The 264,802-nt window shown below is 39.5% G+C and overlaps 2 protein-coding genes and 1 long non-coding RNA gene across 12 annotated transcripts; 1 reads left to right on the plus strand and 2 right to left on the minus strand.

Moving 5' to 3' along the window:
* Positions 1-8,614: 8,614 nt before the first annotated feature.
* Positions 8,615-10,336, minus strand: LOC114903137. The gene is made up of 3 exons (XR_003795637.1): positions 10,209-10,336; positions 9,250-9,400; positions 8,615-8,834 (listed from the first exon to the last, which is right to left on the minus strand). It is a non-coding gene; the product is annotated as an uncharacterized LOC114903137 (long non-coding RNA).
* A 28,213-nt stretch (positions 10,337-38,549) lies between these two features.
* FBXL5 (F-box and leucine rich repeat protein 5) lies at positions 38,550-89,020 on the plus strand. The gene is made up of 11 exons (XM_029235324.1): positions 38,550-38,759; positions 48,218-48,433; positions 50,774-50,869; positions 52,231-52,417; positions 54,360-54,542; positions 56,913-57,038; positions 60,139-60,287; positions 60,922-61,004; positions 61,892-62,617; positions 81,062-81,210; positions 88,219-89,020. The coding sequence occupies exons 1-11, from the start codon at positions 38,676-38,678 to the stop codon at positions 88,293-88,295; spliced, it is 2,076 nt and encodes a 691-aa protein (XP_029091157.1). The 5' UTR covers positions 38,550-38,675; the 3' UTR covers positions 88,296-89,020.
* An 18,716-nt stretch (positions 89,021-107,736) lies between these two features.
* On the minus strand, positions 107,737-243,360 carry CC2D2A (coiled-coil and C2 domain containing 2A). 10 transcript variants are annotated; one of them, XM_029235621.1, is made up of 38 exons: positions 243,209-243,356; positions 238,029-238,088; positions 235,067-235,150; positions 232,719-232,842; positions 209,644-209,732; positions 209,216-209,317; positions 204,399-204,500; positions 203,479-203,655; positions 199,648-199,659; positions 199,324-199,486; positions 195,390-195,526; positions 194,665-194,796; positions 187,257-187,466; positions 186,200-186,306; positions 181,274-181,414; positions 177,807-177,963; positions 176,600-176,835; positions 166,489-166,666; positions 154,537-154,693; positions 152,212-152,359; positions 146,826-146,964; positions 144,483-144,686; positions 142,798-142,890; positions 141,739-141,830; positions 138,179-138,346; positions 135,329-135,434; positions 135,032-135,141; positions 133,813-133,909; positions 132,773-132,871; positions 129,685-129,861; positions 124,034-124,237; positions 121,208-121,297; positions 119,437-119,550; positions 116,514-116,648; positions 111,803-111,925; positions 110,489-110,547; positions 109,473-109,650; positions 107,737-108,205 (listed from the first exon to the last, which is right to left on the minus strand). In XM_029235621.1, exons 2-38 carry the CDS (start codon positions 238,065-238,067, stop codon positions 108,017-108,019), a joined length of 4,872 nt encoding a protein of 1,623 aa, XP_029091454.1. In that variant the 5' UTR covers positions 238,068-238,088; positions 243,209-243,356; the 3' UTR covers positions 107,737-108,016. The 10 variants fall into 10 exon arrangements, 9 of the variants coding, with proteins under 9 accessions (XP_029091454.1, XP_029091455.1, XP_029091456.1 ...); XM_029235622.1 differs by having other exon boundaries at positions 243,110-243,319; XM_029235623.1 differs by lacking the exon at positions 243,209-243,356 and adding an exon at positions 238,935-240,015.
* Between the last annotated feature and the right edge of the window lie 21,442 nt (positions 243,361-264,802).

Consider the following 264,802-nt stretch of genomic DNA (forward strand, 5'->3'; position numbering starts at 1 on the left):
TGTGAGCTATTCATGGAAAACTGTCTTCCAACTGTATTTTAAGCACGAATAAGGGGGAAAAATCTATTACCTTTAATAGAATAGAAAATCTGAAAAATCAAATGTTTCAATAATGCCAAGAGTGGCTGATGGAAAGGAGCTGCTAACCTATATGATTTTAGAGAAAGACCACGCCCAAAGAAACATCACCCAGTGGGGTCAGGAAATATGTAAAGAGAGGCAGAAGTTGAAATTAGTTTGAGGAAGACATATTAAGCAATTAAATTGCTTAATTTTCAGCAATGATGTGAGGAAGCAACATCAATCAATGCCGTTTGGGGATGCTTATAGAGATTATCTGACAAAATCAGATTTTTTAATGTAAAAATGGCAAAGAAATTTGCCATACATTTAATTATTATTCCTGGGACTATGACCGCATGTTACAGGTATTAGATGTTATTGATTTTTTTCTCCAACAAATGTAAATGGAATATCCATTTACTATGTATCATGCAAGATGACACAATCTCTGCTCCTATGGAGCATGCATTTCAAGGTGGCAGGTTGACAGAACTAGTAATCACATAAATAAATACAAATATTACAAATTACATACTACCAAGAAAACAAAGAAATAAAAGGAAGAATAAAGAAGGATGTACCCAAACTAAAGTGGTTAGGAAAGACCTCTTTAAAGAGGTAACATATAATTCAATCTATTCTCACAATAGAAGTCAGAGTGAGTTTTTTAAAACCTAATTCACATCACGTCTTTCCTCCACAGAACCCAACTGCTCTCCATTTCACTGACAAAAATCCAGAGCCCCTATAATGGTCTAGAGCCCTTCATGATTTGGTTCCCAAATAGTTCCCTGACTTCCTTTCTTATTACTTTCTATAGCACTTATTAAATTCTAAATATTATAAAGGTTATTTAGTATGTTTATTGTCTCTCTCCTTGCCAGAACATAAGCTCCACTAGAGAATGGTCTCTGTTTTCTTCATTTCGTATCCCAAATGTGCCTAGAACGGTACCTGACCTCTAATAGAATTTCATTAAATTTTTGTTCAATGAACATAAAATTACACTGATTTTATTAGTATTAAAGTATAACAAAAATAAAAACAAAGTTATCACATACACTGCTATATTAACATTTAAATACAACAGATAAAAAAATCACAAAATGAGAACTGCAGAAACAAAAACCAGGTAAGATTTGTTTACACAACATTGTAAAGTGACTATACTCCAATTAAAAAAAAAAAAGATTTATTTAACGTGGTAGATGTGCTTGCCCATTCGTAAGTTCATTCCAGTCTGGAACACAGGAGGATAATGCTACTCGCATATCTGCTGCGCCATTTAATCCGGTCCCTTCCTTTGTTTTTAACTGGGTTAAGACCGAAAATCCTAGTTCACACAAACTAGTTGCTGTGAATGGTAATAATAGCAGGATACTCTTTTGACTTATCAAAGGAAAGTCTTCCTTTATCTTAATCCAAAATGCTGATAAACTTAGTGTTTCATAATCATTCTTCGATGTATATGAAGAACTGAGCTGCAATAATTCATTTTCTTCTTCAGGCACCAAGTTTAACTCAATTATTGATTCTGGGTTTCAAAAAGCAAACGGATCTTTTACCCAACAATTCTGTCTTAATGTTTCAAATTTCTCTTCTGGGAATAAATGGTTAAAGGTTTGACAGAGAGAAGTGAGGTGCAACAATATCTCTAGTTTTATTTCTTCCAAAATGTTTTCATTGATAACATTCTCTTCAATGTGCTGCAAAAACCTTGGAAACATGTAGTAGCTAGGACGATTGCTTTTAAGCTTCGCTTGCCACAACAGTAACGCCTTCTGGAATCCTTGGATACATTCGGCCTGTTGGAATATGTCACTGTTTTTCCCCTGTAGTCTTAAACGTAGTTCATTAAGGATGCCAAAAATATCAGTTAAATATGCCAGTTTCGTTACCCAAATATCATCCTCAAAAATAGTTGCCAAATGAGACTTCTTTTCAGTAAGAAAAACGTGGATCTCATTCCTAAGTTCGTAAACCCTGCTCAGTATTTTCCCTTGAGACAACCAACGAACTTTGGTGTGAAACAGTAAGTGGGTATAATTAGCTCCAATCTCCGAACAAAACATTTCAAGAAGTCGGCTGTTTAATGAGCTTCCTTTAATAAAGTTAACAACTTTCACTGCCTTTTTCAATACTTCCATGAGCTTCTGTGGAATCTCTCTGGATGCTAATGCTTCATGATGTATAAAACATTGATTCCACGCACCACTAGTAACTTCTAGCAATTTTTAAATTACTCTGCTCTGTTTTCCAGTGATGTTTGCTGTTCCGTCACTTGTAATTCCTTTGCAGTTTTTCCAGTTTAATTTATACTGACCAACAATGCACTTTTCTAATTCTGTGAAAATATCTAATCCACTTAGGTGTGAGGTTAAGTTTAAACAACATAAAAAATCCTCCATAAAATCGCCTTGCCACGCATATCTGACATAGACTAAAAGTGCTGTGCAGCTTCCAGTATCTGTGCTTTCATCAAGCTGGATTGCAAAATCCATTCCCGACTGTAACCGAGTAATAAGCATTGCCTCTAAATGTTCGGCAATTGTACAAATTCGAAGAGATATTGTGTTATTACTAGGAATCGTTTTTAATTTATCAGCAGATTTATCATCAAAAATTGTACGCACCATATCCAAACATACTGGAAGAATAATTTTTTCAGCAGCTGTGTGAGCCATTTTCTCTTTTGCCACACGATATGCAACTAAATATGATGATAATAAGGTTTTCTCACTAACAGTAGTAGAGCAGCTAAGAAATTGTGTTGATGACTTTACATCTATTTTCTTTCTTTGAAAATATTCAAGAGGCTTATCAATAAGTTCAGCATGCTGTGTTTCTAAGTGCCTTTTTAATTTTGAAGGTTTTAAGCTTTCATTTGCAAGAATATTATTACAAATAAGACACTGAGGTCTGTCATTTTCAAAGGGTTTTTCACATTTGATAAAACCATATTTTAAATAATCTTCATTATAACGCCTTGCAGTTACTTTTTTCTTTTTGAAACATGGCTCAAATGAAGTTGATGTTTGCAGATTAGAGTCAATAGTTTTATCAATATTGTCACTATTCACACTTCCAGATCCAGCAGTAGAACTTGAACATGCTTCTGCATATTTTGCTTCATTATTCCTCTTTCTTTTAAAAAAGAAATGATCCATTTTAAAAGCAATTTTGAATAAAATATTATAATTGCCACTAAATATAATTGCCACTAATATATATATGTGTATATATATATGTATATATATATATGTGTATATATATATATATATATATATATATTTTTTACAGCCTAGATAACATCTTTCCAAAATTGCAGTTTGCAAATGAATCTCAGTGGAACATCTCAGACTTTATATACAGTTGCAAGTCATGGTAATATACAACTAGACTGCAGATCAACCTTGTTATTATGAAAACCAAATAAGACATCATTGGAAAATGATTGAAAAACCATTTCTTAGGCAATCAATATACATTCTATTCATCATATCCCCTCCATCAAATATCTTTCCACATATTGAAACTTATGACCTTAGAATTCCTTGCAAGGTGTATAATTCTGGCAAAGGATTCATGCAAACCACTCTGATATTTTATATTTTATTTTGTTTTTAAAAATGTTTGTCATGACTCACAAAATTGATTTCATGACCTACTAAATGGGTCACATGCATAATGTGAAAAACACTGATATAGAGACGTTTTCCTCTTTTGTGTTAGTGGCTTGACTATGTCTGCTTGATGACCAAAGAAACTAGCTGATCTGCTAAACTGCTGGCTGATACAGAAACTTTCTTGAAGTGGTAGGTATATATCATTCCTGATTTTCATTCCTGATACTTTTTGATGGGAAGGGTTTTTAAGAGTGCCAGTATGGTCTGATCTCATGAGGTTCCAATGAGGTTTTCCATGGCTAGGTCAACTATAAGGTTGGAGTTGGTGACATATTTTTAGAACTGTCTTGGAATGCATCCTTGACCTGGGAATAAGACCAGAGATATGACATTAAGCATTACAAAACAGAGAAATAGTGTTGCCAGCTATAGGGACCTTTACAGAATCCAAGGTCATGGGTGCTGAAGCAAAAAGCTGGTAGCTCTCAACACAATGTTATATAGGCTTAGGCCTTTTTCTGTAAGGCAAACCACCTCAGCCAAGATTGGGAGATAGAAAAAATGATGTAAGACCTGGGAGTCGCATCAGGAGATGCAAAGTACATTGACAAAGCTAAACACAGGAAACCATGTAGGAGCACAGCTCATTCACTATATATATTTCCTCTTAGCTCAGTTTGGCCATGCCCATCTTGTAAGTACTTCCCGCACTGCTCTCTTTGAACTTAGGATATTTGGGTCTTATCAGCATAATACAGCACTTCCTTACAAACCTCTCCATCAAGTAATGCCACTTTGGGGGGTGGGGGAGGAAGGGTAAAGTCTTACATTTACTGTAGTGTTTATTAGAAATTAAACATTTTAACAGTGTTAATAGTTTTATCAGGATTGTTTGCATTAACTAGATTTTCTTATTTTCTGTAATTCTTGATGCTACGGCATGTGGGTTCTCACTAATCATAGAGGGAACTAATCCTCCCAGGGTTGGGTAATTCCTAGAGATAGCAAACAACTTGACTGATAGCTCAACCCAGGAACACAACTTTCATATGCAAACGAACCAGTCCAGAGCCAGCCCTACCCATACTTTCCCACCCTCCCAAATCAGGTTCTTATTCTCCAGATACTCCCCTGCCCTAACTACCCCAGGGCCAGGTAACCATGAACTATGGACAGCCCCCATGCCCTGAATCCTGGTGAAACTGTTAAGAAAGCCAATCTGAAACCTGCTTACCCTGCTTGACCAATTCCTTCCTGAGAAAACCACAGTACGGGCTTTTCCACATTTCCCCTTCCACCCCCTCTCCCTCCTGCCCAATCCTGGTGCTTCCCATGTGGCCGCCCTGTATGGCATGGCTCGGCATGCCCTACCTCCTTTTTCTAGGGATCTGTATAAAAACTACCTACTTCATGACAGCCATTTCTGTGTCTGTTTGCCTTATCATACCTGATTAAAACAAATCATAGGTATATCATTTTTACTTCATCTTGGTTCTGGTTACAAAGTTACAAAGTTGCATAGTTTGGCCCTAATCCTATTTTCCACATAATGTCTGTTATATTTTACCATAAATTTTGCATTCCATGAGTTCTTCCAAGTCATAGTGTTAAAGCTGAAACACCCGTATCTCGAGATAACTTTTATTACTTACTTGCCTGGTGAATGGATTCCCCCAATCACTTGAGAGGAAGATTGGAATCCTTCAGTTTTGGGGACACACATTTGTCATTCTAGCTATCACCCATCCTTCAGCTGTGAGTGAAACGGTATCATACAGTACACAAGTAAGGTATAGGTTTCAGGAATGCCAGGCAGCACTCAAAATGTGCTACAAATTATCTGAATGCCATCGATTTTCATCAGCCTGTCACCACTGTATTTATGTGGTGGCCTAATCTTTTAATAAAGCCAGCTTTGAAAGAGGCATCAGAGTGGACGGTGACCTTGAAACAAGAAAGATGTTGCCAGATGGAGAAGGCCTTAGTGAGATTCTTCCCTGAGACTTCATTACTTATTTTTAACAGTAAACTTGAAGGGGACTTACAGTATGTCATGTATACTGCACTTTTTAAAATTTTAATAAGCTTTATTTTTTTTAAGAGCAACTTTAGGTTCACAGCAAAACTGAGCAAAAGGTAGGGATTTCCCATATATTTCCTGCCCCCACCTATGCACAGTCTTCGCCATCACCAACATCCCCCACCGGAGTGGTACTTGTTACAGCTGATAGACCTACAGTGTCACATCATAATCACCCGAAGTCCACCCTTTACATAAGGTTCACTCTTCGTGTTGTACACTCTATGAAATTTGACAAATGTATAATGACATGTGTCCATCGTTATGGTTTCATACAGAGTATTTTCACTGCCCTAAAAATCCCGTGCCTCTGCCTCCCTTCTTTCCTATCCCCACTCCCACTGCCACCAATCTCTAATAGTCACCGAATTCTTTTTTTTTTTTTTTTTACCAGCTCAGCTCCCCAGTCTTGCCTTTTCCAGAGTGCCATACCGTTGGAATTATATGTATATAGACTTTTCAGATTGGCTTCTTTCACTTAGTAATATGCATTTAAGGTTCCTCCATGTATTTTCATGACTTGATAGCTTATTTCTTTTTAGCACTGAAAAATACTTCATTGTCTGGCTGTAACAGTTTATTTATCCATTCACCTACTGAAAAACATCTTAGTTGCTTCCAAATTTTGGCAACTATGAATAAAGCTGCTATAAACATTGGTTGTAGGTTTTTGTGTGGACAAAAGTTTTCAACTCCTTTGGGTAGATACTAAGGAACCTGACTGCTGCATCGTATGTACAAGTACATTTTTAAAGAGGATCCCGGCAAAGGTTGTGTATCCTTTTGTTGCTGGAGCTTGTCAATATTGTGGGCACAGATTATGCTTTATAGATAAAGCATAGATGTTGCTCAACTTTTTCTTTTTTGCAATGGTGCCAGCTTTTGTTAACGTAATTCACACACGCTGACAGACTTCAAATAATGCCAAACGGACTGCTCTAGGGTTTCCTGAGCTGTGATGGCCTACTCTGGTACTGAGTTATTCTGTTGATGTCTCTGATATGAACTGCCAATAAATAGAACCAAGTCAGAACTGAGGGGTAAAGGTGGCTGGTGAGATGGGTTACACAATTTAGTATAATTCAGTGAGAAAAGTGACGTGGGGAGCTGTCAAAATAAGACTATTTGGTCAGTTTGGCATTGGACAAATACTAAACCTTGAATTTAGGAGCAGATACTTTATATGAGACTAAAAGCTTTAAAAGGCATTCTAGAACAACGTTGTTGGAATGCAGCTTCAGGAATGTGCCAGAAGGTGGCAGCAGGAGTCATCTGAGAAAACTTTGCTATAGGGAGTAGGGTTAAGTTGTAATATGCAAGAGATCAAAATGTATAACCTTGTCTCTAGGCTAGCAGTCTCTTGGCATAGTTTTCCGTGTTTAGTAATATAAAGCATTAGTGTCAACAGGAAGATCTACAAATGGGGCAAAGGTCAGGGTTTATTAGGATGGTGGCATTTTTAGGCGTTGGTTGCCTTAGGAGGGGCTTGGAAATATCAACTTGATTAGTTATTATATTATGAATGCTTTAACTAGGACAAGTTGCTAGAGATCTAATGTATATGGTACCTGATTATACTTAAAAAAGAGTACCTATGGGGGAATTCAGGGCCTGGTCTGAGAAACAGGCAAAGCTTTTCTTTGGAGGTCTTATGTCCTGTCTGCCAAGGTAGTTAGTAGGACTAAAGAGTTTATGGCAGACGCCTATTGGATGTCACAGCATGGTGGACAGCATCAATATATTAAATCAGAACTAAACTGCTGAAAAAGCAACTGCATCTAAATCTCTTTGATGAATAAAAAGAGCTGGAGAGCAATTCACAACAGCCTTGAAGCAATCTGACTCAGATATATAACTGCCCTTAACAGCTGAAATAGAACATTTATTGATTCTTCCTGTCATACTGAAGGATGCTCACTTGTTTTTAATGTTCCTTCTCTCCACATGAATTTCAAACCACTACAATTTTATCCTGTATGCCACCTCTCCCCAGATATTTTATAGACATTTACCTTATAAAGAAAAACAGTGTTAAAACGTTCTCCAAAGTCTTTTGTTTGCCCTCTCTTTTCTTTATCTATGTCTCTGAAAGGTGCCTTAATGGCAAGTCACAGGAATTTGGAGGGACAGGTTCAAACCTGAGGGTTTTGGTCTAACCGTAAGTTTTGGAACTTTAAACAGAGATATTCTCAATTAGAACTCAATGTAAATCAGAGCATATACGTACATTAACATGAATAACTACATGTGTGATTCCATAAGCCAGATGGGTTCTGCTGGGACAGGTCCTTTCTGGCCAAAACTTCAAAAATCTATAGATGTGTGCACTGATGCTTCAGATGTGTGTGTTGAGGCTGACTGTTGTGGATATATAACCACATTTCAGAGCAATAATGCTCTTTAATTGGGTGTGCATCTATCTTAGCCATTCTTTAGGAGAGAATTTCAATTAAGGTGACCAAATACTTGTAGCTGAAAGTTTCTTATATACCAAGGTGCAATAATAATGACCTGTTCCTAGAACAGTGTTTGTTGTAATGGTAGGTACTCAGTAAATGTATTTGAAAGATTAAATGAGAGAATGACACCTGTAGCAAACTGTACCATGTACATTGTTTTTATTAATCAATGAAAAGTAAGTTACCAAACTATATTTGAACAATTTGGTAATATGTAAGACAAAGGTATGACCTATTCTTTAAAATTGGATCAACAATATTCTATTTCAAAATAAACTGCTTATAATGTTAGATACTAGAAACAATGGTCTTATAAAAACATAAATGTAAACTATATTCAGATTTATCTTATAAAGCCTAACACTTAAATCTACCTGAAAATAAGAAACACATTAAAAAAAACTAATATCTCATTTATATTACAATAAGTAATTATTCTTTTAGACAAAAACAACTGTCTTTAAATCATTCTGTTCTTTTATATTTTTACTATTCTCATTTCAATCCAGTTCTCTGTGGGAGTTCATAATCGGCTATGCTTCAGACTGTTGTATCCAAAAAGTATTCTTAAAGGGCTTACTCTCTCTCCTCAAGCAGACAATTCACCTACAATAATAGCAGACGTAATATATTAGGGTATAGACCTGATAGATGTGGGGATGAAAGCATGGGGAAGTCCTTTTCTAACTGAAAGAGGATGCAAGGTAACAGCTAAATGGGAGTCAGAAGCAGAAAATGCTGCAAGTTTGACAGAATAAGGTATGAAATAGTTGTTTACAAAAGTGGTGCTACGAATGGACTAGGAAAATGTGTTAGGATTTTAAGCAGGTCTGCATGATTGCCTTACATGCTTAATGCAATGACCATTATTGCTATGATGCTTGATAGGTGTGGTCTTTAATTCCCTGCCATGAATTTTTACCTCTTAAAGCCTCATCCTATCTCTCTAGGTTTCTCCTTCATCCCATATCTCCATACTATTCTACACTTGAAGCTCTGACTATGGGAGTTCTTGAAATACCTCATGCACTTTCATGCTTCTGCTTTCGCTCTGGCTGGTATTCCCCTTGCCTTAAGTCATTTGAAATCCTATTCATTCTTCATGATTTAGCTCAAATGCTACAGCATTCATCCAATCAACTAAGATGTAAGTATATACGATGTGCCAGGTCCTGGGGACACAAAGCAAGAAAATGGATAGTGATATATTCATATAAGGGAACACCTGTTCAGCTGTTACAAGGAATGAACTAGAGTTACATAACACTGACAAATCTTATATTAAGTTAAAGAAAGCTGCCAAAGGATATACACATTTCTGCTTGTTAAAACTATGCAAAACAGCACTACATGTAATCCAAAATTAAAAAGGTGGTTACCTTGGTCAAGAGGGAACATAACGGGACTGGGTGGAGCAGACAAAGGACTTCAGTTATATAATAACTATTTTTCCAGTTGGGTGTCAAGTACATATGTATTAGTTATAGTTTTATTTCAACTTTTTGTCTGTCTAAAGATATTCTATTTTTAAAAGGGATGTTTAAAGCTTGATTCCTTCCTGAAGGCATTGCAAACCTGTGCCATAGTCAGTAACTTAAAATTACCTTCCTTCCGTCTCTGATATTATCCTTTGTTTCCTGTATTGCCATTGTGCACACATCAGTAATACTTAGGCCTCAAGAGTAGGAACCTGCAGGTACGAGCTTTAAGTAGATTAGAATGTAACTCTCTTCCCAGGAGACTCCCGTTTGCTCCAGTTCTCTAGGGACCTAACTAGGCCTAAGAACCTCAGTCTGACCCCTTCATGTGACCCGAGAACATCTTCCCTCGGATCCCGGATCGCTGACCCCTTCCCCCGGTAGATGTCCATTCGCCCCCTGAGCAAAAGCAAAACGTGCCTCCCGCCAACGAACCCCGGAATGTCTCCCTTTAGCGGACTCCGGACCACTCCCACCAGAGGTTGCCTTTCTTCCTTCTCACCTCCAGCCGAGCGCCGCGAGCCTCGCGCCTCGCCTGCCGACCCGCGGGGCGCCTCGTCCCCCTTTCTCTACACAACACCACCTCCAACCTAGCCTCAACACTCACAGAAATCACACTTCCAGCCGGAAAAGGGCTGGCTCGGCCCTCTGCGCATGCGCGGAGCTAAGAGTCGCCGCTGCCCTCGCGTTCGTCTCGCGGTATTGCCTTTTCCCGCGGGAGTTATTTGAGCTTTCTGGCGGTAACCACGCCCTCGGCTGTCCGCGGCCGGCTGACCGAAGTCTGAATTTTGTCTGCAGGAAATCTGGCCGTGGTCAGTCGAGCCAGATACGGCTGAGAGCCGACAGATTCTTACCGGCCGGGCTCTGGCCCCATGGGGGTCAAGAGACTGCTGCCGATTAAGGAGGCCTTCCAGGTGGCGCAGCAGCCGCATCAGAACCGGGCGAAGCTGGTGGTGGCGCTGAGCCGCACCTACGGCTCGGCGATCCCCGCCACCCCTCGCCGCCCCGCTGGTGCACCAGTGAGCACGTTAATTTGTCAGTCTTTGTAAGGGAATTACAGAGATTTTTTTCAATTCTGCTATCATTTACCTTGTTTACTTATTTAGAGAACCATATTGTTCTTTATAATCATAGTAGACTTGTGTCTCTAAGTTAGAAGTTCACCGATTTTTAACATAAATGTGCATTTCATTTAATAGATATAAAATATATATAAAATATATATATTTGTATTTCTGCCCTGTAATGATTTTAACAAAACACGTTTCTTAGGAACAAAGTAAGTCAGTGCAAAGAAGTTCATTTTTGTTCCAAACTATTTTTCAGGTTAATATCCGGGTGTCCCCCACTTTTCAAAAATTCAATTTAGGCCACTTCGCTTTTAGAAAAGACCTGTATTGTATTAGTACGTGTTTTCATAACTGAAGGAAATCTGGAGGGTTTTCAGGTTTACAAAAAAACGGCGAAAAGCGATAGTACTTGGTATGCTTAGCCTTCAGCGTTTTTTTTTTTTTGCAGGGAGCCTTTACCGAGGCAGCGCGCAGACCCAGCAGCCTGAGTGGCACAGCCAGGCTCCTTCCCTGGAAATACACTCAGCATCTCAGCATCTAGCCCCCATAGCTTGGAACTGTGTCTGTGAGCATCTGTGCTGCATCTCGGTTTATTTTGTGCATTCGTCAGCAAGTGTTCTAAAGTATCAGAAAAGGTTAACATAAAACCAGATGTAATTTTAAGTGTTTTGATTGGGGTGAACGAACTGGGCATTGTGTGTGAGTTGAACTTGCTTGGGTCCACTATTTCCAGGCAGAGAGAAAAAATCTTGAAAGCTGCCAAAGTTACTATTGCTTCTGTTAGTAGCAAAGTGGTCTCAGTTGGCATCCAGCAGTGGGTAAACTGGAAAGTCTATTGCTTGAGCGGACTGATTGGTGTACAAAGCGAGGTGTTTACGTTATCTTATACTTAAGGAGAAATCGGTCAGTCTTTCTAATAAGCTGAAACAGAAAGCACTTGGACCACGGTGATGAAAGTGTTGCAACAGTAGAATTTGAAGATAGTCATGGATGGTTTGATTGGTGAGGGCAGGTTCTTACCTTAAAAGTCACTGGAGAGAGTGCTTCTGCTGTTACTGAAGCTGCCAAAAAGTTCCCGGAACTGAAGAAAATAATTACAGGAGGTGGTTATTCGTATAAGTGTTTGACCCTGAAGATGATGTTGAAGAGGTTTTGGCATCCCATGACTAAGAACTGACAGATGAAGAGCTGATGCCATTGCAAGAGGAAAGGATACTATTCGAATACTAATTGAAACGGAACACAGTAGTGAACAGCCTAAAAGTAAAGCCCTCCAGGAACTCAACATGAAGCACTTGCATGAGATTTTCACTGTAATTGACAGTGCTGCAATGATAGCAGAGAAGGTATGACTTTAATTTTGAAATGGCATGTAGGTTTAGGGCAAGTTTGCAGGATGTTCTGAGTGCCTACAAACAACTGCATGATAGAAAAATGCATGAGGATAAGCAGTCAAGCATACTGTCATATTTCAAGCCTTCCACATCAGCCACAGCCGACGATGGACCTCAACATTTGACGCTGAGGCAGGCAGTTATAGAAGAAGGTGAAGACATTAGTGACCTGCTTGCCCTGACGGATTCAAACAACGGTGAGATGTTAATAGGTGACCCCCTTCCTCTGTCTCCTACATCCCCATCTCCACACGCCCCCACCACAGCTTCCCACATCTCAGCCTAACACACCATCATCACCACCTCTCAGCCTTCCAGTGTGTTGCTGGCTGTCCTCTCGATTCTGGTAAGTGAAACTATACTGTACAGACATTATTTCTACTTTATCCAGGCAGTGTGTTTATCATATCATACCTGCTTTTACTATATGCTAGTGTTATTTTAGGTTTTATGTGTTATTTGGTATGATTTGGTAGGTTATTTTTTGAGTCTGGAAATGCTCAAACTTTCCCCATATAAATTCATGGTAATTGCTTCTTCACTTTATACCATTTTGGCTTACGAAAGGTTTCATAGAAACATTCTACTTTCAGATATGGGGGAAAACCTGTATTTCTAGCCTTTTATTATAATTTAGTTTCAGAAATAGAAAAAGTTAAATACAATAGTTTTAATTTCAACTCTAAGACTTTACATGACTTTGACAAAATCAAAAAGCATTTCTTTACCTCAAGCTACTACCTTTTTGTTTAAAATTATTTATTTATTTATTTATTTATCTATGGCTGCATTGGGTCTTTTTTGCTGCACGCGGGCTTTCTCTAGTTGCGGCAAGCAGGGGCTACTCTTCGTTGCAATGGACGTGCTTCTCATTGCGGTGGCTTCTCTTGTTTCAGAGCATGGGCTCTAGGCATCTGGGCTTCAGTAGTTGTGGCACGAGGGCTCAGTAGTTGTGGCTCACAGGCTCTAGAGCGCAGGCTCAGTAGTTGTAGTGCACGGGCTTCATTGCTCCGTGGCCTGTGGGAGCTTCCCGGATCAGAGATCGAACCCATGTCCCCTGCATTGGCAGACAGATTCTTAACCACTGCGCCACCAGGGAAGTCCCAAGCTACTACCTTTTTTACTTGCAGGATTTCAAAAAGATTCTTCCGTATGCTCTGCATTGTTCTGCACTTCTTTTCTTCACTTAATAGTATATTCTGGATATTCCTTCTTATCACTATTTAATTAAACTTAACGCATTCTTTTTTTTTCTTTTCTTTCAGCTGTCATATATTCCGTTTTGTGGATATACTCAGATTTGTAGCCAGTCTCCTATAGATGGACACTTGTGTTGTTTCCAGCCTTTGGATATTAGGAACAATGCTTTAATGAATAAATGTCATTTCTTACATTTGCAGGGGTAACTCTTAGATTCTCTGAAGAGAATTGCTGGTTTAAAGAGGAAATGTTTTTGTAAATGTGATAAATATTGACAGTTGGCCTTTAAAGAGTTGTCCATTCTGCACTCCCGTCAGCAGCGTATGAGAGGTATTGCTTATTTTTAGGTGGATTGGGAGGAACTAGAAAGTGATTGGGGGGATGTTTTTTGATAGACCAGAAAATTTCTAAGTAAAATCCTGAACAGTTTGAGAACAGGAGTTAGAATGATAACATATATGTCAAAAAGAAATTGCTGTGTGGTGGGAAGGGTCGATTGTAAAAGGCAGTGTTGAATTCAGACCAGTGCTGTTGTTGTTCGTAACTGAACTGTGCCTTTGATACATGTTTCTCGGTAGATTCAAGGATGTAGAGAAGAATCAAAAGAATCTTGTGTGATATTTTAAAATCTATGCTGCCTTGCTCCATGACAGCAGTAACTCAAAAACAGGAGACATGGGTGGATGATTACTCAAGTCTATTCTCAACAATTTATTCTTCTGGATAGATGATTAAGAGTTCTTAAAGAGTGAAGATTTTAGTTTAATGAACAATTATTCATGTTACCGAGAGTCTTAGGTTAGTGCTAGAAGTAAAGTCTTTTATCAATGTAGCTTGTGAAGGATTTGTTTTGTATTTCTGGTTGTCAATAAAACACTTTTTCAAGAGGCATTTGTTTATGCCTTAAATATGCTATGATGGTGTGTAAATATGAACCTGCAGCGGAGTGAGAAATAGAATTTGCAGCAGTTTATTATTTCTTTAACCAAACAGAAGGAAGATGAAGACAGCGACATTTCAAGTTATTTTAATTATTTTACTTTCTTCTTGAAAGTATTCCGGAAGTTTTGCCAGTTTTTATTAACATTCACAGGGAGTGAGTATATCATTTAAAAATTTACCAGATTGAAAACTTTAAGGACTTGTATAATTTAGAGGAAAAACAGCTAGGATTCTAAATATATATATATGATATAAATAAATTAATTTATAGTATACACACACACATACATACATACACATATATTTATGTCATATTAAAGTGACCTTATAAATAATACCTTTTTCTGTAGGATAAACTATGATCATGATTAAAAGCTGATTTAATAGATAATGCTAGCTTTAATTAAAAAAATTTAAGAACAGTTTCAGGTAAATATATTTAAATGTGCTCTACTTAGCAAGGAAGTTAAAAGACCATTTTTTTTGGTTCAAAAATTATTTCATTCTTATTATTTAGTAAATATTTCAGACAAGGATTATTTTGAGACTATATTAAATGTACATTTTGTACACGTATGTATGAAATTAGCATTATAGCTTCTGTGGGGTTTTTTTGCATGAATTGTACCTTCTTTATGAGTTATTATTAAAGTCTTGAATTCTGAACTTGAGGAAATCAAATGGTTGTCATTATAATGCCACCTGTGAATAAGTTTGATCAGTGTTTTCTTTCAGGACTGAGGCAAATGCAATGAAGTTCAATTTTGAGGGTGCCAGATGCTAAATAAGTTCTTGGGAAATATGCCAGAAAATGCCCAGATTGATAATGTTTTGTGTATAAAATTAATTAAGCCATTCTTCTTAGACTGAAAGATAAATTTCCAAATATAGGCAATTCTGGCTCTTTCAATACTTAAGACTATTCCCTATGGTTAAAGGTATATATGACATGCCTATTTTTTTACTTCATATTTTTTTCTTTCTTTAACTTTAAATACACAGTAGTTGAATTTTTCCTTATTAAATATACAGTAAGAGAAAAGAGTGTGTATGATGCATGCGCACTTCTGTGTGCGCGCACACACACACACACCATTTAAAGATATGTAGTTCCAACAGCAATTCTGTGACAGCAATTGGATGTCCTATAATTTGACACCTAGAGTTAGAGCAGACACATAGGTCAAGGGCTCAGCCCCACAAGACTGCCTCCACAACAGATGCCAGCCAGGAGTTTAAAGTATCCCAAAGCTACCCACACTTCTACCCAGCTGACTCCAAATTCAGGGATTCCCATGACTGCTCACCACCACCCCCAGGTGTGATAATTCTCTAGAATGACTGACTGGACTCAGGAAAGCTCTATGCTACCCACTCGAGCTTTATCATAAAGGCGCAAAGTATGGGACGCAGGGAGTGCAGAGCTTCCATGGCCTGCCTGGGTGTGCCACCCTCTCAGCACATTGGTGTGTTCACCAACCTAGAAGCTTCTTGAGCCTGGTTGTTTCAAGGTTTTTTATGGGATTTCATTGAGTAGGCATGATTGATTAAATCATTGGCTATTTAATTGAAAATCTTTAGTCCCTCTCCCCTCCCTGGAAATTGGGGGATAGGCCCTGAAAGTTCCAACTCTATAATCACCTTGGCTGGTTTTTCTGGTGACCAGCTTCTATCTTGAAGCTACCTAGCGTCTCCCAACCCACCAAGAGTCACCTCATTAGCATAAACTCAAGTGTGGTTGAAAGGGACTCAGGAATGACAAAAGACATTTCTATCACTCAGCAAACTCAGGAGGTTTCAGGAACTCTACCAGGGACCAGGGCCAAAGATCAAATAATTTTTTTTATTATACCACAAGAGAATAAAAAAGTGAACACATAATACCCAACACCTAATTAAGAAATAGAATACCAAGGTACCTTTTTAAGTCTCTTATGTCTCTTTCTTAATGTATTCCCCCTCCTTCTTTCCCAGAGGAAACCACTATCATGAGTTTTATATTATTCGTTACCTTGCTTTTCTTTAGAGTTTAGTTTATTATAAGGCTACCTAGGTGTATCCCTAAAATATGCACTGTATCTTTGCTTTTTTTTAACCTTATTATGAATGTAGTTATTTTGCATGTATTCTTTTGTAACTAAGTTTTTTTTCCATTTAACACTGTTTCTAAGAGTAATCCAAATTTATGCATGTAGCTATAGTTCATTCCTTTTCACTACCATATAATATTTTGTATTAGACATACAACACACTTGAGTTATCTGCTATATTGTTTACTATTATGAACTAAACTTATCAGCATTCTCAAACATGTGCAAAAGTTTCTCTGGCTAATATGCCTAGAGGTGGTGTTATGGACTGAATTGGGTTTCCCCAAATTCAAATGTTGAAGCCCTTACTCCTAATACCTCCCAATATCTCAGAATGTGACTGCATTTGGAGATAGGGTCTTTATTAATAAAGAGGTAATTAAGTTAAAATGAGACCTTTGATGATGGTGGGGCGGCGGGGGTGCCCTAGTCTGGTCTGATTGTTGTCCTTATAAGAAGAGGAGATTAGGACATACAGAGAAACGCTGGACATGTGCATGCAGGGAAGAAAGGCCAGTGAAGACACTGCAAGAAGACATCTGCAATGCCTGGGAAGAAACCAAACTTTATTCTTGGACTTCCAGCCTCCAAAACTCAGAAAATAAATTGGTGTCTAAGCCACCCAGTCTCTAGTATTTTTGTTATGGCAACCCTAGCAAACAAATACAGTTATAATTGCTAGATGGTAGGATTATGCACAAGTTCAGTTAGTAACGCCAATATTTTTTTAAAGTACTTGGACTGATTTACAATCCTACTGGCATGTATGAGAATTCTTGTTCTGTATCCTCGCCCAAACCTGATATTGTCAGACTTTACTTTCTCCAGTCTGTTGGAAAGGAATGGAATCTTATTGTCATATTAATTGCATTTTCCTGATAATTAAGGAGAGTTGAATATCTTCATGCGTTTCTTGTTTCTATATCAATAGAATGCCTGTTATATCTTCGTCCACCGTTCTGTTATTTGTTTTTTTATTACTGATGGGTAGGAGTTAATTTTAATGAAAGTTAAGATTTATCCTTTAATAACCTGTCTTTTATGTCTTATTTAAGAAATTCTTCCCAACCTCCAGAGTAAAAGAATATATTATCTCATTTTTTTCTGAATGTTTTACATTTGAATTCTTAATGTACCTGGAATTGATTTTTTTTTAAGTTTGGTTTGAGGTAGATATATAGTTTCATTTTTTTCCCATGCTAATAACAGTTGTCCTAGTCCTATTTATTGAATAGTCTTTGGCAGCTCTGTTATACATCACATCTGCCTATGATGCGGTTCTCTTTCTGGTCTCTAATTATGATTTTTGTCTACCTCTAGACCAGCATCACATTGTCTTAATTACTATGGTTTTATAATAAATCTTAATATCTGGTAGTAAGTGGATTCTTTTGTTTTAAATTTTATATATGTATATTTATTTATTTAACAATTGATATGTGTATGATCTTGAACCTTTCAAATGTGGAGAATAGAGCTAGGTGTGTTTTGTTTTGTTTTGTTTTGTTTTGTTTTTTGCGGTACGCAGGCCTCTCACTGTTGTGGCCTCTCTCGTTGCAGAGCACAGGCTCCGGACGCGCAGGCTCAGTGGCCATGGCTCACGGGCCCAGCCGCTCCGCGGCATGTGGGATCTTCCCGGACTGGGGCACGAACCCGTGTCCCCTGCATCGGCAGGCGGACTCTCAACCACTGCGCCACCAGGGAAGCCCGAGCTAGGTGTGTTTAAGCATAGGAAATGGTCTTTGCTCCAAAGACTAAAAAAATTCTTTTCAAAGGCAACTCAAAATCAAACCAGTGAGCCTTTAAAACAGCCATTTCTAATATGAGACCAGGGTTTTTGGGGTATCATGGATGGGGTTTTAGGTGGAAAAAGGTGGTCCCTGAGTTGATAGTTGTTGAGGCTAGTTGGGTATATTTTATAGGTTTCAGTGGTTTCTTTTCTTAATAAATATAGAATGTATCACTTGTTAGGTAATTATGTTGGGCCTTTAATTACTACTTCTTTTGTATTTGTTAAGATTTTCTACTCAGAGAATTCCATTTCTTCAGCAAGGCCTAATGATACATCAGGTAAATGTACATAAAGTTAATAGATTTGAAGGTCATACTTTTTGTTAACTGTTATGAAATTTTTCAAAGAGAATACAGTAAAATGAACCCAACACCTAACTTCAACCTTTATGAATATTTGGCCAGTTTTGTTTCTCTTCCTTCCCCCTCCTCATACACAGGCCACATGAACACACTTCACACACCCCATCCCACTCTCAGCCAGAATTATTTTAAAGCAAATCTTAGCTGTCACTTCATCTAATATCCAGTGTTCAGATTTTTCTCATTTTCTCAAAAAAATTATTTTTCATGCTTGTTTCTTTGAATTGGGATCTAAACTATATCTATACATTTCATTTGATATTTCTTATGTCTCTTTTAATATTCAACTAGCTCTCTTCCCCTCTCTTTCCTTGACATATATTTGTTACAGAGATTGGGTCATTTGTCTAGTTGAATTCCCCATATTCTGGATTTGGCTAATTTCAACTTTGTACTATCACTCAATCTGTTCTATCATGTGTATTTCCCATAAACTGCTATTTAATGGTAGATGATTGACTAGATTATAGCTTGACTTTTTTTCTAGAAAGTGGGGCAAAATACTTATGTGGTAGCTTATAAACATTTTATTGCATTCATATCAGGAGGTGAAAGTCTTCAATAATATTTTTCAAAGTGTCCTAATATACATGATTAAGGATTATAAATGTGTTCTGTAGTCTTTTCATCTCTAATCTTCCTGTTTTTACAGATGGGAAAACTAAGGCCTAGAGAGTTAAATATTCGCCAAAGACCAACCAGCTAACTTAATAGAAGTAGGGCTTTTTCCCACCTAATACTCCTTTCAGAATTTAGCTTCAGTTGTATATGGCTTCATCTGAAGGTTTTCATGCATCAGAAAAATGTCAGAGGTGGTCAGGATGGCATTTCTGCCTGTTCCAACTAGATTTTTTGTGACTGAGAAGGTAAGACGCAGTACATGTGTAACTGTGTAAAGTTTACACACTAGTAAAACACTCCCTTGAGTGGTTCTGTTTTTGCATTGCCAGTGTGATAGCTAAGACTTGAGTTTGAAAGTAACAGTCAGAGGGTCCTTAGACAGGACCTAAGCCTGAAGCTTGGTAAATCCAGGATAGGAAGACTGCAAGAAAATCTTTATAGGCTACAATAGTATTTAGTTATTTGGTCCTAAATAATTTTTTTTTGTGTGTAGAATTGTTCACCTCATACCTTTTTTTTAAAAATAAATTTATTTGTTTTATTTATTTATTTTTGGCTGCGTTGGGTCTCTGTTGCTACGTGCAGGCTTTCTCTAGTTACGGCGAGCGGGGGCTACTCTTCATTGCGGTGCGCAGGCTTCTCATTGCGGTGGCTTCTCTTGTTGCGGAGCACGGGCTCTAGGCATGTGGGCTTCAGTAGTTGTAGTGCATGGGCTCAGTAGTTGTGCCTCACTGGCTCTAGAGCACAGGCTCAGTAGTTGTGGCACACAGGCTTAGTTGCTCCGCGGCATGTGGGATCTTCTTGGACCAGGGCTCGAACCCTTGTGCCCTGCATTGGCAGGCGGATTCTTAACCACTGCACCACCCACCAGGGAAGCCCTCATTTCTTTTTTAATTATTATTTTTAAATTTATTTATTTATTTTTGTCTGTGTTGGGTCTTTATTGCTGTGCGTGGGCTTTCTCCCCTTGCGGCGAGCGGGGGCTACTCTTCCTTGTGGTGTGTGGGCTTCTCACTGCCGTGGCTTCTCTTGTCACAGAGCACGGGCTCTAGGCACGTGGGCGTCAGTAGTTGTGGCACGCGGGCTCGGTAGTTGTGGCTCATGGGCTCTAGAGCGCAGGCTCAGTAGTTGTGGTGCACGGGCTTAGTTGCTCTGCAGCATGCGGGATCTTCCCAGACCAGGTCTTGAACCTGTGTCCCCTGCATTGGCAGGCAGATTCTTAACCACTGTGCCACCAGGGAAGCCGCTTCATTTCTTTTTGTATTGTTATGCTTTGTTTCCCATTTTAGTTTTTACTTGTCTTATAAATATTAGCTGTAAGTTCATACTAATTTGAAGAAAATGAATTAATGTAACAAAATATAGGAAGTGAAAACTAGAGGGAAGTTACATTCCTCTACAGCTTACCTAACTGAACAGATGCTGTGAAATCAGTGATGTGAAAAATCTTCCAGAAAACTTCACAGAAATATCTTGAGTTGCTTCATCTTTTGATGTGTAATAGTGGACTGTAGTGGCAGGCTCACTGCTTTCTTTTTAGTGAACTGACGGGAATTTGCAAAAACAGTGATTGTAGGTATATGACAAATAAATTTATCATTTAAAGCCATTACCTTGATCATTTTTTAATACAATAGAAATGAGCTGATATGGAGAAAGGAAGGTTTATGACTAAAATAAAAGTTTCATGAAATAATACCTTTACTTTGTAAGGGAAAAACGTTATTACATACAATTTCACTAATGTTTAAATGCAACATAGAGAAATAATCCCAAATAAACACAATACAAATAAAAATCGGGAACATTTTATTTAATGTGATTAGTATGCTGTCTGTTCATTCCAGTCTGAGATACACAAGGGCAGTTCTCACATATCCGATTAACCCTGTTTCTTTCCTTTGTTTTTAATTGGATTAACTATTAAAGCACTAGTGAGTAGTACTACACTAATTCTGCTTTTCAGTGGACAGCCTTATTTCATCCAAGAGGATGATAAATTTGATGTCTCATAATCATTCTTTAGTGTTTATGAAAAGTAAGCTGTAATAGTTCATATTCTTTAATTACCAAGTGTGTATAACTCAATTTTTGATTGAGTCTTAGGAAGCCAGTGAATCTAACCAGATTTTTTTTCTTGAATGCATCAGTCTTTTTTTTCTGGGATATAATGGTTAAAAGTTTGAGACAGGCTGGAAACAGTAAAAAATAGACAAAATATATGAAACAATGTTTTTAAAGACACTGGACATCTGTCAGTGAAGAACAGGCAATAAAGGACATGAATCCTGAGTGAGAGGAAACAAACAAGGTGAATTCTGTGATGACTCCAGCTTACTGCCTTGAGAGAATTTCCAGGCCTCAGCACAGCCATGGGGACCACAGGAAGAGCCTGGTGGGGTCCCTCGTTTGACAAGATAGAGCTGAGAGCCGGTGAAACCAAAGTGGCTAGAGTTTGCAGCACAGAGTGCTAGAGAGGAGAGAGCTGCACAGAAAGAGAACTCTGGAAATCTGGAAAGAATCTCCCTTGAGTTTTCAGGTGAGTACTGAGCAGTGCATGCAAGTGAGGAAATTACCTGAGGCCAAGAAAAGGACCACCTGAAAGTATTAGAGGTAATAGACCCCAGCTCAAAGAGGGCTGGAAATAATGGCTGTTCCCACAAGACATACTGGAAAAGCATCATTCACAGAGCAGTGGATAGAGTACATAGAAGGGTCTTGCCTCAATTGTGGGGAATAATTAGCCCTAGGCTGAGCACTGTTGTGTCTTGTATTTAAAGCAAGATCTGAAAACATCAAACTGTTCCCCAGTAAGTGTGCCAGAACGAAGACCTCCAGGAATACAAAAATATCCAGTACCTAGAAAGGTAAATCTTTCATTGTCTGGCATCCAATCAAAAATTATCAAAGATGCAAATAAGTGGGAAAATAGGACCCATACTAAGGAGACAAATCAATTGAAACTGATCCAGATGTTAAAATTTGCAGCCATTATATTGTAACTATTCCATATATTCAAAAAGTTAAGTAGAGACATGGAAGATAGACCAAACTTCTAGAGATGAAAACTACAATGTGCGGAATATAAAACACTGGGTGGGATTAATGGCAGATTTGACATTTCAGAAGAAAAGATTTATGAGTTTGAAGACGTGTCAATAGAAACTATCCAAAATCAAGCACGGAAACAAGACAATGAGTAAGCTGTGCACAACTTTCTAATACGCCTGTAATAGGAGACTAAGAGATGGGGAAAGAAATCTGAAGAATTTATTTAAGGAAATAGCTTAAAAGTTTTTTTAAATTACAGAAACTGTAAACCCACCGATCTAAGGAGATCAATGAACCCCAAGCACAAGAAGCATGAAAACAACTACACCAAAGCACATCATAATCAAATTGCTTAAAACCAGAGATAAAGACAAAATCTTTAAAAACACCAAAGGAAAAAAGGCATTGTTTCCAAGACGAGAATGACATCAGATTTCTTTTAGAAAATAATCAATTGAGACATCAATAGACAAACTTAATTAATGTATTAGAAAGAACCCTGTCAATCTAAAATTTTATGCCCAGAGAAAATATTTCAAAAACAGGTGAAATAATTTTTCAGACCAAAGCTGAAAGAATTCATCACTAGCCGACCTGTAATGCAAGAAATGTTAAAGCAAGTCCAGTCTTTCAGGCAGAAAGAAATACACTAGAGACTGGCAAACTATAGTCTGCAACCTTGTTAGTTTACTGCCTGCGATCTAAGAATAGTGTTTACATTTTTTAAATGTCATTTAAAAATATCTCCAGAGATTGTCAAACGCTTCTTGGGGTGCAAAACCGCCTCCAGTTGAGAACTACTGGCTCTATATACCCCAGTTAAAATGCAGAGATTTTTGGATTGGATAAGAGAGCAAGACCCAATTATATGCTGCTTATAAGACACAAGTACGTTAAAAACAAAAAAATGCAAAAAGAAATGTGATGGTAACACCAATCAAAAGAAAGCTAGAGTGACTATTGTTATTAGACAAAGTAGATTTCAGAACAAAGAATACTGCCAGGTGTAAAGAATGTAAAATGATACAACCACTTTGGAAAATACTTTGTCAGTTTCTTGTAAAGTTAAACATGCATCCATATGATCTAGCCATTCTACTCTTAGATATTTACCCAAGAGAAAAGGAAATATTTGTCCATGTGAAGACTTTTACATAAATGTTCATAGTAGCTCTATCATTTTGTAATAACCAAAATTAGAAATAACCAAAGTGTCCATCAGCAAGTGAATAAACTGGTATATGATAGAAGACATACAATGGAACACTATACAGCAATAAAAAGGGAATGAACTATTGATACATACCACAACATTGATGAGTTTAAAAAATAATTATGCTGAGTGAAAGAAGTCAGACAAATGATTCCATTTATATAAAATTCTAGAAAATGCAAACTATATGGAGACGGAAGATTGGTAATTGCCACAGAAAGGCAGGGGTGGGGGAGAGCAGGAAGGAGGGCTTACCCAGGGTACCATGAAACTTGGGGATGGTGGGGATATCCATTATCCTGATTCAGGTGAAAGCTTCTTGTGTTTATAAAAGATCAAATTGTACATTTTAAATATGTGTGGTTCACTGTATGTCAGTCATACCTCCATAAAGCTTTTACAAAAGTTTGTGCCAGAAAAGTTAAATGTACAATATCTTTATTTCTTTCAGAATATCTTAATTTTTTCCATATGTTGTGAAAACTTGGGGAGCAAGTAATAGCTGGGGTGATTACTGCTATGACAGCAATGCCTTTTGGAACTTTCAGATGTGTTTGAATGTTGAAATAAATCCCTGTAGTTGTTAAGATAGTTCATCAAGAATGCTGAAAATATCAGTTAAGTATGTCATGTTATTACTTAGATATTGTCTTTGGAACTATTTGACAAATAGCAATTGCTTTTCAACTAGGAAAAAAAATAGTTGACCAAGTAGTACTAAATATTTAATAAAAGTAAACTTTCACTGAGTTTTTCAATACCTCAGTGAAATCACCAGAATGTCTTTGGATAACAGAATTTTCTTATATTGTACGTTAGTTGATAATGACTGAAGCTGGTATTGGGTGCATGGTGATGTTCGTTATACCGTTGTCTCTATTCTTATTTTAGTTTGAAATTTTTCATCATAAGACATTTTAAAACATATATTACCCAGCAATATATTATCTACTCTAAATATATCTAATTCAGTTTTGTGTGAAGTTACGTATAAACAACATAACATATCCTGTGCGAACTGATCTTGCTACATATATCCAAGAAACTAAAAGCTATGCAGCTTATTATCATCAAATTGGATTTTGAAATCTTTATAGACTTGTGATGAGTATTGCTTCTAAATGTTCTGCAGTAGTAAAACAAATGAGCTACTGTGCTGGCACTCTGCATGTTTTTTTTTATTAATTAGATACAAAGTTATACACACCATATCCAAACATGCTGTAAGAAAATATGTGAAGCATTTTCTGTCTCTCAGTATGCTTTAATGATGATAGTAAGATTTTATCATTAACAGTGGTGGAAAGACTAAGAAATTAGACTGGAAACTTGAATGCATTTTTCCCCTTTCTTTATCAATAAATTCAGCAGGTTGTTTCCAAGGAGATTTAATTTTGAAGATTTTAAGCTTTTATTTAAAAATACCATTGGCAGTTTAATAAACCCACATATTAAATTATCTTCATTATAATCTTGTGTACTTTCTTTTTTTCCGCTGTAGAATGTGGCTTGCATGAAATCTGCTGTTTAAAATAAATATTTTTCTCCTTATTGCCACTATTTTACACCCCAGATCCAGCAGTTGAACTTGAACAGTTTTCAATTCATCATTCTTTATTCTTTTTGCTTAAAAAATATGGTTTAAGTGCAATTTGTATTAGTTTTATTAAAATGTTACAATTCACAAGTTCAAAAATATCACACTAGATGTTTCCTGACCATCTTTCAAATCAAATGAGAAGACAGCAACCAATTCATGTTTTATTTATCACATTCTCTCCATTAACTGTTCCTTGTAACAGTTGCCACTGCTGAGCATGGTATTTGTGGCAGTAGGTACAGTCCTTGCTCACACTTTGAGTAAGTTGCTCTGGCATTTTCTATGAAAAAGATTTGCTGATTTCAGTCCACAATTAGCTTGTGACCTGTTGCTTTTCAAAGCACTATATTACGCCATTTGATTTGCACTTAGAGGCAATATGAGACTTCGCTTAGTCTCATTTGAGTGTTATGCTGAGTCTTTCCATATCTACATGTCAAATAGGAGGGTCAAATACATACTTAGTATGTAATTCATGAGTAGTATAAGTTGTTTAATATGTGTTGAAACTTTCACTTTAACAAATATTGAACGCCTATACAGTATGCCAAGTGTGATGCTAGGCACTTTTACATTTGCTTTCTCATAGATTGCCATAAAGGTTATAGAGCTTGCCCATGATCATGTGGTTGTTTAGTGAAAGAGCCAAAGAGTAGAACCAAAGTACTATGACATGCATTCAAGTGTCCTTTGCACTATACCATGATTCTAATCATTAAGAGTGGAATGAGATTTTCACAACTAATAGTTGCAATTTTTAACAGTACTATTATGGTTTAAACTTTCACATTAAACCAGAAAGTATTCAACATCTAGTAATTTCTTTTAAAATGAAGCTTATTTAATAAGCTGAAAACACTACCAGTGTGTAAAACCCTAATCTAGTTAGCAATTGGGTGAATTTTCTCCATTAATACCGCATGGCCTAACAGGCTGCATTGTCATCAGAGCAACAACAACAAATCTCATATATCTAAAATGTGAAAAGTTAAATCAGCCTAAAAGATTTGCATTAGAGGAACAAGATAACTAAATGGTCTTTTTAAAAAAGTGTGTCAATAGGAACTTGATGCAATTCTGTTTGCAGTCGGCCACAAGGAAATTGAATCAACTTCCTCTTGCTTCAGCCCAAGGGTGTGGCATGTGGTCTTGAACAACTAACTTGCGACCCAGATTTCTTTGAAGGACTCCTCTAGAGAACATAAGTGCATGTATACTGTAGTCGTATCCTGTAATCATCAGAGTCTTAGCAACAGCTAAATCCATCTCAGCTGAGAGCCCATGGTTTTTGTTTTTGTTTAGTTTTGTTTTTTTCCTTAATGTCAGGATTTCTGTGTAGTTTTGACTGAAGGTCAGGTAGCCTCATTCTAAGTTTGTGTTCCTTTCCTCAGATAAACTTTAGCTCTGCTCAAGTGGTATAAAATTTCAGTTGTTATTACATGTTTGAATACACTGATTGAGGCTCTGGTATGCACAAAGCTCCATTCTAGGCAATGGAGTTGGTGAGGGGCATGGGAAGGGGTGAGACAAGTGTAGCTTGGAGTGCATTCTTTGGGCATTCCCTGTGGGCACCCGGATTCAGATAACTAGGTACATCTGGCATACTCGTAGGGTGGCCCCAGAAAAGTTTTACGAAATTTGCTGAGGTAACTTATGCAAGGTAGATCATCTTAAGGGAAAAAGAAATGAGCTGGACCAATACTAAAACCATTGTTGGAGTGAAGGAGGGATTTTGAATGTGATGGTATGGCTGTACCTCAAATTTGCCCTGGTTCAAACTCCCAAGAGCATATCTGATGCCCAGGGAGCTAGAGGGCTCTACGTGAATACAGTTGAAAGCTACTTCACTAAATACGTGATGCTCAAGTAACCTTCCTTAGGGACCTCTTTAACAGTGTGTCACAAAGAAGAAAGCCATTCTTTACTACCTTGGCACCTAAGCTCATGATGATGTGAGAATAGAGGGCTCAGGGGAATAAAGGAAGAGACACAGTGACTCACTTGTCATCTGGGGTAGCCATATCACTATAAAGGGAGTGAATTTGTTACTGAGCCTGTGAGAAACATCCCTGGGGATTCAGAGCACTTCTTAGTAATGATGGGGACGTTCTCCTGAAGCTGCAAATTCTGCACTTGCTGGTGAGGCGGTGAATCATTTAGATTCACATGTTAATGGTATTGTGACCTCATCTGTATCTGTGGGCTGCTGGGGCCTGGGGAAATATGGGTTATATAAAGATGAAAAAAGTCCCTACCTTCAAAAAGGGCTCACTTTAGTGGGGAAAAAGACATGGTCATATGGATAAAAGTAAAATGCAATATATTCAATATTGTAAGTGATGTACTACACCAGGTACATTATTGAATGACACATATGAGTATTTGCATCCTATTCTGTAGAAATTGGGGCACCATTAAATGTTTTTAATTAAGGGAGGTTATCAGATCTATGTTAGAAATGTTTCTGACTAGCTGGTTTGGCAGAAGGATTGAATGAGAAGAAGCTACAATCAGGGAGACTGGTAGTTCAAGCAAAAGGTAAGTAGGGCCTAAACTAGGTCCATATCAATGTGAGTAGAGAAGGGGTTGGATTAGAGATCTTTAAGAGGACTGTATTTTATTAGATATTCAAGTGATAGAGAGAGCTTTTAAAATAACTCTAAAATCTCTAGAGACTGTATCATACATTAAGAGATACAGATTCTGGTGCTAGACTGCCTACATTAGAATCTTGGCTCTGCTATTAACGGGATAGCCTTGGGCAAATTATGTATCTCTTCCATCTCAATCTTTTCATCTATAAAGTAGGGAGGATAATAGTACCTACACTCCATACAGCCATTCTGTGAAAAGATATAATTTAATACCGTAAGTCCTTAGCAGAGGGCCTTGTACTCAAGTTTGTTTGCTATTGTTATTCTAGCTGGGGTGACTAGATGAACAGTGATAAAAGTCAGGATGAGAATACAAAGGCTTGGCAGGCTCAGAGGACAGAGAAAACGGTGAGTTCACTTTTGGATATACTGAGTCTGGAATTTCTGACACACAGTGTTTGTTGAATAGCAATAGAAATGAGTGGGTTTTTGTTTTTTAAAGAACTGTGGTTATGTGCCAGGCCCTGTTATAAACTCTTTACCTGTATAATCCCATTTAATTCTCACACAATGCTGTCAGATAATTTATATTATTTCCATTTTACAGTTTATTTAGCAAAAGAGTAAACAGGCTTGTGGCTTAACAATATTAACAAAAACCTCGGGGCTTCCCTGGTGGCACAGTGGTTAAGAATACCCCTGCCAGTGCAGGCGACATGGGTTCAAGTCCTGGTCCGGGAAGATCCCACATGCCGCAGAACAACTAAGCCTGTGCGCCACAACTACTGAGCCTGCGTGCCACAACTACTGAAGCCCGTGCGCTTAGAGCCCGTGATCTGCAACAAGAGAAGCCACCGCAATGAGAAGCCCTCACACTGCAACAAAGAGTAGCCCCCGCTTGCCGCAACTAGAGAAAGCCCGTGCACAGCAACAAAGACCCAGCACAGCCAAAAATAAATAAATTTATATAAAAAACCCCAAAAACCTCATTCCCAGAAGGCAAAGGAAGTTGTGATTTACTCTGCTAGTAGTAAGTGAGAAAGTAGATCAGCTGGGATTGGACCCAGACAATCTGATTTCCACGCTGGTATGCTGAACCACTATAATGGCTCAAACCATTTTGAACCTCTGGCTTCTAATATCTCTTAACACTAGAGTCTATTAAGATACAGTGTCCTATTTTACATAGTGTTAAATGTTTAATAATAAAAATACCTGTCATTAAGTGAATGGCTACTATATGCCAAGCATTATATGTATAATCTTCAATCTCCACAATAACCTGTCAAGATATTATAATCGATATTTTACTGCAGTGGAGACTAAGGCTCAGAAATGTTCAGGAACTTGCCCATAGTTGCATAATTATGGAGAGATTTGAGCTCCTCTCTGTTTATTCCTGAAGTCTGTTTCATTTCTGTATCATTCATGTAGTAATCTATCATGCAAATTTAGCTATATTACATTTAGTGTATCATGTCATTGTGTTTTCCAAATGATACCATGAGTTCCATGAATTCTACAACCACCTTATGAAGTTTGAGAACCAGTTTTAATTATGGATGTGTAGTTAAAAACCGGGATAGTATTTTTCAAACTTTAGTTACATAGGAATTGTGTATAGGGTCTGAGACCTTGCCCCACATGTATTGAATCAAATTTCCAAGGGTGAGTCTCAGAAATCAGATCTTTAAGAGGATGGGATGTGTTCTTAATCAGGTTCCCAGAGGACTATATTCTGAATAACACTGTAAGGGATGAGGCTAGTTCACGTACCCTTGGCATCTGAGCTCTCTGGTTGAAGTCTTATTGTACTTGCATTGTCAGCACCATACAGTTTGTTAACTCTTAATTATTATTTCAGAGCTTCTCTCATTAATTTAGCTGAGAGCAAGCATTTAGCTAAGTACGTATTCTGTCTCCTGTTCTGCCACATATTATTTCCCACTGTCTGCACCCCTTTTCACTGATGAAGCTCTAGGCAGGCTATATGGTAGGACTTGTGTTTAACAGAAAGTGAAGTGTGATGCTGTACAAGAGGGAAAGAGCATCGCACTACAGTGAAAATGAGAGATCTGGCTTCAAATTCAACTTGTACCTCTGAGTGTTGATTCCCTCGTCGGTAAAACTGGGTTGGCAGAACCTAATTCACAATGTTGTCAGATAATGTGGTGCCTGGTATACAGTTAGTCTTTCAGTGACTGATGGCTATCATCAATGCGTAATTTACCCCTACGTTTGGAGAGGAAGATCATAGAAGTATTAAGTTGTGTGTAAAAAAAAAAAGGGATATCATTTTTCAGGAATGTTCAGTTAGAGACAGGCAAGATTAAACATGTAAGTCTATGATTCTTCATGAATAATAGCATTCCTTTTATTTCGACCCATCCTAAAGCTGACTCAAATTGGACATTTACATTTGGTATTTCACAACCATCTCTTACTTATTATTTCCCTGCAGACTCGGTCAATATGACTTACTATTTTATTTTATGTGGCTAGACTGTCAGCTTCACTGTATCCTCATGAAAGAACCTAAGCTAGAATGACCTGCTAAGCCACTCTGGGATGCTTGATCCCCAGAAACTGTGAAACAAATGTTTTAAGCCACTAAGTTTTGGGATACTCTGTTATACAGCAATAGATAACTAATACCATGAGACAAAGAGAAAACCTCTATCTTGTTTCAGCCACTGTCGTTTTGTATATTCTGTCACTTAACAGCCAAAACCGAGTCCCTCCTTTCTCCAGTTAAATTTATTTGTAGGATTAACCTAAAAAAAAAAAAAAAAGTCTTTCGGGCTTCCCTGGTGGCGCAGTAGTTGAGAGTCCGCCTGCCGATGAAGGGGACACGGGTTCGTGCCCCTGTCCGGGAAGATCCCACATGCCGCGGAGTGGCTGGGCCTGTGAGCCATGGCCGCTGAGCCTGCGTGTCCAGAGCCTGTGCTCCGCAACGGGAGAGGACACAACAGTGAGAAGCCCGCGTACTGCAAAAAAAAAAAGAAAAAAAAAAAAAGAAAAAAAGTCTTTCAAGGTGCTATTTCTGGAGTCCCAGAGACTGAGAACTGGAGGAGACCAAAGAAAGCATCTTGTCCAATCTCTTCATTTTATAGGTGAAAGTAACAGCTAATATTTAGTGTTTTCTGTGCCAGGCTCTTTGCTAAGTTCTATATAACATGTAATTCTCAGGATATCCTGTGAGGTAGAGACTCACTGTCCTATTTTACAGGTGAGGAAACTGGGTCCGCACTCCTACCCACTTTGCCTTACTGTCTCTCTATTGTTAAAGAATACTTTCAAACAGTTCTATCACAAGCATATGCCAATGTTTTATTACAATCTTGCACATAAGGGAAAAAATCTGTAGTCATCCAAAGAATCATCCTGGTAGAGACATTTTAGGAAAAGTGACTGGAATGAATCACAAACTAGTTATAAAGAAAATAATGATTGGTTAAAGGTCAATTAACTCTTGATCTGGGCTGTTGATGACTGCTTTCCCATAATAGAGAAGCACTTGCCTGGCAGAGTCCTTTTTACATGTGTCACAGATTAATCAATATGTATTAATTATCACCCCTTATCACTCTCAAAAGTGTCTGTACAGATGAGAAAACTGAAGCCCCAGAGTGGGCCATTGATTTGCGTAAGGTCCCATGGAAAGGTAGTTAGTGGCAGAGATGGAATTAGAACTCAGGCCAATGTTTTATGTATTAAACAAGTTGTTCCCCCCAAACCCAGCTATTAGTCAATTAATGGAAATCAGACACTCTTGTTTCTTTCTGCCTACATAGCTCTTAGCATTTTAAAAATTCCTGGGAGTTGCCTTATGTACCTGGGGATATTTTTTGTACTGTGTTCTGGGCTTATGAGGAAGGAAGGAAACAGAACTGATACTTCCCTAAATACTTTTTTCCCTTCTCTGTAGGCAGAGATTAAGCAATCACCGACCTGATTTCATCATTACAATGAATGTAAGCCTGACAATTTACAGGAAACTTATTGTTCCTTTCCATTCCAGAAACTTGTGATACTTTCCCTCACTACATGTTGCAAACAGCTAAGTCAAGTTGTCTGTGATAGTAGTCAACACCTTTCCCTTGGGCCGTATTCACTGCACCGTTCAGCATGTTAGCTCATAATAGAGCCTTTGATTGGAGTTGGTGTTGACTTGGCAATATTTATTAAGAACAGGTAAGTGATACACGGGTATGTCTAGGGGATGGAAGGCTCTTACCTGTCTGGAACTTTTGCAAAGAAACATTATGGACCACTGTGTACATCTTATCTCCACATTTCTACTGGAGTAAACTATGGTCTTCGCATTACCTGAACTATTTCTTTTCCAAAGATAATCTAAGGAACTGAAGTACTCTATATTTGGACACATATAGTTGGTGGAGTGGCCTACATTCTTCTTTGTCACCTTTTGCTCCTGTTCAGAGGTGAATAGCACATATTAGGCATTTAGTTTGTTGACATAAACTGATGACAGAGAGCTGTTTTTCAGTGTAAGGTTAAGTACAGATTGTAGGATGAGGAAGACATAGATTTATATCCCTGATTTTCCACTCACTAGCTCTATGACCTTGGACAAGTCAATAACTCTAAACATTATTTTCCTTTTCCCGTCAAGTGGGAAAAACAGTAGAAACTTCCACATATGGTAGTTGTGAGGATTACACATGACAATTCATGTAAAGCACTTATAATACATGTTAAGACATCAATACATCTTAATTATTGTTTTCTTCTGTTTACCTCCACGTGTATCTTTTCTCTTTCCTTTAATCCTTCCCCCACTCTGTTTTTCCTCATCTTTTAACTTCTGTCCTATCTGTCCCTTTTTCTTTTATGCCTCTTCCTCTTCTCAGCTCTTCTGTTATCCTATGCCTTTGTATATGTCCAAGCATGTCTTTTTTTCATGTATGAGGCATCAGTGAATCACCTCTAGGGGAGAGAGCTCCACACCTTGAATAAAAGGGCACAGTAAGTAGCACCCGTATTCCAATCCGATGACTTATTCTTATTTATGTAATTGATTTTTGGCTGCGTTGGGTCTCAGTTGTGGCACGCAGGATCTTTGTTGAGGCATGCAGGATCTTTTGTTGTGGTGCGCAGGCTCTTTATTGTGGCGTGCGGGCTTCTCTCTAGTTGTGGAGTGCGGGTTTTCTCTTCTCTAGTTGTGGCACGCGGGCCCAGTTTCCCCATGGCATGTGGGATCTTAGTTCCCTGACCAGGGATCGAGCCTGCGTCCCCTGCATTGTAAAGCGGATTCTTTACCACTGGACCACCAGGGAAGTCCCTGATGCCTTATTCTTTTAGTCAAGAATGTGCTCCAAAAATACAAACTTAAAGTTCTGGGAATGGACACAGACTCACTGTGAGCACAAAGGGCCATGGAACAGGAAAATGCCCAATGTGGTAGATCCCCCCCACCCCAACTTTCTAGCAACTATTTGGACATTAAGGAGATCTGGCAGCTAGGGCGGCCTAGCCAAAGTGAAGATGGTCCTGTGTGTATGTCCTATAGGAAGTGCAACAGGGGCTTGGTGGTCTAAAGAAGAGAAGTCAGCTAGAACTCACTGGAATGGCTTCCTACCGACAAGCTGGGAAAGGCCCATGTCAGAAGGAAGGGACCGTGTGGCAGGAGATGAAGGCGTAAGTCTCCAGGCACAGGTACAGGAAGCATTCCAGGACTCTATATGTCTGTGCAGTAGGCTGGGGCTTCCGAGAGACTGGATATAGCTCTGAAATGATGGATCTAATGGTGATTGATATTAATTAAACTGAAATCTTTAAAAAAACGTAATTTTGTTTTTCAAATACAGAATTTGGAAAAAAGTTTTGTTAAAATTTTGAGAAAAAAGTAGCTCCCCTCTCCCCTAAATCAGCCACAGTCCCAACACCAAAAGATAGCCACTGTCAACATTTTGATGTATTTCCTTTTATCCCCTTTCAAATGCATTTATAAAATACAGTTGCCATAAGATTGTTTCTATTATATTCATTTCTGTATTCTGACATTAAAAGTAAACATACTCATTTAAAACATTGGAAAGAATAGAAAAATATAAGGGAGGGAGGGACTCATCTATAACTTTTGTCAATCAGAGGAGACATTAAGGCTTTGTGTCATTTATGCCACCCTTTTTATGCATTTTTGTAAGCTTGTTATGGATTATGTGCAATTTTGATTCTGCTTTTTTCAGTTAACCTTATATCATACCTGTTTCCCCAAGGTCATTAAAAACACCATCCTTACCCTCAAAGATGCTTCCAGTCCTACCAGGAAAATTGATGCGGACCCAAGGGTGTCATAAGCAGAGTAACCAGAGGCAGAGCAGATTAGATACAATTTTGGGATAAACATAAAATGGCTCTACCTGCAATTAGCCCGGCTGCTGCTGATTATATATAATCGAACATTTTAGTATTTTTAAAGACTTAAAAGTCTTTTAAAATGCATTATTATTAACAAATTTTTATAACTGTAAGAATAATAGGTGAACACAGTAAAATATTAAAACTGTATCAAAGGGTATGTATTTAAAAGGCATTTAACTGTTTCCCATCCTAGAAGCCCTGCTCACAAATTTCTGCTGTCTTATCCTAGAAACACATACTATACTTTTTTTTTAAACACAAAAGAGAACATATTTAACAAAGTGTTCTCTACATTGTTTTTCTTCTTAACTTAGAACATCTTGGTTTCATTCCATATCAGCAAACATAGATCTACCTTATACTTTTTAACAGATGCCTATTTGTCCATTGAATGAATGTACTATAATTTATTTATCTAATATCCAGTTGATAGACAGCTAGTTGTTTTCAATTACTTTTGTCATTGTGCAAAAGATTTTATTATATCTTTTGTGACAAGCTTTTTTTTCCATAGTGTTATGGGCTGAATTGTGTTCCTCCCAAATTCATATGTTGAAGCCCTAATCCTCAGTATGTCAGAACATGACTGTATTTGGAGACAGGGCCTTTAAAGATGTGATTAAGTTAAAATGAAGTGGTTAGGGTGGGCCCTAATGCAATCTTCCTGGTGTCCTTATTTGAGAAGGAGATTAGGACATAGACACCAGACATACACAAGCACAGAGCAAAGGCCATGTGAGGACACTGTGAGAAGGTGGCCATTTGTAAGCCAAGGAGAGAGGACTTAGAAGAAATCAAACCTGCTAACACCTCAGTGTTGGACTTCCAGAACTGCAAGAGGAGAAATTTCTGTTGTTTAAGTCTGTGATATTTTGTTATGACAGCCCCAGCAAACGAATACACACAGGCACTCATCTGTATATAGTGAAAACCAATGGGGAAATAGAATTCACTACTTAAGTTTAAAGAAAGAAAGTAAAAGTTTGGGGCAAAATGCAGGCTTATGTATATTTCATTTTCTGAGGTCCATGTGCATATAAAGTATCTGAAAGGAAAATGAAAAAAAAAAACCCAAAAAACCAAAACAAACCGTAGCATCTGGCCTCACATTCCAACTCAGTGGCTATCATTTCTTTTAATAATGCCATCATCCCTGCTAAGAGCTTTACTCCTAAATCAACCTGCAGCAATTGTTGATTGGCTAATTTGACTGACAGTAAGCATCAACTCTGCTACTGAGTTAGGACTGGGTTTCCAGCTGTTGGGGATAGCAACAACTTTTCATTGCTTGCTTTCACAAGTAACCCGCTGCAGGGTAAAGTGCTGTGTCACATACTCAGCTAAATGGAGTTAAATATAAATGCCTTAGAACTGACTTTCCCTGACCAGTAACCCTCTCCAGGGCCCTCAAAACCAGGGTTGGAAAATACCAGTGAAGAGGCCTCATGTCATCATACATTTAGGTCAACAGGGAATGATTTGGCATTTTCTTCCCCTGTAGCATGCTGTTTTCAGAGAGAATGAGAGAAGGAAAGAACAAATTACCAATCCACCAGGCACTATATACTTTGGAATTTCACTGCTCTGTTCATATGCCTTATCTAGTTTCCTTGTTACCCACAGCTAGATGGTCTATTAGAATTCCTTCGCTTTCATTTACCAGAAGAAATCATAAAGGCATGATTAAACCGACAACCTTAGCTTTAATAACAGTTCGTGATCTGATGTAGTTGTAGGAATCCATAAAAACGATACTACACTGATCAATGTCTTCTTTTTTGGGGCGAAAGTTTAATGTAAATCAATCATTTATTCTGGATATATCAGGTGATTAATTATTATCTTACTCAGCATATGGAGCAAATGTTAATAACTTCTTCTGAAGGGAAGAATGACCCACAGGACTTATTTTTTTATATTACTTTATTTCTTTCATTTTGTCATCTTAAATTCCCTGAAATGGCCAGTCCAACGTGGCTGTAGTTTAGCTAACTACACAGCTTCAAATTCTAGGTTACAGTGAAACTGTGGGTGGATGGACTTTTCTGTTGTTAAACACATATTTAATGTGCTTGGTTCTAGGGGTACACTGGTGAACAACAGACACAAACAGGTATTGGGAAATAAAACATGGTGTATTAAAAGCTAGTTAAAATGAGGAAATTACAGAATGCCATGAACTTCCCTCATTCCTTCTTTCTTTATTCAACTATTGAGTACTAAGTGTATGTAAGATAGGCATTGTTCTAAGTGCTGAGGATAAAACTATGTGCATATTCTCATGGAGCTCATTGCTCTATATAACTGGTTGACCTGAGGTCTGGGTCTACATTCCAAGATAGCTAGAGTGACAGATTAGAATGAAGTAAAGAAATAGATGGAAAATAAGAAAATGTCTTCTGGGGGGTATTAAAAAATATAGAGGCAAAACCATAGTGAATGAGTAGAGTTTTAAAAGAAAGGAGAAGGGGAGAGGATGGGAGAAAATGAGAGAGATATCAAGGACCTTATCTATATTCTATTACTTAGGTGCTATTCCTGTTTCTAGGACAGACTCTGTATAAACCATCATCTCTGTATCCCACACAACTAACAGGGTGCCTGGGACGGTGTTATTGGACCTAGATTTATATGTCCGGATTACTCGCTAATTTGTGGGATGCTAGGTAATTACCAGAATGCCTTCAATCCTTAGTTTCCTACAGTACTACCTCACAGATTTGTTTTATTTAATAATGATAGCTTACAGACAGTACTTACTATGTGCTAGGTACTATTATAAACAATTCAAATGTATGAACTCTCTTAATTCTCGTAACAATCCTATGAGGTAGGTATTTGTCTTAGTCAGCTCAGACTGTTATAAAAAAATACCATAGATTGGGTGGCTTATAAACAGCTGAAATTTGTCCTGGTCCTAGAGGTTGGAAGTCCAAGATCAGGGTGTCAGCATGGTGAGGGCCAGACTGCTGATTTCTCCCTGTGTTCTCACCTGGGGAAGAGCAGAGAAGGGAAGCAAGCTCTCTAGGGGACTCATTATTAGGGTTTTACCTTCATGACGTAATCTAATCCTATTATCTCCCAAAGGTCCACCTCCTAATAACACATGAGGGGTAGGGTTTCAACATTTGAATTTGAGGCAGGCACAAGCACTGAGTTCATGGCTGCATTAACCCCATTTTATATACGAGGAAACTGAGGCACAGAGAAGTCACGGTAGCTTGCTCAAGGTCATACATGTAGTATATGGCAAACGAGGAATCCAACTTCATCTCCAATCTGTGCTTTTAAACACTGCTCATATTGCCTCTCAATAAATGGCACATAGTAAGATTAGAGACAAACAAATGCATTCTTCTGCAAAGTTCTTTCTTACAGCCTTCTACTCCATCATTTATTGAATATTTATCAAGCCCTTATATTGTCCTGGAACTGTGATAGACAATACAGATACAAGGGGTGAACAGAACATCCGGTTCTTGCTCTCCTGGAGTTTATTGTCATTAAGCAAATAACATAACCCTTCCCAGGTTCTCAGCCTTCCCTGTTTTCTCCCATTTCTCTGTGTCTATTAATCCTCCAGCCAGCCAGTCCAGGGTTGATCTGGATGAGCGAAGCCCGTAATAGGGTCTTCCTAGGTCTCCTGGAGGGCTGGGGCCGGGATGAGGTGACCTGTCGGGAAGAGCCAGACCTTTTTCTTGGCAGTGACCTGGTTTGTCTCCTTTCTCTCTGAGCCTCGGGTTAAAATGGAAGGATGTGTCTCGAACTTCCTTTCCGCACTAACTTTCTCTCATTATTTACCCTCCTGCCCAGCACCGAAGGCCTTCCTGACATCCCTGACCTGGCGTCCCTGTGCTTGAGGTGCATTCCTACCTCCTTGATCCCCAGGAGACATTTTCCCTCCTTGGAGTCTCCAGAATTCCACGCGGCCCGTCCGTTTCGCCCGCCCCGGAGGAGATGCGTGGTCCCCGCCCAGCCTCCAGACCCAGGATCCAAGCCCGCCCCGAGCCCACGGGCTGCCATTGTCCGGTCATGTCCCACGTCCCCGTTTTCCTCGTGGGGCGCAAGTTTTGGGAGCCTCCAGTCCTGGTTCCCCCAATCGCTGGGACCTCTGACCAGCGGGCAGGCGGCCGGGCCGGCATCGGCATGGGCAGGGAGGCGAAGGGCGGCTCAGGAGGGCCGGGGCGCGCACAGCGCAGTCGCCCAGGCGGACCGGGCGGTCGGGCCGACCGCGGCCATTGTACTCGGTTGCCTCGGCCTCAAGACCTGGTAGGCATAGCGGCAAAAGGCGCTGACAGCACCCTAAAACGACACCCCCTCTTCTCAGATCATGTGTTTTCTGTTGCGAAACATAACAGACAAACAGGGAAACGACTTGGTTTCTTTTTCTGGCGCAGAAGGAGGACGAGCAACGTGAGTTGAGCGGGGAGGTGAAAGCGCGAGCCTCCGCCGCGCGCCTGGTCACGTGGTGCCGTAGGGACCGCATGGCGGCGACCCGCGCGCCCCCGCGTCCCGGCCGGCCCGGCAGCCCGGGCGCGCGCTCCGACGGGGCGGGCGCATGCGCAGGGGGGGGCGCCGCCTCTGCCCCGCGGCGAGGGTGTCTATGGAGAGGCGGCGGCCGCGCCTGCTGAGGCGGAGGCAGAGGCGGTGGCGATGGCGCCCTTCCCCGAAGAAGTGGACGTCTTCACCGCCCCACACTGGCGGATGAAGCAGCTGGTGGGGCTCTACTGCGACAAGGTAACGGTGTGCGGGGCCTCTGGCTCTGGGCGGCGCGGGCGGAGGGGAGGAGCGGGCCGGATCCCTGGGCGGCCGGGCCTGCGCGGCGCCCTCAGCCCCTGGGGGCCGCGCCGGGCGAATTGTAGCCTGCGCAGCTGTCAGCGTCGTGCTCGCTGCCCCGCACCTTCCGCGGGGAGCCCACGCCCCGCCCGGCTGGCGGCCTCGGACGTGCCCTCGGAGCTCGCGGCGCGGCCCCTTCCCGGCCGAGGGCCTGGCCACCCGCCGCCCTCGAGGCGGGCTCCCCGCGGCCGCGCCGGGCCTCCCGCCCCTGCCCCCTGAGGGAGAGGGGCCCCTGCGCCCCTACCGATCTCTGGGGACCCCGGGCCGGCTACCTGCGGTGGCCTCCTCTCCCCCTGGCGCAGGCTGTTTCTGTAGTTGTCTGCCACCTCCCCCATCAATACTGCCCCCAGCCCTACCCCCGGCCTGTGTTGGGCCTCCCCGATTCTCCTTACGAACACCCATCCATTCTTCTGAACCTCTGGCCCGCTTTCTGGCCCAACGAGCACCTTCTCCCAACTCCTCCCTGCTCATTTTACGCCCCAGCTTTTCTCTGGTTTGATTTGGGAGAAAACTCAGGTTTCGTGGCTTACGAACCAGAGAACGTTCACTCTTCTTTTGTGGTCTTTTTCCTTGCAACTTTTATTGTCCGGAGCGTTTACTAGATGTCGATTTTGTTATAAGACAGCTATTCTCTGTTGGAATTCTTTACGTGGGCTCGAATAAAAGGGCTTCGGAACAAGTTGATTTAACTGCGAGAACCTTTTTGCACTCTTAATTGGTGCAGCATAAGCTGAAAAAGCACTTTTGTGGAGATGGTTCAGGGCTGTTTGCTAATGCTTTTTGAGTCCACATTTTTGTCAAAAATTTATGTTGGGTAGAGTCCACATACGGATATTCTGAGAACTTCAGGCAATCCTGCTTCATGTAGAAATGAACCAGACAAAAAGCATTTAAAGACCTATTGCTTAAGCATGGATATCAACTTTGATGAACTTTCAGAAATTACATAGCACTAAGCAGAACCGCTGTTGCGAGAAAAGAGGTGTTCTTATAGCCCATGAGGTGGTTGGAGGATGCCCCGTGTTCAGTGCCAGGCCACACTTAAAAAGCATCCACAACCATCTTTTCCCTCCCTCCATTTTGAAAATTAACAATACCCGATTCAGATACAGGTTTAAATACCACGGCAGTCTAGGACAGTGGTTCTCAACCTTGTTTGCTCAGTAGAATCACCCTAAAGCTGTTAAAAATGCTGATGCTCAAGTCACTAAAATCAGCATCTCTGAGGCTGGGACCCAGGCATCAAGTATAATTTAAAGCTCTCCAGGTGAGTCCAGTGTGAAGCCAAGGGTGAGAACACTTTTCCAGGAAAAACATAATGAATGGGTAAGCCGTTAGTTAAGCTGTGTAACTCTGGAATTAAAAAATATATATATTTGTTTAATTTATTTAGTTTTGGCTGCACTGGGTCTTTTTGCTGCACGCGGGCTTTCTCTGGTTGCCGCAAGCGGGGGCTACTCCTTGTTGCAGCGGCTGGGCTTCTCATTGCGGTGGCTTCTTGTCGGGGAGCATGGGCTCTAGGCGCGCGGGCTTCAGTAGTTGTAGCATGCGGGCTCAGTAGTTGTGGCTCGCGGGCTCCAGAGTGCAGGCTCAGTAGTTGTGGTGCATGGACCCAGCTGCTCCGCGACATGTGGGATCCTCCCTGACCAGGGCTCGAACCTGTGTACCCTGCATTGGTGGGCAGATTCCTAACCACTGTGCCACCAGGGAAGCCCTAGATTTTTGAGTTAGCTTACTGTAGTGTTTTTACCTGCTCTGGCTTTTGAACTTAGTTATTCTGATGGTATCCTTTAATTGCAGGAAAGAAAAAAATGGGGAGGTTCTTTTTACTTTCTCAAAACCAAAAAGGGAAAGTTAATGAGGAGTAATAGAATTTGAGGTCTTTTCTCTAGACTGGGGAGGGGTGGTCCAGGACCACCTGAAATTGTTATGGAAATTTTGGTGCATGGGTACATTTTTCTAGGAGGTTTGTGGCTTTCATCAGGTTTCCAAATGATTGTGACCCTCCCAAAATTGGTAAGAATCACAACTTTAGCTACGTGCTAGACTAACCAGCGTATTTAAAAAATTGAAGAAGTCAGTCACTAATGTTGTGTGTCATTACCTGGTGATTGAGAACGTTAGAACAAATTTTGAAAATACAGTGCCGTTTTTAAAAACAATATTTGAGTCAAATAAGATTCTTTTTGGTAGTTAAATGTCCCCTTTTGAAATAACTAGGAAAGCATTTTCAATTTGACATAGCAGAAATTAAAATTATCACTAATTTTGAGTTAATTAGATGTAGTTAATGAGATTGTTGTATAAATTCATCAGGAAGATTAAAAATTCCAATTTTCTGAACTGTGGATCAGAGACCAAGGTGATTTAGGGGAAAAAATAAAACTGCGTAGGAATTATACATCCGGATTCCTTCTTGATACTGATAGTTAATTGGAATCTCTCCTAGGATGCCCTTTGGGAGCTAAAGGGGAAAAATGTATTTTATAATGGCTAAATTGTCTTAAAGGAGTATATGTTTTTATTAATTTGGCATCTCAACTTTTTTTAAAAATTATTTTATTTTTATTTTATTTATTTTTGGCTGCGTTGGGTCTTCATTGCTGCACGCGGGCTTTCTCTAGTTGCCGCGAGCAGGGGCTACTCTTCGTTGTGGTGCGCAGGCTTCTCATTGCAGTGGCTTCTCTCGTTGTGGAGCACGGGCTCTAGGCATGTGGGCTTCAATAGTTGTGGCATGCGGGCTCAGTAGTTGTGGCTCGCAGGCTCTAGAGCGCAGGCTCAGTAGTTGTGGTGCATGGGCTTAGTTGCTCCACTGCATGTGGGATCTTCCTGGACCAGGGCTTGAACCCGTGTCCCCTGCATTGGCAGGCGGATTCTTAACCACTGCACCACCAGGGAAGCCCTCAACTTTTGCCTTTACCATGTTTTGCCTGTACAGACCACGGGTATCCAGCCCAAACAGCATATAGTAAAACTTTACAAAATGAGAACTAGCTTTTGTACTTAAACGAAAAAGATACAAAATATGTTATTTCATCGTATTCTATATGTTGACTCTGAATGCCCAGTAATTATAAAGAAGTCAGTTTTATTTTGAATATTGACTTTTCAAGTACAATGTATTTTAGAAGCATCCATTTATTTATTAGCAACAACAATTACTTACGTGCTTAGACTAGTTTATTTAGAATAATTCTGAAGTTGTGGGCCATTTTTTTTTTAAGAAGATGTTGGGAGTAGGAGTTTATTAATTAATTAATTTATTTTTGCTGTGTTGGGTCTTCGTTTCTGTGCGAGGGCTTTAGTTGTGGCAAGCGGGGGCCACTCTTCATCGCAGTGCGCGGGCCTCTCACTATCGCGGCCTCTCTTGTTGCGGAGCACAGGCTCCAGACGCGCAGGCTCAGTAGTGTGGCTCACGGGCTTAGTTGCTCCGCGGCATGTGGGATCCTTCCAGAACAGGGCTTGAACCCGTATCCCCTGCATTAGCAGGCAGATTCTCAACCACTGCGCCACCAGGGAAGCCCATGAAGTTGTGGGCCATTTTAAATATTGCTGTATTATATCTAATTTAATACTTCGCTCATGGGTTTCCTTTTACATTTATAAAAGGTTTAGAAAGATTTTTCATTGTTGTGATCCAGACAGCAGTCCTTTTAGGTACGTAAAGGCGGAGATATTTCTGTATAGCTGGGGATTTGTAGGGCTAGATTAGTTAGACCGAGTTTACATAAGCAGTTAGTGATAGATCCAGATGGAAACCCAAGTCAGGATCATGATTCCTAGTTTAATTTTCTTCGTATAAAACCAGAGTAGTTTCTGAAAAAATTTTCTGGTGACAGTCTATTATGAAATCTTTCGCTAATTCACTGACCTTCCAAATTAGGATGATTTTAGGCAATATTTACATTGGATCACATCCTTTTTTCCAGTTTATTCCAATTCCTCAGTTTTTCCTCTAATTCTCAAAACTTGACAACATTAATTCTGCCAGTGGGCATGGAGTTTCTGCTGTCACTTGGCCCTGTAGTAGCTTGTATTGGCCATGCGAGATATAGTTCCTATTCTTTAGGAGATTACAGTCACACATTTGTGCTAGGATGGAAATCCAAATGCCGGTTAGTGGGAGCAAAGGGAGGTATTTGGTCAGCTCTACATTAAAGTGTCAGGAGTGGGCTTACAGTCTCTTTGAACTGATTTCTGAGAACAAGGTAGGTGATGGTTGTAAAGATGTGCATAGTACAGAGCTTTCCAGACTGTACAATAAACCAGCTATAAAAAATTCAAGTGGTGGAGGCTTTATGGAGTGCCCAGGTTTTTCAGGTAAGGATATTACCTGAAGTGCCATCTACTTTATCATTTTATAAAGATAGGACATTTAATGAGCAAAGCCATAGGGAGAAAATAAGCCCAGAATAATTCGAATAGATTATTTTTTAAAAATTGAATGAGTATAGCTTTATGAAGAATTCATTTAGTTTTCCTCGATTTTCTGTTCCTATGCATACCTGTAAAAACTGTTATTGACTGGCATTGGGTTATTGGAGAGAATACGTTTTGAATTGAGAGCTAAGGAGAGGAGGGAAAAGGGAATTTAATGAGTTCTTACTACATGCTTACTTACTTTTAATCCTCACAAGAGCCCTGTGAGACAAGTATTATCCCTTATTTAAAGATGAGGAAACAGACTTAGTGGTTAAGTAACTTACCCAACTCACTCAACTAGTAATTAGGGGAGCCCGAATTTTTAACGTTTAGAATTTGTTTCCTTTCTGAAGCCCATGTTTTTTGCATTACCTTACTGGTTCTGCTATTTGCTACTAGCTATATGATTTTACGCAGAACATTTCACCTGTGGATCATAGGTTTTTCTGTCTGTAAGTTAGTTTGAGCAGATAGTTATTAAGGTTTCTTCACTGAGTGTAAATCAGCCTCGCCTAAATGAAAGCATTGTCTGGCTGAGGAGAGAAAAAGTAAAAACTTATTTGGGGTAATAGTATTTGAGTTTTTGTTATGCTGTTTTTCATATCTGCTTCTGAACTTAATATCTAGTCTTTAAGTGGCACACAGCTTCAAATCAGTTTGAAGCCAGGCTGTAAGTATGATTTTAAGTTGTAGAATGTCTGAGGCAGAAAATCAGTTTTTTAAAAATTGTTTACATGATACTCTTTTCTTTCTTTATAAATTTATTTATTTATTTTTGGCTGTGTTGGGTCTTCATTGCTGCGCGCGGGCTTTCTCTAGTTGCGGCAAGTGGTGGCTTCTCTTGTTGCGGAGCAAGGGCTCTAGAGCGCAGGCTCAGTAGTTGTGGTGCACAGGCTCAGTTGCTCCACCGCATGTGGGATCTTCCTGGACCAGAGCTCGAACCGGTGTCCCCTGCATTGGCAGGCGGGTTCCTAATCACTGCGCCACCAGGGAAGTCCCAGAAAGTCAGTTATAAATTCTTTTAAAATATGGGAGATACCATGTTACTGATTGTTACTATTTGTTGATTATGTGTATCCTGTTCTATGTAGGTTCCTTGTTGAATCTGCTAGGCATCAGATGATACACGCTTATAGGTCACTTGGGAACTTTTATAATCTTACTGTAGAACAGTGTTTTTCAAAGTGTGTTCTGTGACCCATTAGTGGGTCGTGGAATCGATTTTGTGGGTCAGAAATAACATTAAAAAAATGAGGGGACTTCCCTGGTGGTCCAGTGGTTAAGACATGGGCTTTCACTGCCGTGGACCTGGGTTCGATCCCTGGTCGGGGAACTAAGATCCCACAAGCCGTGTGGTGCAGCAAAAAAAAAAAAAAAAAAAGGAAAAGTAAATGATAGAGTACATCACAGATTAGGGAGGGAAATATTGTTTCCTGAAATTTGTTTGAAGTGTTTGTGATGTGTGTGTCTGGATTGTGCTATATTTCATACTAAAGGTCATGGTTAAACATGTTTGAAAAAACACTTCTTTGGGGCAGCATTTCTCAACTGCAGCACTGTTGACATTTTGGGCCAGACGGTTCTTTGTTATAGGGGCTGCTGTCCCGGGCGTTGTAGAATGTTTAGTCCGTCCCTGCCATTTACCCGCTAAGATGGCAGTAGTGCTTCTGCAGTCTCTAAACCTTGTCCATTAGTTCCTGGGGGGCAAAATCGAACCCCTGGAGAGAACTAATATTTTAGAGCAAGCATTCTTTCTGACAATTTACTCTGTTGGCTCTGAAGAGATAGCTTTATGATTAGGACTAACATTGCATCTTGTGGAAGGTAAGTAGGTTTTATAGTCATAGAGAGCTGACCTCTGTTTTGTTGTCTGCCAGTTGTATGATTTTGGGTAAGTTATTTTCTCTGAGCTTCAGGGTTTTCACCTATAAAATGGGAATTATAACATCTACTTCCTAGGATTGTTGTTAAGAATTAAATAATATCTAAAAATATTTAGTATAGTACCTAGCATGCTCTAGGCCTCAGTATGTCCCAGATATTATTAGGGTCTAGGTTTATTTTTTTTCTCAATCAAGTCTCTATGATTGAGTAACTTTCTAGAGGTAAACAATTTAAAAAAATGATTCATATACACAAATTTTTTAAAAGTTAAACTGTATATGCTCAGGTTATTCTTTTCACTGCTAAATTTACTGACTTTAGGTACCAGGTTAAAAACAGTTGCTCTTTTCAAGTGGAGAAAAACTGACTTGGGTAGGATAAGGACTTCTAATGATAGTTTTGTTTGGGTTAAATATAGGAATAACAGAAAAACCTAAGTAGGCTTATATATGTTATATTCTGTGTTCTTTAAATATATTAACTTATTAAATCATCACAAGAACCCTATTAGGTAGTTAATATTATTAGCCTTATTTTACAGATGAAGAAATTGAGTGAGGTACGTAGCAACTTAGTGACTTGATGGCAGAGATGGATTCACACCTAAGCAGTCTGGCTCCAGAGTCAGCACTTTTAACCACTCTGCGGGATTAACTCTATGCATAATGGAGAGTCCTTTTGTCTAATTTGGTTCTCAGTCTGTAGCATGAACCTGGTCTTTACCTTAGCTTGTTATTAAATCCGAAGGATTTTCTAATAGTCCAGTGAGACTGTATGCAAAACTTCCTGGATGTGTTTTACGATGTTATTTTCCATAACTCACGTGAGGACATTATTTAGTTTTTTGCCATCCTTTTTGTTTTTAAAAAATTTTATAGCCATTATTAATGCTTAATTTACCTCTTATTTCTACTGACTTATTTTTAACTTTTTTTTTTAATATAATGGCACACGATAGTATTTGCTGAGATTAGCCCTAGTGGATTTTGTTGTGATTTTGTGTGGCATTTCTTAGGATAAAATCTACAACCTTGGTTTAACCAAATCCATCCCGTCTGTTATTTTTGTATGGCTCGGGAGCTAAGAATGGTTTTTACATTTTTAAGTAGTTGGAAAAAGTAAAAAGAATAATATTTTATGACATGTGAAAGTTACATAAAATTTAAATTTTAGTGTCTGTAAATAAAATTTATTGGAATACGGCCACAGTCATTCATATGACTACTTTTGTGCTACAACAACTGAATTAGATAGTTGCTACAGACAGTATACCTCACACAAAAAAAACTTAATATATCTGACCCTTTACAGGAAAAGTTGCTAACCCCTGTTGTATTGGGTTGGCCAAAACATTTGTTTGGGTTTTTCCATAACATTTTACGGAAAAACTGGAACAAACTTTTTGGCCAACCCATAGATAATTTATTTATTGTGGTTACAGTTCGTTGTCTTATTTCACTAGATTGTAAACTCTGTAAAGGCAGAGATGTCTGTTTTGTTCACTGAGGTATCCCAAGTACCAGAAACAGTGCCTGGCTTATAGTAACTGCTCATTAAATATTTGAATAGGGTAAAAAAACCCCATGAATTTATAAAAATGAATGATTAATTTTCAAAGTAATGCTAGCTAATATTTATTTAGCACCAGTTCATTTAAATCTCACAGCAACCATATGAAGTACAGGCGGTTTTATTATTCCCATTTAACACCAAGAAGAACCTAAGACATTGAAGGAGAAAAGTAGCTTACCCAGGGTTACACAGCTAAATAAATGGTAGGACTGGAGCCTAATCCTAGAGACTCTGGGTCTAGGTCTGGTTTTCTGTAAATGACTCATACCCAATCCATCTGCCTTTTACAGTAGATCATTGGTTAAATTATGTAGTGGAATAGTCTTGCTTTAGGAGTTTGTTGTCTTTTCTGATGCTTTGTCATGAGGTGACTGTTCCTGCCCAGAGCAGGCAATTAAGACACCTTAGACTCTTCTCCATTTTAGGAATACTAGATCAGACTTTACAGAACAAGTCTAGGAAGTATGGTGTTTGTAGCTTCTTTTTCTCCATTTACTGTCTGTTGTTTTTAATCTAATCAGATTTTTCCTCTTAAAATGAATTTTGAAACTGGAATTGACATAATAGAAGATAGATTTAATATGACAGTGGAGGTAATAGAAGGTTTGAATATTACTTTGAACTTCATCTTGAATCGAGTTTCCCGATAATATATATGCTTTGAACATGAAAATTTAGCTTGACATTAAATGTAAAAAAATAAAATTATATCAGAATAGTCATTTTCTCTTGTTGAATAGTAGAATTAAAGAAAATGACAGTGTATATATTTCTTTATATTTTCATTGATTTTTATCTTTCCTTCAAGTGCATTTACTTTCTCATGCCCTGATGTACAAGTTTTTCACATTGTACTATTGCAGTGCTTCCTCTCTAGGACGTATGTGATTCTTGTATAAACTGCTAAGTGTTTTCCCAAAAAAAAAAAAAAAAAATTAGTTCTTATAAAATTATCTAGTAATGTTCTGGTAGCTCAGTCAGTGTTTTCTGAACAGATCAGACTCATCTTGATATTAAAGTTTAAACAAATTATAATAGAAAGTTCTTGAACTTTTTACATTGTAAAAGTAGTATAATAGCATAAAGAACATTTGAACAAAGAAAAAAGTGCATCACATTATCCTAACACAGCTCTTTTAATGTTTATATGTAACTTTATGGAGTATCTGTATTTAGTATGTGCACAGAGTAATGGAATTTTAGGTTTCGAGGGAGTCTGGTTTAATCTCTTTTATTTAAAGAAACTGTTTTGTTGGTGCGTACATCCTTTCCTTCAGAATTCAAACCAACATCTTCCAGGCCTGGGGTACTTTTTATTATACCATTATAACTTGTTTTTTATGATTTCCTTTCCTACTTTAACAAAGTATAAGGGAGGTATTTTGATATGTACAAAACTAAATAGGAATGCATTTGAGTATTTCCTATTGGTGCATATTTGCATGTATTTATTATGCCTTTCTTTTTAAATTTTTATTCAGCTTTCTAAAACCAACTTTTCCAACAACAATGATTTCCGTGCTCTTCTACAGTCTCTGTATGCTACTTTTAAGGAGTTCAAAATGCATGAGCAGATTGAAAACGAATACATTATTGGTTTGCTTCAACAACGCAGCCAGACCATTTATAATGTGCATTCTGACAATAAACTCTCTGAGATGCTTAGCCTCTTTGAAAAGGGTCTGAAGAATGTTAAGGTGAGTTGCAAAAATGGATATTTATCACAGCTTGTGCCATCTTCTGATATGTCATTGGCAAAACTTGTTAGCATTTTATAGTAAATGATGTTACTATAGTATAGTAAATGTATGTTAAAGAAAAAAAAATTATTCTGACCTTGTTAAAGACGGTAAGGAAGACTTTATTCAAGGGATTACTGCAATGGGGTTTTGCAGTAGGAGAGAGAGATTGGGTTGAATTCTTATAGCCAGGGAGCAGAGGTGAGGGTCAGGAAAATTACTAAGAGGAAACATCAAGGCTGGGAGATTCTTGCTAGACTGACTCTTGCTTCCTTTTGCTGAAGGCATACCAAGGTGACAAGATATTGAGGGTGGATAGATATTGAGGGTTATCAAATGCCAAGGGTGGTAGTGGTGGGGTTAGTAGACTGATTCAGGATGATTTTGGTAAAACTGGACTAAGTGGGCCAAGGACAGAGCTCAAGGTCAGGGCCTGGCTGAGAAGACTCAGTGGATCCTGGCTCAGGTTTGATGAGAATCTTTATCAGTTACCTCTTTGTTACTATATGTAAAATTCTATCATGAATGCTGCTCTCCAAATCTTAAAGGTGTTTTTGTAAGTTGAAATTTCAATTACTGTACAAATTTTACTTTCTGATAACATTTGCCGAACTCATAAAAGAAATCTGTAGTAAATGCAGTTATTGGTGACTAAAGGTAGAATTGTTACTTAGAATGAACAGGGCCGTAGGGGTGGTTACAAAGAATAATTTTTAATTGTATGACGTAAAATTAAAGATATTTTGGGGAGTAGTTTAGGATAATGGTGTAGAGAAATTTCCCTATTAATTATGTTTACGTATTATAGGATATTTGGTCTTCATTTGTCCCCCTTTTGGCTTGGTGAAACATAGACTTAAGTTGTAACTCTGTCAAACCACCATGCACCTTTCATTGATAGATTTGTGTTCTAGAAAGACTGTTCTTAAGTAGGGAAGATGATGGATTGAAGGGAAAAAAAAGACTCAAGCAGGAAGATTGTTATAAAAAAATTATTGTAATAGTCTCCAGAAGAATACACAGTAGCTATTTGGTGGGGAGGTAGGAGATTGGGTAGGGATAGGGTACTGGGAGGGAAGATGGTATAGGAAGATTTATTTTTTTATTGAATACTCCTTTGTTCTGTTTGAATTTTATATCATGTTCATGTATTACCTATTCAATAAAATGATTAAGATCAGAACTGAAGTAGTAACTAGTGGAGACAGAAGGGAAGGGACAGACTTGAAAGTAATGTAGGATATAAAATTGATAGAAGGTAGTGCTTGCATATACAGGAAGGAGGAAAGGAGAAAGAGAAAGGAAATAAGAGTGAGAATTGAGCTTGACTTTCTAGGGAATATAGAAGAGGCTAAAAAGATCCATTATGGGCAGGTTGGGTTTGAACTGCTTGTGCAGTCCAGGTGGGCATTTATAAGTAGGAGGCGGCATTAGTTGCGCTTCAAGGTTGGAAGGGTAATTTGGTTTGGAAAAGCAAATTTGATAATTATCAGCATGTAAGTAGAAATGGAAGCCACTTGGGCATGCTTAAGGAAAATGTGTAAAATCCTAAGAGAATAGGACATTGGATAGACTATTGGGAAGCAGTTTAGTAAATTAGTTAAAAAAGGAGGAGACTAGAGAGGACTCAGCAGGGTTAAGATAGTCCCACATTTTAAAAGTTTCATTATTTTGTGAATTTTCCACATTTACTAAGTTGAGAGGGCTGATACAGAAGTGATGGATAAGTTACAGGGAGATATGACCATAGTTCATATGGGGAAGAACTCTTTAGCTGTTGTGCAGAGTTAGAACGATTTACCTCAAGGTACAGTGAGCTCCTTGCCTTTAGTAGTGTAGATGGTCTTCTTCAGAATAATGTAACAGGTATTCTGAATTGTTTAGTAGAGGATACACTAGATGACCTTAAAGGGATTCTGTAATGATATAGTCCAATAGGCGCTTATGAACCGCTCAGAGGTATATTAATCGGAAAACGGACACATTGAAATTGTATAAATGTATGCATTAGAAATCAGTAGAAGTTTTGAGCAAATACTTGCTATTTTTAGACTTTTTATGACATTTTTATAAAGAAGTATGAGATCACATTACTAAAGGAATTCAAGGTTCTTTTAAGAGATGTTTTGAGGCCATCTTTTATACTTAGGAAAGTACAGAGACCATTTTGCTATTTGTTAGTCCCATTTTTTACCCTGACGTTTCAAGTTACATTTCACACTGACTTTCTAGGATCAGATACAGTATAAATTATGAAGCGAAATTTTTATAGAATACAGTTTTTTTGTTTGTTTCTAGAATGAATATGAGCAGTTAAATTATGCGAAACAGTTGAAAGAGAGACTGGAGGCTTTTACAAGAGATTTTCTTCCTCACATGAAAGAGGAAGAGGAGGTAAGCATAATTTTTCCTCTTCGTGATTTTGCTTTATAAAATTGGAGAAATGTTATTTTTCCTTTGAGTCTTCAAAATAATACATAGGAAGATGAACCTCCAGATCTTTTTAGAAAATGAAGAAAAACCCAAGGAAAAAAAACATTAATTTTGTTCCCTTAGAGAGTTTGTTGCTTTTCATTGACTGAGTGATTGATTTAATTCATTTACTCAAAAAATATTTATTCTCTTATTATGTGGATGGCACTGTATTGATTGTTAACTTTTTATGCTACCCTAATGTCTTTTCTGAACCTTTAGAAGATCCTTTAAACTTTTTAATGTTTTCTCTATTTCCATTCTAAGTTTAAAGAATTTTTAGTGTTCTTTTTTTAGTAGTGGATTTTAGTAATTAAATGGTGGTGTTAAACTTATCAGTCTTGTAACTAGTGCACATGTATTAGGATATCCCTGAAGTGGATGAGCAAAACATTTTCTCATTCTCTTCTTTCTCTAAAGTGGGATGAGTATCAGGGTAAGGAATAGAGAAAATATTTTATGAGGAACTGGATTCTTGTTCAGCTGTAAATCAGTTATTATAGTGATTCTCACTATAAAAAGGCTTCACCTTATAATCAGATGGCCATTTAAAAAAAAATCTACTTTTAAGCCCCTTCCAGACCAATTAAATCAGGTGGGAGATAGAAATGGACATGGATATATTTTAAAGGTTCCCCAAGTCATTGTAATATGCAAATATGCAACCAGCATTGAAACCACTGAGTTACCAGAGCAGTGTTTCTTAACCTGTGATGCACATCAAAATTATCTATGGAGCAAAGAAAAAACAAAAAGCCCTTGGCTCCACCTCTAAAGATTCTAACTCTGTCAGTTGGAGGTTGGGACTAAGCATCTGTTTCAAAGAAGAAATCTCCTAGATAATATTGAATAGTTGAAGGTATCAGTAGAGCTCTGACTTTTATGGTTGGCAGTACACTGGGTACGGTTCTCATATGATTTAGAGGCCCTGTTTGGGTAGAGGTCAGTTGTTGTAGTAGCAGAAAGCAGTTACCTGACCTAAATGTCTCACCATAGGAGAGTGATTTAGCGTGTATGATAAGCTCTGTACAGGAGGACCTTCTGGTTTGGATGCTTTTAAATTGTTTCGAGAATGAGTGGAGAAGCCATAGAAAGAAGGATCTTGGTGGTGGTATTCTTCTTTGCAATTTTTGGGTAAACTAACTTGGTGGTAACAACTAAATTTTTATGTTTTCCAAATATGTGGTCATAATACTACACTTGAGCCATTAATACTTTAAAAGATGTAGAGTAAAACAAAACTAATTAAGCATATTTCCTTATGAGTATTTTGTTTAATTTAGGTTTTTCAGCCCATGTTAATGGAATATTTTACCTATGAAGAGCTTAAGGATATTAAAAAGAAAGTGATTGCACAACACTGCTCTCAGAAGGATACTGCAGAACTCCTTAGAGGTCTTAGCCTATGGAATCAAGCTGAGGAGCGGCAGAAGTTTTTTAAATATTCTGTGGATGAAAAGTCAGATAAAGGTGAGAGTCATATGTTTAGATAGCTAGCTAGCGATTTATTCGTTCCAAGGCCATTTACTTCTTGTTGATATGACCTTTATATTTTGTTTGAAGAATAATTTAGGCCATTTGTTTTCAAGTATAGTAAATTTAATTGAGGACAGTAGTTTCTATCTTAGAATTTAGTATTGTCTATGATAATTTAACAGCTCATATACTTGGGCCATGTGCAGTATAGTGTTTCTTGAAGGAGTTTATATATATAATAATAATGATAATTTTGATTAGTAAGAATAACTATCAATATTATTTATATATAAATATATAATGATAATTTAATAATATTTTATTATTAATACTTATTATTACTTTGGCCAATCAAAATTATTGAAAACTACCATATACAGAGCACTTTTGCAGTGTCATCCAATTTTCTGAGCTCCACTGACCATAGTGGCTGTTTTTATCCTTCCTTGTTTTTTCTTTTTTTTTAAAAATCAGTTTTCAAAATCATTTAATGCTTATAGTTTTATCTCTACCCTTTCTCATTCTCTTAGCTTATATCCAGGAATACACAGGGGAGTATGAGAGGCACAGTTTTTCTATGTATAGTCACTTTGAGAAAACAAATGACAAATGTAAATAAAATATCTCTGCTTTTTTTATTGATAGACTACTTCCTCATTTTTATTCTTTCTTTTGTTTGATAGCTTTGCCTTTTAAAACATCATTAAATAAAATTATTGGCATCCTGAGGCTAGTAAAAATTCCTTTGCTTTTGCTAGATGAGAAATAGCAATGGCATTCCTGTTAAAATTGCTTGAAAGTGTTTGAAATTGGTCCTTTTTTCTTATTTTTATTTAATAAAGTAGGTGAGATGCATGTTGGAACAAAATTGTTTTTATAGGTTAAGCTATAATTAAACCCATAAAGCTTGTGTGCTTCACTCTGAAATGCAGCTTGTGCTTTAGACATCAAGTCAGGACCTGTTGTATCTGGTTTAATTTTAATTATAACATGGGACTTAAAAGCATCACACTTACTATATTGAATTTTCCCACTCCTTCAAAGTAAGTTATAGCTGTATTATGTTTAAAATATTTGCCATTTGTAAAGGGTTAGGTTAAAGTAATTCATCATAGCATTTCTATATTTAAGTTGCTTTGTGAAGACAAATCAAATATATAAGGTACTCAGATTCTTTTTAGTACATTAATGATGAAACTTTTATATTTTATATTCTTTATTGTACACCTCATTTGCAGTTTTCCTTTGGAAAGTTGCTACTGAAATAACCCATTATAGGAAATTGGATATCCAATAACTGTTTTCTATATTAGCTGCTGACAAAAGATTCCTGATAAATGTTTACCAGCATTAGAAATATTTACATTATATTGTCTCAACTGGCTCATAAATAGGATAAGGTTGAGGCACCTAAACGTTATAGAGGTCAGATCTCAGAGTTCTGAAACGTGAAAATCAAAAGAGGGAACACAAGGAACATGCTGACAGGAGTTGTAATGCATGAATGGAAAACGTTGTGAGATTTGTGTGCATCATTAAAAATGCCCTGGATTTCTCATTATTTGACTGACTCTACACTTGCTGACTTACAGCTGTATAACCTGTTGGGTTCCTTTTTCAAATGATGCTTCTTATGCTACAAAGTGAGTATTGTATTTTCTGCGACGCCTTTGTAAGACGAAGTAAATCCTGTGTTCATTATTGTAGCTCCCACTGATGAAGTATGATTTGGACCACGATAGTTTAACCCTACAGGTTCTTAACAAGTTTAACATCTCCATGTTACCTCTAATCCATGTTATTTCCTTTTCACATCTTGCAAGCAGGAAGGAGTGGACTTTAGGCACTGGATTTTATTTATAGAAACGTGATTGTAATTTCTTACTGCATTTGCTCTTAGAGCCTTTTATATTAAAGGTTTTCTTTTTTATTTCAGAAGCGGAAGTGTCAGAACAATCCACAGGTATAACTCATCTTCCTCCTGAGGTAATGCTGTCAATTTTCAGTTATCTTAATCCTCAAGAATTATGTCGATGCAGTCAAGTAAGCACTAAATGGTCTCAGCTGGCAAAAACTGGATCACTTTGGAAACATCTTTACCCTGTTCATTGGGCCAGAGGTAGGTAAATGGGATGCTTAGTTTGTTTTAAAAATATTTCAATCTGTTTTTTTTTTTTTTAAGTATATACTCATAGACATTAATAAGCAAGGCCAGGGAGGGAAACTCTGAAAGGTTGACTAAAAATAGGTTTCAGAGTTAGATTATATGTCTTTGTATACATTTTTTAAAAGCTAACAATTCTGAAGTATTCATGAGTGAATTATGTGATGTGTGCAATTTCCTTTCAAATAATTAGGAAAAAATAGTTGGGGATGGAACAAAAAATAATTGGCAAAATGTTGATAATTGTTTTTTCTTAATAAATTTATTTTATTTATTTTTGGCTGCGTTGGGTCTTCGTTGCTGCTTGCGGGCTTTCTCTAGTTGTGGCAAACGGGCTACTCTTTATTGTGGTGCATGGGCTTCTCATTGCAGTGGCTTCTGTTGTTGTGGAGCATGGGCTCTAGGTGCACGGGCTTCAGTAGTTGTGGCTTGCGGGCTCTAGAGTGCAGGCTCAGTAGTTGTGCACGGGCTTAGTTGCTCCATGGCATGTGGGATCTTCCCGGACCAGGGCTCGAACCCGTGTCCCCTGCATTGGCAGGCAGATTCTTAACCACTGTGCCACCAGGGAAGCCCCGATAATTGTGAAGATAGGTGATGAGTACATAGGTGTTCATTATGCTACTTGTTTAATGCTGCTTATTCCTACTTTTGACTATATTTGTAATTTTCCATAACAAAACATTAAAAATAAAATTAATAGGTTGTCAGAACAGCTTTAAATAATTAGATGAGTATTTTAAAAATACAAAATAAATTAATTCTATAAAATTTAAAGTTGAGGCACTGTTATGTTTCCCTTTTGATAGTAGCTCAAGATAACTGAATGTATTTTTGTCTTTAGCATATTTTTTTGTGATTAATAATGCCTCATTCTATAAATTACAATTTCATATTAGTTAATTTCATTGTGGTAAGTTAGTTTTACATGTGAACAATTAAAGAAAATTTTGCTTTCATGAGCATATAATGCAGTCATGGGATAAATACAACTAATATGGCATATATTATTCTGTTACTGAATTAAACCATTTTTACTAGGTGAGTACCTCAAATTTCACATTAATTGTTTTTAGTTTTTTATAATTTGTCACTTTGACATGGAAATATATATTTTTTACATAATTAAAGTGTGAGTCTGATTTAAAAATAGTTTTATTTTTTATATCAATATGTAGCACTTTTAAATAAGCTTTTGTTAGATATATAATATTTTTTGCATGAAGCTCTTTGCAGTATTGGGTAGACTTACATGATCCAAATGATTAGAATTATTATTATTATGTGGAATAATTTTTCTTATTGTAGGATAATATATTAAGTGAAAGGTCAGATAAGGCAAGTATGGATATATCACATACTTTTTTATTAGATATATTTTTGATTATGAAGAATTACTTATTAGGTAGTAATACATAATTAGGTACTGTTTGATATAAAGATCAAATATGATAATGCTATGCTAGATTTCTGTGAAGTTAACCAGATATTAAATATGCTGCTTTTTTTATCTGTTTTTAATATGCTTAAACAAAAAGTTCCAATAAAAATGGTTGTAATTTAATTTATTTATGGTATTTGTTTCCTGTGATTCTTGATCCCAATTGATTTGACCCCCTGCAGGGGATGTTTTGAAATGCCTGTGGAGGCATTTTTGTCCCATCTTGGAGTATTACACTGGCATCCAGGGGGTAGAGGCCAGGGTTACTGCTAAACACCCTGCAATGCACAGGGAAGCACTCCACAGCAAAGAATTACCCAGCCCAGAATATCAATGGTGTTAAGGTTGAGGAGCCCTCACTTAGATGTAACGTTAGGAATTCAATAAATTAATTCTGCATTGTCTTGCACTTCACAATCATGTAATTTAATTGCAGCGTATTCTCCAGGATCTTTAAATTTATGGTTTAGCTTTACCTTAATCTTTCCCTTTTTCTGTTCCCACCTACTTCTGAATTGCTAATTCACTACTGAGCAGAAAGTCTTGCTTCCTTTTGTTTATTAGCAATTGTCTTAATGCGGGTATTCCTGGAGCCAGTGTGAAGCCACAGTAGGGAAAAAGGTTAGGTTGTTTTCAGTGATTTCTGAAGTTTCTTGTGAAGACTGTTGATAATTATTTTTCATAGTTTTTTGGTATGTCTGAAATTGAATTCTGTGCTTATTTAAATGTAATTTTTTAAACCACAATCGTTTCTAACAATAGGTGGCTCATTGTGTATGGCTCACATATTTTTTGTGTGCAGACATTTTTGTTATAAATAGGTTATTTTTTTGTAATGGTAGCCGATCTAATCTTATTTTGTTCCTTTTGGTTTTTTTGTCGAGTAGGTGACTGGTATAGTGGTCCTGCAACTGAACTTGATACTGAACCTGATGAGGAATGGGTGAAAAATAGAAAAGATGAAAGTCGTGCTTTTCAGGAGTGGGATGAAGATGCCGATATAGATGAATCTGGTAAGCTATGTCTGGAATTAAAATCGTTACATGGTGCTTTAATAATTACTGTTACATTTAACAAGTACTTAGGTGCTAGGATTTATGTATTTTGTGTTTTCTAAAAAACCTGGTGTTTTTAAGCCTACTGCTTTCTAAACTTTCATGGAATAGTAAGTGTATTTAAAATTCTGTTTAAAGTAATTTTTAAATGTGCATAGGCTTGTTTCCCATATTTTTTTTTTAACAGATTTATTTTTTTATATTTATTTTTGGCTGCGTTGGGTCTTCGTTGCTGCCCGCAGGCTTTCTCTAGTTGCAGCTAGTGGGGGCTGCTCTTCGTTGTGGTGCATGGGCTTCTCATTGTGGTGGCCTCTCTTGTTGTGGAGCACGGGCTCTAGGTGCGCGGGCTTCAATAGTTGCGGCGTGTGGGCTCAGTAGTTGTGGCTCATGGGCTCTAGAGCGCAGGCTAAGTAGTTGTGGCACACGGGCTTAGTTGCTCCACAGCATGTGGGATCTTCCCGGACCAGGGCTTGAACCTGTGTCCCCTGCATTGGCAGGCGGATTCTTAACCACTGTGCTATCAGGGAAGCCCTCCCATATGTTTTTATATTTATTTAAACGCTTTAAAAAAAATCAGAAAATTATGGCTGTTTTCCTTATCGAAATAATATACATTCATTATAGTGCTATGCAGTTTACAGTGTGTTTTTAGGGCCACTTCATTTGATCAGCTCAGTAGTATATATTGAGTCATCTGTGGCCAAGAGGAAGGAGCATAAAGCTGTTGAACCTGTTTATTAATTTGTAAACAGTCATGCCACTTGCCTCACATGGTGGTTATAGAATTAAGAAGTAATATATATGAAAATTCTTTGTAAATGGTAAGGGATTATATAAACTAGTGTAGCCATTCATTAAGCACCGTGGGAGAATTCAAGGGTGACAAAGACTTTATCCCTACCCTCAAAGAACTCACAAATGGGAGAATTTAGAATACATGATTCTTAATCAAGGTATGTATTGGAAAATGCTGTAATGAAGGTGCAGAAAGATGCTCTTTGGGAATATGGAGGAGAAAGACACAAATTCTATCTTAGATGTTACTTTAGATAATGATTAATTATTAAAAGATGATGAAAATAGTAAAAAAAAAACAAACTAATAAGATATTCTTCTACTTCGTAAAACTGAACCTGTGGGAATTTTTTATTTATAAGTTGCTCACATATAGTAAGCTGGTCTGGCAAAAGAGCTAAACTTGTGGAAAGTAAAGAATATAAATACAAAGATTATTGTTTTAGCAGCAAGTTTATTTTTATGAAACGAAGGTGCAAAACACCTTGGTATAGTTTTAAATGTTTGGAAGGTGTCATGTAAGGAGGAGGTCTATTCCAGTTAGATTCGGTGATTTGCTTATCCTGTGGCAGGCACTTTCTGGGCATGAGGTTAATAGTGAACAAAATGGGAAAAAAAAAATCCTTGGCTTTGTTTAGCTTAAAATTTGGAGGGGGAGGTAGACAGTAAAGACAGGCAAAATATATACTGTATTAGATAGTGTTAAGTGCTGTGGAGAAAAATAAAGGAAAAGCGTGCCAGGAAGAGAGGAAAGAAGTTACCATTTTCAATAGATTGAGTAGTTACGGTCCCTTGAGAAATTTGAGCAAAGACCTCAAGGAGTTAAGGTCTTTACTCAGATGTCACCTTAGGGAAGACTTGATTTATCCATTCTAAAAAATCAATTCATAATACCTGTGTTGAGTTTTAAAGGCTTTATCAAACTTAATGTGTTTATCTCAGCACTTACAGATAGACAAAGAGACTGCTGTTCTTTCATATTGAGAGGGAAAGGTTAAGGTTATAATGATGGAGCCTTTCTAAGGTAATATATGTGTTTAGCTGTTTAGTGTATCTAAGAGTAAACTTTGGATCTGTCATCTATGTTAGTGCTTTTTCAGCTTAACTGTCTTTACTAGTCTTGTAGAGAAGTTATTATTCTTCATAGGATGTTTAGTTTTCTTTTTTTTAGGATTTCACAGTAAACAGTACACATTTAGATAGAGAGAGCCAGAGAAACAAAAGAATCATTTGGAAATAAAATTGTAGTAGAATAAATAGGGTTCACTAAAAGTCACTTTTATCCCTGTATTTCACATATATGTCTAACTAAAGGAGGAATTTAGAATATTATCTGTAAACATGGAAACAGTCAAAAATTCAGAATTATTGTTTCTATTTATATTCCTTTTGTCAGCTACACTCAGTTTTGTTTTAAATGAGACTTCCTCGGCTTATCCTGTTAAACTGTTTTATGTTTGGAGACATTTGAGTTAGGTCTTCGGGTAAGCAAAAAAGCAGTGGATCCTGAGAAAGGTGATAAAATTATTAGTTCATTCTTTTTGGTGTAGTGTGTTTTTTTCCTTATATCAAATTGGAGTTTGTAGGATTTTTGTTTTTTTTTTTTTTTTACTTGTTACAGTAGTGCATCCTGTTATACACATCTAAACTCTACAGAAGTTATTAAGCAGAAAACAAAAGCCATGCTCATTTTTAATTTCTTAAAAATTCTAAGGTACTTTTCGTTGCTTGATTCATTATGACCAGCCTAACTTAATTGTTTCAAATCTCTTCTAGCTCTGTGTCCCTTTTATTGATATTTATGTAAAATAATGAATGATACTTTTTATTATTTTTATTATGGTTCATTTTCCTCTTGATATCCTATATTCTCTTGAAGAACTTACACTATTCTTCAAGTAGTCAAAGTTTTTTCCAAAATTTTTTCGGTGCCTGAAACTGGAGTTATTTTTATCTTTTCTCTGATAATTAGCTTGAGAAGAAAATTACCTTCAGCCTTGAAGCATGTTAAAAAATTCTTCTTTTCATTCCCATTTAAACCTTTTTTCTTTTTCTTTTGTCTCTTTTTAGTTGATGTCAGACCTGTTAATATAAATATTAAGTCCTGGCGAATGAGGACTTGTCCATTTAATTTGCTTTGCATATATAGGGGAGTTTAAAAGGAGAGCAAAAAGTATTTCATATTTAATTATTTGGTGATTCCTTGAGTAGCCTAATCATAATTAGTGTATCAAGTTCTTAGACTTTTGAATTCATTTTACAGAGGAGTCTGCAGAGGAATCGATTGCCATCAGCATTGCACAAATGGAAAAACGTTTACTCCATGGCTTAATTCATAATGTTCTACCGTATGTTGGTACTTCTGTAAAAACTTTAGTATTAGCGTACAGCTGTGCAGTTTCCAGCAAAATGGTATGTATAAATTAGCACTAGTTTAGGTATTAAGAAAAAGTAGCAACGATCTACATTTTGTTTGCTTATTCCTAAGTTTAATTAAAAAAAAAAACAAAACAGTTTACCCATGAGTGTACCTTCCCATGGGTAGGCATACACTGCTAATTTTCATCTTTTCTCATTTCAGTTCTCATAGTAATCTTTGTACATAGATATCATTGTCTTCATATTATAGAAAAGGAAACATAGACTGAGAGGTTAAACAGTTTATTTGGTTTCACAGATGTTAAGTGATCAAGCCCAGTTTTATATGATTCTTTATGATGTGTAAGGCATGGTAAGATGGGCAGGTGAAATTAAATCATGGTTTTATAAAAGACTATCTTGTGATATCCTACATTAGAATCTCCTTGGGTATTCCTTAAGAATGTAAATTTCCTGGGTCTAATCTTAGAATTACTAAAACAGATTTTCTGGGATTTCATCACAATATATATTTGTAAGGTAGAATTGAAGTGATTTTTACATGCAGAAAAGTGTGAGAACCACTGGTTATATTACTTACTAAAAGTTATATATTACTTACTAAAAACTATGTCTCTAACCTAACTAAATTCTGCAGATCTTCACAGTGACTTTTTTTTTCTCTTAGGTTAGGCAGATTTTAGAGCTTTGTCCTAACTTGGAACATTTGGATCTTACCCAAACTGACATTTCAGATTCTGCATTTGACAGGTTAGTTAATTTTGAATATATAAATTTAATGATTTCTTAACTATGAATCAGTAGAATTGTTCTGTAGTTTTTCATTTACATAATTACAGTTTAATCATACTATTACTTTCTACTATCAGATTTTGGTCATATTATGGTAGTAGCACCCTCCAATTCTTTGCTTTTGTCCTTAGGTCCCAGCTGATTCAAAACTTATATATGTATCATCCTGTCACCTTTATAATCTTGTACTCTGTCTAGGCTTTTGAGCCTTGCTGTGTAACCATGTAGCTTGGTACTGTGTTTTAAAGAAGTTTTCATTTTCAGTTAGGCTCCCAGTACCATTTGGCAAAGCTCCCTCTTCATAGTTATTCTAAAATTTTAACACTTTCTTCAAGCAGCCCTCAGATTTTATTTCTTTGGATGCTGCTACTTTCCTTCCTATTCTACCTCGCCCTGCTGTTTCCCACCCTAGCATTTATATCAGCATCTCTTTTCCAATTTCAGAGGGAGAAATGTATTTTTCTCTGGCTAAGGCTAATTCTCTACCAATTCCTAGAGCTTGTTCTTCTGAATCTTTCTCCTCTAATTATTATTTTCTTTCTTTCATGTCTGTAGAGCCTTTCCTCTATTGGTTATTTTTCAGGATGAAAAACAGTCTCTCCCTTCCATACCCTTCTCCTTTCCTACTCTTCTTTTGGGTTAGCAATACTCTTAGTTCCTCATTACTCTTATTGTCTTTTCATATTTCTAGCATTTAAAGTAGTGCCTGACAACAGATATTCAGTAAATGATTGATTATATTAGATTTAAAATCTTTCTTGTAGTTTCCATTTACTTACATATAATCAAATCTTTTGAAGAATTTAACAATATCCACTAATAGTTTTGTTACCTCTTAATTATAGTTGGTCTTGGCTTGGTTGCTGCCAGAGTCTTCGGCATCTTGATCTATCTGGATGTGAAAAAATCACAGATGTGGCTCTAGAGAAGATTTCTAGAGCTCTTGGAATTTTGACATCTCATCAGAGTGGCCTTTTGAAAACTTCAACAAGCAAAATTACTTCGACTACCTGGAAAAATAAAGACATTACCATGCAGTCCACCAAGCAGTATGCTTGTTTGCCCGATATAACTAACAAGGGCATCGGAGAAGAAATAGATAATGAACACCCCTGGACTAAACCTATTTCTTCTGAAAATTTCACTTCTCCTTACGTGTGGATGTTAGATGCTGAAGATTTGGCTGATATTGAAGATGCCGTAGAATGGAGACATAGAAATGTTGAAAGTCTTTGTGTAATGGAAACAGCATCCAATTTTAGTTGTTCCTCCTCCGGTTGTTACAGTAAGGATATTGTTGGACTAAGGACTAGTGTCTGTTGGCAGCAGCATTGTGCTTCTCCAGCCTTCGCGTATTGTGGTCATTCATTTTGTTGTACAGGAACAGCTTTAAGAACTATGTCAGCACTCCCGGAGTCTTCTGCATTGTGTAGAAAAGCATCAAGGACTAGATTGCTTAGGGGAACAGACTTAATTTACTCTGGGAGTGAAAAAACTGATCAAGAGACTGGGCGTGTACTTCTGTTTCTCAGTCTGTCCGGATGTTATCAGATCACAGACCATGGTCTCAGGTAAGTAATCTGTTGCAGAGTATTAGGAAATGAGCATGTTCTCATTCTCAAATGGAGTGGAAAATTTTGAATCTAAGTCATTCCTTTCAGCTGATTTATTTAACCGAAAGAGTTAACCACTTCAAAGAGTTGTCCTACTGCAAAATTTTGGAACGATAAAACTTCAGCATGAAGTTTCAGTCAGTTCAATTGCTTTGTAATGTGGAAGAACATAAATTTAAAAGTTTAATAAATACTTACAATAAATACAACACATTTTCTAAGGTGCTTTAGTGGATGTGAAGATGAATAAGATACAGTTTTTACCCTCTAGGACTCGTAACAGAGAAGAAAATATGTATACTATATTCTGTGTATTATTTGTGTACATCCTTTAAGGGATGTTGAATTAAAGATTCTATGGGGATCAAAGGAGAGAGAGAGAGACTTCTCATCCAGTTGCAGCAAATGATCAGAAAATGTTATGAAGAGGGACTTCCCTGGCAGTCCAGTGGTTAAGACTTTGCCTTCTGATGCAGGGGGTGTGGGTTCGATCTCTGGTGGGGGAGCTAAGATCCCACATGCCTCGCGGCCAAAAAACCTAAACGTAAAACAGAAGCAATATTGTAACAAATTCAATAAAGACTTTAAAAATGGTCCACATCAAAAAAAATTTTTTTAACCTTTAAAAAAAAAAAAGATAAAATGTAATGAAGAGGTGGCCCTTAATTGAACCTTGAAGATAGATGAAGGATTTTGATAGGTGGCAGAGGGAGAAGAGACCATTCCAAGCAGTAGGGATCATTTGAGCTCACAGTAAAGCACTGTTTAACTGTTGTTAGGGTATTCTGCTGTTAATGGTTGTTCTCAGCATTAATAATTGTTTGATTATCTGTGGCATGAGCCTTCAGAAATTGACTTTATGTTTTTTCTTTTACCCTGTAATAGACTTGAATTTTACTAGGGCTCCTTAATAATGGGGTGTCAGGCATGTTAAACAATGAAAATTCATCCAACATAAAGCCTATTACCTCCTCTTGTCTTTTAAGTATGATCTTTAGCAGATTAAATTGAGCTCAGTAGGGGATGTTCAAAGGAGTATTCCCGTTTGGTTGTAGAGAAGGATGTGTATTGGGGAATAGTGGGGAATAAGGCTATGACAGAGTTTGAATTCAGGGAAGAATTCATTTGGGGAATGGGGAACACAGAAACTATCTTACTTGATATTATTTGGACTGGTAGCTTATCAAAAAAGCTGCAATCTGAGTGCAGCTCAGATTTTAAAAAGTGCAACTCCTTTTAATCAGATTATCTTGAAGGAGTCTTTCTTAATCATTTAAATATTTATTGAGCATCTGTTGTGTGACTTGCCCTCTTCTAACTGCTCGGGATCCAGAATAAATGACTCAAGTTTCCTGCTTTCATAGAGTTTATAATCTAATGGTAGAAATAAGACAACAAAGATGTAATATCAGACTGAATGTTCTGAAGAAAAGTGAAATATGTCTATGGGGTAGAGAATACAGAGAATGCTCCTTCACATTTGATGGACAGGAAAGGCCTTGAAAAGAAGCATTTTTTAAAGTAGAGATTGGGATGAAGTTAGAGAGTGAATTTTCTGTGCATTTCCTGGGAGAGAAGCTAAGGAAATCGAAACTACAAATTTGATTTTTAGAGACAGCTTTCTTCTTGCATTTATTCTGTTGGTTTAAAAAGTATTTCAGTTAACTTAATAAGTTCAGCTGGTGTTCAGGTTTGAGAACAAATACAACTTGTGCAAGCATTCACCTCAACTTGGGGGAACAGAGTTGCTAGTTGGGAGTATTCTGTGTATCCTTCTGTAATAGTCATTATGTTTTATTCAGGGATGGGTAGCATGAATTTTGGCAAGTTGGTTATGGGGCTTGTTAAAAGAGCATTCACTGTAAAAATGTAGGTTGAAAATAAAAGTTTTAAACTAGATTGAAGCCGTAGGGAACATATAGTGTAGTGTGTAGTCTTCATGCAGCATTATCTGGTTTTCATAGGAATGAAATAAAATAAATTTTGGCTGTCATTGAGTAGAAGTAGCCTGTTTAAATTTTCAGCCTTCGTTGGCCCCCTCACATTGCCATTATTGTTGCGGTACAAACTATTCCTTTTCTCCTTGAATCCAAGGCAACTGCTCTTGAATCTTTTGCAGATAGCATGTATAGTTGGGTGTTACAGTTAAACATTCTCTCATTTAATCTTTCGGTTTCACAATATGCATTTAATGTAATTACTGATATGGTTAAATTTATGCCTACCATCTTACTGTTTGTTTTCCCCCTGTTTCTCTTTTCTTTATTCTTGTTTTGTCTTTTCCTGACTTGCTTTGGATTTATTAAGTATGGGTTGGCCAAAAATTTCCTTTGGTTTTTAAGTAAAAATAAAAGACATTTTTCATTTTCACCAAGAACGTTATGGAACAACATATTCACTGTTTTGTTCCACCACCTTCTGCCATTTTTGAGGCAACTTCATAATTCCATCTTCCCAAAACTTTTTATCTTTTTGAGCAAAGAACTGTTCCAGGTGCCTTTTAGTGTTCCAGGGAATTGAAATTTTTTCCATTGAGAGAATTTTGTAAAGACCGAACAAAATAATGGAAATCCGAAGGTGCAATGTCTGGTGAATACAGCAGATGAATCAGAACTTCCCAGCCAAGCTGTTAACAGTTTTTGCTTGGTCATCAAAGAAACATGGCGTTTTCTGTTGACTAATTCCGGACGCTTTTCGTTGAGTGCTGCTTTTGAGTTGGTCTAATTGGGAGCAGTACTTGTTAGAATTAACCATTTGGTTTCTGGAAGGAGCTCATAGTAGAGGACCCTGTTCCAGTCCCACCATATACACATCACCTTCTTTGGGTGAAGACCGGCCTTTGTTGTGGTTGGTGGCAGTTCATTTTGCTTGCCCCACGACCTCTTCCGTTCCACATTATTGTACAGTATCCACTTTTCATCGCCTGTCACAATTTGTTTCAAAATGGAACGTTTTTGTTACGTTTCAGTAGAGAATTGCATGCGGAAATACAGTCAAGAAGGTTTTTTTCACTTATGTGGAACCCAAACATCAGAGCGATTAACATAACCAAGCTGGTGCAGATGATTTTCAGTGCTTGATTTGGATATTTTGAGTATGTCGGCTATCTCCTGCATGGTATAACGTTGATTGTTCTCAGTGAATGTCTTCATTTGGTAGCTATCAACCTCAACTGGTCTACCTGACTGTGGAGCATCATCCAGCAAGAAATTCCAGCATGAAACTTCGCAAACCACTCACACTTTCGATCAGTCATAGCACCATCTCCATACACTGCACAAATCTTTTTTTTCATGTTTCAGTTGCATTTTCACCTTTCTTGAAATAAGAAAGCATAATATGTCGAAAATGTTGCTTTTTCTTTCAAATTTTAAGTGGCTACACAAAAATTCACTACTTTTGATAAGTTTTTTTTAAATGCATGCTGATATGACAGCTGTCACAAGACAATCTAACAAAATTGTTTCAAATGAACTTAAATATAACTAAGCCCTCCTACTAAAGCCATCTTACAGAAAATACGAACAAACTTTTTGGCCAACCCAGTACTTTTAGTATCAGTTTTATCTCTACTCTCGGTTAGTATATCATTTATTTAGTGTTTCCTTTAGGGTTTGTATGTACCTTGTAAATAAAATTGTGGTAAAATATACAAACCACAAAGGTTACCATATTAACGATTTTTTCTTAAATTTTATTTTATTTATTTTTCTAAACAGCAGGTTCTTACTAGTTATCCATTTTATACATATTGGTGTATATGTGTCAATACCAATCTCCCAGTTCATCACACCACCACCACCCCCCTCGCCACTTTCCCCCCTTGGTGTCCATGTTTGATCGCTACATCTGTGTCACTATTTCTGCCCTGAAAACCGGTTTATCTGTATCATTTTTCTAGGTTCCACATATATGTGTTAATATTCGATATTTGTTTTTCTCTTTCTGACTTACATCACTCTCTATGACAGTCTCTGGAAACATCCACGTCTCTACAAATGACCCAGTTTTGTTCCTTTTTATGGCTGAGTAATATTCCATTGTATATATATACCACATCTTCTTTATCCATTGGTCTGTCGATGGGCATTTAGGTTGCTTCCATGTCCTGGCTATTTTAAATAGTGCTGCAATGAACATTGTGGTACATGACTCTTTTTGAATTACGGTTTTCTCAGGGTATATGCCCAGTAGTGGGATTGCTGGGTCGTTTGGTAATTCTATTTTTAGTTTTTTAAGGAACCTCCATACTGTTCTCCATAGTGGCTGTATCAATTTACATTCCCACCAACAGTGCAAGAGGGTTCCCTTTTCTCCACGCCGTCTCCAGCATTTGTTGTTTGTAGATTTTCCAGTGATTCCCATTCTAACTGGTGTGAGGTGATACCTCACTGTAGTTTTGATTTGCATTTCTCCAATAATTAGTGATGTTGAGCAGCTTTTCATGTGCTTCTTGGCCATTTGTATGTCTTCTTTGGAGAAATGTGTATTTAGGTCTTCTGCCCATTTTTGGATTGGGTTGTTTGTTTGTTTAATATTGAGCTCATGAGCTGTTTATATATTTTGGAGATTAATCCTTTGTTGATTTGTTTGCCAGTATTTTCTCCCATTCTGAGGGTTGCCTTTTCGTCTTGTTTGTAGTTTCCTTTGCTTTGCAAAAGCTTTTAAGTTTCATTAGATCCCATTTGTTTATTTTTGTTTTTATTTCCATTACTCTAGGAGGTGGATCAAAAAAATATCTTGCTGTGATTTATGTCAAAGTGTGTTCTTCCTGTGTTTTCCTCTAAGAGTTTTATAGTGTCTGGTCTTACATTTTGGTCTCTAATCCATTTTGAGTTTATTTTTGTGTATGGTGTTAGGGAGTGTTCTCATTTCATTCTTTTACATGTAGCTGTCCAGTTTTCCCAGCACCACTTATTGAAGAGACTGTCTTTTCTCCATTGTATATCCTTGCCACCTTTGTCATAGATTAGTTGACCATAGGTGCGTGGGTTTATCTCTGGGCTTTCTATCCTGTTCCATTGATCTGTATTTCTGTTTTTGTGCCAGTATCATATTGTCTTGATTACTGTAGCTTTGTAGTATAGTCTGAAGTCAGGGAGTCTGATTCCTCTAGCTCCGTTTTTTTCCCTCAAGACTGCTTTGGTTATTCAGGGTCTTTTGTGTCTCCATACAAATTTAAAAATTTTTTGTTCTAGTTCCATAAAAAATGCCATTGGTAATTTGATAGGGATTGCATTGAATCTGTAGATTTCTTTGGGTAGTATAGTCATTTTCACAATATTGATTCTTCCAATCCAAGAACATGGTACATCTCTCCATCTGTTGGTATGATCTTTAATTTCTTTCATCAGTGTTTTATAGTTTTCTGCATATAGGCCTTTTGTCTCCCTAGGTAGGTTTATTCCTAGGTATTTTATTCTTTTTGTTGCAGTGGTAAATGGGAGTGTTTCCTTAATTTCTCTTTCAGATCTTTCATCATTAGTGTATAGGAATGCAAGAGATTTCTGTGCATTAATTTTGTATCCTGCAACTTTACCAGATTCATTGATTAGCTCTGGTAGTTTTCTGGTGGCATCTTTAGGATTCTCTATGTATAGTATCATGGCATCTGCAGACAGTGACAGTTTTACTTCTTCTTTTCCAATTTGTCTTCCTTTTATTTCTTTTTCTTCTCTGATTGCCCTGGCTAGGACTTCCAAAGCTATGTTGAATGATACTGGTGAGAGTGGACATCCTTTTCTTGTTCCTGATCTTAGAGGAAGTGCTTTCAGTTTTTCACCATTGAGAACAATGTTTGCTATGGGTTTGTCGTATATGGCCTTTATTATGTTGAGGTAAGTTCCCTCTGTGCCCACTTTCTGGAGAGTTTTTATCATAAATGGGTGTTGAATTTTGTTAAAAGCTTTTTCTGCATCTATTGAGATGATCATATGCTTTTTCTTCTTCAGTTTGTTAATACGGTGTATCACATGGATTGACTTGCGTATATTGAAGAATCCTTGCATCCCTGGGATAAGTCCCACTTGATCATGGTGTATGATCCTTTTAATGTGTTGTTGGATTCTGTTTGCTAGTATTTTGTTGAGGATTTTTGCATCTATATTCATTAGTGATATATTTCTGTAATTTGCTTTTTTTGCCGGGTAGAGTAATCTTGGTTGTAGGTTCTTCCCGTTCATCTCTTTAAGTGTATCATGCCACTCCCTTCTGGCTTGTGGAGTTTCTGCTGAGAAATCAGCTGTTAACCTTATGGGAGTTCCCTTGTATGTTATTTGTAGTTTTTCCCTTGCTGCTTTCAGTAATTTTTCTTTGTCTTTAATTTTTTCCAATTTCTTTTCTATGTGTCTTGTCATGTTTCTCCTTGGGTTTATCCTGCCTGGGAGTCTCTGTGCTTCCTGGACTTGGGTGGCTAGTTCCTGTCCCATGTTAGGGAAGTTTTCGACTATAATCTCTTCATATATTTTCTCGGGTCCTTTCTCTCTCTCTTCTTCTGGGACCCCTATAATGTGAATGTTGTTGCATTTATTAATGTTGTCCCAGTGGTCTCTTAGTCTGTCTTCATTTCTTTTCATTCTTTTTTCTTTCTTCTGTTCCATGGCAGTTAATTCCACCATTCTGTCTTCCAGGTCACTTATCTGTTCTTCTGCCTCAGTTATTCTGGTATTGGTTCTTTCTCGTTTATTTTTTATTTCAGTTATTGTATTGTTCATATCTGTTTGTTTGTTCTTTAATTCTTATAGGTCTTTGTTAAACATTTCTTGCATCCTCTCGATCTTTGCCTCCATTCTTTTTCCGAGGTCCTGGATCATCTTCACTATCATTATTCTGAATTCTTTTCAGGAAGGTTGCCTATCTCCACTTCATTTAGTTGTTTTTCTGGGGATTTATCTTGTTCCTTCATCTGGTACGTAGCTCTCTGCCTTTTCATCTTGTCTGTCTTTCTGTGAATGTGGTTTTTGTTCCACAGGCTGCAGGATTGTAGTGCTTCTGCTGTCTGCCCTCTGGTGGATGAGGCTATCTAAGAGGGTTTTGCAAGTTTCCTGATGGGAGGGACTGGTGGTGGGTAGAACTGGCTGTTGCTGTGGTGGGGAGATCTCAGTAAAACTTTAATCTGGTTGTCTGCTGATGGGTGGGGCTGGGTTCCCTCCCTGTTGTTTGTTTGGCCTGAGGCGACCCAACACTGGAGCCTGTTGGGGCTCTTTGGTGGGTCTGAAGGCGGACTCTGGGAGGGCTCATGCCAAGGAGTACTTCCCAGAACTTCTGCTGCCAGTGTCCTTGTCCTCACGGTGAGACACAGCCACCCCCCGCCTCTGCCGGAGACCCTCCAGCACTAGCAGGTAGGTCTAGTTCAGTCTCCTATGGGGTCACTGCTCCTTCCCCTGGGTCCTGATACGCACAGTATTTTGTGTGTGGCCTTCAAGAGTGGGGCCTCCTTCCCCCGGTGCTGTTGAAGTCCTGCAATCAAATCCCAGTAGCCTTCTAAGTCTGGTTCTCTGGGAATTCCTCCTCCTGTTGCTGGACCCCGAGGTTGGGAAGCCTGACGTGGGGCTCAGAACCTTCACTCCAGTGGGTGGACTTCTGTGGTATAAGTGTTCTCCAGTTTGTGAGTCACCCACCCAGCAGTTACGGGATTTGATTTGATTGTGATTGCACCCCTCCTACCATCTCATTGTGGCTTCTCCTTTGTCTTTGCATGTGGGGTGTCTTTTTTGGTGAGTTCCAGTGTCTTTCTGTCAGTGATTTTCAGCAGTTAGTTGTGATTCCGGTGCTCTCGCGAGGGGGAGTGAGAGCACGTCCTTCTACTCCGCCATCTTGAACCAGTCCTTCCATTTTAATGATTTTTAAGTGTACAACTCAGTGGCATTCTGAGTTCACAATGTTGTATAACATTGCAAATATTTCCAAAACTTTTTCAGCACTCACAACAGAAAGTGTAACTATCAAGCAGTAACTGCTTACTCTTCCAACCCTCCCAGGCTCCCTACTGTTTTACTTTCTGTCTCTATGTATTTGCATCATTTATACAACATAGATACATCATGTAAGTGGAAACATACAATACTTGTGCTCTCTGTCTGGCTTATTTCACTTAGCATAATGTATTCAAGGTTCATTCATGTTGTAGAATGTATCAGAACTTCATTCCTTATTATAGCTGAATAATACTCTGTATTTATATACCACATTTTGTTTATCTGTTTGTCATTGATGTCATCATCGATGGGCACTTGGATTGTTCTCCCTTTTAGCTGTTGTGAATAATGCTGCTGTGAATATTGGCATACAAGTATTTGAGTCCTTGTTGTCATTTTTTTTTAAATTTCTTTTAGCAGTGTTTTGCAGTTTTCAGTGTACAAGTCTTTTGCCTTAGTTAATTCTTAAGTATTTTAATTTTTTGATGCTATTTTAAGTGGAATTTTCTTAATTTCTTTTTCAGATTGTTCATTGCTAGCGTATAGAAATATAACCGATTTTTTAAAAATTAATTTATGTATTTTTGGCTGTGTTGGGTCTTCGTTGCTGCACGTGGGCTTTGTCTAGTTGTGGAGAGCAGAGGCTACTCTTCGTTGCATTGCACGGGCTTCTCACTGTAGTGGCATTTCTTGTTGCTGAGCACGGGCTTCAGTAGTTGCGGTGCACAGGCTTAGTTGCTCTGCGGCATGTGGGATCTTCCCAGACCAGGGTTTGATCCCGTGTCCCCTGCTTTGGCAGGCGGATTCTTAACCACTGCACAACCAGGGAAGCCCCTAACTGATTTTTGAATGTGGATTTTGTATCCTGCTACTCTTCCACATTTGTTTTTTAGCTCTTAATACAGTTTTTTTGGTGTGAATTCTTTAGAGTTTTCTATGTATAAGATCATGTCATCTACAAACAGAGATTATTTTACTTCTCCCTTTCCAACTTAGATGCCTTAAAATAATTTTTTTTTCTGGTTTAATTGCTCTGGCTAGAATTTCCAGTACTGTATTAAATGGAAGCATCCATAGTGGGCATCCTTATCTTGTTTCTAATCTTAGGGGAAGAGCTTTCAGTCTTTCATCATTGACTGTGTTAGCTGTGTGTTTTCCATATATGGCTTTTCTTATGTTGAGGAAGTTCTCTTCTAGTCCTAGTTTACTGAGTACTTTTATCATAAAAGTGTATTTGATTTTGTCACATGCTCTTTCTCCATCAGTTGAGATGATCATGTATTTTTTTCTCCTTCATTCTATTAGTGTGGTATGTTAATTTGATTGAGAACCACCCTTGCATCCCTGGGATAAAACTCACTTGGTCGTGGTGTGTAATCTGTCTAATATGCTCCTGGATTCAGTTTGCTCGTGTTTGTTGTGGATTTTTGCATCCATATTTGTAAGGGACATTTGGCCTGTAGTTTTCTTTTCTTGTGCCTTTGTCTAGCTTTGGTATCAGGGTAATAATACTGGCCTCATAGAATGAGTAGGAAGTCTTCCTCCTCTTCAGTGTTTTTTAAGAGTTTGAGAAGGATTGTTACTTCTCTAAATGTTTAGTGGAATTCACCAGTGAGGCATCTGATTTTGATTTCTTAGTTGGGAAGCTTTGATTACTAATTCAGTCTCCTTACTTGTTGTAGGTGTATTCTGATTTTCTGTTTGTTTGTTTGTTTTTTTCCTTGAGTCAGTTTTGCTACTTTTTGTGTTTCAAGGGGAGTTGTCCACTTCATCTAGGTTATACAATTTGTTGATATACAGTTGTTCATGGTACTGTTTTATAATCCTTTCTATTTCTGTAAAATCGGTAGTAATGTCCTAACTTTCTTTTCTAATATTTATTTATTTATTTTTGGCTGTGTTGGGTCTTCCTTGCTGCGCATGGGCTTTCTCTAGAGTAGAGAAGAGTAGCGGGGGCTACTCTTTGTTGCGGTGCGCGAGCTTCTCATTGCAGTGGCTTCTCTTGTTGCAGAGCATGGGCTCTAGGCATGTGGGCTTCAGTAGTTGTGGCTTGCGGGCTTTAGGGTGCAGGCTCAGTAGTCGTGGCACACGGGCTTAGTTGCTCCGTGGCATATGGGATCTTCCCGGACCAGGGCTCGAACCCATGTCCCCTGCATTGGCAGGCGGATTCTTAATCACTGTGCCACCAGGGAAGTCCCCTAATGTTCATTTCTTACATTGGTAATTTGAGTCCTCTTTTTTTCTTAGTTATACTAACTAAATGTCAATTTTTGATGATCTTTTCAAAGAAACAAAGTTATACTTTCTATGAGTTCAACCTTTTAAAATTTATTAAGCCTTTTTTTGTGGCCAAACGTGATCTGAGTATTCCATGTGCACTTGAGAAGAATGTGTATTCTGCTGTTTTTAGCTGGAATGTTCTCTTTATGTTTGGTAGGACTAATCTGTTAATAGTGTAGTTCAAGTTCTCTATTTCCCTCTTGATCTTCTGTCCACTTGTTCTATCCATTATTGAAATTGGGCTATTGTATTTCTGACTGTTTTTGTAGGACTTTTCATTTTTCCCTTTAGTTCTATCAATTTTGTATCATATATTTTGGGGCTCTGTTGTTAAGTGTGTATATGTTCTCAGTTTTTTTTAATCTCGGTGGAGTACACCTTTTACCAATATATAATATCCTAATACCCTTTGCCTTTTGTAAACATTTAAAAATTTAAAGTCTTTTTTGTTTCGCAGTATTATAGTCACTCTTGCTTTGTTTTTAATTACCTTGTTTTTTTGGCCTCACTATGTGGCATGCAGAATCTTAGTTCCCTGACCAGGGATTGAACCCGTGCCCCCTGCAGTGGAAGCCTGGAGTCTTAACCACTTGACTGCCAGGGAACTCCCCCCTTTTGGTTACTTTTTGCTTGGAGTATCTTTTCTCATGCGTTTACTTTTAACCTCTTAGTGTTTTTGCATCTAAAGTGAGGTCTCTAATAAAGAGTATATAGATGGATCATGTTTTTAAAATTCTGAAGTTTTAAAATTTTTAATATAGTCTGTTAATCTCTGCCTTTCAGGAGGAGAATTTGATGGATTCATTTTTAAAGTAATTACTGATAAAGGAGACTTTACTTATGCCATTTATCTGTTTCTTTTCCTTATGTTTTACATGCTTTTGTTCCTCATTTTCTCAGTGACTTCCTCTTTTTATGTTTTGTTTTGTTGTAATATACCATTTGATTCCCTTTTTCTCCATTTTCTTTGTTTTTTAAAGTTATTTTTTTAGTTGTTACCTTAGGGATACAATTAACATCTTGATCTTAAAACAACCTAGTTTGACAACCAGCTTAGTTTCAAACATGTACAAATACTCCACTCTTGACATCTCTGTCTCATCTCCTTTATATTGTTATTGGTACAGGTTACATCTTTATACATTGTGTGCCCTTTAACGTAGATTTATAATTTATAACGTAGATTTATAAAAGAACAGTAAAAGCATTTTTACTGTTTTATGCTTTTGTGTATGCATTTTTAACTAATTGCTTTCTACCTTCAAACAGTATTATACCACTTCACATAGAATGTAAGAATCTTAAAACAGTAATCGCCTGTTCCCCTCCCCATTCTTTGTGCTGTTTTTGTTATATATTTTATTTCTATATATGTTTTAAACCCCATAATACATTGTTAATATTTTTCCTTTAAACAATTGTCTTTTTTTTTTTTTTTTTTGGCCATGAGGCATGTGGGATCTTAACTCCCCGACCAGGGATCGAACCCGTACCCCCTGCATTAGAAGGTGAAGTCTTAACCACTGGACTGCCAGGGAAGTCCCAAACAATTGTCTTTTAGAAAAAATAAACAAAGAAGTCTTATTTCACCTTTTTTGCCATTCTTCATTCTTTTGTACAGTTTCATGTTTCCATTTGGTATTGTTTTTCTTTTGCCTGCAGAGTTCTCTGTAGTTTTTTGTACTGTTAAGTCTTTTGTCAGTAAACTCTCAGTTCTTGTCTGAAAAACTCTTTATTTCACCTTCATTTTAGAAAGATTTTCACTGTGTATAGAATTCTAAGTTGGTAGTTTTGTTTTAGCACTTTTAAGATGTTACATTGTCTTTCAGCTTGCATCATTTATGAGAATTGTATTAAATTTTTATCTTTGTTCTTCCGTATATTATGTGTGTTTTTTCTTCAGCTGCTTTAAAATTTTATTTCTGCTTTTAATGCAGTTTGCATATGGTATGCCTTGGTGTGGTTATCTTCATTGTTATCTTGCTTGGGGTTAATTGAGATTCTTGGATATGTTATTCCTAGCTTTCATAAAATTGAAAAACAAAATTCAGCCATTATTTGCTCAAGTACTTTTTCTCTCCTTCCTATTCTCTTACCCGTGCTTCTTGCTGGGACTTCCATGTATGTCAGACTTCTTGATACTGTACTATAGGTCACTTTAGTGTAATAGTTCCCTGGACTGTCATGACAAAGTACCACAAGCTAGGTGGTTAGAATGATAGAAATTTATTCTCTTAAGAGTTCTGGAGATTAGAGTTCTATAATCAGGGTGTTGGCCAAACCATGTTCCCTTTGAAACCTTTAAGGGAGCATCCTTTCTTAACTCTTGAAACCTCTCATAGACCAAGGTGTTGCTTGGCTTGTGGCACTATAACCCCAATCTCTGCCTCAGTCTTCACACGGCCATCTCCTTTTTGTGTCTGTATATCTGTGCGTTGTCACATGGCATTATCCGTGTGTGTGTGTGTGTGTCTAAATATCCCTCTTCTTATGAGGACATAAGTCATATTGGATTAAGGCCCACCCTAATGACCTGATCTTAACTTAATTAAATCTGCAAAGACCATATTTCCAACTAAAGTCACATTTATGATACTGAGGGTTAAGACTTCAACATATCTTTTTTTGATGGGGGTGGGAGGGGACACAATTCAACCCATAACACCAGGGCTTTTTTTTTCCTTACTGTTTTTGTTCTTTTTTCTCTTGGTGCTTCATTTTGGTTAATCTGGTTGTTCTTCAAGTCCACTAATTTTTGCAATGTCTAATCACTGCTAATCTCATTCAGTGTATTTTTTATTTCAGATATTGTATTTTTCATCTCTAGAAGTTTGATTTGGTACACTCGTGATCCTCCCTGATATATACATATACACACACATCAATAATGTATGTAAATATATTAAAACATAAAAAAATACTAATATATAGACATGTTTTTTGTTTCATTATGTTCATATTTTCTTTTAAATCCTTGAGCATATTTAAAATATGAAATCTGTTTTAAAGTCATTATCTACTAATTTCATCATCTTTATCATTTATTGGTCTGTTTCTATTGATTCTTTTTTTCTGATTCTTTGAGTGTTTAGTAGTTTTTGATTGGATACCAGATAATGTGAATTATACATTGTTGAATTCTGGATTTTGTTCTAATCTTTTAAAGATTAATACTTTGGATCACTCCCTGGTCTGTATTATTTCTGTAACTTGTATATATTTCTAAAACTTTTTTTCTTATTGCATGCATTATTAATACTTTGTTTAAATGTTTCTTTATTTGTTTGAGAGCAAAGAATGTATTTTGCATTTTACTGTGTAGGCCTGTGCCTGACATACTTGGGTATTGGTGATAAAAAGTAGACTAGAGTGATCTTTCTAGTATGCATTTCTTATTACTTGTTATTACTCCTTTAAGCGTTTCAGTGAGTCTTATTGCCCTTTGGTTAAAGTTCAGATTCTTGGCCCTTGCTTGCCTCTGTAGTTTATATCTTGTTACCTTCTTTAAATCTCTTCCTTTTACTTCCTCACATCTTCACCTCTGCCAAAAAAAAGACAGCAAGTAGGTAAACATAAACATAACACACAAACACACAAAACCATCCTTTCTTTAACCATACTCAGCTATTTTCGTTTCCTCCAGGTATACAGGCATACCTTGTTTCATTGTACTTTGCTTTATTGTGCTTTTCAGATAATTGCGTCTTATACAAATTGAAGGTTTGTGGCAACCTTGTATTGAGCAGGTCTGTCAGTCCTATTTTTCTAACGGTATTTGCTTGCTTCACGTTTTTGTGTCACACTTTAATTCTTCAATATTTCAAACTTCCATTATTATTATATTTGTTATGGTGATCTGTGATCAGTGATCTCTGATGATACTACTGTAATTGTTTTGGAGTGCCACAAACCATATAGGATGGCAAACTTAATCGATAAATACTGTGTGTGTTCTGACTGCTTCAGCTGGCTGTTCCCCCATCTATCTCCATCTTCTTCTGCCACCCTATTTCCTGAGACACAACAGTATTGAAATTAGGCCAATTAATAACCCTACAGTGGCCTCTAAGTATTCAAGTAAAATGAGTCACACATCTCTCACTTTAAATCAAAATCTAGAAATGATTACACTTAGTGAGGAAGGCACGTCAAAAGCCAAGCAAGATAGGCTGAAAGCTAGGTCTTTTGCACCAAACAGTTAGCCAGGCTGTACAAGCAAAGGAGAAGTTCTTGAAGGAAATTAAAAGTGCTACTCTATTGAACACATGAATGATAAGAAAGCGAAACAGCCTTTTTGCTGATAAGGAGAAAGTTTTAGTGGTCTGGATAGAAGATCAAACTAGCCACAGTATTCTTTTAAGCCAAAGCCTAATTCACAGCAAGACCCTAACTCTCTTCAGTTCTGTGAAGGCTGAGGTGAGGAAGCTGCAGAAGAAAAGTTGGAAGCGAGCAGAGGTTGGTTCATGAGATTTAAGGAAAGAAGCCATAACATAAAAGTGCAAGGTGAGTACAGAGGAGAAGTCAGTGCCTGGCTTCAAAGGACAGGCTGACTCTTCTGTTAGGGGTTAATGCAGCTGGTGGCTTCGTTGAAGCCATTGCTTATTTACCATTCTGAAAATCCTAGGGCCCTTAAGAATGATGCTAAATCTACTCTGCTTGTGCTCTGTAAATGAAACCACAAAGCCTGGATGACAGCACATCTGTTTACAACATGATTTACTGACTTTTTAAGCCCACTGTTGAGACCTACTGCTTAGGAAGAAAAAGGTTCCTTTCAAAATACTGCTCAGAGATAATGTACCTGCTCACCCAAGAGCTCTGATGGAGATGTACCATGAGATTAATGTTTTTTGTTGTTGTTTGTTTTATAAATTTATTTATTTTTTGCTGTGTTGGGTCTTCGTTGCTGTGCACGGGCTTTCTGTAGTTGTGGCGAGCAGGGGCTACTCTTCGTTGCAGTGCGCGGGCTTTTCGTTTCAGTGGCTTCTCTTGTCTCAGAGCATAGGCTGTAGGCGTGCGGGCTTCAGTAGTTGGGGCACGTGGGCTCAGTAGCTGGCTCGTGGGCTCTAGAGCGCAGGCTCAGTAGTTGTGGTGCACGGGCTTACTTGCTTCATGACATGTGGGATCTTCCCGGACCAGGGATCGAACCCGTGTCCCCTGCATTGGCAGGCGATTCTTAACCACTGTGCCACCAGGGAAGTCCCTGAGATTAATGTTGTTTTCATGCCTGCTAACACAACATCCATTTTGCAGCCCATTGATCCAGGAGGCATTTCAACTTTCAAGTCTTACTATTTAAGAAATATATTTTGTAAGGCTATGTAGCTGCCTTAGGTAGTGATTCCTCTGAGCTAGGCAAAGTAAATTGAAAATCTTCTTGAAAGGATTCACCATTCTAGATGTGATGAAGAACATTTGTGATTCTTGGGAACATATCAAAATATCAACATTAACAGGATTTTAGAAGAAATTGATTACAACCCTCATGAATGACTTTGAGGGGTTCAAGACTTCACTGGAGGAAGTAACTGCAGGTTAGAAATAGCAAGAGAACTAGAATTAAAAGTAGAGTATGAAAATGTGACTGAATTATATCCGTGATAAAACTTTAATGGATAAGGAGTTGTTTCTTATGGATGAACAAAGAAAGTGGTTTCTTCCGATGGAATCTACTCCTGGTGAAAATGCTGTGAAGACTGTTGAAGTGGCAACAAAAGATTTAGAATATTACATAAACTTAATTGTTAAAGCAGTGGCAGGGTTTGAAAGTAATTGACTCCAATTTTGAAAGAATTAGGGTAAAATACTACAGAGCAATCATTCGTGGAAGGAAGAGTCAGTCAATGCAGCAAAAAAAACTTCATTGTTGTCTTATCTTAAGAAACCGCCACGGCCACCCCAGCCTTCAACCACCACCTCGATCAGTCAGCAGCCGTCAACATGGAGGCAAGACCCTCCACCAGCAAAAAGATTATGACTTGCTGCTGAAGGCTCAGATGATACAATAAGTATTTTTAGCAATTAGCAATAAAATAAAGTATTTTAAATTAAGGTATGCATATAGTTTTTTAGACATACTGCTATTGCATACTTAATAGACTACAGTATAATGTAAACCTAACTTTTTTATATGCACCAGAAAACCAAAAAAATTGTGTGGCTTGCTTTATTGTGATATTCGCTTTATTGTGGTGGTCTGGAACTCAACCTGCAATATCTCTGAGGTATGCCTGTACTGTATTTCTCTGTCTTCATACATTTGCATTTGCTGTCTCTCTAACAAACGTTTATTGGCTAACTTCTGTTCATTTCTGCCTCCATTCCAGTTTAAACGTCACTTTTTAAGGGAAACCGTTTGTGACCCCTGTCCCCCACCCTCCACCAAGGCCCTTAAATACGTTCCCAGGAGAGCATTCATCATATGATATTATAACTGTTTGTTTACTTTTGTCTTGTTTGATATCCCACTAGACTCAGTGAATGCATATACAGTTTGCTCAAGTGTATTTGTGATATAAAGTTTTACATTCCATGCAGTCTGTCCTCAGTGTACTGAAAATTTGTAAGTTTTAGAACATGTAGCAGTTTCTGCATTGAGATACCTTCTGAGATCTTTTAGACCACTTTTTAGAAGCTGTTTTATTTTTTATTCTGAGCTATTCAACTTTATAGGAAAAAAAGAATCAATAAACTTTAAACAATAGTCTTCCTTTAAAGATGTCTATTTGTAATTACTGTGGCCCAGTCAAGCCACTGAAGTTCTGAACTGCCACTGTTACTAATTTAAACTGTAGGAATGGATCAGGGAATCTATGATTTAAGAAAAAGTCAGTCTTTTTCAGTCAAAATATAAGGAGAAGTATGCATTTAAATCTCTCATGTGTATTGGGGTCTTGATAAGCTCTTTTTGATAGGCCAGGTTTTTCTTGTAAACATGCAATGACAAAACATTAAAATGTATGTACTGATCTTTGTCCATCAGTGCCTGTCACTGAATATATAAATATTTCCATAGTTTATTCTAATCTCAGTAGTTTACATACTTTTACTTACCTTTACTTCCTAATTTCCATGTATCTGCATAATCATGCTATTTGTTTTTTTACTAAATTTATTGTATTATTAGTTTTTGGATAGTGCTGTCAAGATAGACTGTCTCTAGTTTTCCCAGTTTTTGCTGTTCTATAGAGAAAATTGATGTTCTCAGTTTTGCTCTTGATATTTTTCAGCTCTGCCATTGTCATTTCAGTCAATTTCTCATTTTATTCTTTTTATGTAAATTGTTTTTTAAAATTCTTCTAGGGTATGCCATGAAAAGCAATGTTTTCATTTTTACTGAAATGAAATTCACATTAAATTCATTCTTTTAAAGGGTACAAATCAGTGGTTTTAGTATACTTATAAGGTTGGCAACCATTACCACTATCAAATTAGAAACATTTTCATTAAACCAAAAAGAAACCATTTACTCATGAGCAGTCATTCTTCATTCCTCTTTGCCCCCAGCCCCTGGTAGCCACTAATTTACTTTGTCTGTCTATTCTGCTTATTTTGGACATTTCATATAAGTGGAATTACATAGTATGTGGTCTTTTGTGTATGATTTTTTTCACTTAGCACAGTATTTTCAAGGTTCATGCATGCTGTGGCATGTATCAGTTCTTTATGGCTACATGATATTTATACTAAATTTTGTTTATCCACTCATTGATTAGTGGACATTTGGATTGTTTCCACTTTTTGGATATTATGAATAATGCTGCTGTGAACATTTGTTTGCAAGTTTTTCTGTGAACATATGTTTTCACTTCTCTTGGGTATATGCTGATTCTTTAACTCTTTGAGGAACTGCCAAACTGTTTAGTAATTTTCTTGATAATTTTTACTTAGTTTAGTAGGAGAGTGAAGATGACAATTCCAGGATTCATTACTTCCTTCCTGTAAGAATTGAGTTACTGTAATGTTCTTATAAAGAACATTTCATAGACTTGTTTATTGAATGTCTTCAGAAATGTCTCTGTTAAATGTATCCTGCCTAAGGATGAAGTTAGTTGTCGTGTTTTATAGAGATACTTTAATTTTTCATTACCAGATTGAAAGGTCTGTTAATAGTCCATTGGGCCATAGGAATACATAAGTTTTCATAGATTTTACAATACATTTTAATTGTTAATATATTCTAATTGTTGAATTGCTTCTCTTACAGGGTTTTGACTCTGGGAGGAGGGCTACCTTATTTGGAGCACCTTAATCTCTCTGGTTGTCTTACTGTAACTGGTGCAGGCCTGCAGGATTTGGTTTCAGCATGTCCTTCTCTAAATGATGAATACTTTTACTACTGTGACAACATTAACGGTAATGCCTTTTAACAATGGGATAATTTTGGAGGAGTTGATTTAAAAATTTTTAACAGTTCTGAAAATTCTTAGGGTTTCTATTTTGTTTTCTAGATTTCTAATTACCAAACATTTTTACTTTCAGGTTTAGTCAGAAAGATAAGTTTTCTTATCTTTCTAAAGATAAATTTTCTTATCTTTCTAAAGATAAGTTTTCTTATCTTTCTAAAGATAAGTTTTCTTTTGGAGAGATATCTCAACTATCCATTCTGCCAGATTTTAGAAATATGTAATAGTTTAATCAATCCAAAGAGACAAGTTTTTATAGAATTAACTAAAATTCTTACAAAATTTTGGGAAATTCCCCTAGAGTGAAAGAGCACTCATTAACAATACAGCGTATTGCTGTTCTAGATACACCTAATTCTTAGGGATGTTAGAGTTAGTTTTCTTGTAGGACAAGAAAACTTCATAATGTAGTAGAAAAAGGAGGACTTCGGTAATGTGAACTCCTCAGGGACCCTGAATCTGGTTCCAAATAAATCTCTTGGAAGATTGAGGAGAATGGTGAGTGTGGTATTGGGAAGAGGCTGAGGTGCTTTAAATGTGATTAAAATTCCTATAGTATTATGGAGATTGAACCCTGAACCTACTTTTAACAATCATCAGGTAAACATTTCTTGATTTTTTTGTTTTATTTTGTTTTATTTTTCTTTATTTTTTTGCGGTACGTGGGCCTCTCATTGTTGTGGCCTCTCCCCTTGCGGAGCACAGGCTCCGGACACGCAGGCTCAGCAGCCATGGCTCACGGGCCCAGCCGCTCTGCGGCATGTGGGATCTTCCCGGACCGGGGCACGAACCCGTGTCCCCTGCATCGGCAGGCGGACTCTCAACCACTGTGCCACCAGGGAAGCCCCTTGTTTTATTTTTTAAGCCTATTCCTGCCCTGCAATGGGACTGTTTAATGTGCTTTTTCAAAGTACGTTCAGTGCCCTTTTGGGCATTTGATAATCACTGGTAGAGACTGAAGTCCTGAAGCATAAAAAGCTGCTCCTCAATTATTAGTAAGGAAGTCAACCTCCTGTATTTATAATTGGAAAAAATTTACATGGTTCAGATTCTACTGTGTCTTTTTACATCATGTTTTTTTTTTTTTTTTTTGCGGTACGTGGGCCTCTCACTGTTGTGGCCTCTCCTGTTGCGGAGCACAGGCTCCGGTGCACAGGCTCAGCAGCCATGGCTCATGGGCCCAACCGCTCCGTGGCATGTGGGATCTTCCCGGGCCGGGGCACGAACCCATGTCCCCTGCATTAACAGGCGGACTCCCAACCACTCGCCACCAGGGAAGCCCATGTATTGTTATTTTTGAGAGTCCAGTTCATCTTAAGATCATGGGAAGATAAACGGAGTCTCTCAGGCAGAAAAATTGACAGACGCCAGCAAGACTAGAGGAATAGTATCTTCTTTAACGACATACCAGTAGGCAGAGAAGTTAGCAAATCTGACGTTTCTCAGAGATTAGATTTTTCTTAAAATGTATATGAAGAGACAGGAGATAGCAGCTCTTTTGTTTCTTGAATCACATTGGTGATGCAGGAGATGACCTCCCATGTTCTTGAAATAGCAACACTAACTTCAAGCATTTCTTTGCTCTCTGTTGCCTTTAGTGTATAAGAAGGAATGGGGAAAATTAATGTCATTTTAGTTGCAACCTGCTAAGTGTACAAAAGAAGGTGTGAGTGCTACAGTGCAGCACTTGCTGCTTTTGGGGATGCAATAAAGATATATATATATTTTTTAATACACGGTTATGTCATTGTGGGTTCACTGTTGTACTTACTAAGGCTTATAGGATATATTATGAAAAGTAATCAGTAAGCAATTATTTTTTGTAAGAAAAACACCTTATTGGTAGGTTGCATTTGAATTGTCTACACTGATTTCAGCATAGGTTATGCTGGTGGGAATAAATCTCAGAACCTAATTTGTTATACTTATTTTGGGGTATATAGATGTTATTGGATTGGTGGGGGGATTGGGTTTCACTTCATTTTTATGATCTGCCTACTACTTTTGTGTGTGTGTGTCTTTTTAAAAAAAACTTCTTGAAATAATTTAGGTGTTGGGATAAAGTTAAATACTTAAAAACTTTTGCACTTTGTTAGTATGTTAGAATTCCTTTCATCTTGACTGGTTCTGAATATATAAATATTAAAGTGTTCCAAAGGAGCTGCTACATTCTTTTTGTTGAATGTTAAGTTTTTTTTGATAAATGAGTGGTAGTTTTCAATAAATGAATTTTAATGAATATATCTGACTTTAAAATGTTTGAAAGGAAATTGACCGTGCTTGTATAATCCAATACCAAGTCTCCTTTTACAGCTTCTTAAAGCATGATTTGGGGGAAATGGAAATCCTTTAAAGTTTACAGGGTGACTTGTCACGTGAACTTATGTTCCAGAGTTCCAGCCAGTTGCTCATAAAGCAATGCCCTGATACAATCTTTTCCTTAAAAGGCCATATGGACACTAGAAAGTGTTAGAATAAAGTTGCATTGTATCCAGTTTTGCAAGATGACACAGGATTCATCCAGTATCTTTTATTATAATTAAACTTGTACAAATACTTAGTGACTATAAATATTTAGCTCCCTTTTTATTATTATTTTTATTATTTCTGAAAGTAGTCAGTATTTTTATACATGTTCTTAAACTAATAGGGAGCATATTTAGGTGACACATTATATTTTAATATTTGAGAGTAACACTTAACTAAAAATGTATTTTGTCAAAAGAGAGTTTACATAGTTAACTACCAGGTTACTAACTAAAAGAAGTAAATGCTGATAAATAATACTCATTAACTAAAAAGTGCTAAGTAAAACAAAATTTTCTATTTCCTAAGCATTAGCAGAGATTTTGGAGAAGATAAATTAGTAATCAGATATTCAAACAGTGTCTGCTGTGAGCAAGACACTATACTAAGCATTAACATAAAATGCCATTTTTATTCTTAATGATTCTTTCATGACATTTAAATTTGTTATTTGATTGATAAAAAAGTTAAGATTTAAGTATAAAAAAAGGCTTCTTAGCCATAACATTTAAAAAATTCCTTGTCATTTAAGAAGTGTTAGATGGAATTGCCTAGTTTTAGAGCTCTGAAGAACATTTGAACAATGATAGCAAATAAACTTGTTGTACTGATTTGCATTTCATTGTATGTTTAATTTATGAATTAAGATAGATTAGATCATAGTAGGTGACACAGTTTCAGATGATTTGCTCTCTTATGTTTCTAATTTAAGTTAAAGAGGAATTAAAGGTAAGTGAAGGTAAGTGCAGATATACAGCATAAGTAATATGCTTAAAATCTAGGAAAAACAAACAATTCAGTAATAAAAATTTGGGAAAATAACAATAGCTACCATTATAGCTCTTCTTAACTAATATTTTAAAAAATGCTCTCTTATAAAATTTATTTTTACCATGCATTTAAAGATTTTATTTAATGATTATGCAAATATTATTTTTCTGTTTTATTATGCTTTACCGTAATTTAGCCCTCATCTGTTATAACCATTGGGTTTATTATCTCATATCAAGATTGACATTTACTGGTGATAAGTCAAATGTTTACCTTTGAAATTCCGTGTCTGTGGAAGCACAGCTGTCTACTTGAGATACTTGGCAACCCAACATATCTTAGTCATGTTTCTTTCCAATTCTACCTCACTTTTTCTGTTGCCTGTTTATTCTGTTGTCCATTTATTCCCTTTTCTAAACAGTCCTTCTGTGATGCTTAAGGGTCTTAACTGTTAACATTGCTTATGATTTCCATGCTTTGGAAATTGCTTTCTCCCCTGTTTTCTACAGTATGAAACTAACTTACAAACAGCGGTTGTCTTCACTTTTGCTTTGCCCTAGGCCTTCAACAAAATAAAACCCATTCATGGATGATACCACTTTCATGGATTTTTAGGATCAGTCACCTGGAATGTCATTCACCTTATGATGGGATTGTAGTTTTGAGGTAGTTAGTATTACAGTTGTTGGTTAAGTACAATTTATGCCCTTAGATTTCCATTGAAACTAAGATATTCTGGTGTGTATCTGAGAAAGGGAGCACATTTTATAGCAATATGAGCGTGAACTTTGTGATGAATAAGGAGATGCTGACAGATATCAGGATAGGGTTACTTTCTACCTAATATAGGACACATATTTTTATTCCTACATTTTACTTCCCGTATTATCCCCACTTCCATCCCTTAGACTTTGAGAGCAAAAAGTGACTCAGGTCACCAGAGTGGAGACTGAGGATCCTGAGCCTCTTTTTTTGGGGAGGTTGGTGAAAAACTGTGTGGTACAGGCATACCTCGGAGATATTGTGAGTTTGGTTCCAGACCACCATAATAAAGTGAATATTGCAATAAAGTGAGACACGTGAATATTTTGGTTTCCCACTGTATATAAAAGTTATGTTTGCACTGTACTGTAGTCTATTAAGTGCAAAAGCATTGTCTAAAACAACGTACATACTTTAATTTAAAAATACTTTTTTGCTAAAAAATTTTAACCATCATCTGAGCCTTCAGTGAGTCATAGTAGTAACATCAAAGATCACTGATCACAGATGACCATAACAAATATAATAATAATGAAAAAGCTTGAAATATTGTGAGAATTACCAAAATGTGCCAGAGAGACAAGAAGTGAGCAAATGTTGTTGGAAAAATGGTGCCAATAGACTTGCTCAGTGCAAGGTTGCCACACACCTTTAGTTTGTAAAAAATGCAGTATCTGCAAAGTGCAATAAAGTGAAGCACAATTAAATGAAGTATGCCTGTGTTTGGAAAAATATGAATCTTTTGATTAGATTCCTTGATCCAATTGGCTCCTTTGAGGCTCCCATTTAATTTTCTCTCTTGAAAACCAGTAGCATACTTTACTTTGATTGCTTTCAGCCATCGCTTATGATTTTTCCCTAGGCCCGTGATTGCAGTATAAAATTTCTTCCTTACCTTTCTGTGCTTTTAAAAATAGGAGTGTAGACATTTTGAAGTATTGTAGGGAGTTTCAGTTTGGAATATTGTACCAAAGTCTCCATGTCTCTTTCCTTATATTTCTCCCTTTCAAAAAAGTTAGAGTAGAATTATATACTGAGAAAATGATAGATATGTTTTTGCAAAAACCACCAGTTTAAGCATTTCATCACAGGGACTGTGTCAGGGCAGGGCAATGATAGTGAGGTAGGAGATTGGCTCTTGGAGAAAGGCTCTAATGTACTAAGAAATTTCATTTTGACTCTTTGATTAAGATGACTAGCATTGTGTCTTAAGAGAAAATAGTCTTAACAAAAATGCTACTTTATGAATTTTAAGTATTTGACACATTTAACTTTTCATTTTCAAAATAGAATAGATTTTGATTAAATAAAAAATAAGCTTGTGGTAATTCAATTTTATATTTGAAATGACTTTAAACTTTTATTATAGAACATTTTAAATATATAAACATAATAATATAAAGAAGATTTATGGATCATTGGCTTCAGCAGTTATAAACCTGTGGTCAGTCTTTTTTCATATACTATTGCCCATTCCCATACCTGCTCCCCGTATCCCAGGCATTATATTACTTTAAAAGTTAAGCATAAGTATTTGAAAATAAATGAAATCATAAGCTATTGCAGTTCCACTATGCTTGTAAAGTTCATTAGTTTCTTTTCTTACTTAAAGATACATTATTATTTCCATTAGTGAAATATATGAATGCTATACTTCATTGATTGTATATCCTAAGAAATTAGTCCTTTGTATTTTGTATATTGCCATTACAGGAATACAAAAAAAAGTTAAATTCTGGTAAATAAGTGTGTTCTATGTGTTTATTTGCACATAGTTATTTTCTTATGTTGGTATTAGCATAATTGCCTTCTTTTGCAACGGATTGCTACTTCAAAAGACAAAGAAAGCTAATTTAATATATTTTTCTAAGTTAAAGTCTTGATATCATTCCAGTGATTTTTCAATTATAATCCATTTGATAAAATAAATATTATTTTCTATAATAAAAATATATTTCATGTACTTTTGTGGTCCTTACGTATCAAAAATGCAAGTATTTTGGTTCTAATTGATGAAAGAACTAATTAACTTTGTTCATGGTGCAGACATACTGAAAGGCTTCAATATAGTTAAAATGTCTTTTTCCACATTTGCTCGCCTTTATGAAAACTGTGATTCATTCAGAGTACTTGACATTTGAATATGCGCCATGATATCTCTTTGATACTTTCTAATTCTCAGCTTTGTTCCCTAATGGATCTTTTAATCTAGTGTCTGGGTAGCATAATGTGATTGGAATAAAATGTCAGTTATTCCACAAATGTATTATTACTTTTCTTTGTAATTGGATCATAATTTTTATTATGTCTTAGATATGTTTTTAATTATTCATTCATTACATATTTGATTCTGGAAGATAATTTCACCTAACCCTATCACATGACTTATTTTGGGTACAGATGTTAAATAACAATATGGCAAATATGTTAAGGCTATATCTACGTAGTTTATTTTTAACAAAAATTTTGAATGTAATATTTATTATAATTGCTCAATACTGGATTTTTTAGCTTATCTATTATAGATAAGGTTGTTTTTGCCTTAATTATATTTCTAGGAAAGATGTTCATGATACAAGAAATCCATTGTGAAGTTATCCTGGCAGTCTTGTTCTGTGGGTTATCTCTTTTCTTCTTGGATTTTTTATTTTTTAAGATTGTTGCCAAAAAATTACTTCTTTTCATTCTTCTTTTTCATTTACCTATATTAGTTAAAGTCAAACTGCTGTTGGCGATTTTTGTGCTGAATAATTTTTTATACACTCATTGTGGGATTTTACTTCTATGTTACAAATGTATTACTGGTTAAAAAAAAATAAGTGTTTTACTTCTTTCATTAGCAAGATTATTTTTGTGTGATAAGAAATTCCTCCTTTCACACTTTTCTGTTTTCATACAGGTCCTCATGCTGACACCGCCAGTGGATGCCAGAATTTGCAGTGTGGTTTTCGAGCCTGCTGCCGCTCTGGCGAATGACCCTTGACTTCTGACCTTTGTCTACTTCATTTAGCTGAGCAGGCTTCCTTTCATGCACTTTACTTATAGCACATTTCTTGTGTTAATCATCCCTTTTTGAGTGTGACTTGTTTTGGCCCCATTTCTTACAGCCTCGGAAATCTTAATTTACCAGTGAATTGTACAGTGTTGTTTCTCTTGCAAATCCTATTTTTGTTTTAGAAAGGGATTAGGTCTTTTTCATAGGGTGAGAACAATTTTATCAGATTTCTTTTAAACTAAATATTTTGAAAAAAATGTCACTAATGCCATGCCATTTAAAGTATTTTTTAGATTATTTTGAGTTTTGAAGTCAATGGGTTATTGGTTCTCTTCATAGATAAACACTGTACCAAGCCTTGCAGATCTTTTCAGACATACATTTTTGAAGTTTTATTTTCAGAGACTGCACAGTTTGGAAACCAGTCTCCTTTCCATAATGTTTCCTTTATTTGAACAATTCTCAGAGGGCCAATTCAAACATATCCACATATAAGATTCTTTAAGATTATAAAATAAATTGGCTTCTTGGTGTTAGCTCAGGGAGCTGGCACAGCACCAGTGTCTTTGTATTCGCTTTCTTCAAAGACCCCTGGTTCCCACCACTGTCCGTAAATTGTCACATTTGGGGGAGGGGTTTTTAAAAGTTCCACAGTCATTTGAAGAAATGTATAAATAAAATCTACTTTGAGGACTTTACCAAGTAATTTCTTTTGTGTTTTGATTTTGTTGTAAATCTCAATCCAGGGTTACTTTACTGTGAAATGGGACTAAATAGGTCTTTTGAACTCCCATGAAATCATGACTCTGACAAATAAATAGTTTTAGACAGATACCTGATTTTATTGAGCTGGATTGTCTTTTTGAAATTTATTGTGCAGTCGTCAGAATTTGAATTTGTAAGCTTATCTTCATTGCTGTTTGAAATAATAATTGGAATGGAGACCTGTTATTCAGAAAGGCACATATTGAGTCAATTTTATGTCATGCTATGTATAATTTATGTCACAAAGAAGAGAATAGTCAGCAGCATGCCATCTATTTTTATAAATATCTGTAAGGCTGTGGAAGAGGAGGTAATCTTGCAATTATGTTCTTTGTGGTCCCAGGTATTTTTTGTTTGTTTGTTTTATTGAGGAAGAGGAAGAGCAGGAAAGATATAAACTATAGATAGACAGATTTCACTTCAGGCTAAGAGAAAACTATTTTACACAGAGTTGTCTGAAGATGAAGGAAGAAACATTTGACGAGAAAATAAATGAGAAGTCACTCTGCTTTTAAATTTAACTAACATTTGAACTAAATACTGTGAGGGAAGATCACCTCTAAGGAAGGACATCTAATGACTCTGAAATTTCACTTTTCTCTAAGAGTTTCCTCATTTTGATTCCACTGCTGTTAACATTTGTGACATATAAGATGGAACCCCTCAAGTTTCTTGTATGGAGGATAGGGCAGCTGTAGAAGCAGACCGTCTTACCCTTTAAGTTTGTGTCTCTTAGCTTAAGTCCTCATGCCCCTTGTGGCACTACTGCGCCTAGCTGCCTCCTTTAAAAGTCTGGCCTAAGCACAAAGGAAAAAACGTTCTGGATTCCCTTAGAGAACTTGAGAGGAAATCTGAGTTTAGTGAACCGTTACAGGGTCAGAAGTTTTATTTTGTATGTTGACTGTTTTGTCATTACTTTTATTTCCTTAAGTGATTAATAAAGTTTATTTGAAAAGTTGACATCAGGGACTATTTCAAGAAAACAAACTAAAATAAGTCTTCTGGAGTGACTCCCATCCAACTGCATGGTAAAATTAGTTATCTATAACCAGGTCCCAAGTCATCAAGGGAGTACTCAAGTTTATACCCATGTAATCAGAAAACAGTGTAATATTTGGGGAGTAAAATTTTTGATAATACTTAATGGAAAAAATCATGATTAAATGATATTTTGGGACTTGGCTTAAATGTTATTCTTCATAAATTAATTAATTTGAGCAGCTAATTTCCCAGGGGTTCCAGGTAATGGAGGTGCCCCCCTTTTGCCTTGTACTGTGCCACTTGATGTTAGAAAACCATTAAATAGGACTTGGCAGTCTTGAACCAAACTGACTTCAACATGTGAGCACATTGCATGTGGAAACTCACTGGTTTTCTACCACCCCCACTACCCCCACCCATTTCATGGGGAGATGGCATAATCTGCATTTAATTTTTAAATATTACTGCTGTTCCATTATTAAGGATAGTTAATGCTTTAAAATTTCTTCTAAATTTATTTTTCATTGAAATATAGTTGATGTACAATATTATGTTAGTTTTAAGTGTACTGCGTAATGACCTGACACTTGCATACATTATGAAATGATCACTGTGGTAAGTCTGGTAACCATCTCAACTTATATAAAGTTATTACTGTATTATTGACTATATTCCTTATGCTGTATATTACATCCCCATGACTTATATAACAGGACCTCTTAATCTCCTTCACCTATTTCCCCTACCTTCCTCCCTTCTTGCAACCACTGGTTTGTTTTCTGTATCTATGAGACTGTTTTTGTTTTGTTTTTTAGATTCCACATATAAGTAAAATCATGTCATATTTGTCTTTCTCTGTCTGACTTATTTCACTTAGTATCCTCTAGATCCATCCATGTTGTCTCAAGTGGCAAGATTCTTTTTTAATGGCTGAGTAATATATATACGTGTGTGTGTGTATATATATATATATATATGTATGTACTTTATCCATTTATCTTTCCATGGACTCTCAGGTTGCTTCCACCTTGTGGCTATTATAATGCAAAAAATTATAACATTATTAAATTATAATTATATTATTATATAATCAATATAATAATTATATAATTAATAATAGGTTATAAATATAAACAAGTATGCTAATTTTATAATTATAAAATTAATAGTAATTATATTTATATTAAAAATTTATAATATTTATAATAATATAAATAATGCAGCAGTGAATACTGGAGTGCATATAACTTTTTGAATTAGTGTTTTTGTTTTCTTTGGATAAATACTCAGAAGTGAAATTGCTGACATTTCTATTTTTAATTTTTTGAGGATTCTCCATACTGTTCTCCATAGGGGCTGCACCAATTTGCAATCCCACCAGTAGTGCATGAGGGTTCACTTTTCTCCACATCTTTACCGACACTTGTTATTTGTTGTCTTTTTGTTGGCAGCCATTCTGACAGGTGTGAGGTGGTATCTCATTGTGGGTTTGATTTGCATTTCCCTGGTACTTAATGATGTTGAGCATATTTTTATGTGTCTGTTGGCCATCGGTATGTCTTCTTTGGAAAAATGTCTATTCAGGTCTGCTGCCCATTTTTTAACCTGGTTGTTTGTTTTTTTGATGTCAAGTTGTATGAGTTCTTTGTATATTTTGGATATTAACCCTTTGTTAGATATATCATTTGCAAGTATCTTCTCCCATTCAGTAGGCTGCCTTTTTGTTTTGTTGAGAGTTCTTTTTGTTTTTTTGCATGCAAAAGCTCTTTAGTTTGATGTAGCCCCGTTTGCTTATTTTTGCTTTTATTGACCTTGCCTGAGGAGACATATCCAAGATATTGGTAAGACCAGTGTCAAAGAGCATACTGCCTGTGTTTTCTTCTGGGAGTTTTATGGTTTTGGGTCCTTACATTTAAGTCTTTAATCCATTTTAAGTTTATTTTTGTATTTGTTGTGAGAAAGTAGTCCAGTTTGATTCTTTTTTAATGTAGCTCTCCAGTTTTCCCAATACTGTTTATTGAAGAGGATGTCTTTTTCCCATTTATATTCTTGCGTCCTTTGTCATAGATTAATTGATCATATAAGTGTGGATTTACTTCTGGATTCTATTCTGTTCCATTGATCTCTGTGTGTTTTTTATGCCAGCACCATACTGTTTTGATTACTGTAGCTTTGTAGTATGGTTTGAAGTCAGGAAGCCTGATACATCCAGCTTTGTTCTTCTTTCTCATGATTGTTTTGGCTGTTCAAGGTCTTTTGTGTTTCCATTCAAATTTAGGATTATTTGTTTAATTTTGTGACAAATGCTATTGGTATTTTGACAGAGAGAGATAGCATTGAATGTAGTATGGTCGTTTTAACAATATTAATTCCTCCAATTCATGAGTGTGGTATATCTTTCTATTTGTGTTTTCTTCAATTTCTTTCATCAGTGTCTTATAGTTTTCCAAGCCATACCCACCTTAAATGGATGTTGAATTTTGTCAAAAACTTTTTCTTCATCTCTTGAGGTGATCATATGATTTTTATTATTGAGTTTCTTAAGGTTATCACGTTCATTGATTTGCAGATATTGAATCATCCTTGCATCCCTAGGATGAATTCCACTTGATCATGGTGTACGATTCTTTTAACATATTGTTGAATTTGGTTTGCTAATACTTTCTTGAGGATTTTTGCATCTATGTTCATAAGTGACATTGGCTTGTCATTTTCTTTTGCATGTGTTGTCTTTGGTTTGGGTATCAGGGTGATGCTGTCCTTGTAGAATGAGTTTGGAAGCATTTTTCTCCTCTGCAGTTTTTTGGAATAGTTTGAGAAGGATGGATGTTAACTCCTCTTTAAATTTTTGGTGGAATTCACCAGTGAAGCCATCTGGTCCTGGACTTCTGTTTGCTGGGAGTTTTTTTGATTACTGATTCAATTTCATTACTGGTAATTGGTCTGTTCATATTTTCTGTTTCTTCCTAATTTAGTCATGGGAGATTGTACATTTCTAGGAATTTATTCTATTTCTTCTAGGTTGTCCATTTTATTGGCATATAATTGTTCTCAGTATAATCTGTTACGATTCTTTGTGTTCCTGTGGTGTTAGCTATAACTTCTCTTCTTTCGTTTTTTATTTTATTTGGACTCTTTTTTTATGTTGATGAGTCTGGCTAAAGGTTTATCAATTTTGTTTATCTTTCAAAGAACCAACTCTTAGTTTCATTGATCTTTTTTGTTTTTTAGTCTCTCATTATTTTCCTCTGATCTTTATTATTCCTTTCTGCTAACTTTGGGTTTTGTTTGTTCTTTTTCTAGTTCCTTTGGATATAAGGTTAAATTTTTATTTGAGATTTTTCTTGTTTCCTGAGGTGGGCTTGTATTGCTATAAACTTGCCTCTTAGAACTGCTTTTGCTGAGTTCCATAGACACTGGATCATTGTATTTCCATTTTCATTTGTCTCCAGGTATTTTTTTTAATTTCTTTTTTGATTTCTTCAGTGATCCATTGGATGTTTAGTAGCATATTGTTTAACCTCCATGTGCTTGTGTGTGGGTTGTTTTGTTTTGTTTTTTTTTTAGGTAGTTGATTTTTAGTCTTACAGCATTGTAGTTGGAAAAGATTCTTGATATGATTTCAGTCTTCTTAAATTTACTGAAACTTGTTTTGTGGCCTAGCACGTGATCTATCCTGGAGAATGTTCCATGTGCACTTGAAAAGAAGGTGTGTTGTGCTGCATTCGGATAGTATGTTCTCTATATATTTAAAATCCATCTAGTGTAATGTATCATTTAAGGCCAGTGTTTCCTTATTGCTTTTCTGTCTGGATGATCTGTTCATTGATGTGAGTGGGGTGTTAAAGGTTCCTTCTATTACTGTGTTACTGTCAGTTTCTCCCTTTATGTTTGTTAATATTTGCTTCACCTTGTTAGGTGCTCCTTTGTTGGGTGCATATATATTTATAGCTGTTATGTCTTCTTGTTGGATTGACCCCTTTTATCATTGGGCAATATCCTTCTTTGTTTCTTGTTATAGTCTTTGTTTTAAAGTCTGTTTTGTCTGATATAAGTGTTGCTACCCTGTCTTTTCATTTCCATTCACATGGAGTACCTTGTTATGTCCACTCACTTTCAGTCTGTGTGTGTATTTAGGTCTGAAATAAGTCTCTTACAGGCAGCATATATATAGTTACTTTTTTGTTTATTTTAAAAAATCTGTTTAGCCACTCTAAGTCTTTTGACTGGAGTATTTGGTCTATTTACATTTAAAGTAATTGTTGATAGGTAATGTACTTTTTGCCATTTTGTGAATTGTTTTCTGGTTGTTTTGGTAGTTTTGTTCCTTTTTTTCTTTTGTCTTCTTCCCTTGTGACTTCATGACTATCTTTAGTGTTATGTTTGGATTCCTTTCTCTTATTGTGTGTATTGATTATAGGTTTTTGGTTTTAGGTTACCATGAGGTAGGTAGGAAGTTACATAGATAGGTATAAGTGATTGTTTAATGTTGATCTTTTTTAGTTTGAATTCATTCTCACAACCCTGTATTTTTACCTCCCTCTCCACATTTAATGTTTTGATACCATATTTCACATCTTTTTCTTTTGTGTATTTTTTGACTACTTATTGTGGATATAGATAATTTTACTACTTTTGTTTTTTAATTTTACTACTAGCTTTATAAGTGGTTGATATACTACCTTACAGTTTGTTTGCTTTTATTGATGAGGCTTTTGCTTTTTAAATTTTCATATTTCTAGTTGTGGCCTTTTTGTTTTCCACTTAGGGAAGTCCTTTTTTTTTTTTTTTTTTTGCTGTATGCGGGCCTCTCACTGTTGTGGCCTCTCCCATTGCGGAGTACAGGCTCCGGACGTGCAGGCTCAGTGGCCATGGCTCACGGGCCCAGCCACTCCGCGGCATGTGGGATCCTCCCAGACCGGGGCACGAACCTGTGTCCCCTGCAACGGCAGGCAGACTCCCAACCACTGCGCCACCAGGGAAGCTCAGGGAGGTCCTTTTAACATTTCTTTTTTTTTTAACATCTTTATTGGAGTATAATTGCTTTACAGTGGTGTGTTAGTTTCTGCTTTATAACAAAGTGAATCAGTTATACATATGTTCCCATATCTCGTTCTTCTTGTGTCTCCCTCCCTCCCACCCTCCCTATCCCACCCCTCCAGGCGGTCACAAAGCACCGAGCTGATCTCCCTGTGCTATGCGGCTGCTTCCAAATAGCTATCTACCTTAACGTTTCGTAGTATATATATATCCATGCCTCTCTCTCACTTTGTCACACCTTACCCTTCCCCCTCCCCATATCCTCAAGTCCATTCTCTAGTAGGTCTAGTAGGACACAGTCTTTATTCTTGTCTTACCCCTAGGTTCTTCATGACAGTTTTTTTTTTGTTTTCTTAAATTCCATATATATGTGTTAGCATACGGTATTTGTCTCTCTCCTTCTGACTTACTTCACTCTGTATGACAGACTCTAGGTCTATCCGCCTCATTACAAGTAGCTCAATTTCGTTTCTTTTTATGGCTGAGTAATATTCCATTGTATGTATGTGCCACATCTTCTTTATCCATTCATCCGATGATGGACACTTAGGTTGTTTCTATCTCCGGGCTATTGTAAATAGAGCTGTAATGAACATTTTGGTACATGACTCTTTTTGAATTACGGTTTTCTCAGGGTATATGCCCAGTAGTGGGATTGCTGGGTCATATGGTAGTTCTATTTGTAGTTTTTTAAGGAACCTCCATACTGTTCTCCACAGTGGCTGTATCAATTTACATTCCCACCAACAGTGCAAGAGGGTTCCCTTTTCTCCACACCCTCTCCAGCATTTATTGTTTCTAAATTTTTTGATGATGGCCATTCTGACTGGTGTGAGATGCTATCTCATTGTAGTTTGATTAGCATTTCTCTAATGATTACTGATGTTGAGCATTCTTTCATATGTTTGTTGGCAGTCTGTGTATCTTCTTTGGAGAAATGTCTGTTTAGGTCTTCTGCCCATTTTTGGATTGGGTTGTTTTTTTGTTATTAAGCTGCATGAGCTGCTTATAAATTTTGGAGATTAATCCTTTGTGTCAGTTGGTTCATTTGCAAATATTTTCTCCCATTCTGAGGGTTGTCTTTTTGTCTTGTTTATGGTTTCCTTTACTGTGCAAAAGCTTTGAAGTTTCATTAGGTCCCATTTGTTTATTTTTGTTTTTATTTCCATTTCTCTAGGAGGTGGGTCAAAAAGGATCTTGCTGTGATTTATGTCATAGAGTATCCTGCCTGTGTTTTCCTCTAAGAGTTTGATAGTTTCTGGCCTTACATTTAGGTCTTTAATCCATTTTGAGCTTATTTTTGTGTATGGTGTTAGGGAGTGGTCTAATCTCTTACTTTTACATGTACCTGTCCAGTTTTCCCAGCACCATTTACTGAAGAGGCTGTTCTTTCTCCACTGTACATTCCTGCCTCCTTTATCAAAGATAAGGTGACCATATGTTCGTGGGTTTATCTCTGGGCTTTCTATCCTGTTCCATTGATCTATCTTTCTGTTTTTGTGCCAGTACCATACTGTCTTGATTACTGTAGATTTGTAGTAGAGTCTGAAGTCAGGGAGCCTGATTCTTCCAGCTCCTTTTTTTGTTCTCAAGATTGGCTATTCGGGGTCTTTTGTGTTTCCATACAAATTGTGAAATTTTTTGTTCTAGTTCTGTGAAAAATGCCAGTGGTAGTTTGATAGGGATTGCACTGAATCTGTAGATTGCTTTGGGTAGTAGAGTCATTTTCACAATGTTGATTCTTCCAATCCAAGAACATGGTATATCTCTCCATCTATTTGTATCATCTTTAATTTCTTTCATCAGTGTCTTATAATTTTCTGCATACAGGTCTTTTTTCTCCTTAGGTAGGTTTATTCCTAGATATTTTATTCTTTTTGTTGCAATGGTAAATGGGAGTGTTTTCTTGATTTCACTTTCAGATTTTTCATCATTAGTGTATAGGAATGCCAGAGATTTCTGTGCATTAATTTTGTATCCTGCTACTTTACCAAATTCATTGATTAGCCCTAGTAGTTTTCTGGTAGCATCTTTAGGATTCTCTATGTATAGTATCATGTCATCTGCAAACAGTGACAGCTTTACTTCTTTTCCGATTTGGATTCCTTTTATTTCCTTTTCTTCTCTGATTGCTGAGGCTAAAACTTCCAAAACTATGTTGAATAAGAGTGGTGAGAGTGGGCAACCTTGTCTTGTTCCTGATCTTAGTGGAAATGCTTTTCAGTTTTTCACCATTGAGGACGATGTTGGCTGTGGGTTTGTCATATATGGCCTTTATTATTTTGAGGAAAGTTCCCTCTCTGCCTACTTTCTGCAGGGTTTTTATCATAAATGGGTGTTGAATTTTGTCGAAAGCTTCCTTTGCATCTATTGAGATGATCATATGGTTTTTCTCCTTCAATTTGTTAATATGGTGTTTCACGTTGATTGATTTGCGTATATTGAAGAATCCTTGCATTCTGGGAATAAACCCCAGTTGATCATGGTGTATGATCCGTTTAATGTGCTGTTGGATTTTGTTTGCTAGTATTTTGTTGAGGATTTTTACATCTATATTCATCAGTGATATTGGCCTGTAGTTTTCTTTCTTTGTGACATCCTTGTCTGGTTTTGGTGTCAGGGTGATAGTGGCCTCATAGAATGAGTTTGGGAGTGTTCCTCCCTCTGCTATATTTTGGAAGAGTTTGAGAAGGATAGGTGTTAGCTCTTCTCTAAATGTTTGATAGAACTCGCCTGTGAAGCCATCTGGTCCTGGGCTTTTGTTTGTTGGAAGATTTTTAATCACAGTTTCAATTTCAGTGCTTGTGATTCGTCTGTTCATATTTTCTATTTCTACCTGATTCAGTCTTGGCAGGTTGTGCATTTCTAAGAATTTGTCCATTTCTTCCAGGTTGTCCATTTTATTGGCATAGAGTTGCTTGTAGTAATGTCTCATGATCTTTTGTACTTCTGCAGTGTCAGTTGTTACTTCTCCTTTTTCATTTCTAATTCTATTGATTTGAGTCTTCTCCCTTTTTTTCTTGATGAGTCTGGCTAATGGTTTACCAATTTTGTTTATCTTCTCAAAGAACCAGCTTTTAGTTTTATAGATGTTTGCTATCGTTTCCTTCATTTCTTTTTCATTTATTTCTGATCTGATTTTTATGATTTCTTTCCTTCTGCTAACTTTGGGTTTTTTTTGTTCTTCTTTCTCTAATTGCTTTAGGTGCAAGGTTAGGTTGTTTATTTGAGATGTTTCCTGTTTCTTAAGGTAGGATTGTATTGCTATAAACTTCCCTCTTAGAACTGCTTTTGCTGCATCTCATAGATTTTGGGTCGTCGTGTCTCCATTGTCATTTGTTTCTAGGTATTTTTTTATTTCCTCTTTGATTCCTTCAGTGATCACTTCGTTATTAAGTGTTGATTAGCCTCCATGTGTTTGTATTTTTTACAGATCTTTTCCTGTAATTGATATCTAGTCTCATAGCATTGTGGTCGGTAAAGATACTTGATACAGTTTCAATTTTCTTAAATTTACCAAGGCTTGATTTGTGACCCAAGATATGATCTATCCTGGAGAATTTTCCATGAGCACTTGAGAAAAATGTGTATTCTGTTGTTTTTGGATGGAATGTCCTATAAATATCAATTATTAAGTCCATCTTGTTTAATGTATCATTTAAAGCTTGTGTTTCCTTACTTATTTTCATTTTGGATGATCTGTTGATTGGTGAAAGTGGGGTGTTAAAGTCCCCTACTATGAATATGTTACTGTCGATTTCCCCTTTTATGGCTGTTAGTATTTGCTTTATGTATTGAAGTGCTCCTATGTTGGGTGCATAAATATTTACAATTTTTATATCTTCTTCTTGGATTCATCCCTTGATCAATATGTAGTGTCCTTCTTTGTCTCTTCTAATAGTCTTTATTTTAAAGTCTATTTTGTCTGATATGAGCATTGCTACTCCAGCTTTCTTTTGGTTTCCATTTGCATGAAATATCTTTTTCATCCCCTTACTTTCAGTCTGTATGTATCTCTAGGTCTTAAGTGGGTCTCTTGTAGACAGCAAATATATGGGTCTTGTTTTTGTATCCATTCAGCCAATCTGTGTCTTTTGGTGGGAGCATTTAGTCCATTTACATTTAAGGTAATTATCGATATGTATGTTCCTATTCCCATTTTCTTAATTGTTTTGGGTTCGTTATTATAGGTCTTTTCCTTCTCTTGTGTTTCTTGCCTAGAGAGGTTCCTTTAGCAGTTGTTGTAGAGCTGGTTTGGTGGTGCTGAACTCTGTCAGTTTTGCTTGTCTGTAACGGTTTTAATTTCTCCATCAAATCTGAATGACATCCTTGCTGGGTAGAGTAATCTTGGTTTCAGGTTTTTCTCCTTCATCACTTTAAATATGTCCTGCCAGTCCCTTCTGGCTTGCAGAGTTTCTGCTGAAAGATCAGCTGTTAACCTTACGGGGATTCCCTTGTGTGTTGTTTTTTTTCCCTTGCTGCTTTTAATATGTTTTCTTTGTATTTAATTTTTGACAGCTTGATTAATATGTGTCTTGGTGTATTTCTCCTTGGATTTTTCCTGTATGGGACTCTCTGTGCTTCCTGGACGTGATTAACTATTTCCTTTCCCCTATTAGGGAAGTTTTCAACTATAATCTCTTCAAATATTTTCTCAGTCCCTTGCTTTTTCTCTTCTTCTTCTGGAACCCCTATAATTCGAATGTTGGTGCCTTTAATGTTGTCCCAGATGTCTCTGAGACTGTCCTCAGTTCTTTTCATTTTTTTTTTTTCTTTATTCTGCTCTGCAGTAGTTATTTCCAGTATTTTATCTTCCAGGTCACTTATCCGATCTTCTGCCTCAGTTATTCTGCTGTTGATCCCATCTAGAGTATTTTTCATTTTATTTATTGTGTTGTTCATCATTGTTTGTTTCATCTTTAGTTCTTCTAGGTCCTTGTTAAATGTTTCTTGCATTTTGTCTATTGTATTTCCAAGATTTTGGATCATGTTTACTGTCATTATTCTGAATTCTTTTTCAGGTAGACTGCCTATTTCCTCTCCATTTGTTAGGTCTGGTGGGTTTTTATCTTGTTCCTTCATCTGCTGTGTGTTTTCTGTCTTCTCATTTTGCTTATCTTACTGTGTATGGGGTCTTCTTTTTGCAGGCTGCAGGTTCTTAGTTCCCTTTGTTTTTGCTGTCTCTCCCCAGTGGCTAAGGTTGGTTCAGTGGGTTCTGTAGGCTTCCTGGTGGAGGGGACTAGTGCCTGTGTTCCGGTGGATGAGGCTGGATCTTGTCTTTCTGGTGGGCAGGTCCACGTCTGGTGGTGTGTTTTGGGGTGTCTGTGGACTTATTACAATTTTATGCAGCCTCTCTGCTAATGGGTGGTGTTGTGTTCCTGTCTTGCTAGTTGTTTTGCATAGGATGTCCAGCACTGTAGCTTGCTGGCCGTTGAGTGAAGCTGGGTGCTGGTGTTGAGATGGAGATCTCTGGGAGATTTTCGCCGTTTGATATTATGTGGAGCTGGGCGGTCTCTTGTGGACCAGTGTCCTGAAGTTGGCTCTCCCACCTCAGAGGCACAGCCCTGACTCCTGGCTGCAGCACCAAGAGCCTTTCATCCACATGGCTCAGAATAAGAGGGAGAAAAAGTAGGAAGAAAGAATTAGTAGAAGTAGAAAGAAAGGATGGAGGGAGGGAGGAAGGAAGGAAGGAGGGACGGAAGGCAAAAAAGAAAGAAAATAAAGTAAAATAAGATAAAATATAAAGTTATTAAAATAAAATGATTATTAAGAGAAAAAAAAACGAATGGATAGAACCCTAGGACAAATGGTGGAAGTAAAGCTATACAGACAAAAATCTCACACAGAAGCATACACATACACACTCTCAAAAAGAGGAAAAGGGGGAAAAATCATAAATCTTGCTCTCAAAGTCCACCTCCTCAATTTGGGATGATTCGTTGTCTAAAGGGGGTAAGGAAGGAAAGAAAGAAAGATAAAGTAAAATAAAATAAAGTTATTAAAAAGTAATTATTAAGAAAAAAATTTTTTAAAAAAGAAAAAACCGGACGGATAGAACCCTAGGACAAAATGGTGGAAGCAAAGCTATACAGACAATATCCCACACAGAAGCATATACATACACACAAAAGGAGGAGAAGGGGAAAATATCATAAATCTTGTTCTCAAAGTCCACCTCCTTAATTTGGAATGATTCGTTGTCTAGTCATGTATTCCACAGATGCAGGGTACATCAAGTTGATTGTGGAGCTTTAATCTGCTGCTTCTGAGGCAGCTGGGAGAAATTTCCCTTTCTCTTCTTTGTTCTCACGGCTCCCAGGGGCTCAGCTTTGGATTTGGCCCCGCCTCTGCGTGTAGGTCGCCGGAGGGCGTCTGTTTTTCCGCTCAGACAGGATGGGGTTAAAGGAGCCTCCCGCTGATTCGGGGGCTCTGGCTCACTCAGGCCGGGGGCAGGGAGGGGTACGGAGTGCGGGGCGGGCCTGCGGCGGCAGAGGCCAGCGTGACGCTGCACCAGCCTGAGGCGCAACGTGCGTTCTCCCAGGGAAGTTGTTCCTGGATCACGGGACCCTGGGAGTGGCGGGCTGCACAGGCTCCCCAGAAGGGGGTGTGTGGATAGTGACCTGTGCTCGCACACAGGCTTCTTGGTGGCGGCAGCAGCAGCCTTCGCGTCTCATGCCCGTCTCTGGGGTCCGCGCTGTTAGCCGCGGCTCGCGCCTGTTTCTGGAGCTCCTTTAAGCAGCGCTCTTAATCCCCTCTCCTAGCGCACCAGGAAACAAAGAGGTAAGAAAAAGTCTCTTGCCTCTTCGGCAGGTCCAGACTTTACCCCGGACTCCCTCCCGCCTAGCCGCGGTGCACTAACGCCCTGCAGGCTGTGTTTACGCCGCCAAACCCAGTCCTCTCCTGGCGCTCCGACCGAAGCCCGAGCCTCAGCTCCCAGCCCCGCCCGCCCCAGCGGGTGAGCAGATAGGCCTCTCAGGCTGGTGAGTGCCTGTCAGCACCGATCCTCTGTGCGGGAATCTCTCTGCTTTGCCCTCCGCACTCGTTGCTGTGCTCTCCTCCGCGGCTCTGAAGCTTTCCCCCTCAGCCACCCGCAGTCTCCGCCCGCGAAGGGGCTTCCTAGTGTGTGGAAACTTCCTCCTTCACGGCTCCCTCCCACTGCTGCAGGTCCCGTCCCTATCCTTTTGTCTCTGTTTATTCTTTTTTATTTTGCCCTACCCAGGTACCTGGGGGGTTTCTTGCCTTTAGGGAGGTCTGAAGTCTTCTGCCAGTGTTCAGTAGGTGCTCTGCAGGAGTTGCTCCACGTGTAGATGTATTTCTGGTGTATCTGTGGGGAGGAAGACGATCTCCGCGTCCTCCTCCTCCGCCATCTTCCCGGAAGCCTCCTAACATTTCTTGTAAAGTTGTTTTAGTGGTACTGAAGTCTTCTAGTTTTTGCTTATCTGTAAAGCTCTTTATCTCTCCCTCAGATCTGAAGGATAGTCTTGCCAGATAGAATATTCTTGGTTTAAAGTTTGTTTTTTTTTTTCATCAGTTCTCTCCCTTCTGACCTACAGCGTTTCTGCTGAAAAGTCAGCTCATAGTCATATGGGAGGTGCCTTGTATGTATCTAGCTGTTTTTCTCTTGCTGCTTTTAATATTGTCTCTATCTTTAATTTTTTGCCGTTTTAATTATAATGTGTCTTGGTGTGGACCTCTTTGAGTTCATATTCTTTGAGACTCGCTGTTTCCTGGAACTGAATGTCTGTTTCTTTTCCCAGGTTAGGGAAGCTTTCAGCTATTATTTCTTCAAATAAGTTCTCTGCCCCTTTCTCTTCTTCTTCTGGAACCCCTATAATGTGAATGTTAGTGCACTTGACGTTGTCTCAGAGGTTCTTAAGCTTTCTCATTTTTTTAAATTATTTTTTTTTTCAGCTTTGGTATTTCCGCTACTCTGTCTTCCAGTTCACTGACTGTTCCTCTGTATTTAATCTACTGATGATTCCTTCTAGTGTATTTTTTATTTTTATTGTATTCTTCACCTCTGTTTTTCTCTACAGTTTCTAACTGTTAAACTTCTCACTGTGTTCATCTATTCTTCTCCTGAGTTTGTTGAGCATCTTATGATCATTATCTTGAATTCTTTATGGGTTAGATTGCTCATTTCCACTTTGGTTTGTTCTTCTTCTGGGGTTTTGTCTTTTTTCTTAATTTGGAACATATTCCTCTGTCTCTTCATTTTGCCTAATTCTCTGTTTATTTCTATGTAACTAGTAGGTCACTTAGCTTTTATGATCTTGGAGAAGTGGCCTTCTGTCAGAGACATTTAATGGGGCCCAGCAGCACCCTCCCCTCTGCTCACTAGTGCTATATGTTCTAGGGGGTGTCCTCTTTGTGGGCTGTGTGGGCCCTTCTGTTGTGGTGGGGCTGACTACTTTGGGTGTGTGGTAGGTAGGGCTGGCCCCTGGCTCAGTTGGCTGCTGGGCCTTGCCTTGTGTGGTGGCTGCTGGCTCACTGGTTGTTGTGGCTGAGTCTACGATGGCAAGCTGCATGTTCCAGGGGGTCCTGGGGTTGGTGCTGGCTGCAGGGGCTGGGGGTACCTGGTGGTGGTGGTGGTCCAATACCAGGTGTGCTGTTAAGCCCCCTGCACTAATAGACTAGAGAGAGAACTCCAGAATGGTGCTCACCAGCACCATTAGTGTCCTAATGGTAGAATGAGCTCCCCAAAATGGCGCCCCCAGTGTTTATGTCTGTGTGGGGAGTCCCAGTTCCCTCCTACCTCTCAGGGAGTCTCTCCAGGATCAGCAAGTTTGTCTGACCGAGATGTCTTTCAAATTACTGCTTCTTCATTGGGACTTGGAGTGATTGAGATTTTGTGTGTACCCTTTAAGAGTGGAGCCCACTTGTCTCTCACATATGCAAACCCCACTGGCCTTCAAACCCAGACATTCTAGGGGCTCGTCTTACAGGTGCAGGACCCCTGGGCTGGGGAGCCCAATGTGGGGCTTGGACCCCTTGCTCCTTGGGGAGAACCTCTGTAATTGAGATTATCTTTCCATTTGTGGGTCATCTACCCAGGGGTGTGGGTCTTGACCCTACTGTGTCTCCGACCCCCTTAGCCATCTCATTGTGGTCCTTCGTTATATCTTTAGTTGTGGAAAATCTTTCTGCCAGTTGTTCTCATAGATGGTTGCTCTGTAAATAGTTATAATTTTCCTGAGCCTGTGACAGGAGGTGAGCTCAGTGTCTTCCTATTCCACCATCTTGGCCACACCTCTGTGGATAGTTAATGGTTAATGAAACAATATATACACTTGGTTTAAATTTATATTGAGCTTTGTGATGGATTTTATGAACTATTGAAACTGTTTTTAGAATAAGAGGCAACAATTAAGTAAAATGCCGTGTGTTACCTGACATACATCAAGTGCCACGTACTGGGTAGTGTTTTAAGTACTTTAAATATACTGACTTTTAAAATCAGTACAACAATGTGATGAAGTTGGTAATGTGATCATCCCAATCTTATATATGGGGAAAGTTAAGTAACAGAGAGGTTAAGTAACTTGCCCATGGATTACCCAGATAGTAAGTGGCAGAACTAGTATTTCTCCAAAGCTCATGCTCTTAACCACTCAACTATCCTGTCTCTATATTGCTATATTGGTAATGACTATTATGGGTCAGACCTTGAATTCTCCTTTGAAGGGTTCATAGTATAAATATCAGAGGCATGTAAACACATAATCATAATTTGATAGGGAAAGGCATAAGGGAATAAAGGTAAAATTTCCTTAACTTGGTTCTTCTGTCTTTATGTTTTTTGTTTTGTTTTGCTTTTAAGTGAGACTGTATTCCAGCTACATCAGTGGTTCTCAGCTGGAGGCAGTTTATCCCATAGAAGACATTTGGCAATGACTGGAAACATTCTTGGTTGTCACAACTTGGCAGAGGGGAAGAATGCAACTGGCAGCTAGTGGGTAGGTGCCAAGGATGCTGTTAAACATCCTACAAAGACCTTCACAACAAGTAATTACTTGGCCCGGAATATCAATAGTGCTGCTACTGAGAAATCCTGTTTTACATATTTCTATTTTGTGTACATCTTTCCGTGTCAGTACATACCTTTAATTCCTTTTAGTATTATCTGACTTTGGCTTCATCAGTTTGGGCTGTTGTAACAGAGTACCATAAGCTGGATGGCTTAAACAACAACTGTGTTGGTGCTCACAGTTCTAGAGGCTGGTAAGTCCAGAATCAAGGTTTCGGCAGATCCACTGTCTAATGAAGACTCTTTTTGGCTTGTAGACAGCCATCTTCTCATTGTATCCATGCATGGCATAGAGGGGAAGTAAGCTCTCTCCTGTCTTTTCTTAAAGGGCACTAAATCCCATCTTGAGGGCTGTATCCTTATGATCTAATTAACTCCCTAATTACTTATCTCTCTCTCTTTTTTTAAAATTTTATTTTTGGTTGCACCAGGTCTTAGTTGCCGCAGGCAAACTCCCTAGTTGTGGCTTTTGGGCTCCTTAGTCGCGGCTCACCAGCTCCTTTAGTTGCAGCACGTGTGCTCCTTGGTTGCAGCCAGTGGGCTTCTTAGTTGCGGCCAGTGGGCTCCTTAGTTGCAGCTCGTGGGCTCCTTAGTTGTGGCATGCAAACTCTTAGTAGCGGCATGCATGTGGGATCTAGTTCCCTGACTAGGGATCGAACCCCACGTCTCCTGCATTAGAAGGCATATTCTTAACCACTGTGCCACCAGAGAAGTCCGTCTCTCTTTTTTTAATTGAAATATAGTTGATTTACAATATTATGTTAGTTTCAGGTACATTACAATACAGTACATTATAGGTTATTACAAGATACTGAATATAGTTCCTTGTGCTATACAGTAGGTCTTTGTTCTTCATCAGTTTTATATATAGTAGTGTATATCTGTTAATCCCATACTCCTAATTTATCCCTCCCCCACCTTCCCCTTCGGTAACCATAAGTTTGGTTTCTGTGTCTGTGAGCCTGTTTCTGTTTTGTAAATAAATTCATTTGTATTAATTTTAAGATTCCACATATAGGTCATATATAATATTTGTATGATAATCTCTAGGTCAATCTATGTTGTTGCAAATGGCAATATTTCATTCTCCTTTATGGCTGAGTAATTATTCCATTGTATATGTATATACACCACATCTTCTTTATCCATTCCTCTGTTGGTGGGCACTTAGGTTGCTTCCATGTCTTGGCTATTGTAAATAATGCTGCTGTGAACATTGGTGTGCATGTATCTTTTTGAATTAAGAGTTTTCGTCTCTTCTGGGTATATGCCCAGGGGATTGAGTGGGATTGCTGGATCATATTGTAACTCTATTTTTAGTTTTTTAAGGAACCTCCCGACTGTTTTCCATAGTGGCTGTACCAATTTACAGTCCCACCAACAGTGTAGGAGCGTTCCATTTTCTCCACACCCTCTCCAGCATTTATTGGTAGACTTTTTGATGATGGCCATTCTGACCGGTGCGAGGTGATATCTCATTGTAGTTTCGATTTGCATTTCTCTAATAATGAGTGATATTGAGCATCTCGTGTGCCTGTTGGCCATCTGCATGTCTTTGGAGAAATGTCTATTTAGGTCTTCACATTTTTTGATTGTGTTGTTTTTTTGATATTGAGTTGTATGAGCTGTTTGTATATTTTGGAAATTAAGCCCTTGTTGGTTGCGCCATTTGCAGATGTTTTCTTACAGTCCATAGGTAGTCATTTTGTTTTGTTTATGGTTTCCTTTGCTGTGCAGAATCTTATAAGTTTGATTAGGCCCCATTTGTTTATTATTTTATTTCTTTTGCCTTGGGCGACTGATCTAAGAAAAAATTGCTGCGATTTATATCAGAGAATGTTTTGCCTGTGTTCTCTTCCAGGAGTTTTGTGGTATTACGACTTACATTTAAGTCTTTAAGCCATTTTGAGTTTATTTTTGTGTATGGTGTGAGGGAGGGTTCTAACTTCATTGATTTACATGTGGCTGTCCAGCTTTCCCAGCGTCCACTTGCTGAAGAGACTGTCTTTTCTCCATTGTATATTTTTGTCTCCTTTTTCAAAGATCAATTGACCATAGGTGTATGGGTTTATTTCTGGTTTCTCTATTCTATCTATGTGTGCTGTTTTTTTTTTATAGCTATTTATTTATTTATTTTTTTGCGTTACATGGGCCTCTCACTGTTGTGGCCTCTCCCGTTGTGGAGCACAGGCTCCGGACGCGCAGGCTCAGCGGCCATGGCTCACAGGACTAGCTGCTCCGCGGCATGTGAGATCTTCCTGGACCGGGGCACGAACCCATATCCCCTGCATTGGCAGGCGGACCTTCAACCACTGTGCCACCAGGGAAGCCCCTACCATGCTGTTTTGATTACTGTAGCTTTGTAGTATTTTCTGAAGTCTGGGAGGATTACACCTCCTGCTTTGTTCAGTTTCCTCAGGATTGCTTTGGCAATTCTGGATCTTTTGTGGTTCCATATAAATTTTAGGATTATTTGTTCTAGTTCTATGAAAAATGTCATGGGTAATTTGATAGGGGTCACATTAAATCCATAGATTGCTTTGGGTAGTGTGGCCATTTTAACAATATTCTTCCAGTCTAAGAGCATGGGATGTCTTACTGGCAAAGAAGAAGAGCATTCTAGATAGGAGGTGAGCAGGTACAAAAGCATAGAGGAATAAAGCTCATAGGGTAAGCGGGAACTCTTGAGTTGTCACAGTTGAATATAGGGTCAAAGTGGCAGAGACAAGGCAGACTACTAAATAAAAACTTATTTTGCATATTTTGAAAATAATGATAATTTTATTTCATTATTTGTAAGTATTTTCTTCCCTTTGATCAAGACCACTTAAAAATATTCTCATATCTTAATTATCATTTTTACATGATATAAAACATACAATGAAAAAATTATCTGTTGCGTATAAGGGAGGCAACATAGATCCAAACAGACAAAACATTTTTGGGATATGGGTGGATATATACAGCTAAAGCAAATTCAACATTAGGCGCATCAGTATTATGTACTCCAGTGCTATACACAGCTTCAATTAAAGGCTTCACTTCAGAGTATGGCATGTGAAGGGGAAATCCAGAGAACTGAAGGAAAGCAAAACAAAACAAAATTTTTAGTCATTAGTGAACGTGAAGTTTTCACTGTATTTTTTCCCTAAGTAAGTATGTACAGTTCTTAATATTCGTAATAGGAAGTCTTCCTTTTGGATCTTAAAATCATTTATTTAGTTTTGTTTTTCTGTCCAGCTATATATTAGCAATATAGAAAATGGAGAAAGGCTAAATGTTGATTTTTGTTTTAGCTGCTAACATACTGACTTGGTGTTTAAGACACCTGTTAGTCACCCAGCCACTCTCCACTGTTTGCTTCTTTCTTCCTAATAGCCCCAAGTTTGCATAGAAACCTGTGCAATTCCAGGGACCTAGGTTAAGTTAATACCTTCTATCCCCTTGGCCTCAGTGTTGATCTACAGAAAAGAATGTATAATCTAGGAAACTTGAAAGGGATAGTGGCACGCAGATGCTCTGTCCTGCTCAGAGCAATATGTGTGCAGATGTGAGTCCTGCTGGGAACTATTCCAGCCATTTGCTACCACAAGAAAAGCCATCCTGTGGGTGATGCCACCACATGGAGGAGGGCAGAGTGGGAAGACTTGCAGACATGTGGTATAGCCCTGATAGCTACTCACCCCTAACTTTTACCTAAATAAGCCCATAAGTTGTTAATGTTCAAGCTTGTTTGAAGTAAGTTTTCTGTTACTTGAATTGAAAACATCCCAGCTGAAAAATGAGCGTTATAAGGTAAAGGTAATTTTTAGTCCGTGAGTAGAATTAAATGTACAACTTGATTTCATACTGTTTAACCAATGAGGCTTACTGTTTTAGTTTGAGACTACTTTCTAGGTTTTAGGATCCAGATAAAGGATGTGAACACACAGCACTACTTACAGGCAGTAGAGAAAGCCTATTAATGAGAATTTTTCTTAGCAATGAAAAGCAATTAGTATAAAATATCCTTTAAAAAAAAAATCTGACCAAGAATGGTTGGTTTCATCTTTATGCTCAGTTGAGTCTAATGTGATTTAGCCAGATATTTTCATTTTATTTAATGCTCTTGCAATTTTATAAAAGATATTATTTTTCATAGGACCCTCATACAAAAAAAGGTGGTGTTTTGGTTTTATAGAGGCATTTTGCTCTTTAATGGTAGGTTCATTCTTGAGATTTGAACTTCTAACCACATTTTTTAGTCTGTGCTGCTTCATCTGTGTACTTTGGGGAGTAATTTAGGCATTTTGATTCCAAAAACCCATAGTACTGAGCAATTTCCAATTTGAAATGAACTACTTACCCTGTAGTCTCCTAGCTGTTTCAGCAGTTCTGCTCTGTGGTCGTCTTCCACATCTTCTCCATGATTTCTTTCTAATAGAGGCAAGAAGTGACGCAGAGTAGAGGTACAGTATCTATTCCACCGAGTCAGATGGCGAGGCCTCCAGTCCATGATTTTTTCTTTTAGTATTTTTTCAATCCTGTTTATAAAAGATAAGTTCCATTTTTTGGTGACTTGACTTTTCCTTTGTAAACAAAAATAAAAAATAGTATTCTGAAACTATTAGAAGAAACAAGATTTTTGGGGGGAATTTGTTGTTCTTAGGATCCCAAATAAGGCTGTATTTGAAATTTGCAGTTGAGAGTAAATTGGTATTTTTTAGTAATAATACCTTAAAAAGGGTCACATTTAATCTTGTGCAGCTTGACATGCTGCTCTTCACACAGCTTGAGACAGTAGAAAGGGCACACAGGCTTTGAAACTAGAAAGGTCTGGCTGGGCTCAGAAGCCCCCTTTAACACTTGACAAGTATGTGGACCTCTCTGAGCCTCAGCTTCCACACGTGTGAAACTGGGGAAATAAGTTCTATTTTACAGCATTATAAGTATTATTGGGGCTCAAATAGGCTCTTACTAGCTTTGTACATGTGTTAGGTTTTTAAAATAGCTGAAGTTCACTTAAGCACTAATTGGACAAAATAGGCATATTTAAGCTGAGGGTTATGATATCGTCTGAACAAGACCCATAAATAACATGACGTTGAACTCTAAATCTGAGGTTAAGTTTCTGGAGAACTACCTATCATTGCTGGATTTCACTGCTGTATGTCTCACACCATGGTGATGCTACCATGGTGATGCTAAAGCCTTCTTTTGAGCCTTGGGATTTAGAGATCACATTTGTACTCTGCATCTATAAACATGAATTAAATTTTAATTGCCCAAATTATTTTACATTGATCCAGGTGGAAAATTGTTTAGTTGGATATTAACACTCCTAGTGACAGACTGCATATGCATTTATGGATATCAAGTGACCTGTCTTGTAGTTCAGCTGCAGCCACTTTGTCGGTGCGCTGGTAAATTAGCTCTTCTGGCTATAAAAGAAAAAATAGTTCAGGAATTTTAGAAATCAGTTACACTTAATTTCAATAGCTATACATCCTTTTCTAAATTTTTTTTTTTTAATTATGAACTCTTAGATATTCAGTTAGTTAGACATCGAGGATAATGTAACAGATGCAAATATACCCAAGACCTACTTTAAGTAAAGCATCACAAATTATAATGCTTTGTGGTTCTTTCTCAATTTTATCACCCTTTTCTGTCACAGAAGTAACCATGATCTGAATTTGTTTTTTAGCACTCTTTCATTCAACATATACTGAATACCTACTGTGTGCCAGGCACTTACTTACACAAGTGAAGGGGACAGAGCTGTGAATAAAATCCCTGCTCTCATGGTGTTTACATTATAGTCAGTGGAGATAGGCAAATTAGTGAAATGTGTTTATGACTTAACTACAGATGTATGTATCCCTAAACAATATATTGTACTGCATGTTTTCTGAAATTTATGTAATAATTTTATACTGTAAACATGCCATTTTTTCTCCCTTAACATTATATTTAGAATAGCAGATACATATTTTCAGTGTGCTTACTAATATTCATGAATATTAATTCATTTGTGTAACTACTATAAAATATTCTACTATATACCATAATTTATCTCTTCTGTTATTCCAGTTTTAGGCTTTTGCAAACAGTGCTCCTATGAAAATTGTTACGTTACCTTGTATACATGGGAGAATTTCTCTAGGGTGATTTTTCTTAAAACTTCTTTTGGAAAGGTTTGATCCACAGTAAAAAATACATTTTATATTACACACACAGTATCTATATATCTATAGCTATCACATTTAAAGTTTTAGTAAACAGTTCTCATGCTTACTATTTATAATCTATTACTGTCCAGGACCCTCTAAATTAATGTTATGAGCCCCTCCTGGATCATGCCCTGCAGTTTGATTTCAGGTTTCAATAGCAGTGATGAAATTAATTTAGTGAATTGAGACCAGCATTGAAAAAATTAAATGAAATATATTTTGTGGTATTCTTTTGGGTCATGGGACTCTGTATCAAAACTTACTCTTTCACATATTTGTGTACTGGTTCATGATATGTTGGTCTTTCTTATTGGGCTTAACTAACTTTGAAAATGACATATTATTCTAGACTAAATATCTAGGAGTGGAATTAAGGGTCAAAATATATCTGGCTACCCAATATAACGATATCACATTCCTCACTTTCTATATCTACATTTAATTGTTAATAAAAAAATTATACCTGAACACTGGAAAGGCCAGGATATGGAAGCCTTCTTGAAAAGAAAGATTTCCATAGCTTGGGCTTGGTGACATCAAAATTCATCCTTAATGGGGAATCATATTGTTGAATATTAAACCAAATCTAAAAAAGACAAGACTACATTAGCATATATGGTCACAGATGTATGTGTATACATGTGTGTATGTATGTTATGTAAAGAGAGACAGCAGAGAGAGACAGAAGGGGAACATGTAGCTTGCACATGTTTTTGTCATTTTGATTTTTAAGACTGATAAGCACTTTATGATCAGTGGCATCGTATAGTTGTCACCAGCCTTTTTTTTTTTTTAACATTTTTTATACCTGCAGTTGAGGTGCACCTTACGATTAATTGTAGGTTGATGAAATAAGGTAGTTCCTGGTGATAAGACACTTAGAATCTTTTGGAAGAAGACAGACAAGGCTACTCCCTTCTCGGGCTAGCCTTTCCTAACCTTGCTCTTCCCAGCCTCCTAATTGTGGTAGGTGTCCATCTCTTTGCTTCCACAGCACTCTGAAACGTCTGAGATAGCACCTGTCTTATTGAGGCACTGTAGCATATTAATTCTGGAACCAGACCACTTGCATTTGAATTCTGGCTCCAACGTTTACTAACTATGTGACTTTGGACAGTTTAATTACCGTATGCCTCAGTTTCCTCCTCTATAAAAGTGGGATGATCGTACTTAACCTCATAAGGATGATGATAACATTAAATGAGTTGATACATTTATACCTCTTAGAACAATGCCTGGTACATAGTAAGTACTCAATAATTGTTAGCTATTTTATTACTGTTGTTAGTATTTATCATTATTTATAGTTGTTTATCTCACTAGACTATTAGATGTTGCCTTGAGGACATTTGCCATGTGCTTTATTCACCATTGTATCATTAGCATCCAGCACAGCTCCTGGTTGGCGTGTGGTAGGCATATTGAGTAACTGTGTGCATGAGTGGTGAACTTGTCCATTCAACATAATCAAGTACCTTATATTTAGTCTCAGTTCTAATCACCGTGGATAAAGTTGTGAATGAAACATAGTTTCTACCAGCATGCAGTAGCTAAGGAAAAGACAGTGCAAACAAACAAATACATGGGATATCAGATGATACAAGATGTGGTAGATTGCATCCCTGGCCCCAGTTCCTCACCCCTTCCTATACCCACAGCCTTTGCCCTGTTACTTGGCAGTTACTCCCACTAAAAGGGCAGAAATGTATTTCCTTGCCTCTTGACTTTTGGTCAGTAGAATGGGATAGCAGTGTCATTATGTGACTTCTGTGTCCAAGCTTAAGCAGCTCTGTGTGTTCCTGCTTGCCCTCTTGTGCCTCTGCCAATTGTCATTGCCCTGAGTCCCAGAATAAAAATGCATGAAGCAGGGCTCTCCCAGCCTAGGTCAGCAGAACCATCCCAGCTGACTCAGATCCATGAGAATAATTGTCTGAAGCCATTTCTTTTGGGGATGGGTTTTTGGTATTTGGTTGTGGCAAAAGCTAACCTTACAAGGGCTATGGAGAAAACTATGCAGGAAGAGGTGAAATTTTAGGGTAGGCAGAGACGTTTTCACTGGAAAGAGCATGAAGGAGTGAGGGAGAAATTAATGAAGATACCTGGTCAGGGGAAGGGTCATCTATGCAGAGGAAATAGCAGATGCACAGTGTGTCTGATGTGTCTGAGGGACAGCAAAGAAGACAAAGTGACTTCAGAGGAGTGAGTACATTAGAGCAAGAAAGAGATCAGCAGAAGGTGATGGGGGCAGGGCAGCTGTCAGATCATAGAAGGCCTTGTGGGCCATTTTAAAGATTGAGGCTTTGACTGTTGAGTGAGCCAGGAAGCCACTGGAGTGTTTTATGCAGATGAGTGACATAATTTCCTTCTATTTTAACAGGAATATTCCTTGCTCTTTTGAGATTAGACAGCAGGGGGTAGGGGCAAGTCGTTTAAAGAAGGCAAGGTCTTTAAGAACTATAATTTGGCTGTAGGGTAGGGAATGTGCAGAAAGTAGTGGGAAATAGCACTGGAAAAAAAGAAGTCAGGTTACATAGGGCTTTCAAATCCAAGGTGAGACATTTATTTTTAAATCTGTATACAGTGAGGTACCCTCAGTACTTTTTGAGCCATTGAATGATGAAAGCTGAAATTCAGTAACAGGTATCAGTGTACCAAATAATGGGCTGAATTGGAGACAAATTATTTAGTTGGCTACTTATAGTAATGTAGGATGAAACAATAATGATATGACCTGGAAACAGAAGAGGTAGAATCTATATGAGTTGGTATCAAAAGGATTGAAGTAGGAGGAAGTGAGGGAGGGGGAAAATCAAGGACAGTTCTGGGGTTTGAATCTGGGTAACTGACATCCACAGAAGTAGGAAGGCCAGGAGGAGGAGCTCTTTTTAGAGATAAAGGAGAAATGATACGAGTTGTGGATGGCCTGAGTTTGTGATTTTGGTAAAGCATCTGGGTGTCTAGCAAACAGCTGAAAATTCAGGACCCAAAGATTCTGGGGCTAGTGACAGAATTATGACTTTTTTTGCCAGGATAAACTAGATAGAGCTATAATAAATAATGTGTGGTTCTGCAAGAAATCTAAATGTAGAATTTTCAGGAAAATCTACTTTTAAGGTGTGGAAAGAAAAGCCAGTGGAAGAAACCTAGGGAACTATTGCAGAGAAATGAAAATCAACAGTCCTTTATCAGTAAACCGAGGATGAGAAAGTGTTTTTTTCCATGAAGAGGTGATTAGTTGTGTCACGTGCCATAGAAAAGGACAGGAGAGTGAGGAATGGAGTAAACCATTGGATTTATTTATGCATTAGCAAGACAATGGTACTTCTCAGAGGGTATTTCTGTAGAATGGTCAGGGAAGAGGACTAGATTATAGGCAGTTAAAGTCTGAGTGTACTGAGGAAGTGGAAGCAGGGCATATAATTAGTATTTAAAGAATTTTGGAAGGAAAGGAAGGAGGGGCAATGGTAGTTTAGGCTGTAGCCAGGTTGGGAGAAGCATATTTTAGAATTGTTGGACTTCTGAGCCTATTGGTGGAGAAGGAGAGAGAAAACATATAGAGGCCAAGTTGGGACAGTTAGTGGAGCCAAGTGTTGGAACAGGAGTAGAAACACAAACATGGGTGGAAGGGGGAGACTTACTTCTTGGCAAAGGAGTGAAGGAGGAAAAAGGCTGACAGTCCAAAGAGGTGGTGTGGTAGAGCAGGGGCAGTTGAGGTTTCAGAGTGCCAGGCCTGCAAAGCGAGCCTGAGGTCCTCTCCTGAGGGTGGCCGAGGCTTAGAGCAGGTTCAGAGCAGCTGCCATGTGGGATGGCCGGCATCATGAGCCACTGCTGCCTGTCTTGTTAGAAGAGGAGGAGAGGGGGTCTTTCTTCCTCACAAAACTTGGGCTTTATGTGAATTAGTCAACCATACAGTAATTGTTTTGAGAACTAATAATTTTGACAAAGAATGGAGTTCTCTGTAGGTTTTTTCAATGCCTGTTGACTCTGCCTGATTACTAATATGACCTTAAGGTGGTTCTCTACATGTATTAATAGATGGAGCTTAGCAGATCATTTATGATTATGATACTGCTTTTAATTAAAAATAATAACATGCAAATCGTACACTACACTGCTCTTTTCACACTTGTAGTTAATAATAGTTACCATTTGCTGAATACCTATGAAAGACAGGTACTTTGCTGAGTGCTTGGCATATGTTATCTCTAATTATAGTAGTAACCCATAGACCAGTGGTCTTCAAGGTAGGGTGCACATCACAGACATAATAGAAGAAATATTAGATCTTCTAATTATTTCTTTTCATTTTAAGAGTTTCTTCTGTGTGTAATATAAATAATATATTGATCCATAAGTAAATACATACATAATTTATAAATAAAAATACATATATTGGGGATATATGCTCAAATGACTTTTCTGACAGATAAAGTTCAGAGAACACTCAGGTAGATAATGATTATAAAAACAGTCACAGTAGCCAACACAGGGTTGCTACTGTATGTTAGCTGCTTTGCATTGATTATCTCATTTACTTCTCACAACTACTCTGTAAAGTAATTACTAACAAATACCTTCATTTTACCAGTGAAGAAACTGATGCTGTATAAGATTAAGAAACTTTCCTAAGCTTACATAACTAGTAAATGATGATGTTAGAATTTAAACTCAGGCAGTGTGATCCCATAACTCATGTTTTTAACCAGTGCCTTATAGAGTACCCTTCACAGTTAAATGGCCTCCCAAACTGGGTGCAAGCAGACTCACCTGATGGTACCTGGGAATCTCTTAGAAAAAGAAAAGGAAGAAAAGAAAGACAGTCTTTTCAGGTGATAAATTTGGCTCATTTAGTTCTCAAAACACTATGAGTTCGGCATTGTAAACTCTTACTTTGGAAGGGAAAACAGGACAAGCCAGAATACAAACTCAGGTCGTCTGAATCTAAATCCTAAATTCTTTCTTTAACCTCATTCTGCTTCTCGAAGATCAGGTGACTAATTCAACCAGAAGTTTTTATTTAGAACAGTTCTGCCACTGTGCTTGACACTGCGTTTCTTTAATTGGTATTATATATGTTTATGTAAATTTTTTGACACAAAATATTATTAAAATCAGTAGATCAATTTAAAAAAAGCAATAGTCAACCACATTTAAGAGGAAATGGTAATACTTACATTATCGGGACCTATTAAACAGCCCACGCTTTTTAAGGGGCAGAATGTATCAAATTGTCCATAACAATGTCCACTGCAGGGATTCCATATTAAATAGTGACTTTGCTCCCGAGTTAGCACATAGGCAGTTGGACCCTGAAGGAAAATAGCCATTAAACCAGTTTCCGATTAATTATGCTATTAGGGTCAAGAGTAGTTTGTATAGACAGTTCATTATTTTAGTTGGACCCCTAATTTCTAAACCCCATGGCTAATGGTGAAAATTATTTTGCAGTTCTAGATTATGCTGAATTAATAAAATCAAAAGTTTATTTTTGCAAAATTCTTGCATGTGCAACTAGTGTGATATAGTGACCAAATAGGAATAGTGGTCATGTTACTCAACCGACATATCCTTTTTTTTTTTTTTTAAGTTAAATGGGGTATGTTGTGGGGGTTTTTTTTTTCAGTTTTACTGAAATATAATTGATGTACAACACTGTATAAGTTTAAGGTGTACAACATAATGATTTGACTTCCATACATCATGAAATGATGACCACAGTAGGTTTAGTGAACACCCATCATCTCATACAGATACATTAAAAGAAATAGAAAAAAAAAGTTTTTTCTTGTGATGAGAATTCTTAGGATTACTCTCTTAATGACTTTCATTTATAACATACAGCAGTGTTAATTATCTTTATTATGTTGTATATTGCATCCCTAGAACTTATCTATCTTATAACTGGAGGTTTGTACCTTTTGACTACCTTATCTAATTCCCCTTCCCCCTATCCCCTGCCTCTGATAGCCACAAATCTGATCTCTTTTGTATGAATTTGTTTTTGAAGTATAATTGACCTACAACACTATGTTAGTTATTTGATAATGTCTGTACATTTCAAACTGATCATCATGAAAAGTCTAGTTATCATCTGTCACCATACAAGGATATTACATAATAACTGACTATATTCCCCACACTGTATATTTCATACCTGTAACATTTATTTTGTAACTAAAAGTTTGTACTTAATCTTCCTCACCTATTTCTCTCCTCCCCCTCATTCCTCCCCCCATTCCCCCCCCCCATTCCCCCCCCCCCCTCCCCCCCCCCTCCCCCTCCGTCCCCCCCCCCTCTCCTCTGGCACCCCCCTGTGTTTTTTGCTGTATCTATGTTTCTTTTTTTTTTCTTTTTTTTAAAAAATTAATTTATTTTTGGCTGCATTGGGTCTTCATTGCAGTGCACAGGTTTTCTCTAGTTGCAGCGAGCCGCGGCTACTCACTGCAGTGGCTTCTCTTGTTGTGGAGCACAGGCTCTAGGCATGCGGGCTTCAGTAGTTGTGGGTCGTGGGCTCTAGAGCACAGGCTCAGTAGTTGTGGCACACGGGCTTAGTTGCTCCGTGGCTTTTGGGATCTTCCTGGACCAGGGCTTGAACGCATGTCCCCTGCATTGGCAGGTGGATTCTTAACCACTGCGCCACTAGGGAAGCCCTTTATGACTGTTTGTTTCATTATGTTTGTTCATTTGTTTTGCTTTTTTAGATTCCACATACAGTATTTGCCTTTCCCTGACTTACTTCACTTAGCATAATACCCTCTAGGTCTATCCATGTTATTGCAAATGGCAAGATATCTTATGACTGGCTGAAGAATGATTATTGATGGAAATAAGTAGTCACTGCATTTTCTTTTTAGAATCAGTTAAGATTGCCTTTTAAGTATTTAGAAGGCTGATTATATCTGAATACTACTTCTATTTCTAATACAGTAATTAATATTTGCTATACATTTATAATTATGTAAATGAATAGAAGATAATTTGAGAGGATACTTACTAAACTCTTGACAATGAGTACACCCAAGGAGGGGGATTGGGAGTTAGAGCCTGAAGAAGGGCTTTAACTTTTAATTCAGAATACTTATGTATTATTAGATTCTCTTTTTACAATGAACATTTATTCATTCATTTATTTCTCATGTATGATTTCATTTGATGCTCACTATAGGCTTCTGGGGAAGGCAGGGCAAAACTTACTCTCCCACTTTCATTATAAGGCTCAGAGTTGTGAAGTGACTTGCTTAAAGTCACACAGCTCATGAGGAGTGGGCATAACCTTGAACCCAGGCAGGCCTTGTGACTTCCTAGCCCATTATTCTGTTCCTTGTACCAGGCTATCTGGGAGATAATGATGGAGCATGAATTAGGATTCAGATATGATACTGCCTGTCTAGTAGCAACCTGTGCTGTCTAATTCCTAAGGATTCCTAGAGCCCTTCTTTTTGAAACACTCTTTGGATAAGCTGTTTCAGTCCATATGACTTTTCTAAGTTTGTACCCAAAACTACCCCCAAAACGTGCCCCAAATTTCGGGATATTTGCAGTGGGCTGGGGAAACAAATTTTAGTAGTCGCTATCTCCAGTCTAATAAAAATAACAATGGTGATACCAAAATATAGCTGTGGACATTCTTTTCTTTGTTCCTGTGGTTATCTGCCTTGTTGCCCTTTGCCTGCCGGGTTAATAGCAGACGCCTGTGGATGAAGCAGGCGTGAAAGACTCTCTGTCCTTGCCGCACTTCTTCAGATCCCCTTCGATCCTTGGCATGAATAACACTAGATCACTAAGGGAATCAGAATTCTTAGTAGCATGGGCGGGAGGGGGCTCTTGCTAAAAGGACAGAGCTAGGTGGGGACTGTGGGTGGTAAAGGGCTCCGATTTGCCAAAAACACCCTGAAGCATTGTGCAGGGCCCGAGTACCCTGAAAACCACTTCATGTTTTATCGCTGGTTCTCTCTTCCTGTTGTGGAATCTCTGGGCTACTTTCCTTGCAACTCAAAGAATTGTTATGAAAATAAGTCCTGTCCATGATTTGGAACATAACACAGCCATCCATGTTAGCCAAGGACACTTTGTTAGAGCCAACCTATGTGGTCTTACCTCAGGAATAGCATTGCCCATCACCAGCCAGGCCTTCTTACCCAGGGAGAGGAAGTAATTGCATAGTAATACTGCATGCTCTTCTTCGTCTCCTGCCAGGAGATCAAGAAATTGCTGACCAAATTAAAAACAAAACATTATGTTGCATTGACTGGCCGCTTCATTCTAGATTGGCTGTATAGGATTTTAAAAAGTCATTGTTAAAATTAGTACCTTCAAGGATAAGATCTATTTAAAAAAGATTTTTCCAAATGTTGGTACTGTGTTGTTAATTCATTAAAATAAAAAATACCGCAACACTTTTAGTCGGACATGGTATTTTCTCTGACATCGATGACATGATTTCTAGAATCAATTATGGGGTGAGGTGTGGGAGACAAATTTCAAAGTTCCACGCTTTATTTTGAACTTACATATGGTAGCTCCCTGTGTACGAAAGACTTCCTTTGTGAAGACGTTATTTTCTAGAGCAGTTTTAGGTTCACAGCAAAGCTGGCAGGAAAGCACAGAGATTCCCCGCACTTTCTTGCCCCCCCACAGGTACAGGCTCCTCCACCATCAACATCCCCCGCCAGGCGTGCCGCCGTGGGTTGCAACTGACAAACCTACCCTGACGCACCATGATCACCCAAAGTCCATAGTTTATATATAGGGTTCACTCCTGGTGTTGTACATTCTGTGGGTTTTGACAAGTCTGTCATTACAGTATCATGCAGTGTGTTTTCACTGCCCTAGAAGTCCTCTGTGCTCTGCCTGTTCACATCCTGTCCTCCCACCGTGGCCACCACACTGTTTTAAGCGCATTGCACGCATCAATTCATTTGATCCTGGAACAAACCTTTGAGGGCGATACTCTCTCATCTTCCCATTTTACAGATGAGGAAGTGGAGGCACAGGGAGACGAGGCAATACCTAGGAAGTGGAAAAGCCATTCTGGCTCTAGAGCACATGAACTATATTCTGTTCTTCGTATATCTTCTTATAGATATCTTGAGGTTGTGGAAATTTTATCTCTAAAATTGTGAACATTATGTTGCCAAAATATATTGGGGAGCAAGAAATTTTAAGTGTACTTCAGCTTCTTCCTTTTAGAGCTATCCTTCAAAGGGAGTTGTATACCACAGTTCAATTTTATGCAAACACAGTACAACATGAGATCCCCAAGCAGAATGAATACCAGTGATAATACATGTTTGTTTCATACTACTGAAGACTCATTTGGAAGTTTATGTAGCATACGTTGATTGTAAGTTCCATGAGGTCAGAGGCCATTTTATTTTGCTCATAGCCAGAACTAAGTACAGTGTCTGACATGTGATAGGTGACCAAGAAATACATACTGGATAATGACATGCCTTTAGAAGCCCATAAATTAAGGAATATGCAATTTCCAAAGCCCATGCATTAAGGAATATGCGATTTCCAAATGTAATAGAGAATGTGATTTTGATTATTTTATGAATAAAATTGGGATGTTAAGGTAACATTGAGAGGATAAATTAGCATTAAGACATCTGAAGTGGTTTTGTGTGTGTGGGTGCGAGTGTGTGTGTGCGCAAATAATTAATTTTTTTGTTTAATTTCTGAACTTTGGGCAAGTTGAACCAGGAAGAAAAAAGTACCTCAGAATTTAGCTCATCCTGCTAAACAAATGGCTGTGTAGATTTTTATAATAACTAATGGGTGTTGCAATTTAAAATTATGCAAGCCATTTACTAATGTTCCATGAAATCAGCTCAAACTAGTAAGTCTGTGAGGGAGAACTACTTACATCAGATGTGCTCCACAGGTCACAGATACCAGCAAATGAAACAGTGTCAGGCAAGAAAGGAATCAAAGACACATATCGAGCCACCAGTTCCTGTTTAAACAAAATTAGCTGTAATCATTTTTCTAATAAAATAGCTGGATCGTCTATCTCATTTCTTGGAAGAAAGTTTCATATATCACAAACATTTATGTGAACAAAATGAAACGAATGCTCACAAGTGCTTACTAAGTGTTGTGTTAAATATTATCTCATTTAATCCTCTCCAAACATCCTGAGGAAGATTATTGTTATTATCCATCTTTTACAGATGAAGAAAATGGCTCTTGGGTCTCTTTGAAATGCTCTCATCTTCTTCCCGCGCCCGCCCCCCCCCCCCATAACAAGACTCGAAGATCATCTTGTATTTTCTCTAGCCCAGTCCTGAAAGCAGCCATTTCTCTAAGAAGTCCTGGTTCCTTTTAGAGGGCAGTAGTATTTAGAAACCAAGATGGGTGCATCACTGTGGTTGTAACTCATTATTTCTATAATTGCTCAGGAGGCTGAACATCTTTTTATATGCTTATTGGCCTTTCATGTTTCCACTTCTGTGAATTTGTATTCAAGTATTTTGTACATTTTTAAATTGATTTGTAGTTTTTAAAAAATATATTCTAGTTACTATTCCTTTGTCTATTACATATGTTGTAAATGTCCTCTCCTGATTGTGGCTTGTCTTTTCCTTTGTGCTGTTTTTTGCTAACTCAAGTTCTCAGTTTTAATATGGTCAAATTTATTCTTTCTCGTTATAGTTACAGTAAGTCCCCTACATACGAACGAGTTCCATTCCGAGAGCGAGTTCGTAAGTCCGATTTCTTCGTAAGTCCGACAAAGTTAGCCTAGGGACCCAAACACAATTGGCTGTATAGTACTGTACTGTAATAAGTTTATAATACTTTTCACACATAATACTTAAAAAAAAACAAACACAAAAAGTAAAGAAAACATTTTAAATCTTACAGTACAGTACTTTGAAAAGTACAGTAGTGCAGTCCAACAGCTGGCATACAGGGGCTGGCACCAAGTGAACAGGCAAGAAGAGTTACTGACTGGAGGAGGGAGAGGAGGTGGGAGATGGTAGAGCTGAAGGATTGTCAGCAATAGGAGATGGAGGGCAAGCTGCAATTTCACTCACGCCTGATGCTGATGACACAGGTTCTGGTTCCTTGCTGGAACCAGATGCACGTTCACACCTTTGAAAGTTTGCAACTTGAAGATTCATATGTAGTGGACTTACTGTAGTGCTTTTTTCTGGCTTGTTTAAGGAACTTCCTACCTCAGGTCATAAAGATAAAAATGCCTCTCATATTTAAGTCCTCAATCTATTTGTTGAATGGTGTGCAGCAGGAATCTATTTTTTTTTCCATGTGTAAAATCAGTGATCCCAATACAATTTATGTAATAGTCAATTTTTACTAATTTCCAATGCCAGCTTTGTCATATATCAAGTTTGAGTGGGCTAATATTAGAGTAGACCTATTCTGGATTTTTAAATTCTCTTCCATTTTTCTCTTTATTATTTGTGTTCAATACCATTTTACCGTAATTACTACAGTCTCATAAGTATCTGGTTATGACGTGGCAGATCTTCCCACTGAGTTCTTCTTTCTCTTCAGGATTGTCTTTGCTATTTTTTTGCCCTTTGCACTGCTGCATAAATATTAGAATCAGCTTGCCAAGCATGTAGATCTGTTTAACTTAAACCTACCGGGCTTTCAGCTAAAATCCTGCTGCATGTAGGCCATCCCCGTAAAGCACATCCATACCAGGCCATTAAATACTCATGCATCATTGTCTGCCTGCAAAGCACCATACCCGTCGCAATCTCACACGAACAGAACTGTATGCTGAATGGGCTATTCTTAAGTGGACACAGTAACCCTAACTGTCTTTGGCGTGTGGATAGTATAGAGAGTAATTGCTGCTAATAAGTCATTAATTTAGTAATTTAGGAACAGGGTAATGATATGCTTATTTGCAGGTACAGATATATATAAGAAAACCAAATAAACCTACATGCTTGGTAGGTAAACTAGGAAATACTTTTTAAGCATATCACTTTTTAAGCATATCACTCATCTAAAAACAACAAAAAAAATAATTTTTGCTTAATTTGAATTTAATGATGCTTACAGCATTAAATATAATATTGAGTAGTTATCTTGGTATAATAGAATGTGCACGAGTTCTAAGTCAGAGGCCTAGGTTCAAATTCTAGCAGAGTTATAGAGAATACGTAATGAAAACATGCTTTGGTTTTTTTTTTTTTTTTTTTTGCGGTACGCGGGCCTCTCACTGTCGTGGCCTCTCCCGTTGTGGAGCACAGGCTCCGGCCATGGCTCACGGGCCCAGCCGCTCTGCGGCACATGGGATCTTCCCAGACTAGGGCACGAACCCATGTCCCCTGCATCGGCAGGCGGACTCTCAACCACTGCGCCACCAGGGAAGCCCTGAAAACATGTTTGTATAAGACATTGTGAAAGTGTAGAGCGTCTTCCAAATTTTAGTTTTCCAGCACCCAATGTAATGTCAGGGACACAGTAAGCACTCAATAATTAATTGTTCCCTGAAAGAATGGACTAAGGATTATTATCCTCACTGGTACCTTCAGACTTTTCTAAAGAAAGTAAGCCTCATGGTACTAAAGGAGTTTTAATCATTACTTTAATCATTAATGATCTTGATCTAGTTACTATCCTACGTACTATGAAATGTGTTAATTAAGAGGGCAATATACCGAAACTTTAAAACCTTTTTAGCGTCAACACCGATTGGCTGTGAAATACTTACTGCTGTTGCCTGGGGATTGTTGGGGTGAGTGTTAAGGAGCTCCTGAGGAGGATTTAAAGGCTTGAGATAACGAGTAATGAAGACGGTTTTCCCACTAATGTCAACCACTCTTGTAAGGCACTGACGATTTGGAAACTTCAAGGCACATTCAGCTTGGAACTTCTCAGTCGCTTGAAGCAATTTCTCATCTTCCTGAGAATCAAACTTCAAAAATAAAGACTCCATGGAGTTTGTATATCATTACAGGAGATACAGTAGAACCTATTCAGATACCACAGTCAACATGAACTCAATGTGTGCTTCAGGAAGTATGATTTAGTGACCCCCCCCTACAAAATTGTCAGGCCCCAGTGTTCCTGAAGCTTTATTTAATTATATTTATAATTTAAAAATTAGATGGATTCATTAAACACTTAAAATATATTCACCCGGGCTTCCTGGTGGCACAGTGGTTGAGAGTCCGCCTGCCGACGCAGGGGACACAGGTTTGTGCCCCGGTCTGGGAAGATCCCACATGCCGTGGAGCGGCTGGGCCCGTGAGCCACGGCCGCTGAGCCTGCGCGTCCGGAGCCTGTGCTCTGCAACAGGAGAGGCCGCAACAGTGAGAGGCCCACGTACCGCAAAAAAAAAAAAAAAAAAAAAATATATATATATATATATATATATATTCACCAGCATTGAAAGGAAGTAGTCAACAGGCAAGCAGCCATATGGAAATTATTGGATTAATAAAGCAACATATAAAAATTAAACTATGATGTACTACTTCTGATTGATGAGACCAAGCAATTGTTTTATGCGTATTTTGATGTTGGTTTTAGAGGGGAGAGGGCTCAGAAATCAAACATTTCAAATGCAAAGGTAAAGCAACTCATGTTAAAAGGACCACAAATTTACAAGTATATATGGATGTATTAAAAAGTTTTAAATCCATAACCAACATACTAAATAATAGTAATGGGTCTCAAGGTAAAAGGAAGCAGAACTCGAAACAGCAAATGTATAGTAGTTTTTTTAAGTGGTTCTCTGATCCAAGATGAGCCAATTCCCAGACTTTTTTTGTTTTGTTTTGAACATCTTTTTTTTTTTTTTTTCTTCTGTACGTGGGCCTCTACCTGGGCAGGAACCCGTGTCCCCTGCATCGGCAGGTGGACTCTCAACCACTGTGCCACCAGGGAAGCCCCTGTTTTTAACATCTTTATTGGAGTATAATTGCTTAACAATGGTATGTTAGTTTCTGCTTTATAACAAAGTGAATCAGCTATACATATACATATGTTCCCATATCTCCTCCCTCTTTTGTCTCCCTCCCTCCCACCGTCCCTATCCCACTCCTCTAGGTGGTCACAAACCACCGAGCTGATCTCCCTGTGCTATGTGGCTGCTTCCCACTAGCTATCTATTTTACGTTTTGTAGTGTATATATGTCCAACTCAAAGCAGCTGAAACAAAACAGATTTCAGTTGTCTCTGGACATAGGGTGTCATTTTTCCTTCAAGCCATTGTTGAAACGTAGCATGGAAAAAAGCAAATATTTAAATGTTTTTACAAGATTTTTGTTGTTTAGTATAAAAATGTATGTATGGTTGCTTACATTTCAAAGGATTTTAAGACAAACTCAAAATTTTATTAGAAAATCAATTTTTAGGTAAGATTTACATTCTAGGTAGTGCTTGAAAGTTTTGTTTGTTTTCGAGAAGGGAAATACATCTAAATATCCCCTTCATACTCTGCTTTACTTATTTTAGCATTTAAAACTGCTGATATATTTGTTTACTCTGTCTCCCTCATAGAGTAAGATTCTTGAAGTCAGGGATTTTGTTTTGATCTAGTTTTTTACCTTCAGTGTCGAGGATACTACACACATAGTACATAGTACATAGTAGGCACATGGTAAGTGTTTAACGAATGTTGTTGAATGAATGAATGAGAGCACAGAGAACATCCCATTACTTTTTTATGACTTTTAATAGGATCTAGTATACTGAATTGGTCTTGGCTTCTCTTATATTGGAGCTGGACTGTGGCTCCTGTTTCTAATTTGATTGCTGTATCCTAAGAAATTGAGGTAGTGGTTGTGGCGGATAGATAGGATGGAGGCATTTCCAAAAGCCTCCTGTATATTCTTCATGGGATGTGCCCTGACATCTGAATCCTAACATTATCATCATCGTTGTCGTTATAACCACCTACTCAGCACAGTGCCAAGACACGGTAGCTACCGAATAGGTGTTATGATGAAGACATACATAAATGAAAAAGGTGAGCTTACAAGACTTTGGTATGGATGTATACAGACTCTAGGGTATAAATAATTGTAACTTTAGAAAGACTGAGAATTATGAAACAAGGGTGGTGTGAAGAAAAGCACTCTTTTGAATTCATCCCTGTTTCCTTTAAACTCATTAATTTACACATGCATCCAATTATTTGAAAAACGTTTGCTGAAAGTCTAAAGGGTTCTAGGCAGTCTGGATAAATGTATATGAAACAGACCCCTCAAGAAACTTCTAGTCTGGAGGAGAACATTAATAAGCAATCAGGTGCTTGAAACACCTGACCAGAGATCCTATAGGGATAGACACCATATGCTATGGAAGCATTAAAGAGAGGCAGCTATAGGCAGTGTCCAGAAAGAACAGTAAAAATCTTCAATCAGTACTGACTGCTTCCAAATTGAAAAAAGTATGTATAAAACTTTTTCTGCCACTTGGACCTGGATGTTCTGCTGTGTATTTTGACTCTGTAGTTAGTGCTTCTTGGGAGCAGGGCCCATGTTTCAATCATTTTGTGTCCTTCTCTGCGCTGAGCATGCATAATGTAAGCATTTAATAGGTATCTATTAATGGTCATTAATACTTGTTTAGACCACAAGGATGCCATTTAATGGATTGAAACAGTAATTTAAGGGTAGTATGCCATGTTGGTATTCTAAGAAGTGCCAAGCAAAAGTTAAATACTAAAAGGATTTGGGTCGTTTAATTATGAAACAAATAAAGATGGAACTGACAAATTCACAATTTGATTCAACATGAAATTTGGAAGATTCTTAACTGGCTCAATTCTTTAACTTCTAGGTTAATGTAAATATTTACAGAAAACTGAATGGGTTTATTTTCCCTTTGAATACCTACACTGTGGCAGCTCCACTGACCAGAAATAATTGTCCCAGCCACACTGTTTCTGTAAGAAGCAGCTCATGGATTTTACGGACGTGGAAACAGTGGAGGTAGCTCCCAGTATGCAGGTGACATTCAGACATGTGACTTCCTGATTCAGAGCTAAATAAGAAACTTTCTGACAAAATGAAATGGGCCAAAAGACAAAGGTAGTTATTCTTCATGAACTGCAGACATCTGTAGTTCATTGCCAAGGGATCACACATACGTTAGGACCCAGCAGCTTCCATAAGGTGGCAGAGGACAGAAGCAGGTAATTAAAGCCTAATAACTATTGGCTGATGAATAGTAAAACAAAATGCTTGGTACCTTTTTAAGCATGTCACTCATCTATCAGAAGCAAGAAAGAAAAAAGAGAAGGAATAAGAGGAAGACTTCATTAACAGACATAATCTATTTTTAAAAACTTTTGTTTTTATCGAGACAGAGTAAAGTAGGGGATGTTGAGAGTTTCAGGAGTTGCTACTGAATTTGTAGATAGTTCCATGAGTAAATATCTTTAAAAAATCGTATGGAATGGTTCAGCATGGGATGATGGTGGAGGGAAGACTAATGGGCTAACCCTGGCAGTTGCTGTTGAGTGGAAAAACAATTCCAGGTTGTGGTCCCTACTATTTAGGGCAAGAGCTTCTCTCTCCTTTCTGCCACTTTGTGTTTAGGACGCCAGGATCCTGTCAGTGCACAAGTCTTCCTTATCAAGGAGCAGCAGAGTCTGCCTTCCACAGGGGTTTTTCTTACGCCCTCATTTTGGAGGTCTGAGAGAAATGCCACATACAGCCACAGCGGGGCAGTGAAAAGCCACCAAAGGCAGGAGCTGACAGCCTTGATATCTCATTTTAAGGAAGGAAGGCCACAGGACCCTTAAAACTTCTGCAGGAGGAGGTCAGTGCCTGGGAAGAAGGCCAAGTACAAAGGCACCTCTGGTTTTCAGCTTTTCAGCTTTTCAGCCCCAGTCACAGACTGCTCTCTCGTGGTTTGGAAGCTCACCTCCAGGCGGAGGACTAACTGACCGCTTTTGCTTCTGTTAAGAATACATAGAACTAGCAAAATCATCTTTTCTCTGGGAGGATTTTTCTGTGTAAACCTGCTTTTTGACTTTCTCTTGAATTTGTACATGAAGAAAAGCATTCCGAACATGTTTCCCTTCCTAGAAATATTTTGAAATGTATATATTCTAACATGATTATTGGAGAACATATTTGTCACAGCTTTAGTGACAAAGGCTAGCATATAAGGTTAATTTGAATTTCATAGATTTGTTTTTCCAACAATCCTTCATGTTTTCCTGTAAATGCCTTGCAAATAGGAAATAGTGATAGTAGTTTTCTCTGTGACCCAAACTGTAATAGTGAAAAAGAAACAGAGGAATGTGCTCATTTTTTTTCAGCTCTGTCTGAGTCTTAATTACAGTGGATAAAGAGTCAGCATAATAATTTGGGCAGTGTAGCTTAGTAGTTAACAATTTGGAATTTTTATTTGCTTTTATAGGCAGCTATATTCCCAGTGCCTAAAAAATGCCTGTCACACAGAAGATGCTCAGTAAATATTTGTTGAATATATATGACTTAAAGTCAGACAGATGTTTAATTGTTAGCGCTGCCATTTACTTCCCGGGGGTGAACTTGGACAGTTCAGCCCCATTTTCCTCGTCTCCTAGTTGAAGACCCACCATACAAGACAACTGTGAGTATTCGGAGAGAGGACACATGTCAATGTCTGACAGAGTGCTCTGGACAGAGTGACAACTCAGCACATGTTGGTGGTGGTGGTGGTTGTCATTACTGTATTAGTTTATAATAATAAGAGGTCATGATCAATCTTTCTCCCAAGTCTGATAAGGGCAGTATGCATCAATGCTGCACAAGTATGTTACATTAAGAAAGTATCTCCCAATTCTGAAGGTTGGGAAACAGTTGCTAACAAGTAGAAGTTCTAGAAATTCTTTTTCTCTAGAGCTGCGCAAAATTAGAGTACTTGTGCATATACTTACTTGTTTCTGTCCGAAGGCACTGAAATAAACTGTGGTGACCCCTGAAGGTCACCTGGTTTTATGATCCTATGAATTGATTCAATATACAACATGACCAGGGACTTGAGGTTAGATTTAGAAATTCATTTCAGCATGCTTGCCAGTAAGTGTCAATATAATAAAGCAATCTGCTTTTCTACTTTCATATTTCATTTTCTACCCAATGAGAAAATTCTTCTAAAAGTAGAGCCTGTTTATATTTGTTTTGCTTTGCTAAAAGTTTAAATTGCTGATTGACCTAATTATTGACTCAATGAAGTACAGACCCACACAGCTGTTCTCTAACCTTCATTCTGTCCAAACCGAAAAAGTAATAAATGGATACTGAAGTAAGGAAACCTCTGCTTGTGCCATTCAGTACAATTTTATAAAAGCATGGCCTAGCAAGCATTCCTCAGGTTTCGTCCGCATCAGACATGCAATTCCAGAGAGTACGCAGTTACCTTTTCTCGAACCGACTCCCCAGGAACCAGCTGAGGCTCCAAGGTAATGAACAGGGTGATGTAGGAGCCTTCACTCAGGCTTCGGACAGCGTCAAAACCCCGCTCAATAATCACACTTCGTTCCTTACTGTAGCCCAGAAGAACTGGGGGAATATTGATTTTAAATGTCCCATCAATCTGTGAAGAAAATACAATTCTGTAAACATCCTGGTGATTTTCCAACAGAAGTTCAAAGGTAAGTGTCAACTCCTCATCATCTGATGAATTCAGTAAAAACTGCTCAGACTGTATTCAGGGCCCACCCCGTCTCTCCAGGCTTGTCTCCTTAAGCTGTCACAGCAAGGGCTCTCTCTTTCCCTGCCTTCTTTGCTTGGTTCAGTGGAACATGTGCGAGTTATGCAAGTTGATTCCAACACTAGGTTGCCTGTGTTCAAATCCTGAATTAAACTCAAAGTGACAGCTTGTGCATTTGTAAAAAGGAGATAATAATAGTATCTACTTTGTAGGGTAATTATGTATGCTGAATGGATTAATAGATGTAAAACACTAAGAAAAATGCCTGTCCTGTGCTAAGTGCTCAGTAAGTGTTAGCTGGCAACCAGTCCCCTTTTCTGGGATGCCTCAGCTTCCCATCTCCACCTTTTAGAATTTTAATCATTTTTCAAGGCTCAGGTCAGATGTTATCTCCTTCGTGATTTGTTTTATCTCCACCAGCCTTACATACAACTTGCTTCTTTCATTTATTGCATTGACACCTTCTGCCAGACTTTACTGTTGTGTGCATATTTATCATGTTCTTTTAGATAACTGTTCTTTGCAAATAGAATCTATATTGTGCTCTTTTTTGTATCATCCATCTCCAATATATCACAGTGTTTTGTATACACAGGAGGTGCTCAATAAATGTAGGCTGAACGAATTACAAGCCTCTTACATAAAATGACCTAAATTATGTAGAGGTTCAAAAAGGCAGAAGTTCTTACTCCTTTGTAGTCAAAGCAACAGTAAGTTTATGGAAGACTGTCTAGTACTACAAAACTACTCAGGGCTAGACTTTGAAATTCACAGATTTTCAGAGAATCCAATTTTTATTTCAGTGAATATGTCCTCTAGAGAGGAATGAAGGAAGCTCTTATTTATTTTCCTCTTTACATTGGTGGAGTTCCCCCAAAGCCTGTATGTACCCAGGCAGATGAGAGGGTACAAGGAGAAGAAGAATATAAATACAGTGCCGTATAAAGTACAGCTGAAATAACTGGGCACATCTGGTCTGTAGAACAGATAGATGAGCCAGGAGGGAATGGACACTGTCTCCAAATAGTTGAAGTGTATGAATTTAAGACAGCGTCTCTCACCCTGGGCACTGTTGATGTTTGGGGCCGGAGAACTCTTTGTTATGGAGAGCTGTCCTGTGCATTGTAGGGTGTTTGCAGCATTCCTGCCTCAATACACTGGATACCAGTTGCACCCCTACTAGTTGCAACAACCAAAAAATGTCTCCAGATATTGTCAAATGTGCCCTGTCGGTTCATTTAAGAGCATGAGCTTTGGAATCAGGCAAAACATTTAAAATGACAAATGTGATAAAGTCATTCTCAAAAGCAATATTGAGATGTATAAACTCAGAAGTTGAATAGGTCTCTCTAATTTTACCAATCTCCTTCTTCAAGGATAAGCCAATGTAAAATGTTGGAAGTTGGTAAAAATTGAATCCCAGATCTGCTGTAAACTTTGGGATTTGAGTAGTTACTTACCTTTCTAGGCTTCTGTTTTTTTCATCTATAAAATGGGGATAATAATGTCTATTGAGCTGTTGTGAGGTTTAATTAAGGTGACATATAAACTAGCTAGGAATGGTATATATCAATAATATGCACCTGATAAATATAGTTATTCCTACTATTATTACCAAATTAGGAGTCTCCTTGTTTTGTGTAGCTCCAAACCAGGACCTATGAATGGGGGTCCCAGGGAGGAATTTAGCTTATGGCACAGTTTAAAGAAGAAATTTATGACAGAGATATTGGAAAGAGAGCAAGTTCCCTTATGAGGCAGTAAGGTCCCTACTTCTAGAGAGTATGGGTATTACTAGGATATAGTAAAGGAGATTCATTTATCAAGAAGGAGTTTGGAGTAATTACTTCTGAGTACCCTTCCAAATGTGATGTCAAATAACATGGGCAGTTTGATTTGCAAAATGATGTGCTCTTTAAAATTTTTTTCATTTCAAATCTATTCGAAGAGGGAAATGTAAAATTTTTGGCACGCATATAGCTGCAGCATCACCTGTAGACAGTCCCTTTGGTCTAGGGAGGATTGCAATTCCAAATGATTCTTGAAATTCCAACCAATCCAAGCCTCTCACACTTGAGTTTTGTTCTTGGCCTTGCTTGAGACCATGACCCAGGCAGCATTTGCTCTAATGTGGTCATCACATGTGGATTTAAACTGTTTCCTCTTGTAGCTGTGTGAGATTAACACAGTCTTTGGCTCAAAGCCTCCTGTTGCTATGGATTTAATACTGGGATATTAAAACCATTTCAGAATCTTTAACTGTCTCAGATTAGAGCTACTATACCATTCAAGAATTGTTAACCTAATGGATCCCCTTAAGCAAAATTGTTAACCTCTGAAGAATGGTATTTTAGTTGAGCAAGCCGCTACCAACCATTTTTCATTTTTGAGATGGTGAGGACTCTGGAAACATTAAAGCACTTGATTAAAATGGGCCATCAACTGGCCTGGTTGTTTTCTTCAAGTTATTTTCAGGCTTCTATCCACTCCACTTTTGTCATTTTTGACAAGTTTCTACTTTGTCCTACCTTCTTCACTTTCATTTAAAAGTTAAAAAATTCTCAGATTGGCAAAGTTGTACATTAACTACCAACTGTAAGAAAGATGTTTTAATAAGTCATGCAAATATGACAGAAGATCAATGGCTTTATATAGGGATTTTTATCTTTCCAAGAGTGGCCTTGCACATAGGTTCTCTCAGTGTTAAGGGTCTACTTCCACAAAAAAACCTTTAACAGGAAAAATGGATAGAGCAGTTCCCTATTCCTGTGAAATTCTTACTTTTGATGCTTACCCTTGCCTGGAAATATATCGTGCTAAATGGAATTTTCACACATCCCAACCAGTGTCTCTCAATACGGGTGTGGATTCCACTTCCTCTTTCACGGTCATCCTAAAGGAGGGGTGGGAAGTGATAATTGTTTAACAACTCCGGATAGGAAGTAGGAAAGCAGCAGGATTTTAGCTGAAAGCCTGGTAGGTTTACGTTAAACAGATCTAAGTCACATTCTGGTTAAGACACTTAATAGTTCTGTGACCCTAGGAAAGTCATTTAACTTCTCTGAACCTCAGTTTCCTCATTAATAAATTGGGAATTTAACAATCTACTTTGTAGGGGTATTTTAAAATTAAGACAATGTATAAAAAGCCCCTAGTACAATTCCTGGATCATAGCAGACAGTCAAGTTGAAAATAAAAAAACTGGTTCTCTTCCTCCCTTCTTTCTTTCCCCGTTTATACATGTCAGGTTTCAAACATTCCAAATTTTGGGATTGATGGGGCTCAGGGCAGGCTGCCCCCAAATGTGCCAAAGCGGCATATGGATTACTTTGAATTCAATTTACTTGAAAAGCAGCTGGTGCAAAAACACTCTGACCCTCCTTTGTCTGCAGAAAGCAGGAAATAAATCTCCTGTGTGAAAGGTGCCCTCCCTGCACCTGGGGGTAGAGAGACATCCTTATCACCAGAGACAGGGAATCCAGGGCTGAGGAGGCTGTACAAACAAACCTGTTATTTCTTTACTAATTTACCCCAAACCAAACATCTATGTCTTGTCATTTCTTCACAAATTTATTGTTTCTTTGTCTAAAAGGTATAAAAGCTGTCTGTTTTGGTCACTTCCTAGATCATATATCTATGAGACCTTTGTACATATAAAATTAAAAGTTGTTTATTTTTCCCCTGTTAATCTGTCTTGTGTCAATTTAATTATTAGACCAGCCAAAAGAACACACAAGCGTAAGGGGAAATTTTCTCCTCCCTGACAGGACTTAACACAATGGGTAGAGGATAGGAAAATGAATACAGACATCTTTCTCAAAAACGTGAACTTACCTCTAAGACATCATATAGAACTTCATCAAAAATGTTGATGAACACGTCATCTTTCACTGACTGCAAACTGGTGGTGCTGTAATCCCCATTGGGGGCCCTGCAAATGGGCACCCATGATCAGGGAGCATGAAAAGAGCAAAAGAGAAATAATGAGTACTCAAATGTCCAAACTGGAAAGATACCTGAATATGAGCATAGATAGGAGGACTAATGGCAGTTGTCTCATTTAGAGGATTTCTCTAGCACAGAGACCCTCTAAGGTAGTACCTATACTCAAATGGCAAGGCAGTAGACTGCAGGCTCCGTGCAGAGAGACAAACCCTTTTGCTGGCTTGTCCTGGTGAGTCTCACATCATCTCCCAACCATGGTGAGCTTTGCAAGGAGCCAGCTGGCTACATACAAGGTCTCCAGCTGATACTGGTGCTGGTATGTGGACTTCCTAAGCAACTGGGCTCTGGAAGGTGCTTCTCTGTCAGACCATTCCCTGGTCATAAACCTGTTGTTATGTGGCTGGTTGGATGGTCCCTGCTTCCCACTCACTTTCCCCACAGATAAGTAAAGCAAGGTAGGAATGAGGTTCATCTCCTATAACATCACCTGCTCTGAGTCCAGCCAAGCCTGGCCCAAGCAGGCCTCTCCATGGCATGGCTCAAGACCAGGCTACTGCATCTATTGTGCTGAGCATTTGCCTTTAACTTTTCTCATTCTTTTTGCTTGTACTATTTATAAGAGTGGTATCTGTTTCTCCCTTCTGACTTAACTAGTTCTAACCCTTGCTCAGTCTCTAATTTACTATTTGGCATTAAGCAAGTTACCTTTCGTCTTTAGGTTTTAGTTTATTTTCTATAAAAGTAGAGCACTAGACTAGATAATTTCTGGGTTGCTTCAGGATCTGAAATAGAGAGTCTTTTAAATATGTAAAATCATTTAATCAAAAATTTTAAATGCCTATGTATTTCTGATGAGGGAGAAAGCTTAATTTATGGGAACTAGGGAGCTTCAAAATTACTTACAGCTTCCAGAGTTGGGGAGATGGGGAAGAAAAGAAAAACAGTGTAGAGGCTGTGGGATTGAGGGACTGGGAAGCTTGGGCTGTAAGAAGCCAGAGCCTGGAGAGGAGTGGGGTGTCCCAACAATGAACCCAAGTTTCGGAAGTTGGACATTTTCCCATTTTATTCTTGATTGGAGTCACTTGTAGAATGAGGAAAATATGCCTACCTAAATGGAAGTTCGAGTTCTTCATTCCAGCTGGGGTTTGGACCTTCAGCTGTAGTTGTATGGCAAATTGTTCGCTGAAATGAAACTTCTACAAAAGGACGTACTAAAACCTTAAAATCAAGAGCAAAGAATCTGTAACAGTAGAATTATTTTGATCCTAACAGAGGTAAAATATATTTCTAAATGGTGTGTTTCCAAAGAAACCAAGGCAGAAAACAGACTATGAACTTTCTAGGCAATTCTTAAAAATAGAAGGGGTAAGATTCTAAGTGGAGATCCAGCACTGGGCTATTTCACCTGGCCGAGGGGGTAGTCAGCACTGTGGGTTGCGCTTTGTGTGGTTGGGGAAGCAGCATGCTTTTCGCTGAAAGTCCTTGAAGATCTCGATGGCTGCTGGAATTTGCTAGGAGAGAAAATGTATGAAAGAAATAAATGGCATGGAAAGTCTAATTATATACTTTGCAGACGGTTTCTCCAAAGATGTATGGTGTTGGTGGCTATGGTGACAGACATACTCTCTAAACTTGTTGATGCTTCAGAAGTCTTTTTGCACGCTCTGGTCCTCCTCAGTCACCTAGTGATTACGCGAGCCTTCCCAACTTTCATCCATAGGCCTGCATGTCTGGCTGGAATACAGGAAAGGGACCTCTTCTCTCTGCTCTCTCATGGGTGCCTTTTCCCCCATAATTGAGAACCTCAGTCCCTCTCAGGTAGCAGAATCCTGAGCTTCCTAACCAGCCTGCCCTGCCTCCATCCAATTCTGGTCCTTTCCCACTGTATTTTCTTTGAACGTGCACTCTCCAGTAAACACGAGCTATATATCCCAGGTAAGACATCTCTCTCTGGGCCTGCCAAGCATCAATGGGAAAGGCGGTCAGGGATTCCTAGCTTGAGTTAGGATCTATGAGTCTTGCCCTCTTTCCCTTTTGAGCTGCCATTCTTAAAGGGAGAAATGAAGGTCATGTCCAGAGATCCTCTCCCAGATACCTTCCCCCTCATCCCAACAACCCACTTGCATATTTGTTTTTCGTTTTTTTAAAATAAATTTATTTTATTTATTTATTTTTGGCTGCATTGGGTATTCGTTGCTGAGTGTGGGCTTTCTCTAGTTGCAGGGTGCGGGGGCTACTCTTTGTTGCGGTGCACGGGCTTCTCATTGCAGAGGCTTCTCTTGTTGCAGAGCACGGGCTTTGGGTGCACGGGCTTCAGTAGTTGTGGCGCACGGGCTTAGTTGCCCTGCGGCATGTGGAATCTTCCGGGACCAGGGCTCGAACCCGTGTCCCCTGCATTGGCAGGCGGATTCTTAACCACTGTGCCACCAGGGAAGCCCCTGCCTATTTGTTTTGAATTTTATGGTTTGCCAAGTATTTCACATTGATTTGCTTAGCAAAGTACAAATTATCTTTTTCCACCAGACTGTTTTACCTTTTCACAGAAAGGGTTTCAGACAAACTATGAGGCAATGAAAGTAGAACATTTAACACAACAGCGGCCAGAGAAAACCTTTTCCTGTTTGGAACACTGTCAATTACATTATTACACAAACACTTGTTAAGTACCTACTATACTTTAGGCCCTGTGTTAGACACTGGGGCTGCAAAGGCAAATAAGATAAACTTCGGCTCAAACTAGATAAACAAATAATCACAATACAGTGGGGTATATGTTAGACTAGAGGGGTGGGCATGGGCCATAAGAGTGCAGAGAAGGAGTTGAACAATCCTGTTTAGTTTAGTTGCAAGGGCAGAAGGTTAAGATTTGCGTGGGTTTAGTGCAAGAGTTGATATTTGAACTGACTTGATGAGTTTACACTGAAATGTATAACATATAGGATCAACTATGCTTCCCTGTAATTATTTGAATGAAATGGTTTAACTCTTAAAAAACTTTATGGAAACCAAAAATAATAGAAACACCTACATATCTTTTTAAAAAAAAAACAGCTTTTCACCCCACAGTTAAACTTTAATGCGATCAAGATGAATGTTGGGCTGTGTGGCTTAAGGAAGCAATGCTATGGCACAGATTCAAGAGCTTAAATGGACATTTACATATAACAAAACACTGAGAATAGCTGGTGATGATCAGATATTCTATAATGGGTGGAAGAGTTAGTCAGCAGAAAAATAAAGTAGGGCAAAATAATAGGGGGTGGATAATTTAAAGGGAAGACCCTAGGGACAAAAGATGCCAGAGGCTTCTGTGATCAGAGAGCTGGATGACCTTGGGCAAGCCACTTACACTCCCTTCATTTCCATTTTCCCTTTTGTAAAATGGAGACAGGAATAGTAGTGAGAAGTAAGTGAAATAATATAAATGAAAGTGCCTAGCATAGTGCCTAGAACACGGTGAATGTACACTAAATTATAGTTTCCCTCATGACATTGACAAGGGCACCAGCAAAGAGAAGTAATTCTTGGACCTTCCATCTCTGTTCTCTAAGGGGATAAGAAACTTTGGCTCACCTTACCTATGGTGAGGGGCTCCCCATTGCCCCAATGTAATGAAATACAGTAGACATAATTCACTTCTCTGAGCAGATAAAAGAGAAGTCATAGTTTTGTGCTCAAACACATGTTTCAGAATCTAGAATATATACCTTTTGGGTATCTGCCCAGCTCTCACCCACTTCTCAGAACTGTCCTCCATCTTCAGGACAGGTCCTTGTGACCTGCCTCTCTGACTGTAGGTGACTAGACATGGATCAACACCTGACCCAAGTTAGGACCTTCAGATTCACTCCTGGGAAGCTGACACCTGGTGGGTGGTACCCTGACAGGATGGACCACGTCCATCACATGGAGAAGAATAAAGCAAACCCACAGAGGGAAGCAAGCAAGAGAAACAATGGGGCCTCTGAAGAAGCCCATTTTAATCTTTACTTCTACCATGTAGTTTGGCTGTACCTCTTGTTCTTGAGTTCTATGAGATATTCCCAGTAAATCCCCTCTTTACCCTAAACTGACTGATTTGGTTCTGTTACTTGCAACCAATAGGGCCCTGACTTCATCAAGAACCCTCTTCCTCCCCGCCATCCCTGTCCTCGGCCCCCACAGAATAACAACTATGTTAAAAATGAGAGTGAACATGCTCTAAAGAGGTTGGATCCTGCACATTCCATCCCAGGGCTGTTCAGAGGGCTCTCACCTTGTCGTTGGCTTCCTCACTGGAATGTCATAAGCCCGGATAATGTTCACCAGCAGCTTTATGTCTCCATCAGACAGGTTTTGGGCTGTCACCTTCTTCCGACCTTTTCTCCTTGGCCTCAGTGGTCGTTTTTGTTCTGCCAGCTTGAAAAGGCTCAGGCCCAAAATGCTAATGATTACAGAACAAGATTAGGATGCCAGGGAAAAGAAAGGTCTGGAAAGTCTTGAGACAACTTCCCAAATGCTGCACCAAGGTCCCTCACAAGCCCCTGAAAAACTCCTTGTCTTTTTAAGGAGGGTGGAAATTGTCCAGAAGTCCTCCCAAGACGGGGGAGAGCCCACTCTGTAGATTACTAACATTCATTTTAACTGCTACCCATCAGAGGATGAAATTCATGTTCTGGTCCCTCCCTGCACTTCCTGCTTGCTCTCTGCCTTGCTTATCCACCAGCCCCTCAAACGTGGCCTGTGCTCTCCTACTGTCTGCTTTCACTCATGCCAATCCTGCATGCTGAATGCCTCCTTCCACCCCCCTCCTCATCCACCCACTCGGTTGCAGTTTTACCACTTTGCAGGGCCAGTATTTCCCCTTCCCCAGAGGCCCAGCCGCATTAGCCCGAAGCGAGGCTCCCTCTCCTGGGCCCCTGGAGCCCTCATTAGCCTGCTGCATTCACATGGCAAATGATGTTTACAGCCTTCTCAGGCCCTTCCAGGGATACCTCACTCTCTGGAGTTAGGCAAAACTAGGTGTGAATCCTGCTCACCTTGGGCAAATTATTTCACCTCTTGAAGTCTCTGTTTTCATCATCTGTAAAATGGGGTTGTTGAGAGGACTTTGTGAGGAGGTGTATACAGAGCACCCTAGCACTGGTCTGGCATTAGAGGCCCTAACACAGTGACTGTTGGGACGATGACAATGATTATGATGCCAGTGATTATGTTGGAGAAAGGAGGGGGTGGAGACAGGAGGAAGGGAGGGGGAGCAGGGGGATCCTTCTCTCACATCTCTCTTCCTCTCACTGAGATGACCTCCATTAACACTTCCTAGAAGATGAAAGCAACGCAGTGAATCACGGGGGAGAAAGGGCCATGGAGAAAATAACTTAATTCTGCCCCAGGGACTAAACAGAAACACAACTGTGACTGCGTATCAGGAAGCTGACGTTAATGACTATGCCCCAGAGCCACAGAACAAAGCCAGCGGTGCAGAGCTGGCCTCGGGCTGGCAGCGCTCACGCTGCTCTACTTCCGTGTGGGTATCAGAGCTGGCCAGGCGACCTGCTGGACTGGAGCCCTCTTTCCAAGAGACACGTGCCAGCTGGGGAGACGATGGCTCCAAGGGGCTTCCGGGGGCTGTTGTTCCCAGTTGCTTCCCAGGGTCTTCTGTCCCACAGGGCGCAGAGGAGCCACCATTTACCAGCACTTCTCTGGTTCAAGCAGAGTGCTAGGTGCCTTACGTATAATATTTCTAATCCTTACAAGTATATTTATCCCATTTTTCATATGAAGAAACTGGAGGCTCCAAGAGGCGATAGAATTTGCTAAATAGGAGGAGAGGGAGCTGGGGTTCAAAATCAGATCACCCTGACTACACAGCCCAGCTTCTTCTTTTAACATTTACATATATTTATTCATTAACTCATTTAAGACAAGACTAAGCCCATTACATGTTAACATGATATAAAATTATGAAAAATAACTATCCTTTTCAAAACAAAGAGTGCGAGGAGAGTGACACTGTTTTACATTTTTGCAAATCTCTTTTTTTGATTTATTATACGTTTTATTTTTTATTTTAATTGAGATATAATTGACATATAACACTGTATACGTTTAAAGTGTACAATGTCTTGGTTTGATACATTTATATATGGCAATACGTTACCACTGTAGCATTAACCAACACTTCTATCTATCACTTCACATAATTATTATTTCTTTTTTTGTGGTGAGAATTATTAAGATCTAGTCTCTTAGTAACTCTGAAGTTTATAATCAGTATTGCTGACTATAATCACTATGCTGTGCATTAGATCTCCAGGACTGATTTATCTACTGGTTACAGGTTTGTACCCTTAAACATCTCCCCAGTTTCCCCCACCCCCAACCCCTACTGACTAACATTCTAGTCTCGGTTTTTATTAGTTTGGCTTTTTTAGATTCCACGTATAAGTGAGAATCATATAGTATTTGTCTTTCTCTGTCTGACTCATCTCATTTAACATAATGCCCTCAAGGTCCATCCACGTTGTTACAAATTACAGCCCATCTTCTTAATCCCTCTGCCAGGACAGCTCCCTACCCCAAACTTGGGGACCTCAGAGAGAAACCTTTGCGTGGGGTCATGACATGGCAAATCCCTTCTTTTCTCAATACTTTCTCCCTCTCAGAGAGGTGCCTCCTATCATGAGACTTTGCTGCCTCCCTAACAGTCAGCTTGAGAGCATCTTGGTGGCTGGGACCATTATATAAAGAAACATTTTAATTTAAAGCCAAGAACAAACCAGAATTAAAAGAAGGAAGAACATACCCCGAGCCTTCAGAACTTAATGCAGAAAGTAAAGCAGAAAAAAGAAAAAGAAAGAAAAGAAATGGAAAAACAGCATGAAAAATCATCATCTATTCTAAAGTGTAATTTTCATGACTGAAAAACAAACAAACAAACATTCAATGACTGGACTCTGGGCCTGGAATAAAGAGAGAGGGTTTGCATGAATTTATGTGGGCACAGCCTCCCTTCTGTATGAGGATGGAGGCAAAGCCAAAAGAAGGGGCTGCCATGGATTGCACAGTTTTTTGTCTCCTTGCCAACTTGATGGTGGAGAGGAAGTACATGCATAGGAAATGACCTTTTCAGGAGACCAAGAGATTTAATCACAGGGAGGGTCATGAAGTTAATAGACTGTGCAAGCCCACCAGTATAGAAAGTTCTCTTTCATCTTTCATGCATCCACCTCCAGTTGAGACCATCTGAGGATTATTCTAAATGATAGGGAGACAATCAAGCAAATAAACACAGTCAGTTCCCAACTTCTATGTAAATATCCATTGTTCCCTGCTGCCCTTGCCTCTCACCAAACACATGGCAGCTCTGTGTCTCCGAGCTGTGGTGCTGGAACAGACCTCTCCATGCCACCCAGAATCTCAGTGGGCAAGTTCTCAGCCACCCCCCACTGCCCTGTGATGGGAGAATAAAGGAGACCCCGGCATAGGGAGGTGAGGAAAGCAGGAGGATGTGCTGGAGGGGATGCTGTCAAAACTTCATGTGACTGGAATGAGAAGATAGCCAAGACTGGTGAAGTTCACTTGGAGGTGCTGGGAGGTGAGACGGGGTCCACTGGATGTGATGGAGAGGATCTCGTGTGACTTGTTCTAACAGAAAAACTCCAACTAGTGTAACATTAGGCATAAATCAGGCTTTACCAGTTTCCAGTATTATTAGGGGCCCAAATGCACACCATACACTGATAAAAATATTATATTTACATGAAATTTTTAATATAATACAATACAAATAATTTTAAAAGAAATAATAAAAAAGGTCTCTTTTTTTTTTTTTACCTGATATTGGGAACTTCTTCTTCTACTACCAAATCCGAAAGAAGAAAATGGTGTTTTGCAATTAGAAAACGATTTATCACTGATTCTCTAACCTGAGGAAAGAAATATGTTTTATTTAAAATGTTTTTGTTCTATGAACGCACACTTCACTGCTCTAATGTCACCTCCGTGCAGGTTTCCAGACCACCTTTACTTTTCTCTGCAGCTCTGACCTCTTCGTATTGTAAATCATCCAGATTTCCTCACTAGCATAAGCTCCCTAAGGCAGAGGGATGCTATTTTGTTCTCTGCTGTATTCTCAGGACCTGGGAAAATTCCTGGCAGATAAGATCATAAAATTTAGCTGAATGAATGAATGAACAACTACAAAAAGTAGGACCCGTCTCGAAGCACACACACTTCAGAACTGATTCTGAAGTTCTTCCCCTATTCAAACTGACTTGCTACCTAATTATTCTTTAAATAGAGGACCTCTTAAATGTCATAAATATTCTTTTTTTTTTTTCGTACATGAGCTACAGGGTAGATCAACCGGATGAGAAAAATGTACTCTAGCCACTAGGGCATTTCTTATAAGTTAAATTAAAGGAAGGAAGGACAAAAGGATATTTTGACTTTCTAGTGCAGAAGGGCAGTTAGTATGTCATTTATAAATCTTATTTTTTTATTACAAAGGTAATAAGATGCAAAAATTCAAATATTAAAAAAAAATCATGACTTAGAAAGTTAAGTCCCTTGTAATCATACCCCCTCTTAAGATAACCACTGATAATAAACTGAGACACATCCTAGTGTTTTCAGCGTTTCTGCATCGAATACACTCCCCTTGGTTCCTGAGCTAGTTCAAATTGGATTTTTATCACTTATAATCATGAGTCCAAACTAATACAAAGGAGAACCAAGTAACCATGTTCCAGAGTTGAAGATAGCTGTTAATCAAATTTAATCTGTAATTATGAGAAAATAAGCCTACAGGGGTTAAGAATAGAGACCTCCCTCCAACCTTAGGATGTTGGCTATTTTACCCCTATGAGAACTGTTTAAAATGGTTTTCCTTACCTGCTGGAGGTACTTGGCTACTATGGCCCTGTGGGTATCTATGTGGTCTTTGGTTTCAATTACATTTCTGTCTCGTAAACGTTTCTCATAGTCCTAAAATTAAAAGGAAGCCATACTTTTATGATTTTAAAATACTAGTACTCTCTCACGCCCTTTTTGAGATTAGAGAATTAAGTCACAAATTATGGTTCTAAATGTTCCTTCTGAACTTTTGGTTCAGAATTGCTCTTTGATGCAGTATCCAGGATTTAGAGTTACTTGATTGAACTGCCTTATAAGTAGAAGAGAAATCTGTAATTACAAGTTACAATGTTCATGCAGAAAGAAATAGAGGTAGTAGAGTCGCTGTAGTTCAAGATGATAAGCTCACCCAAACAAGATGCTAAGCTCACCCAAACAATTAAGCAGGGCCAAAGCCCCTGCTTAAATGTTGCCTTTTATATTTCAAGTAAAGCAATTACAGAAATAGTAAATAGCGTCTGGCTGCAGCTGACTTGCACCTACCTGAAGGAGAGGAATGGCTGCCTTTGGCTTTGTCTTCTTAGGCCGCTGCACTTTTCTCTTTTTTCTATCAATAAAATTCCATGGGGTCCCCAGGGAGATGCCATGTTCCCCTTCACTCCTTCCCTGGTCACAGCTGAATGCCCAGGGTGGCCCCTAACCCAGGCTGGGTGGCTCAAAAGTTGTCCCCAAGATTTTTAAACTCGGGACAAGAGGACACACCTCTCCCTCCTGGCTGAGGCTACTAGATGTGAACTTGGATGATATTGGTGACCAAGTGATGAAATAGAGAAATCTGTCTACAGTGGGGGAAAATGAAGTCACCATACCAAGGAAAGCCCAGACAGGATGGTGAAGGGGCCTGGCAATAGTTGGGTGTCTTTAAGACGCAGATGAACTCCTGTCATTCACATGTTTTAGATGTTTAACTCTATTTTGTGATTTCGTTATCTAATAAACTCCCCTTCATTCATAAGCTAGTTCAAATTGGGTTTTTATCACATAATCACAAGTCCAAACTAATATAAAGAACCAAATAACCAAAAATATTCTCTCAGAATAATTTCTGCATGAAAAATCATACAGTCCTGGTATTAACTTCTAATGGCTCTCCCTTTACCTCATCAAACACACACTTGTCTGGCTTTCACTGGCTTGCCCCATATATACAAGCCTATTACCTATAACTCCTCAAAGGCTCCCTGCTCCCATTCCCGCCATGTTCCCTCCTCTGCCAAGCCTTTGTGCATCCTGCTGCCTGTCTAGGGTGCCCAGAACTGTTCCCCACTTCCTTCCTGGCCCCCCGCGCCAAGGCTGCTCAAATCCTACCCACCTATTTTCCCTGCAGTGCTTACCACCGTGCTTTGTGCTTAGTAAATACCTACTGGATTAAAATGGCATTGAATTCCTGACTAAGGCACAATCCTTGACCACATTAACACTTAAAGAGACTCTTCAACCCTACACCTCTAAGTTTTCCTAGTTTAGATGTCATTATACTGAGACAAAGATATTATTTAAACATTGGATTCAACAAAAATAATGGGAAGGTTATGTAAAGTACTACAAAAGAGGAACTAATATTGCTACTGAGAACATAGCAACAACAACAAAATACATACATAATAGTATACCAAATGGCACAGCAGATATCTTATTAGTAATAAAATAAGCCAATTTCTCACCTGGAATACCTTTTCCATAATTTCTCGGTCATACATTGGAATTTGTTTATAATTTCGGAATTCTGGCACCCCTTGGCTTCTAAGACCAAGAAGCCTGAATCGTTTGGATCTGTTTAATTCCTCATCTGAAACAAAGTTAAATTCCTGTTGTAGCTGTTCCAGTCGAAAGAAATCAGGGATGTAGGATTCACCACTGGTAGCAACCTATAAAAAACAAGAAATACAAAACTCTAGATAACAGGCAGATTTCATCCAAAGAAACTTGGCACTGAGCTTTTGGGAATGGCGTTTTAATGGTTTTAGGCAGAGAGACTTGAAACATCCATCATTTCATTTAAAGAGAAAATACACTAAAATATAATGGTAATGAGGCAGATGCTACTCTGCCTTTTATAGCTACTAATATTCATTTAGTAGCTATAAAAAGTATCATGAATCATTTTTCCAGAGAAATAAAAGTTAAAAAAGTTCATTTTTGGTACGCACGCTCCTCTAACAGTTGTCATGAAAATATACAGACTGAAAAATATGAGATTTATATCAGTGTATTACCAAGTGCCTACTGCAAATAAGATTATTCATATACATAATGTATATAAAGTGTATGTATTTTAAATGTATTTTTAAAGTATTTTACACTTTAACATTTTAAATATATTTTAAAATATTTTTAAAATATAACTTTTGGACTTTATTTATGCACAAATGTAGGTAAAGGCCCTAGAGTCGGCTGATCAGCTTCACTTGGCTCCACAGCCATGCTCTCCTGTCCCTGCACAGCACCTCATGGCCTTGGTCACTGAGAAAAGTGAACCAGAGATGGACCCAAGCACCAGCCTCCGATGCCCCTGTACCCTGGTACAGAAAGTGCGGCTTCAGCACCACTGAGAGACTAGCAGGTGTGGGCTGTACTCTGCCCAGGTGTCTGCTTGTTCCTCTGCTGGGTGCTTTGCCAGCTGCAACCTCCTCCTGGGCAGATCTCTGCTTCTCTTCAGGGAGCAGAGATCTGATGGAGCTTTGCGATGGGAAAGGTGATACTGCTGTGAAAATCCTGGTTCATAAAAAAGAGGCCAGTCAGGAAGGCAAACTCTGTGTTTTGTCCTTCTATGGGAAGCAAATAGTTAAAAAAAAAAAAAAAAAAACGAAGGAGACATATGCACTATATTATTGTCAATTTAAAGCTAGTCATTGAAACATATCAATAATTTGAAAGCTTTATATGAAATAGGCTACACTTCAGGTAACATGGCCTATTCTTTTTTTTTTTTTAAGGTGGATATTTTCATTTTAATTAATAAAACAAAAATGAAACAGTGAAGACATATATTGGGACTTCACTCATTCACCAATTATGCAAGAAATGTTTTGGTTAAATAAGATAATTTATTCTTTCTAATAGTTCTCTAAGTATCAACATGCACTAAGTATCATGTTGGAAGGAGATTTTATGAAGATAAAAGTCAGAATAAACCAAAGCTTGCTTTGGGACTTACCTTAGAATCACTAGGGGAGAAGTGAAAGTTTTCATCCTGGTTATAGTTACCCTACTGATGCACTCGAACTAAGAAACGTGATCACGGAATGTGTTGCTATGGCCACTTTCTGGATCATCTACTTGTTTATTAGGTTTTGTGGGAATTATGAACTTGGGAGTAAAAGCAATTGTATTTGTTACCAAGAGAAATCATTTACTGACTAATGTTCCATTTTATTTACAAATTCATTGAAGAAAGAATTTTGAATGTTATGATAGATACAAGCAATTTATATAAAAAACACTTCAGTGAAACCTAAAAGGTAATCTAATTAATCATACAACAAGAAAACAAACAAAACCACCATTTCTGAAAATGCCCCATCAGCCCTTCAAAGTATGATGGAAAGAGCACAGGGACTGAAATCACATCAACTTGGAGCCGTGTCCTTACCATCTGTGGGATGTGGAGCAAGGAACCCTGAGTGTCTGGGTTCAGTGTCTCTCCACAGAAGGGGCAAATTGAAACCTTTCTTTGGGGGTTTTACAGAGGTTAGAGGTAAGAGTAACAACAACACCGTACGCTGACCGTGTGCCCAGCCAGATGCTGATCCGCAGCAGCTCCTTTCCTCCTGACAACACTGTGAGGGCATCACAGGGCTTAGGGGCATGAGTGCTTGCCTTCATCACACAGCCAGTAGGTACAGAGCTAAAATTTAAACCTGTCATTCAACCCAGGCTTCATGCTCTTAAACACTATTGCACAGGAGAACATATGGGAAAGAAAATGTGTGTCAAGGCCCAGCCGTTTCTGTTATTATCACACCAAGTGGAGAAGTGGTGCGTGTCCAGATATCCTGCCACATTACCGAGATGAGCTGCATCAAAGGGGCATTGCTGGGGTCATTGGGGTCAAGCTTGGACTCTGCTGCCCACTTGGCCAACTTTTTCATGTCTGTCAGTCCTGATGTGCCGATAGATGAGATGGCATCTGCTCTCTTCAAAGCACTGAAAATGAAAGTTGATTCCATGAGACCGACTTTATCACAGAGCAGTTTGCATTAAGACCACAAAATCCCAGGGACAGCACTGCTTAAGGAGGCTATTCCCTATGAGAGAAAATCTGATCATAAGGAAGGACTTTTGACATTTTTCTTTGGTTACTATTAAATATGTTATAAGCATAATAAAGAAGTCTGAATGGTGGCAGAAAGTATTTTCAAAGCACACATCTAATAAGGGGTTAATATCCAAAAAATATAAGGAATCATACAACTCAGTAGCAAGAAAACAAATAATCTAATTAAAATGGGCAAAGGATCTGAACTGACGTTTTTCCAAAGAAGACGTACAAGTGGCCAACAGACACATGAAAAGATGCTCAACATCGCTAATCATCAGAGAAATGCAAATCAAAACTATAATGAAATATCACATCACACCTGTCAGAATGGCTATAATCAAAAAGACAAGTGAAAACAAGTGTTGGCAAGGATATGAAAAAAGAGGTAGTCCCGTGTGCACTATTGGTGGGAATGGAAATTGGTGCAGCCACTATGAAAAACAGTATGGAGGCTCCTCAAGAAATCAAAAGTAGAACAACCATATAATCCAGCAATCCCACAACTGGGGATATATCCAAAGTAAACAAAATCAGTATCCCGAAGAGATATCTGCACTCCCATGTTTACTGCAGCATTATTTACAATAACTAAGACATGGAAACAACCTAAGCGTCCATCAATGGATGAATGGATAAATAAAATACGATACATATGTATAATATATATATCATATATAGAATATTATTCAGCCGTAAAAGAAGGAAATCCTGTCATTTGAAACAACTGGATGGACCTTGAGGGCATTATACTAAGTGAGATGATCTCACTTCTATGTGGAATCTAAAAGACACAAACTCATAAAAACAGAGAATAGATTGGTGGAGCCAGAGGTGAGGGGGACGGAGAAATGGATGAAGGGACTCCAGAGTACAAACTTCCAGTTATAAGATGAATAAGTTCTGGAAATCTAATGTACAGCATGGTAACTATAGTTAATAATACTCTATTGTATACTTGGAAATTGCTAAGATAGCAGATCTTAAAATTGCTCATCACAAGGAAAAAATTATAGCTATGTGTGGTGATGGATGTGTTACCTAAACTTATTGTGATAGTCATTTTGCAGTATGTACAAATACCGAATCATTATGTTATACATCTTAAACTTATACAGTGCTATATGTCAGTTATATCTCAGTAAAACTGGGGGAGAAAAGAAGTATAAATAGAAGGAATGCAACTGTGACCCTGCATTCCTACAACTCTGCCCAGTGCGTTAAAGTGTCCTCAGTCCCTGATCCAGACTAGTGACAGGTGCCTCTGCATCTGGTGCAGGATGCCCAGAAGGCCTCATCTCCCAGATAACTGGGGACCACTTGTACCTAAAATAAAAGAGAAAAAATAAACACTTATGCAACCAACTTAAGCACCAACTTTGGACATGACTGAGTTCCAAGGGGGCCAGTGTGGTCACCTTGGTTGAGTTGGGGCTTTATTTTATTTTATTTTTTTTGAATTTAATTTTATTTATTTTTTTATACAGCAGGTCCTTATTAGTCATCCATTTTGTACACATCAGTGTAAACATGTCAATCCCAATCTCCCAATTCATCACACCACCATCCCCACCCCCTGCCGCTTTCCCCCCTTGGTGTCCATACGTTTGTTCTCTACATCTGTGTCTCTATTCCTGCCCTGCCCGGTCATCTGTGCCATTTTTCTAGGTTCCACGTATATGCGATCATGTACGATATTTGTTTTTCTCTTTCTGACTTACTTCACTCTGAATGACAGTCTCTAGATCCATCCACGTCTCTACAAATGACCCAATTTTGTTCCTTTTTATGGCTGAGTAATATTCCATTGTATCTACGTACCACATCTTCTCTATTCATTCGTCTGTTGATGGGCATTTAGGTTGCTTCCATGTCCTGGCTATTGTAAATAGTGCTGCAATGAACATTGGGTTGCATGTGTCTTTTTGAATTATGGTTTTCTCTGGGGATATATGCCCAGTAGTGGGATTGCTGGGTCATATAGTAATTCTATTTTTAGTTTTTGAAGGAACCTCCACACTGTTCTCCATAGCGGCTGTATCAGTTTACATTCCCACCAACAGTGCAAGAGGGTTCCCTTTTCTCCACACCCTCTCCAGCATTTGTTGCCTGTAGATTTTCCGATGATGCCCATTCTAACTGGTGTGAGGTGATACCTCATTGTAGTTTTGACTTGCATTTCTCTAATAGTGATGTTGAGCAGCTTTTCATGTGCTTCCTGGCCATCTGTATGTCTTCTTTGGAGAAATGTCTATTTAGGTCTTCTGCCCATTTTTGGATTGGGTTGTTTGTTTCTTTAATATTGAGCTGCATGAGCTGTTTATATATTTTGGAGATTAATCCTTTGTCTGTTGATTTTTTCTTTTTTTTTTTTGCGGTACGTGGGCCTCTCACTGTTGTGGCTTCTCCTATTGCGGAGCACAGGCTCCGGACGCTCAGGCTCAGCAGCCATGGCTCACGGGCCCAGCCACTCCGCGGCATGTGGGATCTTCCCGGACCGGGGCACGAACCCATGTCCCCCGCATCGGCAGGCAGACTCTCAACCACTGCGCCACCAGGGAAGCCCTGTCTGTTGATTTGTTTGCAAATATTTTCTCCCATTTTGAGTGTTGTCTTTTCATCTTGTTTATGGTTTCCTTTGCTGTGCAAAAGCTTTTAAGTTTCATTAGGTCCCATTTGTTTATTTTTGTTTTTACTTCCCTTTCTCTAGGAGGTGGGTCAAAAAGGATCTTGCAAAAAAAAAAAAAAAAAAAAGAAAAGAAAAAGGATCTTGCTGTGATTTATGTCATAGAGTGTTCTGCCTATGTTTTCCTCTAAGAGTTTTATAGTGTCTGGCCTTACATTTAGGTCTTTAATCCATTTTGAGTTTATTTTTGTGTATGGTGTTAGGGAGTGTTCTAATTTCATTCTTTTACATGTAGCTGTCCAGTTTCCCAGCACCACTTATTGAAAAGACTTTTTCTCCATTGTATATCCTTGCCACCTTTGTCATAGATTAGTTGACCATAGGTGCGTGGGTTTATCTCTGGGCTTTCTATCCTGTTCCATTGATCTGTATTTCTGTTTTTGTGCTAGTATCATATTGTCTTGATTACTGTAGCTTTGTAGTATAGTCTGAAGTCAGGAAGTCTGATTCCTCTAGCTCCGTTTTTTTCCCTCAAGACTGCTTTGGCTATTCAGGGTCTTTTGTGTCTCCATACAAATTAAAAAAATTTTTGTTCTAGTTCCATAAAAAATGCCATTGGTGATTTGATAGGGATTGCATTGAATCTGTAGATTGCTTTGGGTAGTATAGTCATTTTCACAATGTTGATTCTTCCAATCCAAGAACATGGTATATCTCTCCATCTGTTGGTATGATCTTTAATTTCTTTCATCAATGTCTTATAGTTTTCTGCATACAGGTCTTTTGTCTCCCTAGGTAGATTTATTCCTAGGTATTTTATTCTTTTTGTTGCAGTGGGAAATGGAAGTGTTTCCTTAATTTCTCTTTCAGATCTTTCATCATTAGTGTATAGGAATGCAAGAGATTTCTGTGCATTAATTTTGTATCCTGCAACTTTACCAGATTCATTGATTAGCTCTGGTAGTTTTCTGGTGGTATCTTTTGGATTCTCTATGTATAGTATCATGTAATCTTCAAACAGTGACAGTTTTACTTCTTCTTTTCCAATTTGTATTCCTTTTATTTCTTTTTCTTCTCTGATTGCCATGGCTAGGACTTCCAAAACTATGTTGAATAATAGTGGTGAGAGTGGACATCCTTGTCTTGTTTCTGATCTTAGAGGAAATGCTTTCAGTTTTTCACCATTAAGAATGATGTTTGGGGCTTCCCTGGTGGCACAGTGGTTGAGAGTCCGCCTGCCGATGCAGGGGACACGGGTTCGTGCCCCGGTCTGGGAGGATCCCACATGTCGTGGAGCGGCTGGGCCCGTGAGCCATGGCTGCTGAGCCTGCGCGTCCGGAGCCTGTGCTCCACAACGGGAGAGGCCACAACAGTGAGAGGCCCGTGTACCACAAAAAAAAAAAAAAAAAAAAAGAATGATGTTTGCTCTGCGTTTGTTGTATATGGCCTTTATTATGTTGAGGTAGTTTCCCTCTCTGAGTTGGGGCTTTATCAACAGGGCTGCATCTCTCATCACTCACAGTGTTTTACCTCCTCTCCTGAGGAGCTGGAGCTTTCACCCCCAGGAAATTTCTCCAGCATAAAACTCAATGAGACAAATGCAAATGGCTTATATTCAAAGACATAAACGAGGGGCTTCCCTGGTGGCGCAGTGGTTGAGAGTCCGCCTGCCGATGCAGGGGACATGGGTTTGTTCCCCGGTCCGGGAAGATCCCACATGCCGCGGAGCGGCTGGGCCCGTGAGCCATGGCCGCTGAGCCTGCGCGTCCAAAAGACATAAACAAGCCTCCACTGGAAATGCTGCCAGGGTCCTGGCTGAGAAAGGCCTTGTTGTTTTTATCGCATGGATACAAGCATTTGCACTGGATGGAGAGGGTGTAAAGGGAACAAAACCAGCCCCAGTCGTTTTTCCACACATTGAAAATGACAGTCTTTGACTTGGGAAGTGTCTTCTTGGTGATCAAGATAAGTCCTTTTATTTTATGGAGGCAATTGAGACATCAGTTCTAAGATGATCCACTCAAGACACATCTATTGGGGAAGGACAGAAGCAAGACACAGTCCAGGCCGCCTGGACAGGCATCAACCACAAGGAGAGAGGGCCCGTCCATCTGGAGTGAACTAGTGAGGCCCAGAGTCCCTTTCTGCTGTTCTGAGTAGAAACCTAGGGCTAGCAATCAAGGAAGGGGGCTGAGAATAGGGACTTTCATATAATCAGAAGGTTCTACACCAATCATCATTTACAATGAACATTTACTGAGGGCCAAACATTGATATATACAGCTATGTGCTATGCACTTTCCCCATTTGTGAAATTGGGAAAAGAATACTTCACAGTTAATTGGTGAAGATTAAATAAGGTAAAGTGCTTTACTAATAAAAAAAAAAACTGAAAATACTGGCACATAACAATAAAAGGAAAGAATGGGATATTGCAAGATTTTTCCCACTGGATATTGTCCATGCCAATGCTGACATTGCTCATCAGCTTGTTCTAGCCATACATTACCTTCTAAATCCAATATTCTGCTGTGACAATGGAGGAATTAAAGGAATCCCATTTTCTCCAATGGCCCATGCCACACTGTTGGACACTTTCCCCGACGTCATTAGAATCAGTTGATTGCTACCATCAGCTTCAAATGAGAAGGGTACTCCTGGGGAAACAGCAGATTAAATAGGATGCTGTTTAGAAAGAGGGAGTGAGCCCAGTACTAGCAAGAAAGCAGAAAGTAGACAAATGGAACAGAGTGGGTGGGAGTGGTGGGGATGGAACACATAATTCAAATCAACATCACTGAACTTCTTCAGGGAATGACGCTCACCATCGGCCACTTGGCTCTATCTCTTGACAGCACAGTGTAGGCATTATAACAAACGATGCACTTTGTAGTGGGACCAACTGCATGTATATTCTGGTTCTGCCACTTGACAGCTGTGTGGACAAATTACTTAACTTCTCTGAACCTTGGTTTCGTTGTGTATAAAATAGAGAACATAATAGTACCCCCTTTTATGGATTACTGTGAAGACATTCATTTATTCATTCATTCAGTAGATACTTCTTTGAGCTCCTACTTCATGCTGGCACTATTCTGGTCACAAAGATAGCAGTAAAGAAACAAAACTGATAGGAATCCCTGTTCTCATGGAGTTTACATTCAAGTAGGAGAGACAGGATATAAGAAGATAAGTAAGAGACATGGGCAGTATGTTAGAGAGTGATAAATGCAAAAGAGAAACAAATTAGGGAAGGTGTATAGAAAATGTGTGTTTGGAGGAGGCAGGGGTTGAACTTTCAGATGGGGTGGCCAGGGAGGGCCCATGAGAAGTCACTTTTGAATGAAGGCCTGAAGAAAGCTAAGTGAGGCATGTAGGTATCTTGCGAAAGAGCCTTCTTGGCAGAAGGAACAAAGGCAAAGGCCCTAAGGTCAGAGTGTGCCTGGAGTAAGGAACAGCATGTTAAGTGAGGCAACACTTGCAAAGACTCAGACATGCCTGGGAAACGCTGACCACTCCACAGATGCTATTGCTCAGCTGTTGTAGCGACGGTAAAGCCTCACTGATTTGGCCCTCACTGATTGGACATTAGTGATAAAAAAAAGTCTCGGGGCAGGGCATTTAATCAAGTAAGGAAGTAAAGATTTTCAAGCATGAAATATAGCAACTTCATGCTTTGGGGAGTTCCAGTTAATATTTTTAACACAAAAACAATACCACTGTTAACCGTATAACAGCATTTTTGTGTTTTTCAAAGATCTTTCCTTCATACTGAACACTCCATCTTGATCTTCAGAATAACCCTATATGACATTAAGGGTGTTATTAGTAGATCCATTTTATGAATGAGGAAGATGACATTCAAAGAGGTTACATGATTACTAGGATCACACAGCTTGTCAGTAGCAGAACTGGAACTAAAAGCTTAAGCCTCCAGACTTTTAGACTGGTGATCAGTTTAGAGACTCAAAGAGTTCTTGAAGATAAAGTTCCAGATATGCTCTCATAATAAAAAATCACCAGGCACGTGAGGAAACAGAATCAGAATCAGACCAGTAAGCAGATAGGTGTTGGAATGATCAGATACAGAATATTGAAAAATATTTTAATGTGTTTTAAAGAATAAATGAATGAATTAATGAATAAAAGAAATGATCGAGAGTGTCAGAAAAGGACAAAAAGTTGTCAGAACTGATTGTAAAAAACTAAATAGAATTTCTAGAGGTGAAGAATGTAATCACTGAAACAAGAAACGTAGTGATGAGTTTCAATGACTGGACATAGCCAAAAAGTGAATTCATGATTTGGAAGACTGACTTAAAGAAATTGCACAGAATATAAAAGTGAAAAAAAGAGATGTCAAGTATATTAAAGAGAGGTTAAAAAACATGGTGGACAGAGTGAGACGGTCCATCATATATTTAATCAGAATTGTAGAAGGAGATAAGAGAATATTATTTAATAATCTCCCTATTATTTATTTCAAACTTTTCAACCTTACAAATAACACTGTGAGGTACATTTTTTTTATGCACAAAGTTTTGTCTTCATTTCAAATTGTTTTCTTAGGAAAGATTCCTAGAAGTTGAATTAAGGTGTCAAAGGCAATCTAAAGGCCCTTAATTCACACGGTAAAACTACTTTACACTTGCATAGTTATATGAATTTTCTGGCCACCCATAGTATATAAAAATGACTTTGCCAAAAATTGTATATGATTATTGCTTTAATTTTTCTGATAGCAATTTTATAATTGTCTGCTTGTCTGATAAGTGAAAAAAAAGATATGTTCAAATTTGATCATGAATCCGTTAGCCATTGAGGCTTTCCATACCACTGCCAACTCCCTCGTGGTCCAGTGTCACATGCTGGTTACTGCTAAACTCCACTTCTTCAGTGGGAGCTCTTCCGGTAACAACAGTAGTTTCAGGAATAGGCAGAAACACTTCTGCTAGCAAGGTGGTACCACTGTGTCCAACTGTTTCATATACCTGAAATTGAGGAAGGGAACAGCCAAATAAAAACAGAAATAAAGGTGCTCACTCCCAGATAATGAGTACATTTTCCTGTGCTGGTCACTGTTCTAGTCAAGAGCACCCATCTCAGAGTGGAAAGTTGAGTTGTGTTGCTATGGTCTCCATGGAGACCAGGTTATACCCTATTTATGGTCACGTTGTTGGCACCCTGTCTTCTTGCCTGGCCTAATCTCCTGGGGTAGAGAGGTTAATCAAATTATCAGGCGACTGCAATTGTTTCTATGTCAAACTAATACACAGTAGTTTGGAGAATGGGCTTCCTCTTTCTCCTGGTTCAGATTATTTCAGAGAGAAACGCCATCAGGTTGAAAGGTGGGACAATATGGACATGCCACTAGATGGTTTATTATCTGCACCAACCTCAAAGTCAATAGGAAACGCACCATACCTAGAAATACGCTAGGGTATTCAAATCTGTTATTTGGTAAATCTCTCAAAGTTCTTTCCTTCAAGACCTCATTTTATTTGTTAGTTGCTGAAATCCTATCCAGCTTCTTCTCAGGCCTTCTCCCAAAATGGAGCTAACTTGACCACCTGTAGCTCTGATACTAACTACTGTGGTGTGTCTTACTGTAATGCCATCACCATGAGATGAAGGACCCATTGCCAGGGCAACCACAGATTATGAATACACAATACAGTCTCAGTAGGACCCTCTGCTTCCCCTGTATTCTTGGGTCATTTCTTTTGTGGTAAAAGATAAAATATTCCACAGCTCTGCTGGCTTCCTTTCTATGTTTTATTCTTTCTTCCCATGAGGCCACTCTGGCTGGTACACATTTCTCTAAAATGCAGATTTTACTCTTTTATTTCTACAAATTAAGTACTCCTGTTTTTCTTCTTATGCAGTAGAGTCCCCTCTGATTAATACTTTCCATTTACAACCTGCATGCACAAAAATGACACTACGGAGCCTCTCTGCCTACCCTCCTCGTATCACGGCATGTGATATGAATTCTTGACCAAGGATAACGATGAGGATGGATTTGTACTGGGCTGCTATCCTGGCTTCATCTCCCTGGTATCTACCAGCTCACATTTGCAAGATGGCTGATTGAGCTTTGAGGGGCTACTGGGGCAAAGACAAAGCAGAGACTGCATAGGAACTGAACTCAAAACCCCAGACTTAGTACCACTGTGAGGTATTCTAACAGGCTGGATGCACCAAGAAACCTGTGATTGTTCAGGGCTTACCTCTGCCTAATTCAGGGGCTCAGCAGGAAGCCTATGAGTGGCACATTTAAGCCACGCTCTCCAAATTCATCTTTATCAGTAGATAGGTGATATTTTTTTTCCTTATTAAAAAGATCTTTTAGGGAAAATTTCAAATATATGTAATCTTAGAAGAAGAATATACCATGAACCCATCACCTACCTAGCTTCAATTACCATTAACTTATGGCCAATCTGGTTTTATCTACACTCTCAACCATTTGACTCTCCACCAGTATTTTGAACTCAGACATCATTTTACTGTAAATGTTTCAATATGTATCTCTAAAAGAGAAGGATATAAAAAGGCATAATTACAATACTATTATCACAGCAATTCCTTAATAATGTCAAATATCAGTAAGTTTCAAATGCTCTTTAGAGTCTCAAAAAATTACTTTGAATTAACATCACAATTTATTCCATACGTTGCAATTGATTGGTATGTCCCTCAAGGCTCTATTAATTTATAGGTGATCCCCTCTCTTTTTACATTTTTTAACACTTTTTCTCTATATTTTTATTGGCTCAGAACTCCAATGGAGAAAGGAGGGCCCTTTTTTTTGCTTACCTCAACCTCTCATAAGAGCCTGCCAGTTTTATAATATCACAGACCTTAAAGAACATGTAGCAGGTTGTTGTTTATTGCACAGGAGACCTTGGTTTGACCTGTTCAATTATGGACTCACCGGCATCAAGTTTCAGTCTGAGAAAATGGTGGGTTTTTCTTTAAAATTTTTTGTACTTCCCCCCAAATTTTAATTCACTGAGACATTCCTTTGTACGAAGCCGTCTGTTAATCTCGTTTAAACTTAACCACAATCCTATGAAGGACGGTTTGTGGTAAAGATTAAGCACGATAACAGACCCAGCAATTCTAGATTATGGATGTGTGTGGCTCGACAAAGGGGAAAAACTTCCCCTAGTCCCTCATCTCTTAAGTCACAAAGCTGCGATTTGAATCTACAACTGTTTCACTTCAAAACTCGTACACTTTTTCTTACATCTTCCTCATTGGTCAAGGAAAATCAGAAAGGTGATTAAACAATTAAGAAACCTTTTAAAGCCATAACCATGATCCATAAAGTATAATTACTTTAGATAGATTGGTGAGAAATAATGACTGAAAGATAATTTAAAATCTGAATGAAAGAACCACAAAACATGGAAGTGATATAAAAACAATGGCTACAATTAAAGGATCACCTTAGCATGGGCCATCGTGATCAAAAGACCACCGAACTCTTCCTGTCTCTGACTTCCTTTCAGACCCTCAAGGGGCTTGCTTGGTCTCTCAGCAAGGCGAGGGTGCACTGTCCACTTCGCGCAGGGGCTTTACCTCCCTGGAAGGTGCCCCTGCTGTACTGGACACTGAGTGAGACCTGCCACATGCCCACCCATACTTACTTAGGTGCCACCACCTTTCCCTATGATTTCCCTGTGGGAATGCTTATTCCCTCTATTGAAATTCGTTGTTTATGCATCATTTGTTTTACTGGATGGGGAGATTCCTGAAAGTAGGGATCTTGTTTGATTTCCCTTTGACTGCTCAGTACCTACCATCTGTGAATTAATATGTTTAGATGGGAGCAGGTTAACTCCCGTTTTTTTTTTTTTCTTATTTTTTGGACAAAATTTATTTATTTACTTATTTTTACAGAAGAGACTATTTAGAATGAGAACAAATCACAATGAAGTATAAATTTTAAAAAGCTGGCAAATGCTATAAACTCACAAAATCCAGAAAAATAACACTACAATCCATTTTAGAACATTTCGTCACACTGAAAAAACTCTCATACCCGCTAGCAGTTATTTCCCTTTTTACCTCCCCTTCCTGACAGCCCTAGGCAACCACAAATATACTCTGTCTCTATAGATCTGCCTATTCTGGACATTTTAAGTAAATGGACTCATACACCTTGTGATTCTTTGTAACTGACTTCTTTCACTTAGCTTTCATTCTTAATGCTTTAAAGAATCAGCCATGTTGTACCATGTATCAGTATTTTTTTTCTTTTGTTATTGCCAAATAATATTCCATTGTATGGCTATGTCACATTTTACTTGATGGGTATTTGGGTTGTTTCCACTTTTTGACTATTATGAATAATGCTTGTATGAACGATCAACATCATTATCCGTCAAGGAAATGCAAAGCAAAACCACACTGAGATACTATTTCACACCCACAAGGAGGGCTGCAATCAAAAAGGCAAATGAAAACAAGTGTGGCAAGGATGTGGAGAAAATGGAAACTCACACACTGCTGGTGGGAATGTAAAATAATGCAGCCACTTTGGAAAGCAATCTGGCAGTTCCTCAAAAGGTTAAACATAGAACAGTTAATAGAAGTAAGTTGTTAGATGACAAATCCGTGGAATGGAATTGTTTTCTTCTCTCAACAGCTGGTAGACTTGGGTGTAGTATGGCTCTCAGATTTTTTTTACCTGACTTGTTTTACTCCCCACATGACTGTCAGCTCCTCCCACAGCCTGCGGAGGGCAGTGTGGTGGACAGGACAGGACAGCCTTGTGGTTCAACGGGTCTGGGACTGAATCCTGACATTGCAACTTACTAGCTGTGCTGTGTGACCTTGGGCATGACATTCCCCTCACTTTTGCTCTCATTGTAAAATGAGGATGTTACCCAAAGCTCAGCAGGAAGGCAGTGGTGCAGTTTAGCTGAGATGGATGAAAAGCCTCTTTCCCTCTGTATGAGCTCAATAAATGTTTTTTCCTTCTTTGTTTGGGCATACAGTTGACAACAAGCATGTGCATTTTTATAATACTTTGAAGTTTACAAAGGTCTTTCATAAACATGATAACATTTCCCAAATATCTCATTAAATCTTGTTGGCCAATTGATTTTATTCAGCTTTATGACAAAAGAATTTCTTTTATTTAACTTAAATTTTAACTTGTAAGAATGTCTTTTCAAGACACACTATTTTTTTTTCAAGGAAGACATTAAGTTTCTGAGGCCTTATAGGAATTTTATGGCATATTCCATATTTATAATTAAGTCATCTGTATTTCTAGGAACCCAAAGGCAAGGAGGTGAAAAACAAACTACATTAAGCCTTAAATGCTTTAAAAAAATCAGGAGCTAATAAAACCCTTCAAGTTAAGGCAATAGAAACCATAACAACAGTCAGAAAATACCATTTATGCTGATAAAATGCTTCACAAGATGACATAAATGCAGTATTTAGTATTTAGCTAAATCTTGCCTGACTTTGTGTCTTTCTTAACCACTCCTATGACTAATGAATTCCCAAACAGCCCAACACCCAGAGCAACTAAATCAGGGTGTGAAACACATCTAAAAATAAAAACAAATCCAAATATTTTTCAGATTCCTTATATCCCCTTCCAAAATAGAATTCAGTGTTTGTTTACTCAGCTGCACAGGACAAAATTTCTATATTATCTGACTCCAGTGGCTTTGCAAAAACATCCCTGCTAGACTTTAATAGTTTATCAAGTATTATATTGTGGAAGGACCTTAAGAGATGCCTCTGAGCTTCTGTTTTGATTTTTAATTCCTTGTGGATGTGCTGTGCTGGTCACCACGGTTAATGATGCCCAATAAAACATGCAGTTACTACATAAAGGGCATTTCTGGTAGATGTCAGTGGAAGGGTCTGTTTCCCCGTCTCCAGAAACACATTCCTGTCTAGTGTCAGAGAGGAAATGAATTGGAGAATCTTGGTGCTGAGTCTGTAGGACAGAGGCAACTACAGACTCTGGGGAAATGGAGGGTTTGCTGATTGGGACTACTGTCTCAGAAGGTAATAATCAACTTTTTTTTTAAATAAGGAAAAATGGATACCATCCCACAAAGCCAAAAAAAAAAAAAAAAATCCAAAAATTTCCTAAACTTTTTACCCTACCTTTTAAAGGTAGCCAGTTGATGTTAGTAAGCTTTGTAAAATAAGAATTTCTTTTATTTAAATTAAACTTTTACATGTAAGATCTGTCTTTTCAAGACACCCTAATTTTTTAAATAGCAGTTCTATTTAATGCTAGGATGAAATGCTATTTTTTTTTTTTTTTTTTTTTTGGTTTTACGCGGGCCTCTCACTGTTGTGAAGCGCAGGCTCCGGACGCGCAGGCTCAGCGGCCATGGCTCACGGGCCCAGCCGCTCCGCGGCATGTGGGATCCTCCCAGACCGGGGCACGAACCCGCATCCCCTGCATCGGCAGGCAGACTCTCAACCACTGCGCCACCAGGGAAGCCCAGAAATGCTATTTTTAAAAATCAGAAAATGGGCAGTTTGGGCTTTATAGGTATTTGCAAATCACTTTTTGTATAATTAAGTTTAATTTTCATTTCTTTCTAAGTCAGGGGTTCTCAACCTCAGCACTGTTGACATTTGGGGCTGAACAATCCTTTGTTGCAGTGTACTGTGCTGTACATTGTAAGATGTTTAGCAGCATCCCTGGCCTCAACTTATTAGAGGTGCCAGTAGCTCCTCACCACTTGTGATCATTAAAATGTCTCCAGACACTGCCAAAAGGCACCCCCCCGGGGTGGGGGCAACATAATCTCCATTGAGAAGCACTGCTCTAAGCAAAATGAGTGTTTGTGTGTGTGTGTTTGAAGGTGGAATGTTAATGAAGAAACAAGACAGGAAATATAATTTATGTTCAACTGTTCAAAAATTCCTGTTGTATAAAGCAAGGCAGCATTGAATTCAGAATAGCAATTAGATCAACTGCTACCAAATTGGAACTATTTATGTGATTCTTATTAACTTCTCCTGCATTTGGAATGGTGTTTGCTTTAACTCAACACTCTGGTGCAAATTTACCTGCTAACAGTATTTAGAACTGTATAGATAAGACAAACCTTAGAAATGTAGGGACATTAAGTTTAGATAAAAAAGAATCCATCGTGAAGTAGTTTATACTGCATGGTCTTAAGTCATGTTTCTCTTATTTTAAAACCTAAACAAAGCAAAGCAAAACAAAACACAGCAGTTTCATATTTTGCACATGGTGGTGTTGGATTTGGTATAAGTGGCTGCCCTGTAATCTCAGCCACCGGTGATGTTATTGTCCAGTCTGTTAATTGTCTCTTGGTTGATGTCCCCATTTCCCTTCAGTGTTGGATCAAACCTTCCTTACTCTTGTGCCCACAGACTCCCTTCCTTCACTGAAAAGGCTGTGGGCATTGGAGGTGAACCCCCTTACGGCCAGCCTTCCACCCCCTCCCTTGTGTCATCACTCTTGACTCAAAGGACCATGCTATTCTGTCTTGATCCCACCCCTCCCAGTATCCTGTGGCATTCCTTCCCTCAACACTCCCACCCTCTTTCCTTCCTTTCTCCCACCCACTCCCCCTACAACTTTCCTTTTTATTTTCCAAGTCATCAATGTTTTCTGGACTGGCTGCTTTTCCCACAGCTGACAACTGTGCTCCAGTCAACTACTCCCTAAAGTAAACCATGGTCCCCTTTCAGACCCCTGATCCAGTTCCCTCCTTCCTTTCCCTGCCAAGCTTCTGGGAGGGAGTCTCCTTTTGGTATCTTTATTTTCTCTCCCCCTGTCCCAGTGAGCTACAGGAGGGTTATCAAGGACACTTCTCCAAATAGGATTGGTTTTCCCACTTGGAGAGTGCAATTCTGCAGAAGAGCCAGGGAAATCAGGAGAGGCTCTGGGAAGGGAAACTCGAGATATTGCCAACTTGGTTAAAAGGAAAAGTTCCCTATCTCAATCCGCATGCCAGGAATATGAAAGCTCAACAGGATTGCTTCATAAGGAAAAAGTAATAATGCTAAGATATTTCAAAGCCACCCAGCAGTATTACACAACAGCTGTTAGTTTTGGGGAGTCAAGAAGATGAATATGGGGTGATATTATAGATGTGAATGATAAGGAAGTGAAGGTCATTATCACAAAGCTTTTTTATTTCTAAATCAAACTTCATTTTTGTGAAAACACCAAGCATTTATTTTGGAATGACCTCAGAAGCCAGACCTTTTCAAGACCTTTCTGGAAGGGCTCTGGTCCCATTCCAGCTCCCATCCTGTGAAGTCCCATCTCACCCTTCCCTTGGGGCCAACCTTGATTCCTCTTCTTTTTACTCCCTCTAGTCAAACCATCATCAAGTCCTGTCAATCCTTCTTTCAAGGCTGCAGTGTTGCTCTAATTAATTCCTTCCTCCCATTTCTGCTGTGAGGCCCAACCCCATCCCCTCACTCCTGGCTTTCTGGGCCAGCCTGTGGACTTATCTTCTTCTTTGTAGGGCTGCCCTGGCATTCCTATCTCAAGCCTGGCTAGGAAACACTGAGCCTTGTGGTTCAAAACATGCAAGAAGTCAAACATCACGATCAGCACTGTTCCCTTCAACAGTCCTATGTATCATACTGCACTGAGCGTTGCTTCTTTGTAGTTGTCTCTCTCGCATCTCCTAGCTGGATTTAAAGCTCCCTGAGACAGGGCCGTGTATACCTCCCTTTATACATGGCTTCCAATGCTCCACTATACTCCTGGCTCAGCATCAGACCCTCAGCTGGCTCTCAACAATTAAACAACATTCAGGGCTTGGTTGTTGAGTCATCAACCGATGCATTACAGTTCTGACAATCTTGGAACATTTTCTGAAACACATTACCCTCTATAGAAATCTGATAGCACTCGCATAAACAGATGCATTTAAGGTGATTTTTCTTATCCTCCTGAAGTTGCCAGTAATCCTTGAACCTTCCCTAATTCAAAACTTGCAGTTATATGGAAAATTTCCAAATGACACAGTACTATTCCTAGACAGTCAAAATACAATATCCTCTAAATTAATTTCATCTATAACCACTACTCAATTATAAAAAATTAGGCCATTGAGCCATTATGATATGTAATTTGATCAGTTATCAAATCTTTATGGATAGTTTAAGAACTTACCCAAGACTCCTTTAATTTATAATTTTTTAAAGAAGATGACATGATTCAGCTCTTAAGGCCAAGATAATAGCTTACAAGTATATTCTTAATATTGTAGGATAAAATTTTGTTTTTTTATTTAAAAATTCATTTCATAATATTTTAGAAAATACCCTTTTCACATTACTTTATAAAATTGTTTTGATTGTAATAGCCATAGCAAGTTAATATTCAAGAGAGTCAATGGGAGATAGTATAGGAGGCTTCCTTTATGTTTTAGAATATATGTGAAATAAAGTCTTGGTACATTAGTGGAAGGTGGAGGATGTCTTCCCACATGGTAATTCAGAACATTTAGAATGGCCCAGAGTGGGAGGGTTTCACAGACTGGCCAGGTGGTCTGAGCTCTCACCGACCAACAGGGACGCAGGCCGGACACCCGGATGCCAGGGCCTTCTCTCCTGTCCTTTGCACTAGCTTCAGTGTGGGAGGGTCTCTTTCCGAGGCCCCCAGTCCTTCCTACCTGCCATGTTCTGTCTGCTGCTCTCCCCGGCCTCCCTCTAGCTCTCTATCCGATCTTCTCACGTGAATCTCGGTCTTCCTCAACATCAGTTTTTCCTCTGCAGGGGAGGAAGGGGAGGAGTCAAGGATGAATCTCAAACAAGGGGGCAAACTCTGCGTAGCTGAAATCTTTGCTATTCTGTGGATGTGGGACAGGTAAGACTCTTAAGGGTCCCCAGCAACCTCTCATGGTGAAGAGCAGGTGACAGCAAAGCATCGAGCTGGCTTTTGGAGTTTGTGTTTATTTACTTTCTCCATCAAGTTTTATTCTTCACTTAGACAGTTTTCCCTGTGCAGTTAAGTCTTGCTTTAAACTGTAGCTTAAGCACACGCAAGTGTGCAGGGCCAGGGCAGGAGGGTTCATGTGGGAAGCAGTAAAGATGTGGGGCTTCAGAACCAGCAGGGTGTGACCCTCCGCCCAAAGGCATTTGGATTTTAAATGTTCCAAAGTCCTTTGCCATGCAAAGAGAAAGACTGCCTTCAGGCTCTGCACTGCAGAGAATCTCTGGCTAAGAAAGGCCTCTCTTAATCAGGTGTTAGTGGTACAAAGAATACCAGATTTTCTAATTTCAACAAATCTGAAATGGGATTGTGTCTTTGGATCCATGGTGCCTCGTAGTTAAGTGACTCAAATAATGGTGCCTCTCACAGGGAGAGATGATGGGATGAAACCCAGTCAGCAGGATCTCAGAGCCCCTCAGACACAACTTTGCTAAGGGACAGAGGAAGAGGAGCCCTCTATGTAGGCAGTCAGGCTCAGCAGGGGCTCCAGAGGAGCGGGGGTGCACAGTCGGCGTGGACCTGGCACCACGGGCAGGGTTGTTAGTACCAGGCAAGCCCACCGGCCATCCACTTGGAGGTGCCCTCAGCTTCCCTTCCCAGTGCAGAGCTGGGTGACTCTCTGCTCTCACCTTCAGGCACCATCACCCCATCATGCAGAAATGTCGAGATTATTTTCCCACGGATATTCATAGGGAATTTTCAGGCTTAAGAAAAACTCACATTTTCACCAAACCTCCGCATTCAATCCCCTTTCTCATATCATTCTTAACTCTAACAAAATCTCCTTACTTTCTCCTCTCACCCATATTAAGTTGAGCAGCAAAGTAAGTTCGTTCTGTTTTTCTTAAGTTCCCAAATACATAGACATTTCCTTAAAAATCAGATGGGTTTTTGCAGAATTACATGAGTGACTGGGCTAAGCCTAGCACTAAACTTTCCAGAAAAACATTTTTCAGTTTTGTAGCTATCAATGCTGTTATCAGCACAGCAAAGGGATTTGGCCTGAGTCATGATGCTAGGTGCTTTGTACATGAGGATCACCCTCAGCCCTCACCACCCCCAGATCAGGGATGAAAGGAGAAGGACAAAATTGCCACAGTCTCTGGAAAGCCCCAAACCCAGGTGGTTGACCTTGGGTGCCCAGTGCTGACCGGTTCAGGGTCACCATCTCATTTCTTGGCATCCCTACTTCATGCTGAGCATTTCTACTGTGCTTCCTTCCCACTGTCAAAATAACCCCCTATCTTAGCTGTTTCAAACTTCCTCTACTAGTTTTAGAAGGTTTTCAACTACCTGAGTCTAGACAGGGGTTGATATTCAAAACGTTGAACAGTACTCACAGCCAAGTGCTAACCAATCACAAGAACTTTTACCGTACAAGGGAACAGGATCCTGGAGGCATTAACCTTGTTCAGACATACCCTTTAACTGGTCCATTGTAAGAAGGTCCAGAGGGTCTTGGAAGTGGGGTCTACGTGGCCAGGGTGGCATTTTGGGGGTCCAGGATGGAAACTCTTTGCTATTCAGTAGAGAAGTATTTAAATATTTTAATAATTACATAGCTGTAATTGTATCTGCAGACTTAATGTCAATTACAATCATAGGTAGTGGCAGCCTGGAGTACAGTGTTGAGAAGGATTCTGAAGTTATATCCAGGCTCAGTGGGGGAAAATAGGGCATGATCAATTGTCATTTCTGGCAAGGGTGGTGGATAAGAACGAGAAATTTCTGCACAAGTGGTGGATGAGGATTAGTGATTTCTGCATGGGTGGTAGATGGCAAACAAAGGCACCTGTGTCACATATTTGCAAGCCTAAGTAACATGCCTATTAGTATCATAAAAGAGAATCTGTCAGCATCATAAGAGAGGTTTCGCCATAAGAACAGCAAGCCTAAGACACTGTAGTAGATTGAATAGTGTCCTCTAAAACTTCATGTCCACCTGGAACCACAGAATGTGACCTTATTTGGAAATAGGGTGTTTCCAGGTGTAATTAGTTAAAGATCCAGATGAGCATATACTGGATTAGGGTGGGTCCTAAATCCAACGAGAGTGTCCTTGTAAGAGACCAAAAAGGACACACAGACAAGAGAAGGCCATGTGTAGATGGAAGCAGAGATGGGAGTGATGCTACCACAAGCCAAGGAACACCTGGAGTCACCAGGAGCTGAAGAGGCAGGAAAGGTTCTTCTCTAGAGCTTTTGGAGGGAGCACAGCCCCACTGACACCTTGATTTCAGACTTCAGGGCCTCCAGAACGGTGAGAGAAAAAATGGCTGTTGTCTTAAGTCACCAAGTTTGTGGTGCTTCATTATGGCAGCCTTAGGAAACTAAAACAGACACAAATAAATATATTGCTAATGGTGGCATTTAGGCTAGTGGGGAGCTTTATTTACTTTGGGGGATCCTAGCACCTGTACCCCAACCCCCCATTATAACCACCTGTGATTATAGAAGTTGATTTCTCTGGTATATTATGCTAGGATCTTGGTACAGCGTGACGTTGAAGTTCTCCGATGAATGAGCCAGAGACCTCTCTACCATCCCCCATCCTCCCTCATCCCCCCACCTCGTCTAGAGACATACACTTGAGCACTGTGGCCAGTTACTCCGCCAGCATTTCTAAGAGCCAAGTGGGGTAACAGATCTTTTCTGCCAAGACCTTAAGACGTGCCCAGGAAGAGCTGACCTTCTGTTCCCCTTGAGAATCTATCAGGACACCAGCATAGCCAATGGATGATTTAAAACCATCTCGCACCTGTGATGACCCAAAATTCTTGGGACAGTGACTATAATTAAAATATGTACCTGAAGTGTTAAACTCTCCGGCCAGTTGAATATTTTCAAGTTGAAAATCTGTCCAAAGTGAACACGGAAGTCAGCCCCAAGTGGCCGACTGTCGGTCCTGGACACTTCCTTGTTGTTGAAGGTCACCTTTAAATACAGCGAGCGCCTCTTGACATCCTCCCTTCGCAAGACCTCCACCCTGCAGAGTGAGACCATTCACTGGTGGGTCAGTATTCATTTACTAAGTATAACTGGAGTGTTTGGCAAATGGGCACTGACCAGAATAAGATACACTGGAGCTGGAGCTTCAGTCCCTTTAGCCTTCATTGAACCAAGGCAGCCATAGGTCTTGCAGTGCTTAATATAATAAATAGTATGTGTGATATGAAATAAGAGGCCCTGAAAAGGCCACAGGGGATTTAGAACTGTGCTAAAGCATCACTGTGCTACGGTCTCCTTAATTATTTCAAACAACCCTTACATTTGTATCCCAAAGTTTAAAGTAAACAGAATTATATTATTTGTTAAATGGAGTGAGTTCAGACCATAAAGGCTAGTAGTGATTTATGTTTGGGGAGGATGTTTTAACCTATAAATATAATAGCATATTGTAGCATTTGGGTCAACTCTGCTTTTCCAAGATCCAAGCTTTTTCTTAACATTTTCCAATGGTGAGTCACTGCTCACTGGCTGCACGGGATTAAGAAATGTTCCTCATTGTTAAAGGTCATTTGAATCCCAATAGAACATAGGAGGTATCCAGGCAAGCATATCATTCTTTTTTTTTTTTTTTTAACATCTATATTGGAGTATAATTGCTTTACAATGGTGTGTTAGTTTCTGCTTTATAACAAAGTGAATTAGCTATACATATACATATATCCCCATATCTCCTCCCTCTTGCATCTCCCTCTTACCCTCCCTATCCCACCGCTCTAGGTGGTCACAAAGCACAGAGCTGATCTCCTTGTGCTATGTGGCTGCTTCCCACTAGCTATCTATTTTACATTAGGTAGTGTATATAAGTCCATGCCACTCTCTCACTTCATCCCAGCTTACCCTTCCCCCTTCCCGTATCCTCAAGTCCATTCTCTACGTCTGCGTCTTTATTCCTGTCCTGCCCCTAGGTTCTTCAGAACCATTTTTTTTTGTTTTTTTTGATATATATGTGTTAGCATACAGTATTTGTTTTTCTCTTTCTGACTTACTTGACTCTGTATGACAGACTCTAGGTCCATCCACCTCAATAAGTCAATTTCATTTCTTTTTATGGCTGAGTAATATTACATTGTATATATGTGCCACATCTTCTTTATCCATTCATCTGTCGATGGACACTTAACGTTGCTTCCATGTTCTGGTGTAAATATTGCTGCAATGAACATTGCGGCACGTCTCTTTTTGAATTATGGCTTTCTCAGGGGATATGCCCAGTAGTGGGATTGCTGGGTTGTATGGTAGTTCTATTTTTAGTTTTTTAAGGAATTTCCATACTGTTATCCATAGTGGCTGTATTGATTTACATTCCCACCAACAGTGCAAGAGGGTTCCCTTTCCTCCACAATCTCTCCAGCATTTATCGTTTGTAGATTTTTTGATGATGGCCATTCTGACTGGTGTGAAGTGATACCTCATTGTAGTTTTGATTTGCATTTCTCCAGTGATTAGTGATGTTGGGCATTCTTTCATGTGTTTGTTGGCAATCTATATATCTTCTTTGGAGAAATATCTATCTAGATCTTGTGCCCATTTTTGGATTGGGTTGTTTGTTGTTTTGGTATTGAGCTGCATGAGCTTCTTGTAAATTTTGGAGATTACTCCTTTGTCAGTTGCTTCATTTGCAAATATTTTCTCCCATTCTGAAGGTTGTCTTTTCATCTTGCTTATGGTTTCCTTTGCTGTGCAAAAGTTTTAAGTTTCATTGGGTCCCATTTGTTTATTTTTGTTTTAATTTCCATTTCCCTAGGAGGTGGGTCAAAAAGGATCTTGCTGTGATTTATGTCATAGAGTATTCTGCCTATGTTTTCCTCTAAGAGTTTTATAGTGTCTGCCCTTACATTTAGGTCTTTAATCCATTTGGGGTTTATTTTTGTGTATGGTGTTAGGGAGTGTTCTAATTTCATTCTTTTACATGTAGCTGTTCAATTTTCCCAGCACCACTTATTGAAGACGCTGTCTTTTCTCCATTGTACATTCTTGTCTCTTTTATCAAAAATAAGGTGACCATATGTACATGGGTTTATCGCTGGGCTTTCTATCCTGTTCCATTGATCAATATTTCTGTTTTTGTGCCAGTACCATATTGTCTTGATTAATGTAGCTCTGTAGTATAGTCTGAAGTCCAGGAGCCTGATTCCTGCAGCTCCATTTTTCTTTCTCAAGATTGCTTTGGCTGTTCGGGGTCTTTTGTGTTTCCATACAAATTGTGAAATTTTTTGTTCTAGTTCTGTGAAAAATGCCATTGGTAGTTTCATAGGGACTGCATTGAATCTGTGGATTGCTTTGGGTGCATAGTCATCTTCACAATGTTGATTCTTCCAATCCAAGAAAGAGAGTGGTATATCTCTCCATCTATTTGTATCATGTTTAATTTCTTTCATCAGTGTCTTATAGTTTTCTGCATACTGGTCTTTTGTCTCCTTAGCTAGGTTAATTCCTGGGTAGTTTATTCTTTTTGTTGCAGTGGTAAATGGGAGTGTTTCCTTAATTTCTCTTTCAGATTTTTCACCATTACTGTATAGGAATGCAAGGGATTTCTGTGCATTAATGTTGTATCCTGCAACTTTACCAAATTCATTGATTAGCTCTAGTAGTTTTCTGGTAGCCTCTTTAGATTCTCTATGTATGGTATCAAGTCATCTTCTGCAAACAGTGACAGCTTTACTTCTTTTCTGATTTGGATTCCTTTTATTTCTATTTCTTGTCTGATTGCTGTGGCTAAAACTTCCAAAACTATGTTGAATAATAGTGGTGAGAGTGGGAAACCTTGTCTCGTTCCTGATCTTAGTGGAAATGGTTTCAGTTTGTCACCATTGAGAATGATGTTGCTTGTCGGTTTGTCATATATGGCCTTTATTATGTTGAGGTAAGTTCCCTCTATGCCTACTTTCTGGAGAGTTTTTATCATAAATGGATGTTGAATTTTGTCAAAAGCTTTTTCTGCATCTATTGAGGTGATCATATGGTTTTACTCCTTCAATTTGTTAATATGGTCTATCACATTGATTGATTTGTGTATATTGAAGAATCCTTGCATCCCTGGGATAAACCCCACTTGATCATGGTGTATGATCCTTTTAATGTGCTGTTGGATTCTGTTTGCTAGTATTTGTTGAGGATTTTTGCATCTATGTTCATCAGTGATAATGGCCTGTAGTTTTCTTCCTTTGTGACATCTTTGTCTGGTTTTGGTATCAGGGTGATGATGGCCTCGTAGAATGAGTTTGGGAGTGTTCCTCCCACTGCTATATTTTGGAAGAGTTTGAGAAGGATAGGTGTTTGCTCTTCTCTAAATGTTTGATAAAATTCACCTGCGAACCCATCTGGTCCTGGGCTTTTGTTTGTTGGAAGATTTTTAATCACAGTTTCAATTCCATTGCTTGTGATTGGTCTGTTTATATTTTCTGTTTCTTCCTGGTTCAGCCTCAGAAAGTTGTGTTTTTCTAAGAATTTGTCCATTTCTTCCAGGTTGTCCATTTTATTGGCATATAGTTGCTTGTAGTAATCTCTCATGATCCTATGTATTTCTGCAGTGTCAGTTGTCACTTCTTTTCATTTCTAATTCTGTTGATTTGAGTCTTCTCCCTTTTTTTCTTTATGCATCTGAATAATGGTTTATCAATTTTGTTTATCTTCTCAAAGAACCAGCTTTTAGATTTATTGATCTTTACTAGTGTTTCCTTCATTTCTTTTTCATTTATTTCTGATCTGATCTTTATTATTTCTTTTCTTCTGCTAACTTTTGAGTTTTTTTATTCTTCTTTCTCTAATTGCTTTAGGTGTAAGGTTAGGTTGTTTATTTGAGATGTTTCTTGTTTCTTGAGGTAGGATTGTATTGCTATAAACTTCCCTCTTAGAGCTGCTTTTGCCGCATCCCATAGGTTTTGGATCATCGTGTTTTCATTGTCATTTGTTTCTATGTATTTTTTGTTTTCCTCTTTGATTTCTTCAGTGATCTCTTGGTTATTTAGTAGTGTATTGTTTTGTCTCCATGTGTTTGTATTTTTTACAGATTTTTTTCCTGTAATTGATATCTAGTCTCATAGCATTATGGTCAGAAAATATACTTGATATGATTTCAATTTTCTTAAATTTACCAAGGCTTGATTTGTGACCCAAGATATGATCTATCCTGGAGAATGTTCCATGAGCACTTGAGAAGAAAGTGTATTCTGTTGTTTTTGGATGGAATGTCCTAAAAATATCAATTAAGCCCATCTTGTTTAATGTATCATTTAAAGCTTGTGTTTCCTTATTTATTTTCATTTTGGATGATCTGTCGATTGGTGAAAGTTGGATTTTATAGTCCCCTACTATGAATGTGTTACTGTTGATTTCCCCTTTTATGGCTGTTAGCATTTGCCTTATGTATTGAGTTGCTCCTATGTTGGGTGCATAAATATTTACAATTGTTATATCTTCTTCTTGGATTGATCCCTTGATCATTATGTAGTGTCCTTCTTTGTCTCTTGTAATTGTCTTTATTTTAAAGTCTATTTTGTATTATATGAGAATTGCTACTCCAGCTTTCGTCTGATTTCCATTTGCATGGAATATCTTTTTCCATCCGCTCACTTTCAGTCTGTATGTGTCCCTAGGTCTGAAGTGGGTGTCTTGTAGACAGCATATATACAGGTCTTGTTTTTGTATCCATTCAACCAGTCTATGTCTTTTGGTTGGAGCATTTAATCCACTTACATTTAAGGTAGTTATCGAAATATATGTTCCTGTTACCATTTTCTTAATTGTTTTCGTTTCATTATTGTAGGTCTTTTCCTTCTCTTGTGTTTCCTTCCTAGAGAAGTTCCTTTAGCATTTGTTGTAAAGCTGGTTTGGTGGTGCTGAATTCTCTTAGCTTTTGCTTGTCTGTAAAGGTTTTAATTTGTCTGTCAAATCTGAATGAGATAGAGTAGAATAATCTTGGTTGTAGGTTTTTCCCTTTCATCACTTTAAATATGTCCTGCCACTCCCTTCTGGCTTGCAGAGTTTCTGCTGAAAGATCAGCTGTTAACCTTATGGGGATTCCCTTGCATGTTGTTTGTTGTTTTTCCCTTGCTGCTTTTAATATTTTTTCTTTGTATTTAATTTTTGATAGTTTAATTAATACGTGTCTTCGTGTGTTTCTCCATGGATTTGTCCTGTATGAGACTCTCTGTGTTTCCTGGACTTGATTGACTATTTCCTTTCTCATATTAGGGAAGTTTTCCACTATAATCTCTTCAAATATTTTCTCAGTCCCTTTCTTTTTCTCTTCTTCTTCTGGGACCCCTATATTGCAAATGTTTGTGTGTTTAATGTTGTCCCAGAGGTCTCTGAGATTGTCCTGAATTCTTTTCATTCTTTTTTCTTTATTCTGCTCTGTGGTAGTTATTTCCAGTATTTTATCTTCCAGGTCACTTATCCTTTCTTCTGCCTCAGTTATTCTTCTATTGATTCCTTCTAGAGAATTGTTAATTTCATTTATTGTGTTGTTCCCCATTGTTTGCTTGCTCTTTAGTTCTTTTAGGTCCTTGTTACACGTTTCTTGTATTTTCTCCATTCTATCTCCAAGATTTTGGCTCATCTTTACTATCATTACTCTGAATTCTTTTTCAGGTAGACTGCTTATTTCCTCTTCATTTTTTTGGTCTGGTGGGCTTTTACCTTGCTCCTTCATCTACTGGGTTTTTCTCTGTCTTCTCATTTTGCTTAACTTACTGTGTTTGGGGTCACCTATTCTCAGGGCAGGTCATAGTTCCCATTGTTTTTGGTGTCTGCTCCCAGTGGCTAAGGTTGGTTCAGTGGGTTGTGTAGGTTTCCTGGTGGAGGGGACTGGTGCCTGTGTTCTGGTGGATGAGGCTGGATCTTGTCTTTCTGGTGGGCAGGACTGCATCCGGTGGTGTGTTTTTTGGTGTCTGTGACCTTATTATGCTTTTAGGCAGCCTCTCTGCTAATGGGGGGGGTTGTGTTCCTGTCTTGCTAGTTGTCTGGCATAGGGTGTCAAGCACTGTAGCTTGCTGGTCATTGAGTGGAGCTGGGTCTTAGCATTGAGATGGTCATCTCTGGGAGAGCTTTTGCCATTTGATATTACATGGAGCCAGGTGTTCTCTGGTGGACCAATGTCCTGAACTCGGCTTTCCCAACTCAGAGGAACAGACCTGACACCCGGCCGGAGCACCAAGACCCTGTCTGCCACACGGCTTAGAAGTAAATGGAAAAAAAGAAGAAACAAGGAATGAAATAAATAAAATAAAATAAAATAAAAAGTTATTAAAGTAAAAAATAAAAAAGTAATAAAAAAGAGAAAAAAAGAAAATGAAAGAAAGAAAAAACAGAGCAACCAAACCAAAAAGCAAATCCACCAATGATAACAAGTGCTAAAAACTATACTAAAAAAATAAAAAAGGACAGACAGAACCCTAGGACAAATGGTAAAAACAAACCTATACAGACAATATCACACAAAGAAGCGTACACGTCTCACAAAAAGAGAAAAAGGAAAAAATATATATATTAAAAAAAAAGGAAGGGAGCAACCAAATCAATAAACAAATCTACCAGTGATAATAAGCTCTAAATACTAAACTAAAATAAACACAAAACCAGAAACAAATTAGATGCAGAACACAAACCCCAAGTCTACAGCTGCTCCCAAAGTCCACCGTCTCAATTTTGCAATGATTCGTTATCTATTCAGGTATTCCAGAGATGCAGGGTACATTAGGTTGACTGTGGAGATTTAATCTGCTGCTTCTGAGGCTGTTGGGAGAAATTTCCCTTTCTCTTCTTTGTTCACACAGCTCCTGGGGTTCATCTTTGCATTTGGCCCCAAATTTAAATGTTGGCCTTTGCTTGTAGGTCGCCTGAGGGCGTCTGTTCTTCACCCAGACAGGAGGGGGTTAAAGGAGTGGCTGATTTGGAAGCTCTGGCTCACTCAGGCCGGGGGGAGGGAGGGGTACGGATGCCGGGCGAGCCTGCGGCGGCAGAGGCCGGTGTGACGTTGCAACAGCCTGAAGCGTGCCCTGTGTTCTCCTGGGGAAGTTGTCCCTGGATCATAGGACACTGGTAGTGGCGGGCTGCACAGGCTCCCGGGAGAGGAGGTGTGGAGAGTGACCTGTGCTCGCACACAGGCTTCTTGGTGGCTGCAGCAGCAGCCTTAGCGTCTCATGCCCATCTCTGGTGTCCGTGCTGGTAGCCACGGCTTGCACCCATCTCTGGAGCTTGTTTAGGCGGTGCTCTGAATCCCCTCTCCTCGCGCACCCCGAAACAATGGTCTCTTGCCTCTTAGGCAGTTCCAGACTTTTTCCCGGACTCCCTTCTGGCTAGATGTGGCGCACTAGCCCCCTTCAGGCTGTGTTCACGCAGCCAACCCCAGTCCTGTCCGTGGTATCTGACCTCCGAAGCCCGAGCCTCAGCTCCCAGCCCCCATCTGCCCCAGTGGGTGAGCAGACAAGCCTCTCAGGCTGGTGAGTGCTGGTCGGCACCGATCCTCTGTGCGGGAATCTCTCCGCTTTGCCCTCCGCACCCCTGTGGCTGCGCTCTCCTCATGGCTCTGAAGCTTCCCCCCCCCGTCACCCCCTGTCTCTACCAGTGAAGGGGCTTCCTAGTGTGTGGAAACCTTTCCTCCTTCACAGCTCCCTCCCAGAGGTACAGGTCCTGTCCCTGTTCTTTTGTCTCTGTTTTTTCTTTTTTCTTTTGCCCTACCCAGGTATGTGTGGAGTTTCTTGCCTTTTGGGAAGTCTGAGGTCTTCTGCCAGTGTTCAGTAGGTGTTCTGTAAGAGTTGTTCCACATGTAGATGTATTTCTGATGTATTTGTGGGGAGGAAGGTGATCTCCACGTTTTACTCCTCTGCCATTTTGAAGGTCCCTCGAAGCATATCATTCTTATAGCCGCGAAGTTAAAAAAATCAAAACCTTCAAGAGCGGTCTTTAATTTTATTGTACGTATTTGCAGAGATGCCCACTACAAATTCCAGTTATTGGTTAAGCCAATAGCAACTCAAGTTTGTTAAGGAAATTAAAAGGTTAGAACATAAAAATCTAAAACACGCTCAGGGTTTTTTGGGTTGTAGTTTTTTTTTTTTATATTATGATGTATAGACACAACATAGCACTTATCATTGTAACTATTTTTAAGTACACCATGCAGTGGCATTAAGTACATTCACAGTGTTGTGCAACCAACACCACCATCCTTCTCTAGAATGTTTTCATCATCCCAAATAGAAATTCTGTACTCATTAAATTGAGTGGGTAGTTTTAACTTTCTACCTCTCCATAATTTAGGCCCATCCCAGGCATGAAATTGCTCAGTTGACTTGAATTTTTTTTTTTCTATAAAAGACATTTAACAACAAATCTTGAGAAATATCCAAGACCCCCAAAGACTTCACTCAGGGTTTTTTAAAGGCTTATTCCCAATACTGCAACCTCATGCCACCAACAGACCTAAAACACCTCCGTCTTCTGCATGGCCCCCTTTGACCTGATGGCCTGATGAAGAGGGTGGCTTATAATCATTGGCTTGGGGCAATCTGGTTTATAGTCCCCAAGCCTAGTGAAAACTCAGAAACTTCAGACTGAGGTACACATTCTTGGTCAAAATGGGACTCACCATAAAGGATTGTAAAATCAAGCCTCAATTTTCCCTTTAAAAAACATGCTCAAAATCACATGTTTTGAATGTTCATAACAAAGTTATACGGTATGGCATTTGTGGCCTGAAAGTAGCTAATTTAGTGCTGGGGAACAGTTTACTTATGTATAGCATCTGAATGCTACGAAGTTGAGAGAACACATGAAAATGCACAGGAAGCTACAGTGTAAAAGTAAGTTATTAGCATATTAATAGAAGTTTGAAACTAAGAAGATTGTGGGGTCTTATAAAGACATCCTGGTTAACCCCTGCATCCTAATATCTCCGATGCTGACTTCTCACTTTCTATGGTGGAGTAGTGAAGATTCAAGTCTGAGATATTCCCTGTGTTCATGATAGGTCTTCTGGGTACTGGAGTATTAGGCCTGGGATCTGGTGGTAATAATTATTTCAATATATTTCCTTTAATAGATAACAGTATAGTTTAACATGCATCAGAATCACCTGGAAACCTTGTGAAAACACAGTTTTCTGGGCCCTAACCCAGAATTTCTGATTCAGCAGGTCTCAGTAGAACCTGAGAATTTCCAACAAGTTCTCCAGGGATGCTGATGGTGCTGGTCCTGGGGTTACACTTTGAGACCCATCTCTGTAAAGTATAGGAAAGAAATAAATATCAAACTTAAAATACTTTTATTAACTTATAAATTTCTAAAAAAAGGACGTACATATATATGTGTGTTTATGAACTTATTATATGTATAGATTTATAAACGTTATATAACTTTTAGGGATCACATACAAATTACTAGAGATGTAATTCTACCAGATCTGGAGGGCCTCAGATGGCCTCAGATGGCCTTGACTTTATCTCAAACTATAGGGAATATCCACAATTCCTTTGGGAGGCTCTGTGAGGCCTTCAAAGACAGCAGCTGGCCTAGGAGCAGCTGAAATCAAGGGCCAAGGAGAGATCTGGGTGTCTGTGCCAGGGACAGGGGGTGTGCCAGCAGTGGACAAAAAAGACACACTGAGGTTACAGATAAAGGCTCCAAACCAGAAGCCATGCAGGCAGGCACTGTGCAGAGTGTCCTCTACAGGCAGCTTCCAGTAATGAGCTCCTGAGTGGCCAATGGCGATGCGTTGGGCGGGTGAACCATATGAAATCACCAAAATCTGGACAAATACCTGCAATTTCATATCGTCCAACCTAATAAATATCTACAGAGACTTCATGATTCTCCTGATCATTCCATGTCAGTCAGGAGATGTACATTCCACATGGTGCAGTGTGTGTGTCACATGTCAACCTCATTCATGTTTGGAGCATCTGCTCACCTGGGACACTGGTCGTTGGGTGTCACATTCCCTGCGAGGCTCAACTCTGGGACCAGCGTGGGCTCCCCGGGCCTCCTCCGGCTCTGGGCTGCTCTCTCCCTCACCTGTTGCTCTATCACAGCCCGATCTGTGGGCTCTGGAGGGACGAGTTTCACAGGCTCCTCCCCGGGATCTGACTCCTTCATCTCATCAGGACGTTCTTCGACTACTTGTTTGTTTTTCTTCTTTTTGGCCCTCTGTTGGGTAAGAGGCAACCTTATGTCAGGAATTTTGGAATTTCTTTGAAAAGCATAGTCTTCAGAATCAGATAGACGTGGATGCAAACCCAGCTCCACCTCAACCAGCTGTGTGCACTCAGGCAGCTCACTAAGCCATTTGACCTGTCCATGCCTCAGTTTTCTCGTCTACAAAGTGGGAACAATTATAGGAAACTTTTTCCAGGTCTCTTGAAATGAGGTAATGTCTGGAAAGAACGTATCACAGTGCCTGGTCCCTAGAGAGAGCTTAAAAAAGTTAACTATTCATCTGCTCATTAGTATTGGCTCTAAAGACCAAGGATACATCTCTTTTTGGCTGCACACGCAGCATGCGGGAGTTCCCCAACCAGGAATCGAACCTGTACCCCCTACGGTGGAAGCACAGAGTCTTAACCACTGGACCACCAGGGAAGTCCCAAGGATACATCTTGAAATTAAAATAAGGCTTGTGAATACAACTGACACTGCAGGTCACCCTGATCTATTACTTATTGTCCCTGGATTACTTATTACTTACTGTCCCAGTTTTGCAAGGTCATATGTATAAAGTTATATAATTTTCTGGGGGAAGCCCAGAAGCACCAATACCCTACATTAGATAGGGTAAGCCATGTAAAATAGTAAAATACGTATCACAGAGCTTGACAGGCTCATGAGCGATTACCAGGTTATTGCTGGTTCATTCAAACAGCCACAGGATGATACAGAGAACTGTTTTTGGAAAAAACTTTCTCTGGTATCAGCAGGCTGGGTGGCTTTTTCAACAAGTGCATTAATCAATTCATTCTCTCATCCCTTTGTCCCCTAGCGCGGGGGCTGGGAGGGAGACAGAGCACAGCAGGCAGGGGACCCCAGTCTGCGTGCCCAGTTTCCCTCCTCCTGTCTCAAGGTGCCTCTACCCAGACCCCTCCTGTCCCCCAGGTCAGCTGTGTTCAAGGCTGTTTACAGACCTGGGCTTTCTTCCAGGCTTTCCACTGCTGCTGTGCACTTCTGTATTCCTCCATCTTCTGTTCGTACTCTTCCCTGTGCTCTTCCAACAATTCACTTATCTCAGCCTGAATTTCTGCTTCATATGCTTCTTCATCAGCTTTCTGGTCAACTTTTTCCCTTTAAAATAATTTATAGCACCTTATTTATTTCTTGAAATTAAGTGATAGAGTAAAAATAGCAGCAAATACCTGTATTGGGCTTGCTCTGTGGCAGCTCCTCTCCTAAAAGCTTTGCACAGGTGAGCTCACAACCGTGTGAGGCAGATACTGTTACGTTCAGCATTTTATACACTAGGAGACTTCAGCACAGAGAGGTTAAGTAACTTTCCCAAGAACACACAGCTGGTGAATGGAAGAGCTGGAATATGAGCCCAATCTATTTACACTAAGCCACAAAGCCATGCTGGGTTAGATGATCCAGATGGCACCCTGACACAGTGCCTGCAAATTCTCAGCTGACAGAGGCAGCAGTTTCATTGTAGTTATTTTAATTCTTCACGTCTCTGAGGAACCCCTTCATTATGCTGCTACCAAATCCCTGAAGCTACTTTTTTGACTTTGGATTGACAATTTGAATTTTCCTTTGATGATTCTGCTGACAGTGCATTAATGTTCAGCCTGACCCAGAGCAGTGCTTCCCACAGTGTGTTCTGTAGAGTTCTGGTTCTATGAGGTGCCCTACAAAAAAAAGGGTGCCGTGGCCAAATCAACACGAGATTGAACAAATGTGAAGTTTCCATGTTGCTTTGTGAAGGGTTTTGCAGAGCCCTTTACATGCGGATGGGCAGTGTGACTCCCCAGGAGGGTGGGGGAGGGCAAGCATGGTATCCAGCACATCCCACCCAGCACTTCAGAGTTGTTTCAACCCATCCCCTGTGCTTATCTCCTAATGCGATCGGTATGGTCTGGCCTGCAGGTTCTGCTCTCTTAAAGTTCCAGCTCCTTTTTAGAGAAAGTTAGTCAAGCGCCTAGAGCTGACCAACGTTTGCGTATGTACACGTGTGGCCTGGTGGGTTAGCAGTTAACAGGCCCCCAAGGTGCAGACTCTTACAAAGCTACTACTGAAGAAATCACTTGGGAAACACCTGAAATTTATAAACATCAGAGAAATTTGGCCCCCAAGTTATGTTCCATCTCTGATATATATTCATTCGCTTTTCTCCTTGTTAATCAGAGGCATGAATAAACTAGTTGAAATTTAAATATTTTTGCAGGAAGAAATAATGCTGTATCGTAAGGTAGCTAGATGAATCAAGAATGTGAAGAAAGGGCACTTCAAAAGAATTTAGGACACAGCTACTTATGGGTGGAAGGGATGTGAAGTATCACAAAAAGGAAGTTTGTAACCTAGAGGTGACCTTAACGGTAAATTTCCTATAAATTTTTGTTTATCCTAAACTTAAGGAAGGAAGGAGAAAACAATCTTGTAACTATTTATGTTCTGCTTCTGGATGGAAGGGATGGCCTGGAAGATGGAATATGGAAGCCAAAACACTGGGATTTCTGGAAGACATCCACGATTTCTGTGGGACAGACTATCTGAATTTGTTTATATATTATATTATATATTTTATATTAATTGAGCAGATACTACATGGCAGGTGTGCTGTCTGGGACCAGATATCCAGTGGTGACAAGATCCCTGCCCTCATAAAGCACAGTCTTGTGTTTGTCCTGGAAACTGCAGAATGTTTTCTCAGTTTTATGATAATTACAACCCCCCAGCATCACAATTTGCAGCTATCTTTGGCTAAAAACTGACTGTTTTCAAAGCACAGTATCAGATAATTGCCCTCATGTGTCACTTTTCACGTAGATGTATGGGCACATCACTTATGCAGATGAAACAAACAGGAAGGGACCGAAACCAGCAGCAGAGATGCTCTTGAATTAATATGCAGAACATGGTTTTGTTGTGATAACTGTACTCTTAATTATGTACCAAAGTCTAGTCAGTTCAGCTGCATAAATATTATCAAAGCATACTTTCTCCACACCACACACAAAGATCAATTCCAAATAGATTAAAGGTGAATTTGAAAGATTAATCTTCATTAATATGAAGATTACAGGAGACAATATAGTAGTATATCTACTTGATTCAGGGGAAGGATTTCTTCAAACAAAAAGCACTGATCAGAAAAGAAAAGACTAATATATTCTATCTCTTTAAAATTAAGAATTACTATTCTTCAAAAAGCAGCAAACTACTAAAAGGACAACTACAGAAGATTTCTGCAACACACGTCGACAAAGGTCTCATGTTCAGGATATATACCAAACTTCTACAAATTATGGAAAAGATAAAAGGACAAACAATCCAGTTCAAAAATTGGCAAAAGTCTTGAACAGACACTTTGAAAAAGAGGAATTCAAAATGGCCAATTCATGCATAAGAAATATAAATTAAAACATGCCATCAGATTGGCAAAATGTTAATATTTGACAACATCAGGTGATTTGGCTGATATGGGTGACATGGACCCATGGGAACACTGGTCAAACTGAAAGTCAGCACAAACATTCTGGAAAAGTGTCTGCAACCAGCATATAAGTATTTGGAGAAGCACATCCCCTAAGACTCGACAATTCCACTTCCAGGTATATTTCTGGAAAACTTAGGCACATGTACCCTAAAAAGACACATACAAAAACGTCTATAGAAGTGCTGTCTGATTTTATTGTCTGTGTCCCCTTCACTCCCAAACTGGAAGCTCTGGGAGGAAAGAGATGATGTTTATCTCCTTCATCAGTGTAGCCCAAGAGTCTAGCACAATGCATGACAGAGTGGGCACTTAAGAAATGATGAATTGTACTTGAAAACTGAGTGACATTTTAATAACAATTTTGAGAAATAAAATTCATTCTTTTAAAATGTAAAAAAAAAAAAGAAGTGCTGTCTATAACAGCTGAAAAATGGAATCAACTCAAATGTCCATCAACAGTAAAATAGACAAATTTTGTTATATTCATATAATGAAGTGTTATAAAGCAAAGAGAATTAACTACAACTGTGAGCCGAAAAGGAGATGAATCTCCAGTGGTATTGAAGAAAAGAAACAGGTGTGTGTTCACTAAAGCATACACACAATATACTTTCACTTATGAAAAAGTCAGATACAGGCAATATTAGACTAAGTGTTAGAGATTACACATAGATGGCAAAGCTATTAACTAAAAGCAAGGAAACACTGATCATAAAATCCAGAAAATGGTTACTTCTGGGACGGAGGAGATGTAATTGGGGTTAGGAACATGGGGGATGCTCAGATACTAGTAATGTTCTAGTTCTTAACTTGGGGAGTTGCACATGGTTATTCATTTGTAATTATTATTTTAAAAATTATTTTAAAAATTGCATCTATGTTTAATACATTTTCCCCTATGCATGATATAACCCAATAAAACAATTTTTGAAAAAAGCCTACTTTCTCAAAACAAGTTTCAAGGGTGTATTTGTAAACCTCTGGAACTCTCGAAGGGATTTCATCTCTTTCCAGACTTTTATGATGGTCTTAAGCAATGTTCGATCTTTTTCTTGTTCAACATCACGCAGTTTTCTTGTTTGCCTACAAGATATAATACATGGATATATATTTAAAAGTTATTTAGGTGTGTTTGCAAATTAGGAAAAGAAACTAATAATGCTATAGTGATTGTATAGTTAATTTCACAGCTACGATATTTCTTTAGTACTAGAAAACCAAAAATATGAATGCAAATTTGAAGTCAATAGGATGCTGGTCTGTTTTTATAGGTTATTTGATTTTGTTTTCTCTAGTAGAATCTGACTCCAATTAAACTAAATTACCATTTAAAATTCTCATTAATACTGTGCAATCTTAAACAGCCACTTTTGAAGTTATGAAAATAAGGGGCCCAGTAAACGTAGTTCTCATGGACTAATCTATGATAAACAGGAAAGTATGTTGCTGTCCCAGTTAATAAGTATATTAAAGTCTGCCTGTGTTAACACTAATCACCAGTCCTACGTTTAGGAGATGAAGTAATGTTACTACATCCCTTGGTGAGTTTTCAGTGCTGACTAGATTAGCGATATTTTTGGCTTGCTTTGAAGAGGCTTCTTTTGAAAATGCTTTCATTGTGATTGATATTATTTAAAGTGTTTGGGAATTATTTACTGCCTTACTTTAAGCCCCCTCTACAAATAATAGCCAAGTCCAGAGCCCAAATGTATTCTATTATGCCATTAGTTAGTTAATTAATTAGATTTTTTTTTCTTGGGCAAGTATCAGGTGTCATTCCAGGGGATTCAGAAGTGGTTCCTAGGAGATAGTAGGTGTCTCTGTTCTCAGGGAGTTTATAGCTTGGCTCAGGAGACAGACACATAGATAAATGACTGACAGAGTGCCCTAGGAAACCATAGCCACAGTGTTTCATGAATCATCACCTCCTGAACTCCAGAAGGAAGGCCTGTGTCTGGAAGTTGGTTGTACTTGTGATGACTTAGTCTGGAGATGGTGCAGAGAAACACAGAGGTCTAGGTTTCTGATCATTCAGTTGGTGTCATGGAAAAGGAAGCTGGTAGAAGCTGATGGCCAGTTAGTGGTTGGGTAGCCAAGATTTGGGACTCTCGGAAGACCTTAGAAAAGCTAGGAGGCAATGAACTAGAATAAGAAACACTCTTCTTGAGGAGCAGTAAAGCATTCTGGTTAAGGGCACAGATGTGGGAACCAAGATACCCAGATTTAAATCCTGGTTCTAGCCGGCCTTGAGCAAACTATTTTACTTCTCCATGCCTTATCTGTAAGTAGAGATGATAACAGAATTTATTTCACAGGGTTGTTGGGAGGAGTAAACGAGTTAATTAATACTAGAATCATGTCTGACATCTGGTAAGTGGTCCACAAATATTATCTGTCATTACCTAGTGGTCTGTTCTTCTCTTATGCCTTTAGCAGCTATCTCCCCGGCCTCCTTTAAAAAAAACTGCAATATAAAATTATTTTACTGAGTTATATGACACCTTAAGCCTTTCTGATATATTTTCTACTTCCTTTTTTAGTCCCTGACAAGATAGTTTCTCAGAAATGCTAAAAAGAACGCTTAGCAAGTAAAATTTGACCTATGAGCTAGAGAAGCAAAGAATCACGAAAGAATATTTAATTACAGATTGTTGCCAGACTATGGAGGAAGAGGAAAAGGCAACTATGATTAGGGAGCTGGGTAACACTTTTCTTTTTTTTTTTAAATCTATTTATTTATTTTTGGCTGTGTTGGGTCTTAGTTTCTGTACGAGGGCTTTCTCTAGTTGTGGCGAGCGGGGGCCACTCTTCATCACGGTGCACGGGCCTCTCACCATCGTGGCCTCTCTTGTTGCGGAGCACAAACTCCAGATGCGCAGGCTCAAGTAGCCGTGGCTCACGGGCCCAGTTGCTCCGCGGCATGTGGGATCTTCCCAGACCAAGGCTCGAACCCGTGTCCCCTGCATAGGCAGGCAGATTCTCAACCACTGCGCCACCAGGGACACCCAAGGGTAACACTTTTCTGAAGCCTGATGTAGATGGGGTCTGGAGTGTGGAAAGGAGTCCAGCCCAGAGGTGAAACTTTGGGAGCCACATTGGCATCTAGATGATATTTAAAACCACAGGACTGGATTCATCTCAGGAGAAAATGCAGATTAACAAAAGATTAAAAACAAAAAAATCCTGGGAGGAACTCTGAACATTTAGAAGCTGGGCAAAGAAGGAAGATTAGGCAAAGAATAGTGGGGAGGACAGGTGGCCGAAGAGGGGTGAGGGCATCTGAGAGAGGGTGGTGTGTGGCACCCTGTGGGGACAGCGCCCAATGCCAAGTACCAGGGGGGCTGAGAGGTCCCCTTCTGCTTAGCAACACGGAGGTTCCCCAGGACTGTGACAAGATCAGCCTCAGGGCAAAGGTGGGCGCAGGAAAGAGGCTAGACTGGACAGTGAAGGGGAGGGGAGGGAGTAGAGACAGCAGTACTTACCAAATTTACATTTAAAATACTTATTAGTAAATACTTGCCAGAAGTTTGGCTGTGAAGGGAAATACGGGGATAAAGTGGTAGCTGGATGGGGATCTGAGATCCTAGACTTGTTATTTGTTCAAGATTGAGCATATGTGAGGGTGAAGATCCAGGAGAGGGTTAAATAAAGTGTTCCCCTGTATTGCACGAACACCCATGTTTCCTTTCTTAATACAGCCTGGTTCCAGTGCAGAGGATGAGCAATGTGGTCATGATGCCACTTACGGAAAATAAGATGGAAAATGCATCACTGGCTGAGGTTAGCTGCCCCAACCTGGGACCTATCAGATACCCAGGGGTGGGCTCCAAGGCAGCTGGCTCATTAGCAGCTCCCAGGGGGCTGCAGGGAACAGGTCCGCTTGATGAGATATCCAGGAACAGACCATCTGCTTAGAATTTGCTTTTCCACCATGTGAAAAGTCAGTAAAGGACTAAAATCCACTCTTTCACTGCATCAGAAATGCTGAATCTCAGTGGTTTCCATCTCCAGGGGTGGCAGGATGTTTGCAATGGGTCTGCGATCCATGGGTCCACCTGGCATGGTCTGTAGGACTCACACACGATTCTGCTACTGTTTCTCAAATACTGATTAATAAATGCAATTCCATATCAAACCTTCATTGTATCCAGAGTAGCTTTTTGTCACTTTTTCTTACTCAGCGTATACTAAAACAAAAATTACTTTCACGAGGAGGAGGCAATGTGCTTTTCTTTTAACATAAGTAAGAATTTTCATTTTTAAACATACTCCTCACACTTTTACAACTATAGTATATAGTATAGTGACTATAGTATAGTGAAAATCACTAATTTTCACTTTGGTAGGAGAATTTCCAACTCAAGGGCAGATTGTGAAGAGAAAAGTATACATTTAAATTCCTTGAATAGATAACTAATAAGGACCTACTGGGTAGCACAGGGAACTCTACTTAATACTCTGTAATGATCTATATGGGAAAACAATCTGAAAAAGAGTGGATATATGTATATGTGTAACTGATTCACTTTGCTGTACAGCAGAAAATAACACGACATTGTAAATCAACTATACTCCAATAAAAATTAAAAATGATAAACCCCTTGATTTATTAATTCCTGTTCTAAGAATTTATTCTGTGGAAATACTTATACAGGTACACAAATATATACATATAGGAGTGTGAGAGTACAACTTAAAGTAATAAAAAATAGGAATAATACAAACACCTATTAATGGGGAATGTAAAATCTATATAAATGTCAGCTCTTAAACAATGATATAGACCTAGATGTACTATGATAGGAAAAGGTCTCAGATGCATTTTACATAAAAAAGCAAGTTGCAAGGTGGTAAATGCAATGTGATTCTTTAAAAAAGTAAAATATATACACATAAACACATCTGTGTATATATATGTATACACACATGTATATATATGTGGAAGAACTAGCAAAAAACTGTTACCCATGATTTTCCCTGAGAAATAGGACTCTAGAATAAATGTTCACATTCTATATTGTATGTTTCCTTATTGTTTGGCAATGATCAGGGTTTTAATTTTTGAATGTTAATTATGAAAAATTTCAAGATATAGAAGAGCACATATCATAAATAATATGACACTAACATTTTTTCCCATTTACTCAGAATTTTTGTTTGTTTGTTTTGCAGTGTTAGAGTTCCATTTGAAGACCTCTCCATTCCATCCCCTTCTCTCCCTCCCTGGAGGAAGAAACTGGCACGTGTGTCTTTTCCGTCTGTATGTAACACACATGTGCGTACCTGGAACACATGAGTATTGTTTCACATGCTCTTTAGGGCTTGTGACCTGTATCACACAGCAAGTCTCCTCTTACAACTGATTTTTTTATTCAACACTGTTTTATCCATGATATACGCAGATCTAATTCGGTCCTTCTAACTTTAAAGATTGAAGCAGATGGGTTCATTCTGGTGTGGGGTTATCTCTAGCTTCTTACTCTCGTAAGTGATGCTGTGGAATGCTTGCACACATGTCCGGTGCACATGTGCACACAGCTCCTTGGAGTACATGTGTCTGAAGCAGAATTGCCGGGTCCTAGTCTGCTGGCATTTTCAACTCCTTGCTCGTCTCTGGACAGGCTGCTGTCTGAAGTGGTGGCTGTAGCAATATTTGTTTACACTAGCAGAGTGTGCAAGTTACCCTATTCCCCCTGTGCGCCCTCCCGTCTTCATTCATTTCTTGGACTTAAATTTGGTGTTAATATGATCGACATATATCGTTATTTCATTTGGCTTAATGTATTCAGTGCATGCAGAAAAACTCTGAAAAAATAAACTCTCAATGTGTACAGGGGAAAAAAAGCAGTAGTTATAGATTTTACTCACCGAATTTCAGATTTATACTCATTGATGGTTTTTTGGGTTGTTTCAAGAGACTTAGGAGTTTTTGCTGGATTAAGGCCCATCTGAACAGCATTTCTTAGAGCTTGGAGCTAGAAAAGATATGGATACAAGATCTAAGTTAGAAGCTCTACTCCTTACTACAAGTGATGTGCTTGGACCCACCCACTTCTCCAGGGCAAAAATGATGTCAGCAACCTGTGAAGGGATGTGCAAGCATCCAGCCATCTCCATGCTTTCACTGAAGTGAATTTTGACAGAGAGCTATTGCTTCTATTAAAAAAAAAAAAAAAAAAAAGGAATAATAAAGAACTGTGTGTGTCCATCCTTGTTCTGTGGCCCAGATCCAGCTGCTCATGACAGATGTTACTTTTACTCTATTGTCTCAGAAACAAGTTTTCTTTCAAGGTGGGGTGGGGGTCTCTCTGGGGCCTGGACATATAATGACATTCTTGTGATATAAAGAGAGCATAAAATTATAGACCTATAGGAGGAGATATTGTGGAGTTATCTCTTATTTGGGTAGTAAGGTTTTAAAGTCAGGGCAAAAGTTGTCTATAGTCAAAACCACCCATGGAGATTCCACGGGACAGTGTCACATCAGAAGTAAATCCACAATGGATAGACATTTCCTCATGCATCAGTTGAAACAACTGACTTTTGTTTAGGTGCCATGTATGGGTAAGTCACACATAACAGTGAGAACGTCTCGAAGGACACAGAGATTCTCAGCCCATGAATGGTCTCATCATACGAGATCACATAAGCAAGACACAGCCACCCACTGCCGGTGGGCGAGATCCCTGGCTCTGTTTGCAGGAATCGTTCTTTCAACCAAGTGTGTGCCACTGAATTTGTACAGGTTAAATGTACATGGTCGTATCCTTTCTTTTGCCTCTAGGTAGGTCAACACATCACATCCTAGACAGAGGGAACATGAAGGAAGCACACGAGCATTTGCTGCTAGAAGGTATTTTTGTTGTTTGGGCTCCTCAGGAGAACCAACCCCCTCAACAATTGGCATGGAAGAGATCACGGGTACCTTGTCGGTAAGAAATTGTGCCTTGTGTCTCTGGCGTCTTGCAAGGTACTGGTCATATAACTGGGCCAGTTTGGCTGCCAAAACATGCTCTCGGCTAAAACAGGGATGATGTGTGAAGATTAACCCCGAAATATCAATGTCCAGTTGGAAATTTCCAGGAGGGTCTCCAGATCCAATCAAATGCTGACTTCTGTGGATGTATTTTACTGCCTGCCAAAGAGAGCAGAGTGTAGGGGGAACACAGTTAAAGCACTTCCTAGATACTGATCTGATGTGCAATGGGAAAAGTCAGATGCAAAATATTTCCTACCCTAATCAAGCCAGGAGAACCTTGCTCCATTCCCTGTTCCCTGGGGTTTTAGGGGCCTGCCCTTTTCTGAACACTTGAGAAGTAAAATGAAGGACAAGGAGTGAGAAAAGAAATCATTTCAATCTTGCTTTCCTAGGTCTTTTAGGGTTTATCTCTACTGAGTCATAGCCCTAATCTTTGTCATGCGACTATCCCATTTCCTGGAAATCTTGGGCTTTGCAGCTGGTGACCTTGAAATTCTTTTAATGAGAGAAGCATAGATTCTAATCCAAACTGATCATTATTTGGATCATAGATATACTCTCCACGTGGAGAAGTTTTTAGTTTGTAGACAACAGCCAGAGACTAACATACTGAACCGAGCTTCAGGCTGGCACCTAGTTTTCCTGGGAAGAAGAAAGTCAGTCTGCAAAGTAACAGAGGAAGAGATAGTTGGGGCAGCTGAGTGTGTAGAAAACAGGAGTGGAAATTTCCACTGGGACTTTCCTGGATCACTTGGTGTACAGTGTGTCAGATAAATCTCTGGTTTTCTTCCTTAAACTCATCAAGATATTCTATGTTGATCACTGCTGCTCGTAGGTGAATCTAGTTTTGGAGGTTGCAGAGCTCCAAGGTGGGGAGGACACCTTTTTGATTTTGTGTCTTCATGTTCTCTCCTTGTCATAGACATTGACTACAGTCAGGATGTGGGGTTTGACACACTTCACTCGATCCTCCCCTTTGCAGAGAGGAGTTTTTGGAAGCTATTTATGTTATCTAGAAAAGATTATGTGGGCCAAAGGTATTATTTATAAGTTATGAGGTAAATTGGAAGCTGCAAATATTCTAGTCAGAAGTGAAGCATCTATCCGATGTTAATTGCGGGTAACATGTTCAGGACTCTCTTCATTTAATTCGTCTTCATGGTATTATGTAAAGATGCTGAACTGGGGTCAGAAGCCTTGGATTCTAGCTGTGGCTCCACCTCTAACTTGCTCTGGAACCTTGGGCAAGTCACTACACATCTCCGTGCCTCTATCTCTTTATCGTACAAATGGGAGGCTGAGGAAAAAGATCCAGTTGGCATTTTGTAGGTCACTAGGCATCATATAAAGCACTTCACACATATCACCTGGTTCATTCTGTTAGGGAACTGCTGGCCATTAGACAAGAGCCCATGCTTGGGCCCTGGAAGGGGTCCCCCTTCCTGCAACAATTCCATAGAGATTTTTGGTTGCCTACAACGTAGTGAGGCCTGTTGCGAGTAGCAATAGATTGAAAGGGGGAAAATGGGGTGTGATCTTTATAACTTGGGGCAGGAAGGATGAAGTCTGAGATGTGCAGAGGGAGGGATGGAAACTGGAAGAGGGGGCTCCAGAGTTAGAATCCTGCATCACAAGATCCTAACGTTCTCCCCATCAGACTAAGTATGGAAAACAGAGGTCACACTGTGTGTATGTACATGTATACATGTCCAAAAATGTATTCACATTTGTTTTATAGTGTGATATGCTTTTCAGTTACTATTAGTCATTGAAATAGTACCAATATTTGCACTTACAGTAAAGCATATACACATGAGTCTTCATTTACCAGTAAATTTGTTGTTGGGTTGTCTTGTTGCCTGCTTTGTACCAGTATTCACGAGTAAGGATATATGAGTATATTTCCTTTTAGCCATTCAATTTCATACTTATTTTCCCCTGAATTAGTAGACAATTAATGTATATTTAGAACTTATGATTTCCTACAGGACGCCTGTACCCTATGTTTTATAGAAGAACAAGTTTTTTCTATAAAATAACATTGTCTTTTTGATGAGAAGACCTATAGATTTTTTATTTTTTAAAAATGTTCTTGTAAACTGGGATGTGTTTACAAGTATGCTATGCTTGAATAAGAATGCATTGACTATACCTCAGTACCTTCCAAAATATGCTGAATTGAACTTCCATTTGGATTTACAGGGAGGAAAGCCCATCCCTACAGGGGTCATATTCCAATATTTTGTACCTTATGAAAGTCCTAATTTTGACATTAATATCCTTACACTTCACACCGCAACAATGGAGCCCCATCTCTTTTCTTTCATTCAAGCAAAAGTATCCAGTTATAACCTGCATTCGTGTTAGAGGCTTTTAATCTGCATGTGGTGACTCTGTGTCTTACTGTCACACTGACCACCTGGATGAATTTAAAAATTCCCACCTCACAAAGATGTGTACCACTAAACATCCATCCACAGACCTGACGGAAAATTCCTCTCTAATTGTCTGGCTCCTGCTGGTCCTTGCTTTGCTGTTCCTCTTACCAGGGGTTGCAGAGTTCTGAAGTCGCTCAGGGTGTGGCCCTCAGGTTCCATCTTGTACTCCTCTTGGTATGAGTAAGTAATGTCAGTAGTATGGTCCTAATGTTACCTAGGTCAGCTGTACTTTGTGTCTCCTCCCCCAGATCTTCATTAGCCCATGTTTAAATGATTGCTGCTGGTCTCTGCCTTCAGCTCAGCTCAACCAAGTGAAAAAGCTTCCAGGACTCCTGGTGGGCATTGGGTTAGACTGCTCAAAAGACCCCCGACTCTCTTCCTATTAGGGAGAAAGACCCCTAGTCTCTTGTCTTTCTTTCTGTTGTATCTGTTTTCTTTTCTGAAAACTATCATGAAAACAGTACAAAGCTTTCTCCTAAAAATAAATAATATTTACAAGGTATATTATTTTAATTTTGAAATTGATTTGATTCTTCAGTCTTCAGTGGAAAACTGAAAACGCAAACTATCAGAGGTGATGCACATGGATTATCTGCTGATGTTCTCAGTGTGTTCAGAGTTGCTTGCCGATGGAGACAGAATTTTTAAGGTTGGACAGAAAAAGCACAATCATTGGTGGAATTAAAATAAAAGTTTCTATATTTGTCCTGGGAAAATAATAGCAACAGAACCTGAATCCAGCCCAGAGCCTGCAGTAGATTCTATAGCTGTTGTTCTGGTCTTCTCTGGGAAGATTTCTCATTCTCCATCTTCTGGGTATGTCTCTAGAACATGAGGTTGGTGAGGGGGCATATGTCCCACTTAAAACTGACTAGTTTGTCCTTGCTGTTGATAATGTGAACCTTGGGGAAAGATATGATCCCTTTCCTCTGGAGTTTCTAAGCTTAGGTTATCAAGGGTCCTAACGCATGGAGAATTCTGGCCTGCCTACAACAGGAGAGAACGAGACCAGTCAACATTCAAGGAGAACCAGGAGAAAGAGAGGCAGAGAGAGAGACCTGCTGGCACAGAGTCCCCGGTCCCAGAGTCCTAGTTCCTAAAGCCCCTCCTTCATTTTGTGATTTATCTCCAGATCCTTCCCAATTTTGTAAGCCACCAAGTTCTCTCTTTGCTTAAGCTAGTTTGCAGTGGGTTTCTGTCACTTGCAACCCAAAGAGTGCTGACTACCGCAGTGCTCATTACACAGTAGGGGACCAATGCTTCTGTGAAAAATGGCTGAGAATAGTGGAAGGGGAAAGTGATAGTTTTATCATGTTGGGATTAACAAGGAGGTTGGAATTATGCTAAATTCCTTAGATTAGTGTGCAGTTTTGAAACAAGAGGAGGCAGCTACACATATGTCCCTGGGAATGCCACGTTGACTCCTAATCACTGTGCCTTTAACACTTGATGACATTTCTGTCTCCCCCCACTAGGCACAAAGTCTCTCTAAGGCCAAGTTTGAATGTTGCTACCTCTGAGTTTCCAGAGTTTAGCACAACTAAGAATATAGTAGACTCAGTTGAGGACGGAAAGAATTAAAAAGAAAAGAAGAAAGGCAGGAGGAAAGGTAGGATGGAAGGCAGGAGGAAGGAAGGAAGGAAGGAAGGAAGGAAGGAAGGATGGAAGGATGGATGGAGGCTGTTGGAACAGCTTTCAGCAACCCTAAACTTACTTTGCTATTATGCTTAGGCAAACTACATAATATTGTTTATGTTTTACCTGCAATGTCTCATTTGGAATTTTCATTTTTCAGTTTTGGGTTAGTTACTTCTTACGAGGTATTAAATTGCAATCTTTCTCATTTGAGGTTTAACTTTGTTCTTTGCACAATATCTAATCTTTTTGCATTTCTCTATCTTTAATGGTCTCTAAAAAAGAATCTCAGTTTAGTAGCAGCAGAATATTTCGCTTTTAAAAACTACTTCTTTTCCCTCTGTAATTAAGGAAAATGTTCAAAGAAGGAGGGCTGAATACCAACTCCCTTCTAAATAAACCTCCTAATTTATCTAATAGGAGGACATACACTCCCTCATTTGAATTGGCAGTCTAATCAAAGAAGAGCCAGTCTTGACTCCCATCCAGGATGGGTTTGGTCAGTCCTGCTGGGTTAGCATCAGACCTGAGAGCTCTGAAGTGTAAATTCATCAGGCTCCATTAACGGCTCAAGGAATTGCCAATTCCTGATCTAGCACACCGACTTGGTTTTCCATCATTTAGTTGCCAGGATGAAGCCAGGCTCTAAGAGGGCTACTGTTTTATAGGAGAGACAGCCGAGTTAAGGAGAGGAGTAGAAAACAAGGCATTTCTTCTAGATCCATTCAGCTCAACTAAGTCATTTAAATGATATTCCATTCACACTTTTACTGAGGCATTCCTACATGCCAGGCTTCCTGCCAAGTGCGAGGGTTAGAAGAGGAATAAAACAGTATTTGCCCTTTGTTACTCTCAGGGTAGTGGAGGAAGGAGAGCGAAGATAGATTAATGATCTATGAATAAAACAATCACTGCCTGTTTATCTATTTCTCTGCTCCTGCATCGTGTCAAAACTCCCAGATATAAGGTATGTTTAGACATTAGACTGAAAATATAGGCCATATGCATTTAACACTGCTTCTTAAAGGCAAGCCTATTACATGGAACAGAGGGGAGAAAAAATGGGTTTTGGCATCAGACAGACCTGAATAAACGTAAGAAAAGGTGAAAGTTAGTAAATCAATAGAACTGTAAAAAATTAACTCTGAAAGAAATGCATTGTTGTTTGAATTACTAGAAAGTTCCATAAACACATTAAAAAAAAAAAAGACTGAGGTATACAAATCAACAGTGAATTTTAATAGGCAACGTGTTATGGAGAAACAAAGAGGTAGGAATAACAAAGAGGTAGGAAACAAAGAGGGAGGAGAAACAAAGAGGTTATTCCTACCTCTTTATAACCTCTAATATAACCTTTGCTTCTTTCTTAGGCACGCTGACAGAGTCTCTATGCTTTGCTGTGTTTGAAGCCTAACTTTCTATGAAATGACCTTGGAAGACTTCAGCGCCTTTAGATTTCTCCCTTCTCTAACTTTTGGTCTGTGATGCAGGATGACCAGCCCCTCATAGTGGAACTATTATCTTCCTCTACTTTCCTGTTTCTGCCCACAAGATAGGAAGGTCTCCCCTCTCAAAAGTATTGGGAGGAAACTCTCTGTGCTCTCCCCACTCTCGCATCCCCACGGGCTCCTTCCCAAAAGAGAAGGAAGACTGCTTGATTAGAGAGTCAACTGGAGCCCAAAATCCATTGGTCCAAATTCTTTGCTGGGCAGAGTAACCGGTGGCCTCTAACTGTCCCTTCTCAGCTCTCTCCCGAGAGCCTGCTCACTGGCCCCGTGGGTTCTCCACGGCAGTCCACGTGGTGAACTCATTGGGGCCCTTCTCTAGATGGGGGGACAGAACTCTTGGGAGATGGAGCCGGAAGCCCAATTGGTCTTGTGTCCAAGCAGCATTCTGCTGTCCAGCTTTATCCTTAGTTGCAGCTGAAACCTGCATCCCTCTCTGATTCCTGTGCATTTCCCAATTAGCTCAGAACTTCAAAAGGAGACATATAAGGCTAATCTTAATTGGCTCCCTCAAGATCCTACTCTCCATAGTAATTACTCTTCTATTTTAACCCATAAGTTTTTGCTTCATTATATCAGTGTTTCTTGCTGAAATGGTTGGATGGATGAAGAGACAAGGTGATGGATTATTACGCATGCATAAGATGATATTGTCTGGATCACTAATTATATCATGTATCTTTGTCATATAAGCAAGTAGATGATAAATCCCGCATGGACTAGGACTTCGGTTTATGCTTGTTTTGTAAACCTACTCCCAGGGTCACATTTCTGCACAAAGTAGTCACTCATTACTATTTGTCTGTAATAGCAATATTTTATAGAAATTCATTTTAAAAAAGTGCAAACAGATACATCACCTCAATACTCACAAAAATCGTATGAGGTAGAGATGATGAAGATTTTTCAATTAAGGAAACAGCTCCAGAGTGGTCAAGGGAGCTTCCCGAAGCACAACCCAGTAGGACACCCAACTGCTCAGATTCTCTGACTTGGGCCTGTGTCTTCCCTGTTCAACATGCCTCTCTATAGCTATATAAAATGATCTTATATCCCCTTATTCTCTTTCACACTAGCAGTGTTGAAATAATTACATGAGTTTCTGAAGGAGGTGATCCTTGCTGGACATTTCAGGAAAGCAAGAGAAATATAATTAAATTTGAAGGCAGGCAACTGTCTATTCAACACCAGCCAGCCCTCACTGAGCTCTGTTTGAAGCACTTTTATGTATTGTCTTAACCATCTGCACAACAGTCCTAGGATGCAGATGCTATTATTACACCCATTTTACAGATGGAGAAATCGCAGCACAGAGAGGGGGAGAGACAAGTTCGCCCAGTGAGTGACAGGGCCAGGACTCAAATCAGGCAGCGTGGTACCAGAGCTGAGGAACATACCATAAAAAGGATTTGCGAGGATAGAAAATCTCTAGTTATATAATAAAGAGAAAACGAGGGGGAAATAATCCTGCAGTATATGTGAGATGACAGAGAGAAAAGAAAAAAAAAATCAGGGTAGCTAACCTGGTTATGTGAATAAAGACGCTGACCTAGCCATTCCTACCTGGGAAACTCATTCCTTGTTTAAGAAGGGATTTGGTGATGGCAGGAGACTCACTCTTATATAATATGCCTGCTGTTTGCTTTGCATGTGTAAGATAGTGAATTATTAAAAAAAAGTCAAAAGAGAATGTTGCAAATTCATCATTCCAATCTATTCAAAAAGCAAAGCACTTTCAAGCAAATTTATGTATTAAAAATGGGGAGGGAAGTTTACCTTTTTATACAGTGTTTCGAGTTCTGCCTTAATGTCTTGCTCCTGTGTCAGCATGGGTGGTCTTGAAGGAAACGGCTTGATGGGGTTTGGCAGCGCTAGGATTCTTCCATCATCTCCGAACCATCTCCTCCCCTGGGGATCAAGCAGAGGGACAGAAAATGGTTTACAGAATAAACAGCGTTTGCAGGGAAATTCTCTGTCAACATACGTATTTCATGCACCTTCCCCCTGCCCGGTAAATATTTTAAAGTCTCTGTTTCCATTAGAAATTGAGTTTTCACTAATGCCCCCAGAATTAATTTAAGATACAGTTTTCAACCTTCTCTCCTCAAAAAAAGTTTAAGAAAAAAATTAAAGGATTGTTTAAGAAAAATGTGTTTTCTATTCGTCAAAAATTTAAGAAAGGCAACTAAGGAGAAAAACAATTGAGAACATTCTATCTTTGGACAATTAAAAATTTCTGTGAATTGGGAAAAGGTTGCCAATATCGGATTTAACAGGAGCCTGACTCCAGCTTGCAGAAGATGGGATTTGAGCAGAGGAGAGGGCGTGGTGTTTGAGGGCCACTGAACATATTGAGGACAAATTAAAAAAAAAAAAAATGAACCACTGTGCAGATGCTCTCAGGAGGAAATGAGTACCACGCTGCAGTGATGGCCCATAGGATAAAGAGCATCCATGAATCCCTCCTGGGCTACAATGAGGCAGCAGGGCTGAGAGCTTACGGGCTCCTGCATCAGCAACCTGTTCTCCATGATGTTCTGGTTGGTTCTTGGCACCTCCAGTCTTGCCCCGATGTAAAGGCCTTCGTCTTCCGGATACCTGGGCTGCACATTCTCAGGAAGCTTTTTATACGTAGGCACTAGACAGTTCATAAATAAATACAAGCCTCATTAGTGCCAACCTGAACGTTTCAAACCGCAATTTGGTGAATGAAAACCACCACCGGAGATTTTACTTATGTTCTTGGAAACTGTAAATGCTCCAAACTGATTTCTGGAAGCAGGACCAAGGGAAAGATGAATGTGTTTACCCGCAGTATCATGTTGGATATTCTACACCTAACTCGCCCGCGTGGCCTCACACACTGCGAGGACTGTGGTACCCAAATCAGAGGAGCTGCTCCTGGGCTCATCAGTGGAGTGAATTTGGACCAGATGCTTCTTTGACCTCTTTCCTTCCATACAAAAGTGATTGTAATATCTATTTCTTTGGGGTCTTGGGAGAATTAAATGAAGTAAAGTATGAGGAAGTGCTTTGTAAATTAAAAAGTTCACTTGAGTCAACGTGACTTCATTTACTCCCTCACTCTTTGATCTGTTCATAGATCAGATCTTTGCTGACAGCTTCCCTGTGCCCAGTGCTCAGGAGGCTCTGTGGGGTCAGTGGGAGCGACAGGCAGCAACAGCCAACAAAGGACGGAACAAGATGATTTCAGAGAATGGTAAGCACGGTGAAGAAAAGAACACCTGTGATAATAATGCAGGGCGGGAAGGGGATAGACTTGAGATGGAACGGTGAAAAAAGGCTTTTCCATTTGCACTGCCTCCTGAAGATTGAGAAGGAAAGAGCTGGTGATGGGACGAGCAAGTGTGTCTGCCCAGGGGAACAGCCTGTGCTGAGTGGGAAACAGAAACACTCAGAATGCAGTGGTGCCGAGGGCAGGAGCAGTGCCTGGAGATAATGTCAGCAGAGGGCAGGAGGGAGAGCCGGGAGAGCCCTGCACGTCTCAGAGGAGCTTGGGTTCTGGTCAAGGGGGTGGGGGTCACTGAAGACCTTGTGCCAGGGAGTGACTGAGCAGATCCACAATTCCAAAAAGACATCTGGGCCTGCTTCTTCAGCAGAGTGGGCTAGAGGAGAAGCTGGCACATGACATGAGAAGCTGCTGACATGAAGGTCAGGATGTAACCTGGCAATGAACAATGAAAGGTGGAGACTTGTTTTTGTTCTATAATTATCTCACTCTAACACACCCCAAATCCCTGAATCTGCTAATTTTCCAGCGTGTGGCCATTTGGACACTCTGCCTCCCAAACCCATCCACAAAAAACAACTAATACCAGTATTCCTAGGAAAACCTATCTCTGGTCCTTAGAAAATGTGGAGCAAACTATCGTTTTACCTTTTTTTCTGTCCCCCACCTCATCTATCCACAAGTCTAAACATCAGTCCGCCACTAGTCCAATGGTCTTCAAAACTTGTCATCGCAACATTTTTGGGCACTTGCTCATTATGTGTATGTTTATTTATTATGTGTGCACTATGGCACAAACAAAATTAAATTAGGAAAGGATGAGATTAAAATTAAATGTAAGTAGAAGTCTTGATGTTTTCTTCCTATACCCCTGGGATGAACTCACTCTGCTTTGGAGACCATTCTCTAAACGGTAACAAGAAAACGGCAACAGTAATAGAAGTTCTTATTCTTGATCCCCTGCTAAGTGCTAGTCACAACATAGGCACTTCACTCATGTTATTTCCTCAATGCTCAAAATAAAAGCAAATGCCCAGAGTCACCTTGCAGGATACTTTCATTGTCCCCTGTCTTCAGGTGAGGCACCTGAGAATAGAGGAACATGCTCAAGGTCATACCTCAGGAAGGAAGAGCGGGGTCTCCGTGCTTGGTCGTGGGGTCGCCTCCATGGAATGGAGGCCCTGATTCCCTGCTCAGAGCAAGCGCAGTGCAACCAGGACTCCCTAAGCCTCTTCCACTGCCTCTACCGACTCCCAGTTTCTGGCCCGGTCTGAGACAGCCCCTGGGGTCTAACCTCCATCCCCAACTCAGGTGGGCTCCAGGGAGAGGCCTAACAGTGAATCCTCTGAGCAAAAACCCAAGTGACAAAGCTCCTCCTTGGCTGAGGTTGCTGCAATGCCTCTCTCCCCGAAGAAGCATCAGGATGCATGTGCACGTGGGTGGCCTCCGGAGCAGGTCACCTAGATCGGAAACCTGCCTTGCTTTACTAGCTTCATGGTCTTGGGCCAGATCCCTAACTCCTCTGAGCTTCTACTTCTTCATCTGTAAAATGGACACGACAAAAAGTCACTTCTCCAGCCCTGGTGGGTGGGTGAGGCACGTTTGTTGATACACATCAAGCATTTGGAAAAGTACCAGGTGGAATCAATGCACAGAATGCATTCACTATTATTATTATTGTAAAGTTAAAATCCTTGGGTACTTTTGCCAGCTACCTACTTGAAAAAGAAACTTGGGATGTCCAGCAAATTATGATACTTGGAACAGAGTTGATTCAAAATGACCTCTCACAAAGAAACAATAATTTGCTTTTGGCTCAGTATTTAATTGGAACTTAAACAGAACGGGAAAAATGAAAAGAAATCCAACTTCCAAGTAAGATAAGCTCAGGCCTCCTTCGCAGCCTGAGGGGTGCGCTCCTGCAGGACTCACTGGAACTGGGGGGATCCCTCAGGAACTCTCAGGGGGAAAGGAAATTCCAGGGGGAAAAAAGAGCAAAGGGAGACCCAGGAAAGAGAGGGAGAAAGGAGATGTACCTGGGAATCAGTCAGATGGTCCCGGCTTCAGTAGCCTGGCCATTTCCCCATGGAGGAGGAAGCTTGGCCAGCCAGCTTCCTGGCACACAGCTCTTCAAACCCCTGGAATCTCTGGAGTGGTAATTGTCTCCTGTACGCTAATGAGATGACAGGTGGCTGGGGCTCCTGTCAGGATGGGTGCTGGTGGCCAGGGGAACCAAGCATGTGAGGAGAGGGCTGGGGCTTTCAGCATCTGCCTCCCTCTATCCCTGCCTCCGGGACAGGAGAGGGTCTAGAGAGAGAATCCATCACCAGTGGCCATGATGTAATCAATCATGCCTACATAACTGAAGCCTCCGGAACAATCCTCACTGACGGGGTTTAGAGAGCTTCCTGGTGGGTGAACGCACGGAGGTGCTGGGAGGTTGTGTGCCTGGAGAGGGCGTGGAAGCTTTCCCTCATACCTCGCCCTATGCATCTCTTCATCTGCATCCTCTATCATTTTCTTTAGTGTATAATAGACCAGTAAATATAAGTAAGTGTTTCCTTGAGCTCTACGTGCTGTTGTAGCAAGTTATTCAACCTGAAGATGGTGTCATGGAACCATCTCATTGTAGTAGAGTCAAATAGAGCTGTGGGTAACCTGGTGACCCAATACCTAGGGTTGGCATGGGAGGTAGGGGGAAGTCTTGTGGGACTGAGCCCTAAATCTGTGGGTTCTGTGCTAACCCCAGCTAGACGCTGTCAGGATTCAGTTGTAGGACACCTAGCCGGTGTTGGAGAATTGGTTGCTGTGGGAAGAAACCCACACATCTGGTCACAGAAGTGTTCTAGAAGTGTTGAGTGTAAGTAGAGGGTGAAACTGAGTTTTTCCTTTGCACAGCCTGCATCTCAGTCTCACACACTCTCAGCCCCAGAACTGGTCATGGATTTGGTGGACGGGTTCCCATAGCATCCTGGTATTTCTTCTGCTAGTCTATCGATAAGTGTTGTTGAATGGATATTTCCCCATGTTCTATATTTTTTTGTCTGAACATATTTCTTGATTATGAAATTAGATTAGAAATTGGGATCAGTTGTGGAAATAGGCATCCTTATACACAAGCCACATTTCATTTGAAGGAAAACGAAGATGCCTAAGTTGAGCAGGAGGATAAAGAGAGCAAGTACCTGTCAATGTGCTGGGTATGAACAGGAGTTCTTTTTCCATCTGCAGACGAATGTGGACACTTTCATAATCCGCAGGTCTGACGGCCACAAAATCTTCAGCCGCATGATCTAAGCCCAGTAGGAGATGCTTAGCATCCCCGCCATCGAGCAGCTCTTCCTCGTCCTGCATTTCATTAAAAAACAGCAAGAGGGCTTCCTTGGTGGCACAGTGGTTGAGAGTCCGCCTGCTGATGCAGGGGACGCGGGTTCGTGCCCCGGTCCGGGAAGATCCCACATGCCACGGAGCGGCTGGGCCCGTGAGCCATGGACGCTGCGCCTACGCACCTGGAGTGTGTGCTCCGCAATGGGAGAGGCCACAACAGTGAGAGGCCCGCGGACCGCAAAAAAAAACCAACAAAAAAACAGCAAGAAACAATCAGGCAAAAATAATTAATTTACTTGCAAAAATAATCAGTGATATTAAATGCAACAAACAACTTATCCTACAATAAAGTTACCTTTTCCTTTTATCTTTTCCTAAACGAAAGCATAAAACTATATGGCCTTTCCTATTTTATAAGCTTTGTTTTTTTCACTATTCCACATACTTGGAAAAATCAGAATGCACTGAGGTCAGAAGAGATGTGCAAAGCAAAGCAAGTGAAATCTCAATGACTGTGGCCTCCTTTGAGGGTGCCTGTTCTTCCACAGTTACTCAAAGAACTTGGGTTCATGAGTTATGCAGCTTTTTAACCTTCCATCTAGCACTGACCCCAGGGCCAATGCACCAAGCATGGGTCCACACACTCTGCTTAGACTGCCTGGGGTTGAATCCCAGCTTCACCCCATGCTGCCTGGGTGACTGTGGGGAACTTACCTCCCCTTCTGATCCTCAGTTTTCTCAGTTGTAAGACTGGGGTATTAATAGATTTTACCTCTTAGGGTTTTGTGAGAAGAAAATTAAATAATGCATGTAAAAATTCTAAGCACAGGACCTGTAATTACAAATTGTCAGCTGAAGCATGTTAATTTAGTTTGAATATTTTCCAAACTTTTTTCCTTTTCTTTTTCCTCCTCCTCCTTCTTCTCCTTTTCCCTCTTTTTTCCCCTCCTTCTTTTCTTTTTCCTTCTTGTTCTTCTTTTTAAAGTTTAAACCTGACATCCATTTATGAGGAACACCTTTTAAAATCCTGTGGAGAGGGAATTCCCTAGCGGTCCAGTGGGTAGGACTCTGCACTTCCACTGCAGGTGGCATGGGTTTGATTCGATCCCTGGTCAGGGAACTGAATCTGCAAAAAAATCCTGTGGACGCTGCCAGGTAGCTGAAGACAATGGCAGTAGCCTAGCTTCCTGCCTCCTAATATTTCCTCCACAAATATGCAAAACGATAATAAGGGTAAAGTAAATCGACATGGTAACCAAGCTCTCAGCATAAATTGAAGACAGAGAATGCCAAAAACTTCAACAAAGTGAAAAGAGAAATATCCGGTAATAATAGTATGTGGTCTTTCTTGCTCGTGCCCCATCTCTGCTTTGGGCAAATACAGGCTGAGAAAACTGCATAGAAGAAAGGAGAGAGAAGCAAGTGATGGGGCCTGCAGATGGTCCAAAACCTCCACCAGAAAGACTAAACCCACTCTGAGTATGAAAATACTAAAAAAGTGTCTGGGCAGACCAGAGCCTGGACTACAGGCTACAGGGGAGGAGCTTCAAAATATGCATGATTCAAAAGGGCAGTTTTAGAAATAGAAATTCCATGGAGAAAAAAATGCAAAAGGAAGGAGAAGTGGCTTTTGGAGAGAGGTGTCCTGATTTAAGAAGCCCACAGATTTGTTCACAGTCCTGCCTTCCAAAAGTGGAGTCTGGGGCTTCCCTGGTGGCGCAGTGGTTGAGAGTCCGCCTGCCGATGGAGGGGACACGGGTTCGTGCCCCGGTCCGGGAAGATCCCACATGCCGCGGAGCAGCTGGGCCCGTGAGCCATGGCCGCTGAGCCTGCGCGTCCGGAGCCTGTGCTCCGCAACGGGAGAGGCCACAACGGTGAGAGTCCTGCGTACCGCAAAAAAAAAAAGGGGAGTCTGATACTCCTCCCTTTCTATGTGGGCCGTACTTAGTGACTTGCTTCTATGAGTAGAATATGAGTTCGGTTATGTAGAGTCTGATACTAGGTCATAAAAGGCATACTGGCTTCCTTCTTGCTTCCTCTCGGATCACTTGCTTTGGGAAACCAGCTGTCATGTCATGAGGACACTCAGGCAGCTTTACAGGAAGGTCTGAACTGACGCCTCCCGCCAACAACCAGCACTTGCTGGGCAGATGAGTGAGCCACCTTGGAAGCAAACCCTCCCAACTCAGTCAAGCCTTCAGAAGAATGCAGCCTTGGCCACCTTGTCTGCAACCTCATGACACATCCTTCGCCAGAACTAGCTGAATATAGATTTGTAAAACAATTATTATAGAGCATGCTGAAGTATTCCCAAGCTTTCACAGACCTAGGTAAGAAATTCCATTTCTGGGAGTCATTTTTCAAGGGAGGTGACTAAAAGCTAAGCACAGAAATAGGCCAACTGTGCAAATTCTGAAACATTCCGGTGTGTTTTCCTTTTTGTTTTTTAATGTGGTAAAATATAAGTAACATAAAATTTATCATATTAACCGCATTTAAATGTACAGTTCTGTGGCATTAAGTATATTTACATTGTCGTACAACCAACGTCACCATCCATCTCCAGAACTTTTTCATCTTCCCCAACTGAAACTCTGTCCCCATTAAACAATATCTCCCCATTTCCCCCTCCTCCAGTCCCTGGCAACCACCAATGTACTGTCTTTCTCCATGAACTTGACAACTCTAGGTACCTCATGAAAGTGGGATCACACAATATTTGTCCTTTTGTAACCGGCTTACTTCACTTAGCATAATGTCTTCAAGGTTCATCCATGTTTAGCATATGTCAGAATTTCCTTCCTTTCTGGCTATTGTAAATAATGCTTCTATCAACACGAGTGTACAAATATCTGTTTGAGTGTCCGCTTTCAGTTCTTTTGGGTATTGCTGGATTGTATGGTAGTTAGTTCTATGTTTCAATTTCTGAGGAACCTCAGAAATAGGCTTTTTCCACAGCAGCTGTACCACGTTGCATCACCGTCAGCAATGCACAAGTTTCTCCACATACTTGCCAGCACTTTTCCTTCCTTCCTGCCTCCCTCCTTCCCTCCCTTCCTTCCTTTATCTACCTATCTATCTATCTATCTGTCTTATAATAGTCACTTTAATCTGTGTAAAGTGGTATCTTATTGTGCTTTTGATTTGCGTTTCCCTAATGATTAGTGCTGTTAAGCATCTTTTCTTGTACTTATTGGCCCTTTGTATATCTTCCTTGGAGACATGGCTGTTCAAGTTCTCTGCCCTTTTTTTTTTTTTTGCGGTGCGTGGGCCTCTCACTGTTGTGGCCTCTCCCGTTGCGGAGCACAGGCTCCGGACGCGCAGGCTCAGCGGCCATGGCTCACGGGCCCAGCCGCTCCGCGGCATGTGGGATCCTCCCGGACCGGGGCATGAACTCGTGTCCCCTGCATCGGCAGGCGGACTCTCAACCACTGTGCCACCAGGGAAGCCGCTGCCCATTTTTAATAGCATGTTTTCTTTGATTTCACACATCCCACCCACAATTACAGAATCTGAGTTGTAACTTGGTTGTGGTATGGGGCACAAAAACCTGCTCACCTGTAAGGTTGTGGCGGGAGAGAGAGAGAGAGGTTTCATTTGCCTTGGAGAGGTAAACCTTTTGTATATGAAATGAATACTAATCCTTGTGTGGAGTCTAGCAAGAAAAATCTGTAAACGATGTTGCTACACTTTTTTTTTTCCCACAAGAGAAAGATGGACAGATTTAATTAAGGTACTTAGTCCCAAGATTATGGGGTAAAATCAAGGGCTAAGAAAGCAATGTGAATCTGGTATTCTTACTGCTTTCATTTAGGACATGGATGAGTTGTTCTGTGTGGTGGTGGTGAGTTTGTTCCCAGCCACTTTTTTCCTGGCTGGGATATCATCACAATCATTGTCACCATCATCGTCACCATCACCATCATCACGATCATCATCCCCATCATCACCAATACCATCATCACCATCATCACCATCATCCCTTTCCTCATTACCATCCTAATACTAAATACCATTTTGTTTACTCCTTCTTGCACAGGTGGCTCTTCTTCCTCTCCTTCCTCCTCCTCTTGGTTAGTTCCATGTCTACTTTTTGCCTTTGGTTTTTCCTCTGATTCCTCTGGTTCGGGATCAAAGTTGAAAGTAAAAAAGTTATAAGCTTCCTCAGCAGAAGGGAAGCCAGGCGGAACCTACAGAGAAGCAGCAAGCAATAGAATTTGGGATTATCTAAACTGAGATAAGCTCTGCACGGTTCACTGACAGCTGGCAGGATCCTAAGAGCATCAGGCACATTCTAGGCCTCCTAAGCATATTACCTTTGTTGAAGGTGGTGAACTTTAACAGATGCAACAGGCCTCCTTAGTTAAGTAACTTTAATGAGTTACTTTTTTTATAAATCAGCAATTATTTACCTTCCTACAAGCACATAAATACATTATTTATATCAGTAAATGCTTTAGAAAAGATGATTAAAATGCAAAAAAGTGGATTCAATTGTTTTATAGGCCAATGCTGAGATACTTTTAATTTTGAGCAATACAGTGTTTGTTAAACTTTTTTTTATAAAAAAAGATTATTTTGGGGAGTTTGTTTTAATTCTTCTTGAATTAGTATCCCCTTTTCTCCCCATAGTAAAAGCTGGTGCAACTTCATGGCTGAACAAGTAGTCTTACCATGAACATTTCCTGCCCTTCCATGCATTTCCCTTCCCCAAAGTAGGCAGTATTCTAATCTCTCCACATGATTCTAGGATTTCAAAAGTAGGAATCATTTCTCATACTTTTTCTCGCATACTCCATGCAATAGGAGTCAGCTTGTGTGTATAGTCATTTCTCATTGAATATTTTTGAAAAACAAACAAATCAACAAAATACATGATTTAAAGAATGCATGATTTAAAACAAACATGATTTAAAAAGACAGGATTTCTCACCGGGGGTTTAGACTTGATTTTTCGCGCAGAATCATGGAATTTTACTCTTGAAAAACCTTGGGAGTCATCTTCTTGTTGAGTCCTTTGTACCTCTCTACCTGGCTATACGAGTAGAAAAAAATGATAGAGACACCATTTAAATCAAGAAACTAAGGATGTTTTAAAACAAGCATTAACCTTCAAAAGTCTTATCTTCTGACCATTGATGCATCTCACCATTTCTAAGGAATGAAATGTTTACACATTTCAAATATATTTGAATGTTAACGTGGCTGAATATTTTCTTATTTAGCTCTGTCACTCTCAAGACTAAACAAATATAAAATTTTATAGTCAATAAACCTGAAAATGAAAAGTGTTATTTCATCCTATAGATCAACAGATTATCCAGCTCACAGAGCATCATTTCCAAACAGTCTATGAAGAAAAGTATTAATGATTATAAATAAGTCCAAGTGGGCAAGGGCTGCCCCAGGCCCTGGCCTTTCAGTTTTGTGTAAATCTCAGAATGGCTGACTGAGTCTCCTCAGGCATTTATCCAGAGACACCTCTGTGATGAAAGCTAGAAATACCTGGAACAGCTAAGATAAGGTGCCATAAAATTTCACCTAAATGCAGCTAGATGTCCATCAATGGCCAGAATAAAAATGAGGACATCAGTTGGGTATAATCTATCATACTAGCAAGAGAATACATACACTTCCAATTTATGTAAAATTCTACGCTTTTCCTCCATCTTCTCATTTTGCAGTATAAGGTTAAGTAGTTATGTACTAGTACTCAATTACATAGAAGTTGAAGGCATGCTAATGAATAAATTTCACAGTGCAATGCCAAGAGTTATTATCTGTCTTGGTAAATTCCAGAATTTTAAATGGTGCTTTTGAAGATGAGGAAAGAAGCAGATGGGTATTACTTAGTGTAAGGAGAAACAACTGAAAAAAATTAGCATAGACTAAAGATCAGGTTCCAGTGCTGGATCAGGAAGACTTCCTAAGGATCTTCCAAGTTTAGTCCTTCTCATATAACAGGGCTAAAGCTTTCTCGTTCACTGCTGAGGGTGCCATCCTGCTCCTGCCTGCCTCAGAATCCCCCACCTCCCATAGCCCATGAGGGAGACTGATATGTTTGACAGCATGAAAACAAGCCAAGGGGTCAACCAATAAGAGAGAAGAGAAGCTTGACTCTGTGTGTAGGCAAGCCTTGGGTTTTAGAGAACTGTAAAGATGATGATACTAAAACACAAGACCAAGCAGAAACCCTAGCCGTTTAGGAAAAAAAAGATAAGTAGGTTAAATTCCATGTGGCAAATATGTGTATGTGGAGATTAGTATTTTATTCTTTTTGTTTCTTCCCATCCCTTTCTATACTTGCTTGGCATAGAGGCTATCAAGTTCCAAAAATACAATTTCATTGGTGTCTTTTATTGTAATATTGACAGTTTTATTATGATATTTATGGACTTGATCAAAAAGCTTGTAATTTAATTTTTATTAAAATCTAAAAATATTTAAAAGTAAATTATACTAGCATATTAAAAGCTATTACATATATTTAAAAGGATTGAGTGTGCAGAATTAAATTTTAAAGAACTATTATCTATAATATCTTTATATAAGCTTAGAGTAATAATGACATTTAATTTCAACTTGAATGCCTATCATGGTATGTGCACGTGTCCAGCTAGGAATTCCTTCTCACCCTTGAATTTGTTGTATCCTCCAGGAAGGCTCTATGGCCCTCTTCTAGCTTGAACTAGGCAATATCAAGTCTCATTAGTTTTACCATACCATAATTACAAAATATACTGGTTCTAGCCCTGATCTCTCTTCTAAACTGCTAATCAATGTTTTTAATTCCTTAAAAGACATCCTAATCTGGATTATCTTGCAGATACCTCAGATTTTTATACATTCTTGATATCAGTCATGATATTAATCAAGATATATGATTTCCAAATAATTTCTCCCATTCTGTGTGTTGTCTTTTCACTTTCTTGATGGTTTCTTTGAAGCTCAGAAATGTTTAATTTTGATGAAGTCCAGTGTATCTATTTATTTTTTTCCACTTGGGAGATAAGAAACCATTGCCTAAGCCAATTTTACATAACCTGACTCCAAGGCTGGAGCCAAGTGCCCTTTCTATGAGCTCCTAATAGCACCCACCACAGATCTTAACCATCCTGTACTTCCATTGTCTGATAACCTGGCTGTCATCCCTACTGGGATCCTTGAGAGTAGGCTGTGACTGACATCCCTGTGTATTCAGAGCCCAGTGGGCACCTGGCAGGAAGGAGTCTCCTGTAGATGCTGGCTGGGCAACAGGTAGAGTGTGTCAAGGGATCAGAACTTGGGTCACCTGGGACAGAGAACCAGACCCAGAAAATAAAGACATTATGGTCGTGTCTAGTGGAGACCAAGCAGTCAAAAGTTCTGTGTTATTTCCACTTTGATGTTGACATGTTCTTAGAGATTTGTGTTTGGGCTTTGTTCTCTTATCACAAGTCTGCTGAGTATAAAGTAAATAGAAATGCAAACAAGAGTTAAGCACGGGTTTGTGTTGATAATTTGGATTCTCCACCATATTCCCAACTGGTTTCTCCTTTTTTTTTTTTTTTGCGGTATGCGGGCCTCTCACTGTTGTGGCCTCTCCCGTTGGGGAGCACAGGCTCCGGACACGCAGGCCCAGCGACCATGACTCATGGGCCTAGCTGCTCCGCGGCATGTGGGATCTTCCCGGACCAGGGCACGAACCCGTGTCCCCTGCATCAGCAGGCAGACTCTCAACCACTGCGCCACCAGGGAAGCCCTGGTTTCTCCTTTTCACTCTGACCCTACAGCCTTTAACACTAGCTAACACTTACAGAGAGAGGGCTTACCATGTGCAAGGTGCTGTCTGAAACACTGTAGCAGGTATGAGATCATTTAATCCTCAAAACAATACCAAGAATTGGGTTCTAGTAGTATCCCTATTTTACAGAGGTGGAAAGTGGGGTCCAGAGAGTAGATAAGTTACATGTCCAAGGTCACACAGCTAGTGTGTGAGATTGCCAGCACTGAATGCTGGGCAGCTGAGGTCCAGCATCTGGGTTCTTCCTGTGCTTTGCTCTTTGCTCCATAGGATATAAATGGACCACTTTTTAGATATTCCTTCTGCGTTGAGGTGTATACATGAAGAAATGTGCTTGTGAATGGTATGTTCCATTAGCAACCTGAGATCAGGTCTAAGGGCAAGGCAGTTGATGTTTGCCTCAAATCCACAGAATGGCTCTTAGGGGAGATAGACTATGACAGACATACAGGTCAAGGTCCTGCTCACAAGGAGAAATAAATACCCTATGGGCCAAGAGACTACATTTTTACCTCTAAAACTTCCAACTTGATTTGGATATCATATTCATGGCCCATGGACAAGTGAAAACTACCATGACTGTATGAAATGATTATCCATCAGAAGATACATACAAGGCCAGATATAGGAGACCAGACCCTCCTATCACTTAGGCCACTTGACCAGAAGCCGAGACTCACACACCTGCTGAAACAATCAAAGTGTTTGTGTCATCATGATGGGATTTCAGGGACTTTTTCTTTATTTTCCAGTATTTTAGAATTATGGCTCTTACAATTATGGCTCTTACGGAAGAAAATAAATTGGAATTAAAGAACAAGAAATGTGTCCTCAGTAGAATGGAGTAGCAAATTGTCATAAAGTCTTTTTAGGGGACTGACTGAGTGTTCCAACAACCTATGAGGACGGCTGCAACTTTCCTTGTAATCATGCAATCTCTGGCTTGTTTGGGATGAATATAGGTAAAAATTTGTAGCATCTCATCATAGAAAAAGAAAAGGCATCATCTAAGAAATCAGTGGTTGTGTTTCAGAAATATCCCTAAAGCATAGACTTTGAAAACAACCAAAACCATCATCAACAACAAACGATTGGATTAGACTTGCAAACACTTCATTGAGCCATTTGCTCTGTTCTTTCTGTTCCTTCTTTTACCCTCTTACATGCTTGTCCTTCAGCAACATCCCTGCTACGTCTTTCTGTCTTTTACTGGCTTCTACTCTGATTCATGGGCTTTTACTGTCAGTTTTTCTCCAAGTGTAAGACTGTCTTCATTCAGTCTTCTTTCCCTCAGGAAGCAAAGGCACTCTCAAAACTTCAAAACTGACCACAGTAGAAACGCTTCCAAAATCTGTTTCTCCAGGCCCAGGTCCCTTCCTCTATGTACATCTCCAGAGGAACACGTGCTGTGATGCCTCACCAGCATCTCAGATTCAAACAGAAATCAACCCAGTGCATTCAAACCACCTCCCTATCCTATTGTCAATTGCTTTCCACTGCTTATGAAAAACCATCAGTGCTCCTTAATGTAACACTCAGGCCCCCACGATCAGATTCTATTCTCATCTCTTTCTCTGTTTCTCAGCAAGATCCATGGACCCAGCAACACTGACCCTTGAGACAGACTGGGAATGAGATAGAGCTGGGGTCAAATCCTGACTCCTCCACGTACATGCTCTGTGACCTGGGGATAGCTGTGCAGCCCCTCTGAACCTCATATATCAAATGTGAATGGAAATAATAGTACCCACCTCATAGGTGTGTTGGGATAAGGGCATGTGATAACATGGGGCAGACTTGGCAAAATGCCTGGCACTGAGTAGCACTTTATAAATAGTAGCTATTAATATTAATAATAAGCATTTAACACCTCCTCTGTGCATAGCTCTGTTCTAGAACTTTTGCTGGAAAATTTATATTCTGCTTCACTGTCCTTGGTCACAAAGTAGGGATGGCCCATTTCTCACCTCTGTGCCAAATTCAGTCTCCAATTCTTTCTCACTGGGACGTCGTAAGCGCCTGGGCCGAGGGGTGGGAATTTCCTGCAGCAACGCACTTTCTGCTTTGGACTAAAAAGTCGAACAGAAAATTAGTGCTACATCACGTCAGTGATGCTATGAAAATCTTGGTCACCATCTTAGGAGAAAATAAATCAGTAAAAAATACACGTTATACTTCTTTAAGAGATAAGAACAAAGATTTAGAAAAAGGATGTTAAATTCTTAAGTATAGTTTTCATCTGTGCCAATATTAAATACTGCATTAACATTTAGAACATGAAAAACAAATTTAACGGTATTCAAATCCATGCAGTTTTGAGCAAACAAAGCAAGCTAGACAAGACCAGAAGCATTGCAGTCAGCACCGAACAAAATATTCCTGTGGTTTCTCTCACCCTTGCAGCTTGTAATTTCTCCCTCATGCGTTCTCTCATGGAAAATTCTGCAAAGCCTGTTCTGGAAGCTGAAGGAATTGGAGGTAAGCCTAAAACAATACAAGAAAATTACTTTAAAACATTTTTTTTTTCAAAGGGAAGATTAGATTGAAAAATGGCAAGAGAATGTAATTTTATTTTGCAAATTTAGAACTTCACATAAGCAATCATGAGATAATGCTGATAACCATCCATTTGATGTAATAAGGACATGTCTTGGCTTCTTTAAGACGGACAGTGAAAACCTCGGTCCTATCAAGGCTGTTACATCGACTTAACTAAGAATAAAACGAATGACATTTGACTATTCAAGGCACAGACACACTTACCAATTCAATTACCATTGGGAAGAGGTTCTCGAATTTGTTGATTTGAGAAACAGGCTTGTCGGATGAATGGATGGCTATTGATTTCGGAGTTCAACTTTCAACAGCACTGATAACTTCAGTCAGAGAAACCTTTTCTATGAGAGGTTCTATAGCCCTGGGATATCCCATACAGACAACACATATTTTGTACATATTATTAAACCTATACATAAATATCATGAAATGTTGTTCAGCTATTTTGTGTCGGGCTCTGTGATAATGTGTTGAATGCATCTTCTCGTCAATCTTATGCCATCCCTGCTAGGAGGGATCACCTGGCACCTTGAAGATGAAGACTCTGAGGCCCTCTGTGATAACTGACTGGCATGGCGATTGCACACCTAGGAAGTGGAATGCTTGGGATTTGGTCCCAAATGCTCTACACCATTACGAAAGAGGTGGAAATAGAACAAAGCATTTGGGGAACAGAATGTTATGCTTGGAGCAGAGAGGCTGTACTGGGATGAAGTAGAAGATAAGATTGCAGAAGGAGTTTGGGGTGAAGTCATGGGGAGCCTCTGATGTCACATGAAGGAGTCTGGAATATATTCTCCATGAGGTGGGGATGTCTTGAAGGATGTGGAGAGAGGAGGAAGTGAAGCAGCATTTTCTGAGCTGTTCCTGGGTCTGCAGGTACAGCATGGTTGGGGTGGAGGCACCAGGGACCCCAGCTGGGATACCCTGGTGAGATAATAAAGAGGGAGTCTGTGGGAATAATTGCGAAGACGCCACAAGAAAAATGATACAGTTGTCCCTAGTGACGATGGCGAGTAGGGCACTAGTTCTCCCAGCAGTAGCAGCATGTTCTGGGCACTTGGTGGATGGGCAAACACTCAGGCCAGACAGACTCGGTGAATCAGAACCTGGAGGTGGAGCCACCATCTGGGTGATTTAAAGACACACTCAAGTTGGAGGACCCCCGGCTTAGAGCAAGAAAGAGAAGGTGAAGGTGTCTGAGGTTTTGACTGAGGTGAGTAGGGGTTTGGGGTTCCTGAGAAAGAGAAAAGAGGAGGGAAGCCAGTCTGGGAGATACTGAAGGGGGTCACTTTGCAGCTGGAATGAGTCTGAGGTGCTGGCAGGATATGGAAATGTGTGCTTGTCCTGCACCTGAGCTCCGGGAAGGGGTCCAGGCCCCAAGATGAAGACTTAGGAAGCGTTTCTACCGTGGTGATGTTAACGTTTTGAGAAAACCTTTCCCGAAGGAGAGAGTGCAGAGAGAGGAGGCTTCTGACCCTGTAGCCATTGGCACTGTTAAGGGACGAAGGCTAAAAAATGAAAGAAATAGAGAAGGCAAGATGATTTATTAGCAGGTGGAAGGAACTGTGGCAGAGAGAGGAAGTGATGACGGGCAGAGGCCACTGTGCTGGCCCTTCGGCCTCTGCTTATGCAGAAAAGTGATCCTGGGCTTTGGAGCTATTTCTGCAACTTGGCCACTCAGTGCTGAGGCTGGGCTTCCTTCCTTCTGTGTGATAGAGAGATGAAAAATCCTACTTTATCAGGCACCAATCGTGCCATTTCCTCAATGCCTGTAGGAAAGCATGAAATAATTGTAGTGAAGATCACAGTCTTGCATGTGTGGATTGAGGTTCAAGTTCTTTAGAAAAATCTCCATTAGCTCGATAAAAAGGGCTTTGGCATTGTTTTTCAACTCATGTAAGAAATCAAGTCATTATTTCCTATTTTAAAGATCATCTACCCATGGTAGATCATATCCCCATGTCAAAGTCCCAAGACTTGTCCTGTATTGCGTTTGTCACATTTTGAATTTATATATTTGTGTGGTTATTTGATTAGTACCTCCTTCCTCTCCCAGGTTCTATGGTTTTCAGCCACAAAGGGCGGGCACAGGTAAGTGTCACTAAGTGTGTGTGGACCACCTAGGCTGATAAAGAAGGGCTTCTAGACTGGACCCCCTGGGGCTTGCCCATCCTGTTCTCTGGCTGATCACTCTCTTTGCTTCTGTCTCTAGAGAGCTGCCCTTTCATAGTTAAAAGGCATGCTTTTGAACGTGAAAAAAATCTTGTTTATTTACTCCCCTTCCCCCTGCTTTTTTTTAAAGAGATCTAGTTTTTCAAATTGACTTAAAATAGCTATTGTGTACCTGGAGCTCATTAGAATAATTTAATGAATTATTCTTTAAAAGAGAGACAAGATATTTTATTTAAACACTATCTCTTCTGACTAAAGAAACCAAAGGGGATTCTTTAGTACGTATTAGTTTTAAAAAACTTGAAAAATTCTGAAGTGGTGAAAAGTAGTTCTTGTCTGAGTTTTTCAAAACTCTGTGTTAGTGAAAGGCATTTGGAGGGCATAAAGATTTCCAAATCTGATCTGTACAACTAGGTGGTGAGATGTTATTTTCCCAGCTAGAATGTGACCTGCTTGAGGGCAAGGACCATGTTGGTGACTTTTGTACCTGGCACCTTGTAGCACTATATCAATAAAGGAAAACACATGGAGGAACCATGAGGGTGTGAGAGATATTATACTTAAAGAGGGATTTCAAACAAAATAAATGTAATCCTCATTTGGATGAAATCAGATGATGACAACTTTTTTCTTTTTAAGGTAATATTACTACCATGATAACCATGGAAACCAAGTGCACTAATTCACTCCCTTTGACCTAATAACTAATAGGGCTTAGGGACTTTCATTTTTATGTTGGTAGTCCATGGCAAACAGAGTGTCTTTAAACAGCTAGAAACACGAAGACAATCCTCGTAAGACATTTTTCCGCCTTATTGTCAGTTACTCCACTACATGACTGATCAGCTACGTGGTCCCAGACTGACTCTATTTGTCTTTCCCTGGGGCTAAGAAGTGATTTGCCAAACTTGAAAAAGGGTGTGATTTCACATTTACTAAACAGGCTCTGTGACACAGCTAAGAAAATCTGGCATGCATAAAGTTTCCACAGTATCCAAGAGTGCAATGAAAATAATTTTTTAAATTATTAAAGATTTGAGTGGAGGACATGCAAGAACTTATGGGTAATGAGAGAATTTCAAGACATTCCATTAAAAATATATACATAATGTCCATTAGTATGAAATATGGATTTCCTTGGCCATGTGATGTTTTTCATGAGAGGCAGCAGGGATTACAAATTCAGCAACACTGCACTGGCTGCTCAGCAAACCCGTGAATCCCAAAGCTTCATTAGCCTCGTGCTGCTTCCAGATCTTCTCCGTGCTGTCACCTTTTCCTGTCACCCATACTCCCTGCACCCTATTTCTCTCTCCTTACGGACTGCATCACAAGTTGGACATGTTCCATTTTTCTTTAAACCACTTCCATTATACGTGACCCCTCAGAAAACAAAGTCTTCACTCCACCATCTGGAAGTGCTCCCCTCTTTCCCTTACTTTTGCAGACATTCCCACACGTCTTGATAGACCATTTGTTCTGTGAATCACACTGCCCAGACCAGAGCTCTCTGTATACATTGGGGTGTACAAGGACTTTCCAAGGACTTGACATAAAATTTGAAATGCAGTTCAGCCAGCCCTCTGTGTCCATGGGTTCTGCATCTGCTGATTCAACCAGGCACGGATAGAAAATGTTTAGAAAGAATTCCAGAAAGTTCCAAAAAGCAAGACTTGAATTTGCTGCAAACCAGCAACTATTTACATAACATTGACATTGTATTAGGTATTATAAATAATCAAGACATCATTTAAAGTATACAGGATGATGTATGTAGGTTATACGCAAATTCTATGCCATTTTATATAAGGGACCTGAGCATCGATGGATTTTGATATCCACAGGGCGGGATGGGGCGGGGAGTGGTCCTGGAACCAATCCCTGTGGATACTGAGGAATGACTAAGTTGGTTGGATTTGAGTTGGTACTATCTGAATTCACAGATTGTCAAATAGGAGAGTGTGCCTACGATTCTTGGTTAATTACCTCACTCTTCTACCTTTCTATTCTAAAGAATATGCTACTGAAAGCTTTTATTTATTTTACTTCTTATGATTAATATATATTGAAGAAATTTTACAGTACCTTTATGTCTTCATCAGTTGTGCATTATTGATATTGATAATAAATAACTCAATCAAAAATTCAACTTGTTAAGATGGTGAGCAGTGAAGACTTTTTTTTAAAGCTATTTTTTTTATTATCTATTTTATACATATTTGTTTATATATGTCAATCCCAATCTCCCAATTCATCCCACCACCACCACTTTCCCCCTTTGGTGTCCATACGTTTGTTCTCTACATCTGTGTCTCTATTTCTGCCTTGCAAACCGGTTCATCTGTACCATTTATCTAGATTCCACATATATGCATTTAATATACAATATTTGTTTTTCTCTCTCTGACTTACTTCACTCTGTGTGACAGTCTCTAGGTCCATCCACGTCTCTACAAATGACCCAATCACGTTCCTTTTCATGGCTGAGGAATATTCCATTGTATATATGTACCACATCTTCTTTTTCCATTCGTCTGTCGATGGGCAGACGAATTTATGCTGCTTCCATGACCTGGCTATTGTAAATACTTCTTCAATGAACACTGGGATGCATGTGTATTTTTGAATTATGGTTTTCTCTGGGGGTATATGCCCAGTAGTGGGATTGCTGGGTCATATGGTAATTCTATTTTTAGTCTTTTAAGGAACCTCCATACTGTTCTCCAAAGCGGCTGTATCAATTTACATTCCCACCAACAGTGCAAGAGGGTTCCCTTTTCTCCACACCCTCTCCAGCATTTGTTGTTTGTAGATTTTCTGATGCCCATTCTAATTGGTGTGAGGTGATACCTCATTGCAGTTTTGATTTGCATTTCTCTACTAATTAGTGATGTTGAGCAGCTTTTAATGTGTCTCATGGCCATCTGCATGTCTTCTTTGGAGAAATGTCTATTTAAGTCTTCTGCCATTTTTTGATTGGGTTGTTTGTTTTTTAATATTGAGCTGCACGAGCTGTCTATATATTTTGGAGATTAATCCTTTGTCCATTGATGCGTTGGCAAATATTTTCTCCCATTCTGAGGGTTGTCTTTTTGTCTTGTTTATAGTTTCCTTTGCTGTGCAAAAGCTTTTAAGTTTCATTTGGTCCCATTTGTTTATTTTTGTTTTTATTTCCATTACTCTAGGAGGTGGGTCAAAAAAGATCTTGCTGTGATTTATGTCATAGAGTGTTCTGCCTATGTTTTCCTCTAAGAGTTTTATAGGGTCCAGTCTTATATTTCGGTCTTTAATCCATTTTGAGTTTATTTTTGTGTATGGTGTTAGGGAGTGTTCTAATTTCATTCTTTTACATGTAGCTGTCCAGTTTTCCCAACACCACTTATTGAAGAGACTGTCTTTTCTCCATTGCATATCCTTGCCTCCTTTGTCATATATTAGTTGACCATAGGTGCGTGGGTTTATCTCTGGGCTTTCTATCCTGCTCCATTGATCTATATTTCTGTTTTTGTGCCAGTACCATATTGTCTTGATTACTGTAGCCTTTTAGTATAGTCTGAAGTCAGGAAGTCTGATTCCTCCAGCTCTGTTTTTTGCCCTCAAGATTGCTTTGGCTATTTGGGGTCTTTTGTGTCTCCATACAAATTTTAAGATTTTTTCTAGTTCTGTAAAAAATGCCATTGGTAATTTGATAGGGATTGCATTGAATCTGTAGATTACTTTGGGTAATATAGTCATTTTCACAATATTGATTCTTCCAGTCCAAGAACATGGTATATTTCTCCATCTGTTTGTGTCATCTTTGATTGCTTTCAACAGTGTCTTATAGTTTTCTGAGTACAGGTCTTTTACCACCTTAAGTAGGTTTATTCCAAGATATTTTATTCTTTTTGTTGCAGTGCTGAATGGATTGTTTCCCTGATTTCTCTTTCTGATCTTTCATTGTTAGTGTATAGGAATGCAAGAGATTTCTGTGCATTAATTTTGTATCCTGCAACTTTACCAAATTCATTGTTTAGCTCTAGTAGTTTTCTGGTGGCATCTTTAGGATTCTCTATGTATAGTATCATGTAATCTTCAAACAGTGACAGTTTCACTTCTTTTCCAATTTGTATTCCTTTTATTTCTTTCTCTTCTCTGATTGCCGTGGCTAGGACTTCCAGAACTATGTTGAATAATAGTGGCAAGAGTGGACATCCTTGTCTTGTTACAGATCTTAGAGGAAGTGCTTTCAGTTTTTCACCATTGAGAATGATGTTTTGCTGTGGGTTTGTCATATATGGCCTTTAATATGTTGAAGTAGGTTCCCTCTATGCCCACTCTCTGGAGAGTTTTTATCATAAATGGGTGTTGAATTTTGTCAAAAGCTTTTCCTGCATCAATTGAGATGATCATATGGTTTTTATTCTTCAGTTTGTTAATATGGTGTATCACATTGATTGATTTGCATATATTGAAGAATCCTTGGCAACTCTGGGACAAATCCTACATAATCATGCTGTATGATCTTTTTTATGTGTTGTTGGATTCTGTTTGCTAGTATTTTGTTGAGGAGTTTTGCATCTATATTCATCATTGATACTGGTCTGTAATTTTCTTTTTTTGTAGTGTCTCTGTCTGGTTTTGGTATGAGCGTGATGGTGGCCTCATAGAATGAGTGTGGGAGTGTTCCTTCCTCTGCAGTTTTTTGGAAGAGTTTGAGAAGGATGGGTGTTAACTCTTCTCTAAATGTTTGATACAATTCACCTGTGAAGTCATCTGGTCCTGGACTTTTGTTTATTGGAAGATTTTTAATCACAGTTTCAATTTCATTACTTGTGATTGGTCTGTCCATATTTTCTATTTCTTCCTGGTTCAGTCTTGGAAGGTTATGTGTTTCTATGAATTTGTCCATTTCTTCCAGGTTGTCCATTTTATTGGCATAGAGTTGCTTATAGTAGTCTCTTAGGATACTTTGTATTTCTGTGGTGTCCATTGTAACTTCTTTTTCATTTCTAATTTTGATTTGAGTCCCCTCCCTCTTTTTCTTGATGAGTTTGGCTAAAGGTTTATAAATTTCGTTTATTTTCTCAAAGAACCAGCTTTCAGTTTTATTGATCTTTGCTATTGTTTTCTTTGTTTCTATTTCATTTATTGCTGCTCTGATCTTTATGATTTCTTTCCTTCTACTAACTTTGGGTTTTGTTTGTTCTTTCTCTGCTTCTTTTAGATGTAAGTTTAGATTATTTGAGATTTTTCTTGTTCCTTGAGGTAGGATTATATTACTATAAACTTCCCTCTTAGAACTGCTTTTGCTGCATCCAATAGGTTTTGGATTGTCGTGTTTTCATTGTCATTTTGTCTCTAGGTATTTTTTGATTTCTTCTTTGAGTTCTTCAGTGATCTCTTGGTTATTTAGTAACGTATTGTTTAGCCTCCATGTGTTTATGCTTTTTACGTTTTTTTCCCTGTAATTTATTTCTAATCTCATAGTGTTGTGGTCAGAAAAGATGCTTGATATGATTTTAATTTTCTTAAATTTACCGAGGCTTGATTTGTAACCCAAGATGTAATCTATCCCGGAGAATGTTCCATGTGCACTTGAGAAGAAATTGTAATCTGCTGTTTTCGGATGGAATGTCCTATAAATATTAATTAAATCTATCTGGTCTACTGTGTCATTTAAAGCTGTGATTCCTTATTAATTTTCTTTCTGGCTGATCTGTCCATTGGTGTAAGTGAGGTGTTAAAGTCCCTCACTATTACTATGTTACTATTGATTTCCTCTTTTATAGCTGTTAGCATTTGCCATATGTATTGAGGTGCTCCTATGTTGGGTGCATATATATTTATAATTGTTATATCTTCTTCTTGGATTCATCCCTTGATCATTATGTCATGTCCTTTCTTCTCTCTTATAACATTCTTTATTTTAAAGTCTATTTTATCTGACATGAGTATTGCTACTCCAGCTTTCTTTTGATTTCCATTTCATGGAGTATCTTTTTCTATCCCCTCACTTTCAGTCTGTATGTGTTCCTAGGCCTGAAGTGGGTCTCTTGCAGACAGCATATATATGGGTCTTGGTTTTGTATCCCTTCAGCAAGCCTGTGTCTTTTGGTTGGAGCATTTAATCTGTTCACATTCAAGGTAGTTATAGATATGTATGTTCCTATTTCCATTTTATTAATTGTTTTGGGTTTGTTTTTGTAGGTCCTTTTCTCTTTTTGTGTTTCCCAGTTAGAGAAGTTCCCTTAGCATTTGTTGTAGAGCTGCTTTGGTGGTGCTGAATTCTCTTAGGTTTTGCTTATCTGTAAAGCTTTTGATTTCTCTGTCAAATCTGAATGAGATCCTTGCCGGGTAGAGCATTCTGGGTTGCAGTTTCCTCCCTTTCATCACTTTAAATATATTGTGCCACTCCCTTCTGGTTGTAGAATTTCTGCTGAAAAATCAGCTGTTAACCATAAGGGAGTTCCCTTGTTGTTTTTCCCTTGTTGCTTTTAATAATTTTTCTTTGTCTTAATTTTTGTCAATTTGATTACTATGTGTCTCGGCATGTTTCTCCTGCCTGGGACTCTCTGCACTTCTTGGACTTGGGTGGCTATTTCCTTTCCCATGTTAGGGAATTTTTGACTTTAATCTCTTCAAATACTTTCTTGGGTCCTTTCTCTCTCTCTTCTCCTTCTGGGACCCCTATAATGCAAATGTTGATGCATTTAATGTTATCCCAGATGTCTCTTAGGCTGTCATCATTTCTTTTCATTCTTTTTTCTTTATTCTGTTCTGCAGCAGTGTATTCCACCATTCTGTCTTCTAGGGCAATTATCCATTATTCTGCCTCAGTTATTCTGCTATTGATTCCTTCTAGTGTATTTTTCATTTCAATTATTGTATTGTTCGTATCTGTTTGTTTGTTCTTTAATTCTTCTAGGTGTTTGTTCTTTAATTCTTCTAGGTTTGCGTTAAACATTTCTTGCATCCTCTCGGTCTTTGCCTCCATTCTTTTTCCGAGGTCTTGGATCATCTTCACTATGATTATTCTGAATTCTTTTTCTGGAAGGTTGCCTATCTCCACTTCATTTAGTTGTTTTTCTGGGGTTTTATCTTGTTCCTTCATCCGGTACAGAGTCCTCTGCCTTTTCATTTTGTCTATCTTTCTGTGAAAGTGGTTTTCATTCCACAGGCTGCAGGATTGTAGTTCTTCTTGCTTCTGCTGTCTGCCCTCTGGTAGATGAGGCTATCTAAGAGGCTTATGCAAACTTCCTGATGGGAGGGACTGGTGGTGGGTAGAGCTGGGTGTTGCTCTGGTGGGCAGAACTCAGTAAAACTTTAATCTGCTTGTCTGCTGATGGGTGGGGCTGGGTTCCCTCCCTGTTGGTTGTTTGGCCTGAGGTGAGCCAACACTGGAGCCTACCCGGGCTCTTTGGTGGGGCTAATGGTGGACTCTGGGAGGGCTCACACCAAGGAGTACTTCCCAGAACTTCTGCTGACAGTGTGCTTGTCCTCACAGTGAGCCACAGCCACCCTCTGCCTCTGCAGGAGACCCTCCAACAGTAGCAGGTAGGTCTGGTTCAGTTTCCTATGGGGTCACTGCTCCTTCCCCTGGGTCCCAAAGTGCACACTACTTTATGTGTGCCCTCCAAGAGTGGAGTCTCTGTTTCTCCCGGTGCTGTTGAAGTCCTGAAATCAAATCCCGCTAGACTTCAAAGTCTGATTCTCTGGGAATTCCTCCTCCTGTTGCTGGACCCTGAGGTTGGGAAGCCTAATGTGGGGCTCAGAACCTTCACTCCAGTGGGTGGACTTCTGTGGTATAGTTGTGCTCCACTTTGTGAGTCACCCACCCAGTGGTTATGGGATATGATTTTATTGTGATTGCGCCCCTCCTACCATCTCATTGCAGCTTCTCCTTTGTCTTTGGATGTGGGGTATAGTTTTTGGTAAGTTCTAGTGTCTTCCTGTCGATGACTGTTCAGCAGTTAGTTGTGATTCCGGCACTCTCACAAGAGGGAGTGAGCGCACATCCTTCTACTCCACCATCTTGAACCAATCTCAATAAAAGGTTTTTTAACATAGTAATATATTTTTTAAAATTCTGTGGGGGAAATGGAATGAAGGAGTTAGAGAAGAAAAGGGAATGATGTGAAATTCTAACTGTTCAGGGAGAGTTTGTTTATTATTTTGAAACAGATAATGGTGGTTCTCAAATCCTTATGCCATTTAGATTCCTTTGGATGCTTTAAAAGTGACATAAGAGTTTTATTTTAAAGCATTAATATTTACAATATGACATCAATAAAATCTTTTGTAAATATTTAAAAGCATGATAAAAACTCTTGATGGCAAGTTACATATAAGCAACATTCTTGTAGTGATCATGGACAAAAGGGCTGGGAGTACACTGGCCTGAACTGGCTTTTCACTCTTGCCTCTCTCCTCCCATGATAAATAATTTCCCACGGGATAGGATGTAAATATGGAGTTGAGGGGTAGGGAGAGCACAGGATGGAAGCCAGCTTGACTTCAGTAGGAAAACTTGGAGAGGAGCAGAGGTAATAATCTTAAAGGCTTGAGAGGAAAAACATAATGAGTGAGACAATCAGTTGGACAGTCCCCAACTTCTAAGCTACTGCACTTGGATGTAAGAGCTTGGGATACCCTTTCAGCCTTAGCAACCCTCTGTCAACACATGACTTCCTCAGCGGTCAGGCAGGAAAAACTCAGCATTAGAAAAGGGCCTGAGGTTAGTGGTGGTTGTCCCTAGGGTATAAGAATGTGAGTGATTACTTTCTCCTATTTCTCCAGATTTTCTAATTTCATTAAATGGATGAGTATTGTGGAAATTTTACTACACAAAATGGAGGTCAAAACAGGCTGAGAACTGCAGGCTCTGCCCTGGGTTCCAGCCCTAGCGCTGCTGAGAGCTCACCTGTGCTGAGGGTCTGCAGGGATTTCTTTGGTCAATTTCTTCTTTTCTGGTTCTTTCCCCATTAACATTTTTATTTTATATTAACTGAAAACTCAGGGTCTTATTCTGGCATATAAGTTTCCTTCTGACTCAGGGGGGCTTGGACCTCAGGATTTTGGCTCTGCCTGCTGCCCTTTCCTGCTTCTTTGTGCTTCAGCACACCTCCCAGGCTTGAAGATTATTATGGTCTGAATCTTTTCATCCTCCACAACTTCCCATGTTGAAGCCCTAACCCCCAGTGTGATGGTATTTGGAGGTGGGACCTTTGAGAGGTAAATAGGTTTAGATGAGGTCATTGAGAGTGGGGTCCCCATGATGTGATTAGTGTCCCTATAAGAAGAGGAAGAGAGACCAGAGCTCTCTCTCTCTCTCTCTCCATCACATGAGGACACAGTGAGAAGGGCCATCGGCCAGCCAGGAAAAGGCTCTCACTAGGAACTGAATCATCCTGCACTTTGATTTGGACTCCCAGCCTCTAGAACCATGAGAACTCAATGTCTGCTGTTCAAGCCATCAGTCTACAGTATTTCGTTGTAGCAGCTGGAGCCACCTGAGACAGGGACCATCAGTCTGGAAAAGACTGGGCCCGGCCAGCCCTGCTGTTTGTCCCTGTGCTCCGGCATCATCATGGTGATGGCATGGGGCAAGGGGGCTTCCAAAAGAACTGAGACAATGAACAGTGGTAAAGAACATCATAGATATACTTTGACATGACAATTTTGCCTCAGGTTGAGCCTTCCACATTGCCTTGGGCAGAGTGGAAAAAACATCAACAGCGTTCAGGAGGGTCAGGTACTGCCTGGGAGATGCCAGGGTAACTGTGAGTGGTCTCAGAACAAGCTTCTCAAACTTTTAAGAGAGGAAATAATAGGTAAAGCTTCTGAGCTTGGAATATTTTTGCGGGAGTTAATCTCTAACAGGATACTAGTACATGTTCTACCCAACCCACTCTTGGAAGTGCTAGGTTAGGGAATCTAGTTCAAGCATTCCACTAAGAAATCTTTATTGAGCATGTATTATGTGTACAAGGCAGTAGGGATATAAGAGTGAACAAAACAAATATCCCCACCTTCCTGGAGTGAAATAGTATGTGGAGTATGTCAGATGGTGGTAGGTGTATGGAGACAAAGAAAGCTGGCTTGGGGATAAGGAGGGCCAGGAGGCAGGGGTGTATTGTAGTTTGGAGTGGCCAAGCAAGACCTTCAAGGTGACATTGGATCAGGGGAAGGAAATGAGGGGTCAAGCCAGGTGGGTAGCTGGGGGGATGAGCATTTTAGCTATAAGTCATATCTGGTGCAAAGACTCTGAGACATGGCCATCCTAATGCAAGACCAGAGCGGAAAGGGGAAACATGAGGGGTTGGAGATGGAATATAGGATAGCAGGTCATAGAGATAAGGGGGAGACAAACTGTGTAGGTCATTCTGCAGAATTTGACTTTAACTCTGAGTCAGTTGAGAACCATTGGAGGATTTGAACAGCGGAGTAACTTGACCTTACTTTTATAAGGCCACTCTGGCTGCTGGGGTGAGAATGGGGGGTGAGAACAGGAGCAGGGGCATCAGTTAGGAGGCTATGGCAACACTTTTTAAAATAATTGCAACACTTCAGATAGGAGTTGAAGGCAGCCTGGATCAGGATGGTAGTGGGGGAGGAAGTGAGAAATGGTCATACTTTCAATCTATTCTGATGCAGAGCAAACAGGACTTATTGATAGACTGGAAGTGGGTAGACAGAAAGAAAGGAGTTAAGGATGACCATAAGTTTTTGACCCAAGCAACAGAAAAAATGAAATGTCTATTTAGTGAAATGGGGATGACAAGGATTTCCCCACCCTCATGACATCCTTTAACAAGCTTTGCAAACTTCTAAGAAGAGTAATGGTAAGTAAAGTTTCTGAAATTGGAAGATTTTTGTAGGAGAAACAGGTTAGGGTTGGAAGAAGGAGATCAGAAGCCTAGTTTCAGTCGAGTAGAATTTGGGTTGTCTCAAAATAGATCATGGACCTAACTAAATGTAAAAGCTAAAAACAGAAAACTTCCAGAAGAAAAATATAGGAGAAAATGTTCATGACCTTGGGTTGGGCAAAGAATTTTTAGATACAATCCATAATAGAAGAAAAGTGATAAATTTGACTCCACCAAGATTAAAAACTTTTGTACTTCAAAAGACACCATTAAGAAAATAAAAAGATTAGACATTTACTTGCAGAAAATATTTGCAAATTATATACCTGATAAAGTACTTGTATCCAGAATATATAAAGAACTCTTACAATTCCACAGTAAGACAAAAAATCCAATTAATAATGTATAAAAATTTAAACAGACATTTTACTAAGATGATATACAAAAGGCTAATAAGTATATGAAAAAATACTCCATATCATTAATCACTAGGGAAATACAAGTTAAAAGCACAACGAAATACCACTGTATACACATTATAAAGGCTAAAATTGAAGACAGATAATATCAGTTGTTGGCAAGGAAGTGAGAAACTGGAACTCTCACAAACTGTTGGTGGGAAAGTAAAATGATAAAGCCAGTTTGTAAAACAGATCAGCACTTTCTTATAAAGTTAAATATACATTTATCATATGACCCAGTTCATAGAAGCATTATTTATAATAGCCCCAAACTGGAAATAATACAAATATTCATCAACAGGTGAATGAATAAATAAAATGTAGTATACCCATATGATGGAATATAATTCAGCAATAAAAAGGAAGAAAATGTGGATAGATGCTACAATGCTTATAAATCTCAAAACCATGCTAAGTGAAAGAAGTCAGACACAAACCCCACATATTATATGGTTCTATTCACATGAAATGTCTAGAAAAGGCCTATTTATAGGAATATAAAACAAATCAGTGTTTGTCTAGGGCTGGGGGTGGGAGTGGCTGCAAACAGGCATAAAGGAACTTTTTGGGGTGATGAAATGTTCTAAAACTGGATGGTGGTGATGGCTGCACAGGTCTACAAATTTACTAATAATCATTGAATCGTATACTTACAATGGGTGAATTTTATGATATGCAAATTATGCTTCAATAAATCTATTAAAAATGTGAGCTGTCTTATGTGATATGCAAAAGTGGGTGTTAAGTTGGTAGTTGCACATTTAGTCTGAAAGAACCCAGACTGGAGATAAAAGTTGGGAACTGCTCAGTTATACATACGATAGCTGTATGATAGAATTTAAAGTCTTGAGATGACTGAGAGAACGAGTGTTGACAAAGAAAAGGGGGCTGAGCACTGAGCTTGGGGGCTCCAAGATTTAGAGGCTGGGGTGTAAGAACTAGCAAGGAGATGGAGAGGTCCAGCCAGCGAGGGAGAAGGAAAACCAGGAGAGTGGTGTCCGGGGAGCCATGTACAGAAGAGGAGAGAGCGTGAGCTGCAGGGAACGCGACTGAAAGTCAAGGACGGTAAAGATGAAGGACTGACTATAGAATTTAGCAAATGTGCGGTTCGTGGGGACCTCAACAAGGAGAATTTTGACAGGGAGGGGGATGTGAATTAGAGGAGTAGGTTCAAGATTGGAGCCAGGATGGGAACAGACGACTCTGGAGGAATTTTGCTATAAAGAAGTTTTTGGGAAAATGTGTTTCCTTATAACTAATAATAATGATGGGTCTGTTTTATATTCTTTGTATTCTTTTATGAGATGGTCAGTCAGGTGGGGCACAAGAGGAGACAGAGGAGAGGCTCAGGAAACAAAGTTGATCATAAACTCTCAGGTTCTGCAGCCCGGGGGCAGGACATGCCACGCAGGGCACATGGAAAGACACCAGGGTGGTCAGGAGCAGAAGACAGGAGGGGCTAAGAGCTCAGCTCATGGCCTTTCTTGGGATTTCTGAGGGAAAGACAAGGCAGAGCAGGGTAAGCAGTTTATGGTTGGTGGGTTCGAGTGGTTCTGGGGGGCTCTAAGCTATAGGGGTGGTCCCTAGTTGCCTGGTACCTGGCCCTGGGATGATCCAGGCAGAGGAATCTTGCTTCCTGGGGTTGCACTGACGCCGAAAGCTCAGGTTCTCTGCACTGGTGCCAGAACGAATCTGAGAGACAGAGTTCTGGGTGAAGTAGAAGATAGCTTTATTGCTTTGCCAGGCAAAGGGGGCCACAGCAGGCTCCTGCCTCAAAGAACTATGTGTCCCAACCCCAGAGGATTTGATGAGAAGTTTTATAGCAATAGCTCAGGGGGGATGTTGCTGACAAGATTAGGATGTGTGAAGGGTTTGCACTCCCTTAATCTCATCTCAGGTGCTCAGTCTCCTAATCTGGAGCTTTTCTGGTCCCTTTAGTCTTGCCTCAGGTGGTTTCTTGGCTGCTCTTCCCTTGATTAGTAACAGTTCCAATCGAGCTTTGGAACTCAGGGAAGGTCATGGAGGCTGGAGTCTTGCCTACAAGAAACGGGGGACAAAAAAGGCCTCCATGCCCAGGTAACCCACAGGACCTTCGCTCAGTTTCAGTACTGGCCAGACAGAGGAGGTGGGGATCTGGATTGGTTATTTTGCATTAAAGTCATGCTCCAGTCCTGACTCTTTGCTAGCTCTAACAATTGGCTACTGTCTCCCCAACCAGAAAGGTTTTTTTGTTTTTGTTTTGTTTGTTTGTTTGTTTGGGTGCTTATTTTTAAGATGTCAAAAATCATAATATCCAGAAAAAAATTGTATTGAACACAGCATACAATTTATTTTTACTTAAGATAAATATTTTACTTAGTACTGTAATTCAGTCCCCCCAGTACCGCGTGAGGTAGTAAACTCCAGTGTTGGTGAACTTTTGATATTTCCTACATTCCCCAGTGTGCACCCTCTGACTAGAATGTTCTTCACTGCTGGGCTCCAAGGTAACTCCCAAGACCAGCTCCTTTGGGCCATTCTCCTCTTGTCTTATACTGAACTTTATAACATTTGTTTCCTGGGTCAGTCTCTCCAGGTCTTGGTGACTTTTAAAAAGTATGCCTAAAATAAGTGATCTATTTCCTTTCATTTGCATCAAATTTCACTGGATTCTGAATTTTATTTTCAACCAATACTGAGAAATTGGCTCTGAAATGATGCTTTAACCAGAGAAACTAACAGGAATGGATAGAAAACAGATGTCGGTAATGAAGAAACTTATGTTCATAAGAAATTGCTTAACATTCAATAGTTCCTCCCTTAAGAGACGGTGCAAGCTGGAATCGTGGGGGAAATGTGTGTACTTTTTTCCTAGTTGTTTATTTGATTGGGAGCTATGTTCCTATTCGGTGAAATGCTTTCTGTATTTGGAAAGTCATGACTGTGTATATGTTTGAATAGCAGATTAGAAGCCAAAGCTTTCAGTGCATGGATTTACACTGCTGTTCATCAGGGAGATGGCCCCTCTGGGCGTGTGCCTGGTGCAGTGCGGAGGCCATGTCTTCAAGGGTGCTGGTATCTGAGCATCTGACTACAGTCTGGACTTGACAACACTTGGAGCCCCGCAGGAATGCTATAGGATAGAGAGGGTCATGGGTTCAAGGGCAGAGGCTGGGGTGGTAGCGCTGAGCAACAAGCCAAACCCATGAGAGGTTTGGGGAATGAACCATCAAGAGGGAGTCAAAGAATTGGATCCAGGTGAGCAGACTTGGTTGGAAGGATGTGGTGGGTGTGGTATGGGGGTAGTAAGTGAGCATACAGAAACCAGAGCATGGCCTTGAGTAAAATACAGAGAGCACTGTACCTTCCCTGGGCAACTGTAAACCATTCTCTTTAAAGACCAATCAGAGTTAAGATTTGCTGGTATAGAATGATGCTGTAGTGCAGCAATTAAGAACACAGGTTCACTTAGTATGATAATCTAAGGGAACTATATTCAATATCCTGGTTTATCAAACCATAGTGGAAAAGAATATGAAAAAGAATATATATATATATATATATATATATATGACAAACACTTTGCTGTATAGCAGAAATTAACACAATATTGCAAATCAACTGTACTTCAATGAAATAAATTTAAAAAAAAGAAAAAAAAAAGAACACAGCTTCCTGAGGTCTGTAGACTGGAGTTTGAGTTCTGGCTCCACCACCTCTAGCTGTTGGTTCTCTCTGAACTTTAGTTTCCTAAATTATAAAACAATGCCTGATGACAGGACTGTTCTGAGTGATGTAATGCATGTAAAGACCTCAGCATGGTGCCAGCCATATCATAACACTCAAAAGAGGTAATTATTTTTGTTAGTTATTTAGCATCAAGTTCTTCTTCCAGCTGGAGAAGGCGACTAGGTATGTGCCAGACCCTATGTGCGGTGCTTTCTGTGTATCATCTGATTTCACTGTCATAACAGCTGCACGAAGCCAAGGCTTTTATGATCCTCGTTTTTATCAACATAAACGAGGCTTCTGTGGCTGAGGGAGACCGGGCTGCTGCTTGAGGTCAGGACTAAAAGTAGTAACGAGTAGTAAGTAGTGAGTCTAATTTCAGTTTCTATGGGTTTCAAGGAATGTTTGCTGACTTGAAATGTTGTTTATTTCTCTTAATCTTGGGCAATGTACTGGGATATGAGTAAGAAAGAGAATGAGGAATCTTGATGGAAATCTTATCAGAAAGCTTGCTGTGTGCCTCAGAACATGGTATTAAGCTCTCAGGGTTCAAGGCTGTCAGATTTATCATCTGGTTTTCTCCCTTCCTTCCTTCCTTCCTCTCTTCCTTCCTTCCTTCCTTCCTCCCTTCCTTCCTTCCTTCTTTCCTTCCTTCCTCCCTCCCTCCCTTTCTTCCTTTTCTTTCTCTCTCTCTCTCTCTCTCTCTCTCACTCTTTCTGAGGGAGAGGAGGATGCCTCAGGTAAACCAATAAGTGCTTAGAGAAGAAAAATATAATGAAATCATATGAGCTTAAAAAGTTCCACAGCTTTCTTAGCATACACTTTCTTGCTTGGGATAGGGAAACCACCGAATCTGAGGTTTTGCCTAGAAAAATGTAGGTAAGTAGTATTTATAAAATGGTCATGAGAGACAGCCTCTTGAACCATTTAGTAGTCTTAGCCCAAGTTGGGGGGGTGGGTGGGAGGTGCCAGGATGGTTCCACATATGAAAATCAATCAGTGTAATACACCTCATTACCAGAACAAAGGACAAACACCACATGATCATCTCGATTGATAACAGAAAAAACATTTGACAAAATTCAACATTCTTTTACGATAAAAAACATTTGACAAACTAGGAATAGAAGGAAATTACTTCAACATGGTAAAGGCCATATATGAAAAGCCCACAACTTACATTATACTCAGTGGTGAAAAACTGAAAGCATCTCCTCTAAGATCAGGAACAAGGCAGGGATGCCCCCCCCCACCCCCAACTTTACTTCTATTCAACATAATACTGGAAATCCAAACCAGAGCAATTAAGCAAGTGCTATAGACAGAATGTTTGTGTCCTCCCTGAATTCATATGTTGAAGTTTATGTCCCAGTGTGATGCTATTTGGAGATGGGGCCTTTGGGAGGTGATTAAGTCATAAGGGTGGAACTTTCATGAATGGGACTAGTTCCCCTATGAAAAAGACCCCAGAGAGCTTCTACTCTGCCCCTTCTACCATGTGAGAACACAGCAAGAAGACAGCCACTTATGAACCAAAAAGCAGGCCCTCCTTACCAGACACCAGATCTGCTGGTGTCTTTGCCTTCAACTTTTCAGGCTCCAGAACTATGAGAAACAAAATTTCTGCTGCTTATAAGCCACCCAGTCTATAGTGTTTTATATTAACAGAGCAAACAGACTAAGACAGTAAGAAAAAGTTACAAAAGGCATCCAGATTGGGAAGGAAGAAGTAAAATTATCTCTGTTTGCAGAAGACATTGTCTTATATAGAGAAAACCTTTAAAGAGTCCCCTCCCACACACAAAAAATGTTGAAACTAATAAGCAAATTCAGCAAAGTTGCAGCACAGAAAATCAATATGTAAAATCAGTCATGTTTCTATCCACTAACAGTGAAACATCTAAAAAGGAAGCTAAGAAAACAATTCCATTTACAATAGCATGAGAAGAGTAAAACACTTAAGAATTAACTTAACCAAAGAGGCAAAAGACTTGTATGCTGTAAACTATAAAAAACTGCTGAAAACATTTAAAGAAGACACAAACAAATGGAAAGTCACCCCATGTTCATAGACTGGAAAACTTAATATTGTTAAAATGTCAATACTACCCAAGGCAATCAACAGATTTAATGCAATCCCTATCACAATCTCAATGGCATTTTTCTTATGAAAAGAAAAGTTCATCCTAAAACTCACATAGACTATTAAGGTTCCCTGAAATAGCCAAATCAGTTTTGAAAAACAACAAAATTGGAGGCTCAGGCGTCCTGATTTCAAAACATATTATAAAGCTACATCCATTAAAACAGTGTGGTACTGGCATAAAGACAGACATATAGACCAATGGGATAGAATAGAGAACTCAGAAGCAAAACCATGTGTATGTGGTCAAATAATCTTCAACAAGGATGCCAAGACCACTCAATGGGGAAAATACAGTATCTTCAACAAATGGTGTTGAGAAACTGGCTATCCACGTGCAAAAGAATGAAGTTGACCCTTACCTTACACAATAAACTCAGAAAGGATTAAAGACCTAAATGTGAGACGTAAAGTTATAAAACTCCTAGAAGAAAACACAGAGGAAATCTTCATGACATTGAGTTTGTTAATGACTTCTTGGATGTGACACCAAAAGCACAGGCAACACAGGCAAACACAGACAAATGGGACCACCTCAAACTTAAAAACTTCTTCGCACCAAAGGACACAATCAATAGAATACAAAGACCAACTGTGGAACGGGAGAAAATATTTGCAGTTCCCTTTGGATCTAATTTCCTTCTTCTTCCTCTTGCTCACTGTCTGTCAACCACTCTGGCATCCTTGTTCCTTAAATACACCAAGCACACTCTTGCTTTAAGGCCACTTTCCTCAGGGGTCTCACATTTCCTTCAGGCCTCTGCACAAACATCTTCTCACTGGAGAGGGCTTCCCCTGATGACCTTTCATAAAACAGCAACCCTTCCTCTCATCTCCACTGTAGTCTCGTCCAGCCAATTCTTTATGTTTCTCTGTAGCACTTCTCACCACGGGCCATACTGTATATTTATCATATCTTTTTTGATTTGCTTTCTCTTTTTCCCTCTAACTCCCCAGCTGGAATATAAACTCTGTCGGGGTATTAAGGCCTTTTATTCTTGTCCCTACTTTGCAGATAAAGAAACTGAAGTTTAAGGAGGTGGGGAAACTTGCCCAAGCAAGTAAGAAAGTAACAGGTATAGACTGGTACACACACGCCAAAGACTGAGGCCTTAACGGATACAACTGTATTGCTTTTCTGTCACAAGCTTAATAAAGAGATGGGTGGAGAGCTTTCTGAGTGGGCACCAAAGCCTGGGAATGCCCAGGTGGCCACAAGGCATTCAGAGGCCAGTAGCAGTCAACCAGGGTGGAGACATATTGGAGAAGAGGGGGAGTAGAATTGGAAAGGGCCAGATCACATAGGGTCTCAGAACTCAGAACAAATAAGAGTGTGGATTTTATGTGATGCTCATTACAGATTTCTGAGTATAGTTTTAAAGAAAGATGAATGTGGTGGTTTAAATATATGCCCATAAATTTCTTTGACACACCTCTCTTTAAAGGTGGAGCCAAATTTCACCCCCCCGAAGATGGGCTGGACTTAGTTTCCTGCTAAGTGGGTGGGTGATTTCCCAGGTGAGGTCCTATAAGACCCAGCTGCTCCTGGACACACTAATTTCTGTACACATTGGGTGTTTCAGAGCCCTCTGTTTGGAATCCTCTCCCACCAACACTCTACCACGGAGACACCTGCACATCCTCTATTGCTTCTGCTCTGTGTCTTGCCTTTCCTATCTCAGGTCGAGACTCCTCATGTTGCTCATTCCTTGCACTCTTGCTCTAACATGTGTTGACGTGCTGAATGAGACCTATTCTGCTCTCTTGACCACATGGCTGACTTTCTGCTGGTCTTGACCTCTCATTTCTAACTGATGCCTGTCTACCCAGGCTTCTAATCCATCAGGTGCCCTCACCTCACTCCCAGGGATTTGCTCTACATCTTGGCCCACCAGTGCTGCCAAATGAGCAACAGCCTCCAGCTCTGCCCTGAGCTGCCCAGAGACCAGCTGGTCATGACCTTGCTCAGGCAGGCACATCTTAGCCTTGTACTGTTCTTTCCTTCTTCAAATCATAAATTGTATTTTTTATTTTATCCTTTTGGACTAATGCATAGATTGCCTATTATCTCACTCTAACACACCTTAGTTACTGTGTATTTATCTATTTAAAATACTAGTGCATACTATTTAAATATTTAAAACTGTGCACACTCTTTAAAATATTTCCACATCCTTTTCTTGATTTGATCCTTACAATCACCCCCATGGTGACAGCAAAGAGTATTTCTCCCATTTTAGGAAGAAGGAAAGAATTCACTTTTCATTATGCTACAGAGCCTTTATTACTGGCCATGCTCTCTGACATTTTTTTTCTCTTGATTTTAAAACAACTACTTAAATATTCAATAGTTGTGCTCTGGACAGAATTGTGTCCCCACAAAATTCATACGTTGAAGCCCTAACCCTCAGTGTGACTATATTTGGAGACAGGGCCTCTAAGGAGGTAATGAAGGTTAAATGAGGTTATATGGTAGGGCCCTAATATAATAGGATTAGCATCCTTATAGGAAGAGACACCAAAGTGAGCACACAGGGAGATGCCAGCCACCTACAAGCCAGGAAGAGAGGACTCACTGGAAAGTGACCACATGGGCACCCTGATCTTAGACTTCCAGCCTCCAGAATTGTGAGAAAATAAATGTCTGTTGTTAGAGCCACCCAGTCTATGGTATATTTTGGTACGGCAGCCTGAGCACACTAAGACAAACTGTAATCTTCAATAATGAATAATTTTACCCATTTAGAAAATGAAGTAACTATATGGGATAAAGTTATATATGGGATAAAGTTTGGTTCTACTTTACTAACTGGTAACAGTTCTACTGTGTTATTGGTTTTGGATGGGAACCACATTTTTCTTAGGGTTGGACATCAGATGAACTTGCTTCCAAAGCCCTCTAATTTCCAATAGTTACTTTATTCCCCAGCTCAGCTGCAGAAAAATAGAGTAATAATAATTATGTAACAATTGAAAAGTGTAACACGCCTTCTTCCCTGGTCTAATCCACTGTTCAAGAAAAGCAACAAGTGAGGGGTAATAATTTTCCCTACAGTGAGCAGAGAATGAATGATGGTCACTGTGATGGGGAAAAGTAATGCTGTAAAATACAGGCCACAGTTCCTGGAGGGAGAAGGGAGTGTGTGTGTGTGTGTGTGTGTGTGTGTGTGTATGTGTGTGTGTGTTGGGGGGTGGGGTGAGGGATGGATAAGAGAAGGGGTCCTCGAGGGGCAGGATCTCCGAGAGCCTCAGAAACATCCTCAGGTTTTCCAACATCTGATTCTAATACTATTTCATTGACAAATATGCCTTCCCATTTCACCCACCCTTGAATGTCTACCTATTTGATTATTTGCACCACTTCTATTTCAATGAATGCTTCAAAATTCTGTGGTTATGTAAATATGTCTTGGGGTTGTGTCCTGTCTCCCAGACAGAGGTGAACTTAGAAATTGCCTAGAACTGGGGTAAAATGCTGTGGAGGGCGGTGGACGCGCACAAAAAATAATACCCAAGCAAAATCCCCACGATGCTCTGTGCTGATCCCAGGAGGCAATTAATACTGGTTGACAGAACTTACTCCGTGGGCCTCGTTGGCTCGTCATGCCCAGGAGGTGAGTGTCAGAACCTTCCTGCATGGGCTCCTCCTGGTCGTCTGGATGGGATTTTTCAGACACCATTTCCTTGGGGCCAGCAGCCGACAGCTGTGGGCAGATGGTCAGAGGTTGTGAATCTCAGGGCTTTGGTTGACTCAGATGCTATCTCAGGATGAGGTGGGTCACTTAGCAAGGGGACAGGCCTTAATCCTCTTCAGATCTAGATAACTGTGGTCTGTGTCACCTGAGTCACTGTGGTCATGATCACCTATCCCCACAGGAAGCAGCCGATCCTGATTTTCTCTAAGAGGTTTCGGGGAGATGACCCAGGTGGCGCAGTGACTTCCCTGGTGGCGCAGTGGTTAGGAGTCCCCGTGCCAATGCAGGGGACGCAGGTTCGTGCCCTGGTCTGGGAAGATCCCACATGCCACAGAGCAACTAAAGCTGTGTGCCACAACTACTGAGCCCGCGCACCTAGAACCCATGCTCCACAACAAGAGAGGCCACCGCAATGAGAAGCCCACGCACTGCAATGAGGAGTGGCCCCTGCTCGCCACAACGAGAAAAAGCCCGTGAGCAGCAGCGAAGACCCAACGCAGCCAAAAAATAAAGAAATGAATTTAAAAAGAAATTAAAATAAAATGAATATTTTCACTTTTTCTAGGTTTAATGTGTAGAGCTCTGTAGAAATTTGGAGGAAAAGGGAAACAGGAAAATCACAACCAAACTATTTGATCCCAGCTCCTACTCATTTGGGAATAGCTGTCAAAGTGTCCTTGGTTAATCCAGGGCAAAGAACAGCCTCTGGTTCCTTCCCCAAACTCTCAGAGGAGGACAGACTGGTGAGCAGAAGTGGCAGTGGAAGCCCCAGGTGAGTGATGGCCTTTGGGCCAGACAAAGGCTTGCCTCCAAACTCAGATTTACCGTGGGACTCGAGCAAGTTATCGAACTTCCTAACTTCCTTCGTCATCCGTAAAAGAAGGGAAATAAAAATAGCCCATTCACTGAGATGCTGCTATGTATAGGCACTTTGTAAAGCACAGACATTCTGACTTAAATAAATGGCCTAGAGTGGACCTGAGGCAATTGACTTAAAAAAAAAAAAATCCCCAAGTGATTCTGAAGTGCCACTGGGGTTAAGAAACACTCTCCAGATTTCTCACAAAGCACCAAAGACTGCACGTTCGTTGTCTGATCAGGGCTCTTTGTGCAGTTCAAGGAATGAGATGATGTCTCAGGAAAGCACCACACCTAGGACACAGAAAGTGCCTTCTCCTTTCCATCCCTGCTCCTTTCTCCCGTTTAGTCCAAGCTCCACGCCCCTAGCCCCGGTCACCATTGCTTACTCTGCCTGTGGCCTTGGGGCTAAGGACTTGAGCTCCTTCCATTTGTACTGGCTCATCTGACGCCTCGTTGGGCCCCGTGGCCCCGGCTGCAGAGCCCCCCGCTGACCTTGCAGGAAGGGGTTAAAGTCCCTGAGTGGCCAGAGGGCCCAGCCACAAGGCCAGGTAGCACCTCCAGCCTCTCCGGGCCCTCCCCTGGGTCACTCCATCCCAGCTACAGAGAAGGAGTTTCCTTGGCCCAGCTTGTCCCAACGGGATTGTGCTGGGCGACGGGAGAGCTGAAAAGGGGTTTCTCCCCTGACTTCAGCTCTCCTGGTGCCCTCCCCGCCACCCCGTCCCCGTTCTCCAGGCGGCCCCATCACGTGGCTGCCGGCTCAAAATGGCTCTCCTTCCCCCTCCCTTCCCTGCTCGCATCTGGATTATTCCAAGCCAATCGCCCCTCCGCAAAATCTTCCTGGCTTCCTTTCCAAGGGCGTCTATTTACCTGGAGAAGGTGGACCTTGTATAGGGATGCTCACGGCCAAGGAGGGCAACTTCTGCTGCGGGCAGAGCCGGGGGAGGGACCGCCAGCAGGCCCGGGAGATGGGGGTTGGCCTTGATTTAGACTGAGGCAGAATTTGGGCTTGGAGCTGGGAAAGTGGAAGTTCCCTGAGATTTGTAATCCTGCACTGCCATCTACCGCTGGTCTTAGTCTATGGCCTTTGATGACAGCACTAAAGGGGCTCATTTCAGCATTTCTAAACTTCTCTCTCAGGGGATGGGAAAAACCTTGGAGGAAACATGCTCCAAATACTGCCCATGGCTTCATGGTAAGGGTCATCCGTGAGACCCCACATAGGGTCCTTCAGCTGGACCATCCACCAGCATCCCTGCCTCTCCCAGAGAAGGCCAAGTGCTTGTACCCACAGGAGGCTGTATGGCCTCTCGGGGTGCAGTGAGCAGTTAACTGACAGCCCGGTAGACAGACAAGTGCTTCTGTCACTCCCTACCTGCTTCTTTCCTTTTTGTCTTGGAACCTTCACGGTCTTCTTCTGTCTTCCCTCATCTGCATCCTCACTGTCTTCAGTGAACTCCTTTGTTAAGATGTAAATGGAAGAGTTATCTCTTAGTGTGTGTGTGTAAATTGGGAAAAAATGATAAGTGAGGAAGAGGGGTGGGATTTTTAGGTGTTAAAATGACTGTCTTGTCCTGGAGCCTCCACCCACTAAAGTTGAGTGTGAGCAAAGGGACAGTGGACAGACATCACCATCTACTCTTCTCAAAAGTTGTATCCAAATGGAAAGATGGTCAATGATATGGTGTTGGAGCTTCCATCGACCCAGGTGCTCATTCATGCCTAGGGAATTTATGGACTGCTGACTGTGTTCCAGGCCTTGGGCGCACAGAGGTACCGGAGGTGACTTCCCTCAAAAGTCATAATCTAATGAAGGCCACGAACAAGTGAATCTGCCAGGACTGATGTACTGACCCGGATGGAGGCCTCTGGCCCAGGACGATATCAAAATCACACTAGGGGCTTCCAGGGTTGGGCTTCTCTGCTCCCCATAGCCTTACTGTCAGGTAGAGAATAATGAGGGTACATGTTAAATCACCGTGGAAGTTTGTATTTAATACAAATTTTTTCAGGTCTTTTTGAAAAGGGAGAAATCCTTTTTGTGTTTTGTTTTGTTTTAAAATTTTCTTGGAGTATAGTTGATTTACAATGTTGTGTTAGTTTCAGGTGTACAGAAAGTGAATCCGTTATATATATACTCTTTTTTTAGATTCTTTTCCCATATGGGTCATTACAGAGTATTCAGTAGAGCTCCCTGTGCTATACAGTAAGTTCTTCTTAGTTATCTATTTTACATATAGTAGTGTGTGTATGTCTATCCCAATCTCCCAATTTATTCCTCTCCCCCTCCCTTATCCCCGGGTAACCATAAGTTTGTTTTCTACATCTGTAACTCTACTTCTGTTTTGTAAATAAATTCATTTGTATCCTTTTTTTAGATTCCACATATAAGCAGTATCATATGATTTGTCTCTCTGTGTCGGACTTAATTCACTCAGTATGACTATCTTTAGGTCCATCCATGTTGCTGCAAATGGCATTATTTTGTTCTTTTTTATGGCTGAGTAATATTTCATTGTATATATGTACCGCATCTTCTTTATTCATTCCTCTGTTGATGGACATTTAGTTTGCTTCCATGTCCTGGCTATTGTAAATAGTCCTGCAATGAACATTGGGGTGCATGTATCTTTTCAAATTAAGATTTTTTCTGGGTATATGCCTAGGAGTGGGATTGCTGGGTCATATGGTATTACTATTTTTAGTTTTTTAAGGAACCTCCATACTGTTTTCCATAGTGGCTGTACCAATTTACATTCCCACCAACAGTGTGGGGGTGTTCCTGAAAAGGGAGAAATCCTTTAACAGTGCCAACTTCATTTCTTTTTCCATATTATACTTTCTAAAGTTTTAGTCATAAAATGTTAGAGCTGAAGCCTCTTAAGTTTGAAGCTTTAAAGTTTTCTAGTTTGAGTTTTGCAAACCAGGGCACAACTACCTCGGGGTATAAAAGAAGTTGCAAGATAAACCCAGAACCTCTTCTGGTGTACCGGATTTATTAGACATTTTTTTTTCTAAAATTGGGAAATTTTTGTTTTTATACTGAAACAAGCTTGGAACACAAAGCATGGGTTTTAATCATATAAGATTTCAAAGAAATGGCATGCAGGTTGCTGGGCTAGGCTCCAACCACTCAGCAGTGCCCTTGGCCATCTGTTTAGAGAAGACCTGAGCTTCAGCTGCACAGGAGGGAACTGAGGTCCCAACCAGGGAGTGGGCATGGCTTGGGCTTTTTCTTTGTCTCAGGGACCTGATCGCTCTGACTCATCCTCTGGGTGCAAGCCCCACCCTCACTCAGACCTCCTTCTTCAGAGCTGTGTGCAACTGTGGCTCTTAATTCAAGTCTAAATTCTTATTGGCTTAGAATGGACTTGTGAGAAATATACATCAAGCTTTTTTTTTTTGGCTTTCCAATAATGTTTTGATCCTCTGTCAATGGAAAACTCTCCAGTAGGACCTCAAATTAGACTGAATGTGAACTCCAGGAGAGCTCAGGGTTTTCTTCACTGCTCTATTCCCAGGGACCAGAGGCACAATGAATATTTGTTGTGTGAATGAATGAGCACAGGTAGATGTAGGTAAGTTGTCAGTACTTGATATCTTGCTTAAAGTTAATCTGTGTGGTTTCATCTGGGTTCCTTCAGGCTTTTTGAAGTTCCTATTGGAAATAGCATATTGTCCCCATTTTTGCCTCTATGGTCTCAAGTTACTGAGCCCTAGAGCCAAGAGAGAAGGGAGGATTGAGAGGAATACTTTCTCTTCTGTTCGGAGGTCTCTGGTCTCCAAACTGGAGAAGGCTTCGCTCCTCTGGTCCAGACAGTGTTTAATGATGTTTTGCACAAAATGAGTTAGAAATTACAGGACTCCATGAGGGTTTTATAAGTGGTTATATCTACAGTTGTTATCCTCATTTTGAATTTCTTTAGAAATCAATGTGCTTTACTGAAAAAGAATGAATCTATGTATATATATAAGTGAATCACTTTGCTGTATACCTGAAACTAACACAACATTGTAAATCAACTATAATCAAAAAAAAAAAAAAGACATCAATGTGCTTCAGTAGAACTGGACCCTTTAGGTGGTAACTCAGAACTGCTCTCTGTTGGAATTCATGAAATGGTGACAAAGCAGCTTCAGAGCCCTCAATCCTGGAGCACCTGCAGGGCTGCATGCACCCCTATTCTCCTCCGTGTGCCCAAGGTAGCACCTTCTGCATGCAGTAGCCGTGCAATAAATGCTCATTGCTGGCCTAACTTCCTCACTCACCAACACGTGTGACATGAGCATGTACACACAAAGATACATCCCTTGGAGACATCTAAGCCATCACTCACCTCTGTAATTATTTTCACTTTTTCTTCCTTGGGCTTCATTTTAGCTGTGATGGCTCCTCCCTGACAGGCAAAGACCAAAGAAGAAGTCAGGCCCTTTGAACTCAGTGAAACGTCTTTCTTCTTACTACTGATAACGCTGAAGCTGACCTTGATGGTTAGTGAAGTGTTTGAACTGAGTAGACCTTGCATCCACAAGGAATGCATTCTTAGGCCCCAGGATTGGTGGACATGAGCCCCAGAGGAGAAGGAAGGAGGCTGGACCCTCTGTCCCCACAAGCCTGTCAGAGCTTGGCTTTCCTGTGTAGGAGGTGGAAGCCAGGAGAAGGTTCTGCCTTTGGTGTCAGATGACCCTGGTAGGAATCCAACTCCTGAAGGACTATTTCACAGCCTCTCCTCTCCACTCAAAACTTCACCTTCCCATCCCCCTTCACTCTCTACCCTCGGCCTTTGTTCTCATTTCAAGAGCAAAGACATAAAGCCAGAGATGGACCCTCCCCCATCCCCATCCCCCTGTCTCACCCCACTGAGTCATGTCACCCCCTCTGCTTCCACTTACTCCTGTGGTCTGCCCCTGCTTCCATCTGGGCCAGGGTTTCTGCCTGGGCACTGTTCCCGCCCCCTCCAGGGCCTTGATCTGGACAGTTTCCCCCTTTCACCTGCATAGTCATTTCTTCCTGCTCTTTTGGTTCATTCCTATCCATGTACAAAGGCCCCTTCCTTAAAAAACTCTCTCTGGGCTTCACATCTCTTTCTGTCGCTCAGTTGTTCAACCCTCTGAAAGAAAAATCCTCAAATCCTCTCTTTCCAAATCAGTTTTCTGAGCCTAGCGCTCCCTGGAACCGCTCTTGCCAGCATCTCCAAGGACCCCCGCATCACCACATCTTATGATCCATCCTCAGCCCTCACCTTAGTTGCCCTGTCAGAGGCGTTTAGTAATGAAAGTGACCAGTTGCTTTCTTTTTCTTGAAGTATCTTCTTCACTTGGCTTCTCAGACATGTTCTTTCCTGGTTCTCCCCCTACCCACTGCTTCTCCTCCTCAGATTCCTTGGCTGGTTTCTTCTCATCTTCCGAGCACCACGTGTGACAGTGCCTGGGGCTCAGCCTTGCCTCATTCCCTTGGTGAGATCGTCCTGTCTCTTGGCTTTAAATACCGTCAATCTACTGATGCTCCCCAAATTTACATCCAGGGCCCAAACGTCTCCCCAGAACTCCAGACTCAAATATCCGAACACTTGATGGACACCTTCCCTTGGATTAACATGCCCCAAATGAAGCTCCTTGTCATCACCCCTGAATCTGCTTGTCCCGCAACCTTCCTTGTTGCAATACACAGAACTCTATGTTTTTCCCAGGCCAGAAACCTGGGAGTCATTCTTGAATCCTCTCTGGCTCTCACATGACACACCACATCCAATCCATCAGAAACCCTGCCGTCTTCGCCTTCACATTACATTGACAATCCCACCACCTTAAGCAGCTCACTGTTACCACCCTGGTCCAGTACCGTTGTCTCTCAGGGTTTTTTGTAAGAGTCTCCTGACGTCTTTGCTTCCCACCGCACTTACCTACAACCCATTCTCTGTATTGAAGCCAGAGTGAATTGTTTAACATATAAGTGAGATCATATCCTTCCTCCGCTCAAAATTCTCCAGTGACTTCCTTCTCTTAACAGAGTTAAATCCAAAATCCTTCAATGGCCTACAAGCCCCTCCATGATCTGCCCTTGAATCTTCTTGCCTCAGGGCCTTTGCAGTTGCTCTGCCTAGAACTATCTTTCCCAAGACATCTACCCTGTTCTCTCTCTTTTCATTTCCTTCAGGACTGCTCAGATTTCATTTTATCAGAGAGATCTTCCCTGAACACTCACAGTACAATGATAATCTCCCACCCTCACCCTCCTGGAGCTCCATAACCACCTTACAGCGATTTCTTTTTTCATAGTACTTATCACCAGTTGACATACATATTTATTTGTTATTGTCTGCCCATTCTCATAAAATATAAGTTACAAGAGGGCAGGAACATTTGCTCATTGTTTAGCCCCAGAGCCTAGGACTATGGCTCCCAGTAGACACAATAAATTTTGTTGAATGAATGACTAAATTACTCTTTATTGGCTGTGTCTTCCTTGGCCACATTCTGAAGGCCTTCAAAGCTTCATCGTCCTCCTTGGGCTGCTGTGAAGATTAAATGAGAGACATGGGGAGCAACAGCAAGGCTGACAAATCATAAGCCCTTCTAATAGCTATGGAATCTGAATCTTAACTGGGACTTCGTCATGTAAGCAGCTCATCTGAAGCCTTCAAGGTTTCATTTACCCTAACGGAGAATTAGCACCTTAAAGGGAAATAAAGCATCTGAAATTCTATTGTCTCCAGTCCAGAACTCCTCCCAAGCTGTAAAATATGGAGGAAAGGAAATGGTGAAAGCAGCTAAGATATTAAAAGGGTGAGGAGGTAATCTAGAGAGAATCAGTGGGCAGATAATAAAAATAAAATTCTACAGGGCAAGGGAGCTCCCTGAAACAGTGGTAATTATGAAGTGGAAAAAAAAGAACTGTGAAATATTTTAGTAACTAAAAAAAAAAAAGATTCTCAACAAGTTAAAAAATGTTACATGGGAAGAAACAGAAGCAGAAAATGAAAAATATAATGGGGTTGATTTTTTTCTCCTCATTTTTTCCTGATCATTACCTTTGAATGAGTTTCTAAGGAAATCAAATGACATCAAAATTTATCTTTTTATGAGCACTGTTGCTAAGAAAACAAATCAATACTCTGCAACTTTAATATGCAGCTTGTCATCATCATGTACATTGAGTGTTTGTTAATATATTACTATTGGCAACATCAAAATAAGAGCTGTGATTTACTGCAGACTTATTTTGTTCTCTCTCTAGATATACGTTATCACTCGGGCTCACTAAAACACTTCCAGCTTAGTAGCATATGCCTCAATTTGCACATGTGGAAATGGAGGTTTCCTCTGAGGTTAGCCTCTGACAGGTTCTGTGCTTTGCCATTATGGTTATTAAATGTCACAATCAGAACTTGGCCCCGAGAATCTGTGATTCCAGGGTCCTCCTCCATGTCCCCCTACCTCTCTGTCTCAACGTTTATTCTGGTTTTGCAATATCAGTAACTCTTCTATGTTAGTCCACTATTCTCGAAATATTTACAATTGAAAAGCACAGAGCATTGCCCCTGTGGGAAAGGGCTTTGGCTACTTTAGGTCAACGATGTATTTAGTTTAACTCAATGCAGAAAACCAAAGATATTTTTCAAGGAAAGTACTGACGCCTTCATCCAAACAAATGGACTATCTCTGAGGGTCATCAGAGGATCAGATTCCTGTCCAGAGGGTCTTGTGGTAAATTCTAAAGAAGCAGAGAAAAAGGAATGAATGTATATGAAAAGGGTGGCATTGTATGCAATGCTTTTCAACCTTGGCTACTTAGAAGATAATACAGTATATGCGTCCTACCCCAGAACAGTGAAGACATGGGTTTATAGAAACAGTGAGACCTTTGTAAAAAATTACGTGAACCTGGATTCAAATTCCAGCTCTGTTTATCAGCTGTGTGATGTTGGAGCAATGCCTTCACCCCTCTGAGATACATTTCTGTACCTGTAAACTTGTGATCATAATTCTTACCTCAATGAGTGATTATTTTATCAGGGTTAAATGATAGAATATGTGTAGTAAAATGCGTAGCATGGACCAGGCTCTCAATACTGGCAAGTAAGTGTTATTATTAAGAAAAGGTGATGGTAGAGGTGGAATGTAGAAGAAAAGAATGAGGAGGGAAAAAGCAGTTAGGGGACAGGAATGAGAGAAGTAAGAAAGACCTTAGGTGACGTCAAATTCCCCATTACCGGCTTTGGTTCTCAACTGAATTTGTGGCACCAATAACCAATATGCCCTCTCTCCCATGCTGCAGCTGCGCCCAGGGCAGTTTTTTTTTCTGTTTCCTTTTATGGTGTTTCTGAAACCATCCCCTGTCCTCACACCTATGAGCATTTTCTCCCAGTGCATGGCATTTAGCCTTTTCTGTCTGATCCTGCTAGATCCTGGAACACTGGGCAGGTGCCATGCACACTCTGTTTGATTTCATTTCCTAATTCTCCAAGTTATTCCAGCCACAGCTTCCTGTAGTAAAAGGTGAATGACAAATAGCTTTATAGAATCATTTCATCAGCTCCATATAATGTATATTGTCTTCAAAGAGTATAAATACCACATCTGAGCTGTGTGATGTGACATATACCCAGTGCATTTATCTGATGAACTGAGTGCTCCCAGATCCTCCCTGGGAGTCATCCTGCTGTGCTTTAAGCACTCAAACTCTTTCATAAATCTCTTATGGTGCTTAGCTCATTGTACTGTTATAATCTGTTTATAGGTCTGTCTTCCCAGTAAACTCTGAGCTTCCGACCTGCTCTAGTTCATTTTTGCACACTCGAAACTTCAGCACCTTACTGAAGCCTGGTGCATTGTTGATGATCAATACAGGTTTGAATGAATGACTCCTTAAAAGAGCTCTAGGAGATCCATTTGAAAGAGATTTCATTCTGGTCCTGAATTTACTTGCAGGAAAGCTTATATGAAAACCCAATAACATACATGTATTTCCCATTAGACTTTATCAGCCTTTCAGAGCCCTTCTTTGCAACAAAGAGAAACAATCAGTTTAAACACAGCCGGTAGATTTCCTTGTGGTCTTTTGGCAAGAGCAGCCAGCCTTTGTCTGTAACAGATCTTCCTCTGTCTAATGCCAAGGAAAGTGAAGCTTGCAATAACTAGTATTTCGCCCCTCGAACCAATTTGAACTAAAAGGCCCAGAAATGCAACCGGCAGCCAGTGTTTCCGGGAGACCAGAATGCAACAGGATGGCGTGGACGTCCTAGGAAGGAAGCAGAGACAGCTTCGGGAGAAATTCCACCCAGGGGCTGTCATGAGCCAGACTTAATTTCCTGCAAACCAGACACCCGACAGTGGCTCAAATCAAAGCAGCCCAAGTCATACTGTACGTTTCCATTCCAGAAAGTAAAACGTAAATAATAATGATGAGGACCCCTACCTTTACAATTCATTAGGCTCAGGGTGTCCAGGGGAGAGGCTGAACTCCAAGCCTGGTAGCCCAGCTCTGCAGCCCAGCTCCCGGGAAGAAGTAATTTACCTTAAGGAACTTTACAAGGCACTTTGCAGATTCTCCTTCCTGGGATGAAGGGAACGTGGAATGTGTCTCACTGTTGAATCTTCTAGAAAATCCAGAGGGAAAGGCTGAACGTTGGGGCGGCCCCTGGGCTGCTCCCTGGGAAGCTGCAGCCACGTCTCAGCAAAAACACCCGCTTAGCAACCCGTTCCTAAGGAAGGTCACTAGGTGGCTTTTTTTTTCTTTTAAAGTGACAGGTTACTCTAGCAGAGGAACACACATGCACGGGGTGAGCAGAGGTGCACAGCTTACAGGAGAAGCACAAAGGGAATCAGCATGGGGGAGCTGGGCAGAAATGAGGTCAAGCTTTCGGGGCTGTCCCTTCCCTTACCGCAACTGGTTGCTGGGCATTTCTGGTCAACGACAGGCAACGCTCAGAGGTGGGTGGCTTAGAGTCAGCGAAGGTCGTCATTACAGGGCAAGGATGTCTAACTTATCTGCTGCACAGGCTCCCTGGAGGTTGCTCTGGAGCGTTTTCTGGTTAAACGTCGAAAATTGAATGTGCAAGAGGAATCTCTGCTTATTCTCTGAATCCTGCCCAAAACGCAAAGGAAATGGGAAAAGAGGCAAAGAAGATGGCAGAGTAATGGAATGAACAGACCAAAAAAGCCACCCTCCAAGTATACTAGCATGTGTGCATGTGTGTGTGCATCTTTGTGGATCTGTGTGTGTGCCTGTGTGTGTGTTTGTGTCTATGTGTGTATCTGTATATCTGTTTATGTGTCTGTCTGTGTGTCTGTCTATGTGTGTGGGTATGTGTCTCGTGTGTGTGTGTCTGTGAATCTGTGTCTGTGTGTGTATCTAAGTCGGTGTATGTATGTGTATGTATCTGTGTGTGTGTGTGTCTTTCCATTTCTATCTGTATGTGTACATGTGTATGTGTCTGTGTTTGCATTTCTGTCTGTATGTGTACGTGTGCGTGTGTGTCTGTGTGTGTGTCTTTGCATTTCTGTCTGTATGTGTGTGTGTGTCTGTGTCTTTGCATTTCTGTCTGTGTGTGTATGTGTGTGTGTGCCTCTGTGTGTACCTGTGTGTGTCTGGCGTGGGGTGGGGTGGTCAGGTAGGCATGGAAACGAGGAAATGAGCTGATCCGCTCTGCAGAACTTCAGAGAGGGCTCCGGATTTGGCTCAACAGTGTGATGGGCTGAGTTGTGTCTCCCAGAAGGATATGTTCAAGTTCTAACCCCTGGTACTTCAGAATGTGACCTTATTTGGAGTTAAGGTCTTTAAAGAGGTAGTCAATTTAAGATGAGGTCATTCGGGCGGGCCCTGATCCAATAGGACCGTGTCCTTTTAAAAAGGGGGGATTTGGGCACAGGCAGCCATCCACAGAGGGAAGACCTGTGAAGGCACAGGGAGAACATCGTCTATCAGCCGAGGAATGTGAGGCCACCAGAAGCTGGGAGTGAGGCCTGGAACTGATTTTCCCTCACAGCCCTCGGAGGAAACCAACCCTCTAAAACCTTGATTTCTTATCCTAGTCTCCTCAATGGCAAGACAATAAAGTTCTGTTGTTTTGAGCCACCCAGCCTGTGGTACTTTGTATGACAGCCCCAGGAAATGAATACAGTCAGGTACCAAGGAAAGTGGGGAGACTCTGGGGCTGAGAATGCAAGAAAATGTGAAAATCTATGTATAGAGGGGCTAGGTCCTCAGGACCCTCCCTGACCCCTGGAAGCCTGAGGAGTAATACCCTTCTTTCCCAGCCCCCTCTTCTTCTGCCACCTTGAGGAAACTGGGAGTTTCTTCTCAAGGGAAGTTGTACCAGAGCCACTGGTCTCAAGTTCAGGTACAGCAGAAGGTGTGTGTGTCTCAGGTCTGAAAACTGGGTCTGAAATGGAGAGGTGGGCAGGATGCACTTTTCTCACAGAGCTGAGACACCCACACATATACCTGGATCCTCTGTCCCACCTTTGCTGGAACCAAATTGGAAAACATGGAATTTTTTTTCTGGAAAAACTGAGTGGTCACAAAGAACAGGTCCCAGATATGGGTATTTCTGGCTCTTCCAATGAAAGAAGTAGCATATTGCCTTTACAGAAAGGCAATACAGAGAAAATGAGAGGATCACAGAAATTCAACACTTGTAGTTATATAGAAAGAGAGAATCAAGAAAATGAAAAGGTAGAATGTATCAAAGAAGTAATACAAAGAAGACTTTCAGAATTGAAAGAAGTCTTTCTATTGAAAGGGGCTATTACCTAGTGCTGGTGCAGGGAGACCATGAGAAAACTTGTCTGTCTCTGTTCACCAACTCTACATGTGGCAGGAAGAATATCTCCTGAGAATTCATAACCATTGGCTTGCACCATGCTGATGAATTCCCTTATTCACGCTACCTACATCATTTAGGAACTCCCTAAGTGACACATTTTAACTAGTGGTCTCAGGCTACTGTATCCTTGTGGGGTGTTGGGCAAGAGCAGATACAAAACTTTTCTGGAGGGACACACCTTCAAGTAGTCCATTCAGAATTGCTACAGATAAATGTTGCTGAAGATGAATTTACAATACAAAATTAGACACACAGGAGGAAATAGTCAAGAGTCTGCAATTAGAGGTTATAGTTAGATACCCAAGAACTTCTGATAATGCAGTGATCATATGGAGAATCAGAAAAAACAATGACTGTAAAAGAACTTAAAAAGAGGCTTTGAAAATATGGAAGAAGAGTGAGATACTGTCAAAAAGGTCAGGCAAATGTTAAAAAGAATCAGCTAGAGCTTTTAGAAATGAATAATAAAGTCATGAGTTCTTAAAAAAGTTTTTATTGGAGTATAGTTGATTTACAATGTTGTGTTAGTTTCAGGTGTACAGCAAAGTGAATTAGATATATGTGTGTGTGTGTGTATATATATATGTATATATATATATATATATATATCTCCATGATTTTTTTTTATTTTAAAGCAAAGGACAGATGAGAGAGCTGGAAAGAGAATGAGTGATGTAAAAGATAGATTTAAAAAATTCAAATGTGGGGCTTCCCTGGTGGCACAGTGATTGAGAGTCCACCTGCCGATGCAGGGGACACGGGTTCGTGCCCTGGTCCAGGAAGATCCCACATGCCGCAGAGCGGCTAGGCCCGTGAGCCATGGCCACTGAGCCTGCGCGTCTGGAGCCTGTGCTCCACAATGGGAGAGGCCACAACAGTGAGAGGCCCGTGTACTGAAAAAAAAAAAAAAAAAAAAAAATTCAAATGTGGCACAGAGAGGTGGAAAATAGGAAAGTGCGGATGAAAGACATGGAGGAGAAATTGACAAGGTCCACCATGTCTGCCATGTCCAGTGGAGTCCAGGAGCAGAGAAGAGAGAGACATTGGACGCTGGATCTTAGAGTTGAGGGATCTTAGTCAACTTCCTTAATTTCTCAAGGTTTCAGTGTCCTCATTTGTAAAACGAATTCATAATAGTACTTACTCCAGAGGGTCACGACGAGGCTTATTAAGTTAGTTTTGTCAAGTCCTGGCACTCAGTAAATGCTGTAAAGTTTAATGGAAAAAAAAATGTGGATGTTGTCTTAGCTCTGGCTGCGTTAACAAAATACCATAGACTGGGTGGCTTAAACCATAGAGATTTATTTTCTCACAGGTCTGGAGGATGGAAGTCCAAGATCAAGTTGCCAGTTGATTCAGTTTTTGGTAAGGGCTCTTTTCCTGGCTTGTAGATGGCTGCCTTCTTGCTGTGTCCTCACATGGCCTTTCCTTGGTGTCTGCGGATTAGAGACAGAGAACTCCCTCTTCTTTTTCATATAAAGCCACCAATCCTATCACATTAGGGCCACACCCTTAAGACCTCATTTAGCCTTAATTACCTCCTAAAATCCCTATCTCCAAACACAATCACATTGAGGGTTAGCTGTCAACATATGAGTTTTGGGGGAACGTAGTAGATGTTTATAGTGAGAGATCATCTACTTCAAGTGGTCAACTCTTATAAGAGGTAGGATTTGTTCGCTATGCTTGTGCTAACCTTCTGATTATCACCTCCCTTATCTTTTTCTTGAGGGCACTTGTTAAATTCTTTTATTAAGTAGACCCAAATGTGACTAAACAAAATAGTTAGGATCAGAGTTGGGGCGAAGTTAAATGGATTCTGTGACAATATTCTCCCCTGTCTTGAGATTTCTTTTTATTAATTTAATTTTTTTATCTTTTATTTTTAACATCTTTATTGTAGTATAATTGCTTTACAATGGTGTGTTAGTTTCTGCTGTATAACAAAGTGAATCAGCTATACATATACATATATCCCCATATCTCCTCCCTCTTGCTTCTCCCTCCCACCCTCCCTTTCCCACCCATCTAGATGGACACAATGCACTGAGCTGATCTCCCTGTGCTATGCAGCTGCTTCCCACTAGCTATCTATTTTACATTTGATAGTGTATATATGTCCATACCACTCTCTCACTTCATCCCAGCTTACACTTCCCCTTCGCCATGTCCTCAAGTCCATTCTCTATGTCTGCATCTTTATTCCTGTTCTGCCTGTAGATTCTTCAAAACTTTTTTCCCCTTAGATTCCATATATATGTGTTAGCATATGGTATTCATTTTTCTCTTTCTGACTTACTTCACTCTGTATGACAGTCTCTAGGTCCATCCACCTCATTACAAATAACTCAATTTTGTTTCTTTTTATGGCTGAGTATATATGTGCCACAACTTCTTTATCCATTCATCTTTCAGTGGACATTTAGGTTGATTCCATGACCTGGCTATTGTAAACAAAGCTGTAATGAACACTGTGGTACATGACTCTTCTTGTTTTTTGAATTTTTTATTTCCTTTTTTTTACAGCAGGTTCTTATTAGTTATCCATTTTATACATGTTAGTGTATATATGTCAATCCCAATCTCCCAATTCATCACACCACCACCACCCCCCCACCACTTTCCCCCCTTGGTGTCCATAAGTTTGTTCTCTACATCTGTGTCTCAATTTCTGCCCTGCAAACCGGTTCATCTGTACCATTTTTCTAGGTTCCACATATATGCATTAATATATGATATTTGTTTTTCTCCTTCTGACTTACTTCACTCAGTAAGACAGTCTCTAGGTCCATCCACGTCTCTACAAATGACCCAATCACGTTCCTTTTCATGGCTGAGTGATATTCCTTGTATATATGTGCTACATCTTCTTTATCCATTCATGTATCGCTGGACATTTAGGTTGATTCCATGACCTGGCTATTGTAAATAGTGCTTCAATGAACACTGGGGTGCATGTGTCTTTTTGAATTATGGTTTTCTCTGGGGGTATATGCCCAGTAGTTGGATTGCTGGGCCATATGGTAATTCTATTTTTAGTTTTTTAAGGAACCTCCATACTGTTCTCCATAGTGGCTGTATCAATTTATATTCCCACCAACAGTGCAAGAGGGTTCCCTTTTCTCCAAACCCTCTCCAGCATTTATTGTTTGTAGACTTTTTGATGCTGGCCACTCTGACCGCTATGAGGTGATACCTCATTGTAGTTTTGATTTGCATTTCTCTGCTAATTAGTGATGTTGAGCAGCTTTTAATGTGCCTCATGGCCATCAGCATGTCTTCTTTGGAGAAATGTCTATTTAAGTCTTCTACCCATTTTTTGATTGGGTTGTTTTTTTTTAATATTGAGCTGCATGAGCTATCTATATATTTGGGAGATTAATCCTTTGTCCATTGATACGTTTGAAAATATTTTCTCCCATTTTGCGGCTTGTCTTTTTGTCTTGTTTATAGTTTCCTTTGCTGTGCAAAAGCTTTTAAGTTTCATTAGGTCCCATTTGTTTATTTTTATTTCCATTTCTCTAGGAGGTGGGTCAAAAAAGATATTGCTGTGATTTATGTCATAGAGTGTTCTGCCTATGTTTTCCTGTAAGAGTTTTATAGGGTCTGGCCTTACATTTTGGTCTTTAATCCATTTTGAGTTTATTTTTGTATATGGTGTTAGGGAGTGTTCTACTTTCATGCTTTTACATGTCACTGTCCAGTTTTCCCAGCAACACTTATTGAAGAGACTGTCTTTTCTCCATTGTATATCCTTGCCTCCTTTGTTATACATTAGTTGACCATAGGTGTGTGGGTTTATCTCTGGGCTTTCTATCCTGTTCCATTGATCTATATTTCTGTTTTGGGGCCAGTACCATACTGTCTTGATTACTGTAGCTTTGTAGTATAGTCTGAAGCCCAGGAGCCTGATTCCTCCAGCTGCATTTTTCTTTCCAAAGATTGTTTTGGCTATTCAGGGTCTTTTGTGTTTCCATACAAATTGTAAAATTTTTTGTTCTAGTGCTGTGAAAAATGCTATTGGTAGCTTGATAGGGATTGCACTGAATCTGTAGATTGCTTTGGGTAGTATAGTCATTTTCACAATGTTGATTCTTCCAATCCAAGAACATGGTATATCTCTCGATCTGTTTGTATCATCTATAATTTCTTTCATCAGTGTCTTATAGTTTTCTGCATACAGGTCTTTTGTCTCCTTAAGTAGGTTTATTCCTAGGTATTTTTTTCTTTTTGTTGCAATAGTAAATGGGAGTGTTTCCATAATTTCTCTTTCAGATTTTTCAAGATTAGTGTATAGGAATGCAAGGGATTTCTGTGCATTAATTTTGTGTCCTGCTACTTTACCAAATTCACTGGTTAGCTCTAGTACTTTTCTTGTAGTGTCTTTAGTATACTCTATGTATCGTAGCATGTCATCTGCAAACAGTGACAGCTTTACTTCTTCTTTTCTGATTTGGATTCCACTTATTTCTTTTTCTTCTCTGATTGCTGTGGCTAAAACTTCCAAAACTATGTTGAATAATAGTGGTGAGAGTGGGCAACCTTGTCTTTTTCCTGATCTTAGTGGAAATGGCTTCAGTTTTACACCATTGAGAATGATGGTGAGAACGATGATGTTTGTGGATCTGACATATATGGCATTTATTATGTTGAGGTAATTTCCCTCTTTGCCTTCTTCCTGGAGGGTTTTTATCATAAATGGGTGTTGAATTTTGTCAAAAGATTTTTGTGTATCTATTGAGATGATCATATGGTTTATCCCCTTCATTTGTTAATATGGTATGTCACATTGATTGATTTGCATATATTGAAGAATTCTTGCATTCCTGGGATAAACCCCACTTGATCATGGTGTACGATCATTTTAATGTGCTGTTGGATTCTGTTTGCTAGTATTTGTTGAGGATTTTTGCATCTATGTTCATCAGTGATATTGGCCTGTAGTTTTTTTCTTTGTGTCTTTTTTTCTGACTTTGGTATCAGGGTGATGGTGGCCTTGTAGAATGAGTTTGGGAGTGTTCCTCCTCTGCTATATTTTGGAAGAGTTTGAGAAGGATAGGTGTTAGCTCTTCTCTAAATGTTTGATAGAAATCACCTGTGAAGTCATCTGGTCCTGGGCTTTGGTTTGTTGGAAGATTTTAAATCACAGTTTCAATTTCAGTGCTTGTGATTGGTCTGTTTATATTTTCTATTTCTTCCTGGTTCAGTCTTGGAAGTTTGTGCTTTTCTAAGAATTTGTCCATTTCTTCCAGGTTGTCCATTTTATTGTCATATAGTTGCTTGTAGTAATCTCTCATGATCCTTTGTATTTCTGCAGTGTCAGTTGTTATTTCTCCTTTTTCATTTCTAATTCTATTGTTTTGAGTCTTCTCCCTTTTTTACTTGATGAGTCTGGCTAATGGTTTATCAATTTTGTTTATCTTCTCAAAGAACCAGCTTTTAGTTTTATTGATCTTTGCTATCTTTTCCTTGATTTCTTTTTCATTTACTTCTGATCTGATCTTTATGATTTCTTTCCTTCTGCTAAATTTGGGTTTTTTTGTTCTTCTTTTTCTAATTGCTTTAATGTAAGGTTACGTTGTTTATTTGAGATGTTTCTTGTTTCTTGAGTTAGGATCGTATTGCTATAAACGTCCGTCTTAAACCCACTTTTGCAGCATCCCATAGGTTTTGGGTCATTGTGTTTTCATTGTCATTTGTTTCTAGGTATTTTTTGATTTCCTCTTTGATTTCTTCAGCGATGTCTTGGTTGTTTCATAGTGTATTGTTTAGCCTTGTGTGTTTGTATATTTTACAGTTTTTTTCCTGTAATTGATAGCTAGTTTCATAGTGTTGTGTTTGGAAAAGATACTTGATACGATTTCAATTTTCTTAAATTTAAAAAGGCTTGATTTGTGACCCAAGATATGATCTATCCTGGAGAATGTTCCATGAGCACTTGAGAAGAAAGTGTAATCTGCTGCTTTTGGGTGGAATGTCCTATAAATGTCAATTAAGTCCACCTTGTTTAATGTATCATTTAAAGCTTGTGTTTCCTCATTTATTTTCATTTTGGATGATCTGTCCATTGGTGAAAGTGGGGTGTTAAAGTCCCCTACTATTATTGTGTTACTGTTGATTTCCCCTTTTATGGCTGTTAGCATTTGCCTTATGTATTGAGTTGCTCCTATGTTGGGTGCATAAATATTTACAATTGTTATATCTTCTTCTTGGATTGATCCCTTGATCATTATGTCATGTCCTTCCTTGTCTCTTGTAACATTCTTTATTTTAAAATCTATTTTATCTGACATGAGTATTACTACTCCAGCTTTCTTTTGATTTCCATTTGCATGGAATACCTTTTTCCCTCCCCTCATTTTCAGTCTGTATGTGTCCCTAGGTCTGAAGTGGGTCTCTTGTAGACAGCATATGTACGGATCTTGTTTTTGTAGTCATTCAGCCAGTCTGTGTCTTTTGGTTGGAGCATTTATTCCATTTACATTTAAGGTCGTTATCGATATGTATGTTCCTGTTACCATTTTCTTAATTGTTTTGTGTTTCTTACTGTAGGTATTTTCCTTCTCTTTTGTTTCCTGCCTAGAGAAGTTCCTTTAGCACTTGTTGTAAAGCTGGTTTGGTGGTGCTGAATTCTCTTAGCTTTTGTTTGTCTTTAAATTTTTTAATTTCTCTGTCAAATCTGAATGAGATCCTTGCCTGGTAGAGTAATCTTCATTGTAGATTTTTCTCTTTTGTCACTTTAAATATGTTCTCCCACTCCCTTCTGGCTTCCAGCGTTTCTGCTGAAAGATCAGCTGTTAACCTTATGGGGATTCCCTTGTATATTATTTGTTGTTTTTCCCTTGCTGCTTTTAATATTTTTTCTTTGTATTTAATTTTTGATAGTTTGATTAATATGTGTCTTGCTGTGTTTCTCCTTGGATTTATCCTGTATGGGACTCTGCACTTCCTGGAGTTGATTGACTCTTTCCTTACCCTTATTAGTGAAGTTTTCAACTATAATCTCTTCAAAAATTTTCTCAGTCCCTTTCTTTTTCTCTTCTTCTTCTGGGACCCCTATTATTCGATTTTTGGTTTGTTTGAAATTGTCCTAGTGGTCTGAGACTGTCCTCAGTTCTTTTCATTCTTTTTTCTTTAGTCTGCTGTGCAGTAATTATTTCCACTATTTTATCTTGCAGGTCACTTATCTGTTCTTCTGCCTCAGTTATTCTGCTATTGATTCCTTCTAGAGAATTTTTAATTTCATTTATTGTGTTGTTCATCATTTTTGTTTGTGCTTTAGTTCTTCTAGGTCCTTGTTAAACATTTCTTGTATTTTCTCCATTCTATTTCCAAGATTTTGGATCATATTTACTTCATTAGTCTAAATTCTTTTTCAGGTAGGCTGCCTATTTCCTCTTCATTTGTTTGGGCTGGTGGCTTTTTACCTTGCTCCTTCATCTGCTATGTATTTCTCTGTCTTCTCATTTTGCTTAACTTACTGTGTTTAGGGTCTGCATTTCACAAGCTACAGGTTTGTAGTTCCCATTGTTTTTGGTGTGTGCTCCCAGTGGGTAAAGTTGGTTCAGTGGGTTGTGTAGGCTTCCTGTTGGAGGGGACTGGTGCCTGCGTTCTGGTGGATGAGGCTGGATCGTGTCTTTCTGGTGGGCAGGAACACTTCTGGTCGTGCGTTTAGGGGTGTCTGTAACCTGATTATGATTTTAGGCTGCCTCTCTATTAATGGGTGAGGTTATGTTCCTTTCTTCCTAGTTGTTTGGCATAGGGTGTCCAGCACTGTAGCTTGCTGGTTGTTGAATGAAGCTGGGTCTTAGCGTTGAGATGGAGATCACTGTGAGATCTCTCACCATTTGATATTACATGGGGCCAGGAGGTCTCTGGTGGACCAATGTCCTGATCTTGGCTCTCCCCCCTCAGAGGCTCAGGGCTGACACCAGCTGGAGCACCAAGACCCTGTCCGCCACTTGGCTCAGAAGAAAAGGGAGAAAAAAAAAACAAAGAAAGAAAAAAGTAAAATAAAATGAAGTGCTTAAAATAAAAATTAAAAAATATTATTAAAAATAAAAAAAAATTTAAAGTAATAAAAAAAAGAAAGAAAGAAGAGAACAACCAAACCAAGAAACAAATCCACCAATGTAAGAAGCACTAAAAACTATACACGAAAACAAGAAAATGGACAGACAGAACCGTAGGACAAATGGTAAAAACAAACCTGTACAGACAATATCACACAAAGAAGCATACACATGCACACTCACAAAAAGAGAAAAAGGAAAAAATATATATTAAAAAAAAAGGAGGGGCTTCCCTGGTGGCGCAGTGGTTGAGAATCTGCCTGCCAATGCAGGGGACACGGGTTTGAGCCCTGTTTTGGGAAGATCCCACATGCCGCAGAGCAGCTGGGCCCGTGAGCCTCAACTGCTGAGCCTGTGCATCCGGAGCCTGTGCTCCACAACAAGAGAGGCCACGATAGTGAGAGGCCTGCGCACCACGATGAGGAGTGGCCCCCACTCGCCGCAGCTAGAGAAATCCCTCGCACAGAAATGAAGACCCAACACAGCCAAAAATAAATAAATAAAGTTATAAAAAAAAAAGGAAGAGAGCAACCAAATCAGTAAACAAATCTACCAAAGATAATAAGCTCTAAATACTAAACTAAAATAAACATAAAACCAGAACCAAATTAGATGCAGAAAGCAAACCCCAAGTGTACAGTCACTCCCAAAATCCACTGCCTCAATTGTTTGATGATTTTTTATATATTCAGGTATTCCAGAGATGCAGGGTACATCAAGTTGACTGTGGAGATTTAATTCACTGCTTCGTATGCTGTTGGGAGAAATTTTCCTTTCTCTTCTTTGTTCACACAGCTCCTGGGGTTCAGGTTTGCACTTGGCCCCAAATTTAAATTTTGGCCTCTGCTTGTAGGTTGCCTAAGGGTGTCTGTTCCCTGCCCAGACAGAAGGGGGTTAAAGGAGCAGCTAATTTGGAAGCTCTGTGTCACTCATGCCGGTGGGAGGGAGGAGTATGGAATGCAGGGTGAGCCTACGGCGGCAGAGGCCAGTATGACGTTGCAACAGCCTGTGGTGTGCCGTGTGTTCTCCTGGGGAAGTTGTCCCTGGATCACGTGACCCTGGCAGTGGTGGGCTGCACAGGCTCCCAGGAGGAGAGGTGTGGATAGTGACCTGTGCTTGCCCACAGGCTTCTTGGTGACTTCAGGAGCAGCCTTAGCATCTCATGCCAGTCCCTGATGTCCTTGCTGATAGCCGAGGCTCGCACCTGTTTCTGGAGCTTGTTTAGGCAGTGCTCTGAATCCCCTCTCCTGCACACCCCAAAAGAATGGTCTCTTGCCTCTTAGGTAGTTGCAGACTTTTTCGCGACTCCCTCCCAGCTAACTGTCGTACACTAGACCCCTTCAGGCTGTGTTCACACAGCCAACCCCAGTCCTCTCCCTGGGATCTGACCTCTGTAGCCCGAGCCTCCGCTCCCAGCCCCCACCCGACCCAGTGGGTGAGCAGACAAGCCTCTCAGGCTGGTGAGTGCTGGTCAGCACCGATCCTCTGCGGGAATCTCTCCACTCTGCCCTCTGCACCCCTGTTGCTGCGCTCTCCTCCATGGCTCCAAAGATTCCCCCCCATCCCACCCCTGTCTCTACCAGTGAAGGGGCTTCCTAGTGTGTGGAAACTTTTCCTCCTTCACAGCTCCCTCCCACTGGTTCAGGTCCCATCCCTATTCTTTTGTCTCTGTTTTTTCTTTTTTCTTTTGCCCTACCCAGGTACGTGGGGAGTTTCTTGCCTTTTGGGAGGTCTGAGGTCTTCTGCCAGCATTCAGTAGGTATTCTGTAGGAGTTGTTCCACATTTAGATTTTTTTTTTTTTTTTTGCGATACGCGAACCTCTCACTGTTGTGGCCTCTCCCGTTGCGGAGCACAGGCTCCGGATGCGCAGGCTCAGTGGCCATGGCTCACAGGCCCAGCCGCTCCGCGGCATGTGGGATCTTCCCGGACCGGGGCACGAACCCGTGTCCCCTGCATCGGCAGGCAGACTCTCAACCACTGCGCCACCAGGGAAGCCCTAGATGTATTTTGGGGGAGGAAGGTGATCTGCACGTTTTACTCCTTGCCGTGTTGAAGGTCCCCTCTCCCTTATCTTTTAATATTTAACTAAACTAAAGCAGTTCATAAGAATTATATATCTCCTCATTATGTTCTAAAATTATTAAAATGCCTCATTCAAATATGGCATTTCTTACAAAAATTCTTATGCAAGCAAAATAAATGAAGCTAGCAGACTTGTTTTAAATCAAAATGCAAAAATCTCATTCTTTTAGGTTAAGTGTTCCTATGTGGCTGAAGAGTTTTTAATCATGATTGAGTGTTATATCACAGCTTTGTTTTTTTTCCTGCATCTTTTGAGGTAATCAAATATGACTTTTTTTTTTTCATCTCTTAATGTTGTGGATCTCAGTGACAATGTCAAACTTTTCTTGCATTCCTTGGATACACTAAACTTGGTAAAGATGTTTTAGAAATTAATTGTTGGATTTAGTTACTAATATTTAGATTATTTTTGTCTTGATGTTCATTACTGAGTTTGACTTATTGTTTTTCCTTTCCTGTATTGTTCTTGAGAATAAAGGATATTCTAATATCTAAAAAGAAGACTAATCTTTTTCTTTCTCTCTCTCCCTGGCTTCCTCTGTCTCTCTGTTTCTGTTTCTCTCTCTCTACCTCTTTAACACACACACACACACACACACACACACACACACTATCTGTTTTATGAACTTGTCCATAAAACTTTGGGTCTGGTGAGATGTTTTTATTATACACACACACACACACACACATATAAATGACATTAAGTTTTCCATTTTAAGTGTACAGTTCAGTGGCATCAGTTACATTCACAATGTTGGGTAACTATCATCACTATCTATTTCAAAAGCTTCTTCATTACCCCAAATAGAAACTCTTTACTCTTTAAACAGTAAATCTCCATTTCTCCCTTCCCCTAGCTCCTGGTAGCCTCTAATCTATTATCTGTCTCTATGCATTTGCCTATTCTAAATGTTTCATCTAAGTGGAATCATACAGTACTTGTCCTTTTGTGTTTGGCTTTTCATTATCGTAACATTTTCAAGGTTCATCCGTGTTGTAGCATGTATCAGTACATCATTCCTTTTTAAGGATGAATAATAATCCATTGTATGCATATACTACATTTTTCTTATGCATTCATCTGCAGACGGACACTTGGTTGTTTCCACCTTTTGGCTGGTATGAATAATGTTGCAATGAAAGTCACATACAAGTATCTGTTTGAGTCCCCATTTTCAATACTTTTGGGCATCTATATATCTATATATCTATATCTATATCTATATCTATATCTATCTATCTATATATATACACATACCTAGGAGTGGATTGTTGGGTCACATAGTAATCCTATGTTTAACTTTTTGAGGAGATGCCAAACTCTTTTCCAAAGAAGCGGAATCATTTTACATTCCCATTAGTCATGGACAAGGGTTCTAATTTTTGGATATCCTCAACACCACTTGTTATTTTCCATTTTTTGATGATAGCCATCTTAGTAGGTGTAAAGTGGTATCTAAATGTGGTTTTACAGTAAGTCCCATATATACGAACAATTTCCATTCTGAGAGTACGTTCTTAAGTCCAATTTGTTCACAAGTCCAACAAAGTTAGCCTAGGTACCCAACTAACACAATTGGCTGTATAGTACTGTACTGTAATAAGTTTATAATACTTTTCACACAAAGAATACATAAAAAACAAACACAAAAAATAAAGAAAACATTTTTAATCTCACAGCACAGTACCTTGAAAAGTACAGTAGTACAGGACAACAGCTGGCATACAGGGGCTGGCATCGAGTGAACAGGCAAGAAGAGTTACTGACTGGAGGAGGGAGAGGAGGTGGGAGATGGTAGAGCTGAAGGACCTTCAGCAATAGGAGACAGAGGACAAGCTGCAATTTCATTCATGCCTGATGTTGATGGTACAGGTTCTGGTTCCTTGCTGGAACCAGATGCACATTCCCATCTTTCAAAGTTCGCAACTTGAAGGTTTGTACGTTGGGGACTTAGTGTAATTGGTATTTCCCTATGAGTAGTGATGCTGAGTACCGCAATTCATTGTATTTATTGGCCATTTGTACATCTTCTTTGAAGAATGGTGGGTGTGTGTATTGGTGGGGGGATGGTTGTAGTTAGATTTTTGACCACTAATTTAATTTCTTTAATGCTTATAATCCTGTTCAAGTTCTACATTTCTTCGTGTCTTAGTATATTATATAGTTTATGAACTTGTCCTTGTTCTTTGTTTTTAAATTAATTGGCATAAGGTTTTTCAAAATATTCCTTATTAATTTTAAACTCTAATATACAAGTAGTTATATTCCTTTTATTATTCCTAAAAATAAACATCCTATGACCTATCATGATATGCCCTGTAGTGATTTTAAAATGAAACCTCCAAATTCATTGATATTCCTTCCATCAAGAAGTGGTGTCTATTTTCCCTCCCCTTACAACTGCATGGACCAGTAGAATATGGTGGAAGTGCTGCTGGCTTGTCGGTTGACTTCTGAGGCTGAGTCATAAAAGATGATGTGGTTCTATGTTGTTTGCTAGGACTTTTGTGCTTAGAATCTTGAAGAAATTTGACTACTCTGAGGCTACCATGCTGTGAGGGACCCAGGCCACCTGTAAAGGTCATGTGTATGCACTCTGTTTGGCAGGCTTAGACTGAGTTATCCTAGCCAAGGTTCCAGATGTGCACCTGAACAAGGCTTTGGATGACCCCAGCCCCTAAACACTGAGTTACTTCCCAGAGTTCAAGTTTGCTTAGCTGAGACCCCAGACTTTATGGAGTAGAGATTAGTTGACCAGCTCTGCTCTGTTCAAATTCCTGACTCACAGAATCCATGCACATAATAAAATTATTCTTTTAAGTCACTGTGTTTTTGGGTCATTTTTTACACAGCAATAATAACTGTAGCAGTCACATCTTTAAATAAGTAAATAAATAGATGAAGGAATGAATGAATTGATAAATGAAATAAAGTCATTATTTTTTTACGTGGGACTCCAAGGCACATAATTTTTACAATGTATACCTAAAAAAATAGACAAATGCATTCAACGACTTCAAGGGCAATGTCACTAAAACATGATGCATTTGAAGCCTCTTTGGGAGGTTAGAACACTAGAATAAACATGGAAAAATTAAACCACCTGAGGTGGAAGTATTATGCTGTATAGGAAAGCACATAGAGAAAAGCTGCAATGGTGCATTATTTATTTATTTATCTATCTATTTATTTATTTATTTTTGGCTGCTTTGGGTCTTCGCTGCTGTGCGTGGGCTCTCTCCAGCTGCGGCGAGCAGGGGTCACCCTTCGCTGTGGTGTGCGGGCTTCTCACTGCAGTGGCCTCTCCCGTTGCAGAGCACAGGCTCCAGGCATGCGGGCTTCAGCAGTTGCAGCATGCGGGCTCAGTAGTTGTGGCTCACAGGCTCTAGAGTTCAGGCTCAGTAGTTGTGGCTCACGGGCCTAGTTGCTCCATGGCATGTGGGATCCTCTCAGACCAGGGCTCGAACCCGTGTCCCCTGCATTGGCAGGCAGGCTCTCAATCACTGTGCCACCAGGGAAGCCCAGGTGCATTATTACATCAATAAATGGCTAAAATATGCTTTTTATACCTAGACATGTGGAACACAATTTCAGCTTTAGATGAATGTGTCATTCTTACTGGGCTCTTGGAATTTAACAATATTTTTGATTGTAGCTGATTTATTCTCCATGAAAGAAAAATGTTTCACAAGGGAAAACGCATCACTAAAATAAGGCTCAACTTGGAAGCTGAAGAATCACCTTTGAATCATAAATTTTATAAAACTGTGTTCTTCAACATTTGATTTATATTTTCCAATTTATTGAATTATATACATCTCCTCCTGAAATAAAACTTGAACTCCAGTAAATTTGAACCTCCTGTTTCTATAGTAAATGGAAAGAAACACATTGACTCAGATTATCAGTTGTGTAGCCTATTTTTATTTTATAGATATTAAAGCATTTAATTTTCTTCCTTCAGGGCTATGATCTTCAACATGTTTTGAATTGAAACACTGTCTTTTCATTTGCTTCAGTTCACACCATTTTCACCTCCTAAGAGAGCTGTATGAGCTACTGAGAATAAAATGATGTAGGATTCTTTTTCTTTTTTTTTTTTTGCTGGTATGCGGGCCTCTTACTGTTATGGCCTCTCCCGTTGCGGAGTACAGGCTCCGGACGCGCAGGCTCAGTGGCCATGGCTCACGGGCCCAGCCGCTCCGCGGCATATGGGATCCTCCGGGACCGGGGCACGAACCCGTATCCCACTGCGCCACCAGGGAAGCCCAGGATTCATTTTATTTAGAGACTCATGTCATAATTTGAAATGACTGGAGAAGCTCTTACATCGGGAAAACTGCTGCTCTAGTATGAGTAGTGAATTCTCATATTTTTCTCATTGAAAAGTTACTTTCCTAGAATTTTTACATTCTGTTCTCTCTAGCTACTTCCCTTAAGTGCATCTCACTGGTATGACTTGCGTCAGCAGCTTAGGGTAACAATTATCTTCATGACACTCTCATTCTCTAATTAGTTGCTTGAAAATGCCTGCTTTTATTAACAGGACATCCTTGAAGCCCCATTTTCACTTGGAGTTGTTCATAAATCTTGAGGGGCTTACTCGATTCAAATGGTAGTCCTATGTCCAGATGCCAGAGGAGGGAGAACAGAGGCATCTAGCCAGCTGGTTACCGTGGGAAATGGCTCCCAGGAAGTCTGAGCATTTTTGCCCTTGGCTGCATTGATGTGTCTGATGGTCCAAACACCCTACCCAGATTCCTCACATTTGAGTTTTCAAGGTTACCTTCTTCTGTTCATAACAGTGTTCATAATTAGTGTTGACTTTGCCATCCCAGGGGACATTTGGCAAAGTTTGGGGGTATTTTTGGTTGTCACAACTTGGGGGAAGATGTTACTGGCATCTAGTGAGTAGAGGCCAGGGATGCTGCTAAACATCCTACAATGCACAGGACAGCCCTCTCCCCCACCTCCCCAATGGAAAAATGATCTGGCACAAAATCTTAATAGTACTAAGGCTGAGGAACACTGGTTTCTGCAATATGATTTACACCAATATTATCCAGCCTCTGGAGAGGTTTTAGCCCTCAATCACAGCTATGCCTAAATCAGCAAACACCCCTTCCTCGTCCTTCCCCCTCCCCTCCCACCACTCCTGGCCTTCTGATTTCTGATTGGAACCCCCATCACCAATCCAGTCAACAACCCCCTCTACTCTTGTTGCATTCCGCCCCATGGTGCTAAGTATCCCTTTAGGCTAATCCACTCAGTTAGGACCATCAAGTTTATCAGAGAGGTTTTAATGCTGTTGAAATTCAGTAGGAAAGAGGTCAGCATCTAAATCTCTTTTGTCTTTTCTCCACACCTTCTCCAGCATTTATTGTTTGTAGATTTTTTGATGATGGCCATTCTGACTGGTGTGAGGTGATACCTCATTGTAGTTTTGATTTGCATTTCTCTAGTGATTAGTGATGTTGAGCATCCTTTCATGTGTTTGTTGGCAATCTGTAGATCTTCTTTGGAGAAATATCTATTTAGGTACAATGGAATATTACTCAGCCATAAAAAGAAACGAAATTGAGTTATTTGTAGTGAGGTGGATGGACCTAGAGACTGTCATACAGAGTGAAGGTATATGGAATCTAAAAAAAAAAAGGTTCTGAAAAACCTCGGGGCAGGACAGGAATAAAGATGCAGATGTAGAGAATGGACTTGAGGACACGGGGTGAGGGAAGGGTAAAATGGGATGAAGTGAGAGAGTGGCATGGACTTATATATACTAAAAATGTAAAATAGATAGCTAGTGGGAAGCATCCACATAGCACTGGGAGATCAGCTCGGTGCTTTGTGACCACCTAGAGGGGCGGGATAGGGAGGGAGGGAGGGAGACACAAGAGGGAGGAGCTATGGGGATATATGTATATGTATAGCTGATTCACTTTGTTATAAAGCAGAAACTAACACACCATTGTAAAGCAATTATACTCCAATAAAGATGTTAAATAAATAAAAAATAAATCTCTTTTGTCCCCAGGACATTTTGTAGATTTCTTTGCTGATGTCAAGGACTGCAAGGGGCACTTGGAAAGAACAGCATCTGTCATGTCACAGAAAATCCTGTGATATCTCCCTTTCCCAGGGCAGTGGGTGTCCCCTTATCTTACGTTTGCATAATCAAGAAGAGGTGCTCAAGTGACACTTCACTGAAACAAGATCTTATCCAAGGAGACTTGCTGGGCTCACTAGATAGAGGAGCAACTGACAGTATCTCTTGATAAAAAAATATTATATTTGGCTTCACTCTGCACTGATCCACCTGTTATTTTCTCATGTCCTGTGATGCCACAAATTGTACTGCATTTCCTTCAAATGCACCGAATGCTAAAGATACTTGGGAAATAGGCAGTTTGCTAGACTCAGTTTAGGAATGATCTCTCTACTGATTCCAGGTCACAATTATCTTGTCTCTGCAGCCACAGGTCTCTATAGAGGCAATTATGCTTTGTCTCCTGATGCAGAATTGTCAGGAATCTGGTAGGGGATTTGGGTCCTTATATTGGTCAGATGATATTTGGGTATAGAGAGTGCCTAGGAGCATCTATACTCGCTTCCTGATTTCTGCCAAATTGGGAAGCTGTATTTCTTACATCCTTAGATGGACCAGGGTATATATAGAACTTTCTGGGACTTGCCTCTGTTTTAAATCACTGTTGATATTTTGGAAATGCATGGGAGGTTCCAAAACACTGTCTTCCAAATAGATTTCTGGAGTAAAAGCCATCTGTAAATTGGTAGCTGCCTGTGTTTTTACAATGTGAGAGATGGAATTTGGAGCAGAGGGAAAAGGGACCCTGTCATCACGCACCTTTCTGCTCTCTTGGGCTTGGACTCTGAGGGTCTTTGACACACTTGAGGAGTTTCCTGGGGTAGTAGGGAAATTTGGACACTGCCATATGCTGTCTATCCAGAGCTAGACAGGGAAGAAATCCTATAGGAATCTGGCCAACCTCATGAGGGTGGCCTGTAGGTCTTAAGTGTCATCATGTCTAGTTGCTATCTTTTAATAACTTATAATTCCTCCCCCTTTTCTCTGAGACTTCAGTAAAATCTTGTAATTGTTCCAACATGGTCTCATCTGTGCTGTGGGGAATTACAGAAAGGGCTTATATCCATCCTTGGGATGGAAGTGTAAGGAGAAGAAGAATAATTTCTGGAGCCAGTATGATGGTATCAGTAGAGATGCTAAATCCTCAAAAGCCAAGTGAATTCTGGGAATAATAGTTGGGGGAAAGGAGACATGAGTTTTGCCCCTTACCATATGAAGGTTCTCTCCCTTCACCACCAAACTGGGTTACTTTACCAAGGGATGCTGAGGTTTACTCGTAAACTCTTCAAGATTTCAGTCTGTGCTCGAAACCTTCAGGGCTATGTCCTAATTCACATCTCCACTAACACTGGGGAAGGATCTATCACCAATATCAAGACTTCCTTCTTTCTTTATCCTCCCAGTACTTATCACTAGCATAGTGATTGGGACATCATTTTGTCTTTCTCACTGGGTTCTCATTACTAAGGGAAATTCATGGCACATTGTAAACACTCAATAAATATGTGTTGAATGATTGAAGAAACAAATAAACACATGAAGGAAAGTTTTTATTGGGTCATTACTTGAGGGCAAAAACTTTTGCCTGAGCATCTGAAAAACACAGCCTCCTCTTGAATCAGTTGTGCTAATTCAGAGAGTCAGAAAGGCTGCTTCTGTGAAATTTAGGACGGCCACCCTCAGTAGCAGGGGTCCCTAGGGCAAGTGGTTGGGATGGTAGCTTTTAGTGTAAGACTGAACTGCTGCTCTCAAATCTTAGGTCTGCCATTTGCTAATTGGAAAACGAAGCAAGAGGCTTTTGGTTTTAGTTGATGTCTAATTTCAAGTTCAAATTTATCTGTCCAACTATCTACCCATCCATATGACATTTATTAAATATGAGCCATGTGGCAAGTATCGTGAAGAGTACTAGAGAGTCAAAGATAATTAAGAAAAAATTCTTACCTTTTAACTGTTTACCATCTAGTGGGAGGTTGAAATCTCTATCCACACTTATCCAATCAGGTTTGTGGCAAGTCACAGAAGGGTTGTCTGAAATTGGAATTTGTCATTGTTATCCTATTTGTTTATTTTATTTAGTTTATATTTTATTGAAGTATAGTTGATTTACAATGCTTCAGGTGTACAGCAAAGTGATTTAGTTATATATATGTGTGTGTGTGTGTATATATATATATATATATATATATATATATTCTTTTTCAGATTATTTTCCATTACAGGTTATTACAAGATGTTGAATATTCCCTGTGCTATCCAGTAGGTCCTTGTTGTTAATCTATTTTATATATAGCAGTGTGTATCTTTTAATCCCAAATTCCTAATTTATCTCTCCCCCACCCTTTCCCTTTGGTAAACATAAGTTTGTTTTCTATGTTGGTGAGTCTATTCCTGTTTTGTAAATAAGTTCATTTGTATCATGTTTTTAGATTCCACATATAAGAGATATCATATGGTGTTTGTCTTTCTCTGCATGTATCTTTTTGAACTAGAGTTTTCATCCTTTCTGGATATATGCCCAGGAGTGCTGGATCATATGGTAACTCTATTTTTAGTTTTTTAGGAACTCTGCTTATTAATTGTAGTATATATGGAAGGGTAGCTTTTAAATACATGCTGGGCAATGGGAGGAGATGAACAGAATGAAAGACAGAAGATCTTGGCTCCAGTCCTGTCTTAGCGACCACTGACAAGTTCCTCATCTTTTATGGATCTCTGTTTCCTCTTCTGTATCATGAAGTGGGCAGAGAAAGATGAACTCTAAAGCCTCTCCAAGCTCACTCTTGGATTTTCTCAGAAAATCTGTTCTCTAGCAGAGGAATTACCATTGCTGGCCACTGGAGGTCAGTCCCTTAAAAGTAAGTTGGCTACACTCCATTCTCCTGCCATCAAAGTCAGCCTTGAATCAAAAGCAAAATTATTATTTTTTCCCTTTGTTTTGGGAAGGAAGAAACATTCCCAAAGAAACAGTTTTACTTTTCACATATTAGAGCCTCCGTCTTGACATCCTTAAACTCCTGT

Source organism: Monodon monoceros, unplaced genomic scaffold, assembly GCF_005190385.1.
Source record: "Monodon monoceros isolate NGI ecotype Baffin Bay Population unplaced genomic scaffold, NGI_Narwhal_1 Super_Scaffold_20, whole genome shotgun sequence".
Classification (NCBI taxonomy): domain Eukaryota; kingdom Metazoa; phylum Chordata; class Mammalia; order Artiodactyla; family Monodontidae; genus Monodon; species Monodon monoceros.

Coding starts and splice junctions, on each gene's coding strand:
- FBXL5 (XM_029235324.1), top strand. CDS start 38,676: ATGGCGCCCTTCCCCGAAGAAGTGGACGTCTTCACCGCCCCACACTGG. Junction 54,543..56,912: donor CCCTGTTCATTGGGCCAGAG/GTAGGTAAATGG, acceptor TTTGTCGAGTAG/GTGACTGGTATAGTGGTCCT. Junction 81,211..88,218: donor CTACTGTGACAACATTAACG/GTAATGCCTTTT, acceptor GTTTTCATACAG/GTCCTCATGCTGACACCGCC.
- CC2D2A (XM_029235619.1), bottom strand. CDS start 238,232: ATGCATTCCTTGTGGATGCAAGGTCTACTCAGTTCAAACACTTCACTA. Junction 166,667..176,599: donor CCCAACGACCAGTGTCCCAG/GTGAGCAGATGC, acceptor CTCACTCTGCAG/GGTGGAGGTCTTGCGAAGGG. Junction 154,694..166,488: donor CGGAGAGTTTAACACTTCAG/GTACATATTTTA, acceptor CCTCAATTTCAG/GTATATGAAACAGTTGGACA.